The sequence below is a fragment of the Ranitomeya variabilis genome, chromosome 2, assembly GCF_051348905.1.
Source record: "Ranitomeya variabilis isolate aRanVar5 chromosome 2, aRanVar5.hap1, whole genome shotgun sequence".
Taxonomy (NCBI): domain Eukaryota; kingdom Metazoa; phylum Chordata; class Amphibia; order Anura; family Dendrobatidae; genus Ranitomeya; species Ranitomeya variabilis.
This window is the reverse complement of record NC_135233.1, coordinates 1,117,612,735-1,117,827,709: the sequence shown is the minus strand read 5'-3', so window position 1 is coordinate 1,117,827,709 and position 214,975 is coordinate 1,117,612,735. Positions and strand designations below refer to the sequence as shown.

Genomic DNA, 214,975 nt, shown 5'->3' with positions numbered 1-214,975 from the left:
GACACTTGGAAACCAGGAAAAAACGTTCGTTCGGTCGCATTAAGACACTTGGAGACCGGGATTAGCTCGGCAAGACACTTGGAAACCAGGAAAAAACGTTCGTTCGGTCGCATTAAGACACTTGGAGACCGGGATTAGCTCGGCAAGACACTTGGAAACCAGGAAAAAACGTTCGTTCGGTCGCATTAAGACACTTGGAGACCGGGATTGGCGTCAGAAAAACACTAGTTTTAGGGGAAAAAAACGCAAATTCCTGGGATTAGGTTTAGGCAAGGGTTAGGTTTAGGCTGCAATCCCCAAGGGTTAGGGTAAGAGTAGGGAACAGGGGAGGGATAGCACGTTCGGTCGCATTAAGACACTTGGAGACCGGGATTAGCTCGGCAAGACACTTGGAAACCAGGAAAAAACGTTCGTTCGGTCGCATTAAGACACTTGGAGACCGGGATTAGCTCGGCAAGACACTTGGAAACCAGGAAAAAACGTTCGTTCGGTCGCATTAAGACACTTGGAGACCGGGATTAGCTCGGCAAGACACTTGGAAACCAGGAAAAAACGTTCGTTCGGTCGCATTAAGACACTTGGAGACCGGGATTAGCTCGGCAAGACACTTGGAAACCAGGAAAAAACGTTCGTTCGGTCGCATTAAGACACTTGGAGACCGGGATTGGCGTCAGATTCCCCTAACCCTAACCCTAACCCTAACCCTAACCCTTGACCCCTGACCCCTGACCCCTAACCCCTGACCCCTGACCCCTAACCCCTTAACCCTTAACCCCAAACCCCCCCCCCCCCCAGGGTTTTTATTGCGGTTTTGGCGTTTTTAAGACATTTTGGTTTTTTTTTGGTTTTTTGGCGTTTTTAAGACACTTCTCTAACCCCCCCCCCCCCCCCAGGGGTCATTAAGACACTTGGAGACCGGGAAAACGTTCTTTCGGTCGCATTAAGACACTTGGAGACCGGGATTAGCTCGGCAAGACACTTGGAAACCAGGAAAAAACGTTCGTTCGGTCGCATTAAGACACTTGGAGACCGGGATTAGCTCGGCAAGACACTTGGAAACCAGGAAAAAACGTTCGTTCGGTCGCATTAAGACACTTGGAGACCGGGATTAGCTCGGCAAGACACTTGGAAACCAGGAAAAAACGTTCGTTCGGTCGCATTAAGACACTTGGAGACCGGGATTAGCTCGGCAAGACACTTGGAAACCAGGAAAAAACGTTCGTTCGGTCGCATTAAGACACTTGGAGACCGGGATTAGCTCGGCAAGACACTTGGAAACCAGGAAAAAACGTTCGTTCGGTCGCATTAAGACACTTGGAGACCGGGATTGGCGTCAGATTCCCCTAACCCTAACCCTAACCCTAACCCTAACCCTTGACCCCTGACCCCTGACCCCTAACCCCTGACCCCTGACCCCTGACCCCTAACCCCTTAACCCTTAACCCCAAAAAAACCCCCCCCCCCAGGGTTTTTATTGCGGTTTTGGCGTTTTTAAGACATTTTGGTTTTTTTTGGTTTTTTGGCGTTTTTAAGACACTTCTCTAACCCCCCCCCCCCCCCAGGGGTCATTAAGACACTTGGAGACCGGGAAAACGTTCTTTCGGTCGCATTAAGACACTTGGAGACCGGGATAAGCTCGGCAAGACACTTGGAAACCAGGAAAAAACGTTCGTTCGGTCGCATTAAGACACTTGGAGACCGGGATTGGCGTCAGAAAAACACTAGTTTTAGGGGAAAAAAACGCAAATTCCTGGGATTAGGTTTAGGCAAGGGTTAGGTTTAGGCTGCAATCCCCAAGGGTTAGAGTAAGAGTAGGGAACAGGGGAGGGATAGCACGTTCGGTCGCATTAAGACACTTGGAGACCGGGATTAGCTCGGCAAGACACTTGGAAACCAGGAAAAAACGTTCGTTCGGTCGCATTAAGACACTTGGAGACCGGGATTAGCTCGGCAAGACACTTGGAAACCAGGAAAAAACGTTCGTTCGGTCGCATTAAGACACTTGGAGACCGGGATTAGCTCGGCAAGACACTTGCAAACCAGGAAAAAACGTTCGTTCGGTCGCATTAAGACACTTGGAGACCGGGATTAGCTCGGCAAGACACTTGGAAACCAGGAAAAAACGTTCGTTCGGTCGCATTAAGACACTTGGAGACCGGGATTAGCTCGGCAAGACACTTGGAAACCAGGAAAAAACGTTCGTTCGGTCGCATTAAGACACTTGGAGACCGGGATTAGCTCGGCAAGACACTTGGAAACCAGGAAAAAACGTTCGTTCGGTCACATTAAGACACTTGGAGACCGGGATTAGCTCGGCAAGACACTTGGAAACCAGGAAAAAACGTTCGTTCGGTCGCATTAAGACACTTGGAGACCGGGATTAGCTCGGCAAGACACTTGGAAACCAGGAAAAAACGTTCGTTCGGTCGCATTAAGACACTTGGAGACCGGGATTAGCTCGGCAAGACACTTGGAAACCAGGAAAAAACGTTCGTTCGGTCGCATTAAGACACTTGGAGACCGGGATTAGCTCGGCAAGACACTTGGAAACCAGGAAAAAACGTTCGTTCGGTCGCATTAAGACACTTGGAGACCGGGATTAGCTCGGCAAGACACTTGGAAACCAGGAAAAAACGTTCGTTCGGTCGCATTAAGACACTTGGAGACCGGGATTGGCGTCAGATTCCCCTAACCCTAACCCTAACCCTAACCCTAACCCTTGACCCCTGACCCCTGACCCCTAACCCCTGACCCCTGACCCCTAACCCCTAACCCCTTAACCCCAACCCCCCCCCCCCCCCAGGGTTTTTATTGCGGTTTTGGCGTTTTTAAGACATTTTGGGTTTTTTTTGTTTTTTGGCGTTTTTAAGACACTTCTCTAACCCCCCCCCCAGGGGTCATTAAGACACTTGGAGACCGGGAAAACATTCTTTCGGTCGCATTAAGACACTTGGAGACCGGGATTAGCTCGGCAAGACACTTGGAAACCAGGAAAAAACGTTCGTTCGGTCGCATTAAGACACTTGGAGACCGGGATTGGCGTCAGAAAAACACTAGTTTTAGGGGAAAAAAACGCAAATTCCTGGGATTAGGTTTAGGCAAGGGTTAGGTTTAGGCTGCAATCCCCAAGGGTTAGGGTAAGAGTAGGGAACAGGGGAGGGATAGCACGTTCGGTCGCATTAAGACACTTGGAGACCGGGATTAGCTCGGCAAGACACTTGGAAACCAGGAAAAAACGTTCGTTCGGTCGCATTAAGACACTTGGAGACCGGGATTAGCTCGGCAAGACACTTGGAAACCAGGAAAAAACGTTCGTTCGGTCGCATTAAGACACTTGGAGACCGGGATTAGCTCGGCAAGACACTTGGAAACCAGGAAAAAACGTTCGTTCGGTCGCATTAAGACACTTGGAGACCGGGATTAGCTCGGCAAGACACTTGGAAACCAGGAAAAAACGTTTGTTCGGTCGCATTAAGACACTTGGAGACCGGGATTGGTGTCAGATTCCCCTAACCCTAACCCTAACCCTAACCCTAACCCTTGACCCCTGACCCCTGACCCCTAACCCCTGACCCCTAACCCCTAACCCCTTAACCCTTAACCCCAACCCCCCCCCAGGGTTTTTATTGCGGTTTTGGCGTTTTTAAGACATTTTGGTTTTTTTTTGTTTTTTGGCGTTTTTAAGACACTTCTCTAACCCCCCCCCCCCCAGGGGTCATTAAGACACTTGGAGACCGGGAAAACGTTCTTTCGGTCGCATTAAGACACTTGGAGACCGGGATTAGCTCGGCAAGACACTTGGAAACCAGGAAAAAACGTTCGTTCGGTCGCATCAAGACACTTGGAGACCGGGATTAGCTCGGCAAGACACTTGGAAACCAGGAAAACGTTCGTTCGGTCGCATCAAGACACTTGGAGACCGGGATTAGCTCGGCAAGACACTTGGAAACCAGGAAAACGTTCGTTCGGTCGCATCAAGACACTTGGAGACCGGGATTAGCTCGGCAAGACACTTGGAAACCAGGAAAACGTTCGTTCGGTCGCATCAAGACACTTGGAGACCGGGATTAGCTCGGCAAGACACTTGGAAACCAGGAAAACGTTCGTTCGGTCGCATCAAGACACTTGGAGACCGGGATTAGCTCGGCAAGACACTTGGAAACCAGGAAAACGTTCGTTCGGTCGCATCAAGACACTTGGAGACCGGGATTAGCTCGGCAAGACACTTGGAAACCAGGAAAACGTTCGTTCGGTCGCATCAAGACACTTGGAGACCGGGATTAGCTCGGCAAGACACTTGGAAACCAGGAAAACGTTCGTTCGGTCGCATCAAGACACTTGGAGACCGGGATTAGCTCGGCAAGACACTTGGAAACCAGGAAAACGTTCGTTCGGTCGCATCAAGACACTTGGAGACCGGGATTAGCTCGGCAAGACACTTGGAAACCAGGAAAACGTTCGTTCGGTCGCATCAAGACACTTGGAGACCGGGATTAGCTCGGCAAGACACTTGGAAACCAGGAAAACGTTCGTTCGGTCGCATCAAGACACTTGGAGACCGGGATTAGCTCGGCAAGACACTTGGAAACCAGGAAAACGTTCGTTCGGTCGCATCAAGACACTTGGAGACCGGGATTAGCTCGGCAAGACACTTGGAAACCAGGAAAACGTTCGTTCGGTCGCATCAAGACACTTGGAGACCGGGATTAGCTCGGCAAGACACTTGGAAACCAGGAAAACGTTCGTTCGGTCGCATCAAGACACTTGGAGACCGGGATTAGCTCGGCAAGACACTTGGAAACCAGGAAAACGTTCGTTCGGTCGCATCAAGACACTTGGAGACCGGGATTGGCGTCAGATTCCCCTAACCCTAACCCTAACCCTAACCCTAACCCTAACCCTAACCCTTGACCCTTGACCCCTGACCCCTGACCCCAAACCCCTGACCCCTAACCCCTTAACCCTTAACCCCAACCCCCCCCCCCCCCAGGGTTTTTATTGGTTTTTTGGCGTTTTTAAGACACTTCTCTAACCCCCCCCCCCCCCCAGGGGTCATTAAGACACTTGGAGACCGGGATTAGCTCGGCAAGACACTAGGTTTAGGGGAAAAAAACGCAAATTCCTGGGATTAGGTTTAGGCAAGGGTTAGGTTTAGGCTGCAATCCCCAAGGGTTAGGGTGAGAGTAGGGAACAGGGGAGGGATAGCACGTTCGGTCGCATCAAGACACTTGGAGACCGGGATTAGCTCGGCAAGACACTTGGAAACCAGGAAAAAACGTTCGTTCGGTCGCATCAAGACACTTGGAGACCGGGATTAGCTCGGCAAGACACTTGGAAACCAGGAAAACGTTCGTTCGGTCGCATCAAGACACTTGGAGACCGGGATTAGCTCGGCAAGACACTTGGAAACCAGGAAAACGTTCGTTCGGTCGCATCAAGACACTTGGAGACCGGGATTAGCTCGGCAAGACACTTGGAAACCAGGAAAACGTTCGTTCGGTCGCATCAAGACACTTGGAGACCGGGATTAGCTCGGCAAGACACTTGGAAACCAGGAAAACGTTAGTTCGGTCGAATCTAGACACTTGGAGACCGGGATTAGCTCGGCAAGACACTTGGAAACCAGGAAAACGTTCGTTCGGTCGCATCAAGACACTCGGAGACCGGGATTAGCTCGGCAAGACACTTGGAAACCAGGAAAACGTTCGTTCGGTCGCATCAAGACACTTGGAGACCGGGATTGGCGTCAGATTCCCCTAACCCTAACCCTAACCCTAACCCTTGACCCTTGACCCCTGACCCCTGACCCCTAACCCCTGACCCCTTAACCCTTAACCCCAACCCCCCCCCCAGGGTTTTTATTGGTTTTTTGGCGTTTTTAAGACACTTCTCTAACCCCCCCCCCCCCAGGGGTCATTAAGACACTTGGAGACCGGGATTAGCTCGGCAAGACACTAGGTTTAGGGGAAAAAAACGCAAATTCCTGGGATTAGGTTTAGGCAAGGGTTAGGTTTAGGCTGCAATCCCCAAGGGTTAGGGTAAGAGTAGGGAACAGGGGAGGGATAGCACGTTCGGCCGCATCAAGACACTTGGAGACCGGGATTAGCTCGGCAAGACACTTGGAAACCAGGAAAACGTTCGTTCGGTCGCATCAAGACACTTGGAGACCGGGATTAGCTCGGCAAGACACTTGGAAACCAGGAAAACGTTCGTTCGGTCGCATCAAGACACTTGGAGACCGGGATTAGCTCGGCAAGACACTTGGAAACCAGGAAAACGTTCGTTCGGTCGCATCAAGACACTTGGAGACCGGGATTGGCGTCAGATTCCCCTAACCCTAACCCTAACCCTTGACCCTTGACCCCTGACCCCTGACCCCTAACCCCTGACCCCTTAACCCTTAACCCCAAACCCCCCCCCCCCAGGGTTTTTATTGGTTTTTTGGCGTTTTTAAGACACTTCTCTAACCCCCCCCCCCCCAGGGGTCATTAAGACACTTGGAGACCGGGATTAGCTCGGCAAGACACTAGGTTTAGGGGAAAAAAACGCAAATTCCTGGGATTAGGTTTAGGCAAGGGTTAGGTTTAGGCTGCAATCCCCAAGGGTTAGGGTAAGAGTAGGGAACAGGGGAGGGATAGCACGTTCGGTCGCATCAAGACACTTGGAGACCGGGATTAGCTCGGCAAGACACTTGGAAACCAGGAAAACGTTCGTTCGGTCGCATCAAGACACTTGGAGACCGGGATTAGCTCGGCAAGACACTTGGAAACCAGGAAAACGTTCGTTCGGTCGCATCAAGACACTTGGAGACCGGGATTAGCTCGGCAAGACACTTGGAAACCAGGAAAACGTTCGTTCGGTCGCATCAAGACACTCGGAGACCGGGATTAGCTCGGCAAGACACTTGGAAACCAGGAAAACGTTCGTTCGGTCGCATCAAGACACTTGGAGACCGGGATTAGCTCGGCAAGACACTTGGAAACCAGGAAAACGTTCGTTCGGTCGCATCAAGACACTTGGAGACCGGGATTGGCGTCAGATTCCCCTAACCCTAACCCTAACCCTAACCCTAACCCTTGACCCTTGACCCCTGACCCCTGACCCCTAACCCCTGACCCCTTAACCCTTAACCCCAACCCCCCCCCCAGGGTTTTTATTGGTTTTTTGGCGTTTTTAAGACACTTCTCTAACCCCCCCCCCCCCCCCAGGGGTCATTAAGACACTTGGAGACCGGGATTAGCTCGGCAAGACACTAGGTTTAGGGGAAAAAAACGCAAATTCCTGGGATTAGGTTTAGGCAAGGGTTAGGTTTAGGCTGCAATCCCCAAGGGTTAGGGTAAGAGTAGGGAACAGGGGAGGGATAGCACGTTCGGTCGCATCAAGACACTTGGAGACCGGGATTAGCTCGGCAAGACACTTGGAAACCAGGAAAACGTTCGTTCGGTCGCATCAAGACACTTGGAGACCGGGATTAGCTCGGCAAGACACTTGGAAACCAGGAAAACGTTCGTTCGGTCGCATCAAGACACTTGGAGACCGGGATTAGCTCGGCAAGACACTTGGAAACCAGGAAAACGTTCGTTCGGTCGCATCAAGACACTTGGAGACCGGGATTAGCTCGGCAAGACACTTGGAAACCAGGAAAACGTTCGTTCGGTCGCATCAAGACACTTGGAGACCGGGATTGGCGTCAGATTCCCCTAACCCTAACCCTAACCCTTGACCCTTGACCCCTGACCCCTGACCCCTAACCCCTGACCCCTTAACCCTTAACCCCAAACCCCCCCCCCCAGGGTTTTTATTGGTTTTTTGGCGTTTTTAAGACACTTCTCTAACCCCCCCCCCCCCCAGGGGTCATTAAGACACTTGGAGACCGGGATTAGCTCGGCAAGACACTAGGTTTAGGGGAAAAAAACGCAAATTCCTGGGATTAGGTTTAGGCAAGGGTTAGGTTTAGGCTGCAATCCCCAAGGGTTAGGGTAAGAGTAGGGAACAGGGGAGGGATAGCACGTTCGGTCGCATCAAGACACTTGGAGACCGGGATTAGCTCGGCAAGACACTTGGAAACCAGGAAAACGTTCGTTCGGTCGCATCAAGACACTTGGAGACCGGGATTAGCTCGGCAAGACACTTGGAAACCAGGAAAACGTTCGTTCGGTCGCATCAAGACACTTGGAGACCGGGATTAGCTCGGCAAGACACTTGGAAACCAGGAAAACGTTCGTTCGGTCGCATCAAGACACTCGGAGACCGGGATTAGCTCGGCAAGACACTTGGAAACCAGGAAAACGTTCGTTCGGTCGCATCAAGACACTTGGAGACCGGGATTAGCTCGGCAAGACACTTGGAAACCAGGAAAACGTTCGTTCGGTCGCATCAAGACACTTGGAGACCGGGATTGGCGTCAGATTCCCCTAACCCTAACCCTAACCCTAACCCTAACCCTTGACCCTTGACCCCTGACCCCTGACCCCTAACCCCTGACCCCTTAACCCTTAACCCCAACCCCCCCCCCCAGGGTTTTTATTGGTTTTTTGGCGTTTTTAAGACACTTCTCTAACCCCCCCCCCCCCCCAGGGGTCATTAAGACACTTGGAGACCGGGATTAGCTCGGCAAGACACTAGGTTTAGGGGAAAAAAACGCAAATTCCTGGGATTAGGTTTAGGCAAGGGTTAGGTTTAGGCTGCAATCCCCAAGGGTTAGGGTAAGAGTAGGGAACAGGGGAGGGATAGCACGTTCGGTCGCATCAAGACACTTGGAGACCGGGATTAGCTCGGCAAGACACTTGGAAACCAGGAAAACGTTCGTTCGGTCGCATCAAGACACTTGGAGACCGGGATTAGCTCGGCAAGACACTTGGAAACCAGGAAAACGTTCGTTCGGTCGCATCAAGACACTTGGAGACCGGGATTAGCTCGGCAAGACACTTGGAAACCAGGAAAACGTTCGTTCGGTCGCATCAAGACACTCGGAGACCGGGATTAGCTCGGCAAGACACTTGGAAACCAGGAAAACGTTCGTTCGGTCGCATCAAGACACTTGGAGACCGGGATTAGCTCGGCAAGACACTAGGTTTAGGGGAAAAAAACGCAAATTCCTGGGATTAGGTTTAGGCAAGGGTTAGGTTTAGGCTGCAATCCCCAAGGGTTAGGGTAAGAGTAGGGAACAGGGGAGGGATAGCACGTTCGGTCGCATCAAGACACTTGGAGACCGGGATTAGCTCGGCAAGACACTTGGAAACCAGGAAAACGTTCGTTCGGTCGCATCAAGACACTTGGAGACCGGGATTAGCTCGGCAAGACACTTGGAAACCAGGAAAACGTTCGTTCGGTCGCATCAAGACACTTGGAGACCGGGATTAGCTCGGCAAGACACTTGGAAACCAGGAAAACGTTCGTTCGGTCGCATCAAGACACTTGGAGACCGGGATTGGCGTCAGATTCCCCTAACCCTAACCCTAACCCTAACCCTAACCCGAACCCGAACCCGAACCCTAACCCGAACCCTAACCCTAACCCTAACCCTAACCCGAACCCGAACCCTAACCCTAACCCTAACCCTAACCTGAACCCTAACCCTAACCCGAACCCGAACCCTAACCCTAACCCTAACCCGAACCCTAACCCGAACCCTAACCCTAACCCTAACTCTAACCCTAACCCGAACCCTAACCCGAACCCTAACCCTAACCCTAACCCTAACCCGAACCCTAACCCTAACCCGAACCCTAACTCTAACCCGAACCCTAACCCTAACCCTAACCCGAACCCTAACCCTAACCCGAACCCAAACCCTAACCCTAACCCTAACCCGAACCCTAACCCTAACCCTAACCCTAACCCTAACCCTAACCCGAACCCTAACCCTAACCCTAACCCTAACCCTAACCCGAACCCTAACCCGAACCCGAACCCGAACCCTAACCCGAACCCTAACCCTAATCCGAACCCGAACCCGAACCCGAACCCTAACCCGAACCCGAACCCTAACCCGAACCCTAACCCTAACCCTAACCCGAACCCTAACCCGAACCCGAACCCGAACCCTAACCCGAACCCTAACCCTAACCCGAACCCTAACCCTAACCCGAACCCTAACCCGAACCCGAACCCGAACCCTAACCCGAACCCTAACCCTAACCCGAACCCGAACCCTAACCCGAACCCGAACCCTAACCCGAACCCTAACCCTAACCCTAACCCGAACCCTAACCCGAACCCGAACCCGAACCCTAACCCGAACCCTAACCCTAACCCTAACCCGAACCCTAACCCTAACCCGAACCCTAACCCGAACCCGAACCCGAACCCGAACCCTAACCCGAACCCGAACCCTAAGACCCTGATCCTGACCCTAAGCCTAACCCATTTTAATAATAAAATACAGAAAATATTTTCATTTTTGTTTTTCGGTTAGGGTTACGGGTAGGGGTAGGGTTAGGGGTTGGGCTAGGGTTGCACGTAGGGTTAGGGTTGCACTTAGGGATAGGGTTGCACTTAGGGATAGGGTTGCACTTAGGGATTGGGTTGCACTTAGGGTTGCACTTAGGGCTAGGGTTGCACTTAGGGCAAGGGTTGCACTTATGGTTGCACTTAGGGCTAGGGTTGCACTTAGGGCTAGGGTTGCACTTAGGGCTAGGACTAGAATTAGGGTTAGGGTTGGAATTACGTTTAGAATTAGGCTATGTGCACACGGTGCGGATTTGGCTGCGAATACGCAGCGGATTGGTCGATACGGATTCGTAGCAGTTTTCCATCACGTTTACAGTACCACGTAAACCTATGGAAAACCAAATCCGCTGCGCTCATAGTGCGGAAAATACAGCACGGAAACGCTGCTTTGTATTTTCTGCAGCATGTCAATTCTTTGTGCAGATTCCGCAGCGTTTTACACCTGCTCCATAATAGGAATCCGCAGGTGAAATCCACACAAAAAACACTGGAAATCCACGGTAAATCCGCAGGTAAAGCGCAGTATGTTTTACCTGCAGATTTTTCAAAAACGGCGTGGAAAAATCCGCACACAAATCCGCAACGTGGGCATATAGCCTTAGGGTTAGGGATGGAATTAGAGTTAGGGTTGGAATTAGGGTTAAGACTAGGGTTAGGGGTGTGTTGCGGTTAGGGTTGGGATTAGGGTTAGGGGTGTGTTGGGGTTAGTGTTGGAGTTAGAATTGAGGGGTTTCCACTGTTTAGGCACATCAGGGGGTCTCCAAACGCGACTTGGCGCCACCATTGATTCCAGCCAATCTTGCGTTGAAAAAGTCAAATGGTGCTCTCTCCCTTCCGAGCCCTGCCGTGCGCCCAAACAGTGGTTTACCCCCACATATGGGGTATCAGCGTACTCAGGACAAACTGGAAAACAACATTTGCATTCCAATTTCTCCTGTTACCCTTGGGAAAATAAAAAATTCCGGGCTAAAAAATCATTTTTGAGGAAAGAAAAATTATTTTTTATTTTCACGGCTCAATTTGTGAAGCACCTGGGGGTTTAAAGTGCTCACGATTCATCTAGATAAGTTCCTTGGGGGGTCTAGTTTCCAAAATGGGGTCACTTGTGGGGGAGCTCCAATGTTTAGGCACACAGGGGCTCTCCAAACGCGACATGGTGTCCGCTAACGATGGAGATAATTTTTCATTCAAAAAGTCAAATGGCGCTCCTTCCCTTCCGAGCCTTACCATGTGCCCAAACAGTGGTTTACCCCCACATATGAGGTATCAGTGTACTCAGGAGAAATTTCCCAACAAATTTTAGGATCTATTTTATCCTGTTGCCCATGTGAAAATGAAAAAATTGAGGCTAAAAGAATTTTTTTTGTGAAAAAAAAGTACTTTTTCATTTTTACGGATCAATTTGTGAAGCACCTGGGGGTTTAAAGTGCTCACTATTCATCTAGATAAGTTCCTTGGGGCGTCTAGTTTCCAAAATGGGGTCACTTGTGGGGGAGCTCCAATGTTTAGGCACACGGGGCTCTCCAAATGCGTCATGGTGTCCGCTAAAGATTGGAGCCAAATTTTCATTCAAAAAGTCAAATGGCGCTCCTTCCCTTCCCTTCCAAGCCCTGCCGTGCGCCCAAACAGTGGTTTACCCCCACATATGAGGTATTAGCGTACTCACGACAAATTGGACAACAACTTTCGTTGTCCAGTTTCTCCTTTTACCCTTGGGAAAATAAAAAAATTGTTGCTAAAATATCATTTTAGTGACTAAAAAGTGAAATGTTCATTTTTTCCTTCCATGTTGCTTCTGCTGCTGTGAAACACCTGAAGGGTTAACAAACTTCTTGAATGTGGTTTTGAGCACCTTGAGGGGTGTAGTTTTTAGAATGGTGTCACCTTTTGGTATTTTCAGCCATATAGAACCCTCAAACTGACTTCAAATGTAAGGTGGTCCCTAAAAAAATGGTTTTGTAAATTTTGTTGTAAAAATGATAAATCTCTGGTCAAATGTTAACCCTTATAACTTCCTAGCAAAACAATTTTTTTTTTCCAAAATTGTGCTGATGTAAAGTAGACATGTGGGAAATGTTATTTACTAACTATTTTGTGTCACATAACTCTCATATTTAACAGAATAAAAATTAAAAATGTGAAAATTGTGAAATTTTCAAAATTTTCTCCAAATTTCCGTTTTTTTCACAAATAAACGCAGAAATTATCGACCTAAATTTACCACTAACATGAAGCCCAATATGTCACGAAAAAAAATCTCAGAATCGCTAGGATCCGTTGAAGCATTCCTGAGTTATTACCTCATAAAGGGACACTGGTCAGAATTGCAAAAAATGGCCAGGTCATTAAAGAAGTTGTCCACTACAATAAACATTTTTTTTTTTTCATAAATCTTGCTATTATGTACTAGGGTTGAGCGACCTTTACTTTTATAGGATCGGGTCGGGTTGCACGAAACCCGACTTTTTAAAAAGTTGGGTCGAGTGAAATCGGCCGATCCTATAAAAAAGTCGGGGTCGGGGTCGGCCGAAACTCGAAACCCAATGCAGTGCATTGGGTTTCCAATGGTTCCCAGGGTCTGAAGGAGCGGAAACTCTCCTTCAGGCCCTGGGATCCATATTTAAGTGTAAAATAAAGAATTAAAATAAAAAATATCGCTATACTTACCCTCTGACGGGCCCTGGTACTAACCGGGAACCTTCCTTCCTTAGAATCAGCCTTCCAGGACCTTGCGGTGACGTCGCGGTGACGTCGCGGCTTGTGATTGGTCACGCGGCCGCCCATGTGACCGCTTGCGCGACCAATCACAAGCCGCGACGTCACCGTGACGTCACCGAAGGTCCTGGAAGGGCTGATTCTTAGGAAGGAAGGCTGCCGGAAAGAAGCAGGGCGTGTCCGAGGCTGAGTATATACCTAATAGGAATATACTCACCCTCGGCTTCGTTCCGGCAGCCTTCCATCCTAAGAATCAGCCCTTCCAGGACCTTCGGTGACGTCACGGTGACGTCGCGGCTTGTGATTGGTCGCGCGAGCGGTCACATGGGGCGGCCGCAGAAGATCGCCGACTTCATGGCCGACCCCACACAGGGGTCGGGTCGGGTTTCATGAAACCCGACTTTGCCAAAAGTCGGCGACTTCTGAAAATTGCCGACCCATTTCGCTCAACCCTATTATGTACCACTGAAAACATCCACTGTGTTTATTTTAGCAATATTACCTTTTACCATGCTGTAGCAGCACATCTTCAGTGCTGGATCCAGCTCTCATGGGGTTAATCGACAACTTCCTTTCTCCTGAGTTATTGTGCTCTAATACTACAAGTTCCATGATGCATTGCACTCACCTGTAACTCTGCACCTGGCACACCCACTCCAAAACACACACCAACCCCTCCCTCCTCTCCCCCCTCTATCTTCAGAAAGATTTGTGATGTCATTTCTGTCCAACCTCTTCTTTTACATTTGTCGAACCCACACTCCATTACACACAGATAGATGGATAGATGGATAGATGAATAGATAGATAGATAGATAGATAGATAGATAGATAGATAGATAGACAGACAGATAGATAGATAGACAGACAGACAGACGGACGGACGGACGGACGGACGGACGGACGGACGGACAGACAGACAGACAGACAGATAGATAGATAGATAGATAGATAGATAGATAACAAATAGATAGATAGATAAATACATACAGATATATCTATATATCTATGTCTATTTCTATATATATGTCCATATCCATGTTTCTAAACCCCTTCACCCCTGGAGCTTTTTTGTTTACGTTTATCGCTCCCCTCCTTTCCAGAGCCATAATTTTTCCATCAATTTGGCCATGTGAGGGCTTATCTTTTGCGGGACAAGTTCTACATTTGAATGACATCATTGGTTTTACCATGTCGTGTAACACAAAATGTGAAAAAAAGTCAAAGTGCGATGAAATTGCAAAAAAAGTGCAATCCCACACTTGTTTTTTGCTTGGCTTTTTTGCTAGGTTCACTAATTGCTAAGGTTGTGTGCACACGTTGCGGATTTGATTGCAGATTCACAGCATTTTTTGCCGCACAGAATTGCATCAAATCCGCAGTGTAGTGCACAACCAATGTAAGTCTATGGGAGCCGCAGACTTGTGCACATGCTGCGGAAAAAGCCGCACCGAAACGCAGCTTTTTTTTCTCGCAGCATGTCACTTCTTTTGTGCCGAACTGCAGCATTTCTGCACCTTTAGACTTTCATTGAGTCAGGCACATCCGCAGCAAAACCGCAGATGTAAAATAGATGTGCAGTTTAGATGCGGATGTGGGTCCGAGAAATGCTGCAGTTCGGGAGGAGGGAAGTGTGTGGGTGGTGACGGTGTGTGTGTATGTGTGTGCTGTGTCTGCGGGCTGTTCGGATGTGTGCGGCGCTGTGCGGGACTGTTCAGGTGTGTGCGGGATCTGCGGGCTGTTCGGATGTGTGCGGGACTGTTCGGGTGTGTGTGGGACTGTTCGGGTGTGTGTGGGACTGTTCGAGTGTGTGTGGGACTGTTCGGGTGTGTGCAGGGCTGTGCGGGGGGGTCTTTTGGGTGTGTCTGCAGGCATCATCCGATGGGACTACAAGTACGCAGCATCCAATCTGCAGCTAATTCGGATGTAATCCGGACAGTAGACATGCACCCTACACTATCCATACATCTATCAATAGATATATCTATCCAGACACATCTATAGATAGATATACAATAGGTAGATGTATGCATCTATAGCTCTATCTATATGTAGCTCTGTCTATCCATTTCATCTATCACCTATATGTCTATCTGTGTGTAATTAAGTGTGGGTTGGACAATAATGACATCACAAATCTTTTTTTGTTCAATAATACATCTTTATTTAGCATTCAAAAACGCATACAAAAATGCACAAAAAACACACAGAAAACATAAAAAAACGCACCAAGAACTGCATCAAAACCACACAAAAAACCCACATCAAAACCGCGCAAAAAACATGAAAAAAACGTGAAAAAAATGCATCCAAAAAGCAGCAGCGTTTTCTGCAAGGAGATGCAGATTTTGTGCAGAAAATTCTGCACCCAAATCTGCAACGTGTGCACACAGCGTAAAATTGACCTGCTATTATGATTCTCCAGGTCATTACGAGTTCATAGACACCAAACACGTCTAGGTTATTTTTTATCTAAGTGGTGAAAAAAAATTCCAAAGTTTGCTAAAAAGAAATAAAATAATTGCGCCATTTTCCGATACCCATAGCGTCTATATTTTCTGAGATATCGGGTCGGGTGAGGGCTAATTTTCTGCACGCCGAGTTGACGTTTTTAATACCACTTTTGTGCAGATACGATCTTTTGATCGCCCATTATTGCATTTTAATGCAGTGTCGCGGCGACCAAAAAAACATAATTTTGTCTTTTGATTTTTTTTTCTCGCTATGCCATTTAGCGATCATGTACATTTTTTTTTTTGTATGGAAAACAGCTGACATGCTGCGGCTTTGAAGTGGGCTCACCACCGAAGCCCACCTCAAAGCGGGGGATACTGCCAGCTGACGTACTATTCCGTCAGCTGGCAGAAAGGGGTTAATGAACAATATGTTTCAGTTAAAAAAGAAAAAGAAAAAAAATGGCGTGGGCTCCCGCGAAATGTTCTGCGCTATGAATATCAGCCAGCAGCTGTCTGCGTAGCCTTTACTGGCTATTAAAATAGGGGGATCCCCCCAAAAAATGACGTGGGGTCCCCCTATATTTTATAGCCAGAAAGGCTACGCAGACAGCTGCGGGCTGATATTCATAGCCTAGGGAGGGGCCATGGATATTGGTCCCCCCGCCTACAAATACCAGTCCGCAGCCGCCCCAGAAATGGCAAATCTGTAAGATGCGCCAATTCCAGCACTTAGCCCCTCTCTTCCCACTCCCGTGTAGCGGTGGGATATGGGGTAATAAGGGGTTAATGTCACCTTGATATTGTAAGGTGACATTAAGCTGGGTTAATAATGGAGAGGAGTCAATAAGACACCTATCCGTTATTAATCCAGTAGTAATAAAGAGTTAATAAAACACACACATTAGGAAAAAAGTATTTTATTATTCTTCATTTAACCATACTTACCATACTTCAGCTCAAAACCACTAAACCCATGAGAGATCCATAAGGCACAAATAACCACTGATATCTTATACACACACAAAGAGACTGGTATAGAGTGCCAATATAAACAGAAGATTTTATTAAATCCACATAAAATAACAACAAAAAATAATAACAAAAGAACAAAATACAAGGTAACTGCTAAGAAGCAGGGAAAGCCACCATTAGTTATACATATAGTATGAATCCCACTAAAGCCTGCATGTGTTGAATTAACTATGTCCACTGCAGAGTATAGGGTAGAATACCCAGTATCAATACATAGTAATACTGCAATGGAACAAGAGAAAAATAAATGCGGCACTTACATAGGGAGAGTGTTGACAAAATGTGGCGTCCCCGCCGCCCCAACGCACGTTTCGCTTCTTCGTCAGGAGGCGTGTGTTGGGGAGGGGTGAGGCACATTATAAAGGGTGACTGACAAATCAGCTTGGAGTATTACGGGAAGCGGTCCGGTGTGGCGCATAGAGTAAAACGAGCAGTACATTACTTCCGGGATTCATTTGCGCGTGCGCGGCCGGCAGCGCACGTCACTGAGACGCATAAAATCACGGCCATGGAACGCAAGCTAATATGAGCCGTCAATTAGACGGCGCATGCGCAAGTTTCCTAGTGGCCATTCATGTAAGCGTCAGACAATGCGGCAGCCGTATTTTTCTCTTGTTCCATTGCAGTATTACTATGTATTGATACTGGGTATTCTACCCTATACTCTGCAGTGGACATAGTTAATTCAACACATGCAGGCTTTAGTGGGATTCATACTATATGTATAACTAATGGTGGCTTTCCCTGCTTCTTAGCAGTTACCTTGTATTTTGTTCTTTTGTTATTATTTTTTGTTGTTATTTTATGTGGATTTAACCCCTTAACGACCGCCGATACGCCTTTTAACGGCGGCCGCTAAGGGTACTTAAACCACAGCGCCGTTAATTAACGGCGCTGTGGAAAAAGTGAATAGCGCCCCCCAGAGTCGGATTTTCTCTGGGGTCTCGGTTGCCGAGGGTAGCCGAGACCCCAGAGAACATGATTCGGGGGGTTTTTACCGACCCCCGAGTTCCGATCGCCGGTAATTAACCGTTTACCGGCGGTCGCAACAAAAAAAAAAAAAACGCGATTTGCCGTTTAATTTCTCTGTCCTCCGATGTGATCGCACATCGGAGGACAGAGAAATGTGGTCCCCGATGGCCCCCAATAGCCCCCCAATACTTACCTACCTCCCCCGGTGCTCCTCGTGTCTCCCCATGGGCGCCGCCATCTTTTTTCCGGGAAAAAATGGCGGGCGCACGCGCAGTGCGCCCGCCGCCCGGCACCCGGATGTTCTTTGGGGTCTCGGCTGCCGGGGGTAGCCGAGACCCCAAAGAACATGATCGGGGTCGATTTGCACCGACCCCTGCTTTGCGATCGCCGGTAATTAACAGTTTACCGGCGACCGCAAAAAAAAAAAAAAAAAAAAAAAGCGATCAGTTATTTCTCTGTCCTCTGATGTGATCGCACATCAGAGGACAGAGAAATAGGGGGATTCGGGGACCCTATCATACTCACCCGGGGTCCCTGGGTCCTCTTCTGTCTTCTCCTGCCGGCCGGCTTTTTCATCATGGCGGGCGCATGCGCAGTGCGCCCGCCATCTGCTGCCATCTGCCGGCCGGCAGGAGAAGACAAGTTGGGGCTAAAATTAGGGTTAGGGTTAGGGTTAGAGTTAGGGTTAGGGTTAGAGTTAGGGTTAGGGTTAGAGTTAGGGTTAGGGTTAGAGTTAGGGTTAGGGTTGGGGCTAAATTTAGGGTTAGGGCTAGGGTTAGGCTACTTTCACACTAGCGTTTTTTGGCTTCCGTCGCAATGCGTCGTTGGAGAAAAAACGCATCCTGCAAAAGTGCTTGCAGGATGCGTTTTTTCTCCATTGGCTTGCATTAGCGACGCATTGCGACGGATTGCCACATGTCGCATCCGTCGTGCGACGGATGCGTCGTGCTTCGGCGGACCGTCAACACAAAAAAAACTACATGTAACTTTTTTGTGCAACGTGTCCCACATATTTCAGTGCCACGTGCCACGTATTTAAGTGACACGTGCCACGTATCAAAGTGCCACGTGCCACATATTTCAGTGCCACGTATCAAAGTGCCACGTGCCACGTATCAAAGTGCCACGTGCCACGTATCAAAGTGCCACGTGCCACGTATCAAAGTGCCACGTATCAAAGTGCCACGTGCCACGTATCAAAGTGCCACGTGCCACATCTTTCAGTGCCACGTGCCACGTATTTAAGAGACACGTGCCACGTATCAAAGTGCCACGTGCCACATATTTCAGTGCCACGTATCAGTGCCACGTGCCACGTATCAAAGTGCCACGTGCCACGTATCAAAGTGCCACGTGCCACGTATCAAAGTGCCACGTGCCACGTATCAAAGTGCCACGTGCCACATATTTCAGTGCCACGTGCCACGTATCAAAGTGCCACGTGCCACGTATCAAAGTGCCACGTGCCACATCTTTCAGTGCCACGTGCCACGTATTTAAGAGACACGTGCCACGTATCAAAGTGCCACGTATCACGTATTTCAGTGCCACGTATTTAAGTGACACGTATCACGTATAAGTGCCACGTGTCACGTATTTAATTGCCACATATTTAAGTGCCACGTATCAAGATTTTCCATGGAGAACAGACACATCCAGAGATATGTCAGCTCTCCACGGCTGCAGCAACACACTGACAGGAGCCATAGTTCCTGTCGGTGTGTCACTGCGCATGCGCGAGCGAGTTTACCGGCGGTCATTGACCCCGGCACTCTCGCTTAACGGCAGTGCTGCGTGGGAAAGTTCAACGCAGCTGTACTGCTGTTAACCGAGACGCCGGAGTCATTGAACTCCGGAACAGTACGCGATACACTGCTAGGAGCTTCGCTCCTGGCAGTGTATCGCCGGAGAGCAGCCGATCGGCGTGGGACACTCGTTTTATGGATTCTGCGGACAGGGAGTATGAATTTGGTTTATTATTTTTGGATTTTTTCCTGGAGGATCGAGGGCTTCGCCTACAAGTGTGCTGTTGGTGAGTATATACTCTGTGTTATATGTTGTATGTACTGTGTGTCATGTATGTGTATTGTGTGTAGGTGTTTTGTGTAACTTTACAATTGTGCTAAGTCGCCGGACACAGGGACAACTCTCCCATCCTAATACCGGATGGGAGTAGTAGTCCCATACGGCGACTTAGCACAATGGTGGCACTAGCGTCGCATGGGGACACACACACGCACACACACGCACACACACACACACAGAAGGACTCCATGCTGCTTCACTGGGGGGCGGGGGCTTCCCTCTTCCTGTCCGACGTCACGTCCGGTCCTGGGTGTCAACCCCTCCGTACAAAGACGCCGACACCCAGGACAAAGGTGCTGTGTGTGGAAGGTAATATGGGGCCCTAGGGGGATACGCAGACACGCCGCTGCGTAAAGAATTGACATGTCAATTCTTTTTACGCCGGCGTGTTTGCAGACAAAAGCGCCGCGTTTTTTTGCGGTGTGTCTGAACGGCAAAGTGAATTTCTCATTCACTTTGCCGGCAGACGAAAATGACATTGCGCATTTTTGAAAAGCGCCCGCAAAATAGCGCTCAAAAATGCGCTATGTCTGAAAGTAGCCTAAGGCTTCTTTCACACTTGCGTCGGTACGGGGCGGTCGCAATGCGTCGGCCCGATGTACCGACGCACGTTGTGAAAATTGTGCACAACGTGGGCAGCGGATGCAGTTTTTCAACGCATCCGCTGCCCAGTCTATGTCCTGGGGAGGAGGGGGCAGAGTTACGGCCACGCATCCGCGGAAATGTTTAGGTACATCAGGGGGTCTCCAAACACGACAGCCAATTTTGCGCTAAAAAAGTCAAATGGTACTCCCTCCCTTCTGAGCTCTGCCGTGCGCCCAAACAGTGGTTTACCCCCACATATGGGGCATCAGCGTACTCGGGATAAATTGGACAACAACTTTTGGGGTCCAATTTCTCCTGTTACCCTTGTGAAAATAAAAACTTGGGGGCTAAAAATCTTTTTTGTTGGAAAAAAATATATTTTTTTATTTTCACTACTCTGCATTATAAATTTCTGTGAAGCACTTGAGCTTTCAAAGTTCTCACCACATATCTAGATAAGTTCCTTAGGGGGTCTAGTTTCCAAAATTTGGTCACTTGTGGGGGTTTCTACTGTTTAGGTACATTAGGGGTCTGCAAACGCAACATAACGCCCGCAGACAATTCTATCAAAGTCTGCATTGCAAAATGGCGCTCCTTCCCTTCCGAGCTCTGCCGTGCGCCCAAACAGTGGTTTACCCCCACATATGGGGTACCAGCATACTCAGGACAAATTGGACAACAACTGTTGGGGTCCAATTTCTCTTGTTACCCTTGTGAAAATAAAAATTTGGGGGCTAAAAAAATCTTTTTTGTGGGAAAAAAAATATTTTTTATTTTCACTACTCTGCATTATAAACTTCTGTGAAGCACTTGGGCATTCAAAGTTCTCACCACATATCTAGATAAGTTCCTTGGGGGGTCTATTTTCCAAAATGGGGTCACTTGTTGGGGGTTTCTACTGTTTAGGTACATTAGGGGTCTGCAAAGGCAACATAACGCCCGCAGACAATTCTATCAAAGTCTGCATTCCAAAATGGCACTCCTTCCCTTCCGAGCTCTGCCATGCGCCCAAACAGTGGTTTACCCCCACATATGGGGTACCAGCATACTCAGGACAAATTGGACAACAACTGTTGGGGTCCAATTTCTCTTGTTACCCTTGTGAAAATAAAAACTTGGGGGCTAAAAAATCTTTATTGTTAAAAAATATATATTTTTTATTTTCACGACTCTGCATTATAAACTTCTGTGATGCACTTGGGCATTCAAAGTTCTCACTAAACATCTAGATAAGTTCCATGTGGGGTCTAGTTTCCAAAATGGGGTCACTTTTGGGGGGTTTCTGCTGTTTAGGCACATCAGGGGCTCTCCAAACGTGACATGGCGTCCGATCTCAATTCCAGTCAATTTTGCATTGAAAAGTCAAATGGCGCTCCTTTGCTTCCGAGCTCAGCCATGCGCCCAAACAGTGGTTTACCCCCACATATGGGGTGTCGGCGTACTCAAGACAAATTGTACAACAGCTTCTGGGGTCCATTTTCTCCTGTTACCCTTGGTAAAATAAAAATTTGGAGGCAAAAAGATCATTTTTGTAGAAAAAATGCGATTTTTTTATTTTCACGGCTCTACGTTATAAACTTCTGTGAAGCACCTGGGGGTTTAAAGTGCTCACCACACATCTAGATAAGTTCCTTAAGGGGTCTAGTTTCCAAAATGGTGTCATATGTGGGGGGTCTCTACTGTTTAGGCACATCAGCGGCTCTCCAAACGTGACATGGCGTCCGATCTCAATTCCAGCCAATTCTACATTGAAAAAGTAAAACGACACTCCTTCTCTTCCAAGCTCTGCGGTGCGCCCAAACAGTGGTTTACCCCCATATATGGGGTATCGACGTACTCAGGAGAAATTGCAAAACAACTTTTGTGGTCTAATTTCTCCTGTTACCCTTGTGAAAATAAAAATTTGGGGGCAAAAAGATCATTTTTGTAGAAAAAATGAGATTTTTTATTTTCACGGCTCTACGTTATAAACTTCTGTGAAGCACTTGGGGGTTCAAAGTGCTCACCACACATCTAGATAAGTTCCTTGGGGGGTCTAGTTTCCAAAATGGTATCACTTGTGGGGGGTTTCCACTGTTTAGGCACATCAGGGACTCTCCAAACGCGACATGGCATCCGATCTCAATTCCAGCCAATTCTGCATTGAAAAAGTCAAACGGTGCTCCTTCACGTCCAAGCTCTGCGGTGCGCCCAAACAGTGGTTTACCCCCATATATGGGGTATCGACGTACTCAGGAGAAATTGCACAACAACTTTTGTGGTCTAATTTCTCCCGTTACCCTTGTGAAAATAAAAATTTGGGGGCAAAAAGATCATTTTTGTAGAAAAAATGAGATTTTTTATTTTCACGGCTCTACGTTATAAACTTCTGTGAAGCACTTGGGGGTTCAAAGTGCTCACCACACATCTAGATAAGTTCCTTGGGGGGTCTAGTTTCCAAAATGGTATCACTTGTGGGGGGTTTCCACTGTTTAGGCACATCAGGGACTCTCCAAACGCGACATGGCATCCGATCTCAATTCCAGCCAATTCTGCATTGAAAAAGTCAAACGGTGCTCCTTCACTTCCAAGCTCTGCGGTGCGCCCAAACAGTGGTTTACCTCCACATATGGGGTATCGACGTACTCAGGAGAAATTGCACAACAACTTTTGTGGTCTAATTTCTCCTGTTACCCTTGTGAAAATAAGAATTTGTGGGCGAAAAAATCATTTTTGTGAAAACAAATGCGATTTTTTATTTTCACGGCTCTACGTTATAAACTTCTGTGAAGCACTTGGGGGTTCAAAGTGCTCACCACACATCTAGATAAGTTCCTTGGGGGGTCTAGTTTCCAAAATGGTGTCACTTGTGGGGGGTTTCCACTGTTTAGGCACATTAGGGGCTCTCCAAACGCGACATGGCGTCCGATCTCAATTCCAGCCAATTCTGCATTGAAACAGTCAAACGGTGCTCCTTCACTTCCAAGCTCTGCGGTGCGCCCAAACAGTGGTTTACCTCCACATATGGGGTATCGGCGTACTCAGGAAAAATTGCACAACAAAATTTGTGGTTAAATTTCTGTTTTTACACTTGTGAAAATTAAAAAAAATGGTTCTGAAGTAAAATGTTTGCAAAAAAAAGTAAAATGTTAATTTTTTTCTTCCACATTGTTTTAGTTCCTGTGAAGTACGTAAAGGGTTAATAAACTTCTTGAATGTGGTTTTGAGCAGCTTGAGGGGTGCAGTTTTTAGAATGGTGTCACACTTGGTTATTTTCTATCATATAGACCCCTCAAAATCACTTCAAAGGTGATGTGGTCCCTAAAAAAAACATGGTGTTGTAAAAATAAGAAATTGCTGGTCAACTTTTAACCCTTATAACTCCCTAACAAAAAAAAAAATTGTTTCCAAAATTGTGCTGATGTAAAGTAGACATGTGAGAAATGTTATTTATTAACTATTTTTTGTGACATATCTCTCTGATTTAAGGGCATAAAAATACAAAGTTTGAAAATTGCAAAATTTTAAAAATTTTCGCCATATTTCCATTTTTTTCATAAATAATCGCAAGTAATATCGAAGAAATGTTACCACTAACTTGAAGTACAACATGTCACGAAAAAACAATCTCAGAATCAGCGGGATCCGATAAAGCGTTCCAGAGTTATAACCTCATAAAGTGACACTGGTCAGAATTGTAAAAATTGGCTCGGTCATTAAGTACCAAATTGGCTCTGTCACTAAGGGGTTAATAAAATCTTCTGTTTATATTGGCACTCTATACCAGTCTCTTTGTGTGTGTATATTACCATACTTCAGCGCCTGCAAAAAACGTAAAATAATAAACCGTATACTACCTGTCCGCCGTAGTCCAATTAATAACGAGTGTCCCACGACGATCTCCCCTATAGAACAGTAACATTGGGTGATGTCACTGCTCTATAGGACCTTCAGTGACACACTGACAGGAGACAATGGCTCCTGCAGTGCATCACTGAGGTTACTATAGTTCACTGTTCTCACTTTATGGCAATAAGCTGTGTGGGAACTTTCTCATACAGCAATGCCATAAAGTGAGACTAGGGACTATTTTCTCACAGGGGCGTAGGAATACATTGTGGGGAATACATTGTGGAAGGATACCTTCCTCCCCTCATTGTGTTCCTGGAGCCCCTGGTGAGCGGTCACATCAGCTGATGCTCCTGCTCTCCACGGGAGATCGTCGAGGGACACTCGTTTTAATTGGATTTCTGCGGCTCAGGGAGTATAGTGCTTGTTTATTATTTTAATCTTTTTTACAGATGACACTGGCTTCGGGGATCAAGGTGACAAGTGATGGTGAGTATGCACTCTATGTTACATGTACTGTATGTCTATATGTATGTTGTATGTATGTACTATATGTATGTACTGTATGTGGCATGTTGCATGATGTCACATGTTGCATGTCATCGCATGGTGCATGTCGTCGCATGCCTTCACATGTCGCATGGTGCATGTCGCATGATGTCACATGTCGCATGTCGTCGCATGATGTCGCATGCTGTATGTCGCATGCTGCATGTCGCATGGCGCAAGTCATCGCATGGCGCATGTCGTCGCATGGCGCATGCTGCATGTCGTTGCATGTTGTCGCATGTTGCATGTCGCATGGCGCATGTCGTCGCATGGCACATGTCGTCGCATGCTGCATGTCGTCGCATGTTGTTGCATGTCGCATGTCGGCGTATGGCGCATGTCGTCGCATGCTGCATGGCGCCGCATGGTGCATGTCATCGCATGTCCTGTATGTGTGTTCTATGTATGTATGTATTGTATATGTGTGGTTTTTTTTACATTCAACACATTAGCCGGATGATGGGACTACTACTGTCCTATCATTGGCTAATGTGTCACTCACTGTCACTGTAGCAGGCAGAGCCCGATGGGACTTGTAGTCCCATCGGACAATGCCTGCACACAGAGAGAGAGACACACACATCCCAAAGACCACCCCCCCGCTTCAGACCCAGCACATACCGGTGCCGGTGTTGAGGGAGGATTTAAAGTGATCCTTCACGGTTAACCCAGTGATTTCCAAATTAATATATAAGGTGTTGCCGGCAACTGAAAATGACCAGACGGAGACGTGTGTCTCTGTATGGGGGATCGAGCAGATCTCTGGTCCCCGTTTATTCTGTATGACTTTATCATAGTCATAGAAATTACACTTCAACCAATCAGCATAAGAACATGCTCACGGTTCTTAGCCTATAAGAATGCAGGACTTCAACCAATCAGCATAAGAACATGCTCACAGTTCTTAGCCTATAAGAATACAGGAACAATCTGTGCGTCAAAGTTTTGTAGAACAATACACCCTCAGTCTCATGTTCTACCGAGGTTGCAACAATCAAGGTCTCATCAAAATCTCATAACAGCTGTAACCTTTAGCCTACTAACAAAATTTATATCAAAACAACAAAATGGAGTCGAAAAGCACAAAATGGAGATTCTTTCTTATTTCTTCCTTCACATTCCCCCCTAGATAAATTTTGTTAATTAATGTCCAGCATCAGAGATACTATCCCAAGCTCTAAGCTCGAGGGGTACTGGTCTTCACATGGCTGGTGCCATGTTACCAGCCATGGCTGTTGTGGCGTACCCGTCCCCCCTGTATACTAGAATTTACGAATAACAATTATTGATAACATTAGTGGGGATCTTTTGAAGATAGCCATGCGCTTGGCTTCAACATCTTCATCAGGTAACTTTGTGAAATCGGTGTAGAGAAGAGCAGGGGTGGCAACGCTTTTGGTTTCATCATTAGTTATCCTAGTACAGAATTTCCTAATACACACAGAAATACACCAAAAAACAAGTTTTAGTATTACATACATGACAAGGATAAAGGTGAATACTGGCAGCCATTTTAAATACAGTTATATCTGCAAGCATAGGAAAAACTTATTGTTTCACAGTATAAGAGTATAGCAGTACAAAAAGGTATAAGAAAATATATTTTCACTTTGACAATTCCCCCTAAATACTAAGTTTTTTTCCCTAAAGAAAGATCCTTCGAGACTGTCCATATGATGGGAAAAGGGGAGGTGGATTTCTTCATCCAGTCACCTCAGAAACTCTCCCCTAGCGAGAGGCCTCCAGGCAGCTGAACCCTTCACTAACCTCACATGGAGTTCTCCCACTGTCCCTAAACTAAATCTCTTAACATCATTTGAGAATGGGGGGGGTTTGTTTACTCTCTTGAGGGGGACATACTTAGGGATCTCCCCTGGATCAGTACCATCGTACTCTGGTGGGTCTACTTCTTGATTGAGGAAGGTGCCAGTCGGAGTTGCTTTCACTAACTACCTAGGCCTGCCTAGGTGCACTTATACGTCCATCATATTATCATTATTTGTTTGTAAAATGAGAAAGGTTGGTTCTCAGGGTCAGCCAATTGTTTTTGCATAGCTAGCTAGTCAGAGGGCCTCCAGGGATAATACTCCTGTATCTGTCTTACCCTACCTGATGTGGTTGGTTCTCTGGTGGTGGGTAGGGTTGAGCGACTTTCATTTTTTTAAGATCGAGTAGGGTTTTGGGAAACCCGATTTTGTCCAGAGTCGAGTCGAGTGCAGTCGGCCGATTATCGCTAAAAGTCGGGGATCGACCGAAACACGAAACCCAATGCAAGTCAATGGGGAAGCATAGTCGGCAGTGAGTGGAGGCCAGGAAAACACCTACAGTGCCCATTTTAATGCCAAAAACATCCATTCTTGTTTCTGAAGCTTGCCAATCTTAATTAACTGTATAATAATAGTTGGGCATAGGGAATTGGGGGTCATTTGGCAAAAGTTGTGGGGGGAGTAGGGCTGGCTCAAGTTTTTCGTGGGCCCAGGAAATGCGGACTACGTCACGGCGGTGTTGCAGGGAAAGGTAAGTATTTAAACGTTGCAAGTGCTGTGATCCTGAGCAAGCAGGGGGGGGCCCACTCGTTCGCATTGGCACTGGCACAGGGCCCCTCAAAGTACGGCGGTGTGTTTGCATGGCGGGGGCGCCTCCCACCAGCAGCGACACTTTTGCGTACTCTGAGGGGCCCTGTGCCAGTGACGTCGCCAACGAGTATGCCCCCCCACCTGATGAAGGAACCTGCACTTTCATCTGCACCTTCCTCTTTGTCCCTGTGTAAGGTGGTATAACATGCGGGAAGGGGAACCTTACTTTCAGCAGGGTCAGATTCTGGCTGTGTAGAGTACAAGGGGAATGTAGTGGTCTAGGTCAATGTACCAGCAGACTCATTTAGCAGTGGCTGGGCAATGGGCAGGATGAGGAGGAAACAGATATAGGGCCAAAGAATAAAGTAGGCTAAATGCAGTTCAAAATTGGTAACAGGACTAAACAGGCGGCATTGCTTTGTTCAGTGGAGTAGCAAACCCAAGAGCAGCAGACACTGTTTCAAGGGCCTAACCACACTAGTAGGCCAAATGCAGTTTAATATCTGATAGTATAGGGCGAAAGCCAGAATGTGGAAGCTCAGCTTTGTTCAGTTGAGGACAACACCAGGGAGGGGCAGACACCTTTAGTAGGCCGGAAAAGCCTATTGCATTTTTTAAAATGGTAATTTGGAGCAGAAGGTTGAAGCTCAGCTTTATTTAGTTGAGGGCAACACCAGGGAGGGGCAGAAGCCGTTAGTAGGCCCTAACCACCATTTTGTTTTTTAAAAACCACTTAATGAGAGCCGGAAGGTTGAAGCTCAGCTTTATTCAGTTGAGGACAACACCAGGCAGGGGCACACAGACAGACACCTTTAGTAGGCCGGAAAAGCCTATTGCATTTTTTAAAATGGTAATTTGGAGCAGAAGGTTGAAGCTCAGCTTTATTTAGTTGAGGGCAACACCAGGGAGGGGCAGAAGCCGTTAGTAGGCCCTAACCACCATTTTGTTTTTTAAAAACCACTTAATGAGAGCCGGAAGGTTGAAGCTCAGCTTTATTCAGTTGAGGACAACACCAGGCAGGGGCACACAGACAGACACCTTTAGTAGGCCGGAAAAGCCTATTGCATTTTTTAAAATGGTAATTTGGAGCAGAAGGTTGAAGCTCAGCTTTATTCAGTTGAGGACAACACCAGGCAGGGGCACACAGACAGACACCTTTAGTAGGCCGGAAAAGCCTATTGCATTTTTTAAAATGGTAATTTGGAGCAGAAGGTTGAAGCTCAGCTTTATTTAGTTGAGGGCAACACCAGGGAGGGGCAGAAGCCGTTAGTAGGCCCTAACCACCATTTTGTTTTTTAAAAACCACTTAATGAGAGCCGGAAGGTTGAAGCTCAGCTTTATTCAGTTGAGGACAACACCAGGCAGGGGCACACAGACAGACACCTTTAGTAGGCCGGAAAAGCCTATTGCATTTTTTAAAATGGTAATTTGGAGCAGAAGGTTGAAGCTCAGCTTTATTTAGTTGAGGGCAACACCAGGGAGGGGCAGAAGCCGTTAGTAGGCCCTAACCACCATTTTGTTTTTTAAAAACCACTTAATGAGAGCCGGAAGGTTGAAGCTCAGCTTTATTCAGTTGAGGACAACACCAGGCAGGGGCACACAGACAGACACCTTTAGTAGGCCGGAAAAGCCTATTGCATTTTTTAAAATGGTAATTTGGAGCAGAAGGTTGAAGCTCAGCTTTATTCAGTTGAGGACAACACCAGGCAGGGGCACACAGACAGACACCTTTAGTAGGCCGGAAAAGCCTATTGCATTTTTTAAAATGGTAATTTGGAGCAGAAGGTTGAAGCTCAGCTTTATTTAGTTGAGGGCAACACCAGGGAGGGGCAGAAGCCGTTAGTAGGCCCTAACCACCATTTTGTTTTTTAAAAACCACTTAATGAGAGCCGGAAGGTTGAAGCTCAGCTTTATTCAGTTGAGGACAACACCAGGCAGGGGCACACAGACAGACACCTTTAGTAGGCCGGAAAAGCCTATTGCATTTTTTAAAATGGTAATTTGGAGCAGAAGGTTGAAGCTCAGCTTTATTTAGTTGAGGGCAACACCAGGGAGGGGCAGAAGCCGTTAGTAGGCCCTAACCACCATTTTGTTTTTTAAAAACCACTTAATGAGAGCCGGAAGGTTGAAGCTCAGCTTTATTCAGTTGAGGACAACACCAGGCAGGGGCACACAGACAGACACCTTTAGTAGGCCGGAAAAGCCTATTGCATTTTTTAAAATGGTAATTTGGAGCAGAAGGTTGAAGCTCAGCTTTATTCAGTTGAGGACAACACCAGGCAGGGGCACACAGACAGACACCTTTAGTAGGCCGGAAAAGCCTATTGCATTTTTTAAAATGGTAATTTGGAGCAGAAGGTTGAAGCTCAGCTTTATTTAGTTGAGGGCAACACCAGGGAGGGGCAGAAGCCGTTAGTAGGCCCTAACCAAAGTTGAAGGCCAAATGCAGTTTAATTTCTGATACTATAGGCCGAAAGCCAGAAGGTGGAAGCTCCGATTTAGACAGTGGAGGACAATTTGAATTAGGGACTGCAGACAGACTTAGTAGGCTGTCCCCTGTGGACCATGCATCCAACACATTAACCCATTGCGCCGTAATGGACACGTAATCTTCCGTGGCCATGCCTACAGGTCCATGCGTCTGTTGTCAGGTGCACCTTTGTACTCACAGATTGCCAGAGTGCATGGACAATGCGGTCTTCTACATGCTGGTGGAGGGTTGGGATGGCTTTTCTCGCAAAAGAAGTGTCGACTGGTTAGCTTGTAGCGTGGTACAGCATAGTCCATCATGGCCTTATTAATAGTAAATAAAATATATAACTAGGCTCTATGAACTTTTAAATAGGTTCCAGGGGTACACGGGCAGCATTGGTGTGGTCAGTGGAGGAGTATTGCAAGTAGGGGCCGCAGACAGGCTATCAAAGGCCTAAAATAACAAACAGTAGGCAGTCATGGCAGTTTTACATCGGTTACATGGATACACAGGCAGGCACTCCAGGCAGCATTGTGGTCAGTGGAGGAGTATTGCAAGTAGGGGCCGCAGACAGGCTATCAAAGGCCTAAAATAACAAACAGTAGGCAGTCATGGCAGTTTTACATCGGTTACATGGATACACAGGCAGGCACTCCAGGAAGCATTGTGGTCAGTGGAGGAGTATTGCAAGTAGGGGCCGCAGACAGGCTATCAAAGGCCTAAAATAACAAACAGTAGGCAGTCATGGCAGTTTTACATCGGTTACATGGATACACAGGCAGGCAGCATTGTGGTCAGTGGAGGAGTATTGCAAGTAGGGGCCGCAGACAGGCTATCAAAGGCCTAAAATAACAAACAGTAGGCAGTCATGGCAGTTTTACATCGGTTACATGGATACACAGGCAGGCACTCCAGGCAGCATTGTGGTCAGTGGAGGAGTATTGCAAGTAGGGGCCGCAGACAGGCTATCAAAGGCCTAACATAACAAACAATAGGCTCATGGCAGTTTTACAGCGGTTACATGGATACACGGGCAGGCAGCTTGGTGGTGAGTGGAGGAGTATTTAAAGTAGGGACCGCAGACAGGCTATCAAAGGCCTAAAATAACAAACAATAGGCTCATGGCAGTTTTACAGCGGTTACATGGATACACGGGCAGGCAGCTTGGTGGTGAGTGGAGGAGTATTTAAAGTAGGGACCGCAGACAGGCTATCAAAGGCCTAAAATAACAAACAATAGGCTCATGGCAGTTTTACAGCGGTTACATGGATACACGGGCAGGCAGCTTGGTGGTGAGTGGAGGAGTATTTAAAGTAGGGACCGCAGACAGGCTATCAAAGGCCTAAAATAACAAACAATAGGCTCATGGCAGTTTTACAGCGGTTACTTGGATACACGGGCAGGCAGCTTGGTGGTGAGTGGAGGAGTATTTAAAGTAGGGACCGCAGACAGGCTATCAAAGGCCTAAAATAACAAACAATAGGCTCATGGCAGTTTTACAGCGGTTACATGGATACACGGGCAGGCAGCTTGGTGGTGAGTGGAGGAGTATTTAAAGTAGGGACCGCAGACAGGCTATCAAAGGCCTAAAATAACAAACAATAGGCTCATGGCAGTTTTACAGCGGTTACATGGATACACGGGCAGGCAGCTTGGTGGTGAGTGGAGGAGTATTTAAAGTAGGGACCGCAGACAGGCTATCAAAGGCCTAAAATAACAAACAATAGGCTCATGGCAGTTTTACAGCGGTTACATGGATACACGGGCAGGCAGCTTGGTGGTGAGTGGAGGAGTATTTAAAGTAGGGACCGCAGACAGGCTATCAAAGGCCTAAAATAACAAACAATAGGCTCATGGCAGTTTTACAGCGGTTACATGGATACACAGGCAGCTTGGTGGTGAGTGGAGGAGTAGTGCAAGGAGTGTCTGTCCCAGTACTCCCAAAATATAAATAGATGTTAATGTCTCGCAAAACAACCAAAACAAAAAAAAAGGTGGCATACTTAGGTACATGTTGTGAATTTGGATTCTGGGCTCCCCCGGTGGCTACTGGTGGAATTGAACTGGTGTCTTCATCTTCTCTGTTCACCTGTTCCCATCAAGATGTGGGAGTCGCTATATAACCTTGCTGCTCTGTTAGTTGCTTGCCGGTCAACAATGTTATCAGAAGCCTCTCTGTGCTTGTTCCTGCTCCTAGACAACTACTAGATAAGTTGGACTCTTGTCCATGTTTGTTTTTGCATTTTTGTTCCAGTTCACAGCTGTAGTTTCGTTACTGTGTCTGGAAAGCTCTTGTGAACAGGAATTGCCACTCTGGTGTTATGAGTTAATGCCAGAGTTTTAAAGTAATTTCTGGATGGTGTTTTTGATAGGGTTTTCAGCTGACCATGAAAGTGTCCTTTCTGTCTTCTGCTATGTAGTAAGTGGACCTCAAATTTGCTAAACCTATTTTCATACTACGTTTGTTATTTCATCTCAACTCACCGCCAATACATGTGGGGGGCCTCTGTCTCCTTTCGGGGTATTTCTCTAGAGGTGAGCTAGGACTAATATTTTCCTCTGCTAGCTTTATTTAGTCCTCCGGCTGGTGCTGGGCATCTAGAATCAACGTAGGCATGCTACCCGGCCACTGCTAGTTGTGCGTTAGGTTTAGTTCATGGTCAGCTCAGTTCCCATCTTCCAAGAGCTAGTTCCTATATATGCTTATGCTATGTTCTCATGCCATTGAGATCATGACAGTTTGACCGGCCCTCAAAGTGTTAATTGTTTGGGCTGAAGCAGGAGAAAAAGAAGTGTTGAAGGGAAATTTTTTTTTTTTTCCCCTCAGAGTTTTGCTGCCTAGCCCTTAATTGCTGTCTAGCTGCTTCTTACCTCCTCTTAACCCTTGAATGGCTCTGTGTCCACCTGTTTGTAATGGATCTTCAGAGTGTAACTGCAGGTTTGAATAATCTCGCCACGAAGGTACAAAATTTGCAAGATTTTGTTTGTCATGCACCTGTATCTGAGCCGAGAATTCCTTTGCCGGAATTTTTCTCGGGAAATAGATCCGGGTTTCAGAATTTTCGAAATAATTGCAAATTATTTTTGTCCCTGAAATCTCGCTCTGCCGGAGACCCTGCACAGCAGGTCAGGATTGTGATTTCCTTGCTCCGGGGCGACCCTCAAGACTGGGCTTTTTCATTGACACCAGGGGATCCTGCGTTGCTCACTGTGGATGCGTTTTTTCTGGCCTTGGGGTTGCTTTATGACGAACCTCATTTGGAGCTTCAGGCAGAAAAAACTTTGATGTCCCTATCTCAGGGGCAAGATGAAGCGGAAATTTACTGCCAAAGATTCCATAAATGGTCTGTGCTTACTCAGTGGAATGAGTGCGCCCTGGCGGCGACTTTCAGAGAGGGTCTCTCTGATGCCATTAAGGATGTTATGGTGGGGTTCCCTGTGCCTGCGGGTCTGAATGAGTCCATGACAATGGCTATTCAGATCGATAGGCGTTTGCGGGAGCGCAAACCAGTGCACCATCTGGCGGTGTCCACTGAGAAGTCGCCAGAGAGTATGCAGTGTGATAGAATTCTGTCCCGAAGCGAGCGGCAGAATTTTAGACGGAAAAATGGGTTGTGTTTCTATTGTGGTGATTCTACTCATGTTATATCAGCATGCTCTAAGCGCACTAAAAAGCTTGGTAAATCTGTTTCCATTTGCACCTTACCGTCTAAATTTATTCTATCTGTGACCCTGATTTGCTCTTTGTCATCTATTACCACGGACGCCTATGTCGACTCTGGCGCCGCTTTGAGTCTTATGGATTGGTCCTTTGCCAAACGCTGTGGGTATGATTTAGAGCCTTTGGAGACTCCTATTCCTCTGAAGGGGATTGACTCCACCCCATTGGCTAATAATAAACCACAATACTGGACACAAGTAACTATGCGTATTAATCCGGATCACCAGGAGATTATTCGCTTTCTGGTGCTGTATAGTCTACATGATGATTTGGTGCTAGGATTGCCTTGGCTGCAATCTCACAACCCAGTCCTCGACTGGAGAGCTATGTCTGTGTTGAGCTGGGGATGTAAGGGGGCTCATGGGGATGTACCTGTGGTTTCCATTTCATCATCCATTCCCTCTGAAATTCCTGAGTTCCTGTCTGACTATCGTGACGTCTTTGAAGAATCCAAGCTTGGTTCGTTACCTCCGCACCGAGAGTGCGATTGTGCCATAGATTTAATCCCGGGTAGTAAATACCCAAAGGGTCGTTTATTTAATCTGTCTGTGCCTGAACACGCTGCTATGCGAGAATATATAAAGGAGTCCTTGGAAAAGGGACATATTCGTCCATCGTCATCTCCCTTAGGAGCCGGTTTTTTCTTTGTGCCAAAAAAAGACGGCTCTTTGAGACCATGTATTGATTATCGGCTTTTGAATAAAATCACTGTTAAATATCAATACCCATTGCCGTTGCTGACTGATTTGTTTGCTCGCATAAAGGGGGCCAAGTGGTTCTCTAAGATTGACCTTCGTGGGGCGTATAATTTGGTGCGAATCAGGCAGGGGGATGAGTGGAAAACCGCATTTAATACGCCCGAGGGCCACTTTGAGTATTTAGTGATGCCTTTTGGTCTTTCTAATGCTCCGTCAGTTTTCCAGTCCTTTATGCATTATATTTTTCGCGATTATTTGGATAAATTTATGATTGTGTATCTGGATGATATTCTGATTTTTTCGGATGACTGGGACTCTCATGTCCAGCAAGTCAGGAGGGTTTTTCAGGTTTTGCGGTCTAATTCTTTGTGTGTGAAGGGTTCTAAGTGTGTTTTTGGGGTACAGAGGATTTCCTTTTTGGGATATATTTTTTCCCCCTCTTCCATTGAAATGGATCCTGTCAAGGTTCAAGCTATTTGTGATTGGACGCAGCCCTCTTCTCTTAAGAGTCTTCAGAAATTTTTGGGCTTTGCTAACTTTTATCGTCGATTTATTGCTGGTTTTTCGGATATTGCTAAGCCATTGACCGATTTGACTAAGAAGGGTGCTGATGTTGCTGATTGGTCCCCTGATGCTGTGGAGGCCTTTCGGGAGCTTAAGCGCCGTTTTTCCTCTGCCCCTGTGTTGCGTCAGCCTGATGTTGCTCTACCTTTTCAGGTTGAGGTCGACGCTTCTGAGATCGGAGCTGGGGCAGTGTTGTCGCAGAAAAGTTCTGACTGCTCCGTGATGAGGCCTTGTGCCTTCTTTTCCCGTAAATTTTCGCCCGCTGAGCGGAATTATGATGTTGGGAATCGGGAGCTTTTGGCCATGAAGTGGGCTTTTGAGGAGTGGCGCCATTGGCTTGAGGGGGCCAGACATCAGGTGGTGGTATTGACTGACCACAAAAATTTGATTTATCTTGAGACCGCCAGGCGCCTGAATCCTAGACAGGCGCGCTGGTCATTATTTTTCTCTCGGTTTAATTTTGTGGTGTCATACCTACCGGGTTCTAAGAATGTTAAGGCGGATGCCCTTTCTAGGAGTTTTGAGCCTGACTCGCCTGGTAACTCTGAGCCCACAGGTATCCTTAAGGATGGAGTGGTATTGTCAGCCGTTTCTCCAGACCTGCGGCGGGCCTTGCAGGAGTTTCAGGCGGATAGACCTGATCGTTGCCCACCTGATAAACTGTTTGTTCCTGATGATTGGACCAGTAGAGTCATCTCTGAGGTTCATTCTTCTGCGTTGGCAGGTCATCCTGGCATTTTTGGTACCAGGGATTTGGTGGCAAGGTCCTTCTGGTGGCCTTCCCTGTCACGAGATGTGCGAGGCTTTGTGCAGTCTTGTGACGTTTGTGCTCGGGCCAAGCCTTGTTGTTCTCGGGCTAGTGGATTATTGTTGCCCTTGCCTATTCCTAAGAGGCCTTGGACGCACATCTCGATGGATTTTATTTCAGATCTGCCTGTTTCTCAGAAGATGTCTGTCATCTGGGTGGTGTGTGACCGTTTTTCTAAGATGGTCCATTTGGTTCCTCTGCCCAAGTTACCTTCTTCTTCCGAGTTGGTTCCTCTGTTTTTTCAAAATGTTGTTCGTTTGCATGGTATTCCTGAGAATATCGTTTCTGACAGAGGGACCCAATTCGTGTCTAGATTTTGGCGGGCATTCTGTGCTAGGATGGGCATAGATTTATCTTTTTCGTCCGCTTTCCATCCTCAGACGAATGGCCAGACCGAGCGGATTAATCAGACCCTGGAGACATATCTGAGGTGTTTTGTGTCTGCTGACCAGGATGATTGGATTGCTTTTTTGCCATTGGCGGAGTTCGCTCTCAATAATCGGGCCAGCTCTGCCACTTTGGTGTCCCCGTTTTTCTGTAATTCGGGGTTTCATCCTCGATTTTCCTCTGGTCAGGTGGAATCTTCGGATTGTCCTGGAGTGGATGCTGTGGTGGAGAGATTGCATCAGATCTGGGGGCAGGTGGTGGACAATTTGAGGTTGTCCCAGGAGAAGACTCAGCTTTTTGCCAACCGCCACCGTCGTGTTGGTCCTCGGCTTTCTGTTGGGGATTTGGTGTGGTTGTCTTCTCGTTTTGTCCCTATGAGGGTCTCTTCTCCTAAGTTTAAGCCTCGGTTTATCGGCCCGTATAAGATATTGGAGATTCTTAACCCTGTTTCCTTCCGTTTGGACCTCCCTGCATCCTTTTCTATTCATAACGTTTTTCATCGGTCATTATTGCGCAGGTATGAGGTACCGGTTGTGCCTTCCGTTGAGCCTCCTGCTCCGGTGTTGGTTGAGGGTGAGTTGGAGTACGTTGTGGAGAAAATCTTAGACTCTCGTGTTTCCAGACGGAGACTCCAGTATCTGGTCAAGTGGAAGGGATACGGCCAGGAGGATAATTCTTGGGTGAATGCATCTGATGTTCATGCCTCCGATCTGGTTCGTGCCTTTCATAGGGCCCATCCTGATCGCCCTGGTGGTTCTGGTGAGGGTTCGGTGCCCCCTCCTTGAGGGGGGGTACTGTTGTGAATTTGGATTCTGGGCTCCCCCGGTGGCTACTGGTGGAATTGAACTGGTGTCTTCATCTTCTCTGTTCACCTGTTCCCATCAAGATGTGGGAGTCGCTATATAACCTTGCTGCTCTGTTAGTTGCTTGCCGGTCAACAATGTTATCAGAAGCCTCTCTGTGCTTGTTCCTGCTCCTAGACAACTACTAGATAAGTTGGACTCTTGTCCATGTTTGTTTTTGCATTTTTGTTCCAGTTCACAGCTGTAGTTTCGTTACTGTGTCTGGAAAGCTCTTGTGAACAGGAATTGCCACTCTGGTGTTATGAGTTAATGCCAGAGTTTTAAAGTAATTTCTGGATGGTGTTTTTGATAGGGTTTTCAGCTGACCATGAAAGTGTCCTTTCTGTCTTCTGCTATGTAGTAAGTGGACCTCAAATTTGCTAAACCTATTTTCATACTACGTTTGTTATTTCATCTCAACTCACCGCCAATACATGTGGGGGGCCTCTGTCTCCTTTCGGGGTATTTCTCTAGAGGTGAGCTAGGACTAATATTTTCCTCTGCTAGCTTTATTTAGTCCTCCGGCTGGTGCTGGGCATCTAGAATCAACGTAGGCATGCTACCCGGCCACTGCTAGTTGTGCGTTAGGTTTAGTTCATGGTCAGCTCAGTTCCCATCTTCCAAGAGCTAGTTCCTATATATGCTTATGCTATGTTCTCATGCCATTGAGATCATGACAGGTACAGGGGTGGGCTCATCTACTGAGTTTCTGACATAGTAATTTGGCAGTAACTATTTAATGGTGCCAATATAGGACACAGACACAGACTACTTTAAGTTGCATCATAGATGTCTACAAATTTGTATTGTCAGTGCCAGACATTGAATGATGTCAGCGAATAGACTAAAGATTGGTGGAGCTGTGCGACATAATTTTGCACGTGGTAGAGCACATTTTGAGCTGGGGTAGGGGGGAACTCTCTTGAGGCCGGCGGGACCGCCCCAGGGCCCCTCATGTTACAACGGTGTGTCTGACGTTGGGTGCGCACCACCACCGCCAGAGACACTACATTGTACTATGAGGGACCCAGTAGCAATGCCGTCAACCAAAAGCGAGCACACCCACCTCTTCAGACAAACAGCAGTCTCACGGGTGCTTGCGCCAAGTCGCGATACCACGGCCCCGTGTGGGGAGTTTGGCCATTTAGGGAGGTGTAAACATGTCGTATGCTGTACAATCAGCTGCAGCAAATTAGACATTAGAAAAGTAATTCACAGGCAAGAGCTTTTCATAGGAAAGCTAGGTGTCGGCCGGGCAAGGTGGGGCAAAAGATTTCGAAATCCAGTTGTGGTTCATTTTAATGAATGTTAGATCGTCAACATTTTGGGTAGCCAGACGAGTCCTTTTTTCGGTTAATATTGAACCTGCAGCACTGAATACTCTTTCTGATAGGACACTTGCTGCCGGGCAAGCAAGCTCCTGCAATGCATATTCTGCCAATTCTGGCCAGGTGTCTAATTTGGAGGCCCAGTAATCAAATGGGAATGACGGTTGAGGGAGAACATCGATAAGGGATGAAAAATAGTTAGTAACCATACTGGACAAATGTTGTCTCCTGTCACTTTCAATTGATGCAGCAGTACCTGTCCTGTCTGCGGTCATAGCAAAATCACTCCACAACCTGGTCAGAAAACCCCTCTGTCCAACGCCACTTCTGATGTGTGCACCCCTAACACTCCTAGTCTGCTGCCCCCTGGAGCTCGTGTGAGAACGATCACGTGCGCTGTGTGCTGGGAATGCCTGAAGCAAACGGTCAACAAGAGTTGATTGTTTGGTTGCTAATATTAGTTCCAAGTTCTCATGTGGCATAATATTTTGCAATTTGCCTTTATAGCGTGGATCAAGGAGGCAGGCCAACCAGTAATCGTCATCGTTCATCATTTTCGTAATGCGTGTGTCCCTTTTTAGGATACGTAAGGCATAATCCGCCATGTGGGCCAAAGTTCCAGTTGTCAAATCTCCGGTTGTGATTGGTTGAGGGGCAGTTGCAGGCAAATCTACGTCACTTGTGTCCCTCAAAAAACCAGAACCCGGCCGTGACACGCAACCAATTTCCTGTGCCCCCGGGAAAGGTTCGGCATTAAAAATATACTCATCCCCATCATCCTCCTCGTCCTCCACCTCCTCTTCGCCCGCTACCTCGTCCTGTACACTGCCCTGACCAGACAATGGCTGACTGTCATCAAGGCTTTCCTCTTCCTCTGGTGCAGACGCCTGCTCCTTTATGTGCGTCAAACTTTGCATCAGCAGACGCATTAGGGGGATGCTCATGCTTATTACGGCGTTGTCTGCACTAACCAGCCGTGTGCATTCCTCAAAACACTGAAGGACTTGACACATGTCTTGTATCTTAGACCACTGCACACCTGACAACTCCATGTCTGCCATCCTACTGCCTGCCCGTGTATCCTCCCACAAATAAATAACAGCACGCCTCTGTTCGCACAGTCTCTGAAGCATGTGCAGTGTTGAGTTCCACCTTGTTGCAACGTCTATGATTAGGCGATGCTGGGGAAGGTTCAAAGACCGCTGATAGGTCTGCATACGGCTGGCGTGTACAGGCGAACGTCGGATATGTGAGCAAAGTGCACGCACTTTGAGGAGCAGGTCGGAGAACCCAGGATAAGTTTTCAATAAGCACTGCACCACCAGGTTTAAGGTGTGAGCCAGGCAAGGAATGTGTTTCAGTTGGGAAAGGGAGATGGCAGCCATGAAATTCCTTCCGTTATCACTCACTACCTTGCCTGCCTCAAGATCTACTGTGCCCAGCCACGACTGCGTTTCTTGTTGCAAGAACTTGGACAGAACTTCCGCGGTGTGTCTGTTGTCGCCCAAACACTTCATAGCCAATACAGCCTGCTGACGCTTGGCAGTAGCTGGCCCATAATGGGACAACTGGTGTGCAACAGTGTCATCTGCCGATGGAGTGGTTGGCAGACTGCGTTCTGTGGAAGAGCTGTAGCTTCTGCAGGAGGACGAGGAGGAGGAGGAGGAGGGGGTGCGAACGCCTACAGCCAACTGTTTCCTAGACCGTGGGCTAGGCACAACTGTCCCTAAATTGATGTCGCCTGTGGACCCTGCATCCACCACATTCACCCAGTGTGCCGTGATGGACACATAACGTCCCTGGCCATGCCTACTGGTCCATGCATCTGTAGTCAGGTGCACCTTTGTACTCACAGATTGCCTGAGTGCATGGACGATGCGCTGTTTAACATGCTGGTGCAGGGCTGGGATGGCTTTTCTGGAAAAAAAGTGTCGACTGGGTAGCTCGTATCGTGGTTCAGCGTACTCCATCAGGGCTTTGAAAGCTTCGCTTTCAACTAACCGGTAGGGCATCATCTCTAACGAGATTAGTCTAGCTATGTGGGCGTTAAAACCCTGTGTACGCGGATGCGAGGATAAGTACTTCCTTTTTCTAACCAGAGTCTCATGTAGGGTGAGCTGGACTGGAGAGCTGGAGATCGTGGAACTTTCGGGTGTGCCGGTGTACATGGCAGACTGAGAGACGGTTGGAGACGGTATTGTTTCCGCCGGTGCCCTAGATGCAATATTTCCTCCTACAAAACTGGTGATTCCCTGACCCTGACTGCTTTTGGCTGGCAAAGAAACCTGCACAGATACTGCCGGTGGTGCGGAAAATGGTGGCCTTACAGTGACGGAAGGGATGTTGCGTTGCTGACTAGCTTCATTGGCCGAGGGTGCTACAACCTTAAGGGACGTTTGGTAGTTAGTCCAGGCTTGAAAATGCATGGTGGTTAAGTGTCTATGCATGCAACTAGTATTTAGACTTTTCAGATTCTGACCTCTGCTTAAGCTAGTTGAACATTTTTGACAGATGACTTTGCGCTGATCAGTTGGATGTTGTTTAAAAAAATGCCAGACTGCACTCTTCCTAGACTCGGATCCCTTTTCAGGGATTGCAGACTGAGCTTTAACCGGATGGCCACGCTGTCCTCCAACAGGTTTTGGCTTTGACACGCGTTTTGGGCCAGATACGGGCCCGGCAGATGGAACCTGTTGCGATGTTGATGCCTGCTGCGGCCCCTCCTCCACCTCCGCTTCTGAACTACTGCCGCCTGCACCCTGTTCCCCCAATGGCTGCCAATCGGGGTCAATAACTGGGTCATCTATTACCTCCTCTTCGAGCTCGTGTGCAACTTCGTCTGTGTCACTGTGTCGGTCGGTGGTATAGCGTTCGTGGCGGGGCAACATAGTCTCATCAGGGTCTGATTGTGGATCTGTACCCTGAGAGGGCAATGTGGTGGTCTGAGTCAAAGGAGCAGCATAGTACTCTGGCTGTGGCTGTGCATCAGTGCACTCCATGTCAGAATCTACTTGTAATGGGCATGGCCTGTTAAATGTTTCACTTTCTAAGCCAGGGACGGTATGTGTAAAGAGCTCCATGGAGTGACCCGTTGTGTCGCCTGCTGCATCCTTCTCTCTTGTTGTAGTTTTTGCTGAGGAGGACAAGGAAGCGACTTGTCCCTGACCGTGAACATCCACAAGCGACGCGCTGCTTTTACATTTACCAGTTTCTGAAGAGGAGGCAAAAGAGCTAGAGGCTGAGTCTGCAATGTAAGCCAAAACTTGCTGTTGCTGCTCCGCCTTTAAAAGCGGTTTTCCTACTCCCAGAAAAGAGAGCGTTCGAGGCCTTGTGTAGCCAGACGACGAAACTGGCTCCACAGCTCCAGACTTAGGTGGAATATTTTTATCCCCACGACCACCTGATGCTCCACTACCACTACCATCATTACCAGCTGACAATGAACGCCCACGACGACCTCTTGCACCAGACTTCCTCATTGTTTTAAAATCTTAACCAAAGTAACTTTATTTGTTGCTGTCAAACAACTTACACGGTGAGCTATAACTTCAGTATGATTTCAATATCCCTTAACAGGTTGGTGAGACCACAAGGAAAATCAGGCACAATGTTACACACTCTGTTTTCTGTGGCACAAAATCACAGAGATGACACACACGCAGGACTGTCACTCAAGCACTAATGTCAATATTAATCTCCCACCTAATTTATTTATTTATTTTTCTCAGGGAGACTTTAGAAACCAAATAATATTAAAAAAAAAAAAAAAAAAAAAGGCTTTCTATGGCCCACAATTAGAGAGAGAGAGGTGGCACACCCAGGAGTCAAGACTGGCGCACAAGCTGAAAGGGCAATATTACTCTCCCACTGTTTTTTTAAGTTTTTTTTTTATTTTCAGGGAGACTTTAGAAACCAAATAATATTAAAAAAACCAAAAAAATAAATAGCCTTTCTATGGCCCACTGAATGAGAGAGAGAGGTGGCACACCCAGGAGTCAAGACTGGCACACAAGCTGAAAGGGCAATATTACTCTCCCACTGTTTTTTATGTTTTTTTTTTTTTTCAGGGAGACTTTAGAAACCAAATAATATTAAAAAAACCAAAAAAAAAAAAATAGCCTTTCTATGGCCCACTGAATGAGAGAGAGAGGTGGCACACCCAGGAGTCAAGACTGGCACACAAGCTGAAAGGGCAATATTACTCTCCCACTGTTTTTTTATGTATTTTTTGTTTTTTAAGGGAGACTTTAGAAACCCAATAATATTTAAAAAAAAAAAAAAAAGGCTTTGTATGGCCCACAATTAGAGAGAGAGGTGGCACACCCAGGAGTCAAGACTGGCACACAAGCTGAAAGGGCAATATTACTCTCCCACTGTTTTTTTATGTTTTTTTTTTTTTTTCAGGGAGACTTTAGAAACAAAATAATATTAAAAAAACCAAAAAAATAAATAGCCTTTCTATGGCCCACTGAATGAGAGAGAGAGAGGTGGCACACCCAGGAGTCAAGACTGGCACACAAGCTGAAAGGGCAATATTACTCTCCCACTGTTTTTTTATGTTTTTTTTTTTTTTCAGGGAGACTTTAGAAACCAAATAATATTAAAAAAACCAAAAAAAAAATAGCCTTTCTATGGCCCACTGAATGAGAGAGAGAGGTGGCACACCCAGGAGTCAAGACTGGCACACAAGCTGAAAGGGCAATATTACTCTCCCACTGTTTTTTTATGTATTTTTTGTTTTTTAAGGGAGACTTTAGAAACCCAATAATATTTAAAAAAAAAAAAAAAGGCTTTGTATGGCCCACAATTAGAGAGAGAGGTGGCACACCCAGGAGTCAAGACTGGCACACAAGCTGAAAGGGCAATATTACTCTCCCACTGTTTTTTTTTTTTTTTTTTTTTTTTCAGGGAGACTTTAGAAACAAAATAATATTAAAAAAAACAAAAAAATAAATAGCCTTTCTATGGCCCACTGAATGAGAGAGAGAGGTGGCACACCCAGGAGTCAAGACTGGCACACAAGCTGAAAGGGCAATATTACTCTCCCACTGTTTTTTTATGTATTTTTTGTTTTTTAAGGGAGACTTTAGAAACCCAATAATATTAAAAAAAAAAAAAAAAAAAAGGCTTTCTATGGCCCACTGAATGAGAGGGAGAGAGGTGGCACACCCAGGAGTCAAGACTGGCACACAAGCTGAAAGGGCAATATTACTCTCCCACTGTTTTTTTATGTTTTTTTTTTTTTTTCAGGGAGACTTTAGAAACCAAATAATATTAAAAAAACCAAAAAAAAAAATAGCCTTTCTATGGCCCACTGAATGAGAGAGAGAGGTGGCACACCCAGGAGTCAAGACTGGCACACAAGCTGAAAGGGCAATATTACTCTCCCACTGTTTTTTTATGTATTTTTTTTTTTTTCAGGGAGACTTTAGAAACCAAATAATATTAAAAAAAAAAATAAATAAATAGGCTTTCTATAGCCCACTGAATGAGAGATAGCACACACAGCAGTGGCACACAAGCCCTGACTGAGGCCAATATTTTTCTCCCACTGATTGATGTAGTGTTTTTGTGTTGAGGTAGAATTTAGAACACAAATCACGGAAAAAATAAATAGGCTTTCTATGGCCCACTCAGTGAGAGATGGCACACACAGGGATGGCACTGTAGCAGAAATGCCAATCTTAATCTCCCACAAAAAAAACAAAAAAAAAACAGGGACTGTCCTACAATTACTATCTCCCTGCAGTAATCTAAGCCAGGTATGGCAGGCAGCAATAGGAGTGGACTGATGCACAAATTAAATAAAAAGTGTGGACAAACAAAAAAGATAGCTGTGCAGAAAGGAAGGAACAAGAGGATATGTGCTTTGAAAAAAGCAGTTGGTTTCCACAGTGGCGTACACACAGCAATACAGCTATCACGGAGCCTTCTAGGGCAGCCCAATGAGCTACAGCGCTGAGGGAAAAAAAAAAAAAAAATAGCTTCCACAGTCCCTGCACACCGAAGGTGGTGTTGGACAGTGGAAATCGCTACAGCACAAGCGGTTTGGTGGTTAGTGGACCCTGCCTAACGCTCTCCCTGCTTCTGACGAAGCGGCAGCAACCTGTCCCTAAGCTCAGATCAGCAGCAGTAAGATGGCGGTCGGCGGGAACGCCCCTTTATAGCCCCTGTGACGCCGCAGACAGCAAGCCAATCACTGCAATGCCCTTCTCTAAGATGGTGGGGACCAGGATCTATGTCATCACGCTGCCCACACTCTGTGTTCACCTTCATTGGCTGAGAAATGGCGCTTTTCGCGTCATTGAAACGCGACTTTGGCGCGAAAGTCGCGTACCGCATGGCCGACAAGCACAGGGGTCGGATCGGGTTTCATGAGACGCCGACTTAGCCAAAAGTCGGCGACTTTTGAAAATGATCGACCCGTTTCGCTCAACCCTAGTGGTGGGGGTGACATGACATGCTGGTCTACAGCTCCTTCCCAAAAGGATTACTGTCAGCCTACTCCCAAAAGTTAATGTCTCCAGTATCCACCAACCACAATCCTGTGTCAGCTTCTTATATCACTACATGTGATCTTGTCTGTACAGGATTCAGTGTAATTCTCTTAGGTCGGGTTGCAGCACGGGTCATACAAGTATTAGGGCCCAAATCCTCAACTATATCCTGAAAGGCATCACAGCTATAATTGACGAACCTTTGTTCACTGTAATATATATATATATATATATATATATATTTGATCCATTCAACATTTTTATTAATCTGCACCTGTGGGATTATAGAAGCAAAGCCAGCATAAATCTGGTTCTGGGCTTTAAACTGGTCAGGCACCCCCCTTGGCACTCCAATGGCATCAATATATACTAGTGGATCTTCTTCATAACTCATGTGGAGCTGATCAAAACTTCTCCTCTTTCTGGTAGGTTCATCAGGTGTCTTTGGATCTCAAGGTAAAATCTTGAACTGCATAGCTAGTTTAACAGGGGTGCATTGGTCTATCCAGGCATTAGGCAACCTAGGACGGAGCTTACCATCTCCACATAACCAATAAACGTCATACATATATTGTGTATGTTTAATTAGCAAGTCAGTATCTAGAGAACTGTTCTCCTTGCAGAAACCTGTCTCAAAGATCCCTACTGGTGTACCTGTGGTGTCGTGGGGATTATAGCAGGTGTAATTGTCAGCTAATACGGTTACTTCTCCTGGGACCTTTAGTCTAAGTTCCTTATGAATTAGTAGGACATAATCTGGGCAATCAGTGGGCTTCAAACCTTTCAACAGATTCATGACACAGGCAGTGGTGTTGTCATCAGGAAAAAGCAATGCATATGTGTATAGATGCGTATTCGCAGCAGCACAAGCAATACATCCTACAGAGATATTTTGGACTCTTACATTGTATCTCACCCATTCTAACCATAGGTTTTTCCTTGGGGCTGTTTGTGTTTCTATGGAGAAAACTTCTTGCCAACTGAGACCTGGAATGGGGATCACTACATTGACTACATTTTTCAAACGCTCACCTGGGCCTGTTTTAGCTGTACTGGTAACAGGGGCCTTGGTTGGTCTGAAACTAATATCCTGGAGCTGTATATGGCCTAAATTCCCATAGTATCCACCATTAAATACATAATGATAATGCCTTCCCAGTACAAACGTCTGCAGGTCAGCAGATTGGGGGCTTTCGAGATTTAGGAGGGGGGGGTGACAACGTTTACCCCATTTACAGCCCCTAAATGGTTGCAGAAAGGCTGTTAGATGCATTCTCTCACGAAAATTCCTACCCGTCCCATCCTTGGGAACATGGCTTCACTAGATTTATATCCCCAATCATCTCCCGTATTCCAGGCAGCATCTGACCAATAATAACAGTTATTGTTGTCATTTCTGATAACACACATATAAAACTGGATGATCCCCTCTACCACCCGTTCAGTCTCGGGGCACTTGACTACATCACAGAAATCAAATCGCCAGATATTCGCCGGGGCTGTCAGGTTTACCCAGAGAATAGTGGGACCAGAATTCTTATTTTTACAATAGGGACCAAAGAGGTAGGGGCGAGGATAGCCCTCAGTTCCAGGATCAAAAACAACAGCAACATTTCCCTTCAGTCACTACCGTGACTAAACACTGGTTCGGTCTCTTTTACAGTGTGAAGCGTGGATCCAGGTGCTCTTTCCTTCAAGTTTTACTGCAGTGGGGGGTAACCAGGATCACCGTGTGAGGTCCTTCAAATCTCGGCTGGAGACAATCTCTGCACACAAACTTTTTCACATACACCAGGTCTCCTGGCACAAAATCATGGTGTCCAGGAACCTTGTCTGAGTCTGGAAAAGAACTGAAAACGGTTAAATGCACTTTGGCAAGGTGTCCATGTAAGGCCTGCACATAGCTAGTCAAGTCCTGGTACTTGAGCTGCAACTGTTGTGGAAAGAAACATTCAAGATTGGGGCTCCTGCCAAACAGAATCTCATACGGTGACAGTCCTGTCTTCCTGTTTGGGGTATATCTTACTGAAAACAAAGCTAGAGGGAGGCATTCTGTCCATGGTTTACCAGTCTCTGCCATTGCCTTCTGGATTTTAAGCTTAAGAGTTCCATTTAGTCTCTCCACTCTTCCACTGCTCTGCGGATGGTATGGAGTATGCAATACTTGACTTACCCCCAGTGCTGCCATTACCTCTGACATGATCTCTCCAGTAAAATGGGAGCCCCGATCGCTTTTGATGACTTCAGGAACTCCATACCTGCATATGATCTCAGCCATCAGTTTCTTCGCCGTTGTCTTAGCCGTAGCTTTGGCAACTGGGTAGGCTTCTGGCCAACCTGAAAATAAATCAATGCAGACCAACACATACTCATACGTCCCTACCCTGGGTAACTGAATATAATCATTCTGCAGTCTCTGGAATTGGTTAAAGGGCCGGGGAGTGTGTTTGGATGGGGTTTTCACTGTCCTACCCTGATTATGTGTGGCACATATCATGCAGCTCTGTACCTGCCTTTTTGCGCAGGTGTAAAACCCAGGGGCAATCCATTGTCTCTGTAGGGTGTCACACATGGCCGTCTTCGAGTGGTGCACATTCCCGTGCAGAACCTGTGCCATCATTGGGTACAGTACCTGTGGCAGGCAGACCTTTTCACCCCTCCCCCATAGTCCAGTGACGGTATCAGAGCAAGCCCCTATCTTTTGCCACCTATTTTTCTCCTCCTTACTTGCCTGTTCTTGTAACCAGGCTAAGATGTCTTTCAACACAAGTGGAGATGGTGGGGTGTCTAGGTGATGTACTTGAGAGGCTACAGGAGTGCTTGCTGCTTTCTTGGCAGCCTGGTCTGCCAGTGCGTTACCCTTTGTCCGTCCATCAGTGCCTTTGGTATGTGCCTTTACCTTTATGATGCCTGCTTGGGTGGGAAGCTGTAGTGCATTCATAAGTTGCTGGACTGCCTCAGCATGTTTAAAGGGGTGGCCATTTGCTGTCAGGAAAGCCCTGGCTCTCCAGATAGGCCCATAATCGTGTGCAATGCCAAAAGTATACCTGGAATCAGTGTAGATATTTACAGTCTTACCTTCTGCTAGTTTGCACGCTTCTATGAGCTCTGCTTCTTGGGCAGACATATGAGCTGGCATTGACTCTGCCTTGATTACCTCATGTTCTGAGACCACAGCATATCTGGTACAGAAGCGTCCTTGGTCATCTTGGTGACGGGATCCATCTACAAAAAGCTCAAAATCAGCATTAGAATGGGCACACTAGAGACCAGCCGTTTCCTGAGACATCAATTCTAGACAATCATGTGGTTTGGAAACCTGATCTTGTTCCTCTGGATCCATTCTAGAAAGAAAGAGTGTCCTTTTTCATATCACCTACTCCTCCCCCCTTTGGATCCATAGGTACTAGGAGAAGAGTAGCGGGGTTTAGGACAGTGCACCTTTTCAAAGTCACATTAGTAGGAATGAGAATAGCACACTGAAGTCGCAGCTGTCCAGTCATGGACATGTGGCTAGGTTGTAACTGGAAAGGGGAACTTGAGGGTAGCATCTGTCAGCAGGGGTGTGACAATTTCTTTGAAAATGACCGGGCCGGCCATAGCGCCAACACTGCAAGTGAGAACTGGTACGGCGGGGCTGGGGAGCAATACCTCCAGACATAGGGTTAAAAAAAAATATTTGAGTAGGGGACTGAATTCGTATAAGGTGGGAGGGCTGGAGTTAGAGTTTGCTGCTGGGCAGGCCACTGATAAGAAACCAGCTGCATGCCTGTACCTGGGGTGGGGGCTGGAATTGAAGCAGAGACTGCTGTGGCTGCTTTTAACCCTTGATCTTCCTGTTGATGCAGAACATGCTAAATTCTTTTGAAAACTTTTAATTACTTTTAATGCATCATCCGAAGTGGAAATCTCAATATCGGGTCTGACCGACATTATTGCCTCCTTCAATTCAGATTTAAGGCCGGACATTAAAGCTGCCACAAATAGGTGTGAATGGGCTTTATTATACAATGAGAATCCCAAATCTTTAAACACTACCATAAGACGCCCATAAAACTTCTCGGCAGTCTCCCCCTTGTCCTGCGTGACATCTGTGAGGGAGGTAGCTTGGTCCGCTAATCTATCTTGTGCCCAAACTTTTAAAGCGTTACAAAAATCAACCCCACTCTCATATGTTCCCCCATCCAGGTTCACATTATACATTATGCCACCCTCAATGATTGGAAAATATCCCTCCCCAGCCTTCACTTGGAGTAAATGTAACAGATCTCTCCGGGGAGTGGAATAAATCTCTCAATTTGCTGCTATTTGTCTATAGAAGGCCATGGGGGAGGTTTCTGGATCGGGTAATTGGTTACAAAGGGTGTCTATCTGGGATGGAGAAAAGGGGGTATACTTTGGCCTGTCAGGAGTAGCTTTCACATCATCTTCTTCAAACTCTGATATTACTGACTTGAGGGCGGGAGGAGGCATACAGGATTGCGTTCTGGCAGTGGCCGATAATAGGTGCCGTGAGCGTTTAGCAAGGGAAAGGTGGGGGCTACAACCCCGGATCTTCTCGCTCCACAATTGTAACAGACCTCTCTACACTGAGAATTAGTAACTCCGCATACATCACAGATCCACGCAGCCGGATCATAGGATGGAGGCGCACTAAGTTTTGGCAACCCAGTATATATTGGTGCCTTGGGATTGAGGGGCACAACCAGATTTCACTTTCAATTTACAATATTTCACAGATCTACCAGCGCGTACAACACTAAGAAAACACAGAGAGACTCAAGAGCGCAGCGACGTGCGTGCCCCTTCCCTTTTCAGAAACAGCGATAAGAAATATCACAGCATTCCTCAGTGCAGAAAGGAAAAAAAACCACAGCGCAGCTGCTCAACCCCTCCCATCGGATATTCCAAAGACAGACACAAAATACAGCAGTTCTTAGACTTAATTAATTTCTATAAAATCTTCATCGCACAATTCACATGCCAGAGTGAGAATATTTTCCCTGCATTCCTGACAGATTTCTTTTCCCTTCTTTGGGCTAACAATATCAAATTTTTATCACACAATTCAAAGTCTTCTTCTTCTTCCATAATGGAAACATGATTCTCCTTTAAAGCGAAATACCCCTACTTAGTCGTGTATAGATACCAGAGCGGCCGCTTAGTCTATTCCACTAGGGTTTTTACCTGTCCCCCGCTGAGACAACCCAAAATCGCGGTACTCAGTGAAAGGAGGAGGGCGTCTTAGACTTAACCCTCCGGATACCTCTGGATATATTTAAATCAATATAAACCTGAGTTACGTATCCTACCCAATCTTCGATCACCTCACCGCGCCTGATTCTAACAGTGATCAGGAATTCAGGATATTTTGACTGTAAAGAGAATTACATCACTGGTTAATCCGGGGTGTCCGTCCCTTATGAGGTACGGTTCGAGCACTGGGCTTCCAACGGAACTACACCTCTATATGATTCCACCCAAGAATCATCCCACTCCGGGGACAAACCTCAGATCCTCTTTGCAGCAACAAACACAGGAAAACCACACCAAACGGTTAGTCTGAACAGTATAACTGCCAACTTACCGTGGTTGTTGTGGGGGATGATCAGTCCCAATTTTCCAGTGCCTGCGTCCGGTCCGAGGGTCCTTTGTCTTGTTGTCCTCTGAGCGGCAGAAGCGTTCCTGCTTGGAGCCCCACGTTAACGGGCGCCAACTGTTGAGGGAGGATTTAAAGTGATCCTTCATGGTTAACCCAGTGATTTCCAAATTAATATATAAGGTGTTGCCGGCAACTGAAAATGACCAGACGGAGATGTGTGTCTCTGTATGGAGGATCGAGCAGATCTCTGGCCCCCGTTTATTCTGTATGACTTTATCACAGTCATAGAAATTACACTTCAACCAATCAGCATAAGAACACGCTCACGGTTCTTAGCCTATAAGAATGCAGGACTTCAACCAATCAGCATAAAAACATGCTCACAGTTCTTAGCCTATAAGAATGCAGGAACAATCTGTGCGTCAAAGTTTTGTAGAACAATACACCCTCAGTCTCATGTTCTACCGAGGTTGCAACAATCAAGGTCTCATCAAAATCTCATAACAGCTGTAACCTTTAGCCTACTAACAAAATTTATATCAAAACAACAAAATGGAGTCGAAAAGCACAAAATGGAGATTCTTTCTTAATTTCTTCCTTCACACCGGCCCCCACATACCGGCGCAGGCCCCCACATACTGGAACCGGCCCCCACATACCGGCAATGGCCCCCACATACCAGCACCGGCGCCTGCACGCAGAGCCCCGGCACCGGCACGCAGAGCCCCAGCGCCCGCAAGAAGAGCCCCGGCACCAGCAAGCAGAGCCCCGGCACGCAGACACCGGTGCTGGCACGCAGAGCCCCGGCACCGGCAAGCAGGGCCCTGGCACCGGCACGCAGACACCGGCGCCCGCACAATCACTGCCTAGCCCCGCCCGCCCCAAGCACAGCCCCACAGTCAGCCCCCAGCCCCGTCCACAGCCCAGTCACTCTTGATGAGTGACTGCTGACTGTGCAGCTGGGTCATGCCTGCTGCTGACGTCACATCAATTTCCAGAGTCTGGAAATTGACGTGACATCGGCGGAAATAAGCGGTGGCTGCAGCCTGGGGATCACGTGACCCGGACTCAGCCGCCGCTATAGCGCCGCTCACAGGCGAAAACAGCAACAGAAGGTATTTGCACAATTCATCAGGGGCCCTGGGGGGATACATTGGGTGGTTAATTGAAAGTAGTGGACAACCCCTTTAAGGTCAAAATAGGCTGGGTCATGAAGGGGTTAAACTGCATTTGGCCTACTTGTTTGGTTGGGCCTACTAACGGTGTCTGCCATTCCTTGCTTTTCTCCTCCACTGAACAAAGCTGAGCCTCAATTTTCATCCTGTTTCGAATATTAAACTGCATTTGGCCTACTTGTTTGTTTGGGCCTACTATCGGTGTCTGCCACTCCTTGCTTTTCTCCTCCACTGAACAAAGCTGAGCCTCAATTTTCATCCTGTTTCGGATATTAAACTGCATTTGGCCTACTTGTTTGTTTGGGCCTACTAACGGTGTCTGCGGCTCCTTGCTTTTCTCCTCCACTGAAGAAAGCTGAGCCTCAATTTTCATCCTGTTTCGAATATTAAACTGCATTTGGCCTACTTGTTTGGTTGGGCCTACTAACGGTGTCTGCCGCTCCTTGCTTTTCTCCTCCACTGAACAAAGCTGAGCCTCAATCTTCATCCTGTTTCGAATATTAAACTGCATTTGGCCTACTTATTTGGTTGGGCCTACTAACGGTGTCTGCCGCTGCTTGTTGTTCTCCTCCGCTGAACAAAGCTGAGCCTCAATTTTCATCCTGTTTCGAATATTAAACTGCATTTGGCCTACTTGTTTGGTTGGGCCTTGTAACAAAACACTCCGGGATCGCCTTTGCTGGGGTCAAAGGTCACGTGGTTTGTGCATTGAATTCTGAGGCGACAGCAGGTTTCCAAGTTGGCTGACCTCAGGTCAGGTTTATTAAAGTGAAAGCAACATAGAAAAAACAAAACATAAAAATAAATCCTAGCCTGTCCGGCACTAACTAAACCAATATGTTGCTATCTAAACAACTGGGGGGGCTTCTCCCACCCAGCTAACAACACACGGTACTTGAGCACAGCTCTCACTCACGTTTGTCTCACACAGACAGGCAATCTGTGTGCCCCAGGCTGACGACGGAAACCCCCAGCTGGTCATCCTTTATTCCTGCACTTATTAACCCCTCGGTATCCTGAAGATACTGAGCAGCCTAACTCACATAGGACAAGTACCTGGGTGAGATATATCTGCCCCCGACTACCAGACCGACATGACTCTTACATATCCTCCCCCCCTTTGCTCAGACCGCTCCGGTCGAGCAAGAGCACTCCTGAAACAGTGCACTCGGGACAGGGCATCAGCGTTCCCATCTGCATCCCTGGGCGGTGCTCCACCGTAAAAGAGTACGCCTGCAGAGCAAGGAACCACCGGGTTACCCGACTATTACGGTCCTTGTGGAGGTGCATCCACTTGAGAGGGGCATGGTCCGTGACCAGCCTAAACTTCCTACCCGCCAGGTAATACTTGAGGGAGTCAAGAGCCCATTTAATGGCTAGGCACTCTTTTTCAACTACGGCATACCTCTGTTCATGTACATTCAGTTTCCGGCTGAGGTAGAGGACCGGGTGTTCCACTCCATCCCTCACCTGTGAGAGTACAGCTCCGACACCAGTATCAGAGGCATCAGTTTGCACCACAAACTCGCTGCTGAAATCAGGAGCCACTAGCACTGGCTGAGAGCACAAAGCCCGTTTCAGGCTATGGAAGGCCTCTTCAGCAGCCGAGGTCCATTTTACCATGACGGAACCCTTCCCTTTGGTAAGGTCCGTCAAAGGGGTAGCCATGGCTGCAAAATTGGGTATGAACCGGCGATAATAGCCGGCAATCCCCAGGAAAGCTTGCACTTGTTTCTTGTTCACTGGTTGCGGCCAGCCCTGAATTGCCTGTATTTTGTCGATCTGTGGTTTAACCACTCCTCTGCCAATCACGTAGCCCAAGTAGCGGGCTTCTTCAAGTCCGATGTGGCATTTCTTGGGGTTCGCCATTAATCCCGCGCCTCGTAGGTCATCAATCACTGCCTGTAGCTTCCGGAGGTGAGTTTCCCAGTCCATGCTGTAAATTATGATGTCATCCAGGTAGGCCGAAGTGTACTGCCTGTGGGGCCTCAAGACTCGGTCCATCAATCTCTGGAACGTTGCTGGAGCTCCGTGAAGTCCAAACGGCATGTAGACATACTGGAACAGACCTTCCGGTGTAGCAAATGCCGTCTTCTCTCTGGCCGCCTCCGCCAGAGGGATCTGCCAGTACCCCTTTGTTAGATCCAGGGTCGTAATGTATCGGGCTTTACCTAGCCGGTCGATTAACTCATCGACCTGGGGCATAGGGTACGCATCAAATTTAGAAACCGCATTCAGTTTCCTAAAGTCATTACAAAACCAGATGGAGCCATCCGGCTTAGGTACCAACACGATTGGACTGGACCAGGCGCTGTGCGACTCCTCAATGACTCCTAAGTCCACCATTGCCATTACTTCCCGGGAGACGGCTTCACGGCACGCTTCCGGGATCCGGTATGGCTTCGCATGAACTGTGACCCCAGGTTCTGTGACAATCTCATGTTTCACCAGCTTAGTCCGGCCAGGTTTTTATGAAAAAAACTGTCGGTTCTGTAACAAAAACTGCTTAACCTCAGATTTTTGTCGTTCCGAGAGAGTTTCGGCAATCTGCACCTCCGGTACGGTAGGTGAGCAAACCGGACGGGGCAGATCCGCCGTTAGGGCAGAGCGGTCTTTCCAGGGCTTTATCAGATTCACATGATAAATCTGTTCTGGTTTTCTCTTACCAGGCTGGTACACTTTATAGTTCACTTCACCAACTCTACCTACGATCTCAAAGGGACCCTGCTATTTCGCCAGAAATTTACTATCTACCGTAGGGATCAGGATCAACACCCTATCCCCAGATGCAAATGTACGGACCTCTATCATAACTTTGCCTCTGGGCCCCCTGGGCCTGTAGCATATGGTCCTTAACAATGGGCATCACAGCGGCAATACGGTCCTGCATTTGTGTTACATGGTCGATTACCGTTTTAAAGGGAGTGACTTGTCCTTCCCAGGTCTCTTTTGCGACGTCCAACAGTCCACGGGGACGACGGGCGTACAACAGCTCGAAAGGCGAAAAGCCTGTGGAAGACTGGGGAACTTCCCTAATGGCAAACAGCAAATAGGGTAACAAGTAATCCCAGTTCTTCCCATCTTTGTCTATCGCCTTCCGGAGCATCTGTTTTAAGGTTTTGTTGAACCGCTCAACCAGGCCATCTGTTTGGGGGTGATAGACAGATATACGCAACGGATCTATTTGTAAGAGTCGGCAGAGCTCCTTCATTACCCTCGACATAAAGGGAGTCCCCTGGTCGGTGAGTATCTGTTTTGGAATTCCCACCCGACTAAACACTTGTACCAATTCCTTGGCAATCGTTTTGGTAGCTGTGTTACGCAAAGGGATGGCTTCCGGGTAACGAGTGGCATAGTCCACGATGACGAGAATGTGTTGGTGCCCACGTGCGGACCGGGGAAGGGGCCCGACCAAATCCATCCCAACCCTCTCAAATGGGACTTCTATGATAGGGAGGGGTACCAAAGGGCTACAGAACCGAGGTTTAGGCGCAGAGATTTGGCACTCTGGACAGGACTCACAATAGTTACGCACATCATTATGTATACAACAAAACAATGTGATATCCTTTCTGTTGTTTTCTGTACCCCCAGATGTCCCCCCATTATATGCCCGTGGGCCAGGTCGAGTACCTTCCGCCGATAAGGTTTTGGTACCACTAACCGTTGTACAGTGTCTTCCCCTTTTTTCTCTACCTGGTAGAGCAAATCATTCTCAAGTACCATGTATGGGTATGCCAGCCTAACGTCAGGTTCTACGGGTACCCCATCTATCATTTTTACATTTTTCCTAGCCGGGGACAGGGTAGGATCTTTCATCTGCTCGCTGTGGAAGTCATCCGACTGGACTTCCAAATCTGGCAGGCAGGGTGCTGGATGGCTGTCTGCCTCCGCCTCTCGCTGAGTTTCCTCAGTTTCCCCCGCCATAACTGAGAAGGGGAACTGAAAGTTAGATTTAATAACCTCGCCAGCAACGTCTTCCTGTGGGGCCTCCTCTAGGGGCTCGGGACCTCCCGAGGGCATGGGAGAAGATTCACGGGCACAGCTACCGTGAAGGAGCAACTGATTCTCCCACAACTGCCAGAAATGGGGAAAATCCCTGCCCAGGATTACATCCTGTAACAATGCGGGAACGAGTCCCACTTTGTGTTGCACAGACCCATAGGGAGTGGAAACCCATATGACTGCTGTTAGGTACGAGCAAGTGTCCCCATGCACACACGTTACAGAAAACTTGTCAGACGGACCAGATGGAAGTGCCACCAGACTGGCTTTCACCAGAGTCACCACACTTCCAGAATCTAGTAATGCCACAACATTCTTCCCATCAACAGATAATTCACACAGGTGCTTCACTGTATCATTTTGACCCGCATTCACACTCACTAGCCCTGTAACCAAAGACATGCATTTTTTAGAGTCTGTAACGTCGCACTGCATGGGTTCAGTGGTAACAGGACAGTTCGCAGAAACATGGCCCTTCTCATGGCAGTGGAAACACCTAACAGGCCCCCTACTGAGTCCACCGTCCAACACTCTCGGTCTCGGAGTGCAAGCAGTCCCGTGTTCCTCCCCCACAGTTTTAGGCAATTTTCCTTCACCCGTAGTCCCTGGAACAGTCTTACCGGTTCCACTAGGAGGAGGCACGGACCGGGTGCTAGCGGTTTCGTCGGGAAGTCCTTCTGCCACGGAATAACGCTCGACCAACTCCACAAGTTGATCCGCGGTCGTGGGATTTCCTTGGCTTACCCACCTTCTCAGCGCTGGTGGTAGTACCCTCAGGTACTTGTCCAGGACAATCCGCTGGATTATTTCTGGTGTTGTCAGTACCTCGGGTTGCAACCATTTCTTTGTTAAGTAGATCAGGTCGAACATCTGAGACCGCGGCGGTTTATCTGGCTGGTATGTCCACTGGTGTACCCTCTGTGCATGGACAGCCGTCGTCACCCCCAGCCGGGCCAGGACCTCAGCTTTCAGTTTCTCAAAGTCCTGGGCATCTTCCGGGTCCAAGTCATGGTAAGCTTTTTGGGCCTCGCCGGAGAGAAATGGGGCAATCAAATCGGCCCAACGTGCCTTCGGCCACTTCTCCCTCAAGGCCGTCCGCTCAAACGTTGTCAGGTATGCCTCGACGTCATCTTCTGCAGTCAGCTTTTGCCAGTATCGACTCACATGGATCCTTCTGGAGTCTGCTTCCGGGTCCACCTCAGGCATGCTCACCAGGCGCTTCGCCACCTGTTGGAGAAGCTGGCGGTCTGCACCCGTCGTGTCCACTAACTCTTTCAGCTGTGCGGCCATCAAGCGATTAGCTTCATGCTGTGCGGCAGTGGCCTGCTGCTGTACGGCAGTGGACTGTACTAGGGCTTTCACCACGTCTTCCATACTGTCGCCTGTGCCACGTGTTTGCCCGCGTTCTCCACCACAATGTAACAAAACACTCCGGGATCGCCTTTGCTGGAGTCAAAGGTCACGTGGTTTGTGCATTGAATTCTGAGGCGACAGCAGGTTTCCAAGTTGGCTGACCTCAGGTCAGGTTTATTAAAGTGAAAGCAACATAGAAAAAACAAAACATAAAAATAAATCCTAGCCTGTCCGGCACTAACTAAACCAATATGTTGCTATCTAAACAACTGGGGGGGCTTCTCCCACCCAGCTAACAACACACGGTACTTGAGCACAGCTCTCACTCACGTTTGTCTCACACAGACAGGCAATCTGTGTGCCCCAGGCTGACGATGGAAACCCCCAGCTGGTCATCCTTTATTCCTGCACTTATTAACCCCTTGGTATCCTGAAGATACTGAGCAGCCTAACTCACATAGGACAAGTACCTGGGCGAGATATATCTGCCCCCGACTACCAGACCAACATGACTCTTACAGCCTACTAACGGTGTCTGCGGCTCCTTGCTTTTCTCCTCCACTGAACAAAGCTGAGCCTCAATTTTCATCCTGTTTCGAATATTAAACTGCATTTGGCCTACTTGTTTGGTTGGGCCTACTAACGGTGTCTGCCGCTCCTTGCTTTTCGCCTCCACTGAACAAAGCTGAGCCTCAATCTTCATCCTGTTTTGAATATTAAACTGCATTTGGCCTACTTGTTTGGTTGGGCCTATTAACGGTGTCTGCCGCTGCTTGTTGTTCTCCTCCACTGAACAAAGCTGAGCCTCAATTTTCATCCTGTTTCGGATATTAAACTGCATTTGGCCTACTTGTTTGGTTGGGCCTACTAACGGTGTCTGCTGCTCCTTGCTTTTCTCCTCCGCTGAACCAAGCTGAGCCTCAATTTTCATCCTGTTTCGGATATTAAACTGCATTTGGCCTACTTGTTTGGTTGGGCCTACTAACGGTGTCTGCCGCTCCTTGCTTTTCTCCTCCACTGAACAAAGCTGAGCCTCAATTTTCATCCTGTTTCGGATATTAAACTGCATTTGGCCTGCTTGTTTGGTTGGGCCTAATAATGGTGTCTGCTGCTCCTTGCTTTTCCCCTCCACTGAACAAAGCTGAGCCTCAATTTTCATCCTGTTTTGAATGTTAAACTGCATTTGTCCTACTTGTTTGGTTGGGCCTACTAACGGTGTCTGCCGCTGCTTGTTATTCTCCTCCACTGAACAAAGCAGTGCCGCCTGTTTACTCCTGTTACCAATTTTGAACAGCATTTGGCCAACTTTATTACTTGGGCCTACTAACTGTGTCTGCCACTCATTACAGTTGTCCTCCACTAAACAAAGCAATGCCGCCTGTTTAGTCCTGTTACCACATTTGAACTGCATTTAGCCTACTTTATTATTTGGGCCTACTAACTGTGTCTGCCACTCATTACAGTTTTCCTCCACTGAACAAAGCAATGCGCCTGTTTAGTCCTGTTACCAATTTTGAACTGCATTTAGCCTACTTTATTATTTGGGCCTCTATCTCTGTTTTTCCTCCTCATCCTGCCCATTGCCCAGCCACTGCTAGATGAGTCTGCTGGTACATTGACCCAGAGATCTACATTCCCCTTGCACTCTACACAGCCAGAATCTGACCCTGCTGAAAGTCAGGTTCCCCTTCCCGCATACTATACCACCTTACATGGGGCCAAAGAGGAAGGTGCAGATGAAAGTGCAGGTTCCTTCATCAGGTGGGGGGCATACTTGTTGGCGACATCACTGGCACAGGGCCCCTCATAGTATGCAAAAGTGTCTCTGCCGGTGGGAGGCGCCCCCGTTGTCAAACACACCGCCGTACTTTGAGGGGCCCTGTGCCAGTGCCAATGCGAACGAGTGGCCCCCCTGCTTGCTCAGGACCACAGCACTTGCAAAGTTTAAATACTTACCTCTCCCTGCTCCACCGCCGTGACGTAGTCCGCGTTTCCTGGGCCCACAAAAAACTTGAACCAGCCCTACCCCCCCACAACTTTAGCCAAATGACCCCCAATTTTCAATGACTAACTATTATTATAAGGTAAATTAAGATTGACAAGCTTAAGTAACAAGAATTAATGTTTTTGGCATTAAAATGGGCAGTGTTGTTATTTTCCTGTCCTCCACTCACTGCCGACTTTGATTCCCCATTGACTTGCATTGGGTTTCGTGTTTCGGTCAGCCCCCGACTTTACGCAATAATCCGCCGATTTCACCAGACCCGACTTTTGAGAAAGTCGGGTTTCGCGAAACCCGACTCGATCCTAAAAAAGTAAAAGTCGCTCAACTCTAATCTTTACCAGTCCATTCTTCAAAAATGTCATAGTCGTTCTCAAGGTAAAAGTCCAGCTGGTCAGGAAAAGGCGTTCCAGAAGTAAAAGGACCTTTTCAAGCAGCAGAGAAGGGACAATGAGGACGACCAAGATGGCTTCAGGAAGAGTGAGTATGGACTTATCAACACTTAAAAGATTAGCAAAGCACAGTAAATTTCACTCTGTAACCCCCACTATACCCAAATCTGCAGAATTGCTGTGGTCTGCCCTATTGGAACAAGCATGTGGGCATGACAGCATGTGCATAGATAGACAGTCAGTCTTGAATTAATCAAGTAAACGACTACAAATGTTAGCCAAACTGATCTTCGTGTATGAGGAATCCCTGTGTAATGCAGATTCCCCAAATTTCCACTGCCAGTGTTGTGTGACTAATATGCAGAGAGTGTGTGCCTTACAGACACAACTGGCAGAGTACAGTCAGTATAATCAGGGGCTGGCTGGCACTTTTCAGACTGGGGGGGCAAGCACAAGGCAGTGGCCCTCGAATTGTGGTGGCCCACCTCTGCCTTGCTTATCTCTGGCCGCTGCATTAAAGCAGCAGAGATAATAAGCTTCAAAGACAGGCTGGTACATAGATATGGGAACAAAATGGAGCTTGCTGCATAGATATTGGAGCAGAACCAAGCTTACTGCCTACATAGATACTGTAACAGAAGCAAGCTAGCTACATATACACAAGAACGGAACCAAGATTACTACGTAGACAAGGGAACTGAAAGTTTACTACAGAGATGTCGGAGCAGAACCAAGCTTACTACAGTGATAAAGGAGCAGAACAGAGCTTACTACAGAGATAAGGGAGCAGAACCGAGCTTACTACAGAGATATGGGAGCAGAACCGAGCTTACTACAGAGATAAGGGAGTAGAACTGAGCTAACTATAGAGCTATGGGAGCAGAACCAAGCTTACTAGAGAGATATGGAAGCAGCCCCTCATCATCCCCCCATTCCCCACAGCCCCTCATCATCCCCCACACAGCCCCTCATTATCCCCCCATTGCCCATACAGCTCCTCATCCCCCATTCCCCACACAGCCCCTCATCATCCCCCCATTCCCCATACAGCCTCTCATTCCCCCATTCCCCACACAGCCCCTCATCATCCTCCCTTCTCCCCACACAGCCCCTCATCACCCCCCATTCCCCACACAGTCCCTCATCATCCCCCTATTCCCCACAGTTCCCCCCACAGTTCCCCCACCATCATCCCCCCATTCCCCACACAGTCCCTCATCATCCCCCCATTCCCCACACAGCCCCTCATCACCTCCCCATTTCCCACACAGCCTCTCATCACCCCCAATTACCCACATAGCCCCTCATCACCACACATTCCCCACACAGCCTCTCATCATTCACCCTTCTCCCCACAGCCCCTCATCATCCCCCTTATCCCCACATCCCCACATCCCCTCATCTCCCCACAGCCCCTCATCTCCCCACAGCCCCTAATCATCCCTTCTCAGCACACACAACCCCTCATCACCCCCCCTTTCTCCCACAAAGCCCCTCATCATCCCCCCATTCACCACACAGCACCTCATCATCCTCCCTTCTCCCCACACAGCCCCTCATCACCCCCCATTCCCCAAACAGTCCCTCATCATCCCCCCATTCCCCACACAGTTCCCCCACTATCTGTAATAATTATAGGGGATAACTCAGGAGACTCTTTGCGTGGAACAAGACAACTACAGGACACAGTTTTATAAGTGGTAAAGTCTATATTATCACATGGTGATTCAAACAGGTGCAGAGAGAAACTCAAGTCCACAACACTTGGTGTAAATATTAAACGCAGCTTAGCAGTCTATAGGAAACTTCAGAGGAAAGTGCAATCAAGCAGAAAGTCTATGAAGCACAGTTATTCTTGAGGATACTTGACACGAATAAATCCTTGTCTTAGTCCAAACACAGATAGATAAGCTTATAAGGCAGTTCAAATCGTATCTTAGCTCAACCAGGGAGGCCTGGTTAATAGTCTCAGGTTTTTGCAGAGCAGCAAATGCTTACATGTCCAGAAAATGCAGATGGAAGTAAACATGAGCAGCAGATGAAGGAGGATTACTGGAAACTGGTGTAAGCAGCAGGAACTCAGAGCAGAGTAGCAGGATCACCACACAGGTTCACAAGAGCAGGTATATAGCCAGGGAGTAATCAGAAGCCATGAGCTGGATGCAAGGCAGAATACTCTAGCACAGACTGAAGGCTGGGGTGGAGTTTTATAGCAGGAAGACACAGTGCACATGAGACCAAATACACCATCTTGGAAAAGGGCAGTAATGCACAAAAGGTAAAAAATGTTCAGAGTCCTGACACCATCATCCCCACATTCCCCACACAGTCCCTCATCATTCCCCATTCCCCACACAGCCCCTCATCACCCCCCATTCCCCACAAAGCCTCTCATCACCCCCAATTCCCCACACAGCCTCTCATCACCCCCAATTCCCCACACAGCCCCTCATCACCCCCATTCCCAACACAGCCTCTCATCATTCACCCGTCTCCCCACAGCCCCTCATCATCCCACTTCTCCCCACAGCCCCTCATCTCCCCATAGCCCCTAATCATCCGTTCTCAGCACACACAACCCTCATCGCCCCCATGGTGGAGCCCCTCATTTTCCACTTCCTTCTCCAGCAGCCTAGGCAAAACACAGCTTCCTGCTATTGGATCTGATTCTTCACTGGACTGGACTGAAGGAGGCCCCGCCCCTTCCAGTGACATCATTCCCTCTAGAAATCAACTCCAATCTAGACACAAACCCTGCTGCTGCCAGCCGCATCACACAGTACTGTACAGCACAGCAGACACGGCCGCACGCAGCTTGCTGTGTATGGCCATCAGGTGGCCGGCCCTGCACAGCTGTGGGGTGAGTGGCCCGGAGGGCATTTGCCCCCCTGCAACCCGGCCTAGTCCGCCCCTGAGTATAATGTGGACAGAGAAAAGCTGATTGCTAGTCTTGAATCACAACTACTGGAAATGAAAAAATCATTGTGTTAATATGGAAGCACAGTTGACTCAGTCTGGGGCTGAGATCAAAGCTGTGAAGGACAAGGCAGCAGCTAGTGATGCTATTATTAATCAGTGCAGTTTGGAGCTGGATACTAGTTCCCAACTGATTACTAGTCTGAAAAATATCATCAATGATTTTTCAAATGTGGTGCTGGCCTTCTCTTTGTCTCTGAAAACAAGGTTAGATCCCCAATCAATTGTGCCCTGTACAGGGCAAAAAGAGGGGAGTGATGGAACAGGTGAGGGATCAAATATTTTATCAAATTTTGATCCAATAAAGAAATCTAATGACAGATATGTGCTGACTTAATTACAAAGAAAGTGCAAACATAACATTGTTAAGAGTGCATCCTTAGTAATGGAAGAGTTTAAAAGTTCCAGACACAGGAAGTATGTTCTGTCCGGGCCCCTAAATCAGGCATGGCATGTGTTAGATGTTACGCCTGTGCTGGCTCTGGCCATATTGCCAGGTACTGCAAACTGTCAGGTACAAGGAGAGAGAGGAAATATCACTCTGTAATTCTAATTGTGAGGGGCCTAGCAATATTGTCAAGGAGCACAGGCATTTACACAGACATAATGGTATTTTCTCTCAGTCTGATGTGCCCCTCCATGTGCAGACTCCTCAAAATGGCCAATTACAACCAGGGAGGCTAGTGAGGCCTTGATGTAAACTCAGTTATCAGAGTTTCAGTCTGGCCTCTGGTCTTTCTGATTGTTTGTTTTGTTTTAGTTTTTTTACTCTTCTTCTACTTGATAAGTTTGCTCTTTTATAATTAAATGTATTGTTAGACCAGTGAGGATCAGACAGGAGGCAGAAAGGCTTATCTAAGTGCAATGTGAATGCAATTATAACAGGATCGATTTGTTAGTGTGTTAGTTGCTGTTTTCTGTCAGACCCCCTGTGAAGTAAATGAGGTTTATTTACTGGTACTTTTATTTTTAGCACCAGTTTTCCATAGAATTCATAATGATATGAGTAACACAGATCGCAGGATAAGAGCCACATCCATGTATGCGGTGGTTTCGTTGGACTAAGATAGGTAGAGAGGTGTGGGTTCACCTAGGCCTTGAAGTTCAGCTGTTAATTTGTTTTTGTTGGTTTTCCTGTGCATCTTAGATTGGATAAAGGTTGTTGTTACGTTAATTAAGGCAGGTGGAGAAGCATGGACAGATAATGGACGCATACGATGGAGTGTTGTGTTATACTGTGTGCTTAGGCCACGAAGTTTGGACGGATAACATGGTTTTGTTTTGGATAAAGGTTGTTGTTACGTGAACTATGACAGGCAGAGAAGCATGGACAGATAACGGACGTACACGATGGAGTGTCGTGTTATACTGTGTGCTTAAGACCTTGATGTTTGGACGGATAACATGGTTTTGTTTAAAACGTAATGCAGGCTACAACTAATGTCAGCGTACCTTAGTTTTATGTTTAGTTTTCCTATGGTGTTAAGTAGCTGCGAGGGTTGCATGTTACACTTTGAATGGCGGAAAACTGGTAGTGGTGTCTGTATTGGAAACAGAGGCAATTGACTAGGATCGTACTAGAAAAAAATTGCATTCACTGGACACCCAACTGCATGGAAGTCAGGCTGAGCACCATTAACTCAAGAAGGGAGATAAATACATAAGAAAAATCAAGACCTTTCCCGGCGCCTGCACACTGCAGTACTTTGCTCTGCCCTCAAAGTACGTCTGCGCCGGAGCCGCAGCATGAATACCCTAACCCTGAGGACATCATCGTAAGAAGATGGGAAGCCCCAGACCAGACAGCGACGCCCAGCGGACAAGAACTGGACTGGGACCGCCCTTAGGTGAGTATAATCTAACCTCTTTTTCTCATCTTCCAGGATACATCAGGGGCTTATCTACAGCATTACAGAATGCTGTAGATAAGCCCCTGATGCTGGTGGGATTAGTTCACCTTCGATTTTGGGGGTGAACGTTCCCTTTAACAATGGTGGGCCCTGTCGGTAGGTAACCGGGAATGGACATCTCCTGCACTCACCTGAAGATGTGCTCTGCTCTTACTAGCGTCCCTATATGAGTTCTTTCACCCCGTCGCTGATCAGGATAACTAATCCATCATTTGCCCTGCTTTAATCCCTAAGTAGGGAGCTGGCAGATGAGAGCACTGGTCCCTCCACTGCACCAATACAGCACAGGGGAAGTTACAGACAAAAAAAAAGGGACAAAGCAACAATAAACACCACACTTAGCTTTCTATGCTGCAATGCACTGCACAGCAGAGTAAGGCACCAGATGCAGGAGAAGGAGGTCTGGGAGCTTCAACGGGATCCACATGCAGCACTAAATGGGTAGAGCCAAATCAGAAATCAGGTGAGTGCTTGCAAGGCTGGTGAGCACAGTCAAACAGGAATAGTAAAGAGGTTCGCTGCACACTATTGTTGAAAAAATGAAAAAACTTTACTCAGGCATAACAAGCCATATTAAAAACATGAAAAGCCTTACGCGTTTCAGGTACATGCAGCACCCTTAGTCATCCTATGACATTTTTTCATCAGTGGTGTGCCTCTATCCTCCCTATTTTGCTTAAGGCCCCAGATTTCAGTAGTCAGCTGAAGAACCACTGCACTCAGCAAGCTCCAGTCTCCAGCTAGGTTGGTCTCCAAGAGAACTTGCATAACCAACAGTCAGTTGATGCATCAGGTGACCAATAAAAGGAAGGTGGGAGTGTTCACCACCCACATCAGCAGAACTAGCAGCAATGCAATTACACCAGTGGCTACTGGAGAGAAACTGCATTAACCCCCGATAGCCTGAAAGGAAAAAAGTTTTAATCTGAGAGGCCAGATCTGCCACAGATCCAAACATGGATCATGACAATATGCTTGACGAAGCTGTCAGACAATTCTGAAGTGAACGGAAGAGCAGACAATGGGGTAAAATGCGCCATTTTGGAGAAGGGATCCATGACTACCCAGATGACGGTGCAACCCTCGGAAACTGGCAAATCTGTAATGAAGTCCATTGATATGTGCTGCCACGGACAAGATGGTATGGGTAACGGCAGGAGAGAATCCGTAGGAAGTCGTCTAGGAATTTTATTACGGGCACAAATTGGACAGGCAGCCACATAAGCATAGATCTCCATCCTCATGGATGGCCACAAGTAGTGGCGAGAGATCAATTGTAATGTCTTCCTTTGTCCCGCGTGACCAGCCACTTTGAACGAGTGGCCCCAAGACAAAACCCACTCCTTCTCAGATTCAACCACAAGTGTCTTTCCTGGGGGAATTTGGCTGACTGGGGCGACAGTAACCATCTTGTAGCGTTCGATGATAAATTGAGGGTCCTCCTCTTGGTTCCCAGACAGAAATGTGCGAGTTAGGGCATCAAGCTCTGACATTCTTGTCACCGGACCTGAAATGTAAAAGAAAGTTAAAGAGGACAAAAAACAATGACCACCTAGCTTGGCAAGGATTAAGTCTCTGGGTGGACTGGAGATACACCAGGTTCTTATGGTCAGTGTAGATAACCACTGAATAGACTGAGCCTTCCTGGAGGTATCGACACATCTCCAAAGCTATCTTAATGGCGAGTAACTCCTGGTCCCCAATGGAGTAGTTAAGCTCTTGAGCTGAGAATGCCTTGAAGAGGAAACTGCAGGACACATGACAACCCAAGGAGGACTTCTGAGCAAACACCGCTCCGGCCCCTAACGAGGATGCATCCACCTCAAGGAAGAACTGTTTGTTCAGATCCGAATGATGCAGAACGGGTGCTGTGGAGAAGAACCGTTTAAGAGAGTGGAAGGCCTCTTCAGCATCGAAGGACCAGTTCTTTGGATCGGCTCCCTTTCGGGTCATAGCAAAGATGGGAGCAGTCAAGTGGAGAAGTGAGGAATAAATTGCTGACAATAATTAGCAAAGCCAAGGAATCTTTGGATTGCTTTGACTCCAATGGGCAGCGGCCATTTAAGGATGGAAGAGACTTTCTCAGGATCCATCCTGAGTCCGGTATCTGAGACATTGTAAACCAAGAAGGGAAGGGAGGACTGTTCAAAAATGCATTTCTCATACTTGGCATAGAGTCGATTCTCCCTAAGATGCTAAAGAACTTGCCGAACTGCTCACCTGTGGGGGGCCAGATCCGGGGAATATGCCAGAATATCATCCACATACACTGCAACGCAGGAATAAAGCAGGTCCCGGAAGATATCATTGATGAACTCTTGGAAAACGGCTGGTGCATTACAGAGACCGAAGAGCATCACTCAGTGTTCAGAATGTCCATCCCTGGTGTTGAATGCCGACTTCCATTCATCTCCCCGGCGAATGCGGATCAGATTCTAGGTGCCCCTCAAATCTAATTTGGTGAAGATCCTGGCACAGGTTAACCAGTCAAACATCTCAGGAATTAATAGGAAAGATGATCTATTCTTCACCGTGATCTGGTTGAGGCCCTGATAGTCTATACAGGGTCGGAGTGATGTGTCCTTCTTCTTAACAAAGAAAAACCCAGCCCCAGCAGGAGAGGAGGACTTCTGAATGAACCCCCCAGGCCAAATTCTCTCGAATGTAGTCCGACATGGCTTGAGTTTCAGCTGGGGACAGAGGGTAAATTCGACCTCTAGGGGGTGTAGATCTAGGAATTAAGTCGATAGGACAGTCATATGGCCTGTAGGGCGGCAAAGTCTCTGCTTCCTTCTTATCAAAAACATCAGCAAAGGACCAGTATGCAGACGGCAAACTGGGCAGCGATGCTGGTACCTTAGCCGGACGTACTGGAACCAGACATCTCTCATGATAGGAATTTCCCCAGCGGAGCACCTCTCCAGTTGCCCAGTCCAACAGGTTTGTGTTGTCGTAGCCAAGGAAACCTAAGAGAAAGGAGTGAGACATGTGAGGATGAACATAAAAAACTATTTTCTCCGTGTGAAGCATCCCAATACGGACCACAAGTGGCTCAGTAACCAGACAAACCGCCTCCCGAAGAATTCTCCCATCAACAGAAGTTATGGCCAGAGGGTTTTGAAGCGGACGGACTGGGATTTGGAAGCGATCCACTACAGCCTGGAGGACAAAGTTTCCCGCTGCCCCGGAATCCACATATGCTGTCTCAACAAACTGGGATTCAACAGTTGTCACGACCACAGTAAGAGTCTGGGGTTGAGAGGAGTCTTTTCCGTTTAGGAAGACCTCCCCTACCAATCCTAGACACTGGAGTTTTCCGGCATCACCAGACAGGCGCGAATGAAGTGACTTGTGTCACCACAATACAGGCACTGGCATTTAGCACGGCGATCTTCCTGTCGCTGACTGGCAAGAGCAAAGCGGCCAAACTGCATGGGTTCTGGGAAGGCTTTGACAAGGGAGGGTGGAGGAACAAGTGGTCTTTGAAAGGACAGGGCCAGACACCGCAATCTTCCTTCATGTGCCACCTCACGGGTGTGCTCCTGGAAACAAAGGTCTATACGGATGGCCAGGGAGACTAGGTCGTCAAAAGTAGTTGGTAGGTTGCGACCTGCTAGCTCATCCTTTATGTTTCCACTAGAGCCCCCCAGGATGTTGCTACCAATGCTTCATTATTCCAACTGAATTGGGAAGCCAGAGTACAGAAGCGTACCGCATATTGTCACACAGATGAGTTGGACTGGCACAAGCGAAGAAGAGCGGAAGCTGACGAGGTGGCTCACCCGAGTTCACCGAATACTTTGCGAAAGGCCTCTATGAATATGGAGAAATTGGAGATGATATGGTCCTCTCTTTCCCATAATGGATTCAACCACGCCAGGGCCTCACCTCCAAGATGTGTAATAAGGAATGCTACCTTCGTAAGGTCTGATGGAAAATGATGAGGAAGGAGATCAAAATGTAGCCAGCACTGATTGATGAACCCACGGCAGAGCTTAGGATTGCTGTCAAAGCGTGGTGGAGCTGCGAGTCGGGGACCTGAAGCTCAAACTCTTCTCCGGAGAAGGCCCAACTGCATGATCGTGAGGAGACTCTGTAGAGACGTTTAAGGCCTCCATCTTGGTAGTCAGGGACTGCAACTGCATAGACACTTCTCTTTTATGCTTTTCGTTAAACAGAGCTCTTGGTACATGGTCTGACCAGATGGGATCCGGGATCCAGAGGGGTCCATGGCCTGAGCAAACTGTCACAGACGTGGTTAGTGGAACCATTGTGCCACGGACAGCGGAGAAACTGGGGGGCGTAAATAAGCGAACACCAGACTGTTCACTAGAGCTTCTGATGGTGAGGTTAGACTTGGCTCCCGATGAATGCCAGGCGCCACTCCAGTACAGACCAACGGTTGCGCAGCAGCTGGACCCAGAAGGACAGACTGGATCACAGCATGGTGAAGGGTGGGGCGTTCAAGGTTTTTTTTTTCTGACTTGAACGCCCCGCCCTTCACCATGCTGTGATTTTATTTACATCCAAACTCAGTTGGTTCCGACCTTCCTATAAATGCAGGCTTTACCATGATATTAGCCAGAGGTAAGTATTCACACTAGGCAGTCAGGTCAGGGACCCATCCGATCCATGAGATTACCTTGACGTTTGGTGGATGGGCTCACATTTTTTGGCCATATTTCGTGCTAAGCATCTCATGGATCTCATACATTTCACGAGCCATTATGCTATTCACATTTCATGTATCACACATTCCCTTGCTTTAGTACAATTGAGTGCAGCCATTCATCTATTTGCTATGTAAGTTGTTCTTTGGTTATGCACCAGTTCAGACTGGTTCGCTGTTCAGTCAGTTTACCATTACTTAATATATCAGTACATACATCACTCTCCCTCTATGAGTACATACATCACTCTGTGTGTGTATATATATATACAGTATATCTCAGTATATACATCACTCTTTATATTTATATATATATCAGTACACATATCACTCTCTATATATATATATTTTATATATATATATATATATATATATATATATATATATCTCAATCCATACATCACTCTGCTGCATGATTATTATTATTTATTATTATAGCGCCATCTATTCCATGGCCCTTTACATGTGAGGAGGGGTGTACATAATAAAAATAGGTACAATAATCTTGAACAATGGAAGCCACAATTGGTACAGGAGGAGTGAGGACCCTGCCCGTGAGGGCTCACAATCTACAAGGGATGGGTGAGGATACAATAAGTTAGGGTACAGTTGGTCGTGCAGTGCTTTGGTCGATCGGTGGTTACATGGGGATTACACTTCTCACTCTGATGCTCCTTAGTGACAGCAGATGCAAGGGACTCTGGGTAATAGAGTTTTAATCTCTCTCCACATGCACAGTATTGGCAAAGTGAAACTACAAGATCCAGGATGCAACTGGAAAGGTCTCAACTACCAGAATTCTGTGCAGTGTCAGTTCCTCCCTCCTCTCGCAGGACCGTGTTCTCATCCACAAAATATTCAGGTTTGTGACCTCATTTATCATTATCTACCATATATATACATCATATCCTATGTATACAGCTATGTAGCCTTATATATCATCTACCATATATATACATCATAGCCTATATATACAGCTATGTGACCGTATATAATTATCTACCATATATACACATCATATCCTATATATACAGCTATGTGACCTCATATACCATTATATCTATATATATAATTGTCTAAGGGTCACTTCCGTCTGTCCTGGAAATCCCACGTCTCTGATTGGTCGAGGCCGCTAGGCCTCGACCAATCAGAGACGGGCACAGTCCGGCCAAGAATTAGTCCCTCCCTACTTCTGTCCAGTCAGTGCCCGGCGCCCGCTCCATACTCCCCTCCAGTCAGCACTCACACAGGGTTAATGGCAGCGTTAACGGACCGCGTTATGCCGCGGGTTACGCACTCTGTTAACGCCGCTATTAACCCTGTGTGACCAACTTTTTACTATTGATGCTGCCTATGCAGCATCAATAGTAAAAAAAAATCTAATGTTAAAAATAATTAAAAAACAAAAAACCTGCTATTCTCACCTTCCGTTGTCCGCCGATGTGCGCGCGGCTGCCGCCAGCTTCCGTTCCCAGAGATGCATTGCGAATTTACCCAGAAGACTTAGCAGGCTCGCGAGACCGCTAAGTCATCTGGGTAATTTTGCAATGCATCTCTGGGAACGGAAGCTGGCGGCAGCGGCTCGCGCATCGGGACAGCTTCGCTGGACGACGGAGGGTGAGTATATAACTTTTTTTTTTTTACGGATATGGTGCTCACACTGCTATATACTACATGGGCTGTGCTATATACTACGTATGTGGCCAGTGTTATATACTGCATGGCTCATACATGCATATTCTAGAATACCCTATGCATTGGTCGCGGCCTCTGTCTGTCATGGAAATCCAAGTCGCTGATTGGTCGCGGCAAAATGGCCACGACCAATCAGCGACGGGCAAAGTCCGGCGGCAAAATGGCTGCTCCTTACTCCCCGCAGTCAGTGCCCGCTCCATACTCCCCTCCAGTCAGCGCTCACACAGGGTTAATGCCAGAGGTAACGGACTGTGTTATGTCGCGGGTAACGCACTTCGTTACCGCTGCTATTAACCCTGTGTGACCAACTTTTTACTATTGATGCTGCCTATGCGGCATCAATAGTAAAAAGATCTAATGTTAAAAATAATTTAAAAAATTAAAAATCGCTATATACTCACCATCCGTCGGCCCCTCGGATCCAGAACCGGCCTTTCCCGCTCCTCGCGACGCTCCGGTGACCGCTCCATGCATTGTGGAATCGCAAGATGATGATGTAGCGTTCTAGCGAGACCGCTACGTCATCATCTCGCGAGACCGCAATGCACTCTTGGGACCTGAGAGTGCGAGGAGCATCGGTACCCGCTTCGCCTGGATCAAAGGCCAACGGAAGGTGAGTATATAACTATTTTTTATTTTAATTCTTTTTTTTAACAGGGATATGATGCCCACATTGCTATATACTGCGTGGGCTGTGCAATATACTACGTGGGCTGTGCAATATAATACGTGGGCTGTGCAATATACTATGTGGGCTGTGCAATATATTACGTGGGCTGTGCAATATACTACGTGGACTGTGCTATATACTACATAGGCTGTGCAGTGTACTATGTGGGCTGTGCTATATACTGTATATATATATATATATATATATATATATATATATATATTGTAGATTGTGAGCCTTCGCGGGCAGGGTCCTCACTCCTCCTGTACCGGTTATGACTTGCATTGTTTAAGATTATTGTACTTGTTTTTATTATGTATACCCCTCCTCACTTGTAAAGCGCCATGGAATAAATGGCGCTATAACAATAAATAATAATAATAATAATAATATACTACGTGGGCTGTGCAATGTACTACGTGGGCTGTGCAATGTACTACGTGGGCTGTGCAATATACTGCGTGGGCTGTGCTATATACTACGTGGCCTGTGTTATACACTACGTGGCCTGTGTTATACACTACGTGGACTGTGTTATACACTACGTGGGCTGTGTTATTCTAAAATCTTCATAAATAAACTACATACATATTCTAGAATACCCGATGCGTTAGAATCGGGCTACCATCTAGTCCTATATATACAGCTATGTGACCTCATATAACATTATATTCCATATATATATATATACATCATATCCTATATATACAACTATGTGACCTCATATATCCTCATTATATACCATATATATATACATCATATCCTATATATACAGCTATGTGACTGACAGGAAGAAATGACTTATTCTTCCATTTATTCTGTGGGACCAAGTCCTGCATGCAGCCCCCTCTCGCTGCTGCAGCCCTCTCTCTCTCCCTCTCTGTGAATTTACACTCTGCCTCCCTTTCCAGCAAATGGTTAGTTTTATGGCCTGCCAGCTAGCAAGAGCTGAATGTGGTTTCCCCACCGAAAATCCCTTTCTCTGTAGGCACAACACTCAAAGTCAAATTCAATAACACACATTAATCCTAGAAATATGAAAATTAGATTTCCGGGATCGGGGCACTTGGGGCTACTCATTGCAGCATTTTGCGGCATTTAGGGCCATCAGAAAGATGGGAAATGAAATTTTGCCCACCAGCAAATCACAGACATGTGATGTATTCCGGACCTCTATATGCCTCCCTCCCCTACCCCCGTAATTTTACCATATGCTTTGGCAATGCTAACGTGTACTTAGTGCTGCCAATAAAGCTCATTTGAATTGAATTGAATGTTTGGACTCTTAAGAACAGTAAAATCGCAGCGGATAACTTTCCAAGCTTTGGGTTCCTCCCAGAAAACAGCCCATATGTGAGGTCAGCAAAGGGGGAGTCCCTAAGTTCATAGTTGTAGCAGAAAACAGAAACTTCCAATTTTGGCCATTATCCAGAGCCAGAGAGACAGCTGAAAACACCACATAGTAACATAGGTAGCAAGGCCAAAAAAAGACATTTGTCCATCCAGTTCAGCCTGTATTCCGTCAGAATAAATCTCCAGGTCTACGTCCTTCTAAAGAGCCTAATAACTATAAGATACAATATTGGTACGCTCAAGGAAGACGTCCAGGCTTCCCTTGAACCCCTCGACAGTTCGCCATCACCACCTCCTCAGACAAGGAATTCCAGATTCTCACTGCTCTAACAGTAAAGAATCCTCTTCTATGTTGGTGGAAAAACCTTCTCTCCTCCAGACGCAGAGAATGCCCCCTTGTGACCGTCACCTTCCTTGGTATAAACAGATCCTCGGAGAGATATTTGTATTGTCTCCTTATATACTTATACATGGTTATTAGATCGCTCCTCAGTGTCTTTTTCTAGACTTAATAATCCTAATTTTGCTAATCTCTCTGGGTATTGTAGTTCTCCCATCCCCTTTATTAATTTTGTTGTCCTCCTTTGTGCTCGCTCTAGTTCCATTATATCCTTCCTGAGCACCGGTGCCCAAAACTGTACACAGTACTCTATGTGCGGTCTAACCAGGGATTTGTACAGAGGCAGTATAATGCTCTCATCATGTATATCCAGACCTCTTTTAAAGGGAACCTGTCACCTGAATTTGGCGGGACCAGTTTTGGGTCATATGGGCGGGGTTTTCGGGTGTTTGATTCACCCTTTCCTTACCCGCTGGCTGCATGCTGGCCGCAATATTGGATTGAAGTTCATTCTCTGTCCTCCTGAGTAAACGCCTGTGCAAGGCAATATTGCCTTGAGCTGGCGTGTACTCCGGAGGACAGAGAATGAACTTCAATCCAATATTGCAGCCAGCATGCAGCCAGCGGGTGAGGAAAGGGTGAATCAAACACCCGAAAACCCCGCCCATATGACCCAAAACTGGTCCCGCCAAATTCAGGTGACAGGTTCCCTTTAATGCACCCCATGATCCTGTTTGCTTTGGCAGCTGCTGCCTGGCACTGGCTGCTCCAGGTGAGTTTTTCATTAACTAGGATCCCCAAGTCCTTCTCCGTATCAGATTTACCCAGTGGTTTCCCGTTCAGTGTGTAATGGTGATAATGATTCCTTCTTCCCATGTGTATAACCTTACATTTATCATTGTTAAACCGCATCTGCCACCTCTCAGCCCAAGTTTCCAACTTATCCAGATCCATCTGTAGCAGAATACTATCTTCTCCTGTATTTACTTCTTTACATGGTTTGTATCATCTGCAAATATCGATATTTTACTGTGTAAACCTTCTACCAAATCGTTAATAAATATGTTGAAGAGAATAGGTCCCAACACCGGCCCCTGCGGTACCCTACTGGTCACAGCGACCCAGTTAGAGAATATACCATTTATAGCCACCCTCTGCTTTCTATCACTAAGCCAGTTACTTACCCATTTACACACATTTTCCCCCAGGCCCAGCATTTTGTGCACCAACCTCTTGTGTGGCACGGTATCAAACACTTTGGAAAAATCAAGATATACCACGTCCAATGACTCCCCTTGGTCCAGTCTATAGCTTACCTCTTCATAAAAACTGATTAGATTGGTTTGACAGGAGCGATTCCTCATAAACCCAGGCTGATATGGAGTTAAACAGTTATTCTCATTGAAATAATCCAGAATAACATCCCTCAGAAACCCTTCAAATATTTTACCAACAATAGAGGTTAGACTTACTGGCTTATAATTTCCAGGTTCACTTTTAGAACCCTTTTTGAATACTGGTACCACATTTGCTATGCACCTGTCCTGTGGAACAGACCCCCATCGCTATAGAGCCCCTGAATATAAGAAATAATGGTTTGTCTATTACATTACTTAGTTCTCTTAGTACTTGTGGTTGTATGCCATCCGGTCCCAGAGATTTATACATTTTAGTCTTATTTAAGCAGTTTCGCACCTCTTCTTGGGTTACATTAATGACTAGTGTTGAGCGATACCATCCAATATCGGGAAATATTGGATCGTACCGATACCCAAAATATATCGGATATCGCCGATTCCGATACCGGAAACCAATGCAAGCCAATGGGACACAAATATCGGAATGAAAATAAACCCTTACTTTCCTTGTAGGTTAATTCTACATGAAGGAAAACAACTAAAAATAATGTAGAATGTATTGGGGGAGGTGGAGGAGACATTAAAGGCATAGAGGTTTAGCCCAATCAAATTGGAATAGCAGGAATTATTTTTTTTTTAAGACGTTCGGAGTTACAAAGATATTGACTATGTTAAGCTACTACTATATTGGCTATGTTTCACTACTTCCATGCTCTTCACCTTCTTTTTTACTTCTCCCACACTTTCTCCTTCATCATCCTCAGCAGCAGCATCTTTTTCATCAACTTCTTCACATTATTCATCTTCTTCACCTTCCTATTATTCTTTTTTTTTAACATTCTTCATATTCTTCTTATTCAATTCTTCTTCATATTCTACTTCTTCATCTTCTTCATATTCTTCTTCATCATATTCTTATTTGTGACAGGCATTCCTGTAGTTGTTATCTATAAAAGTTTGAAGATCACACCTTCCGTTTTGCCTGTCACAAAAGATTTACAACAGGATTTGTCCGCGTTCAGTTTGGCCTAGGGCAGCAGATATTTTCCAGGGGCACCACGAGGAGGAACGGACTCACCCCATACACTGCTTAGTCTTCTTCTGCTTATAATTTAGATAATATCCTTTGCTCTGATTTTTAGTCTTATGCTTAATGTTCTTCTACTTTTTGTTCTGCAGCTTCTTGTTCTTCTGCTTCTTGGTCTTCTCTCTCTTGTTCTTCTGTATCTTGGTGGTTGTCTTCTTGTTTTTTGTCCTCTTCGTCATCTTCTTCAGGGTCATCTTCTTGGTCTTCTACGGGGTAGTCTTCAGGGTCATCGTCTTCGGGGTCGTCATCTTCTTTGGGGTGGTCTTCAGGGTCATCGTCTACAGGGTCGTCATCTTCGGGGTCATCGTCTTCTTCGGGGTGGTCTTCAGGGTCGTCGTCTTCGGGGTCATCGTCTTCTTCGGGGTGGTCTTCTGGGTCGTTGTCTTCAGGGTCGTTGTCAGGGAGATCCAGAGTGATTACCAAAAACCATTTCAAAAAGCTTGAACTTGAAAATGTAGCAGAAGGTACAAGAAGGCTGAGGAACTGCCGAGAACCAGCTGACGGTACTGGAACCCAGATGGGTAGCAGAAGGTACAAGAGCCAATGGAACTACCGAGGACCAGCTGATTGCACTGGAACCCGGTTACTAAGCAGGAGGTACCTGTGCCAGAAAGCACTACCAAGGACCAGCAGACGTTGGTGGAACTCAGATACAGAGAAGAAGGCACCTAAGCCAAAGGCTCTGCCTGGAACCAGCTGACGTTACTGGAACCCAGGGGGACATATTCAAGATTGACTTCCAAAGAACCAGCTAATGGTCCTGGAACTCTGATAGGCAGCAGAAGGTACACATGAAAAAAAAAGTTGCAAGGCCGCGAGCCGGTAGTGTGAATGTGGACAGAGCAGGAGAAATTGCCAGACACACAGCTGGGGATCAGCTGACGTTACTGAACACCAATAACACAGGAGCATGTGTTGACTGTGCAGACAGCACTTCTGAGCAGAAACTGGCGGTGTTGGAGCCCAGGGATTACAGGAGAAACAGAGTGTAGCCAGAGGCCTAATTGGAGCAAGTTTAATATCATTAGTAGTGTGAATGTGGACAGAGCAGGAGAAATTGCCGGACACACAGCTGGGGATCAGGTGATGTTACTGAACCCCAATAACACTGGAGCATGTGTTGACTGTGCAGACGGCACTTCTGAGCAGCAACTGGCAGTGTTGGAGCCCACGGTCAATGCTAGAAACAGAGTGTAGCTAGAGGCCTAATTGGAGCAAGTTTAATATCTGTAGTAGTGTGAGTGTGGACGGAGCAGGAGAAATTGCCGAACACACAGCAGGGGATCAGCTGACGTTACTGAACCCCAATAACACTGGAGCATGTGTTGACTGTGCAGATGGCACTTCTGAGCAGCAACTGGAGGTGTTGGAGCCCAGGGATTACAGTTCAGCTGGTAGAAACATGAACACAACAGGAGACCTGGATACTGTTGCCAACCAATTATTTAATCTGGAAGAGGACTGGCAAATTCCTGCGAGATCCAGGCCTTGTTCATTTTCAGAAAAGTAATCCAGTCAACATTATCGGAGGATAGTCGCATGCGACGGTCTGTTAGTACACCACCTGTGGCACTAAGGCCGGCGTCTGTTATGACCCCAGTGGACAGGGTCTCAGAGATACGTGTAAGTCTGCGAGATACAAAAATCCAGCTCATAGGGCAGTGGTAACTGGGTCGACCAAATATCTACTCCTAATGCCAACACTAGAAGTAGCCGGGGATCATGCCTACGGTGATCGCTAGATGACTCGCGCCAGCCGGAGAATCTAACTACCCCTAGGAGAAGAAAACAAAGACCTCTCTTGCCTCCAGAGAAAGGGACCCCAAAGCAAGATACAAGCCCCCCACAAATAATAACGGTGAGGTAAGAGGAAAAGACAAACACAGAAATGAACCAGGTTCAGCAAAGAGAGGCCAGCTTACTAATAGCAGAAAAAAGCAAGATAACTTATTTGGTCAACAAAAACCCTATAAAAATCCACGCTGGAGATTCAAGAACCCCCGAACCGTCTAACGGTCCGGGGGGAGAACACCAGCCCCCTAGAGCTTCCAGCAAAGGTCAGGATACAGATTAGAACAAGCTGGACAAAAATACAAAACAAAGCAAAAAGCAAGGAAGCAGACTTAGCTTTAACAAGCAGGAACCAGGATCAGTAGTCTAGAGCACAACAGATTAGCTCTGATTTCAACGATGCCAGGCATTGAACTGAAGGTCCAGGGAGCTTATATAGCAACGCCCCTGAACTAACGGCCCAGGTGAGCATATAGGAGAAGACAGAAGCTCCAGTGTCAAATCACTAATGACCACTAGAGGGAGCAAAACGCAAATTCACAACAGTACCCCCCCCTTAGTGAGGGGTCACCGAACCCTCACCACGACCACCAGGGCGATCAGGATGAGCGGCGTGAAAGGCACGAACTAAATCGGCCGCATGAACATCAGAGGCGACCACCCAGGAATTATCTTCCTGACCATAGCCCTTCCACTTGACCAGGTACTGAAGCCTCCGCCTGGAGAGACGAGAATCCAAGATCTTCTCCACCACGTACTCCAACTCGCCCTCAACCAGCACCGGAGCAGGAGGCTCAGCAGAAGGAACTACAGGCACAACGTACCGCCGCAACAAGGACCTATGAAACACGTTGTGGATAGCAAACGACACAGGAAGATCCAGACGAAAGGATACAGGATTAAGGATTTCCAATATCTTGTAAGGACCAATAAAACGAGGTTTAAATTTGGGAGAGGAAACCTTCATAGGAACAAAGCGGGAAGAAAGCCACACCAAATCCCCAACACGTAGTCGGGGACCCACACCGCGGCGGCGGTTGGCAAAGCGCTGAGCCCTCTCCTGTGACAACTTCAAGTTGTCCACCACAAGATTCCAGATCCGCTGCAACCTATCCACCACAGAATCCACCCCAGGACAGTCAGAAGGTTCCACATGACCCGAAGAAAAACGAGGGTGGAAACCAGAGTTGCAGAAAAACGGCGAAACCAAAGTGGCGGAACTAGCCCGATTATTAAGGGCAAACTCAGCCAACGGCAAGAAAGTCACCCAATCGTCCTGATCAGCAGAGACAAAACACCTCAAATAAGCCTCCAAAGTCTGATTAGTTCGCTCCGTCTGTCCATTAGTCTGAGGATGGAAAGCAGACGAAAACGACAAATCAATGCCCATCCTACTACAAAAGGATCGCCAGAATCTGGAAACGAACTGGGATCCTCTGTCTGACACAATATTCTCAGGGATGCCGTGCAAACGAACCACGTTCTGGAAAAACACAGGAACCAGATCGGAAGAGGAAGGCAGCTTAGGCAAAGGAACCAAATGGACCATCTTGGAGAAGCGATCACATATCACCCAGATAACAGAAATGCCTTGAGACACCGGAAGATCAGAAATGAAATCCATGGAGATATGTGTCCAAGGTCTCTTAGGGACAGGCAAGGGCAAGAGCAACCCGCTGGCACGAGAACAGCAAGGCTTAGCTCGAGCACAAGTCCCACAGGACTGTACAAATGACCGCACATCCCTTGACAAGGAAGGCCACCAAAAGGATCTGGCCACCAGATCTCTGGTGCCAAAAATTCCTGGGTGACCTGCCAACACCGAGGAATGAACCTCGGAAATGACTCTGCTGGTCCACTTATCAGGCACAAACAGTCGGTCAGGTGGACAAGAATCAGGCCTATCAGCCTGAAATCTCTGCAACACACGTCGCAGATCTGGAGAAATAGCTGACAAGATAACTCCATCCTTAAGAATACCAACAGGCTCAGCGACTCCAGGAGCATCAGGCACAAAGCTCCTGGAAAGAGCATCGGCCTTCACATTCTTTGAACCTGGTAAATACGAGACAACGAAGTCAAAACGGGAGAAAAACAATGACCAGCGGGCCTGTCTAGGATTCAGGCGTTTAGCAGACTCGAGATACATCAGATTTTTGTGATCAGTCAAGACCACCACACGATGCTTAGCACCCTCGAGCCAATGACGCCACTCCTCAAATGCCCATTTCATGGCCAACAACTCCCGATTGCCCACATCATAATTTCGCTCAGCAGGCGAAAACTTCCTAGAGAAAAAGGCACAAGGTCTCATAACAAAGCAACCAGGGCCTCTCTGCGACAAAACGGCCCCTGCTCCAATCTCTGAAGCATCCACCTCAACCTGAAAAGGAAGCGAGACATCAGGCTGGCACAAAACAGGCGCTGAAGTAAACCGACGTTTCAACTCCTGGAAAGCCTCCACGGCAGCAGGAGCCCAATTAGCCACATCGGAGCCCTTCTTGGTCATATCCGTCAAAGGTTTCACAATGCTAGAAAAATTAGCGATAAAACGACGGTAGAAGTTAGCGAAACCTAAGAACTTCTGAAGACTCTTAACTGACGAGGGCTGAGTCCAATCAAGAATAGCTCGGACCTTGACTGGGTCCATCTCCACAGCAGAAGGGGAAAAAATGAACCCCAAAAAGGGAACCTTCTGTACACCAAAAAGACACTTTGAGCCCTTGACAAACAAAGAATTTTCACGCAAAATTTTAAAGACCATCCTGACCTGCTCCACATGCGAGTCCCAATTATCAGAAAAAACCAGAATATCATCCAGATAAACGATCAAAAATTTATCCAGATAGTTCCGGAAAATGTCATGCATAAAGGACTGAAAAACTGAAGGGGCATTAGAGAGCCCAAAAGGCATCACCAAGTACTCAAAATGACCTTCGGGCGTATTGAATGCGGTTTTCCATTCATCACCTTGCTTAATGCGCACAAGGTTGTACGCACCACGAAGGTCTATCTTGGTGAACCACTTGGCACCTTTAATCCGGGCAAACAAGTCAGACAACAGCGGCAAAGGATACTGAAATTTGACAGTGATCTTATTTAAAAGCCGATAGTCAATACAAGGCCTCAAAGATCCGTCCTTTTTAGCCACAAAAAAGAATCCCGCACCAAGAGGGGAAGAAGACGGACGGATGTGTCCTTTCTCCAGAGACTCCTTGATATATGAACACATAGCAGTATGTTCAAGTACCGACAGATTAAACAGTCTTCCCTTAGGAAATTTACTTCCTGGAATCAAATCTATTGCACAGTCACATTCCCTATGAGGAGGCAATGCACTGGACCTGGACTCGCTAAAGACATCCTGATAATCAGACAAATACTCCGGAACTTCCGAAGGCGTAGAAGAAGCAATAGACACAGGCAGGGAATCCTCATGAATACCACGACAGCCCCAACTAGACACTGACATAGCCTTCCAGTCCAGGACTGGATTATGGGTCTGTAACCATAGCAGCCCTAAAACAACCACATCATGCATTTTATGCAAAACAAGAAAACGTATCACCTCGCGGTGTTCAGGAGTCATGCACATGGTAACCTGTGTCCAATACTGCGGTTTATTTTCTGCTAATGGCGTAGCATCAATACCCCTAAGAGGTATAGGATTTTCTAATGGTTCAAGAATGAAACCACAGCGCTTAGCAAATGAGAGATCCATAAGACTCAGGGCAGCACCTGAATCTACAAACGCCATGACAGGATAAGATGACAGTGAGCAAATCAAAGTTACAGACAGAATAAACTTAGGATGCAAATTACCAACGGTGACAGGACTAACAACCTTAGAAAGACGCTTAGAGCATGCTGAGATAACATGTGCAGAATCACCACAGTAGTAGCACAAGCCATTCTGGCGTCTATGAATTTTCCTCTCATTTCTAGTCAGGATTCTATCACATTGCATCAAATCAGGTGTCCATTCAGACAACACCATGAGGGAATTTGCGGTTTTTCTATCACATTGCATCAAATCAGGTGTCTGTTCAGACAGCACCATGAGGGAATTTGCGGTTTTGCGCTCCCGCAACCGCCGGTCAATTTGAATAGCCAGGGACATGGTATCATTCAGACCTGTGGGAATGGGAAAACCCACCATAACATTCTTAATGGCTTCAGAAAGGCCATTTCTAAAATTAGCAGCCAGTGCACACTCGTTCCAATGTGTCAGCACGGACCATTTCCGAAATTTTTGGCAATATACTTCAGCCTCGTCCTGGCCCTGAGACATAGCCAGCAAGGCTTTTTCTGCCTGAATCTCAAGATTGGGTTCCTCACAAAGTAAACCGAGCGCCAGAAAAAACGCATCAATATCAGCCAATGCCGGATCTCCTGGCGCCAACGAAAAAGCCCAATCTTGAGGGTCACCCCGTAAGAATGAAATAACAATTTTTACTTGTTGAGCAGAGTCTCCAGACGAACAGGGTCTCAGGGACAAAAACAATTTACAATTATTCCTGAAATTCCTAAACTTAAATCGGTCTCCTGAAAACGGTTCAGGAATCGGTATCTTGGGTTCAGACCTAGGATTTCTGATAACATAATCTTGTATACCCTGCACACGAGCAGCAAGCTGGTCCACACTTGTAATCAAGGTCTGGACATTCATGTCTGCAGCAAGCTTAAGCCACTCTGAGGAAAAGGGGAAAAGAAAAAAAAAAAAATGAGAGAGGGAAAAAAAAAAAACTCAAAATTTTCTTTCTTATAATCCCACTTCTGCAATGCATTAAACATTTAATACTGGCCTGGCATACTGTTATGACCCCAGTGGACAGGGTCTCAGAGATACGTGTAAGTCTGCGAGATACAAAAATCCAGCTCATAGGGCAGTGGTAACTGGGTCGACCTAATATCTACTCCTAACGCCAACACTAACAGTGTTGGAGCCCACGGTCAATGCTAGAAACAGAGTGTAGCTAGAGGCCTAATTGGAGCAAGTTTAATATCTGTAGTAGTGTGAGTGTGGACGGAGCAGGAGAAATTGCCGAACACACAGCAGGGGATCAGCTGACGTTACTGAACCCCAATAACACTGGAGCATGTGTTGACTGTGCAGATGGCACTTCTGAGCAGCAACTGGAGGTGTTGGAGCCCAGGGATTACAGTTCAGCTGGTAGAAACATGAACACAACAGGAGACCTGGATACTGTTGCCAACCAATTATTTAATCTGGAAGAGGACTGGCAAATTCCTGCGAGATCCAGGCCTTGTTCATTTTCAGAAAAGTAATCCAGTCAACATTATCGGAGGATAGTCGCATGCGACGGTCTGTTAGTACACCACCTGTGGCACTAAGGCCGGCGTCTGTTATGACCCCAGTGGACAGGGTCTCAGAGATACGTGTAAGTCTGCGAGATACAAAAATCCAGCTCATAGGGCAGTGGTAACTGGGTCGACCAAATATCTACTCCTAATGCCAACACTAGAAGTAGCCGGGGATCATGCCTACGGTGATCGCTAGATGACTCGCGCCAGCCGGAGAATCTAACTACCCCTAGGAGAAGAAAACAAAGACCTCTCTTGCCTCCAGAGAAAGGGACCCCAAAGCAAGATACAAGCCCCCCACAAATAATAACGGTGAGGTAAGAGGAAAAGACAAACACAGAAATGAACCAGGTTCAGCAAAGAGAGGCCAGCTTACTAATAGCAGAAAAAAGCAAGATAACTTATTTGGTCAACAAAAACCCTATAAAAATCCACGCTGGAGATTCAAGAACCCCCGAACCGTCTAACGGTCCGGGGGGAGAACACCAGCCCCCTAGAGCTTCCAGCAAAGGTCAGGATACAGATTAGAACAAGCTGGACAAAAATACAAAACAAAACAAAAGCAAAAAGCAAGGAAGCAGACTTAGCTTTAACAAGCAGGAACCAGGATCAGTAGTCTAGAGCACAACAGATTAGCTCTGATTTCAACGATGCCAGGCATTGAACTGAAGGTCCAGGGAGCTTATATAGCAACGCCCCTGAACTAACGGCCCAGGTGAGCATATAGGAGAAGACAGAAGCTCCAGTGTCAAATCACTAATGACCACTAGAGGGAGCAAAACGCAAATTCACAACAGGCGTCACACTCAGCGTATGAAAATACGGTCCGTTTTTTACGGCCGTAATATGCAGAAATGTTCCCAAAATAGTGATCCATATGTCATCCGTAGGCAGCATGTGGCAGCGTATTTTGCGCATGGCATCCTCCGATCCTCCGTATGTAATCCGTATGGCATCCGTACTGCGATATTTTCTCGCAGGCTTGCAAAACCGACATCTAATGGATTTATGTGCTCAAATGTTCGTTAAAACACATATACAGTATATATATATATATATATATATATATATATATATATATATATATATATATATATACATACACTCACCGGCCACTTTATTAGGTACACCATGCTAGTAACGGGTTGGACCCCCCTTTGCCTTCAGAACTGCCTCAATTCTTCGTGGCATAGATTCAACAAGGTGCTGGAAGCATTCCTCAGAGATTTTGGTCCATATTGACTTGATGGCATCACACAGTTGCCGCAGATTTGTCGGCTGCACATCCCAAAGATGTTCCATACAAGGCAGGATGGATCCATGCTTTCATGTTGTTTACGCCAAATTCTGACCCTACCATCCGAATGTCGCAGCAGAAATCAAGACTCATCAGACCAAGCAACGTTTTTCCAATCTTCTACTGTCCAATTTCGATGAGCTTGTACAAATTGTAGCCTCAGTTTCCTGTTCTTATCTGAAAGGAGTGGTACCCGGTGTGGTCTTCTGCTGCTGTAGCCCATCTGCCTCAAAGTTCGACGCACTGTGCGTTCAGAGATGCTCTTAGGCCTACCTTGGTTGTAACGGGTGGCGATTTGAGTCACTGTTGCCTTTCTATCAGCTCGAACCAGTCTGCCCATTCTCCTCTGACCTCTGGCATCAACAAGGCATTTCCGCCCACAGAACTGCCGCTCACTGGATTTTTTTTCTTTTTCGGACCATTCTCTGTAAACCCTAGAGATGGTTGTGCGTGAAAATCCCAGTAGATCAGCAGTTTCTGAAATACTCAGACCAGCCCTTCTGGCACCAACAACTATGCCACGTTCAAAGGCACTCAAATCACCTTTCTTCCCCATACTGATGCTCGGTTTGAACTGCAGGAGATTGTCTTGACCATGTCTACATGCCTAAATGCACTGAGTTGCCGCCATGTGATTGGCTGATTAGAAATTAAGTGTTAACAAGAAGTTGGACAGGTGTACCTAATAAAGTGGCCGGTGAGTGTATATATATATATATACCATTGAGACACACATATATACAGTCATGGCCAAAAATATTGACACCCCTGCAATTCTGTAAGATAATACTTAGTTTCTTCCTGAAAATGATTGCAAACACAAATTCTTTGGTAATATTATCATCATTTAATTTGTCTTAAATGAAAAAACACAAAAGAGAATGAAGCAAAAAGCAAAACATTGATCATTTCACACAAAACTCCAAAAAATGGGCCAGACAAAAGTATTGGCACCCTCAGCCTAATACTTGGTTGCACAACCTTTTGCCAAAATAACTGCGACCAACCGCTTCCGGTAACCACCAATGAGTTTCTTACAATGCTCTGCTGGAATTTTAGACCATTCTTCTTTGGCAAACTGCTCCAGGTCCCTGATATTTGAAGGGTGCCTTCTCCAAACTGCCATTTTTAGATCTCTCCACAGGTGTTCTATGGGATTCAGGTCTTGACTCTTGGCTGGCCACCTTAGAAGTCTCCAGTGCTTTCTCTCAAACCATTTTCTAGTGCTTTTTGAAGTGTGTTTTGGGTCATTGTCCTGCTGGAAGACCCATGACCTCTGAGGGAGACCCAGCTTTCTCACACTGGGCCCTACATTATGCTGCAAAGTTTGTTGGTAGTCTTCAGACTTCATAATGCCATGCACACGGTCAAGCAGTCCAGTGCCAGAGGCAGCAAAGCAACCCCAAACATCAGGGAACCTCCGCTATGTGACTGTAGGGACCGTGTTCTTTTCTTTGAATTCCTCTTTTTTTCTCCTGTAAACTCTATGTTGATGCCTTTGCCCAAAAAACTCCACTTTTGTCTCATCTGACCAGAGAACATTCTTCCAAAACGTTTTAGGCTTTTTCAGGTAAAGTTTTTGCAAACTCCAGCCAGGCTTTTTTATGTCTCGGGGTAAGAAGTGGGGTCTTCCTGGGTCTCCTACCATACAGTCCCTTTTCATTCAGATGCCGACGGATAGTACGGGTTGACACTGTTGTACCCTCAGACTGCAGGGCAGCTTGAACTTGTTTGGATGTTAGTCGAGGTTCCGCACAATCTTGAGTTGAAATCTCTTGTCAATTTTTCTTTTCCGTCCACATCTAGGGAGGTTAGCCACAGTGCCATGGGCTTTAAACTTCTTGATGACACTGTGCATGGTAGACGCAGGAACATTCAGGTCTTTGGAGATGGACTTGTAGCCTTGGGATTGCTCATGCTTCCTCACAATTTGGTTTCTCAAGTCCTCAGACAGTTCTTTGGTCTTCTTTCTTTTCTCCATGCTTAATGTGGTGCACACAAGGACACAGGACAGAGGTTGAGTCAACTTTAATCCATGTCAACTGGCTGCAAGTGTGATTTAGTTATTGCCAACACCTGTTAGGTGCCACAGGTAAGTTACAGGTGCTGTTAATTACACTAATTAGAGAAGCATCACATGATTTTTCGAACAGCGCCAATACTTTTGTCCACCCCCTTTTTTATTTTTGGTGTGGAATTACAGTTAAGTCCATATATAATTGGACAGCGACAACATTTTTCTAATTTTGGTTATAGACATTACCACAATGAATTTTAAACAAAACAATTCAGATGCAGTTGAAGTTCAGACTTTCAGCTTTCATTTGAGGGTATCCACATTAAAATTGAATGAAGGGTTTAGGAGATTCAGCTCCTTAACATGTGCCACCCTGGTTTTAAAGGGACCAAAAGTAATTGGACAGATTAAATAATTTTAAATAAAATGTTTATTTCTAGTACTTGGTTGAAACCCCTTTGTTGGCAATGACTGCCTGAAGTCTTGAACTCATGGACATCACCAGATGCTGTGTTTCCTCCTTTTTGATGCTCTGCCAGGCCTTCACTGCAGTGGTTTTCAGTTGCTGTTTGTTTGTGGGCCTTTCTGTCTGAAGTTTAGTATTTAACAAATGAAATGCATGTTCAATTGGGTTGAGATCAGGTGACTGACTTGGCCTTTCAAGAATATTCCACTTCTTTGCTTTAATAAACTCCTGGGTTGCTTTGGCTTTATGTTTTGGGTCATTGTCCATCTGTAGTATGAAAAGACGACCAATCGGTTTGGCTGCATTTGGCTGGATCTGAGCACACAGTATGGCGGCTCTGAAGACCTCAGAATTCATTCGGCTGCTTCTGTCCTGTGTCACATCATCAATAAATACTAGTGACCCAGTGCCACTGGCAGCCATGCATGCCCAAGCCATCACACTGCCTCCGCCGTGTTTTACAGATGATGTGGTATGCTTTGGATCATGAGCTGTACCACATCTTCACCATACTTTTCTCTTTCCATCATTCTGGTAGAGGTTGATCTTGGTTTCATCTGTCCAAAGAATGTTCTTCCAGAACTGTGCTGGCTTTTTTAGATGTTTTTTTAGCAAAGTCCAGTCTAGCCTTTTTATTCTTGATGCTTATGAGTGGCTTGCACCGTGCAGTGAACCCTCTGTAGTTACTCTCATGCAGTCTTTTCTTTATGATAGATTTGGATATTGATACGCCGACTTCCTGGAGAGTGTTGTTCACTTGGTTGGCTGTTGTGAAGGGGTTTCTCTTCACCATGGAGATTATTCTGCGATCATCCACCACTGTTGTCTTCCGTGGGCGCCAAGGTCTTTTTGCATTGATGAGTTCACCAGTGCTTTCTTTCTTTCTCAGGATGTACCAAACTGTAGATTTTGCCACTCCTAATATTGTAAAAATTTCTTGGATGATTTTTTTCTTTTTTTCGCAGCTTAAGGATGGCTTGTTTCACCTGCATGGAGAGCTCCTTAGACCGCATGTTTACTTCACAGCAAAACCTTCCAAATGCAAGCACCACACCTAAAATCAACTCCAGGCCTTTTATCTGCTTAATTGAGAATCCATGAAATAGCCTTAGAGGCAATTGTCCAATTACTTTTGGTCCCTTTAAAAACAGGGTGGCACATGTTAAGGAGCTGAAACTCCTAAACCCTTCATCCAATTTTAATGTGGATACCCTACAATGAAAGATGAAAGTCTGAACTTCAACTGCATCTGAATTGTTTTGCTTAAAATTCATTGTGGTAATGTCTATAACCAAAACTAGAAAAATGTTGTTTCTGTCCAAATATATATGGACTTAACTGTATATATATATATATATATATATATATATATATATATATATACTGTATTTATATTTAATTCAGCGCTACATAGCATAAAAGCCGGTATTTCAATTGCCGGCTTGTGCATTCTCCTTCCCAAACCCGACATGATATGAGACATGGTTTACATACTGTAAACCATCTCATATCCCTTTTTTTTTGCATATTCCACACTACTAATGTTAGTAGTGTGTATGTGCAAAATTTGGGCGCACTAGCTATTAAATTAAAGGGTTAAATCGCAGAAAAAAATGGCGTGGGCTCCCGCGCAATTTTCTCCGCCAGAGTGGTAAAGCCAGTGACTGAGGGCAGATATTAATAGCCTAGAGAGGGTCCATGGTTATTGGCCCCCCCTGGCTAAAAACATCTGCCCCCAGCCACCCCAGAAAAGGCACATCTGGAAGATGCGCCTATTCTGGCACTTGGCCACTCTCTTCCCACTCCTGTGTAGCGGTGGGATATGGGGTAATGAAGGGTTACTGTCACCTTGCTATTGTAAGGTGACATTAAGCCAGATTAATAATGGAGAGACGTCAATTATGACACCTATCCATTACTAATCAAATAGTAAGAAATGGTTAATAAAACACACACACATTATTACAAAGTACTTTAATGAAATAAAGACACAGGGTGTTGTAATATTTTATTATTCTCTTAATCCACCTGAAGACCCTCGTTCTGTAAAAAAGGAAAAATAAAAAAAAAACAATATCCCATACCTTTCGGCTTTCTGGCAAGTCCCACGATGTAAATCCATCTGAAGGGGTTAAATCATTTTACACCCAGGAGCGTGGGCTCGAGTTCATATGAGGACATCCAGCAGAGGGCGATTCACCGCGACTCAAGGTAACTACAGGACATTCCCCTGCACTCCATTCATTCCCTGTATTTTTACAACCACGAGCACAGCTGCTTTAGCAGAGCTCCTGGGTGTAAAATGATTTAACCCCTTCAGATGGATTTACATTGTGGGACTTGCCAGAACGCCGGAAGGTATGGGATATTGTTTTTTTTTTTATTTTTCCTTTTTTACAGAATGAGGGTCTTCAGGTGGATTAAGAGAATAATAATATATTACAACACCCTGTGTCTTTATTTCATTAAAGTACTTTGTAATAATGTGTGTGTGTGTGTTTTATTAACCATTTCGTACTATTGGATTAATAATGCATAGGTGTCATAATTGACACCTCTCCATTATTAATCTGGCTTAATGTCACCTTACAATAGCAAGGTGACATTAACCCTTCATTACCCCATATCCCACCGCTACACGGGAGTGGGAAGAGAGTGGACAAGTGCCAGAATAGGCGCATCTTCCAGATTTGCCATTTCTGGGGTGGTTGGGGGCAGATGTTTTTAGCCAGGGGGGGCCAATAACCATGGACCCTCTCTAGGCTATTAATATCTGCCCTCAGTCACTGGCTTTACCACTCTGGCGGAGAAAATTAGGCGGAAGCCCACGCCATTTTTTTCCGCGATTTAACCCTTTAATGTAATAGCTAGTGCGCCCAAATTTTGCACATACACACTACTAACATTAGTAGTGTGGAATATGCAAAAAAAAAGGGATATGAGATGGTTTACTGTATGTAAACCATGTCTCATATCATGTCGGGTTTGGGAAGGAGATAGCAAAAGCCGGCAATTGAATTACCGGCTTTCATGATATCTAGCGCTGTATGAAATATAAATTTATATATATATATATATATATATATATATATATATATATATGTCTCACTGACATATATATATATATATATATATATATATATATATATACAGTATATATACCTATTCTATGTGTAGACATTTATTCTACCTATTCTATCCTGTCAGTGTGATTTTACTGTACACCGCACTGAATTGCCGGCTTTTCTAGAGAACACCGGTGCGTATTTCTCGCAAGTCACACACATGGTCCGTGTGTAATCCGTATTTTTCTCGCCCCCATAGACTTTCATTGGCGATTTTTTGGCGCAATACAGTGACAAACGCAGCATGATGCAATTTTCTACGGACGTACAAGACTGTATAATACGGATCAGTAAAATACGGCAGATAGGAGCTGGGCCATAGAGAATCATTGTTCTGTATGCAATCCGTATTTTCTGCACCTCTCATACGTCCGTAAAACTCGCTAGTGTAACGCCGGCCTAAAGACGCGTTCCGATAATACACTAGCAGCAGGGCAAGCCAGCCCCTCCAATGCATACTGGCTAAGCTCTGGCCATGTATCCAGCTTAGAGACCCAAAACTTGAAGGGGGAAGAGCCATGTGGGAGAAACTGAGAGGGCAAGACATGTAGTCTGTCACCATCTGATGGAAACGTTGCCTCCTGCTCAGGGGCTGGCTGGCACTTTTCAGCCTGGGGGGCAATCACAAGGTAGTGGCCCTCGAGTCGCGGTGTCCCTCCTTTTCCCTGCTTACATCTGGCCATTGCATTGAAGAAGTAGAGATAACAGGCTTTAAAAACAGGCTGGTATTTGGAAATACATGATGCCGTTTACCATAGTAGATAGATCAGGCCTAGGACAACTCATAAAGTCCCATGGCTTCCAGTACCACCTATATGCAGACGACACTCAGATCTACCTCTCTGGCTCAGATGTCGCCTCTCTTCTGTCCAGAATCCCGGAGTGTTTGTCAGCCATAGCCTCCTTCTTCAACTCTCGCTTCCTAAAACTCAATGTAGACAAAACCGAACTCGTCATCTTTCCCCCATCTTGCATATCCCCCCTACCTGATCTATCTACTATGGTAAACGGCATCATGCTCTCTCTTGCACCTGAAATCCGCTGCCTCGGGGTCGATTCTGACCGGTCCTTCAAACCGCACTTCTTGAAAGTATCGGTATCGGATAGTATCGGCCGATACCTGAAAAGTATCGGATATCGCCGATACCGATACCCGATACCAATACAAGTCAATGGGACACCAAGTATCGGAAGGTATCCTGTATGGTTCCCAGGGTCTGAAGGATAGGAAACTCTCCTTCAGGCCCTGGGATCCATATTAATGTGTAAAATAAAGAATAAAAAATAAAAAATATTGATATACTCACCTCTCCGACGCAGCCTGGACCTTACCGATGTAAGCGGCAGCTTCCGTTCCTAAGAATGAGCACTTGAAAGACCTTAGATGACGTCGCGGCTTGTGATTGGTCGATTACATCAGTAAGGTCCAGGCTGCGTCGGAGAGGTGAGTGTCATGATCTCAATGGCAAGAGATCATAGCATAAGCATATATAGGAACTAGCTCTTGGAAGATGGGAACTGAGCTGACCATGAACTAAACCTAACGCACAACTAGCAGTGGCCGGGTAGCATGCCTACGTTGATTCTAGATGCCCAGCACCAGCCGGAGGACTAAATAATGCTAGCAGAGGAAAATATTAGTCCTAGCTCACCTCTAGAGAAATACCCCGAAAGGAGACAGAGGCCCCCCACATGTATTGGCGGTGAATAAAGATGAAATAACAAACGTAGTATGAAAATAGGTTTAGCAAATTTGAGGTCCACTTACTACATAGCAGAAGACAGAAAGGACACTTTCATGGTCAGCTGAAAACCCTATCAAAACACCATCCAGAAATTACTTTAAAACTCTGGCATTAACTCATAACACCAGAGTGGCAATTACTGTTCACAAGAGCTTTCCAGACACAGTAACGAAACTACAGCTGTGAACTGGAACAAAAATGCAAAAACAAACATGGACAAGAGTCCAACTTATCTAGTAGTTGTCTAGGAGCAGGAACAAGCACAGAGAGGCTTCTGATAACATTGTTGACCGGCAAGCAACTAACAGAGCAGCAAGGTTATATAGCGACTCCCACATCTTGATGGGAACAGGTGAACAGAGAAGATGAAAACACCAGTTCAATTCCACCAGTAGCCACCGGGGGAGCCCAGAATCCAAATTCACAACAGGTGAGTATATCAATATTTTTTATTTTTATTCTTTATTTTACACATTAATATCGATCCCGATACCGATTCCCGATATCACGAAAGTATCGGATCTCTGTATCGGAATTCCGATACAGCAAATATTGGCCGATACCCGATACTTGCGGTATCGGAATGCTCAACACTAGTGGCAAAGTCCTCAGAAGAGATGAGTGGAGTTGGAGGTGGCAGTGAAGGGCAGAGGAGAGAGTTAAATGTGCTGAACAGTTGTTTTGGGTTGTAGAATAGTGAAGATTTAAGGTTAGTGAAATAGGTCTGTTTTGCAGAAGTGAGGGCTAGTTTGAAGGCAAGTGTAGCTTGTTTGAAAGCGGTAAAGTCGTCTGGCTGGCGTATTTTTTTCCAACGCCGCTCCGTGACCCCGGATGCTTGTCGGAGTTTTTTGGTGAAGTTGTTATGCCAGGGTTGCCTATTGATTTGTGGCACATTGCCATGCATGAGAGGGGCGACTGAGTCTATGGCTGATGTGAGAGTGGAGTTATAGGAAGCGGTGGCGCTATCCGTGTCGTGGAGTGAATATATTGAGGACAGGGGTAGAAGAGAGTCTGAGAGTCTGTGAATGTCTAGGTTTGCAAGGTTTCTGCGAGAATGAGGTAGTGGCTGGACATGGGGGGCGGGTGAGGAGGACAAGGATGAGAAGGTGAGTAGATGGTGGTCAGATGGGGAAGGGAGAGGTTGTGAGATTATATAAGGAACAGAGGTGGGTGAAGATGAGGTCTAGTGTATGTCCGTCTGTGTGGGTGGCTGTGGAGGACCACTGAGTAAGCCAACAGAACCAGTCCTACACCCTTGCCAAGTAGTGAATACCAGGATGTAATGTTGTTTTGGAGGAATGCAATCTTTTGTTTTCTTTTATTCTGAACTACAACTTCTTTTCTTTTCGCAGATTTTAAGATATGGAGACTTCAATGCTTCTTCGGAAACTATGCAGAACAGCTCTCACCAGAAGGAAGACGTCCGGTCTGATGTCCTCCTATTGCTGAAATTTGTTCTGCCTGAGCTTCTCTACCAGAATGTTACCTCTATCATGTGAAGGGAACATGGCCACCTGGACACAGCACAGTATATACTGTCCTTACCTATGTGTAATGGCTCTGACCTATAAACATGTGTGCTGTGTAGTATTGGTAGTGCTCAGGTTACCACTGACAAGTGCTGCATCAGAGAGCACCTGGGCTCCTCAATAACAACATGACTTGCAGTATCTAGTACTCTGTAAGACTATTGTCATGTCCCGGAAAGCAAAAGAGGAGCTGGATCAGTACAGAAAGTCCATCAGCGGTGAGTAAAGGGGACACCAAATACAGTGCATAGACAGGTAATCCCCAGGCCCGCATCTCTTTTTGAAATCACCAGTGGATAGCAGCATCATCCCCTCTTCATCATCACATCCTGCTGAGGTGACCAACAGCTAACATCATCTTCTCTGATCATATTCCCCTGAGGTCATCAGTAAACATCATCATAATCACCTTTCTTCCTGATCATCACATCCACCTGAGGTCACCTGCTGATACCTCCTCAGAATCCTCTGTGGTCGCCAGTAGATATTATTATCCCCAATCACCACATCCCCCTGAGGTCACAAGCAAATGTCCTCATCATCCCCGATCATCATATCATTCTGAAGTCTCCAGCTGGTGTGTCATCATAATCATCCCTGATCAACACATTCTCCTGAGGTGAACAGCAAATATCATCATCTTCTTGGATCATTACATCTTGCTGAGGTGACCAGCATATATCACCATCACCTGATAATTACATTCCCCCAAGGCCAACAACAGATATCATCATCCCTACCGATCATTACATCCTTCTATTATTATTATTTATTTATATAGCACCATTGATTCCATGGTGCTGTACATGAGAAGGGGTTACATACAAATTACAGATATCACTTACCGTAAGCAAACTAACAATTACAAACTGATACAGATGGGAGAGGACCCTGCCCTTGCGGGTTTACATTCTACAGAATGGTGGCGAAGGAGACAATAGGTTGAGGGTTGCAGTAGCTCCGGTGTTGATGAGGCGGTAGCTTCGGTAGTGGTGAGGAGGCAGTGGGGTCAGTGTAGGCTGTAGGCTTTCCTGAAGAGGTGGGGTTTCAGGTTCCGTCTGAAGGATCCGAATGTGGTTGATAGTCGTACGTGTTGGGGCAAAGAATTCCAGAGGATGGGGGATATTCGAGAGAAGTCTTGGAGGCGGTTGGGTGAGGAGTGAATAAGTGTGGAGGAGAGAAGGAGGTCTTGGGAGGACCGGAAATTACGTGAGCGAAGATTTCGGGAGATTAGTTCAGAGGTATAAGGAGAAGACAGGTTATGGATGGCTTTGTAGGTTAGCATTAGTAATTTGAACTGGATACGCTGAGGGAATGGGAGCCAGTGAAGAGATTTGCAGAGGGGGGAAGCGGAGGAGTAGCGAGGAGAAAGATGAATTAGTCGGGCAGCAGAGTTAAGGATGGACTGGAGAGGTGCAAGGGTGTTAGCACTAGCAGTTATCATCGTTTCGCCACCTATCATAACATCTTTCTAAGGTCACAAGCAAAATCATCAACCACAATATCATATTCTCCTGGGGTCACCAGTAAATACCACATCCCCATGAAGTGACCAGTAGATGTCATTATCTTCTACTTCCCCAGAACATCAAATCCTTCTGAGGCATCTTAACCGCTAGATTATGACATCCTTCTGAGGATTAGTAGGGAAGTGAATAGCAAATATTATCAACATCACCTCTCTGAGATCATGACATACTCCTGAGGTCACCTCCAGATATCATCATCCTTTCCCCCCAGATCATCACATCCTCCTCTAAGGTCTTCTGCAGCTGTCATGATCATTTCCTTCCAACTCTTAACAGCTTTCTGAGGTCATCAGCAAATATCATCATCCCCTACCATCACAACACTCACATCCTGTTGACGTCACTAACAAATATCATCATCTCCTGTCATCAGATCCTTTTATCCTTTTGGGGTCAACAGATATCATCATCATCTTCCCACATTCTTCACCACATTCTTTGGAAGTGACCAATAGATATTATCTCCTTCCACGAGATCATGACATCCTCATAAAGTGGCCAGTAATTATTGTCACCATCATTCCCCCCCAATTACCACATCCTCTTGAGGTCAGCAGCAGATATTAGCATCATCGCCCCCATTCACCGCAAGGTGTCATCATTAGTGATGAGCGAGTATACTCGTTGCTCGGGTTTTCCTGAGCACGCTCGTGTGGTCTCCGAGTATTTGTTAGTGTTTGGAGATTTAGTTTTCATCACCGCAGCAGAATGATTTACAGCTACTAGCCAGGCTGAGTATATGTGGGGGTTGCCTAGTTGCTAGTTTCCTGAGGTATCCAACAGATATCATCCCCCTCTCCTCCCAGAACATCACATCCTTCTGAAGTCATCAGCAAATATCATCATCATCCCTTCCTCCTGATCATGACATCCCCCTAAGTACACCAGGAAACATTATCATTACTCCCCCCATCCATGATTATTATTATTTATTTATATAGCACCATTAATTCCATGGTGCTGTACATGTGAAAAGGGGTTACATACAGCGTTATAGATATCGTTAACAGTAAACAAATTTACAGTGACAGACTGGTACAGAGGGGAGAGGACCCTGTCCTTGCGGACTTACATTCTTCAGGATAATGGGGAAGAGACAGGAGGTTGGTGTGCTGCAGCACTGGTGGTGGTGAGGCGGCTGCTCGGGTGGTCATGGCGGCAGCTCGGGTGGTCGGTGACGAGGTGGCAGCTCGGGCAGTTGGTGAGGTGTCGGAATGGTTATTGCAGGCTGTAGGCTTTCCTGAAGAGATGGGTTTTCAGGTTCCGTCTGAAGGATCCGAGGGTGGTGGATAATCGGATGTGTTGAGGCGTGGAATTCCAGAGGATGGGGGATATTTGGGAGAAATCTTGGAGGCGGTTGTGTGAGGAACAAATAAATGTGGAGGAGAGTAGGAGGTCTTGGGAGGATTGAAGATTACATGAAGGAAGATAGTGGAAGATTAGTTCAGAGATATAAGGAGGGGACAGGTTGTGGATGGCTTTGTAGATCAATGTTAGTAATTTGAACTGGATTAGTTGGGGAATTGGGAGCCAGTGGAGGGATTTGCAAAGGAGTGAAGCAGGGGAGTAGCCAGGAGAGAGGTGGATTAGCCGAGCAGCAGAGTTGAGGACAGACTGGAGTGGTGCAAGGGAGTTAGCGGGGAGGCCACAGAGGAGGGTGTTGCAGTAATCGAGGCGGGAGATGATGAGGGCATGCACAAGAGTTTTAGTAGATTGTGGGCTGAGGAAGGGACGGATTCTGGCAATATTTTTGAGTTGGAGGCGACAGGAGGTGGCAAGAGTTTGGACGTGCGGTTTGAAGGACAGGGCAGAATTGAGAGTTACCCCGAGGCAGCGGATTTCAGGTGCGGGAGAGAGCATGATGCCTGTTATGATCCCAGTGCTAGAGGATCTCTGATATTCCGGCAAAATAGCAAAAACCAAAATACTGCTCTAGGGAGGTGGAAACTGGGCTAACCGCATACCTGATCTTAACAAACACAACTAAAAGCAGCCGGTGAACGTGCCTACGTTGGTTCTAGACGTCTCGAGCCAGCCGGAGAACTGACTACCCCTAGAGGGAAAATAAGACCTCACTTGCCTCCAGAGAAATTGAACCCCAAAGAGATAGAAAGCCCCCAACAGATAATAACGGTGAGGCAAGAGGAAAACACAAACGTAGAGATGAACTAGATTCAGCAAAGTGAAGCCCACTAGTCTAGATAGGCAGAAAATAGATAGTGGACTATGCGGTCAGCAGAAAACCCTTCAAAAACATCCACGCTGAATATTCAAGAACCCCCACACCGACTGACGGTGCGGGGGGAGAATATCAGCCCCCTAGAGCTTCCAGCGAGCCAGAAAAACAATGTAAGCAAGCTGGACAAAAATACTGGAAAATGCAAATGATCAAAGGTACAAAAACGGACTTAGCTTTTCTTGCATGAGACAGACTGAAAGGAATCCGGAGGAGACCATATAGGTCTGGATACAACGATGCCAGGCAAGAGACTGAGTCCAGAAGAGACTTAAATAGGGAACACCCGCTGCTTAACGATACAGCTGGAGCTCAGGCCTGCAACAAGACATGCCTAACACAATACCGTTAGTGACCACCAGAGGGAGCCCAGAAACACAGTTCACAACAGATGCCGTTTACTATAATAGATAGATCAGGTAGGGGGGATACACGAGATGGGGGAAAGATGATGAGTTCGGTTTTGTCTACATTGAGTTTTAGGAAGCAAGAGTTGAAGAATGAGGATATGTCTGACAGACACTCCGGGATTCTGGACAGAAGAGAGGCGACATCTGAGCCAGAGAGGTAGATCTGAGTGTCGTCCGCGTATAGGTGGTACTGGAAGCCATGGGACTTTATGAGTTGTCCTAGGCCAAGGGTATAGATGGAAAAAAGTAGAGGCCCTAGGACAGAGCCTTGAGGGACTCCAACAGAGAGGGGGCAGGGTGAGGAGGTAGTGTGGGAGTGGGAAACGCTAAATGTGCGGTCGGAAAGGTATGAGGCAATCAAGGACAGGGCAAGGCTGTAGCTGTAGGAGGTGGTCAACTGTGTCGAAAGCAGAGGGATGCGGTCAAGTGCACAGGTGGTGAGGTGTGATTTGGAAAGGAGGCGAGTAAGTTCTCCTTCAGTGATGTTGGAGAGGGAAGTTATTGGGGAAGGGCAGAGGTCTGGTATATGGAGTGGTTGGGGTGGTGGAACAGTAAAGGTTTGCCTTGTTTGGTCGAACTTGTTTTTGAAGTAGGTGGCAAAGTCCTCAGAAGAGATTAGGGGAGTTGGAAGTGGCAGTGGTGGGCGGAGGAGAGAGTTAAATGTGCTGAACAGTTGTTTTGGGTTGTAGGATATTGAAGATACTAGGTTAGTGAAATAGGTCTGTTTAGCAGAAGTGAGGGCTAGTTTGAAGGCAAGTGTAGCTTGTTTGAAAGCGGTGAAGTCGTCTGGCAGGCGTGTTTTTTTCAAACGCCGCTCAGCGACCCTGGATGCTTATCGGAGTTTTTTGGTGAGGTTGTTATGCCAGGGTTACCTATTGATTTGTCGCACTTTGCCATGCATGATCATCACATCTACCTGAGGTGACCAGCAAATATCATCATTCTTACCCGATTACCACATACTCCTGAGGTCACCTGACTATTCATCATTACTTGCTCCTGATGACACCGACAGAAATCATTATCCGCCCCAAATCATTATATCCTCCTGAGGTAGCTAGCAGATAACATCATCCCCCATTCATTACATCGTTCCCTGATTACCAGCAGATGTTATCATCCTCACTCCAATCACAAGCAGATTTCATCATCATCCATCACATCTCCCTGAGGTCACCAGCAGATATTGTTATTCCCACCCCTGATCATAATATTGTCCCCAAGTGACCACCATATATCATAATCCCTCCAGATCACCACATCCCCCTGAGGTTACCTGATCATTCTTCATCACATCTGCCTAAGGTCTCATCCCAATCAACACATTTTCCTAAGGTCACCAGTAGATATCATCATCCTCCACCAGATCATCACTTCCTCCTGAGGTCACCGGCAGATATCACCATAGTCTCCCAATCATCACATCCTTCCGAAGATATAAGAAGATAGTAATCCTTTCTTGATCATTATATCCTCCTGAGATCATCAGCAGTATCGTCATCATTTCCCAAGGTCATCACATCCTGCAGAGGTCACCAGCAGATATCTTCATTCCCTCCTGATCATCAAATTCTTCTGGGGTGACCAGCAGATATCATCATTCCCCCCACCATCTTGATGGTGATGGCATTACTAGCTGATATACAGTAGCCCTCCATGGTTAGTCCTTTTTAACCAATATCTCACTATTGTTATTCCATCTTGGTAGTGGTGGGATTACTAGCTGAAAACAGTTTGTATGGTTAGTCCATCTTGCTGATGGTGGGATCACTTTTAGATTTCACTTTCTATGGTTACTCCATCAGTTAGCCAATCTTGCTGATGGTGGGATCACTTTTAGATTTCACTTTCTATGGTTACTCCATCTTGGTGGTTGTGACTCTGTGAGATTACTAAGTGACAACTCCCTTTTTGGCTAGTTCATCTTCGTAGTTGGGGATTGCTAGTCGAAATAGCCCTCTATGCTTATTTTATTTTAGAGATGGTGGGATTACTAGCTGATATCTGTCTCTGTATGGTTAGTCCATCTTGGTGATGATGGTGGAACTAATATCAGATTTCGCCCGTCCATCTTGACGATGGAATTACTAGACCATATCACTCTACACCCCTGAGCCTATTTTCACCTTCATGACCAGGCCAAATTTTACAATTCTGACCAGTGTCACTTTATGGGGTAATGACTCTGGAACACTTCAACAGATCCCAGTGCTTCAGTTTGTTCTCTCATGACATATTGTACTTCATGATAGTGGTAATATTTGTTTGATACGACTTGCATTTATTTGTGAAAATATCTGAATTTTAGCAAAAATTTTGAAAATATCGCACTTTTTAAATTTTTATTTGTATGCCCTTAAACCAGAGTTATGTCACTCAAAAAAGTAAATACATAACATTTACCACATGTCTACTTTACATCAGCACAATTTTTGAAGAATAATTTTTGTTAGGAAGTTAGAGTTGTTAAAAATTTTCCCAACAAAATTTACAAAACCATTTATTTAAGCGACCACATCACATTTGAAGTGACTTTGGGGCCTTATATTAATTATAAAAATATATTATAATCGCCAGTTAGGACTACCGGCCGCTGTCCCCGAATCCCATAAGGCACCGCGGCAGTGTCACTTGCGCAGACTCAGTTCTTGGCTGCAAGGATTAGGCCACGAACTGCGCCTGCGCAAGTGAGATTCATGTCACCGCTATTCCCGCGCATGCACAGTAACAGCCAAAACTGCATGCTCTACCCACGCATGCGCGATAACAACGCGGCTGTTACTGCGCAGTTCGTTCAAATTTAACTGTATCGCATGGGGCCTATTTCTAGTATATATATATCGACACACACATAAATATATATATTGCACAATCTCCTTTTATTATGTATATTGCTGTCCCTTATACAGTGTCACGGATTCACACCGTGACCGTCACCCCTACGTCACGAATCGGGGTGACCTTATGTCAACAGATGGCTATCACATGTGCAGGGGGTTTATCTTAGTTATCCCTCCACTGCTAACAATGTGATGAAAACACACACAAGGTTATTGACCTATCGATTTACAGCAGGGGCTTATTTTAGTTATCCCACTGCTCTACAATATACCACGAACTGCAGGGATTTATGTATATCCCGCTTTACAGTTCCACTTTAGAACTTGCAGCTCTCTGGCGCGCCCCTTACCCTCAGGTCAGATTAGGTACTGCACCTAAGGTAATTAGTCACCAGAAAGGCTGCCTGCTTTGTACTGGCTATTGGGCACGCTGCAGCAAGGCGATACAACTACTCCCACTCAGGCAGAAACAATAATTATCAAGCCGCCATCGCTACAACGACTCCCAAATACACAGAACAAGGTTTGCTGCCACCAGCTTCAATTAAACGGTTCCGAAGCTAACCCAAAACAGTAGCGTAATTCCCTTCAGAAGACTTAGGGTACATTTTAGAGCAGGAAGAACGAAACTAGTAATTTAGATATTTTACTCTGAAAGATAAGTCAGTGTTTATCAAACTATTACAAGGATGTTACAATAGGAGACAATTGGAAATATGTACAAAGGTAATTATAAAATAACAGGGATTAAATAAGAAATTAAGACTTGCATGTGTTCAGATCATTTCAGGCAAAACCAGGCTAGTGGGCGGAGTTCCCAAATATCCCAATGCATCAGGGCTGGCAGTAAGAGCTCCTCAGGTAAGACTGACTGCTGGGTGCCTTGCAAAAAACTTATAGCTCAGCCTGGTGACATCACTAAAAGGGTTGGTTTCCCCAGACCCCTCCTCTCTCCTCAGACTTACCAAATATAATACAAATTTTTATAATGCTTGTATCTCCGCTCCAGAACATGTCAGAATCACAGCACACCTCTCATTCATCTTCTTTTACCATTGGCTTTCTACTGGTACTAAATTCGGGCTAGTTGGGACACACAGTTCAGGAGAAATCCATACTTTGTACCTGTTGGGATTAGAGGCTCATGCTTATAGTGGCTGACAGATCCGCCGATGGAGATTCGCAACATGGACTTATTATTTTCCTAGCCTAAATCGGTGACCCAATATCTTATCATAATGGAACAAAGACCCTCATGGATTTTGGGAGGCCTAGACCAGTTTCAGCTGGTACAATTGCCTTTTGCAGCTACAGCGGTCGTAAAAATTCCTTTGGTGGGAGGAGAGGAGTAAGTTGCTCAAAACCTGGAATTTGCAGCTAAAAGCAATAAAACCTCTTCTCCACACACATTCCAGCACGCATAAACACAAGGAGAAGGGGGGTTTTAGCTCACCATATATTTGCTGGCAAGAGAAACTAAAACTTAGTTTATACATTATCCTCACATACAGTGGCCTCTCTTGCTATGTACAGCACCATCCCTTACATATTCGATTATATAGAGTCCTGTTTTTTTATTACATACCATCCTCTCTTGTTAGATATATAATGCAATTATTATTATTATTTATTTATATAGCACCATTAATTCCATGGTGCTGTACATTAGAAAGGGGTTACGTACAGAGTTATAGATATCGTTTACACTAATCAAATTTACAATGACAGACTGGTACAAAGGGGAGAGGACCCTGTCCTTGCAGACTTACATTCTACGGGGGAATAGGGAAGAGACAAAAGGTCGAGGGTGCGGCAGCTCTGGTGGTGGTGAGGTGGCAGTTCGTGTAGTGGTGAGGCGGCAGCTCGGGTGGTGGTGAGGTGGCCGCTCGGGTGGTTATTGCAGGCTGTAGGCTTTCCTGAAGAGATGGGTGTTCAGGTTCCATCTGAAGGATCCGAGGGTGGTGGATAATAGGACTTGTTGAGGCATGGAATTCCAGAGGGCGGGGGATATTCGAGAGAAATCTTGGAGGCGCTTGTGTGAGGAACGAACAAGAGTGGAGGAGAGTAGGAGGTCTTGGGAGGATCAAAGATTACGTGCGGGAAGATATTGGGAGATTAGTTCAGAGATATAGGGAGGGGACAGGTTGTGGATGGCTTTGTAGATCAGTGTTAGTAGTTTGAACTGGATTCGTTGGGGAATTGGGAGCCAATGGAGGGATTTGCAGAGGGGAGAAACGGGATTAGCGAGGAGAGAGGTGGATTAGCTGGGCAGCAGAGTTGAGGACAGACTGGTGTGGTGCAAGAGAGTTAGCGGGGAGGCCACAGAGGAGGGTGTTGCAGAAATCGAGGCGGGAAATGATGAGGGTATGCACAAGAGTTTTTATAGATTGTGGGCTGAGGAAGGGACGGATTCTGGCAATATTTTTGAGTTGGAGGCGACAGGAGGTGGTAAGAGTTTGGACGTGCGATTTGAAGGACAGGGCAGAGTCGAGAGTTACCCCGAGGCAGCGGATTTCAGGACGGGAGAGAACGTGAAGCTGTTTACCATAATAGATAGGTCAGGGGGGATACGTGAGATGGGGGAAAGATGATGAGTTTGGTTTTGTCTACATTGAGTTTTAGAAATCGAGAGGTGAAGAAGGAGGATATGGCTGATAGACACTCCGGGATTCTGGACAGCAGAGAGGTGACATCTGTGCCAAAGAGGTAGATCTGAGTGTCGTCTGCATACAGGTGGTATTGGAAGCCATGGGACGTTATGAGTTGTCCTAGGCCAAGGGTATAGATGGAAAAAAGTAGGGGTCCTATGACAGAGCCTTGAGGGACTCCAACAGAGAGAGGGTGGGATGAAGAGGTAGTGTGGGAGTGGGAAATGCTAAATGACAGTCGGAAAGGTATGAGGCAATCCAGGACAGGGCAAGGTCTTTGATACCAAGGGAAGAAAGAATCTGTAGCAGTAGGCAGTGGTCAACTGTGTCGAAGGCAGAAGACAGGTCGAGAAGAAGGAGGATGGAGAACTGCCTGTTAGTTTTGACTAAGTCATTACACCATGTTCCAAATTATTATGCAAATTGGATTTAAGTGTCATAAAGATTTAATTGTTTTGTTTTTCAAATAAACTCGTGGATGGTATTGTGTCTCAGGGCTCAATGGATCACTGAAATCAATCTTAAACACATGTGATAATTAGTTTTCCAGGTGATTCTAATTAAAGGAAAACTACTTAAAAATGATGTTCCACATTATTAAGCAGGCCGCAGGTTTCAAGCAATATGGGAAATAAAATCAATCAATCATACTGTGAAGAGATTTGTGACTGAAACAGAGCACAGACAGAGTTCATGCAGATAAAGGCATAATGAGGAAGGTTTCTGCCAGAGAAATTCATTGGATTAAGAGAGCAGCTGCCAAAATACCATTACAAAGCTGCAACCAGTTATTTGAAGCTGCTGGTGTCTCTGGAGTCCCTCGAGCCTCAAAGTATAGGATACTTCAAAGGCTTGCTGTGGTGCATAAACCTACTATTCAGACACCCCTAAACAGTGTTCACAAGCAGAAATGGTTGCAGTGGGCACAGACATACATGAAGACTAATTTCCAAACAGTCTTATTTACTAATGAGTATCGAGCAACCCTGGATGGTCCAGATGGATGGAGTAGTGGATGGTTGGTGAATGGCCACCATGTCCCAACAAGGCTGTGACGTCAGCAAGGAGGTGGAGGAGTCATGTTTTGGGCCGGAATCATGGGGAAACAGCTGGTAGGGCCCTTTAAGGTTCCTGAAGGTATGAAAATGACCTCTGCAAAGTATATAGAGTTTCTGACTGACAACTTTCTTCCATGGTATAAAAAGCAGAAACGTGCCTTCAGGAGCAAAATCATCTTCATGCATGACAATGCACCATCTCATGCTGCAAATAATACCTCTGAGTCATTGACTGCTATGGGCTTAAAAGGAGATAAACTCATGGTGTGGCCACCATCTTCCCCTGACCTCAACCCTATAGACTACCTTTGGAGTATCATCAAGCAAAAGATCTATGAGGGTGGGAGGCAGTTCACATCAAAACAGCAGCTCTGGGAGGCTATTCTAACTTCATGCAAAGAAATACAAGCAGAAACTCTCCAAATACTCACAAGTTCAATGGATGCAAGAATTGTGAAGGTGATATCAAAGAAGGGTTCCTATGTTAACATGTAACTTAGGCTGTTAGGATGTTTTGGAGTTAAATAACTTTTTTGTTCAGTGAATGTGACCTCCTAATGCTGCAAATTCTTTAAAACATATCAAATGTTTAGAAATTCTACTGTGCCTATTAATTTGGAACAGTGCATTGTGAGTTTTTATTCATTTTGGAGATTATACTGTTATCATTGGGAGGTTTGTTCAAGAAAATTCGATGTATAATCTAACGGGTGATGACTTATATTAGACTGACTGTCATTACTAACTGGCATTTGCACCGACCATTTAGGAAAATCCGAGAAAAATATAATTTGCATAATAATTTGGAACATGGTGTAGTAATTTTGGTCAGGGCAGTTTCGGTGGAGTGGTGGGGTGGAAGCCAGATTGGAGGTTGTCGAGAGAGTTAGATGAGATTTGGGAGGAAAGTTGAGCATGGACATGCTGCTCAAGGAGTTTTTAGGCAAATGGGAGCAGTGATATGGGGCGAGAGCTGGGCATAGCAGTTGGGTCAAGGTTAGTTTTTTTGAGAATGGGTGTGATGGTGGCATGTTTGAAGGCAGAGGGGAAGGTACCAGAAGATAGGGATATGTTGAAGAGATGGGTTAGGGCTGGAATGAACATGTTAGTGAGGTTGGGCAGCAGGTGAGAAGGGATGGGGTCAAGTACACAGGTGGTGAGGTATGATTTGGAAAGGAGGTGAGTAAGCTCTCCTTCAGTGATGTTGGAAAGGGAGGTTATTAGGGAAGGGCAGAAGTCTGGTGTATAGACTGGTTGGGGTGGTGGAACAGTAAAGGTTTGCCTTGTTTGGTCGATCTTGTTTTTGAAGTAGGTGGCAAAGTCCTCGGAAGAGATGAGGGGAGTTGAAGGTGGCAGTGGTGGGCGGAGGAGAGAGTTAAATGTGCTGAACAGTTGTTTTGGGTTGTAGGATCATGAAGATACAAGGTTTGTGAAATCTGTTTAGCAGAGGTAAGGGCTGATTTGAAGGCAAGTGTAGCTTGTTTGAAAGCAGTTTTTTGGTGAGATTGTTATGCCATATATAGCTAGAGAGGATGGTATGTAATAAGGGAGCGTGTTATACATGATAAAAGAGGAAACTATGTAACTAAGGATGGTGGTCCCTACCTGCCAGCGGAGGTTGGCACCCTCTTGGTCGCAATGTGGCGCCCCCGCTCCTCGGTGTCTGACCCTGGTAGCCCTACAAATAGGTCATAAATAGATCCCCAAAATCGTTATATTACCAGGGAATGCACGATACCTATAATTCCCAATTACCAAACTTCAGCCACCATAAACCTTTATTGCCACATGTATAGTCCAATATTCTTGGGGTTTTCCAAATTTTTGACTAGAATAATTTATATTACAAAATCATAGTGCAACATGCTCCAAGAGCAAATGATTATCTCAAAAAAGTCTTCAGTTATGAGCCTCAGATGCAAAGTATAATCAATTGGAATTTCCTTTTATAAAGCTTGCCTATATCATTACAACCCTATCAAGGCATATTCTAGTAAAAATATTGCAACATGCCATCTGCATGCCCCATCAGAGCACCTATGAATAAAATAATGATTGCAACCTGCCCTTTATCATGGAGATCATCCCATATCAATATATAAGCACCATTGCACTATGCCCAAAGGTTGGTTAGAAAAAGGGGTCAAAAAATTCTAAGATAGTAAAGCCAGTCATTACTGGCAAACGTATCTGAACTCAAATTCCACCTCGACGCGTTGCCCTTCCATGATATAGTTCTTCAGGAGGCATATGGGATAATCTGTGTTACCATAACATCAGAAAGCAGATACAGCGCCTGGTGCGTTTATTAGCACCCTGGATAGGACCTGTGCACAGTATATACCGTATGGGAATAAACATACTAGAAATAGGAGGAAACCAATATGGCTAAATAGAGCTGTAAGGGGCGCAATAAGTGACAAAAAGAAAGCATTTAGAGAATTAAAGGAAGTAGGTAGTGAGGAGGCATTAAATAAATGCAGAAAATTAAATAAATTCTGTAAAAAGCAAATCAAGGCAGCAAAAATTGAGACAGAGAGACTTATTGCCAGAGGGAGTAAAAATAATCCCAAAATATTCTTTAACTACATAAATAGTAAGAAACTAAAAAATGAGATTGTTGGCCCCCTTAAAAATAGTTTGGTTGAAATGGTGGATGAGGATGAGAAAAAAGCCAATATGCTAAATGACTTTTTCATCAGTATTTACAAAAGAAAATCCCATGGCAGACAATATGATCAGTGATAACAAAAATTCCCCATTAAGTGTCACCTGCTTAACCCAGCAGGAAGTACAGCGGCGTCTAAAAATAACTAAAATTGACAAATCTCCGGGCCCGGATGGGATCCACCCCCGAGTACTGCAGGAATTAAGTACAGTCATTGATAGACCATTATTTGTAATCTTTAAAGACTCCATAATAACAGGGTCTGTACCACAGTACTGGCGTATAGCAAATGTGGTGCCAATATTCAAAAAAGGGGCAAAAACTGAACTCGGTAATTATAGGCCAGTAAGCTTCACCTCTACTGTGGGTAAAATCCTGGAGGGCATTCTAAGGGATGCTATGCTGGAGTATCTGAAGAGAAATAACCTCATGACCCAGTATCAGCACGGGTTTACTAGGGACCGTTCATGTCAGACTAATTTGATCAGCTTCTATGAAGAGGTAAGTTCCGGACTGGACCAAGGGAACCCAGTAGATGTAGTGTATATGGACTTTTCAAAAGCTTTTGATACGGTGCCACACAAAAGGTTGATACATAAAATGAGAATAATGGGGATAGGGGAAAATATGTGTAAGTGGGTTGAGAGCTGGCTCAGGGATAGGAAACAAAGGGTGGTTATTAATGGAGCACACTCGGACTGGGTCGCGGTTAGCAGTGAGGTACCACAGGGGTCAGTATTGGGCCCTCTTCTTTTTAACATATTTATTAATAACCTTGTAGGGGGCATTCAGAGTAGAATTTCAATATTTGCAGATGACACTAAACTCTGCAGGGTAATCAATACAGAGGAGGACAATTTTATATTACAGGATGATTTATGTAAACTAGAAGCTTGGTCTGATAAATGGCAAATGAGCTTTAATGGGGATAAATGTAAGGTCATGCACTTGGGTAGAAGTAATAAGATGTATAACTATGTACTTAATTCTAAAACTGGGCAAAACTGTCAATGAAAAAGACCTGGGTGTATGGGTGGATGACAAACTCATATTCAGTGGCCAGTGTCAGGCAGCTGCTACAAAGGCAAATAAAATAATGGGGTGCATTAAAAGAGGCATAGATGCTCATGAGGAGAACATAATTTTACCTCTATACAAGTCACTAGTGCGACCACACTTAGAATACTGTGCACAGTTCTGGTCTCCGGTGTATAAGAAAGACATAGCTGAACTAGAGCGGGTGCAGAGAAGAGCGACCAAGGTTATTAGAGGACTGGGGGGGTCTGCAATATCAAGATAGGTTATTACAATTGGGGCTATTTAGTTTGGAAAAACAAAGACTAAGGGGTGATCTTATTTTAATGTATAAATATATGAGGGGACAGTACAAAGACCTTTCTGATGATCTTTTTAATCATAGACCGGTGACAGGGACAAGGGGGCATCCTCTACGTCTGGAGGAAAGAAGGTTTAAGCATAATAACAGACGCGGATTCTTTACTGTAAGAGCAGTGAGACTATGGAACTCTCTGCCGTATGATGTTGTAATGAGTGACTCATTACTTAAATTTAAGAGGGGACTGGATACCTTTCTGGAAAAGTATAATGTTACTGGGTATATGCACTAGATTCCTTGATAAGGCGTTGATCCAGGGAACTAGTCTGATTGCCGTATGTGGAGTCGGGAAGGAATTTTTTTCCCCAATGGGAGCTTACTCTTTGACACATGGTTTTTTTTTGCCTTCCTCTGGATCAACATGTTAGGGCATGTTAGGTTAGGCTATGGGTTGAACTAGATGGACTTAAAGTCTTCCTTCAACCTTAATAACTTTGTAACTATGCATGTTGCACTATGATTTTGTAATATAAATTATTCTGGTCAAAAATTTGGAAAACCCCAAGAATATTGGACTATACACATGTGGCAATAAAGGTTTATGGTGGCTGAAGTTTGGTAATTGGGAATTATAGGTATCGTGCATTCCCTGGTAATATAACGATTTTTGTGATCTATTTATGAACTATTTGTAGGGCTACCAGGGTCAGCCGCCAAGGAGCAGGGGCGCCACATTGCGTCCAAGAGGGGGCCAACCTCTGCTGGCAGGTAGGGATCATTGTGGGGCTATCTAATTAGCATTACCTCATATTCCCTGGAGCACCAAATTATAAAACTATTTTGATTAGACAGTGATTTTGTGGTGGCGGTTATTATTTAGGAATTTTTTTTAATGCATGATATAGGTATTGGATGTTCTCCAATTACAAGCTGTATATTCCAGATGATGAAGGTGATTTTGATTTTGTTGCAGGGGAATATTTTGTAATTCTGTTAGTAATAAGGGATTTCTAGGGTCAGCTGCCGAGGAGCGGGGGCGCCACATTGTGCCAACCTCCGCAGACAGGTAGAGCCACAATAGGGGTGATTAGGGTGAACTAGGTGTACCCACACCCTAGCTTATCTCACTGTCTGGTTAGTAGTGGGTCAATGTTTGGAGTGGCCTGGAGTTTATTTTCATGTGGTTTGTGTCTTGTTTGTTTTTTTAATTGAAATTAGAAATAAACATTGTAGTTTTATGGTATTAGTTTTTTAGTGAGCCTGAGTACACTATATACTAAGGGACTGTGCTATACATAAAAAGTGACTACACTATATACTGAAATGGCACTCTACATAATTAGCAAGCACACTAGTAGTGTAGCAGGTATATGATTCGTCAAACTCAATTTGACAGGTGGACACGCCCCTATCAAAGTGTATCAAAGTGTGTAACCCCTCCCCCCTGCCAGCTGTCCTCCTTGTCTTCTAACAGCAGCTGTGTGGCAGCTCCCCCTCCCTTTTTATATAATTTAATTTGTTAATAGAGTGAATATTATCTCCGTAATTGTTTTATATTAGATATTAGAGTTTTATATTTATAGGGGAATTATAATGCGCGCATTATGTATGCGGGCATGTTACAACATGAATGTTATTCCCGGGGCATGTTACAACATGACTGTTACCCCCGTAATTGTCTTATATTAGAGTTTATATTTATATATATGTATGCGGGCATGTTACAACATGACTGTTATCCCCGTAATTGTCTTATATTAGAGTTTTATATTTATATATATGTATGCGGGCATGTTACAACATGAATATTACCCCCGTAATTGTCTTATATTAGAGTTTTATATTTATATATATGTATGCGGGCATGTTACAACATGAATATTATCCCCGTAATTGTCATATATTAGAGTTTTATATTTATATATATGTATGCGACCATATTACAACATGCCTGTTACCCCCGTAATTGATTTATTTGTTTTATACGTTTATATAAAAAAGCAAAAGACAGGGTATTGTAAAAAAAAAGTAAAAGATATTTATTGTAAATAAACACAGCTCAAATACATTTCAACGATTCTTGCAGAGTATAAAAGCAATAGCATTCAATAGCACGTTGATTAGATGTCTATGTAACACACTATCATCACTTTCTGAACACTTTTTTTTATTTATTTTTTTTTTTTCTGACTGGAGCCCCTGCAGCCTGTACACAGTACACTTCTTTCAAAATAAATTTAATTACCCTAACAGCTGCGATCACGGGGCTTGGAAAATGACTGGATCACTCTGCTTGGAAAATGTTTGCATATGATTCAAGCCGTTGTTTGTGGGGCTCCCCGCAGCTGTTTCTCTGGTACCCCCAAATAACAGCGCAAGCAGAGGATGGCTAAAAATAGCTTACTGTGTAAAGTAAGGTGTGCTAGAATTCTCACTAGCCGAGAAAACACAGAATTTTGCTAGCAGCTGTCACCCAAAGCAACTCTGTCACCCAAAGCAACTGTCACCTTGAACGTCCTCTAAGAATTTAAACAAGTAGTTAGATCACCGAAGACAAGTGCAGTTTTGATTAAATTGATAATTGCAATTAGAACGCGGTAAATTTGAAAATGTTGACGAAATAATCGTGACTGAAGACAAGTGCAGCTGGCCACGGCACATTTAGAGTGAAACAGCATATTTTTCAGCTTATAACGCAGTTTCTCATTTTCATGAGTTTTAAGAGGTCGTGTTATGTGTGATACGGGGGCTACATGCTCGTGTGGTTAATAGATAAAATACAGATATGATATGCCAATTCACCAACAGTGACCGGCTTACACATAACTCGACAATAATCAAGGGTAGATATACAATACAAGGCAATAGACTTTATTAAAGTATGTATCAGACAGGCGTGATATTTACTAAGGCAGCTGAAATGAATTTGCCTCTGTAATCAGAGCAGTGTATTTTATACACAGTGTTCACATATAGTGAATAGTGCTTCTATATGTATTTGTGCTGAGCGTGCATTCTGCAACCAGAGCAATACTGCTAGCTATCAGTGTGAAACTTTCAGACAAGTACAGTATATTCTGGACATATTATGTATAATTATTAGTTAATTGTTCGCTAAAACGATCATTTCTGACAGAACAATGTCAAATTTTGACAAAGACAATTCAATAATATAAAAATTCTTACAGAATATAAAAAGCAAAAACATTAAATATGTATGTACACATGCATGATTTAGCTTAAAAGACATATTATGTATAATTATTAGTTAATTTTTCACTAAAATGACACAAAATTGTGTTTTATAATACACCATGCTGTTTATTCATTATATGTTGTATTAAATAGAGTCTAACTATCACATTACATGTCTTGCTGTACCAGTATGCATCAGTTTTATTGACATTTTCATAAACCTATAGTGCCAATAATATTTATTTAACCACCAGATAATTAATTAAAATCGCATAAAGCGTGTTAAATAGACATAACACCAAAAGCATAGCGAATCAAAAGCATAGCGAATCAAATTGTATTAAATTGATTACTGGTACGCTTCCAACAAATTGATAATAATATCAAAAGTGTACCAACAATATTTATTCTCTTTTATTGACATCGGATATCGTAGTGCCTGTGCCGTCTATTTGCACACAATCATTTTGAAACCTTGGTATTATTCTGTTGTGAGCTTGAAGTCTGGGTACTATAACTGCTAACAGCTGCTAAGATTTTCTGTGCTGCAGATACAAACACTCCGCTTGCTAGCAGCTGTTAAAATGTGTCTGTACTGACCACTAACTAGATGTCAGGTTGTGCGTGTTAAGAGGTGTTTACCAAATATGTGAAACTTCTTACAAAACAATATTTTGTTACAAGTCATTTAACCACTATAAGATGTGCTGCTGACATTTTCATAGGCAGGACCCTCTTTTATTGACAGTTTGATACTATAAACAGTACTGATCTTTGTAAAATAAAGAACGAGAGAACTTTTCAGATAAAAGTAATAACGTTTATTGAACAAAATCAATTACATTTTCTAAAAAAGTAATGTGAATAAATTTCGCTGTTCAATTAGATCAAAAGCTACTTCTTGAAATCCGCAATACATCACAAATAAACAAATCAAATCAATTATCACTGAACACTCATTATTACATTCCGATCCAGCGCAGCTCGCTGAGCGTTACCACTGTACTCATAGGCCCAATAATATTTATTTGGACTGCAGATAATTAATTAAAAGCGCATAAAGCGTGTTAAATAGACAGTACACCAAAATCACAGCGAATCAAAATGTATTAAATTGATTACTGATACGCGTCCAACAAGGTGATAATATCAAAAGTGTATAAAATCGCATAAAGCGTGTTAAATAGACATTACACCAAAATCATAGCGGATCAAAATGTATTAAATTGATTACTGATACGCGTGGGATAGTATTAAATTGATTACTGATACGCTCCCAACAAGTTGATAATATCAAAAGTGTACCAATAATATTTATTCTCTTTTATTGACATTTTCATAAACCTATAGTGCCAATAATATTTATTTGACCACCAGATAATTAATTAAAATCCCATAAAGCGTGTTAAATAGACAGTACACCAAAAGCACAGCGAATCAAAATGTATTAAATTGATTACTGATACGCTTCCAACAAATTGATAATAATATCAAAAGTGTTCCAACAATATTTATTCTCTTTTATTGACATCGGATATCGTAGTGCCTGTGCCGTCTATTTGCACACAACCATTTGAATCCATGTTTTGCGGACCTTAAACATTTTGTATAACAGATGTGTTTCTCCGGATTTTTCTAGCGCAGCTCGCTGAGCGTTACCACTGCACTCATTTCTCTTTGCTGTTTCTGAATGTACACTATTCTTACCCATAGACAGCTCTCCTTTAAAAAATACGAATATTATTGAATATAATGTTTTACATATGTCACAGTATTTTATTTTCCGGGTGTTACTTTAATAATAATAATGATAATAATAATAATAACCATACAGCGCAAAATTGTGCCAATATTGGACTACTATGAAATTTTCCATAAAAATCTTCTTGGTTATCCCAAGACACGTAAGAAACAAATGCAGGACTTTTACAACCGCCACAGACACGTATATTATTCCATCATTCTTTAATTCAACATTATTTTATCACACATTAATTTCACAGATGGCTGTGCCATCTATTTGCACACAACCATTTTGAAACCGTGTTTTGCTGACCTTAAACATTTGTATAACAGCTGTGTTTCTCCTGATTTTTCTAGCGCAGCTCGCTGAGCGTTACCACTGCACTCATTTCTCTTTGCTGCTTCTGAATGTACACTATTCCCAACCATGGACAGTTTTCCTTAAAAAATATGCGTATTATTGAATATAATGTTTTACATATGTTACAGTATTTTATTTTATTAATAGTTACTTTTAACTATTCTTTTAGTGTCTAGTAGATTTATATTCTTTGCCTGATATATTTCTACACAAAGCTTCAAACTATTTTGTAATTTATAATGTATCACAGTAGTTTCATATGAAGTTACATCTTAGGCCCCATTCAGACTATTGTAATATCTGTAGCTTAAAATAGAGGCAAATAGCTACTTTCAAATCCGAACATACACCACTGATTTTAATGGGGTCTAAGGGGGTTCTATCAAGGTTTCCACATAATAGTTATGGAAAGAATAATGCTACAGAACTGGCCGCCCCAGTTATAAAACAAAAATGATGAAAATTATCCATGATGTTAATGTGAAAAAGGCTTATGCAGTGGGTTTATGGATCTCTACAATAAACAACATGTGTAGAAATTTGGTTCTAGAACTTGTTGGATTAGTGAATATAATAACGTTTGTCATATTTTATAACATGCAGCTAATGATTCTTGCTTTCAAATTGTATGTAACAAGATTAAAATAAAGAATAATGACCTAGCTGATTTGGGTGATATTGTAAAACCATTTATTGTTTCTACTACTTGGCAATTGTTACATTCAGTTATTTTTATTTATGTATTTATTTATTTTTATTTATTTATTTATTTATTTTTCCATGGAATTTGTTAGCCATTACAATTATTTTTACTCCCAAGATAGGCTATTAGAGCCACCAAGCTACATAAATGTGCAGGCTCCTGAATATTACAATTACAAAACATTCAAAGTTTGTTTCTCCACTTTTTGCAGATAATAAATCTTAATTTCTTTATAATCTGACTTTTAGTTATAGTTTGTCGCAGTTCTTTGGCGTTCTATGTATACCGTAAATTTTGCGGCCTTTGAGTGAATAATATAAGACAGATTATTTTTATTCAAAAAACATCTAACTTATGTATACTTTTAAAGCTTTGTTACATTTCTAGCCACTCTACAACATGCTGTGTAACATAAATACATGCGCCCTTGTAGTGATTTAATATAGTGCACCAAACATGATATGGTTTTTGGTTTCTCTGAACTGACGCATACAAAACATATAAGGTAGTACGGCACAAGACGTGAGCGTGCCCGCAGCTCAATCTTTATAGAAATAATACTTCTGCACTCATGGCCACTTCTCCTCCACCTTTGCCTCCTGAACTCATCACTCACTGTGAAATAATGCAAAAATCCAGCTTTGTGGCACACACACACACAACAAACACACACACAACACATACAACACACACAACAAACATACACAACACATACAGCAAACACACACAACATACAGAACACACACAACACATACAACACAAACAACAAACATACACACACACACACACACAACACATGCAACACACACACACACACACAACAAACACACACAACACATACAACACACACACAACAAACATACACACACACAACATACAGAACACACACAACACATGCAACACACACACACACACACACACACACACACAACACATGCAACACACACACACACAACAAACACACACAACACATACAACACACACAACAAACATACACACAACATACAGAACACACACAACACATGCAACACACACACAACAAACACACACAACAAACACACACAACACATACAGCAAACACACACAACATACAGAACACACACAACACATACAACACACACACAACAAACATACACACACACAACATACAGAACAAACACAACACATGCAACACACACACATCAAACACACACAACAAACACACACACAACACATACAACACACACAACAAACATACACAACACATACAGCAAACACACACAACATACAGAACACACACAACACATACAACACAAACAACAAACATACACACACACACACACACAACACATGCAACACACACACACACACACACAACAAACACACACAACACATACAACACACACACAACAAACATACACACACACAACATACAGAACACACACAACACATGCAACACACACACACACACACACACACACATCAAACACACACACAACACATACAACACACACACAACAAACATACACACACACAACATACAGAACACACACAACACATGCAACACACACACACACACACACACACATCAAACACACACACAACACATACAACACACACAACAAACATACACAACACATACAGCAAACACACACAACATACAGAACACACACACAACACATACAACACAAACAACAAACATACACACACACACACACAACACATGCAACACACACACACACACACAACAAACACACACAACACATACAACACACACACAACAAACATACACACACACAACATACAGAACACACACAACACACGCAACACACACACACACACACACACAACACATGCAACACACACACACACAACAAACACACACAACACATACAACACACACAACAAACATACACACACAACATACAGAACACACACAACACATGCAACAAACACACAACAAACACACACAACAAACACACACAACACATACAGCAAACACACACAACATACAGAACACACACAACACATACAACACACACACACACAACAAACATACACACACACAACATACAGAACACACACAACACATGCAACACACACACATCAAACACACACAACAAACACACAAAGCTGGATTTTTGCATTATTTCACAGTGAGTGATGAGTTCAGGAGGCAAAGGTGGAGGAGAAGTGGCCATGAGTGCAGAAGTATTATTTCTATAAAGATTGAGCTGCGGGCACGCTCACGTCTTGTGCCGTACTACCTTATATGTTTTGTATGTGTCAGTTCAGAGAAACCAAAAACCATATCATGTTTGGTGCACTATATTAAATCACTACAAGGGCGCATGTATTTATGTTACACAGCATGTTGTAGAGTGGCTAGAAATGTAACAAAGCTTTAAAAGTATACATAAGTTAGATGTTTTTTGAATAAAAATAATCTGTCTTATATTATTCACTCAAAGGACGCAAAATTTACGGTATACATAGAACGCCAAAGAACTGCGACAAACTATAACTAAAAGTCAGATTATAAAGAAATTAAGATTTATTATCTGCAAAAAGTGGAGAAACAAACTTTGAATGTTTTGTAATTGTAATATTCAGGAGCCTGCACATTTATGTAGCTTGGTGGCTCTAATAGCCTATCTTGGGAGTAAAAATAATTGTAATGGCTAACAAATTCCATGGAAAAATAAATAAATAAATAAATAAAAATAAATAAATACATAAATAAAAATAACTGAATGTAACAATTGCCAAGTAGTAGAAACAATAAATGGTTTTACAATATCACCCAAATCAGCTAGGTCATTATTCTTTATTTTAATCTTGTTACATACAATTTGAAAGCAAGAATCATTAGCTGCATGTTATAAAATATGACAAACGTTATTATATTCACTAATCCAACAAGTTCTAGAACCAAATTTCTACACATGTTGTTTATTGTAGAGATCCATAAACCCACTGCATAAGCCTTTTTCACATTAACATCATGGATAATTTTCATCATTTTTGTTTTATAACTGGGGCGGCCAGTTCTGTAGCATTATTCTTTCCATAACTATTATGTGGAAACCTTGATAGAACCCCCTTAGACCCCATTAAAATCAGTGGTGTATGTTCGGATTTGAAAGTAGCTATTTGCCTCTATTTTAAGCTACAGATATTACAATAGTCTGAATGGGGCCTAAGATGTAACTTCATATGAAACTACTGTGATACATTATAAATTACAAAATAGTTTGAAGCTTTGTGTAGAAATATATCAGGCAAAGAATATAAATCTACTAGACACTCTAAAAGAATAGTTAAAAGTAACTATTAATAAAATAAAATACTGTAACATATGTAAAACATTATATTCAATAATACGCATATTTTTTAAGGAAAACTGTCCATGGTTGGGAATAGTGTACATTCAGAAGCAGCAAAGAGAAATGAGTGCAGTGGTAACGCTCAGCGAGCTGCGCTAGAAAAATCAGGAGAAACACAGCTGTTATACAAATGTTTAAGGTCAGCAAAACACGGTTTCAAAATGGTTGTGTGCAAATAGATGGCACAGCCATCTGTGAAATTAATGTGTGATAAAATAATGTTGAATTAAAGAATGATGGAATAATATACGTGTCTGTGGCGGTTGTAAAAGTCCTGCATTTGTTTCTTACGTGTCTTGGGATAACCAAGAAGATTTTTATGGAAAATTTCATAGTAGTCCAATATTGGCACAATTTTGCGCTGTATGGTTATTATTATTATTATCATTATTATTATTAAAGTAACACCCGGAAAATAAAATACTGTGACATATGTAAAACATTATATTCAATAATATTCGTATTTTTTAAAGGAGAGCTGTCTATGGGTAAGAATAGTGTACATTCAGAAACAGCAAAGAGAAATGAGTGCAGTGGTAACGCTCAGCGAGCTGCGCTAGAAAAATCCGGAGAAACACATCTGTTATACAAAATGTTTAAGGTCCGCAAAACATGGATTCAAATGGTTGTGTGCAAATAGACGGCACAGGCACTACGATATCCGATGTCAATAAAAGAGAATAAATATTGTTGGAACACTTTTGATATTATTATCAATTTGTTGGAAGCGTATCAGTAATCAATTTAATACATTTTGATTCGCTGTGCTTTTGGTGTACTGTCTATTTAACACGCTTTATGGGATTTTAATTAATTATCTGGTGGTCAAATAAATATTATTGGCACTATAGGTTTATGAAAATGTCAATAAAAGAGAATAAATATTATTGGTACACTTTTGATATTATCAACTTGTTGGGAGCGTATCAGTAATCAATTTAATACTATCCCACGCGTATCAGTAATCAATTTAATACATTTTGATCCGCTATGATTTTGGTGTAATGTCTATTTAACACGCTTTATGCGATTTTATACACTTTTGATATTATCACCTTGTTGGACGCGTATCAGTAATCAATTTAATACATTTTGATTCGCTGTGATTTTGGTGTACTGTCTATTTAACACGCTTTATGCGCTTTTAATTAATTATCTGCAGTCCAAATAAATATTATTGGGCCTATGAGTACAGTGGTAACGCTCAGCGAGCTGCGCTGGATCGGAATGTAATAATGAGTGTTCAGTGATAATTGATTTGATTTGTTTATTTGTGATGTATTGCGGATTTCAAGAAGTAGCTTTTGATCTAATTGAACAGCGAAATTTATTCACATTACTTTTTTAGAAAATGTAATTGATTTTGTTCAATAAACGTTATTACTTTTATCTGAAAAGTTCTCTCGTTCTTTATTTTACAAAGATCAGTACTGTTTATAGTATCAAACTGTCAATAAAAGAGGGTCCTGCCTATGAAAATGTCAGCAGCACATCTTATAGTGGTTAAATGACTTGTAACAAAATATTGTTTTGTAAGAAGTTTCACATATTTGGTAAACACCTCTTAACACGCACAACCTGACATCTAGTTAGTGGTCAGTACAGACACATTTTAACAGCTGCTAGCAAGCGGAGTGTTTGTATCTGCAGCACAGAAAATCTTAGCAGCTGTTAGCAGTTATAGTACCCAGACTTCAAGCTCACAACAGAATAATACCAAGGTTTCAAAATGATTGTGTGCAAATAGACGGCACAGGCACTACGATATCCGATGTCAATAAAAGAGAATAAATATTGTTGGTACACTTTTGATATTATTATCAATTTGTTGGAAGCGTACCAGTAATCAATTTAATACAATTTGATTCGCTATGCTTTTGATTCGCTATGCTTTTGGTGTTATGTCTATTTAACACGCTTTATGCGATTTTAATTAATTATCTGGTGGTTAAATAAATATTATTGGCACTATAGGTTTATGAAAATGTCAATAAAACTGATGCATACTGGTACAGCAAGACATGTAATGTGATAGTTAGACTCTATTTAATACAACATATAATGAATAAACAGCATGGTGTATTATAAAACACAATTTTGTGTCATTTTAGTGAAAAATTAACTAATAATTATACATAATATGTCTTTTAAGCTAAATCATGCATGTGTACATACATATTTAATGTTTTTGCTTTTTATATTCTGTAAGAATTTTTATATTATTGAATTGTCTTTGTCAAAATTTGACATTGTTCTGTCAGAAATGATCGTTTTAGCGAACAATTAACTAATAATTATACATAATATGTCCAGAATATACTGTACTTGTCTGAAAGTTTCACACTGATAGCTAGCAGTATTGCTCTGGTTGCAGAATGCACGCTCAGCACAAATACATATAGAAGCACTATTCACTATATGTGAACACTGTGTATAAAATACACTGCTCTGATTACAGAGGCAAATTCATTTCAGCTGCCTTAGTAAATATCACGCCTGTCTGATACATACTTTAATAAAGTCTATTGCCTTGTATTGTATATCTACCCTTGATTATTGTCGAGTTATGTGTAAGCCGGTCACTGTTGGTGAATTGGCATATCATATCTGTATTTTATCTATTAACCACACGAGCATGTAGCCCCCGTATCACACATAACACGACCTCTTAAAACTCATGAAAATGAGAAACTGCGTTATAAGCTGAAAAATATGCTGTTTCACTCTAAATGTGCCGTGGCCAGCTGCACTTGTCTTCAGTCACGATTATTTCGTCAACATTTTCAAATTTACCGCGTTCTAATTGCAATTATCAATTTAATCAAAACTGCACTTGTCTTCGGTGATCTAACTACTTGTTTAAATTCTTAGAGGACGTTCAAGGTGACAGTTGCTTTGGGTGACAGAGTTGCTTTGGGTGACAGCTGCTAGCAAAATTCTGTGTTTTCTCGGCTAGTGAGAATTCTAGCACACCTTACTTTACACAGTAAGCTATTTTTAGCCATCCTCTGCTTGCGCTGTTATTTGGGGGTACCAGAGAAACAGCTGCGGGGAGCCCCACAAACAACGGCTTGAATCATATGCAAACATTTTCCAAGCAGAGTGATCCAGTCATTTTCCAAGCCCCGTGATCGCAGCTGTTAGGGTAATTAAATTTATTTTGAAAGAAGTGTACTGTGTACAGGCTGCAGGGGCTCCAGTCAGAAAAAAAAAAAATAAATAAAAAAAAGTGTTCAGAAAGTGATGATAGTGTGTTACATAGACATCTAATCAACGTGCTATTGAATGCTATTGCTTTTATACTCTGCAAGAATCGTTGAAATGTATTTGAGCTGTGTTTATTTACAATAAATATCTTTTACTTTTTTTTTACAATACCCTGTCTTTTGCTTTTTTATATAAACGTATAAAACAAATAAATCAATTACGGGGGTAACAGGCATGTTGTAATATGGTCGCATACATATATATAAATATAAAACTCTAATATATGACAATTACGGGGATAATATTCATGTTGTAACATGCCCGCATACATATATATAAATATAAAACTCTAATATAAGACAATTACGGGGGTAATATTCATGTTGTAACATGCCCGCATACATATATATAAATATAAAACTCTAATATAAGACAATTACGGGGATAACAGTCATGTTGTAACATGCCCGCATACATATATATAAATATAAACTCTAATATAAGACAATTACGGGGGTAACAGTCATGTTGTAACATGCCCCGGGAATAACATTCATGTTGTAACATGCCCGCATACATAATGCGCGCATTATAATTCCCCTATAAATATAAAACTCTAATATCTAATATAAAACAATTACGGAGATAATATTCACTCTATTAACAAATTAAATTATATAAAAAGGGAGGGGGAGCTGCCACACAGCTGCTGTTAGAAGACAAGGAGGACAGCTGGCAGGGGGGAGGGGTTACACACTTTGATACACTTTGATAGGGGCGTGTCCACCTGTCAAATTGAGTTTGACGAATCATATACCTGCTACACTACTACCGTGACAGTTGCTTTGGGTGACAGAGTTGCTTTGGGTGGCAGCTGCTAGCAAAATTCTGTGTTTTCTCGGCTAGTGAGAATTCTAGCACACCTTACTTTACACAGTAAGCTATTTTTAGCCATCCTCTGCTTGCGCTGTTATTTGGGGGTACCAGAGAAACAGCTGCGGGGAGCCCCACAAACAACGGCTTGAATCATATGCAAACATTTTCCAAGCAGAGTGATCCAGTCATTTTCCAAGCCCCGTGATCGCAGCTGTTAGGGTAATTAAATTTATTTTGAAAGAAGTGTACTGTGTACAGGCTGCAGGGGCTCCAGTCAGAAAAAAAAAAAATAAATAAAAAAAAGTGTTCAGAAAGTGATGATAGTGTGTTACATAGACATCTAATCAACGTGCTATTGAATGCTATTGCTTTTATACTCTGCAAGAATCGTTGAAATGTATTTGAGCTGTGTTTATTTACAATAAATATCTTTTACTTTTTTTTTACAATACCCTGTCTTTTGCTTTTTTATATAAACGTATAAAACAAATAAATCAATTACGGGGGTAACAGGCATGTTGTAATATGGTCGCATACATATATATAAATATAAAACTCTAATATATGACAATTACGGGGATAATATTCATGTTGTAACATGCCCGCATACATATATATAAATATAAAACTCTAATATAAGACAATTACGGGGGTAATATTCATGTTGTAACATGCCCGCATACATATATATAAATATAAAACTCTAATATAAGACAATTACGGGGATAACAGTCATGTTGTAACATGCCCGCATACATATATATAAATATAAACTCTAATATAAGACAATTACGGGGGTAACAGTCATGTTGTAACATGCCCCGGGAATAACATTCATGTTGTAACATGCCCGCATACATAATGCGCGCATTATAATTCCCCTATAAATATAAAACTCTAATATCTAATATAAAACAATTACGGAGATAATATTCACTCTATTAACAAATTAAATTATATAAAAAGGGAGGGGGAGCTGCCACACAGCTGCTGTTAGAAGACAAGGAGGACAGCTGGCAGGGGGGAGGGGTTACACACTTTGATACACTTTGATAGGGGCGTGTCCACCTGTCAAATTGAGTTTGACGAATCATATACCTGCTACACTACTCACACTATATACTAAGGGACTGTACTATACATAATAAGTGACTACACTATATACTAAGGGGCTGTGTTAAACATAATAAGCGATAACATCTTCCTCCACCTCCCCCTGTTCCTAAATCCATTATAAATCCCCTTCCTCCCTTCCCAATCCCCCACAGCCCTCATTGTCCTCCTCCTCCTGCATCCCATTATTGTCCTCTCCCCACCTCCATTATTGCCTTCTCCCCCCAGCACCCCATCATTGCCCTTTCCACCACCTCTATCATTGCTTTCTCCCCACCATCCCATCATTGCCCATTCCACCACTTCCATCATTGCCTTCTCCCCACCACCCCATCATTGCCCTTTCCACCACCTCCATCATTTCCTCCTCCGCTATCGCCCCCATCAATGCCCTTTCCACCATCATTGTCCTTTCCACTACCACCATCATTGCCTTTTCCCCCATCACCCCATCATTGCCCATTCCACCACCTCCATCATTTCCTCCTCCCCCACCCCCCATTATTTCCCTTTCCACCACCCCATCATTGCTTTTTCCACCACCCCCATCATTGCCCTTTCCATCACCCACATCATTGCCTTCTCCCATTAGCCCATAATTGCCTTCTCCATCACCCCATCATTGCCCTCTCCTCCACCTACACACAGACACACACAGCACCATTCACCTCTCTGCATGTTCCCCCACAGCTCTACACACACACACCACAACTCATCTCTACACACACACACATGCACATTCTGTGTGAGACAGGAAGCGCAAGCAGGGTGCAGGACGGATCGCTGTAGCTCCACTGCCATTTTCTCTTGTAGGCAGCAGAGCTGCAGGAATCTCTCCCTGCCCACCGCACATGAGGGCAATCTGGGCATGGGCCCCCCAGGGCCTCAAGACCGGATAAACAGGCCAGATTGCCCTCATTATTTGCCACCCTGCAGGGGTCCCCCGGAGCCTCTGGGCCCTGGTGACGCCACATTGGCTGCACATGCGGTATGTTCGCCCCTGGCACAGCCATTGCGGTCCAACTGCGGTGGACCCCCTCACCCCTGGGGGCCCCATAGCATTCGCATGGTCTGCCGCCATTGGCGGTATGCCACTGCTCAAAGCTACTGTTTTTGCGCACTGCAGGTATCTGAAGGGAAGGAGCACTGTTTGACTTTTTGAACACAAAATTGGCTGGAATTGAGAGTTGATGCCATGTCACTTTTGGAGAGCCTCTGATGTGCCTAAACAGTGGAAACCCCCCAAGTGACCCCATTTCGGAAACTAGACCCCTCAAGGAACCTATCTACAGTAGATGTGTGACGAGCACCTTGAAAACCCAGGTGTGTCACAGGAATTTATTTAGTTAAGCCATGAAAATAAAAAAATACTAATTGTTCACTAAAATGTTCTTTTAGCCCCAAATGTATTATTTTTTCTCTCTCTCTCTCTCTCTTTCTCTCTCTCTCCTCCCCGGAACAGAAACTCCATCCCCGGGTTTTAAAATAGAAACAGATCCAGCAAAAAAACGGATCCATTGCATTAGTTTTTCACAGTTTGCGACGGATACCTTTTTTTAAAAAAACTCACCAGATCTTTCTTGATGGCAAAAAACTGATGTGTGAAAGTAGCCTAGGGCTACTTTCACACTAGCGTTAACTGCAATACGTCGCAAATGCGTCGTTTTGCCGAAAAAACGCATCCTGCAAAAGTGCTTGCAGGATGCGTTTTTTCTGCATTGACTAACATTAGCGACGCATTTGCGACGCATTGCCACACGTCGCAACCGTCGTGCGACGGTTGCGCCTTGCTGTGGCGGACCGTCGGGACCAAAAAACGTTACATGTAACGTTTTTTGCTCCCTTCGGTCCGCTTTTTCCGACCGCGCATGCGCGTCCGGAACTCCGCCCCCACCTCCCCGCACTTCCCCGCACCTCACAATGGGGCAGCGGATGCGCTGGAAAAATGCATCCGCTGCCCCCCGTTGTGCGGCGGAGACAACGCTAGCGTCGGGGACCTCGGCCCGACGCACCGCGACGGGCCGAGCCCGACGCTAGTGTGAAAGAAGCCTTAGTCTCCTCTCAGTCTTCTTTTTTGCAAGTTAAACATTCCCAAATCCTGTAAACGTTCCTCATAGGACATGGTGTGCAGTCTGGTCACCATTCTGGTCGCTCTTCTCTGAACTTGCTCCAGTTTGTTGATGTGGTGCCCAAAACTGGACACAGTATTCCAGATGAGGTCTGACCAAAGAGGAGTAGAGGGCAATAATGACTTCGCATGAACTAGACTGTATGCATAAGTTAGTAGTGTAAAGTGCATCAGTTTGGCATACGAGAGTAGTGTAGAGTACATCAGATTTGCTTACATGAGTTGTGTAGCGTGCATCAGGTTGGCTTACGTGAGTATTGAAGAGTGCATCAGGTTATTATTATTATTTATTTATATAGCACCATTGATTCCATTGTGCTGTACATGAGATGAGGCTACATCAAAATACAAATTTCACTTACCGTATATACTCGAGTATAAGCCGAGATTTTCAGCCCACTTTTTTGGGCTGAAATTGCCCCTCTCGGCTTATACTCGAGTCATACCGGGGGTCGGCAGGGGAGGGGGAGCGGGGGCTGTCTAAAAATACTCACCTAGTCCAGGCGCGGTCCCTGCTTCCCCGGCGCCGGCAGCAGCAGCTTCAGCTTCTTCCTGTACTCAGCGGTCACATGGTCCCGCTCATTACAGTAAATGAATATTCGGCTCCACCTCACATAGGGGTGGAGCCGCCTATTCATTACTGTAATCAGCGGGACCATGTGACCGCTGAGTACAGGATGAAGCGCTGCGGCGTCGGGGAAGCAGGATCTACACAGCGGCAGGACCAGGTGAGTATACAGGGAGGGGAGCGCTGCGCTGCGCGATAGTCACCTGCTCCTCGTTCCGGGCGCCGATCTGTCTCCAGCAGGGACGCTGAGGTCAGAGGGTGCGGTGACGTGGTCAGTGCGCGCCCTCTGCTGAATGTCAGTGCTGGAGACAGATCGGCGCCGGAACGAGGAGCAGGTAACATAGTAACATAGTAACATAGTAACATAGTTAGTAAGGCCGAAAAAAGCCATTTGTCCATCCAGTTCAGCCTATATTCCTATATTCCATCATAATAAATCCCCAGATCTACGTCCTTCTACAGAACCTAATAATTGTATGATACAATATTGTTCTGCTCCAGGAAGACATCCAGGCCTCTCTTGAACCCCTCGACTGAGTTCGCCATCACCACCTCCTCAGGCAAGCAATTCCAGATTCTCACTGCCCTAACAGTAAAGAATCCTCTTCTATGTTGGTGGAAAAACCTTCTCTCCTCCAGACGCAAAGAATGCCCCCTTGTGCCCGTCACCTTCCTTGGTATAAACAGATCCTCAGCGAGATATTTGTATTGTCCCCTTATATACTTATACATGGTTATTAGATCGCCCCTCAGTCGTCTTTTTTCTAGACTAAATAATCCTAATTTCGCTAATCTATCTGGGTATTGTAGTTCTCCCATCCCCTTTATTAACTTTGTTGCCCTCCTTTGTACTCTCTCTAGTTCCATTATATCCTTCCTGAGCACCGGTGCCCAAAACTGGACACAGTACTCCATGTGCGGTCTAACTAGGGATTTGTACAGAGGCAGTATAATGCTCTCATCATGTGTATCCAGACCTCTTTTAATGCACCCCATGATCCTGTTTGCCTTGGCAGCTGCTGCCTGGCACTGGCTGCTCCAGGTAAGTTTATCATTAACTAGGATCCCCAAGTCCTTCTCCCTGTCAGATTTACCCAGTGGTTTCCCGTTCAGTGTGTAATGGTGATATTGATTCCTTCTTCCCATGTGTATAACCTTACATTTATCATTGTTAAACCTCATCTGCCACCTTTCAGCCCAAGTTTCCAACTTATCCAGATCCATCTGTAGCAGAATACTATCTTCTCTTGTATTAACTGCTTTACATAGTTTTGTATCATCTGCAAATATCAATATTTTACTGTGTAAACCTTCTACCAGATCATTAATGAATATGTTGAAGAGAACAGGTCCCAATACCGACCCCTGCGGTACCCCACTGGTCACAGCGACCCAGTTAGAGACTATACCATTTATAACCACCCTCTGCTTTCTATCACTAAGCCAGTTACTAACCCATTTACACACATTTTCCCCCAGACCAAGCATTCTCATTTTGTGTACCAACCTCTTGTGCGGCACGGTATCAAACGCTTTGGAAAAATCGAGATATACCACGTCCAATGACTCACCGTGGTCCAGCCTATAGCTTACCTCTTCATAAAAACTGATTAGATTGGTTTGACAGGAGCGATTATTGAAAGTGCGGGGGCCTGAGCGACGGAGAGGTGAGTATGTGATTTTTTTTTTTTATCGCAGCAAATGGGGCAAGTGTCTGTATGGAGCATCTTTGGGGCCATAACGTTCCTGCAGCACTATATGGGGCCATAACGTTCCTGGAGCATAACCCTATGACAGCCCCCCGAGGAAGCACTTTAACGCGAAACGCGTGTCGGGGCTTTCGCTAGGCCACTTCACACAGGAGTTTGCGCTCATGGGTAAGCATCATGCATGGTTCAGGGCTGCGGTCTCATTATAGCACGTTGTTTGGGCAGGTGGCAATAGTGGCCGATGGTAGTATGGACAGGGTTGTATTCCTAGTATAGGGTCACTACTTGTATCCAAAACCTGTGTCCTCTCCCTCTACCTTGTATGTGTGCAGATACTGCTGTACACCCTTACTAGCCTTGTGTGCATTTATTTAATTAATTACGTGCCCGATACGATACCATGCTGTGTGCACCTGCACTCTGTTTAATGTGTGCATTCCTGTGTGGGTGTCCTTTTTAGTCATACACCTTATCCTCAACAATTGTTTTTTTCATTTGTTTGTAATTTGTTTAATAAAAGTTATTGGTTTTACATTGAAACTGATTTTGTCACGTAATTTTTGGTATGGGGCATTATGCTCTTTTGAATTTATAGGTTTATACACTATATGGGGCCATAACATTCCTGCAGCACTATATGGGGCCATAACGTTCCTGCAACACTATATGGGGCCATAACGTTCCTGCAGCACTATATGGGGCCATAACATTCCTGCAGCACTATATGGGGCCATAACATTCCTGCAGCGCTATATAGGGGCCATAACATTCCTGCAGCACTATATGGGGCCATAACATTCCTGCAGCACTATATGGGACCATAACGTTCCTGCAGCACTATATGGGGCCATAACATTCCTGCAGCACTATATGGGGGCCATAACGTTCCTGCAGCACTATATGGGGCCATAACGTTCCTGCAGCACTATATGGGGCCATAACATTCCTGCAGCACTATATGGGGGCCATAACGTTCCTGCAGCACTATATGGGGCCATAACATTCCTGCAGCACTATATGGGGCCATAACATTCCTGCAGCACTATATGGGGCCATAACATTCCTGCAGCACTATATGGGGCCATAACATTCCTGCAGCACTATATGGGGCCATAACATTCCTGCAGCACTATATGGGGGCCATAACGTTCCTGCAGCACTATATGGGGCCATAACATTCCTGCAGCACTATATGGGGCCATAACATTCCTGCAGCATTATATGGGGCCATAACGTTTGTGCAGCACTATATGGGGCCATAACGTTTCTGCAGCACTATATGGGGCCATAACGTTTCTGCAGCACTATATAGGGGCATAATGCTTGTGCAGCACTATATGAGGCAAGTGTCTGTATGGGGCCATAATTAACGTTTGTAGGGCACTACGGCATATGGGGCAAGTGTCTGTATGGAGCATCTTATAGGGCCATAACATTTGTGCAGCACTATAAGGGGCAAATATCTTTATAGAGCATCTTATGGGGCCATAATCAGCATTTGTGCAGCATTATATTGGGCAAATGTGTCTATGGAACATCTTATGGGGCCATTATTAACCTTTATGCAGGATTATATGGGGCATATTTTAATATGGAACATCTTATGGGGCCCATCTGAACTGTAAGGAGCATTATATGGGGCTCCTGATTCAATATGGATATTCAAAGACACTTAACCTACTGATGTCTCATTTAATTTTACTTTTATTGGTATCTATTATTACTTTTGACATTTACTGGTAGCTGCTGCATTTTCTCCCCTAGGCTTATACTCGAGTCAATAAGTTTTCCCAGTTTTTTGTGGCAAAATTAGGGGGGTCGGCTTATACTCGGGTCGGCTTATACTCGAGTATATACGGTACATTAAACAAAACTAACAATGACACACTGATACAGAGGGGAGATGACCCTGCCCTTGCGGGCTTACATTCTACAGGATTGTGGGGAAGGAGACAGGTCGGAGGTTGCAGTAGCTCCGATGGTGTTGAGGTGGTCGTGTGGTCATTACAGATTGTAAGCTTCTTTGAAGAGATGGGTTGGCTTACATGATTTTTGTAGCGTGCATCAGGTTGGCTTATATGAGTTGTGTAGTGTGTACAAGGTTAGCTTCCATGAGTAGTGTTGAGTGCATCAGGAAGGCTTATGTGAGTTGTATACACTGTGTGCAGAATTATTAGGCAAGTTGTATTTTAGAGGATTATTTTTATTATTGATCAACAACTATGTTCTCAATCAACCCAAAAGACTCATAAATATCAAAGCGTAATATTTTTGGAAGTTGGGTGGGTTTTTTTTAGATTTGGCTATCTTAGGAGGATATCTGTTTGTGCAGGTAACTATTACTGTGCAGAATTATTAGGCAACGTAACAAAAAACAAATATATTCCCATCTCACTTGTTTATTTTCACCAGGTAAACGAATATCACTGCACAAAATTTATAAATAAACATTTCTGACATGCAAAAACAAACCCCCAAAAATTAGTAACCGATATAGTCACCTTTCTTTATGATGCCACTCAACAGCCTTCCATCCATATATTCTGTCAGTGGCTTGATCTGTTTATGATCAACATTGCGTGCAGCAGCCACCACAGCCTCCCAGACACTGTTCCGAGAGGTGTACTGTTTTCCCTCCCTGTAGATTTCACATTTTATGAGGGACCACAGGTTCTCTATGGGGTTCAGATCAGGTGAACAAGGGGGCCATGTCATTATTTTTTATTCTTTAAGACCTTTACTGGCCAGCTACGCTGTGGAGTAGTTGGAGGCATGTGATGGAGCATTGTCCTGCATGAAAATCATGTTTTCTTGAACGATACCGACTTCTTCCTGTACCACTGCTTGAAGAAGTTGCCTTCCAGAAACTGGCAGTAGGTCTGGGAGTTGAGCTTCACTCCATCCTCAACCTGAAAAGGTCCCACAAGTTCATCTTTGATGATACCAGCCCATACCAGTAGCCCACCTCCACCTTGCTGGCGTCTGAGTCTGAGTGGAGCTCTCTGCCCTTTACTGATCCTGCCTCTGGCCCATCTATCTGGCCCATGTATCTGGCCCATCAAGAGTCACTCTCATTTCATCAGTCCATTATACCTTTGAAAAATCAGTCTTAAGATATTTCTTGGCCCAGTCTTGACGTTTTATCTTATGTTTCTTGTTCAAAGGTGGTCGTTTTTCAGCCTTCCTTACCTTGGCCATGTCCCTGAGTATCGCACACCTTGTGCTTTTTGTTACTCCAGTACCGTTGCAGCTCTGAAATATGGCAAAAATAGTGGCAAATGGCATCTTGGCAGCTTCAAGCTTGATTTTCCTCAATTCATGCGCAGTTATTTTGCGCCTTTTTTGCCCAAAACGCTTCTTGCGACCTTGTTGGCTATTTGCCATGAAAAGCTTGATTGTTCGGTGATCACGCTTCAAAAGTTTGGCAATTTCAAGATTGCTGCATCCCTCTGCAAGACATCTCACAATTATGGACTTTTCAGAGCCCGTCAAATCTCTCTCCTGACCCATTTTGCCAAAGGAAAGGAAGTTGACTAATAATTAAGCACACCTTATATAGGGTTTTGATGTCATTAGACAACACCCCTCCTCATTACAGAGATGCAAATCACCTGATTTACTTAATTGGTAGTTGTCTCTCAAGCCTGAACATCATGGAGCAGGACAACATGTAGAAAAAGGATCATGTGATCAAAATACAACTTGACTAATAATTCTGCACACAGTGTAGAGTGCATCAGGTTGGCTTATGTGAGTTATGTAGTCTGCATCAGGCTGGCTTGCATGTGTTGTGTAGTGTGTATCAGGTTAGCTTACATGAGTAGTGTAGAGTGCATCTGGTTGACTTACGTGAGTTATAAACCTATAAATAATATGTACCAGTCAGACCTCAAAGTCCAAAAACATATAAACTTTATTAAGAACTACAATAACAAAGTGACAACAGTGATGGTAACATAAACTGATGCAAATGGCACCATAGACCTGAAGCATGTCTTAGAAGCATATACTCCCCATTACCGTGTGTAAATATCTCCCATAGCCATATAGTTTATAATGCCAAGTGGCCTAACAACACTATAACCATGGATGTTACATATTCAATAAGGCATAGAGATATGTATTAAGCAATATCCTGCTACATTACCTCAGGTCTGATGGTGCCACGTCCCCTACGCACGTTTCGGCTGCGTCAGCCTTCTTCCGGGGGAGTCCGTGAGTTATATAGAGTGCATCAGGTTTGCTTACGTGAGTAGTGTAGATCACATCAGGTTGGCATATACGTGAGTAGGGTAGAGTGCATCAGGTTGGCCTACATGAGTTGTTTAGCACGTCAGGTCGGCTTACTTGAGTAGTGTAGAGTGCATCAGATTAGCTTACGTGAGTAGTGTTGAGTGCATCAGGTTGGCTTACGTGAGTTGTGTACTGTGTATCAGGTTGGCTTACGTGAGTTGTTTTGAGTGCATCCAGTTGGCTTTTGTGAGTTGTGTGGCGTGCATCATTTTTGCTTACGTGGGTGGTGTAAAGTGCATCAGGTTGGCTTACGTGAGTGGTGTAAAGTGCATCAGGTTGGCTTACGTGAGTTGTGCAGATTGCATCAGGTTGGCTTACTTGAGTAGTGTAGAGTGCATCAGGTTAGCTTACGTGAATAATGTAGAGTGCATTAGGTTGGCTTACATGAGGTGTGTGGAGTGCATCAGGTTGGCTTTTGTCAGTTGTGTAGAGTGCATCAGGTTGGCTTATGTGAGTAGTGTAGAGTAGGGTTGAGCAAAACGGATCGGTCATTTTCATAAGTCAATGATATATGTATATTTGCGCTGAAGGTACCAAATATATCAAGGAGCATTTAGTAACACCACTTCATAGAAAACTTCATCAAACGCTTAATAAAAAATGCTATATATCGTCCTTCATGTACACAGTTACCTTGACCATAGCAGGTGTGACAATCCTCATAAAACGCTGTTGTCCAAAAAGGTCCTTGTAGTTAATAAGCGGTCATATTCAAGTGTCCACAAATAAACCTCCCACCGTAATCCTCAAGAAATGGTCCTCAATATTACCCAAACTAGGGGGAAAGGGTATAAACCTGTTCCGGCCGGTGACAGGATCCCCTAGCCCTATAGATAAAATTCCTGGCTCACACGCTTCCAAAGAACTTGCCGGCAAGGCGCAGCGATGCTGCAGGACCTTGCGTGACGTCACAAGCACGTGATACTTCACGTGACCGACTTACAGAGCGCACCTAGGACCAAACTTCTATCCGACGCGTTTCGGGGTCAACAGACTCCTTCCTCAGGGTAGGTCCGGTGCATGGCAGAAGGTGCTTATATGCTGGAACATATGGAAGCGCTGTACTTACTTATTAAAAGCAAAAAGTTCTATTTCGCTGTTGAGGCCATTCGGAATCAGCGTATTCATTTCAAATATCCACTTGCTCTCCTCTTTTGACATTTGGTGGATGAAATTGCCTTTCCGCCAATTTTTCTTTACTATTTTAATCCCAGTGACAACAATATTTTTTATTGAACCCTCATGGTACCTCTCAAAATGTTGTGATAGAGGGTGACCTGCAAATTTCTTATTAATGTTGCGTAAATGTTCCCCAATCCGCACACTCATTGGTCGTATTGTGCGCCCTATATATAATTTCCCACATGGACATTTAATGTCATAAATTACTCCTTGAGTAGAACAAGTTATAAAGTCCTTGATTGTCACTTCTTCTGCATGATTGGCAATGCTTAATTGTTTCTTTGTATTTAGTTTTTTACACGGTAAACATTTCCCACATGGAAAAAAAACGGACAAAGTCTTTGATATATATGGCAATATTGGAGACATAGGTTTACGTAGATTGTTTGCCCTCTTATAAACAAATCTAGGCGAAATAGAACTTTTTGCTTTTAATAAGTAAGTACAGCGCTTCCATATGTTCCAGTATATAAGCACCTTCTGCCATGCACCGGACCAACCATGAGGAAGGAGTCTGTTGACCCCGAAACGCGTCGGATAGAAGTTTGGTCCTAGGTGCGCTCTGTAAGCCGGACACGTGAAGTATCACGTGCTTGTGACGTCACGCAAGGTCCTGTAGCATCGCTGCGCCTTGCCGGCAAGTTCTTTGGAAGCGTGTGAGCCAGGAATTTTATCTATAGGGTTAGGGGTGCCTGTCACCGGCCGGGACAGGTTTATACCCTTTCCCCCTCCCCCTAGTTTGGGTAATATTGAGGACCATTTCTTGTGGATTACGGTGGGAGGTTTATTTGTGGACACTTGAATATGACCGCTTATTAACTACAAGGACCTTTTTGGACAACAGCCTTTTATGAGGATTTTCACACCTGCTATGGTCAAGGTAACTGTGTACATGAAGGACGATATATAGCATTTTTTATTAAGCGTTTGATGAAGTTTTCTATGAAGTGGTGTTACTAAATGCTCCTTGATATATTTGGTACCTTCAGCGCAAATATACATATATCATTGACTGTGGTTTTCACGCCTATTATTGGACTATTTGGGTAGTTATGTCCGATTATTTGCTGCAGTAGGACCAGTAACATTTTTTGTGCAGCGCCCCTAGTTGTTTTTAAATTTTCATAAGTCGCCGACTTTTGGCAAAGTCGGGTTTCATGAAACCCGACCCGATCCCAGCGTGGGATCGGCCATGCGGTACACGATCTTCTCGCCAAAGTCGCGTTTCATATGACGCTTAAAGCGCCATTTCTCAGCCAATGAAGGTGCATGCAGAGTGTGGGCAGCGTGATGACATAGGTCCTGGTCCCCACCATCTTAGAGAAGGGCATGGCAGTGATTGGCTTGCTTTCTGCGGCGTCACAGGGGCTATAAAGGGGCGTTCCCGCCGACCGCCATCTTACTGCTGCTGATCTGAGCATAGGGAGAGGTTGCTGCCGCTTCCTCAGAAGCAGGGATAGCGTTAGGCAGGGTAAATTAACCCCCAAACCGCTTGTGCTGTAGCGATTTCCACTGTCCAACACCACCTTTTCTTTGCAGGGACAGTGGAGGCAAGATTTCTGTGCAACAGCTCTGTAGCTTATAAGGCTCCCTGATCGCTGTGTTGCTGTGTGTACGCCGCTGTGCAAACCAACTGCTTTTTTAAAAGCAAAAATCCTGTTGCTCCTTCCTTTCTGCACAGCTATCTTGTTTGTTTGTCCTCATTTTTTGTGTGCAGCACTCCTTTTTATTGCTGCCTGCCATACTTTTCAGAGATTATTGTAGGGAGATAGTAATTGTAGTACAGTCCCTTTTTTTTTATATCTTCCAGCCACTTTCAGCCCTGAAACTGTGTAGTGTAAAACAGTGGGCCTGTATTTTTCTGCACTGTCCCACACCTAAGAAGGGAGATTTATATTGCCAATCAGTGCATCTGTGCCAGTGCTGTCTGTGGTATCTCTGTCAGTCATTTTGTGCCACAGAAACTATACTGTGATATAGTGGGCCTGATTAAATCACTTGTCTCCCATAAAAAAAATAAATAAATAAATAAAGGGAGAATAATCTTGCCAAATCTGTGCATCTGTGCCAGTGCTGTCTGTGGTATCTGTCATTCATTTTGTGCCACAGAAACTATACTGTGATATAGTGAGCTGATTAAATCACTTGTCTCCCATATCACAAAAAAAATAAATAAAATAAAGGGAGAATAATATTTCCAAATCTGTGCATGTGCTGTCTGTGGTATCTGTCATTCATTTTGTGCCACAGAAAATATACTGTGATATAGTGGGCCTGATTAAATCACTTGTCTCCCATATAAATAAAAAAAAAATAAAATAAAGGGAGAATAATATTGCCAAATCTGTGGATCTGTGCCAGTGCTGTCTGTGGTATCTGTCATTCATTTTGTGCCACAGAAACTATACTGTGATAAAGTGGGCCTGATTAAATCACTTGTCTCCCATATCATAAAAAAAAATAAATAAATAAAGGGAGAATAATATTTCCAAATCTGTGCATCTGTGCCAGTGCTGTCTGTGGTATCTGTCATTCATTTTGTGCCACAGAAAATATACTGTGATATAGTGGGCCTGATTAAATCACTTGTCTCCCATATAAATAAAAAATAAATAAAATAAAGGGAGAATAATATTGCCAAATCTGTGCATCTGTGCCAGTGTTGTCTGTGGTATCTGTCATTCATTTTGTGCCACAGAAACTATACTGTGATATAGTGGGCCTGATTAAATAACTTGTCTCCCATATAAAAAAAAAAAAATTAAAATAAAGGGAGAATAATATTGACAAATCTGTGCCAGTGCTGTCTGTGATATCTGTCATTCGTTTTGTGCCACAGAAACTATACTGTGAAATAGTGGGCCTGATTAAATCACTTGTCTCCCATACAAATAGAAAACATTAAAATAAAGGGAGAATAATATTGCCAAATCTGTGCATCTGTGCCAGTGCTGTCTGTGGTATCTGTAATTCATTTTGTGCCACAGAAACTATACTGTGATATAGTGGGCCTGATTAAATCACTTGTCTCCCATATCAAAAAAATTAAAATAAAGGGAGAATAATATTTCCAAATCTGTGCATCTGTGCCAGTGCTGTCTGTGGTATCTGTCATTCATTTTGTGCCCCAGAAAATATACTGTGATATAGTGGGCCTGATTAAATCACTTGTCTCCCATATAAAAAAAATAAATTTAAGTAAAGGGAGAATAATATTGCCAAATCTGTGCCAGTGCTGTCTGTGGTATCTGTCATTCATTTTGTGCCACAGAAACTATACTGTGATATAGTGGGCCTGATTTTTTCCTGCATTTTCCCACACATAAAGAGGGAGATTTCTATTGCCAGTGTGTGCATCTGCGTGCGTCAGTCCTGTTAGTGGCATATCTGCCAGCCTCTTTCTGCCAATCAAACTGTGTAGTGTAATCCAGTGGGCCTGACTTTTCCCTGCATTCTCCCACACATAAAGAGGGAGATTTCTATTGCCAGTGTGTGCATCTGCGTGCATCAGTCCTGTTAGTGGCATATCTGCCAGCCTCTTTCTGCCAATCAAACTGTGTAGTGTAATCCAGTGGGCCTGATTTTTCCCTGAATTCTCCCACACATAAAGAGGGAGATTTCTATTGCCAGTGTGTGCATCTGCGTGCGTCAGTCCTGTTAGTGGCATTTCTGCCAGCCTCATTCTGCCAATCAAACTGTGTAGTGTAATCCAGTGGGCTTGATTTTTCCCTGCATTCTCCCACACATAAAGAAGGAGATTTCTATTGCCGGTGTGTGTGCATCTGCGTGCGTCAGTCCTGTTCGTGGCATATCTGCCAGCCTCTTTCTGCCAATCAAACTGTGTAGTGTAATATAGTGGGTCTAATTTTTCCCTGCATTCTCCCACACATAAAGAAGGAGATTTCTATTGCCAGTGTGTGCATCTGCGTCACTCCTGTTAGTGGCATATCTGCCAGCCTCTTTCTGCCAATCAAACTGTGTAGTGTAATCCAGTGGGCCTGATTTTTCCCTGCATTTTCCCACACATAAAGAGGGAGATTTCTATTGCCAGTGTGTGCATCTGCGTGCGTCAGTCCTGTTAGTGGCATATCTGCCAGCCTCTTTCTGCCAATCAAACTGTGTAGTGTAATACAGTGGGCCTGATTTGTCCCTGCATTCTCCCACACATAAAGAGGGAGATTTCTATTGCCAGTGTGTGCATCTGCGTCACTCCTGTTAGTGGCATATCTGCCAGCCTCTTTCTGCCAATCAAACTGTGTAGTGTAATACAGTGGGCCTGATTTATTCCTGCATTATCCCACACATAAAAAAGGGAGATTTAAATTCACAACAAGTTTACGTACACCTTCTACCTGGTTGTACAGGACCACATAACGGTTGATAGTTTGGTTTCATTTTTCCAAGAATGAGGAAGTCTGGTGGAAGAGGTCGTGGCCGTGGGCGGTCATTGCCAGCTGGTAATGATGGTAGTGGTGGTGGTCGTGGAGCATCAGGTGGTCGTGGGAAAAGCAATATAGACCCTAAGTCTCGAGTTGTTGAGCCAGCGTCATCGTCTGGCTACACAAGGCCTCGAACGCTCCCTTTTCTGGGAGTAGGAAAACCGCTTTTAAAGCCGGAGCAGCAGGAACAAGTTTTGTCTTTCCTTGCTGACTCTGCCTCTAGCTCTTTCGCCTCCTCCTCGGAAAGTGCAAAATGTAAAAGCAGCGCGTCGTCAGTGGATGTTCCTGGTCAGGGACAAGTCGCTTCCTTGTGTTCTTCACCCAGAACAACAGAGAAGGATGCGTCAGGCGACACAACAGGTTACTCCATGGAGCTCTTTACACATACCGTTCCTGGGTTAGAAAGGGAAATTGTTAACAGGCCATGCCCATTACAAGATGAATTGGAAATGGAGTGCACAGATGCACAGCCACAGCGAGATTATTATGCTGTTCCTTTGACTCAGATCAGAACATTGCCCTCGCAGTGTACTGATCCAGAATCTGACCCTGATGAGACTATTAAGCCCCGTCACGAACGCTATAGCACCGGCTTACACGGTGACCCAGAGGAAGGTGCCCAGGACATAGAAGAGGAGGTCATAGATGACACAGTTGTTGACCCCGATTGGCAGCCATTGGGGGAACAGGGTGCAGGCGGCAGTAGCTCTGAAGCGGAGGAGGAGGAGCCGCAGCAGGCATCAACATCGCAACAGGTTCCATCTGGCAGGCCCGTATCTGGTCAAAAACGTGTGGCAAAACTAAAACCAGTTGTAGGACAGCGTGGCCATCCGGTTAAAGTAGCTCAGTGTGCAATGCCTGAAAAGGTATCCGATAGTAGGAAGAGTGCAGTCTGGCATTTTTTTAACCAAGATCCAAATGATCAGTGCAAAGTCATCTGTAAGAAATGCTCAAGGACCTTCAGCAGAGGTCAGAATGTTAAAAATCTAAATACAAGTTGCATGCGTAGACATTTAACCACCATGCACTTGCAAGCCTGGACTAACTACCAAACATCCCTTAACGTTGTAGCACCCTCTCACAATGAAGCTAGTCAGCAACGCTACATTCCTTCCCTCACTGTAAGCCCACCGTTTACCACACCACCTGCAGTAAATGTGGTGGTTTCGTCGCAAGGCCAAAACAGTCAGGGAATCACCAGGTTCGTGGTAGGAAACACTGTATGTAGGGCAACAGCAAGAATACCATCACCAACCCTCTCTCAGTCTGCCATGTCAACCGGCACCCCCGCTAGTTCCACCCTATGCAGCTCTCCAGTCCAGCTCAACCTACATGAGACTCTCGTTAAGAAAAGGAAGTACTCATCCTCGCATCCGCGTACACAGGGTTTGAACACCCACATTGCTAGACTAATCTCATTAGAGATGCTGCCCTACCGGATAGTTGAAACCGAAGCTTTCAAAGCCCTGATGGACTACGCTGTACCACGCTATGAGCTACCCAGTCGACACTTCTTTTCGAGAAAAGCCATCGCAGCCCTCCACCAGCATGTAAAAGACCGCATTGTCTATGCACTCAGGCAATCTGTGAGTAGAAAGGTGCACCTGACAACAGATGCATGGACCAGTAGGCATGGTCAGGGGTGTTACATCTCCATCACGGCACACTGGGTTAATGTGGTGGATGCAGGGTCCACAGGGGACAGCAATATTGGGACAGTTCTTCCTAGCCCACGGTCTAAGAAACAGTTGGCTGTAGGCGTTCGTCCCCCCTCCTCCTCCTCATCCTCCAGAAGAAGCGAGAGCTCGTCCACAGACCGCAGTCGCACGACCACTCCATCCGCAGCTGGCACTGTTGCACACGAGGTGTCCCATTATGGAACAGCTAGTGGCAAGCGTCAGCAGGCTGTATTGGCAATGAAGTGTTTGGGCGACAACAGACACACCGCGGAAGTTCTGTCCGAGTTCTTGCAGCAAGAAACTCAGTCATGGCTGGGCACTGTACATCTTGAGGCAGGCAAGGTAGTGAGTGATAACGGAAGGAATTTTATGGCTGCCATAGCCCTTTCACAACTGAAACACATTCCTTGCCTGGCTCACACCTTAAACCTGGTGGTGCAGTGCTTTCTGAAAAGTTATCCGGGGTTACACGACCTGCTCCTGAAAGTGCGCAGACTTTGCTCACACATCCGCCGTTCGCCCGTATACTCCAGCCGTATGCAGAACCATCAGCGGTCTTTGAAACTTCCCCAGCATCGCCTAATCATTGACGTTGCAACAAGGTGGAACTCCACACTGCACATGCTTCAGAGACTATGCGAACAGAGGCGTGCTGTTATGTATTTGTGGGAGGATACACATACACGGGTAGGCAGTTGGATGGCAGACATGGAGTTGTCAGGTGTGCAGTGGTCGAAGCTACAAGACCTGTGTCAAGTCCTTCAGTGTTTTGAAGAATGCACACGGCTGGTTAGTGCAGACAACGCCATAATAAGCATGAGCATCCCCCTAATGCGCCTGCTGATGCAAAGTTTGACGCACATAAAGGAGCAGGCGTCTGCAGCCGAGGACGAGGGAAGCCTAGATGACAGTCAGCCATTGTCTGCTCAGGGAAGTCTACAGGACGAGGTGAGGGGCGAAGAGGAGGAGGATGATGGGGATGAGTATTTTTTGGATGAGGAAGCTTCTCAGGGGGCAATAGAAACTGCTGGCGTTGCAAGGCCGTGTTCAGGTTTTTTGAGGGAGACAAGTGACGTTGATTTGCCTGAAAGTGCTCCTCAACCCAGCACATGCACTGATTTGACAACTGGAACATTAGCCCACATGGCGGATTATGCCTTGCGTATCCTCAAAAGGGACCCACGCATTATAAAAATGATGACCGATGACGATTACTGGTTGGCCTGCTTCCTTGATCCTCGCTATAAAGGCAAATTGCAAAATATCATGCCACATGAGAACCTCGAACAAATATTGGCAACCAAACAAGCAACTCTTGTAGACCGTTTGATTCAGGCATTCCCAGCACACAGTGCCGGTGATGGTTCTCACACGAGCTGCAGGGGGCAACAGGGCAGAGGTGTTAGAGGAGCACAAATCAGAAGTGGCGTTGGACAGAGGGGTTTTCTGACCAGGTTGTGGAGTGATTTCGCAATGACCGCAGACTGCAGCATCAATTCAAAGGTACTGCAGCATCAATTCAAAGTGACAGGAGACAACATTTGTCCAGTATGGTTACTAACTATTTTTCCTCCATTATCGATGTTCTCCCTCAACCATCATTCCCCTTTGATTACTGGGCATCCAAAATAGACACCTGGCCTGAATTGGCCGAATATGCATTGCAGGAGCTTGCTTGCCCAGCAGATAGTGTGCTATCAGAAAGAGTATTCAGTGCTGCTGGTTCAATACTGACCGAAAAAGGACTCGTCTGGCTACCCAAAATGTTGATGATCTAACCTTCATTAAAATGAACCACTCATGGATTTCTAATTATTTTGCCCCACCTTTCCCGGCTGACACCTAGCTTTCCTGAAAAAAGGTCTTGCTTTGGGACTGGTGTTACTGACTGTTCCAATCTCTTAATTTGCAGCTGCTGTTTGTACAGCATACAACATGTTTACACCTCCCTAAATGGCCTAACTTCCCCCACGGGGCCGTGGTCTCGCCACTTGGCGCAAGCACCCGTCAGAGTGCCGTTTGTCTGAAGAGGTGGGTGTGCCCACTTTTGGTCGACGGCACTGCCACTGGGTCCCTCATAGTACAATGAAGTGTCTCTGGCGGTGGTGGCGCGCACCCAACGTCAGACACACCGTTGTAACATGAGGGGCCCTGGGCCTGTACCGCCGGCCAAGAGAGAGTGTCCCCCCCAGCTCAAACAGTGCTCTACCACTTGCAAAATTATCTCTCGCTGCTCCACCACTGTTTAGTCTATGCGCTGAAATCCTTCATTGCCTGGCACTGACAATAACAATTTGTTGACATGTATGATGCTATTTAAAATAGGCAGGGGCCCTGTCCTACATTTACACCAGTAAATACTTTGCGCCAAATTGCAATGTCTGAAAGTCAGCATAGGAGCCCACCCCTGTACCTAAGTATGGCACCTTTTTTTTTTTTTGCGAGACATTAACATCTATTTAGTTTTTGGAGTACTTACTGTCTGAGGTCCCTCCTTCCAATTGTCCTCTGCCGAGCACACCAATGCTGCCGGTGTACCCCTGCCACATAATGGAAGCTGCATAGAGCCTATTTTGTTATTTTAGGCCTACTAAGTCTGTCTGCGGTCCCTCCTTCCAATTGTCCTACGCTGACCACACCAATGCTGCCTGTGTACCCCTGCCACATAATGGAAGCTGCATAGTGCCTATTTTGTTATTTTAGGCCTACTAAGTCTGTCTGCGGTCCCTCCTTCCAATTGTCCTCCACTGAGCACACCAATGCTGCCTGTGTACCCCTGCCACATAATGGAAGCTGCATAGAGCCTATTTTGTTATTTTAGGCCTACTAAGTCTGTCTGCGGTCCCTCCTTCCAATTGTCCTCCACTGAGCACACCAATGCTGCCTGTGTACCCCTGCTACATAATGGAAGCTGCATAGAGCCTATTTTGTTATTTTAGGCCTACTAAGTCTGTCTGCGGTCCCTCCTTCCAATTGTCCTCCACTGAGCACACCAATGCTGCCTGTGTACCCCTGCCACATAATGGAAGCTGCATAGAGCCTATTTTGTTATTTTAGGCCTACTAAGTCTGTCTGCGGTCCCTCCTTCCAATTGTCCTCCACTGAGCACACCAATGCTGCCTGTGTACCCCTGCTACATAATGGAAGCTGCATAGAGCCTATTTTGTTATTTTAGGCCTACTAAGTCTGTCTGCGGTCCCTCCTTCCAATTGTCCTCCACTGAGCACACCAATGCTGCCTGTGTACCCCTGGCACATAATGGAAGCTGCATAGTGCCTATTTTGTTATTTTAGGCCTACTAAGTCTGTCTGCGGTCCCTCCTTCCAATTGTCCTCCACTTAGCACACCAATGCGGCCTGTGTACCCCTGCCACATAATGGAAGCTGCATAGAGGCTATTTTGTTATTTTAGGCCTACTAAGTCTGTCTGCGGTCCCTCCTTCCAATTGTCCTCCGCCGAGCACACCAATGCTGCCTGTGTACCCCTGCCACATAATGGAAGCTGCATAGAGCCTATTTTGTTATTTTAGGCCTACTAACTCTGTCTGCGGTCCCTCCTTCCAATTGTCCTCCACTCAGCACACCAATGCTGCCTGTGTACCCCTGCCACATAATGGAAGCTGCATAGAGGCTATTTTGTTATTTTAGGCCTACTAAGTCTGTCTGCGGTCCCTCCTTCCAATTGTCCTACGCTGAGCACACCAATGCTGCCTGTGTACCCCTGCCACATAATGGAAGCTGCATAGAGCCTATTTTGTTATTTTAGGCCTACTAAGTCTGTCTGCGGTCCCTCCTTCCAATTGTCCTCCACTGAGCACACCAATGCTGCCTGTGTACCCCTGTAGCCTAATTTAAACCGCATCGAGCCTGCTTTATTATTTTATGCCTAGGAAGTCTGTCTGCGGTCCCTCCTTGAAATCGTCCTCCGCTGACCACAACAATGCTGCCTGTGTACCCCTGTAGCATACTTTAAACTGCATAGAGCCTACTTTCTATTGTAGGCCTACTACCTGTGTCTGTCTCAGCCAGTCCACTCCTTGCAGTTGTCCTCCACTGAACAAAGCTATGCTGCCTGTGTACTCCTGTGACCAATTGTGAACTGCATTTATCCTACTTACTTATTTGTGCCTAGTAACTGTGTAAGCCTGTCATAACAGTTGTCCTCCACCACAGAACCCAGCTATGCCACTTGTGTACTCCTTTTACCAATTTTTAACTTAATATAGCCTTCATTTTTATTTTAGGCCTACTTCCTGTGTCAGAGCCACTAATTACACATGCCCTCCTCCGCTGAACCACGCTATGCTGCAAGTGTACTCCACTTACCAATTTTGAACTGCATTTTGCCTAATTACTTATTTAGGCCTACTTATTGTGTCTGTCTCCCATTACAGTTGTCCTCCACTGTACAAAGCTGAGCTTCAATCTTCAGGCTCTCATTAAGTAGTTGTTGTTAATATATGTGGTTGGGGCCTAATAACGTTGTCTGCCGCTCCCTGGTGTTGTCCTCCACTGTACAAAGCTGAGCTTCAATCTTCAGGCTCTCATTAAGTAGTTGTTGTTAATATGTGTGGTTGGGGCCTACTAACAGTGTCTGCCGCTCCCTGTTGTTGTCCTTCACTGTACAAAGCTGAGCTTTAATCTTCAGGCTCTCATTAAGTAGTTGTTGTTAATATAACACTGCAGTTGGCCTAGTAGTGTGGTTGGGGCCTGCTAACGGTGTCTGCCGCTGCTTTCTGTTCTCCACTGAACAGAGCTGAGGTTCAATCTTCAGGCTCTCATTAAGTTGTTGTTTATATAACACTGCAGTTGGCCTACTATTTTGGTTGGGCCTAGTAACGATGTCTGCCGTACCTTGGTGTTGTCCTGTGTTATTTTCCTGAGCTTCAATCTTCAGGCTTTCGGGCTAGATTTGTAATATTAAACTGCATTGGGCCTACTAGTGTGGTTGGGCCCTTAAAACGGTGTCTGCCGCTCCTGGGTTTTCTCCTGTTTTGTTTTCCCGAGCTTCAATCTTCAGGCTTTCAGCCTTTACTTGTAATATTAAACTGCATTGGGCCTACTACTGTGGTTGGGCCCTTAAAACGGTGTCTGCCGCTCCTGGGTTTTCTACTCCACTGAACAAACCAATGTCGCCTGGTTAGTCCTGTTACCAATTTTGAACTGCATTTAGCCCACTTTATTATTTGGGCCTATATCTGTGTTTCCTCCTCATCCTGCCCATTGCCTTGTGGTACATTGACCCAGACCACTACATTCCCCTTGCACGCTACACAGCCACAATCGGACCCTGCTGAAAGTCAGGTTCCCCTTCCCGCATACTATACCACCTTACACAGGAACAAAGAGGAAGGTGCAGATGAAAGTGCAGCTTCCTTCATCAGGTGGGGGGGCATACTCGTTGGCGACGTCACAGGCACAGGGCCCCTCAGAGTATGCAGAAGTGTCGCTGCCGGTGGGAGGCGCCCCCGCCATGCAAACACACCGCCGTACTTTGAGGGGCCCTGTGCCAGTGCCAATGCGAACGAGTGGGCCCCCCTGCTTGCTCAGGATCACAGCACTTGCAAAGTTGAAATACTTACCTCTCACTGCTTCACCGCCGTGACGTAGTCCACGTTTCCTGGGCCCACGAAAAACTTGAACCAGCCCTACCCCCCACAACTTTAGCCAAATGACCCCCAATTTCCAATGCCCAACTATTATTATAAAGTTAATTAAGATTGACAAGCTTCAGAAACAAGAATGGATGTTTTTGCCATTAAAATGGGCACTGTAGGTGTTTTCCTGGCCCCCACTCACTGCCGACTATGCTTCCCCATTGACTTGCATTGGGTTTCGTGTTTCGGTCGATCCCCGACTTTTCGCGATAATCGGCCGATTGCACTCGACTCGACTTTTGAGATAGTCGGGTTTCGCAAAACCCAACTCGACCCCAAAAAAGTAAAAGTCGCTCAACCCTAGTGTAGAGCGCATCGATTTGGCTTACTTGATTAGTGTAGAGTGCATCAGGTTGGCTTACGTAAGGTGTGTAGATCGCATCAGGTTTGCATATATGTGAGTAGGGTAGAGTGCATCAGGTTGGCTTATATGAATAGTGTAGAGTGCATCAGGTAGGCTTGCATGAGTTTAGCGTGTGTCAGGTTGGCTTACTTGAGCAGTGTAGAGTGCAGGGCCATATTTGCCACTAGGCACTTGAGGGCACATACCTAGGGCGCCAGGATGCGGGGGCGTCACCTGAGCAAGGTTTTTTTTTTATCCGTCTCACCACCAGCCCACTCGCATCCCCACTTCCTTGAACTCATCATACTCACCCTCCTCTGCTCCAGCGGTGCCTGCAACTTCGATGGTCTCAGCGCTGACAGCTTATTCCTGTGCTGAGTGGTCACATGTACCGCTCATTAAGGTCATGAAGATGCATATTCATGACCTTAATGAGCAGTACAATGTGACCGCTCACTCAGGAAGAAGTTGCAGCGCCGGGACCAAGGTGCAGGGACTTTTGGCGCAGTGTGACTGAGAAAGGTGAGTATGAGGGAGGACAGAGAAGAACGGAGGGGGTGGACAACGGGGGAGGATGACAGGGGGAGGAGGAGGGGGTATGGATGGGGAGCCATGCAAACAAGATGGTACTTGGTGGGGAACAGACCCATGCATACAAGATGGGACTGGGGGGGAGCAGAGCCATACATACAAGATGGGACTGGGGGAAACAGAGCAATGCATAAAAGATGGGACTGGGGGGAACAGAGCCATGCATACAAGATGGGACTGGGGAATAGAGCCATGCATACAAGATGGGACTGGGGGGGACAGAGCCATGCATACAAGATGGGACTGGGGGGAACAGCGCCATGCATAAAAGATGGGACTGGGGGGAACAGAGCCATGCATACAAGATGGGACTGGGGGGAACAGAGCCATGCATACAAGATGGGAGGGGGGAGCCGAGCCATGCATACAACAGGGGGAGCCACAGAGAGCAGGACAGAATGGGGAACCACACATACTGGGATTGGAATGAGGGGACAATGCATACCCGGCTTATACTCTAATCAATTAGCTTACCCAGTTTTCCGTGGCAAAATTAGGTGCCTCGGCTTATACTCGGGTCGGCTTATACTAAAGTATATACGGTATGTTATATATACACATGTATATGTGTGTGGCTATATATATATAGCTTTATCGCCATAAAGGAGGGGGGCCCAGACACAGTTCTTGCACAGTGGCCCCAAGCTGTCAGTATCCGCCCCTGCCCAGGGATCAATTGTACTCACATCTTTCAGAAGTGAGTCCAATTCAGGCTCTGACTGCTGGGTCAGAGCAACGTGAGCAGCGTGATCAGATCATGTCATCACGCTGCTGATGTTGCTCACTTGCGATGCAGAGGTGAACACTGGTGGTAAGTGCTCCAGTGGAGCAGAAGACACTGAAGATTAAGTGCATGGGGGGGAAATTGGAGTGGGGATGGGGAGATTTATTATGTGTGTGGAGAATTTGAGTGGGGATGGGGAGATTTATTGTGTGGGGATGGGGAGATTTATTATTTGTTTGGAGAATTTGAGTGGGGATGGAGGGATTTAATGTGTGGGGGAGATTTGAGGACACAAAATGAAGAGCAAAGGGGGAGGTGGGGAAACAGTACAGAGGAATGGGGGCATGTATGAGGAAACAGTACTGGGTAATGGAGGGCATGTATGAGGAAACAATATGGGGGAATGGAGGGCATGTATGAGGAAACAATACAGGGGAATGGGGGCATGTACGAGAAAACAGTATGGAGGAATGGGGGGCATGTGTTATGATGACCTGGTGGTTAGGAGCACTAGGAATGACCTGATGAGCAAACTAGTAATACAGGACAAGCTCTGGGAAGTGGGAGCTCTGCTGACCGCAACCCCTAATCCTATCACAACAACTAGAAATAGCCGTGGAGCGTACCTAACTCTGCCTAGACGCCTCTTCACAGCCTAAGAGCTAACTACCCCTAAAGATAGAAAATAAGGCCTAACTTGCCTCAGAGAAATTCCCCAAAGAAATAGGCAGCCCCCCACACATATTGACTGTGAGTTAAGATGGAAGTCACAAACACAGGAATGAAATAGGTTTCAGCAAAGGAGGCCAGACTTAACTAAACAGACTTGAGGATAGAAAAGGTATCTTTGCGGTCAGCATAAAAAACTACCAAAAACCACGCAGAGTGTGCAAAAGAGACTCCGCACCAACTCACGGCGTGGAGGTGCCACTCTGCATCCCAGAGCTTCCAGCTAGCAAGGCAGAATCATGATAGCAAGCTGGACAAGAAAACAGTGGTAAACAAATAAGCTAGCAGGGACTTAGCTTTTGCTGGAGTAGACAGGTCATCTGAAAGATCCAAGAGAGAACTGAACCAGTACTAGGACATTGACAGCTGGCATCAAGTAACGATCTAAGTGGAGTTAAATAGAGCAGCCAGCCTAGGACTAAACAAGGTCAGCTGAGGAAGGAACCTCAGAACCAGCAGCTCCACTCACAGCCACCAGAGGGAGTCCATGGACAGAACTCGCCGAAGTACCATTCATAACCACCGGAGGGAGTTCGAGAACAGAATTCACAACAGGCATGTATGAGGAAACAGTATGGGGCAATGGGGGCAGGTATAAGGAAACAGTATGGGGGAATGGGGGGCATGTATGAGGAAACAGTACAGGGGAATGGGGGGTATGTATGAGAAAAGTATGGAGGAATGGGGGCATGTATGAGGAAACATGGGGGAATGGGGGGCATGTATGAGGAAACAGTATGGGGGCATATACGAGAAAACAGTATGGGAGAATGGGGGCATGTATGAGGAAACAGTACTGGGGAATGGAGGGCATGTCTGAGGAAACAGTATGGGGGATGGATGCAGACAGTATGGGGAACGAACAGGGGAATGTATGTGGACACAGTGTGAGTAGTGATGTGAAAAATGTATGTGTTTAGAGTACGGTGAGTGAGGGTGATGGGATGTGTGCAGACACAGTATGGAGAGTCAGGTGAGCAGGCAGTATAGAAAGTGAGGGGGGAAATATATGAGGAAACAGTATAGTGAACAGGAGGGATGTGAGAGGAGACAGTTTGAGGAAGGAGGGGAATAATGTGAGGAGACAGTATGGGGGGAGAAAAGTGAGTGGGCATAGAATAGAAACTGAGTAGTGGGGGCGTAGCATGGGGGGACAGTGTAAGGGCACAGCCAGGAGGGGACAGTATACCTAGGAGGGGGAGTGTGATGACAGAGTACAGGGCAAATACTGGGTCCTATAGGGGGGACACTGTGTGAGAGGACAGTGTGAAGAGGAGGCCAGTATGGAAAGGAGAGGTTCAGTGTGAAGAGCATGTACCACAAGAGGGACAGTGTGGGGGTCATATTTTGTGCAGACAATATAGTGAGGGGCAATTTTTTATTCAGGAGCATTATAATGACACTTGTATCTTTAAGGGCGTCATGTGGAGATTTTCTCCAAAAGAGCAGAGAAGATAGAAGTCTGCAGAGATGGCTGTGGATGAGAAAACTCATCATGGGATCTGGACAAGATGAAGAAAAGAAGAACGACTTCAGAGATGACGTCATCTATAAGGTACCTGGATGTAAATGTTATTTGTGATACTGACTAATTCTCATGTTTTTATTTATGTTAGGAGCATTAAAGGGAATGTCCAGGTTTGTAATGAGTCTGCAGTCATTCTTTGTGACTGCAGACTTCTGAGTTCTCACAGTGTGCACTGCAAGCAGTCAGGATTCTCTCGTGCTGGCGATTTACATACATGTGGTCACGTGCTGACTAGACATGTGTGGCCTCACTCAATGAAAATGAACTGAGCGAGGCCGGGCACGTCTAGTCGGAATGTGATCAGAAGTATATAAACCACATGCTTGTGCTGACATGACTGTCCACCGGCAAGGAAGAATCCTAAAAGTGTGCAGTGCATTAGTTGTGAGAATTCAGAAGCTGCGATGTCAGGATACAGCTCTGCAGGTTCCAGTTGTTATCACATGGACACTTCACTCATATGTGACTTTCATACTTGTGGTCCTGTGACATCGAGCTTCTCTTTCTGCTTCTCTGTTTTTCACTGAACATTGAGAACATTAGGGAAGGGAGATCGTGGGTACATGACTAAAGTGTGCAAATCCCATATGTCCTTGGCTGGGGGGGTAGGCCAAAATTAATTCTTTCCCCCGGTGCCAGAAACCCTAGATACACCTCTGCCGGTATGCTACTGCGAGCGGTGATTACCGGGTCCGATGGAGGGATGTCAGTGCAGCACAGGCAGTGAGGCAGGGACTGAGAGTGTGCACAGACAGACAATCGAGACTGCCCGTCCCAGTCTACGCCGTAGCCTGGAGCCCGCATTATCGTAGGAATATGTCAGGTAATAAATTGTTTTTCTAAAGCTTTATAGTGTAGTTTTAGGTCAGAGGGATGGTTAGGGATGAGCTAGCAAGGTGCAGGGACAGGTAGTGATGGCTACTTGCGGACATGTGCGGCACTTGCGGTTTTGCACTTGCGGTGAGACAAAAAAACACTGCTAGCAGCTATTTTTTTCTATTGCTGAAACTACCACATTTGCCGGATCGTGGCAATACCGCAAGTGCTGAACATGTCCGCAAGTCCCATAGGGAATGAATGAGGCCGAACGCAGTGTTGCCGTAAGTGATCCGTTACACGGCAGATGCGGAAAAACTGCCGGATCTGCTGAAAAAGGCTACTTTCACCTCAGAGATTATTGCCAAAGTCACTGCCGATAGTTTCATACTCACCAATGGGGGAGGCAGCACTAAAAGTGCCTAGGGCAGCAGAAACTCTAAATACGGCCCTGGCAGAGTGCATCAGGTTGTCTTACTTGAGTTGTGTAGTGTGTATCAGCCTAGCTTGCATGAGTAGTGTACAGTGCATCAGGTTGTCCTACAAGAGTTGTGTAGCGCGCATCAGGTGGGCTTATGTGAGTTGTTTAGCGCTCATCAGGTTGGCTTACGTGAGTAGCGTAGAGTGCATCAGGTTTGCTTACGTGAGTTGCTTAGCACACACCAAGTTAGCTTTTGTGAGTTGTGTAGCGTGCATCAGATTGGCTTATGTGAGTTCTGTAGAGTGCATCAGGTTGGCTTACGTAAGTTGTGTAGTGTGTATCAGGTTAGCTTGCGTGAGTAGTGTAGAGTGCATCTGGTTAGCTTATGTGAGTTGCTTAGAGCACATCAGGTTTGCTTACGTGAGTTGTTTAGCATGCATGCAGGTTGGCTTACGTGAGTTGGGTACAGGGCATCAAGTTGGCTTACGTGAGTTGTGTAGTGTGCACCAGGTTGGCTAACGGGAGTAGTGTAGAGTGAATCAAGTTAGCGTATGTGAGTCGTGTAGTGTGTATCAGATTAGCTTACATGAGTAGTGTATAGTGCATCAGGTTGGCTTACGTGAGTTGTATACTGTGTATCAGGTTGGCTTAGGTGAGGGGTGTAAAGTGCATCAGGTTGGTTTACGTGAGTTGTGTAGAGAGCATCAGGTTGGCTTACGTGGGTAGTGTGTGCATCAGGTTGGCTTACGTGAGTTGTGTAGAGTGCATTATATTGGCATACGTTGGTTGTGTGCAGTGCATCAGGTTGTCTTACATGAATAGTGTAGAGTGCATCAGGTTGCCTTATGTAGGTAGTGTAGTGTGCATTAGGTTTGCTTACGTGAGTAGTGTAAAGTGCATTAGGCCTGCTTGCTTGACTTGTGAAGCGTGCATTGGTTTGGCTTATGTGACTTGTGGAAAGTGCATAAGGTTGGCTTACATGAGTTGTGTAGTGTGTATCAGGTTAGCCTGCGTGAGTTGCTTAGCGCACATCATTTTTGCTTATGTGAGTTGTTTAGCACATATCAGGTTGGCTTACGCGAGCTTGGTCGAGTGCATCAGGTTGGCTTGCGTGAGTAGTGTACAGTGCATCAGGTTGGCTTATGTGAGTTGTACAGAGTGCATCAGGTTGGCTTACGTTATTTGTGTAGAGTGCATCAGGTTAGCTTACATGAGTTGTGTAGAGTGCATCAGGTGGGCTTATGTGAGTTGTGTAGAGTGCATCAGGTTGGCTTATGTGGGTTGTGTTGATTGCATCAGGTTGGCTTATGTGAGTTGTGTAGAGTGCATCAGGTTGGCTTATGTGAGTTGTGTAGAGTGCATCAGGTAAGGTGAATGTATACAGCAATGCTATAAGGAATGAACCGGACATGCCTATGGGAATACATTTCTTTGGAGATAAACACAGTATGACTGATTTAAAAGTTTTAATTCTGAAAGGTCATTTTCAAAACAATAAAGAGATAACAATCTGGAAATTCAAGCTAATAAGGATGTTCAAGTCTTGACAATAGGACTCAATTACACTTGGATTTATAATTAATTACATGGACACATTTCACTAGACTGCAGATCAACAAGCTCCAAAGCCATCACTCCCACCACCTTTACATTTGTAAAAAAGCTTAGTTTTAAAATCTTGGCTTATCTTTAGGTGGCATCAACTCATCCATCGCATGATCAAATGTCCTGTTGTAACATCTCTTAAATATTGTGCTATTCTCTCAGTAATTTATTTGTAAACTTGTCTGATTAAGGAGCCTCTGCACTGAAAGCTTGGAAATGTAATTTTTCTGGTTAGTAGTGTTGAGCGATACCTTCCGATATTCGAAAGTATCGGTATCAGATTGGATCGGCAAAATATCGGATCTCGCCGATACCGATACCCGATACCAATACAAGTCAATGGGACACAAATATCGGAAGGTATCCTGGATGGTTCCCAGGGTCTGAAGGAGGGTAAACTCTCCTTCAGGCCCTGGGATCCATATTCATGTAAAAAATAAAGGATAAAAATAAAAAATATGGATATACTCACCCCTCCGGCGGACCCTGGACCTTAGCGATGTAACCGGTAGCCTCCGTTCATAAGAATGCAGAGTGAAGGACCTTCGATGACGTCGCGGCTTGTGATTGATCGCGTGACCGCTCCTGTGACCGCTCACGTCATCACGTCATCGCAGGTCCTACACTCACTGCATTCTTAGGAACGGAGGCTGCCAGTTACATCGCTAAGGTCCAGGGTCCGCCGGAGGGGTGAGTATATCCATATTTTTTATTTTTATTCTTTATTTTTTACATGAATATGGATCCCAGGGCCTGAAGGAGAGTCTCCTCTCCTCCAGACCCTGGGAACCATACACTGGGAACTTCCGATTCCGATTTCCGATATCACAAAAATATCGGAACTCGGTATCGGAATTCCGATACAGCAAATATCGGCCGATACCCGATACTTGCGGTATCGGAATGCTCAACACTACTGGTTAGCCAATAAAGCACAAAAGTATTTACATAGTACAAGATCTGAATGTTAAAGTACAATCAAATCTAGAAAAGAACAATGCCCATCTTGCTTGCCTACAGTAGAGTGTTTTGGCTGATTTTAAACAAGTCAGAATTTTACGGTCAGTGATTTTCTATTTAGCTTCTTCGAGGAAGTGGTACCATTCATTGATGGCTCACTTAATGACCAACAATGCACAATTACAAATATATAATGTTTATATGATAGATGAAAATTTTTCAGAGAAATTTGAAGCACATACGAAGATGTGTGAGAGACGGTATACCTTGTGATAGCAGCACCACAACTCCAGCCTCGGAGGCATCGACCTCCTCTATGAAAGGACGCTCTAGATTGTGCTGAACTATTAGTTAGATGAGAAAAGTTATCATACAGGGAATTTGACAGCAGGCTTTTGCTATGTTTTTCCTGAGAGCTAACTTTTTGTTTTTCTAGTGTTAATACCCTTTTAGCATGAGGCTGATTTTTTATATAATTCTCTGTTTTTTGGTATATATTCGTATTCTTAAGTGTGCACATACTTAATTAGTTTTCTTGTGGATATTTACACTGACGAGCTAAAGGGTAACAATGTTTTAACCTTCTGACTTTAGTCTCCATATCTCACCATCCACTACTGCTTCAAACGTGAGTCTATCATCATTTTATAGAGAATTATCTTGGCTATCTCATCCATAAATTTGACTTGCAATTATTTAACATATGATACAGATTCCTGTCTTGTCACTGCATTGTTACTATTTTGCTCCTAAAAATCTAAATTTAAATTTTTATTATTTTGTTATTACTTTGTAAATCCACCTTTGGCTTTCAACACTACCTGAATCCTTATGGGCATTCTCTCGTTCAGATTCAAGCATGTCTCAACCGAAATTTGATCCCTTATAGGATACTCACATATAGCTCAGCACTGAGACCACCATCGATCCTGGTGAAGTGTCCAACTCCTTTGGCTGTAAAGCGACCCCATGTCATCAGGCTTCCTCGACCGTACTTCACAGTTCCTTCAATTTCTCAATCAGTTAGATCCTTTTTCCCTTGTTTCTTACAGACCCTTTTGCACCCACTAGTGCCTAGTCTATTGACTTTTGTCCTATCGCTCCAAATCAACTGTTTCCAATCTTCTTCTGTCCACTTTTTGTATTTTGTTTCAAACTCGAGTCGACGCATCTTATGACGATATTGAAGTCGAGGCTTGTGACGACACAGCATTAGTGATAGGTGAGCACTAAAATGCATGGGTGCTCGGTGCTCGGGTCAAACAATTTGTAATACTCGGGTACTCGGACAGAACAACGAGCTCAATGTAAGTCTATGGGAGACCTGAGCATTTTTACCGCGATCCTCTCGGGGGTCCTTTTAAGGTCTAAAAACGTCTGAAAATGATGGAAACACTGCTCAAATGACACGGGAATATCATGGCAAATGTCCATGGAAGCATATCTGACTCCTAGGTCACAGCTGTAAGCAATGTTGTCAGAGTTTCACGCCATTTTTACAGGCGCACCAAAAACATACAAAAACGAAACCAAAATGGATTTTGCTGGGAAATATGTTAAGGAACATCCTTTCCAGGTTAATGACTTGTATATAAGGCAAAATAACTTACCCCAAACAAAAATGAACCTCCACCACTTGGGCTATGTTTACATGCAGCGTTTTTTATGGTTTTTCAAATTTAGCATTTCTTTCAACCAATACAAATGCATTCACTGGGTAATATCATTGTAACATTTAACAACCTTAGCTGGCCATGTGTTGTGTGACACATCATCAGACCCATCTTGTGTCATTTATGAAGGAGGGATTCTTAAAGTCACAGAGCCTATTTTTAGAGGGGCATCAGGCAGCAATAATCTTCTTAAAGGGCCATTAACCCCTTCACCCCAAAGCCTGTTTTCACCTAAGTGACACGGCCAATTTTTACAATTCTGACCACTGTCACTTTATGAGGTCATAACTCTGAAACGCTTCAACGGATCCTGGTGATTCTGAGATTGTTTTCTCGTGACATATTGTACTTTATGATAGTGGTAAAACTTCTTCGATATGACTTGCATTTATTTGTGAAAAAAACAGAAATTTGTCGAAAATTATGAAAATTTAGCAATTTTCAAATTTTTCGTTTTTATGCCCTTAAATTAGAGAGTTATATCACATAATATAGTTAATAAACAACATTTCCCACATGTCTGCTTTACATCAGCACAATTTTGGAAACATAATTTTTTTTGTTAGGGAGTTATAAGGGTTAAAAGTTGACCAGCGATTTCTCATTTTTGCAACAAAATTTGCAAAACCATTTTTTTTATGGACCACCTCACACTTGAAGTGACTTTGAGGGGTCTATATGACAGAAAATGCCCAAAAGTGACACCATTCTAAAAACTGCACCCCTCAAGGTACTCAAAACCACATTCAAAAAGTTTATTAACCCTTCAGGTGCTTCACAGGAATTTTTGGAATGTTTAAAAAAAATTGAACATTTAACTTTTTTTTCACAAAATTTTTACTTCAGATCCAATTTGTTTTATTTTACCAAGGGTAACAGGAGAAATTGGACCAAAAAAGTTGTTGTACAATTTGTCCTGAGTACGCCGATACCTGTTGGGGTAAACCATTGATTGGGCACATGGCAGAGCTCGGAAGGGAAGGAGCGCCATTTGACTTTTCAATGCAAAATTGGCTGGAATTGAGATCGGAACCCATGTCGTGTTTGGAGAGCCCCTGACGTGCCTAAACAGTGGAAACCCCCACAAGTGACACCATTTTGGAAATTAGACCCTCTAAGGAACTAATCTAGATGTGTGGTGAGCACTTTGAACCTCCAAGTGCTTCACAGAAGTTTATAATGTAGAGCCGTAAAAAAAATTAATATTAATTTTCACAAAAAATGATCTTTTTGCCCCAAATTTTTTATTTTCCCAAGGGTAGCAGGATAAATTGGACCCCAAAAGTTGTTGGGCAATTTGTCCTGAGTACGCTGATACTTCATATATGGGGATAAACCACTGTTTGGGCGCATGGCAGAGCTCGGAAGGGAAGGAGCGCCATTTGACTTTTCAATGCAAAATTGGCTAGAATTGAGATCGGAACCCATGTTGTGTTTGGAGAGCCCCTGACGTGCCTAAACAGTGGAAACCCCCACAAGTGACACCATTTTGGAAAGAAGACCCCCTAAGGAACTTATCTAGATGTGTGGTGAGCACTTTTAACCCCCAGTTGTTTCACTAAAGATTAGAATGTAGCGCTGTGAAAATTAAAAAATCATTTTTTCTTTCCACAAAATGATGTTTTAGCCCGCAATTTTTTTTTCCTCAAGGGTAACAGGAGAAATTGGACCACAAAAGTTATTGTCCAATTTGTCCTGAGTACGCTGGTACCCCATACATTGGGGGGAACCACTGTTTGGGCACACGGCAGAGCTCGGAAGGGAAGGAGCGCCGTTTGAAATGCTGAATTAGATGGATTGGTCTGCAGGTGTCATGTTGCATTTGCAGAGCCCCTGATGTACCTAAACAGTAGAAACCCCCCACAAGTGACCCATATTGGAAACTAGACCCCCCACGGAACTTATCTAGATCTGTTGTGAGAACTTTGAACCAACAAGTGTTTCACTACAGTTTATCACGCAGAGCCGTGAAAATAAAAAATATTTTTTTTCCACGAAAATTATATTTTAGCCCCCACATTTTTATTTTCCCAAGGGTAACAGGAGAAATTGGACAACAAAAGTTGTTGTCCAATTTGTCCTGAGTACGCTGATACCCCATATATGGGGGGGAACCACTGTTTGTGCGCATGGCAGAGCTCGGAAGGGAAGGAGCGCCGTTTGAAATGCAGACTTAGATGGATTGGTCTGCAGGTGTCATGTTGCATTTGCAGAGCCCCTGATGTACCTAAACAGTAGAAACCCCCACAAGTGACCCCATATTGGAAACTAGACCCCCCACGGAACTTATCTAGATGTGTTGTGAGAACTTTGAACCCCCAAGTGCTTCACTACAGTTTATAACGCAGAGCCGCGAAAATAAAAAATATATTTTTTTCCACGAAAATTATATTTTAGCCCCCATGTTTTTATTTTCCCAAGGGTAAGGCTGGTTTCACACTTGCGTTTTTATCTGCATGCTTTTTTTAAAAAAACGCATGTGTGAAAAAACGCATGTAAACGCGGTAAAACGCATGCGTTTTTTAGACGCATGCGTTTTTATTGAAAAACACAAGAAAACAAGAAAAAAACAAAAAACCCTAACCCTACCCCTAACCCTACCCCTACCCCTAACCCTACCCCTAACCCTAACCTGAAATACGTGGCACTGAAATACGTGGCACTGAAATACGTGGCACTGAAATACGTTTATATACGTATATAAGTGCCACGATATTTCAGTGGCCACGTATATAAGTGCCACGTATATAAGTGCCACGTATATAAGTGCCACGTAGTTCACGTAAATGCCACGATATTTCAGTGCCACGTATTTCACTGAAATATCGTGGCACTGAAATACGTGGCACTGAAATATCGTGGCACTGAAAGACGTGGCACTGAAAGACGTGGCACTGAAATATCCTGGCACTGAAATACGTGGCACTGAAATACGTGGCACTATGACTGTCAGAAAATGTTCATTAAACGGTTAGGGGTGAGTTTAGGGGTAGGGTTAGGGTTAGGGTTTGGATCCCTTTATCACCTTGATGGTGGTGGGTGACTTTTCAGTGTGTGTTCTGTTTTTTTTCTATAAAAACGCATGCGTTTTTATCGCAAACAAACGTGTTGAGATCGGACGCCATGTCGCGTTTGGAGAGCCCCTGATGTGCCTAAACAGTGAAAACTCCCCAATTCTAACTGAAACCCTAACCCCAACCCTAACCCCAGCCCTAACCCTAGCCCTAACCCCAACCCTAACCCTAACCCTAGTCCTAATCCTAGCGCTACTTTCACACTAGCGTTTTTTTTGCATACGTCGCAATGCGTCGTTTTCCCCATAGACTAACATTAGTGACGTATTGACACACGTTGCAAGCGTCGTGTGACGGTTACGTCGTGTTGTGGCGGACTGTCGGCAGCAAAAAACGTTACATGTAACTTTTTTTGTGCCGACGGTCCACCATTTCCGACCGCGCATGCGCGGCTGGAACTCCGCTCCCATCTCCCCGCACCTCACAATGGGGCAGCGGATGCGTGGAAAAACAGCATCCGCTGCCCCCGTTGTGCGGCGCTTGCACAGTATGCGTCGGTATGTCGGGCCGACGCAGCGCAACGGCCCCGTACCGACGCTAGTGTGAAAGTAGCCTAACGGGAAAATGGAAATAAATATATTTTTTAAAATTGTATTATTTTTCCCTAACTAAGGGGGTGATGAAGGGGGATTTGATTTACTTTTATAGTGTTTTTGGGGCGGATTTTTATGGTTGGCAGCCATCACACACTAAAAGACGCTTTTTATTGCAAAAAATAGTTTTTGCATCACCACATTTTGAGAGCTATAATTTTTCCATATTTTGGTCCACAGAGTCATGTGAGATCTTGTTTTTTGCAGGACGAGTTGACGTTTTTATTGGTACCATTTTCGGGTACATGACATTTTTTGATCGCTTTTTATTCCGATTTTTGGGAGGCGGAATGAACAAAAACCAGCAATTCCTGAAATTCTTTTAGGGGGGGCGTTTATACCGTTCCGCGTTTGGTAAAACGGATAAAGCAGTTTTATTCTTCGGGTCAGTACGATTACAGCGATACCTCATTTATGTAATTTTTTAATGTTTTGGCGCTTTTACACAATAAAAACTATTTTATATAAAAAAATAATTGCTTTTGCATCGCTTTATTCTGAGGACTATAATTTTTTTATTTTTCTGCTGATGATGCTGTATGGCGGCATTTTTTTTTGCGGGACAAGATGACGTTTTCAGCGGTACCATGGTAATTTATATCCGTCTTTTTGATCGCGTGTTATTCCACTTTTTGTTTGGCGGTATGAGAATAAAGCGTTGTTTTTTGCCTCGTTTTTTTTTTTTTTTTCTACGGTGTTCACTGAAGGGGTTAACTAGTGATATAGTTTTATAGGTGGGGTCGTTACGGACGCGGCGATACTAAATATGTGTACTTTTATTGTGTGATTTTTTTTTTATTTAGATAAAGAAATGTATTTATGGGAATATTTTTTTTTTTTTTCTTTATTTAGGAATTTATTTTTTATTTTTTTTTTTTACACATGTGGAAATTTTTTTTTTTACTTTGTCCCAGGGGGGGACATCACAGATCGGTGATCTGACAGTGTGCACAGCACTCTGTCAGATCACCGATGTGACAGGCACATTGCAGAGGCTTGCCGGCGCCTGCTATGAGGAATTCTCAGCAGACGCCGGCAAGCAGGGTCATCTCATGACCCGGAAAGAGTCCCGCGGCCATCTTGGATCCGGGGACTCCTTCCAGGTCACCGGAGCAGCGCGATCTCATCGCGTTGCTCCGGTGGGAGAGCGCAGGGAGCCCCCGTCCCTGCGCGATCCCCTGTTGTGAATTTGCTTTTTGCTCCCTCTAGTGGTTACTAGTTTTTTGACTCTGGTTTTTCTGTCATTCCTTTTATCCGCACCTGGGTCGTTAGTTAGGGGTGTTGCTATATAAGCTCCCTGGACCTTCAGTTCTATGCCTGGCAACGTAGTTATCAGAGCTAGTCTGCTGTGCTCTTGTCTACTGATCCTGGTTCCAGTTATATCAGCTAAGTCTGCCTTTTGCTTTTTGCTATTTGTTTTGGTTTTGTATTTTTGTCCAGCTTGTTCCAAATCTATATCCTGACCTTTGCTGGAAGCTCTAGGGGGGCTGGTGTTCTCCCCCCGGACCGTTAGACGGTTCGGGGGTTCTTGAATTTCCAGTGTGGATTTTAATAGGGTTTTTGTTGACCATATAAGTTACCTTTCTTTATTCTGCTATCAGTAAGCGGGCCTCTCTGTGCTAAATCTGGTTCATTTCTGTGTTTGTCATTTCCTCTTACCTCACCGTCATTATTTGTGGGGGGCTTCTATCCAGCTTTGGGGTCCCCTTCTCTGGAGGCAAGAAAGGTCTTTGTTTTCCTCTACTAGGGGTAGCTAGATTCTCCGGCTGGCGCGTGTCATCTAGAATCAACGTAGGAATGATCCCCGGCTACTTCTAGTGTTGGCGTTAGGAGTAGATATATGGTCAACCCAGTTACCACTGCCCTATGAGCTGGATTTTTGTATTCTGCAGACTTCCACGTTCCTCTGAGACCCTCGCCATTGGGGTCATAACAGTTTGCCAGGCCAGTATTAAATGTTTAATGCATTGCAGAAGAGGGATTATAAGAAAGAAGATTCTGAGTTTTTTTTTTCTTCTTCCCCTTTACCTCAGAGTGGCTATGCTTGCTGCAGACATGAATGTCCAGACCTTGATTACAAGTGTGGACCAGCTGGCTACTCGTGTGCAGGGCATACAAGACTATGTTATCAGAAATCCTAGGTCAGAACCTAAAATACCGATTCCTGAACTGTTTTCCGGAGACAGGTTTAAGTTTAGGAATTTCGTGAATAATTGTAAATTGTTTTTGTCCCTGAGACCCTGTTCATCTGGAGATTCTGCTCAGCAAGTAAAAATTGTTATTTCGTTCTTACGGGGCGACCCTCAGGATTGGGCTTTTTCGCTGGCGCCAGGAGATCCGGCATTGGCTGATCTTGATGCGTTTTTTCTGGCGCTCGGTTTACTTTACGAGGAACCAAATCTTGAGATTCAGGCAGAAAAGGCCTTGCTGGCTATGTCTCAGGGGCAGGACGAGGCTGAAGTGTATTGCCAAAAATTTCGGAAATGGTCCGTGCTGACACATTGGAACGAGTGTGCACTGGCCGCTAATTTTAGAAATGGCCTTTCTGAAGCCATTAAGAATGTTATGGTGGGTTTTCCCATTCCCACAGGTCTGAATGATACTATGGCACTGGCTATTCAAATTGACCGGCGGTTGCGGGAGCGCAAAACCGCAAATTCCCTCATGGTGTTGTCTGAACAGACACCTAATTCGGTGCAATGTGATAGAAAAACCGCAAATTCCCTCATGGTGTTGTCTGAACAGACACCTGATTTAATGCAATGTGATAGAATCCTGACTAGAAATGAGCGGAAAATTCATAGACGCCGGAATGGCTTGTGCTACTACTGTGGTGATTCTACACATGTTATCTCAGCATGCTCTAAACGTATAGCTAAGGTTGTTAGTCCTGTCACCGTTGGTAATTTGCAACCTAAATTTATTCTGTCTGTAACTTTGATTTGCTCACTGTCATCTTATCCTGTCATGGCGTTTGTAGATTCAGGTGCTGCCCTGAGTCTCATGGATCTCTCATTTGCTAAGCGCTGTGGTTTTACTCTTGAACCATTAGAAAATCCTATTCCTCTTAGGGGTATTGATGCTACACCATTGGCAGCAAATAAACCGCAGTATTGGACACAGGTTACCATGTGCATGACTCCTGAACACCGCGAGGTGATACGTTTCCTGGTTTTACATAAAATGCATGATTTGGTTGTTTTAGGGCTGCCATGGTTACAGACCCATAATCCAGTCCTGGACTGGAAGGCTATGTCAGTCTCAAGTTGGGGCTGTCGTGGTATTCATGGGGATTCCCTGCCTGTGTCTATTGCTTCTTCTACGCCTTCGGAAGTTCCGGAGTATTTGTCTGATTATCAGGATGTCTTCAGTGAGTCTGAGTCCAGTGCACTGCCTCCTCATAGGGACTGTGACTGTGCTATAGATTTGATCCCAGGCAGTAAATTTCCTAAGGGAAGACTGTTTAATCTGTCGGTACCTGAACATACCGCTATGCGTTCATATATCAAGGAGTCTCTGGAGAAAGGACATATTCGTCCGTCTTCTTCCCCTCTTGGTGCGGGATTCTTTTTTGTGGCAAAAAAGGACGGATCTTTGAGACCTTGTATTGATTATCGACTTTTAAATAAGATCACTGTCAAATTTCAGTATCCTTTACCGCTGTTGTCTGACTTGTTTGCCCGGATTAAGGGTGCCAAGTGGTTCACCAAGATAGACCTTCGTGGTGCGTACAACCTTGTGCGCATTAAGCAAGGTGATGAATGGAAAACCGCATTCAATACGCCCGAAGGTCATTTTGAGTACTTGGTGATGCCTTTTGGGCTCTCCAATGCGCCTTCAGTTTTTCAGTCCTTTATGCATGACATTTTCCGGAAGTATCTGGATAAATTTTTGATTGTTTATCTGGATGATATTTTGGTTTTTTTCTGACAATTGGGATTCACATGTGGAGCAGGTCAGGTTGGTCTTTAAAATTTTGCGTGAAAATTCTTTGTTTGTCAAGGGCTCAAAGTGTCTCTTTGGTGTGCAGAAGGTTCCCTTTTTGGGGTTCATTTTTTCCCCTTCTGCTGTGGAGATGGACCCAGTCAAGGTCCGAGCTATTCTTGATTGGACTCAGCCCTCGTCAGTTAAGAGTCTTCAGAAGTTCTTGGGCTTCGCTAACTTCTACCGTCGTTTTATCGCTAATTTTTCTAGCATTGTGAAACCTTTGACGGATATGACCAAGAAGGGCTCCGATGTAGCTAACTGGGCTCCTGCTGCCGTGGAGGCTTTCCAGGAGTTGAAACGCCGGTTTACTTCGGCGCCTGTTTTGTGCCAGCCTGACGTCTCACTTCCCTTTCAGGTTGAGGTGGATGCTTCGGAGATTGGGGCAGGGGCCGTTTTGTCGCAGAGAGGCCCTGGTTGCTCTGTTATGAAACCTTGTGCCTTTTTCTCTAGGAAGTTTTCGCCTGCCGAGCGAAATTATGATGTGGGCAATCGGGAGTTGTTGGCCATGAAATGGGCATTTGAGGAGTGGCGTCATTGGCTCGAGGGTGCTAAGCATCGTGTGGTGGTCTTGACTGATCACAAAAATCTGATGTATCTCGAGTCTGCTAAACGCCTTAATCCGAGACAGGCCCGCTGGTCATTGTTTTTCTCCCGCTTTGATTTTGTTGTCTCGTATTTACCAGGTTCAAAGAATGTGAAGGCCGATGCTCTTTCTAGGAGCTTTGTGCCTGATGCTCCTGGAGTCGTTGATCCTGTTGGTATTCTTAAAGATGGAGTTATCTTGTCAGCTATTTCTCCGGATCTGCGACGTGTGTTGCAGAGATTTCAGGCTGATAGGCCTGAGTCTTGTCCACCTGACAGACTGTTTGTCCCGGATAAGTGGACCAGCAGAGTCATTTCCGAGGTTCATTCCTCGGTGTTGGCAGGTCACCCGGGAATTTTTGGCACCAGAGATCTGGTGGCCAGGTCCTTTTGGTGGCCTTCCTTGTCAAGGGATGTGCGGTCATTTGTGCAGTCCTGTGGGACTTGTGCTCGAGCTAAGCCTTGCTGTTCTCGTGCCAGCGGTTTGCTCTTGCCCTTGCCTGTCCCGAAGAGACCTTGGACACATATCTCCATGGATTTCATTTCTGATCTTCCGCTATCTCAGGGCATGTCCGTTATCTGGGTGATATGTGATCGCTTCTCCAAGATGGTCCATTTGGTTCCTTTGCCTAAGCTGCCTTCCTCTTCCGATCTGGTTCCTGTGTTTTTCCAGAACGTGGTTCGTTTGCACGGCATCCCTGAGAATATTGTGTCAGACAGAGGATCCCAGTTCGTTTCCAGGTTCTGGTGATCCTTTTGTAGTAGGATGGGCATTGATTTGTCGTTTTCGTCTGCTTTCCATCCTCAGACTAATGGACAGACGGAGCGAACCAATCAGACTTTGGAGGCTTATTTGAGGTGTTTTGTCTCTGCTGATCAGGACGATTGGGTGACATTCTTGCCGTTGGCTGAGTTTGCCCTTAATAATCGGGCTAGTTCCGCCACCTTGGTTTCGCCTTTTTTCTGCAACTCTGGTTTCCATCCTCGCTTTTCTTCGGGTCATGTGGAGCCTTCTGACTGTCCTGGGGTGGATTCTGTGGTGGATAGGTTGCAGCAGATCTGGAATCATGTGGTGGACAACTTGAAGTTGTCACAGGAGAAGGCTCAGCGCTTTGCCAACCGCCGCCGCGGTGTGGGTCCCCGACTACGCGTTGGGGATTTGGTATGGCTTTCTTCCCGCTTTGTTCCTATGAAGGTCTCCTCTCCCAAATTTAAACCTCGTTTTATTGGGCCTTACAAGATATTGGAAATCCTTAATCCTGTATCTTTTCGTCTGGATCTTCCTGTGTCGTTTGCTATTCACAATGTATTTCATAGGTCCTTGTTGCGGCGGTACATTGTGCCTGTAGTTCCTTCTGCTGAGCCTCCTGCTCCGGTGTTGGTTGAGGGCGAGTTGGAGTACGTGGTGGAGAAGATCTTGGATTCTCGCCTCTCCAGGCGGAGGCTTCAGTACCTGGTCAAGTGGAAGGGCTATGGTCAGGAGGATAATTCCTGGGTGGTCGCCTCTGATGTTCATGCGGCCGATTTAGTTCGTGCCTTTCATGCCGCTCATCCTGATCGCCCTGGTGGTCGTGGTGAGGGTTCGGTGACCCCTCACTAAGGGGGGGGTACTGTTGTGAATTTGCTTTTTGCTCCCTCTAGTGGTTACTAGTTTTTTGACTCTGGTTTTTCTGTCATTCCTTTTATCCGCACCTGGGTCGTTAGTTAGGGGTGTTGCTATATAAGCTCCCTGGACCTTCAGTTCTATGCCTGGCAACGTAGTTATCAGAGCTAGTCTGCTGTGCTCTTGTCTACTGATCCTGGTTCCAGTTATATCAGCTAAGTCTGCCTTTTGCTTTTTGCTATTTGTTTTGGTTTTGTATTTTTGTCCAGCTTGTTCCAAATCTATATCCTGACCTTTGCTGGAAGCTCTAGGGGGGCTGGTGTTCTCCCCCCGGACCGTTAGACGGTTCGGGGGTTCTTGAATTTCCAGTGTGGATTTTAATAGGGTTTTTGTTGACCATATAAGTTACCTTTCTTTATTCTGCTATCAGTAAGCGGGCCTCTCTGTGCTAAATCTGGTTCATTTCTGTGTTTGTCATTTCCTCTTACCTCACCGTCATTATTTGTGGGGGGCTTCTATCCAGCTTTGGGGTCCCCTTCTCTGGAGGCAAGAAAGGTCTTTGTTTTCCTCTACTAGGGGTAGCTAGATTCTCCGGCTGGCGCGTGTCATCTAGAATCAACGTAGGAATGATCCCCGGCTACTTCTAGTGTTGGCGTTAGGAGTAGATATATGGTCAACCCAGTTACCACTGCCCTATGAGCTGGATTTTTGTATTCTGCAGACTTCCACGTTCCTCTGAGACCCTCGCCATTGGGGTCATAACAATCCCCCTCTATGCCACTGTCACTATTGACAGCGGCATCAGAGGGGTTAAATGCCCGCGATCGGTGACAGCGCCGATCGTGGGCATTGCTGCGGGGTGTCAGCTGTCATATACAGCTGACACCCGCACCCGATCACCGCGGCGCTCAGCGCGAGACCGCGGTGATCGATGCGCCGTACTAGTACTGCGGCTGGCACTAATGCAGTGCCGGCAGTGCCGTACTAGTACGGCGCATGTCGCGAAGGGGTTAAACAGTGGGTCTCCTATACTGTTATTGCCTATGCATTGAGTGGCTGGGCTGCCAAAAATTAGGATGCACCCCAATACCCCTTTCACGAGACAAACAGGAGGGCTTCCAGAAAAAATATTGCATTGAATGCAAGGCCTGGCCTGCCCCAAAGTTACATGCACCCCAATAACCGTTTCAGCAGACGTACTTGAGGGCCTCAGGACAAAATTGTTCCCAATAGAAGAAAGTTTGTCTCCCATACTGTTTGCTTATGCAGTGAATGCAAGGCCTGCCCTGCAACAATGTTACTTGCACTCCAATAACCCTTTGAAACCACGTACTGGGTGGCCACATGAAACAAAAATTACCATTATTTTTTTTTTTTACTACCATAAATTTTGTCCATGAAGTGAATACAAGGCCTGGCTGTAATTTGCACGCACTACAATCCCCCTTGGAAGAAACGTGGAGGATGGTCTCATAAAAAAATTTTCACATTACAAAGGAGCACTTCACCTATACTTGGGGGGTAAACATCAACATAATGTGTCAAAAAATTTTTTTAGGGGCATCATAAACAACTTGGAAAACAGAAACGTGGTTTCCTATACAGTTGCTGCTGGGAAGGTGCAGGTTTTTAGTAAAAAATAAGGTGGACGAATCGTTGGATGAAGTGATCAGGAAAAGGGGCATGGTAATGGCAGGAATGGGAATGTACAGGATTAATAACAGGGGTGGCTATGGGAGGTATGAGATCCAGGATCCAGTCTACAAATGATTAGTCGTTTAGCTGGCCCACCACCAATTACCAGAATGTGTTTCATGCCCTTCAGAAGATCGGTGTAACAGATGCGCGTGTGAAGCTCGGCATAAAAAATGGCTGTAAAATATATGCTGCCAAAGATGCACATGTCCGTATAAAAGGCAAAGTGTAACATGTTCGTGAGATGCTGAATTAGAGAAAGCAGATCAGTGTTGGAGGAAAACCAAACAAACTGTAATAATTATACGGGATAACTCAGGAGACTCTTTGCGTGGAACAAGACAACTACAGGACACAGTTTTATAAGTGGTAAACTCTATATTATCACACGGTGATTCAAACAGGTGCAGAGAGAAACTCAAGTCCACAACACTTGGTGTAATGTTGTGAAATTGGATTTTGGGCTCCCCCGGTGGCCACTGGTGGAATTGAACTGGTGTGCATCATCCCCTCTGTTCACCTGTTCCCATCAGGATGTGGGAGTCGCTATTTAGCCTTGCTCCTCTGTCACTTCCATGCCGGTCAACATTGTAATCAGAAGCCTTTCTGTGCATGTTCCTGCTGCTAGACAACTTCCAGCTAAGTTGGACTTTAGTCCTCGTTTGTTTTTGCATTTTGTTCCAGTTCACAGCTGTAGTTTCGTTTCTGTGTCTGGAAAGCTCTTGTGATCTGAAATTGCCACTCTGATGTTATGAGTTAATACTAGAGTCTTAAAGTAATTTCAGGATGGTATTTTGATAGGGTTTTCAGCTGACCATGAAAGTGCCCTTTCTGTCTTCCTGCTATCTAGTAAGCGGACCTCAATTTTGCTAAACCTATTTTCATACTACGTTTGTCATTTCATCTAAAATCACCGCCAATATATGTGGGGGCCTCTGTCTGCCTTTCGGAGAAATTTCTCTAGAGGTGAGCCAGGACTGTATTTTCCCCTGCCAGGATTAGTTAGTCCTCCGGCCGGCGCTGGGCGTCTAGGGATAAAACGCAGGCAACGCTACCCGGCTACTGTTAGTTGTGCGGCAGGTGTAGTTCATGGTCAGTTTAGTTTCCATCCTTCCAAGAGCTAGTTCTTATGTTTGCTGGGCTATGTTCTCTTGCCATTGAGAACCATAACAGTTTGACCGGCCCCAAAAGGGTTAAATTAATTGACAGAGAAAGGAGAGAAAAGAGAAGTCTGCTGAAGATTTTTTTTTTTTTTTTCCCTTCAGTTCTGAGTGTGCTTGTAATTGAATCACTTGCAGGTCTGCCTATATTGCAGCCTTTCTCTCTCTCTCTCCTTCTAATCCTGGAATGGCTCTGTGTTCACCTGTTTAAAATGGATATTCAGAGTTTAGCTGCAGGTTTGAATAATCTCACCACGAAAGTTCAAAATTTACAAGATTTTGTTATTCATGTTCCTATATCTGAACCTAGAATTCCTTTGCCTGAATTTTTCTCAGGGAATAGATCTTGCTTTCAAAATTTCAAAAATAATTGCAAGTTGTTTTTGTCCCTGAAATCTCGCTCTGCTGGAGATCCTGCTCAGCAGGTCAGGATTGTGATTTCCTTGCTCCGGGGCGACCCTCAGGATTGGGCTTTTGCATTGGCTCCAGGGGATCCTGCGTTGCTCAATGTGGATGCGTTTTTTCTGGCCTTGGGGTTGCTTTATGAGGAACCCCAGTCAGAACTTCAGGCGGAAAAGGCCTTGATGTCCCTATCTCAGGGGCAAGACGAAGCTGAAATATACTGCCAGAAATTTCGTAAATGGGCTGTGCTTACTCAGTGGAATGAGTGCGCCCTGGCGGCGAATTTCAGAGAGGGTCTCTCTGATGCCATTAAGGATGTTATGGTGGGGTTCCCTGTGCCTGCGGGTCTGAATGAGTCCATGACAATGGCTATCCAGATCGATAGGCGTCTGCGGGAGCGCAAACCTGTGCACTATTTGGCGGTGTCTACTGAGAAGACGCCAGAGAATATGCAATGTGATAGAATTCTGTCCAGAAGTGAACGGCAGAATTTTAGACGAAAAAATGGGTTGTGCTTCTATTGCGGTGATTCAACTCACGTTATATCAGCATGCTCTAAGCGTACTAAGAAGCTTGATAAGTCTGTTTCAATTGGCACTTTACAGTCTAAGTTTACTCTATCTGTGACCCTGATTTGTTCTTTATCATCTATTTACGCGGATGCCTATGTCGACTCTGGCGCCGCTTTGAGTCTTATGGATTGGTCCTTTGCCAAACGCTGTGGGTATGATTTGGAGCCTCTTGAAACTCCTATACCCCTGAAGGGGATTGACTCCACCCCATTGGCTAGCAATAAACCACAATACTGGACACAAGTAACTATGCGGATTAATCCGGATCACCAGGAGATTATTCGCTTTCTTGTGCTGTATAACCTACATGATGTGTTGGTGCTTGGATTGCCATGGCTGCAATCTCATAACCCAGTCCTTGACTGGAAAGCTATGTCTGTGTTAAGCTGGGGATGTAAGGGGACGCATGGGGACGTACCTGTGGTTTCCATTTCATCATCTATTCCCTCTGAGATTCCTGAATTCTTGACTGAATATCGTGACGTTTTTGAAGAACCTAAGTTTGGTTCATTACCTCCGCACCGGGAGTGCGATTGTGCCATAGATTTGATTCCGGGTAGTAAATACCCTAAGGGTCGTTTATTTAATCTGTCTGTGCCTGAACATGCTGCTATGCGAGAATATATAAAGGAGTCCTTGGAAAAGGGACATATTCGTCCTTCATCATCTCCCTTAGGAGCCGGTTTTTTCTTTGTGGCTAAGAAAGATGGCTCTTTGAGGCCGTGTATTGATTATCGGCTTTTGAATAAAATCACGGTTAAATATCAATATCCGTTGCCACTGCTGACTGATTTGTTTGCTCGCATAAAGGGGGCCAAGTGGTTCTCTAAGATAGATCTCCGTGGGGCGTATAATTTGGTGCGAATTAAGCAGGGGGATGAGTGGAAAACCGCATTTAATACGCCCGAGGGCCACTTTGAGTATTTGGTGATGCCTTTTGGTCTTTCAAATGCCCCTTCAGTCTTTCAGTCCTTTATGCATGACATTTTCCGTGATTATTTGGATAAATTTATGATTGTGTATCTGGATGATATTTTGATTTTTTCGGATGACTGGGACTCTCATGTCCAGCAGGTCAGGAGGGTTTTTCAGGTTTTGCGGTCCAATTCCTTGTGTGTGAAGGGTTCTAAGTGCGTTTTTGGGGTTCAAAAGATTTCCTTTTTGGGATATATTTTTCCCCCCTCTTCCATCGAGATGGATCCTGTCAAGGTTCAGGCTATTTGTGATTGGACGCAACCCTCTTCTCTTAAGAGTCTTCAGAAATTTTTGGGCTTTGCTAACTTTTATCGTCGATTTATTGCTGGTTTTTCTGATGTTGTTAAACCATTGACTGATTTGACTAAGAAGGGTGCTGATGTTGCTGATTGGTCCCCTGCTGCTGTGGAGGCCTTTCGGGAGCTTAAGCGCCGCTTTTCTTCCGCCCCTGTGTTGCGTCAGCCTGATGTTGCTCTTCCTTTTCAGGTTGAGGTCGACGCTTCTGAAATCGGAGCTGGGGCGGTTTTGTCGCAGAGAAGTTCCGATTGCTCCGTGATGAGACCTTGTGCTTTTTTCTCGCGTAAATTTTCGCCCGCCGAGCGGAATTATGATGTTGGGAATCGGGAGCTTTTGGCCATGAAGTGGGCTTTTGAGGAGTGGCGTCATTGGCTTGAGGGGGCTAGACATCAGGTGGTGGTATTGACTGACCACAAAAATTTAATTTATCTTGAGTCCGCCAGACGCCTGAATCCTAGACAGGCGCGCTGGTCGTTGTTTTTCTCTCTGTTTAATTTTGTGGTGTCCTACCTGCCGGGTTCTAAGAATGTTAAGGCGGATGCCCTTTCTAGGAGTTTTGAGCCTGACTCCCCTGGTAATTCTGAACCTACAGGTATCCTTAAGGATGGAGTGATATTGTCTGCCGTTTCTCCAGACCTGCGGCGGGCCTTGCAGGAGTTTCAGGCGGATAGACCTGATCGTTGCCCACCTGGTAGACTGTTTGTTCCTGATGATTGGACCAGTAAAGTCATTTCTGAGGTTCATTCTTCTGCGTTGGCAGGTCATCCTGGAATCTTTGGTACCAGGGATTTGGTGGCAAGGTCCTTCTGGTGGCCTTCCCTGTCTCGAGATGTGCGAGGCTTTGTGCAGTCTTGTGACGTTTGTGCTCGGGCCAAGCCTTGTTGTTCTCGGGCTAGTGGATTGTTGTTGCCCTTGCCTATTCCGAAGAGGCCCTGGACGCACATCTCGATGGATTTTATTTCGGATCTTCCTGTTTCTCAGAAGATGTCTGTCATTTGGGTGGTGTGTGATCGTTTCTCTAAGATGGTCCATTTGGTTCCCCTGCCTAAGTTGCCTTCTTCTTCCGAGTTGGTTCCTCTGTTTTTTCAAAATGTGGTCCGTTTGCATGGTATTCCGGAGAATATCGTTTCTGACAGAGGTACCCAATTCGTGTCTAGATTTTGGCGAGCATTCTGTGCTAGGATGGGCATAGATTTGTCTTTCTCGTCTGCTTTCCATCCTCAGACTAATGGCCAGACCGAGCGGACGAATCAGACCTTGGAGACATATTTGAGGTGTTTTGTGTCTGCAGATCAGGATGATTGGGTTGCTTTTTTGCCTTTAGCGGAGTTTGCCCTCAATAATCGGGCCAGCTCTGCCACCTTGGTGTCTCCCTTTTTCTGTAATTCGGGGTTTCATCCTCGATTTTCTTCTGGTCAGGTGGAATCTTCGGATTGTCCTGGAGTGGATGCTGTGGTGGAGAGGTTGCATCAGATTTGGGGGCAGGTAGTGGACAATTTGAAGTTGTCCCAGGAGAAGACTCAGCTTTTTGCCAACCGCCGGCGTCGGGTTGGTCCTCGGCTTTGTGTTGGGGACTTGGTGTGGTTGTCTTCTCGTTTTGTCCCTATGAGGGTTTCTTCTCCCAAGTTTAAGCCTCGGTTCATCGGCCCGTACAGGATATTGGAGATTCTTAACCCTGTGTCCTTCCGTTTGGACCTCCCTGCATCTTTTTCTATTCATAATGTTTTTCATCGGTCATTATTGCGCAGGTATGAGGTACCGGTTGTGCCTTCCGTTGAGCCTCCTGCTCCGGTGTTGGTTGAGGGCGAGTTGGAGTACGTTGTGGAAAAAATCTTGGACTCCCGTGTTTCCAGACGGAAACTCCAGTATCTGGTCAAATGGAAGGGATACGGTCAGGAGGATAATTCTTGGGTGACTGCCTCTGATGTTCATGCCTCCGATCTGGTCCGTGCCTTTCATAGGGCTCATCCTGATCGCCCTGGTGGTTCTGGTGAGGGTTCGGTGCCCCCTCCTTGAGGGGGGGGTACTGTTGTGAAATTGGATTTTGGGCTCCCCCGGTGGCCACTGGTGGAATTGAACTGGTGTGCATCATCCCCTCTGTTCACCTGTTCCCATCAGGATGTGGGAGTCGCTATTTAGCCTTGCTCCTCTGTCACTTCCATGCCGGTCAACATTGTAATCAGAAGCCTTTCTGTGCATGTTCCTGCTGCTAGACAACTTCCAGCTAAGTTGGACTTTAGTCCTCGTTTGTTTTTGCATTTTGTTCCAGTTCACAGCTGTAGTTTCGTTTCTGTGTCTGGAAAGCTCTTGTGATCTGAAATTGCCACTCTGATGTTATGAGTTAATACTAGAGTCTTAAAGTAATTTCAGGATGGTATTTTGATAGGGTTTTCAGCTGACCATGAAAGTGCCCTTTCTGTCTTCCTGCTATCTAGTAAGCGGACCTCAATTTTGCTAAACCTATTTTCATACTACGTTTGTCATTTCATCTAAAATCACCGCCAATATATGTGGGGGCCTCTGTCTGCCTTTCGGGGAAATTTCTCTAGAGGTGAGCCAGGACTGTATTTTCCCCTGCCAGGATTAGTTAGTCCTCCGGCCGGCGCTGGGCGTCTAGGGATAAAACGCAGGCAACGCTACCCGGCTACTGTTAGTTGTGCGGCAGGTGTAGTTCATGGTCAGTTTAGTTTCCATCCTTCCAAGAGCTAGTTCTTATGTTTGCTGGGCTATGTTCTCTTGCCATTGAGAACCATAACAGTGTAAGTATAAAATGCAGCTTAGCAGTCTGTAGGAAACTTCAGAGGAAAAGGCAATCAAGCAGAAAGTCTATGAAGCACAGTTATTCTTGAGGATACTTGACACGAATAAATCCTTGTCTTAGTCCAAACACAGATAAGCTTATAAGGCAGTTCAAATCATATCTTAGCTCAACCAGGGAGGCCTGGTTAATAGTCTCAGGTTCTTGCAGAGCAGAAACAGCTTACATGTCCAGCAAATGCAGATGGAAGTAAACATGAGCAGCAGATGAAGGAGGATTACTGGAAACTGGTGTATGCAGCAGGAACTCAGAGCAGAGTAGCAGGATTGCCATACAGGTTCACAGGAGCAGGTATATAGCCAGGAAGTAATCAGAGGTCAGGAGCTGGATGCAAGGCAGAATACTCTAGCACAGACTGAAGGGTGGGGTGGAGTTTTATAGCAGGAAGACACAGTGCACATGAGACCAAAGACGCCATCTTGGAAAAGGGCAGTAATGCACAAAAGGTAAAAAATGTAAAAAATGTTCAGAGTCCTGACATTACTCCCTCCTTAGAAGCGGCCTCAGGACGATCCTGGACCTGGTTTCTCAGGGAATCTCTGATGAAAACGAGAAATCTTCTGTTGGGTATTGATGTTTTCCACAGGTTCCCAAGAGTCTTCCTCAGGGAGACATCCCTGTCATCTTATCAGATATTGGAGCCGATTCGTGTGAATCCTGGAATCAATAATTTCCTCCACCACAAATTGTTCTTGCCCATCAATCACCACAGGCTGCGGAGGTGGCACAACACGTCCCTGGAAGGTATTAGGAGATACAGGCTTTAGTAAAGATACATGAAAAACTGGGTGTACCTTCATAGTCCTAGGCAGCTTCAGCCGGCAGGCCACAGAGCTCACAATACCGTTGATCTTGAAAGGGCCAATGAATGTCTGTCCAAGTTTTTGTGAAGGAACGTTTAACTTCAGATTCTTAGTTGCTAACCACACGGAGTCTCCTACCTTGAACATGGGTGCAGGTTTATGGAATCTATCAGCCAATCTCTTATACAGTGGGGCAAAAAAGTATTTAGTCAGTCAGCAATAGTGCAAGTTCCACCACTTAAAAAGATGAGAGGCGTCTGTAATTTACATCATAGGTAGACCTCAACTATGGGAGACAAACTGAGAAAAAAAAAATCCAGAAAATCACATTGTCTGTTTTTTTATCATTTTATTTGCATATTATGGTGGAAAATAAGTATTTGGTCAGAAACAAACAATCAAGATTTCTGGCTCTCACAGACCTGTAACTTCTTCTTTAAGAGTCTCCTCTTTCCTCCACTCATTACCTGTAGTAATGGCACCTGTTTAAACTTGTTATCAGTATAAAAAGACACCTGTGCACACCCTCAAACAGTCTGACTCCAAACTCCACTATGGTGAAGACCAAAGAGCTGTCAAAGGACACCAGAAACAAAATTGTAGCCCTGCACCAGGTTGGGAAGACTGAATCTGCAATAGCCAACCAGCTTGGAGTGAAGAAATCAACAGTGGGAGCAATAATTAGAAAATGGAAGACATTCAAGACCACTGATAATCTCCCTCGATCTGGGGCTCCACGCAAAATCCCACCCCGTGGGGTCAGAATGATCACAAGAACGGTGAGCAAAAATCCCAGAACCACGCGGGGGGACCTAGTGAATGAACTGCAGAGAGCTGGGACCAATGTAACAAGGCCTACCATAAGTAACACACTACGCCACCATGGACTCAGATCCTGCAGTGCCAGACGTGTCCCACTGCTTAAGCCAGTACATGTCCGGGCCCGTCTGAAGTTTGCTAGAGAGCATTTGGATGATCCAGAGGAGTTTTGGGAGAATGTCCTATGGTCTGATGAAACCAAACTGGAACTGTTTGGTAGAAACACAACTTGTCGTGTTTGGAGGAAAAAGAATACTGAGTTGCATCCATCAAACACCATAACTACTGTAAAGCATGGTGGTGGAAACATCATGCTTTGGGGCTGTTTCTCTGCAAAGGGGCCAGGACGACTGATCCGGGTACATGAAAGAATGAATGGCGCCATGTATCGTGAGATTTTGAGTGCAAACCTCCTTCCATCAGCAAGGGCATTGAAGATGAAACGTGGCTGGGTCTTTCAACATGACAATAATCCAAAGCACACCGCCAGGGCAACGAAGGAGTGGCTTCGTAAGAAGCATTTCAAGGTCCTGGAGTGGCCTAGCCAGTCTCCAGATCTCAACCCTATAGAAAACCTTTGGAGGGAGTTGAAAGTCCGTGTTGCCAAGCGAAAAGCCAAAAACATCACTGCTCTAGAGGAGATCTGCATGGAGGAATGGGCCAACATACCAACAACAGTGTGTGGCAACCTTGTGAAGACTTACAGAAAACGTTTGACCTCTGTCATTGCCAACAAAGGATATATTACAAAGTATTGAGATGAAATTTTGTTTCTGACCAAATACTTATTTTCCACCATAATATGCAAATAAAATGATAAAAAAAACAGACAATGTGATTTTCTGGATTTTTTTTTCTCAGTTTGTCTCCCATAGTTGAGGTCTACCTATGATGTAAATTACAGACGCCTCTCATCTTTTTAAGTGGTGGAACTTGCACTATTGCTGACTGACTAAATACTTTTTTGCCCCACTGTAACGTACTTGAGCTGTGGTCAGGGATTCCTTCAGAACCTCCAGATTTTGTCTCATTGCAGTCAGCCTTTCCTCCACTGCAGGAACCGGAGAATTAATTGGAGACCTAGGTAAAATACACGGATGATAACTCAGATTGGCAAAGAAAGGTGTAAATTTAGTGGAGGCGCTCTGAGAATTATATGAAAATTCGGCTAACGGCAGCAACTCCAAGCAATCATCCTGGAGATGGCTGACATAGCATCTTAGATATTGTTCCAGCGTCTGGTTGGTACACTCAGTCTGACCATTTGTCTGGGGATGGTAAGCGGAAGAGAGACAGACATTAATATTGAGTGCAGAGCAAACCCCTTCCAGAATCTTGAAGTGAACTGTACTCCACGGTCAGAGATGATCTCATCCGGGACCCCATGAAACCGATCCAAAAGAGCGTGAAGAGGAAGCGGGTGCCGCACTGCATGGAAAGCAGGAAGTGAAGACACCGTACAGCAACACTGCAAGTGAGAATGTTGCAAAGAGCTGGACGGAGAGCTGAGAGAAACGCCAGACCATGCAGTGGGAGAACCGCTACAGACTCTAGTGGCAAGACGTCAACCCTGCAAGGTTAGCAAGGGGGAAGGGACATATCTGCCTCGGGAGGAGAATTGGCGGTGGTCACAGCCGCGGACCCAGTGATGCCCCCGGATCCCACGGTGGATGCAGACATTGGTCCAGTAATGCCACCAGGCCCCTCAGTGCTCGCAGCTCCTACAAGCTGGCTGGACCATGCTGCAGTGACCGCTCCCATAATGCCGCTATCCATGCCCTATATACCAGGAGCGGCCTGGCTTCCACAATATTCTGGGGAGTCCCATACACTATGTGACTTTAAGGAAAGGCTCTGCGGCCTATTTGAAGTATATCCCCTGACCGAGCATCAAAAGGTCAGCATCTTAATGGGCCAACTAATTAGCGTGGCCCTAAGAGAAGTAAAATCCTGGCCAGATATGGAAAAAGGAACCCTTCAGCAGATATTTGCCAAACTTAAAACCATTTTTGACACCCGCACCGCTGCAGAAATCAAAATGAGGTTTTTCGGGTGCAAACAACAAACGCAGGATAGCATACGGGACTATGCCCTTAATCTGCAAGAGGCACTACGGGCCATCAAACAGGTTGACCCACACAACGTGCAGGATGAGGAAAAGCTCTTAAAGGAACAGTTCATTGAGAGACTCCTGTCCAACACCCACAGGAGACAGCTATGCATCCTGGCCTTGCAGAACCCCGACCTGGACTTTGCACAATTTAAAGACAGGGCTATCCGGGTGCTGCATGAACCACTGCCCAGCCATAGAGTGCCCCCTAGGCATCCAGCAATCGCTTACCACCAGGAGGTGGCACCCTGTCATCAGGTCCCTGTTGAGGCCGACGCACAGATCCTGGATGATGACCCCTCCACAGGACTACGCCTCCAGGTGCAGGAACTGACTAGAAGCGTAGCTGCACTAGCCAGGACCGTGCAGTCCCTACAGGAACCCCCAAAGAAGAAGATCAAGCTAGCTTCCAGACCGGAGGACGTCCCCTGGTGAAGACAAGAGGATTCTGCCGACCAGAGGAAGAGACGACGACCGCAATTATCAGGATGGATGACCCATCTGCCACCGCTGCAACCAGGCAGGACACATCGCAAGGTACTGCCATTTAAACGAGTGACCCCTGGGGCAGAGAGCCAACCCCCAGGAGTAGGACGACCAGGCCCACAAAACTGGTGAGCAAAGTATGTCAGAGGACGACCGGTCCTCCCCATTGTGATCAGTGGCATCCCGATGAACGGCTTATTGGACACCGGCTCTAAGGTGATGACTATGCCTTACATTATCTGTAAACGGAACTGGGCTGACTCAGACATTACCCATGGCCCATATAGTTATTTGACAATATTAGCCAGTAATGGTCAGCCTTTGCCACAGGTGGGGTACAAGGAGGTCACCATTAAAGTGGGACGGGTAGAATTAAAGGCCCAAAGACTGGTGATTGTTGATGTTGACCGTCGAGAATGTAACCCCATGATGACCTTAGGTACTAATGTCATAGAAAATTGTCTTGCCGAGGTTATTATCTTGTTACAGCAAGTGGCTGAAACTGCTGTTCCAGTAAGCAACATGTCCTGCAAAAAGAAATCAGAGCCCTGGTGCAGAGACAACAGGTAGAATTGTCTGGTGGAGAAATTGGCCGCGTCACAGTGAGTGATCCGACCCCCATTGAGTGAAATGTTAATATGGTGTCGGGGAGCAATAGGTCTCAGAGGTAAAGACTACCAGGCCCAGGTAGAACCTGTGTTTTCAGATGGTAGGCCCACAATCCTGACAGCTAGAGGGGTGGTTGATGTCCACAAGGGGAAAGTACCAGTACGTGTTCTTAACTGTGGAGAGAAAGAGGTCCACTTACCCAGATATGCCACACTTGCCAAACTGTTTACTGTTAATAATAATGCAATACAGGCAACAGAACCCTTGGTCCCGTCCGACCAGGTGGAGGACTTCTCTGCAGGACAGATGGAGGATTAGTGTCAGAAATTACACGTGGGCACTGACTCTACCCCATTACACCAAAAACAAGGGGCTTACCGGGTGGTCCATGAGTATGAGTGGGTATTCAGCAAACACCCACTAGATTTTGGGCAGGTAAAAGGGGTTCAACATCATATCCCCACGGGAGATCATCCGCCCATTAAAGAGAGGTACCGGCCTGTACCACCAGCTCACTACCAATGTGCCAAAAGTATGTTACGAGAGATGAAGGAGATTGGAGTAATGAGAGATAGTTGTAGCCCCTGGGCCGCTCCAATAGTCCTCGTCAGGAACAAGTACAATGAGGATGTGTGTGGATTACAGGCAGATAAACCGCATTACGCACAAGGATGCATACCCGTTGCCCGGAATAGAAGAGTCATTAGCTGCTTTAAAATCTGCTAACTACTTTTCCACTTCGGATCTCACCAGTGGGTACTGGCAGGTTCCCGTGGCAGAGGCGGATAAAGAAAAGACCGCCTTCACAACACCGATGGGTCTCTCTGAATTCAACTACATGCCGTTCGGACTGTGCAATGCACCAGGAACATTCCAGAGGATGATGGGGTGCTGTCTCGAGCACAAGAATTTTGAAACAGTCCTGTTGTACCTGGATGATGTAATTGTATTCTCCAAGACATGTAGACCACCTGAAGCATCTGGCCAGGGTGTTTGAAACTCTGCCCAACTTTGGCCTGAAGGTGAAGCCATCCAAATGCCATCTTTTAAAGCATAAAGTGCAGTACCTGGGCCATGTGGTAAGCTCTGAAGGTGTGGCATCAGACCCCGACAAGGTCACCGTAATCAGGGACTGGCCGAAACCCAGCAACATCCACGAAGTCCGGCAGTTCCTCGGGTTGGTAGGCTACTATCGAAGATTTATCAAGATTATCAATTCACCAAGATAGCCACACCACTACAAGACCTGTTAGTGGGCCAATCCAAAAGACCAAAGGTAAGAATACTCCGTTTGAATGGAACGACAGGCTGGAAGGCTCTTTCACTCGGTTGAAGTTGGCTCTCACGGGAGATGAGGTACTGGCCTACCCTGAATATGACCAACCATTTGTGCTGTACACAGATGTCAGCAATGTGGGATTGGGAGCTGTACTGTCCCAGGTACAGAAAGGCAAAGAAAGGGTAATTGCCTACGCCAGCAGGAAGCTTCTTCCCATAGAAAGGAACCCCGAAAACTACAGTTCCTTCAAGCTGGAGTTCCTCGCCATAGTCTGGGTGGTAACAGAGAGGTTCAAGCACTACCTGGCCTCAGCGAGATTCACAGTTTTCACAGACAACAATCCGCTGACACACCTGGAGACTGCTAAACTAGGTGCCTTGGAGCAGCGAAGGATGGCCCACTTGTCCAACTATGAATTCACCATCAAGTACCGTGCAGGGCACAAGAATGCCAATGCCGATGCGCTGTTCAGGATGCCCAACTTACCAGAGATGGGAGAAGATCCGGAAGCACTCGAAGAGATAAAGTTACCAGCTTTTCATCACCCCAGGGCGACTCAGTATTCCCATTATGTGAGGAGCAGGCGTAATGACAAGCAAGAAGCTACGCTGAACCCATTGCCTCACCATGGATGGGCAGAGACGCAGGACAGTGACCCCACAGTCTGTCTGGTAAAAGATCTTCTAATGCAAGCCGATTTGCACCCTGGTCCAGATGCTCCACAAGAGACTCATTAGCTGTGGAGGGAGAAGGGAAAATTGTTTATCTATGATGGTAAGCTGTGCCAGAGAAATATCGACCCACGCACTCACGAGCTGGTCTGGCAAGTGGTAGTCCCAAGACAAGATGTGCCAATGTTTCTGGAAGTGTACCAGAATGGAGCCGGACACTTCGGATGGAAAAAGTTAGAGATCCTACTTCGTGGGAGGTTATATTGGACTAGACTGTGGCCCGATTCTAATGCATCGGGTATTCTAGAATATGCATGTCCCCGTAGTATATGGACAATGATGATTCCAGAATTCGTGGCAGACTGTGCCCGTCGCTGATTGGTCGAGGCAACCTTTATGACATCATCGTCGCCATGGCAACCATTATGACATCTACGTCGATACTGTGCCCGTCGCTGATTGGTCGAGGCCTGGCGGCCTCGACCAATCAGAGACGCGGGATTTCCATTATGACATCATCGTCGCCATGCTGTGCCCGTCGCTGATTGGTCGAGGCCGCCAGGCCTCGACCAATCAGAGACGCGGGATTTCCAGGACAGACAGACAGACAGACAGACAGAAAGACAGACAGACAGACAGACAGACGGAAAAACCCTTAGACAATTATATATATAGATTTGCATGAGAAAAGCCATTTAAAAGTGGTGCCGAGAGTGTGGCCCATGCAACCTGCACAGAAAGGACCGGGACAGCCAGAGGGCTCCCCTACAGCCCATAGTAACTAAAAAGCCTCTTGAACTGGTAGCCTTAGACCACGTGAAGCTAACTCCAAGCCAGTCAGGCTATGTCTATGCTCTGACCATTGTGGTCCATTATTCCAGATTCCTGTAGTTGTGCCTGTAAAGGATTAGACAGCGAAGACGGCAACCAAAGCCTTCCAACAACGCTTTTGTCACCACACGGATACCCTGATAAGGTACTTACTGACCAAGGCCCAGCCTTTGAAGCAGAAGTGTTCCAGGAGTTCTGCAACCTGTACAAATGTAAGAAGACCAGAACAACACTGTACCACCCGCAAACAAATGGTATGTTTGAGAAGATGAACCAAGTAGTAATTGGCTTACTGAAAATCTTGCCTTTGGGAGAGAGAAACTTATAGCCCGAGAAGTTGCCAGACTTGGTAGATCTGTATAATCACATCCCAGTGAATTCCACCAACTGCCCTCCAGCCTACCTGATGAGAGGAAGATCTAGCAAATTACCTGTTGATCTTGATATGGGAGTCCTAACACCAGAAACAACCTCACCAGACGCAGATTGGGATACGGAGCGACAACAGAAATACCGGAAAGTACAATAATTTGTAGAAAGAAGCTTGTCCCAGGCAAGACAAAAACAAGAGAGAAACTACATCAACGTTGCCCTGCAATTCCCTTGTCACCAGATGAACAAGTGTCAAAGCGAAAAAGGAGAATACACAAACTCGATGACCAGTGGGAAGCAGAACCATGTACCATCTTATCATCAAACTTTGACTATGCTAAAGTGTGCCTCATAAGTAAAGATGGAGGAGAAACCTCAACTACAGTGTCTAGAGATCATCTTAAAATATGCCCTGACAAACTGAGAGACAAAGAAAAAGATCTAAGTACTTCTCTACCTATGGAAGAAGAAGAAGAAAAGAGAATCCATACTGTTCTTGGAGATTTTCCCCAGTCTTGGACTCAAGTACATCAAGCCATAATGGTGCCTGTTTTGACTTTTCCCCAGTTGGAAATTCCAGAACAAGATATGATTCAAAACCATACTGAACCAGAAGATACTCTACAACAGCGGGCTCCAGCAGCAGACGTCACACCAGCAGTGGAACCAGAAAATCCACCCTCTGCTATTGGTGAATCTATCATGCCCACAGTGAGTAGAAGTAGTCCTAGAAGGTCTAGTATACCTGTGTTACATAGACTCACCAGAAGTGTAGCCATAAGAGTGTACTACATCAGTGGTAGTGAGAACAGTGAACCTCGTTAGACATTAGGTCACTATCAATCCCTGTACTGCATAGTTCAACCCGTAGTACCAGAGGCCAAATCCCAGCCTGTTACATGGACTAAAAATATGAGATGTTAATAATTGCTCAATACAAAACAAAGAAACAAAAAACATAAATAACTGCATTATATGTCAAAATAATGAAATAACAGTGACTGCAGCTGTTCAACTAGTTTCCGGGGAGACAAGCACAAACCGTTTCCAGGGAGACAAAACACAAAGGTGATGTTCATTGACTACAGAGTCATCAATTCCAACTTGAGATCCTAATAGAGAAGGATGTTGTGGAACAGAGAGATGAACATATGTGCTCCTTACGGATCTAGGTAGGTGACGTAGATAAGCTGAGGTATCGTGATGCATATTAGAAACGTGCCTAAAAGGACAATGCCATAATCGTGCTCTGGTGTATCGTGCCAACATCCTATGATCTGGAGAAGAGAACGTAGTGTCAAAAGCAGAGTAATTGAACACGGAAGCAATCTCATCAGTTCAGGAAAAGTAAGATATGGAAAAATACGAGGAAATACAGTGACAATGGGATTGCTGCCCATGATGTGTGTCCTGTGATGCTAAATAAGCTGATGCGAGAAAATAATCACCTGGAGCGTAGGATCTGGACATATAATCAGATGCATGAATATACTGGCAATATGTGTGGAAGCAAATTTCGGAGGCTGCAATGTTCAAAAAGAGATTCAACAAAAATTCCCCAAGTTAAAAGGAAATCAACCACATGGTAAGTACAGGATAATGATGGACAAGCTTACCAGTTATGGAGACCGTGACTGTGAGCAGAATAAGCTGCTTGGGCATGCGGTGTGCCCACACTGTGCACTAAAATGGTGAGACAATGGTTTGTTAGTGTAACGCACTCAAATCATGGAGAGGCGTTTAAGGGGGGAACGCCGCGTGTGTGCGCTTACCGTTCTATTGCCTGGAGCGCTGGTGGCGTGCTGAGACGCTGAGGGAGGCGCGCTGCAAGTGCGGCTAGAACTTCCGGGTATTTAGCTGATGGCTCCATGTAGCAGAGGGGAATAAGTGTGTGGATACAAGAACTGATGCATACGAGGTCATTCCCTTGTATGCATCAGTTCTTGTATCTACACACTTATTCCCCTCTGCTACATGCAGCCATCAGCGCCAACAGTCTCATACAGGCTCATAACACCCTGCGCCTGCGCACACTCAAACTGTGATCACATGACCGCTATGACGTGCAGCTGCATGTGATACGCCCCCCTCTAAGATAAATACCCGGAAGTTCTAGCCGCACTTGCAGCGCGCCTCCCTCAGCGTCTCAGCACGCCACCAGCGCTCCAGGCAATAGAACGGTAAGCGCACACACGCGGCGTTCCCCCCTTAAACGCCTCTCCATGATTTGAGTGCGTTACACTAACAAACCATTGTCTCACCATTTTAGTGCACAGTGTGGGCACACCGCATGCCCAAGCAGCTTATTCTGCTCACAGTCACGGTCTCCATAACTGGTAAGCTTGTCCATCATTATCCTGTACTTACCATGTGGTTGATTTCCTTTTAACTTGGGGAATTTTTGTTGAATCTCCTTTTGAACATTGCAGCCTCCGAAATTTGCTTCCACACATATTGCCAGTATATTCATGCATCTGATTATATGTCCAGATCCTACGCTCCAGGTGATTATTTTCTCGCATCAGCTTATTTAGCATCTCAGGACACACATCATGGGCAGCAATCCCATTGTCACTGTATTTCCTCGTATTTTTCCATATCTTACTTTTCCTGAACTGATGAGATTGCTTCCGTGTTCAATTACTCTGCTTTTGACACTACGTTCTCTTCTCCAGATCATAGGATGTTGGCACGATACACCAGAGCACGATTATGGCATTGTCCTTTTAGGCACGTTTCTAATATGCATCACGATACCTCAGCTTATCTACGTCACCTACCTAGATCCGTAAGGAGCACATATGTTCATCTCTCCGTTCCACAACATCCTTCTCTATTAGGATCTCAAGTTGGAATTGATGACTCTGTAGTCAATGATCATCACGCTTTGTGCTTGTCTCCCTGGAAACGCTTTGTGCTTGTCTCCCTGGAAACGGTTTGTGCTTGTCTCCCCGGAAACTAGTTGAACAGCTGCAGTCACTGTTATTTCATTATTTTGACATATAATGCAGTTATTTATGTTTTTTGTTGCTCTGTTTTGTATTGAGTTATGGAATGTGCTTCAACATTAACAGATTTATATTTTGATCCTTATATTTCTTTTTTTCTATTTTGTATAATCTCTGTATTACATTAGATAAACTTGCTCTGAGGAAGGTCCACAAAGGACCGAAAACGTTTAGCAAGAAACGAGCTACCGCTGATCTGTTTGTCCAGATGTAAAATAAATGACTTTATTTTCTACAAGCATTATTGAGTGCCAAGCTTTTTGATACATTTGATTTAAGGGGCTGGAAACCCTACTTGAGCACCTCTACTCACAAATTTATAGAGTGCCGTGTAACATGTTCTTGTTAATAATTGCTGTTACCTGTGTAAAAATGTTTGCTTATGTTTATTATAGGTTTAAAATGGGCAATATGGTAATGGTCAGTGAATTACCCAAAAATTGTCACTGTACATAGTTGGCGCCCTCAAGCTGCACCCTGGTTCTACCCACATTGCCAGCGTGGGTAGGGCCTTGTTTGTTCACAGACCTGAAGCTAAAACCAAACTGAAGAAAAGGACAGCGCCACACCGGATAGTAAAAAGCAGCTCACATATTTATTCTGCCTCCTGCGGCAATGTTTCGGTCCGAAGACCTTTGCCGCAGGAGGCAGAATAAATATGTGAGCTGCTTTTCACTATCCGGTGTGGCGCTGTCCTTTTCTTCAGTTTGGATTTGGATGTTCTATCTGGGATGGACCCCCTGGTGAGGACGTGCGCCCTGATGTCCATAGAGACTATATAATTATAGGGTGCGGCTTTACTGCTTTTTTTTGTAACTTGCACTGAAGCTAAAACCGTCTTGCGCGGCTGAACACTGGGTCTGGATATATGCCTTGTAGCCCGGCTAAGCCCTACGTTGGGGGTTTATGACGGGTCCCCCGCATCAGTACTGTTAATTATAGACAAGGACACCCTGGTATAAGATCAGTCGTACTTTTGTAAATATGTTTGCAACGTTTAAAGCCAAAAGTGCCTCCCGTAAGGGAAGAAAAAGTTTAAACCTGTTCAAATGTTTTTCAAAAATGTTTTGCACATATCTAACCTGTATGTTTATGTTTCCTTTTCCCAGTCCGGGAGTATTGGATTTAACAGGGAATGTGGCACACCAGGAGTTCAGGTACCACAGTGGTGCTGCCTTCCTCTCAGAGAGGGTAGTGCCATGCCTGGAGACAGGTGTGATCCCTTTGGCAGGTAAGCTGTACATACAACACATTCCAACTCCAGGCCAGAAGGGGAGCTCAAAACCCTGTTTTAGGGGAGCTTCCCTCTATAAACATCCTGGTCTGGAGGAGGAGTTAGCCAGTCAGTCTGTGAGAGACGGGAGACAGGGAAGGAGCAGAGGAGTGATTAGGAGCTAAGGGAGGCTGCAATTGGGCCTCCATTAAGCCAGAGCGCAGAAACCGGGCACCGGGAGACCGAGAATGTGGATAACTGCAAGGTCCACAGTAGAACCGGAGGGCATAGGACTCTACGTTAATTGCCCATACCATACCTGAGGTACAGCAGCAGTTAGAGCCTGGAGTCACCATGTCAGAGACTCCAAGAGAACAGCTTAAGTTGACTACCGTGCAGGTACTGTCCCAGGACAGGAGAGAGAAAGGGGTACCTTGCCAGCAAGCTACAGGTAGGAAGGGACCAGAAAACAAGCACATAGTGGAAGGCTCCCATCCTGACCTGCCAAGGGGATTTCTACTTGTTTTCAGGTTGCCTGGACCCCTTCTGCACCTGTTGCCGGTACCATGGACTGAGGCCTGCTACCATCAGTAAACCAGGTAAAGACTGCAACTCTGTGTCCTCCATTATTTACTGGCAACCCAACATCCTGGCCATACACCTTGGGAGCCCTGGGGACCCCGCTTCACCTGCGGGAAGCCTCACCATCTTCCTGCAACAGCATCACCCCAGAGGACTCCTTTAAGCAGCGTCGGTCCCTCTGACCGAGAACCACGGGTGGTGTCATGGTCCCTCTGACCGAGAACCACGGGTGGTGTCATGAATAAGCTTTGTTCCGACCTTTCCCCCTTTAGCTTGAGTGCCCAGGGCACGGACTGGGTCGCTGCCATCGTGACCACACCCTTAATTGCGACTGGACCCAGTGCCGAGTAACCCAGGTCCTGGCGTGCGAGTCATTACCATCTTTTCAGTTAGCCATTAAAAGGTATCAACCACTGAGGACTCTCAATTCTAAATATTTTTCTATCTACTGGCTAACACGGTACAAAGATATATTTATCTTTCCTGTATCAGCATTTGTATACACATATCTTAGTTTGTAGTCTGTTTCTCTTGCCCCTCTATTTTCATTCAGAATTTGTTGTCTTTGTTTTTTATTTCTACTTCTATTAGCAGGGTTGTCAAAAAAAATTCATTAGCCACATATTTTCCTGGCCGTATATTTTCCATCCCATATTGCTCTAGTTTAAAGCTCTTCTGATGAGTGTAGCAAGGCATCTACCAAATGTGTTTTCCTAATGTCGTAAGATGCAACCCATGTATAGCAAGGAATCCATCATACCAGTTATTCAGTCCATGGTCAAGAAACCCAAAACGATCCTGATGGCACCATCGACATAGCCAGTTGTTCACCTGTAGATTCCTGATCAATCTCCTTGTTCTATGTCCATCCACTGGGAGGATGGATGAGAAGATGACCTGAGTTCCCAGTTCCCTCACTTTCCTCCCTCAGTGTTCAACGTCTCTGCATATAGTTTCCAGGTCCTTTTTTGCTGTGCATTTATTCCTACATGTATTGGTGGGTATTGGTAGTCTTCTGTAGCACTGAAGAGGCTTAATACCCTATCAGACACATATTTGATTTGGGCAACTGGAAGACAGCACATTTCTCGTGAGGTGATGTCCGGTCAGCAGATAGCGGCTTCTGAGTCCCCCACGACCACCACAGCGCTTTTTTCTCTCTTGATTCAAAAAGCTTCTGATTAGGGTTGAGCGAAACGGGTCGATCATTTTCAAAAGTCGCCGACTTTTGGCTAAGTCGGCGTCTCATGAAACCCGATCCGACCCCTGTGCTTGTCGGCCATGTGGTACGCGACTTTCGCGCCAAAGTCGCGTTTCAATGACGCGAAAAGCGCCATTTCTCAGCCAATGAAGGTGAACGCAGAGTGTGGGCAGCGTGATGACATAGATCCTGGTCCCCACCATCTTAGAGAAGGGCATTGCAGTGATTGGCTTGCTGTCTGCGGCGTCACAGGGGCTATAAAGGGGCGTTCCCGCCGACCGCCATCTTACTGCTGCTGATCTGAGCTTAGGGAGAGGTTGCTGCCGCTTCGTCAGAAGCAGGGAGAGCGTTAGGCAGGGTCCACTAACCACCAAACCGCTTGTGCTGTAGCGATTTCCACTGTCCAACACCACCTTCGGTGTGCAGGAACAGTGGAAGCTATTTTTTTTTTTTTTTCCTCAGCGCTGTAGCTCATTGGGCTGCCCTAGAAGGCTCCGTGATAGCTGTATTGCTGTGTGTACGCCACTGTGGAAACCAACTGCTTTTTTCAAAGCACATATCCTCTTGTTCCTTCCTTTCTGCACAGCTATCTTTTTTGTTTGTCCACACTTTTTATTTAATTTGTGCATCAGTCCACTCCTATTGCTGCCTGCCATACCTGGCTTAGATTACTGCAGGGAGATAGTAATTGTAGGACAGTCCCTGTTTTTTTTTTTTTTTTTTTTTGTGGGAGATTAAGATTGGCATTTCTGCTACAGTGCCATCCCTGTGTGTGCCATCTCTCACTGAGTGGGCCATAGAAAGCCTATTTATTTTTTCCGTGATTTGTGTTCTAAATTCTACCTCAACACAAAAACACTACATCAATCAGTGGTAGAAAAATATTGGCCTCAGTCAGGGCTTGTGTGCCACTGCTGTGTGTGCTATCTCTTATTCAGTGGGCTATAGAAAGCCTATTTATTTATTTTTTTTCTTATTATTTGGTTTCTAAAGTCTCCCTGAAAAAAATAAAAATAAAAAAACAGTGGGAGAGTAATATTGCCCTTTCAGCTTGTGTGCCAGTCTTGACTCCTGGGTGTGCCACCTCTCTCCCTCTCATTCAGTGGGCCATAGAAAGCCTTTTTTTTTTTTTTTTTTAAATATTATTGGGTTTCTAAAGTCTCCCTTAAAAAACAAAAAATACATAAAAAAACAGTGGGAGAGTAATATTGCCCTTTCAGCTTGTGTGCCAGTCTTGACTCCTGGGTGTGCCACCTCTCTCTCTCATTCAGTGGGCCATAGAAAGGCTATTTATTTTTTTGGTTTTTTTAATATTATTTGGTTTCTAAAGTCTCCCTGAAAAAAAAAAAACAGTGGGAGAGTAATATTGCCCTTTCAGCTTGTGTGCCAGTCTTGACTCCTGGGTGTGCCACCTCTCTCTCTAATTGTGGGCCATAGAAAGCCTTTTTTTTTTTTTTTTTTTTTAAATATTATTGGGTTTCTAAAGTCTCCCTGAAAAAAAAAAAAAACATAAAAAAACAGTGGGAGAGTAATATTGCCCTTTCAGCTTGTGTGCCAGTCTTGACTCCTGGGTGTGCCACCTCTCTCCCTCTCATTCAGTGGGCCATAGAAAGGCTATTTATTTTTTTGGTTTTTTTAATATTATTTGGTTTCTAAAGTCTCCCTGAAAAAACAAAAAATACATAAAAAAACAGTGGGAGAGTAATATTGCCCTTTCAGCTTGTGTGCCAGTCTTGACTCCTGGGTGTGCCACCTCTCTCCCTCTCATTCAGTGGGCCATAGAAAGGCTATTTATTTTTTTGGTTTTTTTAATATTATTTGGTTTCTAAAGTCTCCCTGAAAAAAAAAAAAAACATAAAAAAACAGTGGGAGAGTAATATTGCCCTTTCAGCTTGTGTGCCAGTCTTGACTCCTGGGTGTGCCACCTCTCTCCCTCTCATTCAGTGGGCCATAGAAAGCCTATTTATTTATTTTTTTAAATATTATTGGGTTTCTAAAGTCTCCCTTAAAAAACAAAAAATACATAAAAAAACAGTGGGAGAGTAATATTGCCCTTTCAGCTTGTGTGCCAGTCTTGACTCCTGGGTGTGCCACCTCTCTCCCTCTCATTCAGTGGGCCATAGAAAGCCTATTTATTTTTTTAAAAAAATATTATTGGGTTTCTAAAGTCTCCCTTAAAAAACAAAAAATACATAAAAAAACAGTGGGAGAGTAATATTGCCCTTTCAGCTTGTGTGCCAGTCTTGACTCCTGGGTGTGCCACCTCTCTCTCTCATTCAGTGGGCCATAGAAAGCCTATTTATTTATTTTTTTAAATATTATTGGGTTTCTAAAGTCTTCCTTAAAAAACAAAAAATACATAAAAAAACAGTGGGAGAGTAATATTGCCCTTTCAGCTTGTGTGCCAGTCTTGACTCCTGGGTGTGCCACCTCTCTCTCTCATTCAGTGGGCCATAGAAAGCCTATTTATTTTTTTTTTAAATATTATTGGGTTTCTAAAGTCTCCCTTAAAAAACAAAAAATACATAAAAAAACTGTGGGAGAGTAATATTGCCCTTTCAGCTTGTGTGCCAGTCTTGACTCCTGGGTGTGCCACCTCTCTCTCTCATTCAGTGGGCCATAGAAAGGCTATTTATTTTTTTGGTTTTTTTAATATTATTTGGTTTCTAAAGTCTCCCTGAAAAAAAAAAAAAAACATAAAAAAACAGTGGGAGAGTAATATTGCCCTTTCAGCTTGTGTGCCAGTCTTGACTCCTGGGTGTGCCACCTCTCTCTCTCATTCAGTGGGCCATAGAAAGGCTATTTATTTTTTTGGTTTTTTTAATATTATTTGGTTTCTAAAGTCTCCCTGAAAATAAAAAAAAAAAAACTTAAAAAAACAGTGGGAGAGTAATATTGCCCTTTCAGCTTGTGCGCCAGTCTTGACTCCTGGGTGTGCCACCTCTCTCTCTCTAATTGTGGGCCATAGAAAGCCTTTTTTTTTTTGTTTTTTTTTTAATATTATTTGGTTTCAAAAGTCTCCCTGAGAAAAAAATAAAAATAAATTAGGTGGGAGATTAATATTGACATTAGTGCTTGAGTGACAGTCCTGCGTGTGTGTCATCTCTGTGATTTTGTGCCACAGAAAACAGAGTGTGTAACATTGTGCCTGATTTTCCTTGTGGTCTCACCAACCTGTTAAGGGATATTGAAATCATACTGAAGTTATAGCTCACCGTGTAAGTTGTTTGACAGCAACAAATAAAGTTACTTTGGTTAAGATTTTAAAACAATGAGGAAGTCTGGTGCAAGAGGTCGTCGTGGGCGTTCATTGTCAGCTGTTAATGATGGTAGTGGTAGTGGAGCATCAGGTGGTCGTGGGGATAAAAATATTCCACCTAAGTCTGGAGCTGTGGAGCCAGTTTCGTCGTCAGGCTACACAAGGCCTCGAACGCTCTCTTTTCTGGGAGTAGGAAAACCGCTTTTAAAGGCGGAGCAGCAACAGCAAGTTTTGGCTTACATTGCAGACTCAGCCTCTAGCTCTTTTGCCTCCTCTTCAGAAACTGGTAAATGTAAAAGCAGCGCGTCGCTTGTGGATGTTCACGGTCAGGGACAAGTCGCTTCCTTGTCCTCCTCAGCAAAAACTACAACAAGAGAGAAGGATGCAGCAGGCGACACAACGGGTCACTCCATGGAGCTCTTTACACATACCGTCCCTGGCTTAGAAAGTGAAACATTTAACAGGCCATGCCCATTACAAGTAGATTCTGACATGGAGTGCACTGATGCACAGCCACAGCCAGAGTACTATGCTGCTCCTTTGACTCAGACCACCACATTGCCCTCTCAGGGTACAGATCCACAATCAGACCCTGATGAGACTATGTTGCCCCGCCACGAACGCTATACCACCGACCGACACAGTGACACAGACGAAGTTGCACACGAGCTCGAAGAGGAGGTAATAGATGACCCAGTTATTGACCCCGATTGGCAGCCATTGGGGGAACAGGGTGCAGGCGGCAGTAGTTCAGAAGCGGAGGTGGAGGAGGGGCCGCAGCAGGCATCAACATCGCAACAGGTTCCATCTGCCGGGCCCGTATCTGGCCCAAAACGCGTGTCAAAGCCAAAACCTGTTGGAGGACAGCGTGGCCATCCGGTTAAAGCTCAGTCTGCAATCCCTGAAAAGGGATCCGAGTCTAGGAAGAGTGCAGTCTGGCATTTTTTTAAACAACATCCAACTGATCAGCGCAAAGTCATCTGTCAAAAATGTTCAACTAGCTTAAGCAGAGGTCAGAATCTGAAAAGTCTAAATACTAGTTGCATGCATAGACACTTAACCACCATGCATTTTCAAGCCTGGACTAACTACCAAACGTCCCTTAAGGTTGTAGCACCCTCGGCCAATGAAGCTAGTCAGCAACGCAACATCCCTTCCGTCACTGTAAGGCCACCATTTTCCGCACCACCGGCAGTATCTGTGCAGGTTTCTTTGCCAGCCAAAAGCAGTCAGGGTCAGGGAATCACCAGTTTTGTAGGAGGAAATATTGCATCTAGGGCACCGGCGGAAACAATACCGTCTCCAACCGTCTCTCAGTCTGCCATGTACACCGGCACACCCGAAAGTTCCACGATCTCCAGCTCTCCAGTCCAGCTCACCCTACATGAGACTCTGGTTAGAAAAAGGAAGTACTTATCCTCGCATCCGCGTACACAGGGTTTTAACGCCCACATAGCTAGACTAATCTCGTTAGAGATGATGCCCTACCGGTTAGTTGAAAGCGAAGCTTTCAAAGCCCTGATGGAGTACGCTGAACCACGATACGAGCTACCCAGTCGACACTTTTTTTCCAGAAAAGCCATCCTAGCCCTGCACCAGCATGTTAAACAGCGCATCGTCCATGCACTCAGGCAATCTGTGAGTACAAAGGTGCACCTGACTACAGATGCATGGACCAGTAGGCATGGCCAGGGACGTTATGTGTCCATCACGGCACACTGGGTGAATGTGGTGGATGCAGGGTCCACAGGCGACATCAATTTAGGGACAGTTGTGCCTAGCCCACGGTCTAGGAAACAGTTGGCTGTAGGCGTTCGCACCCCCTCCTCCTCCTCCTCCTCGTCCTCCTGCAGAAGCTACAGCTCTTCCACAGAACGCAGTCTGCCAACCACTCCATCGGCAGATGACACTGTTGCACACCAGTTGTCCCATTATGGGCCAGCTACTGCCAAGCGTCAGCAGGCTGTATTGGCTATGAAGTGTTTGGGCGACAACAGACACACCGCGGAAGTTCTGTCCGAGTTCTTGCAACAAGAAACGCAGTCGTGGCTGGGCACAGTAGATCTTGAGGCAGGCAAGTTAGTGAGTGATAACGGAAGGAATTTCATGGCTGCCATCTCCCTTTCCCAACTGAAACACATTCCTTGCCTGGCTCACACCTTAAACCTGGTGGTGCAGTGCTTATTGAAAACTTATCCTGGGTTCTCCGACCTGCTCCTCAAAGTGCGTGCACTTTGCTCACATATCCGACGTTCGCCTGTACACGCCAGCCGTATGCAGACCTATCAGCGGTCTTTGAACCTTCCCCAGCATCGCCTAATCATAGACGTTGCAACAAGGTGGAACTCAACACTGCACATGCTTCAGAGACTGTGCGAACAGAGGCGTGCTGTTATTTATTTGTGGGAGGATACACGGGCAGGCAGTAGGATGGCAGACATGGAGTTGTCAGGTGTGCAGTGGTCTAAGATACAAGACATGTGTCAAGTCCTTCAGTGTTTTGAGGAATGCACACGGCTGGTTAGTGCAGACAACGCCGTAATAAGCATGAGCATCCCCCTAATGCGTCTGCTGATGCAAAGTTTGACGCACATAAAGGAGCAGGCGTCTGCACCAGAGGAAGAGGAAAGCCTTGATGACAGTCAGCCATTGTCTGGTCAGGGCAGTGTACAGGACGAGGTAGCGGGCGAAGAGGAGGTGGAGGACGAGGAGGATGATGGGGATGAGTATATTTTTAATGCCGAACCTTTCCCGGGGGCACAGGAAATTGGTTGCGTGTCACGGCCGGGTTCTGGTTTTTTGAGGGACACAAGTGACGTAGATTTGCCTGCAACTGCCCCTCAACCAATCACAACCGGAGATTTGACAACTGGAACTTTGGCCCACATGGCGGATTATGCCTTACGTATCCTAAAAAAGGGACACACGCATTACGAAAATGATGAACGATGACGATTACTGGTTGGCCTGCCTCCTTGATCCACGCTATAAAGGCAAATTGCAAAATATTATGCCACATGAGAACTTGGAACTAATATTAGCAACCAAACAATCAACTCTTGTTGACCGTTTGCTTCAGGCATTCCCAGCACACAGCGCACGTGATCGTTCTCACACGAGCTCCAGGGGGCAGCAGACTAGGAGTGTTAGGGGTGCACACATCAGAAGTGGCGTTGGACAGAGGGGTTTTCTGACCAGGTTGTGGAGTGATTTTGCTATGACCGCAGACAAGACAGGTACTGCTGCATCAATTGAAAGTGACAGGAGACAACATTTGTCCAGTATGGTTACTTACTATTTTTCATCCCTTATCGATGTTCTCCCTCAACCGTCATTCCCATTTGATTACTGGGCCTCCAAATTAGACACCTGGCCAGAATTGGCAGAATATGCATTGCAGGAGCTTGCTTGCCCGGCAGCAAGTGTCCTATCAGAAAGAGTATTCAGTGCTGCAGGTTCAATATAAACTGAAAAAAGGACTCGTCTGGCTACCCAAAATGTTGACGATCTAACATTCATTAAAATGAACCACAACTGGATTTCGAAATCTTTTGCCCCACCTTGCCCGGCCGACACCTAGCTTTCCTATGAAAAGCTCTTGCCTGTGAATTACTTTTCTAATGTCTAATTTGCTGCAGCTGATTGTACAGCATACGACATGTTTACACCTCCCTAAATGGCCAAACTCCCCACACGGGGCCGTGGTATCGCGACTTGGCGCAAGCACCCGTGAGACTGCTGTTTGTCTGAAGAGGTGGGTGTGCTCGCTTTTGGTTGACGGCATTGCTACTGGGTCCCTCATAGTACAATGTAGTGTCTCTGGCGGTGGTGGTGTGCACCCAACGTCAGACACACCGTTGTAACATGAGGGGCCCTGGGGCGGTCCCGCCGGCCTCAAGAGAGTTCCCCCCTACCCCAGCTCAAAATGTGCTCTACCACGTGCAAAATTATGTCGCACAGCTCCACCAATCTTTAGTCTATTCGCTGACATCATTCAATGTCTGGCACTGACAATACAAATTTGTAGACATCTATGATGCAACTTAAAGTAGTCTGTGTCTGTGTCCTATATTGGCACCATTAAATAGTTACTGCCAAATTACTATGTCAGAAACTCAGTAGATGAGACCACCCCTGTACCTAAGTATGCCACCTTTTTTTTTGTTTTGGTTGTTTTGCGAGACATTAACATCTATTTATATTTTGGGAGTACTGGGACAGACACTCCTTGCACTACTCCTCCACTCACCACCAAGCTGCCTGTGTATCCATGTAACCGCTCTAAAGCTGCCATGAGCCTATTGTTTGTTATTTTAGGCCTTTGATAGCCTGTCTGCGGTCCCTACTTTAAATACTCCTCCACTCATCACCAGCTGCCTGCCCGTGTATCCATGTAACCGCTGTAAAACTGCCATGAGCCTATTGTTTGTTATTTTAGGCCTTTGATAGCCTGTCTGCGGTCCCTACTTTAAATACTCCTCCACTCACCACCAAGCTGCCTGCCCGTGTATCCATGTAACCGCTGTAAAACTGCCATGAGCCTATTGTTTGTTATTTTAGGCCTTTGATAGCCTGTCTGCGGTCCCTACTTTAAATACTCCTCCACTCACCACCAAGCTGCCTGCCCGTGTATCCATGTAACCGATGTAAAACTGCCATGAGCCTATTGTTTGTTATTTTAGGCCTTTGATAGCCTGTCTGCGGTCCCTACTTTAAATACTCCTCCACTGACCACCAAGCTGCCTGTGTATCCATGTATCCGATGTAAAACTGCCATGAGCCTATTGTTTGTTATTTTAGGCCTTTGATAGCCTGTCTGCGGTCCCTACTTTAAATACTCCTCCACTCACCACCAAGCTGCCTGCCCGTGTATCCATGTAACCGCTGTAAAACAGCCATGAGCCTATTGTTTGTTATTTTAGGCCTTTGATAGCCTGTCTGCGGTCCCTACTTTAAATACTCCTCCACTCACCACCAAGCTGCCTGCCCGTGTATCCATGTAACCGCTGTAAAACTGCCATGAGCCTATTGTTTGTTATTTTAGGCCTTTGATAGCCTGTCTGCGGTCCCTACTTTAAATACTCCTCCACTCACCACCAAGCTGCCTGCCCGTGTATCCATGTAACCGCTGTAAAACTGCCATGAGCCTATTGTTTGTTATTTTAGGCCTTTGATAGCCTGTCTGCGGTCCCTACTTTAAATACTCCTCCACTCACCACCAAGCTGCCTGCCCGTGTATCCATGTAACCGCTGTAAAACTGCCATGAGCCTATTGTTTGTTATTTTAGGCCTTTGATAGCCTGTCTGCGGTCCCTACTTTAAATACTCCTCCACTCACCACCAAGCTGCCTGCCCGTGTATCCATGTAACCGCTGTAAAACTGCCATGAGCCTATTGTTTGTTATTTTAGGCCTTTGATAGCCTGTCTGCGGTCCCTACTTTAAATACTCCTCCACTCATCACCAGCTGCCTGCCCGTGTATCCATGTAACCGCTGTAAAACTGCCATGAGCCTATTGTTTGTTATTTTAGGCCTTTGATAGCCTGTCTGCGGTCCCTACTTTAAATACTCCTCCACTCACCACCAAGCTGCCTGCCCGTGTATCCATGTAACCGCTGTAAAACTGCCATGAGCCTATTGTTTGTTATTTTAGGCCTTTGATAGCCTGTCTGCGGTCCCTACTTTAAATACTCCTCCACTCACCACCAAGCTGCCTGCCCGTGTATCCATGTAACCGCTGTAAAACTGCCATGAGCCTATTGTTTGTTATTTTAGGCCTTTGATAGCCTGTCTGCGGTCCCTACTTTAAATACTCCTCCACTCACCACCAAGCTGCCTGCCCGTGTATCCATGTAACCGCTGTAAAACTGCCATGAGCCTATTGTTTGTTATTTTAGGCCTTTGATAGCCTGTCTGCGGTCCCTACTTTAAATACTCCTCCACTCACCACCAAGCTGCCTGCCCGTGTATCCATGTAACCGCTGTAAAACTGCCATGAGCCTATTGTTTGTTATTTTAGGCCTTTGATAGCCTGTCTGCGGTCCCTACTTTAAATACTCCTCCACTCACCACCAAGCTGCCTGCCCGTGTATCCATGTAACCGCTGTAAAACTGCCATGAGCCTATTGTTTGTTATTTTAGGCCTTTGATAGCCTGTCTGCGGTCCCTACTTTAAATACTCCTCCACTCACCACCAAGCTGCCTGCCCGTGTATCCATGTAACCGCTGTAAAACTGCCATGAGCCTATTGTTTGTTATTTTAGGCCTTTGATAGCCTGTCTGCGGTCCCTACTTTAAATACTCCTCCACTCATCACCAGCTGCCTGCCCGTGTATCCATGTAACCGCTGTAAAACTGCCATGAGCCTATTGTTTGTTATTTTAGGCCTTTGATAGCCTGTCTGCGGTCCCTACTTTAAATACTCCTCCACTCACCACCAAGCTGCCTGCCCGTGTATCCATGTAACCGCTGTAAAACTGCCATGAGCCTATTGTTTGTTATTTTAGGCCTTTGATAGCCTGTCTGCGGTCCCTACTTTAAATACTCCTCCACTCACCACCAAGCTGCCTGCCCGTGTATCCATGTAACCGCTGTAAAACTGCCATGAGCCTATTGTTTGTTATTTTAGGCCTTTGATAGCCTGTCTGCGGTCCCTACTTTAAATACTCCTCCACTCACCACCAAGCTGCCTGCCCGTGTATCCATGTAACCGCTGTAAAACTGCCATGAGCCTATTGTTTGTTATTTTAGGCCTTTGATAGCCTGTCTGCGGTCCCTACTTTAAATACTCCTCCACTCACCACCAAGCTGCCTGCCCGTGTATCCATGTAACCGCTGTAAAACTGCCATGAGCCTATTGTTTGTTATTTTAGGCCTTTGATAGCCTGTCTGCGGTCCCTACTTTAAATACTCCTCCACTCACCACCAAGCTGCCTGTGTATCCATGTAACCGCTGTAAAACTGCCATGAGCCTATTGTTTGTTATTTTAGGCCTTTGATAGCCTGTCTGCGGTCCCTACTTTAAATACTCCTCCACTCACCACCAAGCTGCCTGCCCGTGTATCCATGTAACCGCTGTAAAACTGCCATGAGCCTATTGTTTGTTATTTTAGGCCTTTGATAGCCTGTCTGCGGTCCCTACTTTAAATACTCCTCCACTCACCACCAAGCTGCCTGTGTATCCATGTAACCGCTGTAAAACTGCCATGAGCCTATTGTTTGTTATTTTAGGCCTTTGATAGCCTGTCTGCGGTCCCTACTTTAAATACTCCTCCACTCACCACCAAGCTGCCTGTGTATCCATGTAACCGCTGTAAAACTGCCATGAGCCTATTGTTTGTTATTTTAGGCCTTTGGTAGCCTGTCTGCGGTCCCTACTTTAAATACTCCTCCACTCACCACCAAGCTGCCTGCCCGTGTATCCATGTAACCGCTGTAAAACTGCCATGAGCCTATTGTTTGTTATTTTAGGCCTTCGAAGCCTGTCTGCGGTCCCTCCTTCCACTAGGCCTCCACTGACCAGACCACTGCTGCCCGTGTACCCCTGGAACCAATTTTAAAGTGCCTACAGCCAGCCCATTTTATTGTGTTAGGCCTTCGAAGCCTGTCTGCGGTCCCTCCTTCCACTAGGCCTCCACTGACCAGACCACTGCTGCCCGTGTACCCCTGGAACCAATTTTAAAGTGCCTACAGCCAGCCCATTTTATTGTGTTAGGCCTTCGAAGCCTGTCTGCGGTCCCTCCTTCCACTAGGCCTCCACTGACCAGACCACTGCTGCCCGTGTACCCCTGGAACCAATTTTAAAGTGCCTACAGCCAGCCCATTTTATTGTGTTAGGCCTTCGAAGCCTGTCTGCGGTCCCTCCTTCCACTAGGCCTCCACTGACCAGACCACTGCTGCCCGTGTACCCCTGGAACCAATTTTAAAGTGCCTACAGCCAGCCCATTTTATTGTGTTAGGCCTTCGAAGCCTGTCTGCGGTCCCTCCTTCCACTAGGCCTCCACTGACCAGACCACTGCTGCCCGTGTACCCCTGGAACCAATTTTAAAGTGCCTACAGCCAGCCCATTTTATTGTGTTAGGCCTTCGAAGCCTGTCTGCGGTCCCTCCTTCCACTAGGCCTCCACTGACCAGACCACTGCTGCCCGTGTACCCCTGGAACCAATTTTAAAGTGCCTACAGCCAGCCCATTTTATTGTGTTAGGCCTTCGAAGCCTGTCTGCGGTCCCTCCTTCCAATAGGCCTACACTGACAAAGGTACACCTGACAACAGACACATGGACCTGTAGGCATGGCCACGGAAGGTTACGTGTCCTTTGTGGCTCAATGGGTTAATGTATTGGATGCATGGTCCACACAGGGGACAGCCTGCTAAGTCTGTCTGCAGTCCCTAATTCAAGTTGTCCTCAACTGAATAAAGCTGAGCTTCTACCTTCCGGCTCTGATTAACTGCTGTTTTTAAACACATTGGTGGTTCCGGCCTACTAACGGTGTCTGCCCCTGCCTGGTGTTGCCCTCAACTGAATAAAGCTGAGCTTCAACCTTCTGGCTCTCATTAAGTGTTTTTTAAAAAACAAAATGGTGGTTAGGGCCTACTAACGGTGTCTGCCCCTCCCTGGTGTTGCCCTCAACTGAATAAAGCTGAGCTTCAACCTTCTGGCTCTCATTAAGTGTTTTTTAAAAAACAAAATGGTGGTTAGGGCCTACTAACGGCTTCTGCCCCTCCCTGGTGTTGCCCTCAACTGAATAAAGCTGAGCTTCTACCTTCCGGCTCTGATTAACTGCTGTTTTTAAACACATTGGTGGTTCCGGCCTACTAACGGTGTCTGCCCCTGCCTGGTGTTGCCCTCAACTGAATAAAGCTGAGCTTCAACCTTCTGGCTCTCATTAAGTGTTTTTTAAAAAACAAAATGGTGGTTAGGGCCTACTAACGGCTTCTGCCCCTCCCTGGTGTTGCCCTCAACTGAATAAAGCTGAGCTTCTACCTTCCGGCTCTGATTAACTGCTGTTTTTAAACACATTGGTGGTTCCGGCCTACTAACGGTGTCTGCCCCTGCCTGGTGTTGCCCTCAACTGAATAAAGCTGAGCTTCAACCTTCTGGCTCTCATTAAGTGTTTTTTAAAAAACAAAATGGTGGTTAGGGCCTACTAACGGTGTCTGCCCCTCCCTGGTGTTGCCCTCAACTGAATAAAGCTGAGCTTCTACCTTCCGGCTCTGATTAACTGCTGTTTTTAAACACATTGGTGGTTCCGGCCTACTAACGGTGTCTGCCCCTGCCTGGTGTTGCCCTCAACTGAATAAAGCTGAGCTTCAACCTTCTGGCTCTCATTAAGTGTTTTTTAAAAAACAAAATGGTGGTTAGGGCCTACTAACGGCTTCTGCCCCTCCCTGGTGTTGCCCTCAACTGAATAAAGCTGAGCTTCTACCTTCCGGCTCTGATTAACTGCTGTTTTTAAACACATTGGTGGTTCCGGCCTACTAACGGTGTCTGCCCCTGCCTGGTGTTGCCCTCAACTGAATAAAGCTGAGCTTCAACCTTCTGGCTCTCATTAAGTGTTTTTTAAAAAACAAAATGGTGGTTAGGGCCTACTAACGGCTTCTGCCCCTCCCTGGTGTTGCCCTCAACTGAATAAAGCTGAGCTTCTACCTTCCGGCTCTGATTAACTGCTGTTTTTAAACACATTGGTGGTTCCGGCCTATTAACGGTGTCTGCCCCTGCCTGGTGTTGCCCTCAACTGAATAAAGCTGAGCTTCAACCTTCTGGCTCTCATTAAGTGTTTTTTAAAAAACAAAATGGTGGTTAGGGCCTACTAACGGCTTCTGCCCCTCCCTGGTGTTGCCCTCAACTGAATAAAGCTGAGCTTCTACCTTCCGGCTCTGATTAACTGCTGTTTTTAAACACATTGGTGGTTAGGGCCTACTAACGGTGTCTGCCCCTCCCTGGTGTTGCCCTCAACTGAATAAAGCTGAGCTTCTACCTTCCAGCTCTGATTAACTGCTGTTTTTAAACACATTGGTGGTTCCGGCCTACTAACGGTGTCTGCCCCTGCCTGGTGTTGCCCTCAACTGAATAAAGCTGAGCTTCAACCTTCTGGCTCTCATTAAGTGTTTTTTAAAAAACAAAATGGTGGTTAGGGCCTACTAACGGCTTCTGCCCCTCCCTGGTGTTGCCCTCAACTGAATAAAGCTGAGCTTCAACCTTCTGGCTCTCATTAAGTGTTTTTTAAAAAACAAAATGGTGGTTAGGGCCTACTAACGGCTTCTGCCCCTCCCTGGTGTTGCCCTCAACTGAATAAAGCTGAGCTTCTACCTTCCGGCTCTGATTAACTGCTGTTTTTAAACACATTGGTGGTTCCGGCCTACTAACGGTGTCTGCCCCTCCCTGGTGTTGCCCTCAACTGAATAAAGCTGAGCTTCAACCTTCTGGCTCTCATTAAGTGTTTTTTAAAAAACAAAATGGTGGTTAGGGCCTACTAACGGTGTCTGCCCCTCCCTGGTGTTGTCCTCAACTGAACAAAGCTGAGCTTCCACATTCTGGCTTTCGGCCTATACTATCAGATATTAAACTGCATTTGGCCTACTAGTGTGGTTAGGCCCTTGAAACAGTGTCTGCTGCTCTTGGGTTTGCTACTCCACTGAACAAAGCAATGCCGCCTGTTTAGTCCTGTTACCAATTTTGATCTGCATTTAGCCTACTTTATTCTTTGGCCCTATATCTGTTTCCTCATCATCCTGCCCATTGCCCAGCCACTGCTAGATGAGTCTGCTGGTACATTGACCTAGACCACTACATTCCCCTTGTACTCTACACAGCCAGAATCTGACCCTGCTGAAAGTAAGGTTCCCCTTCCCGCATATTATACCACCTTACACAGGGACAAAGAGGAAGGTGCAGATGAAAGTGCAGGTTCCTTCATCAGGTGGGGGGGCATACTCGTTGGCGACGTCACTGGCACAGGGCCACTCAGAGTACGCAAAAGTGTCGCTGCTGGTGGGAGGCGCCCCCGCCATGCAAACACACCGCCGTACTTTGAGGGGCCCTGTGCCAGTGCCAATGCGAACGAGTGGGCCCCCCCTGCTTGCTCAGGATCACAGCACTTGCAACGTTGAAATACTTACCTCTCCCTGCTCCACCGCCATGACGTAGTCCATGTTTCCTGGGCCCACTAAAACCTTGAACCAGCCCTACCCCCACAACTTTTGCCAAATGACCCCCAATTTCCAGTGCCCAACTATTATTATAAAGTTAATTAAGATTGACAAGCTTCAGAAAACAAGAATGGATGTTTTTGGCAGTAAAATGTGCACTGTAGGTGTTTTCCTGGCCTCCACTCACTGCCGGCTATGCTTCCCCATTGACTTGCATTGGGTTTCGTGTTTCGGTCGATCCCCGACTTTTAGCGATAATCGGCCGACTTCACTCGACTCGACTCTGGACTAAATCGGGTTTCACAAAACCAGACTCGATCTTAAAAAAATGAAAGTCGCTCAACCCTACTTCTGATTGCTTCCTGGAGTGTTCTCTGTGAGCAATGCACTTTTTTCATGTACGTCTTCGTAGTTGTCCTGAGTGAGAGCCTGGTAAAGGTTCTTCAGCAGTATGGATGCTGACTGCCTGCTTAACCTCCTGCTTCTTTGGGTCACATGCTTCCATTTCTCTTCTTCAGATACATTGAAAGGTGCTCCTCTTTGAATATTCTGAATAATTATTTCTACTCTGTCATGAGAATTTCTTCTCTTGTAACCTACTGAAGAGTTTCTCCTGCACTGTCAAGGAAATCCTCATCTGTTTTGATGAGCTTCAGTATAGCCAGAGGTGCGAAACCGGCTAAATAAGATTAAAATAGATAAATCTCCGGGTCCGGATGGCATACACCCACGAGTACTAAGAGAACTAAGTAATGTAATAGATAAACCATTATTTCTTATTTTTAGGGACTCTATAGCGACGGGGTCTGTTCCGCAGGACTGGCGCATAGCAAATGTGGTGCCAATATTCAAAAAGGGCTCTAAAAGTGAACCTGGAAAGTATAGGCCAGTAAGTCTAACCTCTACTGTTGGTTAAATATTTGAAGGGTTTCTGAAGGATGTTATTCTGGATTATCTCAATGAGAATAACTGTTTAACTCCATATCAGCATGGGTTTATGAGAAATCGCTCCTGTCAAACCAATCTAATCAGTTTTTATGAAGAGGTAAGCTATAGGCTGGACCACGGTGAGTCATTGGACGTGGTATATCTCGATTTTTCCAAAGCGTTTGATACCGTGCCGCACAAGAGGTTGGTACACAAAATGAGAATGCTTGGTCTGGGGGAAAATGTGTGTAAATGGGTTAGTAACTGGCTTAGTGATAGAAAGCAGAGGGTGGTTATAAATGGTATAGTCTCTAACTGGGTCGCTGTGACCAGTGGGGTACCGCAGGGGTCGGTATTGGGACCTGTTCTCTTCAACATATTCATTAATGATCTGGTAGAAGGTTTACACAGTAAAATATTGATATTTGCAGATGATACAAAACTATGTAAAGCAGTTAATACAAGAGAAGATAGTATTCTGCTACAGATGGATCTGGATAAGTTGGAAACTTGGGCTGAAAGGTGGCAGATGAGGTTTAACAATGATAAATGTAAGGTTATACACATGGGAAGAAGGAATCAATATCACCATTACACACTGAACGGGAAACCACTGGGTAAATCTAACATGGAGAAGGACTTGGGGATCCTAGTTAATGATAAACTTACCTGGAGCAGCCAGTGCCAGGCAGCAGCTGCCAAGGCAAACAGGATCATGGGGTGCATTAAAAGAGGTCTGGATACACATGATGAGAGCATTATACTGCCTCTGTACAAATCCCTAGTTAGACCGCACATGGAGTACTGTGTCCAGTTTTGGGCACCGGTGCTCAGGAAGGATATAATGGAACTAGAGAGAGTACAAAGGAGGGCAACAAAGTTAATAAAGGGGATGGGAGAACTACAATACCCAGATAGATTAGCGAAATTAGGATTATTTAGTCTAGAAAAAAGACGACTGAGGGGCGATCTAATAACCATGTATAAATATATAAGGGGACAATACAAATATCTCGCTGAGGATCTGTTTATACCAAGGAAGGTGACGGGCACAAGGGGGCATTCTTTGCATCTGGAGGAGAGAAGGTTTTTCCACCAACATAGAAGAGGATTCTTTACTGTTAGGGCAGTGAGAATCTGGAATTGCTTGCCTGAGGAGGTGGTGATGGCGAACTCAGTCGAGGGGTTCAAGAGAGGCCTGGATGTCTTCCTGGAGCAGAACAATATTGTATCATACAATTATTAGGTTCTGTAGAAGGATGTAGATCTGGGGATTTATTATGATGGAATATAGGAATATAGGCTGAACTGGATGGACAAATGTCTTTTTTCGGCCTTACTTACTATGTTACTATGTTACTATGTTACATTCTCTTCCTTTATGGCTAGTTCTTCTTAATAGTGGTGATATTACTGTCAGATAACCCTTTAGGGTTAGTTCACCTTGGTGGTGGTAAGATTACTTGCTGATGTCTTCCTCTATAGTTAGTTCATCTTGAACTACTCACGAGAGAGGCGTTTTGGATCTATAACCTAAATACTCGCTATCCTGCAGGCATGAACAAGAAAAATGAAATTATGTATCATTATTGTTAATGTTTTAACATGTTTTTTCTAATATTTTAAATGTCTCTTTATATGTAGCTCTAGGACCTTACAAATCTGTCATGTGACATGGGGGCGGGCCTCTTTTTTTTTTCTTTTTTTTTTGGGCCGATCAAGGATACATATCTCGCTCATTCCTAGAGTGATATAGGCATGAGTAAGACCGCTACAGGTCGAAACGCGTAGCCGTATATGCACAATTCCCTGTTTTGATTCACCTATGTAAGGAATATTTTTTCTGTTTTTACTACCATTATGGACGAATAAAGCTTATACTATTTTACCTATTCCGCTGGAGATGGAGTATCTACATTTGTTTCAAGTACTACTGCTGGACGTCGTGATCAGGACGGGTCTCCGTGCTTCGTGGTGAATGGTCTGGTTGGTGAGCTGGCTGCGACTTTTATAGTCGCTTACTTTTTTTCATTCTATATTTATATCTGATCATGCCGAGATCTCCCTACCTTTTCCTACATTACTATTAAGGTGAACTTTCAGGTGAATTGTAGCGAAATTTTAGTTTTCATTTCAAAAAAATGCTATCGCAGGACAGATCAGCCAAGGTGGCTCAGGTGCTTGGAGGTGTTGGACTTGATTCAGTGGGAAGCAATGATTTCACCACATGTCTAAATGAAGTAGAGAAACTAATGAAAACCGAGACAAAAATATGGTGGAATTATACTACTTTAGAAGATTATTTAATGAAAGAAATGATTCCCAGAGGCTTAAGGATCAAAAAAATCTCAACAACAACGTATTCTGAAGAGTTCAATAGAGAGTGGAATCAAATACTTACGAACTGTTCCCTCAATCTAATGAAACTCTTGATCAGAAATGAAGAAATAAAGTTGAAAGAAACACAAGAAAATTTGGAAAAAAACAAAAAAAGCCTGGAGGAATATAAAACATTTTCTCACTATGAACTATCATTGGATAAAGTCAAAGGAAATGCTAATGCCTTTGAAGACGAGATTATGAACAGAAAGAAACGAAAATTCGAAAGAGACCTCACTGACTATTCAACCAACACCGTTTATGAATGGGGGCGATGGGAAAAATCCTACAAATCACCCAAATCTATTCTAAAACATAATCGAGCTCGACAAAATCCAACCAATAGACCACAAGTAAATTTTTCATCTACGGAATTTGATTCTTCAGACACCAATGCTAGTGCCTCCGATGTCCCTATGACAAGAAATATTTCAGGGAGTAAAAAGAAATACAAAAAAGTATCAAAAAACGGAGAAGACGCGGAGGAAGGAAGCATAAAAAATCTGCCAGGAATAATGACCCGATACAAAAAAAGACAGAAACAATAGATATGAACAATGTGGTAAATTTATCCTCTCATACCCTAACACAAGAACAAATAAATTTATTATCCTTAGGCTTAAATTTTGTACCTGATGCAGATTTTAATTTATTCATGACTATTCTAGATATTAATAAATTCATTAGAAATCTGACCATAAAAAAACATTTTTTTTCAGACGAAAATCCTATACTCAGTCCTGAGGCTACTGTAGAAATAAATGAATTTGAAGGCTTAAATTTTAAGGAACAAGTAACGCTAAACTGCCTTATGAAACTTTCAAAAGAACAGCAGTTGGAGCCTACTGAAGACCTCTTGAGTATTTCCAAAAAATTCAAAACAAAAAATCCTTTTTTTTATCCTTTACAGACAAGAGCTGAATGCATGGACAGATTCCAAGAAGCAATTGAAAGGGATCTAAAAATGCTATATGAGGAACATAAAAAGAAAAATCACAATAATTTATCCTTCAATCAACGAAAGGCATTAAACGAACTAAAATCTACAAATAATATTGTTATCAAAAGAAGTGATAAAGGTGGCCTAATAGTAGTCATGAATGAAAATGACTACAAAGAAAAAATCTATGAATTATTATCAGATAAATCCACCTATAAGAAACTTGAAAGAAATCCAACTAAAGAAATCAACAGTAAAATCGCTAGCCTCATTGAGGAAGGAATAAATCTAGCGGTAATAAATAAAAAACAAGCAGACTATCTATATGTAGAGTTCCCTATACTACCTATCATGCATGGTCTCCCCAAATTACATAAGGGTGAGGGGTTTCCTAACATGCGCCCAATAATATCAGGAATCGGATCCATGCTTGAGCATCTATGCGAGTGGATGGACTCACTGCTACAGCCAATAGTTCTGAAAACACCAGGATATATCAAAGACTCTAGAGCAGTTTTAAAAATGCTCTCAGACTGGACTTGGACACAAGAATACAGCTGGTTAAGCTGTGACGTCGTGTCCTTATACACGAATATACCGCATGACGTGGCAGCGAAAGCCATTGAGTTCCATCTAAGAGATTATGGCGAATACTCTGAGGACCTTATAAATTTTTCTTTACAGGTTTTGTCTTTTCTTATGCAAAATAACATTTTTTCCTTTGACAAGGATATATACGTCCAGAAGTCGGGAGTTCCTATGGGCGCAAAATATTCGCCTTCATTGGCAAACCTCACCATGGCATATTGGGAGCAAAAATATATGTTTTCTGTCAATAATCCTTTCACTGAATGCATTTTCTGGTATGGCAGATACATCGATGACACCCTCATCATTTGGGGGGGCGATGTATCTGCCATACCAGAATTTATAGAATATATCAATTCCAACGATTGTGGCATTAGGTTCACTTATGTGCAAGATCAATTTCAAATTTCGTTTTTAGATCTAGATTTACGCGGATGCGTTGGTGAAAAAATCATCAGTAAGACACACATAAAGCCAATTAGCGGAAACACTTTATTGCACGCAAAAAGCAGTCATCCGGCTCATACAATTAAATCAATACCGGTAGGGGAGTATATTAGATCTAAACGTAACTGCAGTAGGGAAGAAGACAAACAATATATTAGATCTAAACATAACTGCAGTAGGGAAGAAGACAAACAAAGTGAATCTGATAAAATAAGTGATAGGTTAAAAATTCGTAAATACCCGAACTGGACTATAAACAGAGCAAAAAACCTGGTCGATAAAAAACAGAGAAAGGAGCTATTAGTTCCAACTATGAATAATTCAATAAAAAAGAAAAAGTTTGACAGAAAACCGTTTGTCTGTCTACAGTTCTCCTCCCAATTTAACCAAATTAAAGGTATTATCAACAAGAGATTATCTATTTTGTGTGAGGATGACATATTATCAGATATTCTAAAAGATGGAGTAAATGTGGTAGCAAGAAGGGCTCGTACTATTGGTGATTTTATTGCCCCAAATTCCAGCCACAACAAAACTAAAGTAAAATCCAATACATGGCTTGAATGCAAAGGTTTTTTTAAATGTGGCACCCAGGCATGTAGTACGTGCGCACATATACAACCCGGTAATAGTTTTCAAAACTCAAATAACACTAAAGAGTATAAAATAAATAGTTTTATAAACTGCCACACAAAAAACGTAATATATAAAGTGGATTGTATGGAATGCCGCATCTCATATATAGGATGTACGTCACGAAAATTAAAAACCCGTATAACTGAACACATTAGAGATGCCACTAATCTCAATATGAGAAATAAAAACATGTCCATGGTATCAAAACATTTTAACATACAACACAACGGGGATATTACTAATCTAAAGGTACATGGTATTGAGAAAGTATATATGTCGCACAGAGGAGGAGATTCAAGGAGATGCCTACTCACGAGAGAGGCGTTTTGGATCTATAACCTAAATACTCGCTATCCTGCAGGCATGAACAAGAAAAATGAAATTATGTATCATTATTGTTAATGTTTTAACATGTTTTTTCTAATATTTTAAATGTCTCTTTATATGTAGCTCTAGGACCTTACAAATCTGTCATGTGACATGGGGGCGGGCCTCTTTTTTTTTTTTTTTTTGGGCCGATCAAGGATACATATCTCGCTCATTCCTAGAGTGATATAGGCATGAGTAAGACCGCTACAGGTCGAAACGCGTAGCCGTATATGCACAATTCCCTGTTTTGATTCACCTATGTAAGGAATATTTTTTCTGTTTTTACTACCATTATGGACGAATGAAGCTTATACTATTTTACCTATTCCGCTGGAGCTGGAGTATCTACATTTGTTTCAAGATTACTTGCTGATGTCTTCCTCTATAGTTAGTTCATCTTGATGGTGGTGGGATTATTCTCCGATTACTCTCCTCTCCATGTATGGTTTGTCCATTTTAGCGGTGCGATAACTAGCAGATATCACCCTCCATGATTAGTCTATTATGATGGTGGTTGTGTGACTCCTCAATATCACCCTACACGGTTAGTCCATTCTGCGTATGTAGGATTACAATTAGATACTCAATGGCTAGTTCCTTTTAGTGGTGGTGGGATTACTGTCTGTTATTGTCTTTTATGATTAATTCATCTTGGTGATGTTCGGATTACTATCAAATGTTTTTTGGTATTACTTATCGTACTTATGATAAATCCATTGTTAGTCAATCAGATGTTGCTCTCAATTATTCTTTCTCGCTGCTCAAGTGGAGGAGGTGCTCACAAACTGTATGGCACCGGAAAAGGAAAAATATGTCAATAAACAATATAAAAAGTGGAAACATAAGGAAAACAAAGGTGTGTGGGAAAAGGGAAATGAAAAGGAGTACAATGTAAAGGAATAAGATACTAGATAGTGCTCAAAATGCAATATAAAAATAATAAAAAAAATTCTACAGCACCAACATATTTCTCAGCGCTTTACATTCTAGAGGGGACTTGTACAGACAATAAAGACATTACAAAGTAACACATTATTCACTAGATAAGAAGAGGAGTGAGGGTCCTGTTCACCAGATACAGGAGGTGTGGGGTCCTGCTGCTCGCAAGCTTACAATCAGTGGCGTAGGAAGGGGGGTGCGGGGGGGGCGGGCCGCCCCGGGCGGCACAATGCCTGGGGCGGCTCCGACCCAGAGAGGAGGAGGAAGAAAAAAAAAAAAAAAAGAGAGAGACGCGGGCCCTTTAAATCTTCGGGCGGCGCCGACCGCCGCCACTACCAGGCCCCCCCCTCCCGGTGCCAGCGCTGGCATTGGGCCCCCCTTTAATACTCACTTCTCCTGGTTCCTGCGGCAGCTGCAGCGTCTTCGGCGCCCTCTGACTCTGCGACGTCTCAGGGCAGAGGGTGCGATGACGTCATCACTGCGCGCTCAGCCTCTGTCCTGAGCGTTGCAGAGCCGGAGAGACGCTGAGTGCACCGGACCTGCGCTGGGAACGGGAGAGGTGAGGATTTTCCTTTTTTTTTTTTTTTTTCCTTTTTCTTTATGTCTGACTCAGACAGACTGGGGGCAATATGCTGGAGACAGACTGGGGGCAATATGCTGGAGACAGACTGGGGGCAATATGCTGGAGACAGACTGGGGGCAATATGCTGGAGACAGACTGGGGGCAATATGCTGGAGACAGACTGGGGGCAATATGCTGGAGACAGACTGGGGGCAATATGCTGGAGACAGACTGGGGGCAATATGCTGGAGACAGACTGGGGGCAATATGCTGGAGACATACTGGGGGTAATATGCTGGAGACAGACTGGGGGCAATATGCTGGACACACAGACTGGGGGCAATATGCTGGAGACAGACTGGGGGTAATATGCTGGAGACAGACTGGGGGCAATATGCTGGAGACAGACTGGGGGCAATATGCTGGAGACAGACTGGGGGCAATATGCTGGAGACAGACTGGGGGCAATATGCTGGAGACATACTGGGGGCAATATGCTGGAGACAGACTGGGGGCAATATGCTGGAGACAGACTGGGGGCAATATGCTGGACACACAGACTGGGGGCAATATGCTGGAGACAGACTGGGGGTAATATGCTGGAGACAGACTGGGGGCAATATGCTGGACACACAGACTGGGGGCAATATGCTGGAGACAGACTGGGGGTAATATGCTGGAGACAGACTGGGGGCAATATGCTGGAGACAGACTGGGGGCAATATGCTGGAGACAGACTGGGGGCAATATGCTGGAGACAGACTGGGGGTAATATGCTGGAGACAGACTGGGGGTAATATGCTGGAGACAGACTGGGGGCAATATGCTGGAGACAGACTGGGGGCAATATGCTGGAGACAGACTGGGGGCAATATGCTGGAGACATACTGGGGGCAATATGCTGGAGACAGACTGGGGGCAATATGCTGGAGACAGACTGGGGGCAATATGCTGGACACACAGACTGGGGGCAATATGCTGGAGACAGACTGGGGGTAATATGCTGGAGACAGACTGGGGGCAATATGCTGGAGACAGACTGGGGGCAATATGCTGGAGACAGACTGGGGGCAATATGCTGGAGACAGACTGGGGGCAATATGTTGGACACACAGACTGGGGGCAATATGCTGGAGACAGACTGGGGGTAATATGCTGGAGACAGACTGGGGGCAATATGCTGGAGACAGACTGGGGGTAATATGCTGGAGACAGACTGGGGGTAATATGCTGGAGACAGACTGGGGGTAATATGCTGGAGACACACTGGGGGCAATATGCTGGAGACACACTGGGGGCAATATGCTGGAGACAGACTGGGGGCAGATTGCTGGACGCACTGGGGGCAGATTGCTGGACGCACTGGGGGCAGATTGCTGGACACACTGGGGGCAGATTAGTGGACACACTGGGGGCAATGCTGGACACACTGGGGGCAATGCTGGACACACTGGGGGCAATGCTGGACACACTGGGGGCAATGCTGGACACACTGGGGGCAATGCTGGACACGGGCAGATTGCTGGACACACTGGGGGCAATGCTGGACACTGGGGCAGATTGCTGGAGACACTGGGGGCAATGCTGGACACTGGGGCAGATTGCTGGACACACTGGGGGCAATGCTGGACACTGGGGCAGATTGCTGGACACACGAGGGGCAATGCTGGACACTGGGGGCAATGCTGGACACTGGGGGCAATGCTGGACACTGGGGCAGATTGCTGGACACACTGGGGGCAATGCTGGACACTGGGGCAGATTGCTGGACACACTGGGGGCAATGCTGGACACTGGGGCAGATTGCTGGACATACTGGGGGCAATGCTGGACACTGGGGGCAATGCTGGACACTGGGGGCAATGCTGGACACTGGGGCAGATTGCTGGACGCACTGGGGGCAGATTGCTGGACGCACTGGGGGCAGATTGCTGGACGCACTGGGGGCAATGCTGGACGCACTGGGGGCAATGCTGGACACTGGGGCAGATTGCTGGACACACGGGGCAATGCTGGACACTGGGGCAGATTGCTAGACACACTGGGGGCAATGCTGGACACTGGGGCAGATTGCTGGACACACTGGGGGCAATGCTGGACACTGGGGCAGATTGCTGGACACACTGGGGGCAATGCTGGACACAGGGGCAGATTGCTGGACACACTGGGGGCAATGCTGGACACTGGGGCAGATTGCTGGACACACTGGGGGCAATGCTGGACACTGGGGGCAATTCTGGACACTGCGGGCAATGCTGGACACTGGGGCAGATTGCTGGACACACTAAGGCAATGCTGGACACACTGGGGCAATGCTGGACACTGCGCCTGTGCGGCCGCCCTGCTTGTGAATCCCAGCCCCACACTCTGCATAATGCATAACACACTGTGGGGCTGGGATTACCAAGGTGGGTGGCCGCACAGGCGCAGTCTGCAAGCCTGGCTGTGACGTCAGATGGCCAGAGCTCTCTGCGCCTGCACCAAACAGCGATACACAGCGCAGGCACCGGATTTCATGGGTAAACAGTGCTGAGGGGGCGGTGCCCGGCGTTGAGTGACGGCAATGGGGGGGGGGGGCGCCAAACTCGGAATCAGCCCCGGGCGGCAAAAGCTCTAGCTACGCCAGTGCTTACAATCTATGAAGAAGTAGGGAAGACATGAAGAGTGAATGGTAAAATGTTCTTATATTGTACAATACATAATACACTAACTAGGGGGATTCTCATAATGCTGTATGAACCAGACACCAGCCAGTATGTGTACAAGTACAGACACAGAGGCCTATTAAGATGCTACAAGGGTCCTGATTTTGAAGAAAATTTTGCATGGGCAAAATGGGGATATTTAGAGAAGTGAGGTGACGCAAGAGGCCAGTCTGAAGAATTGTGTTTTTAGGGCACGCTTAAAACTCTGGGTATTGGGAATTAAATCAAATTGTTCTGGGTAGTGCATTCCAAAGAATTGGTGCAGCACGTGAGAACCTTGTTTTGTTGCAACTAAGCAACATGTAATAAGTATGGATCAGCAGCTACAGGACACGGGTCCAAAGACCAAGGATAATTGTGCAACTGGATATATGTGTCCAAATCTGCACTGCTGATAAAGATGGATAGCGGACGATATTCTTCAAAGCTTTATTAGCCCAACTATTAATCTGTTTGAAATAAAGCTTTGAAGAATATCGTCTGCCATCCATCTTTATCAGCAGCGCAGATTTGTACACATACACCCCGTTTCACCAGTCTTAGGTCATTAGCAGAACAGAGGACACAGGCAGGGTGGTAGACAGAGATGAGGGAAGAGAGGTAGGGGGTGCAGAACCATGGAGCCCTTTGTGGGTCAGAGTGATAAGTTTATATTGAACTCTGTAGCGGATGAGAAACCAGTGCAATGACTTGCACAGGGTGTAGGCATTGGTGTAGTGGTTGGACAGGAATTTGATCCAGGCTGCTGCATTCAGGATGGATTGGAGAGGGGAGAGTTTAGTAAGTGGGAGACTGATTAGTTGAGAGTTGCAATACAATGAATAAGAGCAACAATATATGTGGAGCGCCCCCAGACGCAGGGCCGTGGGGTACTCGGTACCGGGCCTCTCTGTCTCGGTCCTGGGGTTGTCACGGTGGCTAGACCCGGTCCGTGACCCTGCTAAGGGGCGTCCAATGAAAGGTGTGATGGTGGTGCGGGGTGCAAGGTGCGATGAATAACGAGGACACAGGGTTGCAGTCTCTTTACCTCTTTACTGAAGGCTTCAAGATCCGTAATCCAGAGCATTGCTAACAGGGCTGAGACCGGCCGGTCCAAAGGCACATCCAGAGTTTCCTTTGCAGGTGGAAATCAGTGCCTACCTTCTAGCGCCTGTGCGTTGTAGTACCTCCCTGCTGAGCACCACGGGATAGTCCTCACAACTGTTGTGTCTGTTTCTGATGTTCTTCTCTCACAACTTGTATCTGTTCTGATGTTCTTTCTCCGTCCCCCAGATGATATGGATAGGACGCACCCGTATGACGGATAGGCCTGGAGTTCTTCCGGGACCCTAGCGTCTCCCCTCTCCCACAATTGCCCCCTATGTCTGCTTAGGTGATTTAGGTGAGACAGCCAACCTATAATCAACTGTCCTGCCGCTGTTTGAAGTAATGCTTGGAGCCCAATACTTCCTCGGCGTTCCGGCCACCGGCTACGTGCCTCAGTAGGATGTTGCCTCGATCTTACGGCACGACTCCTACTGGCTTTATCTCCTTTTTGCTGCGATCTCGTTTCTCACTTCTCCACAATAAACCTCGCTTCATTTCCTTTCTTGGGATGCCACCGCATTCAAGTGCAGGCGCGGCTCCGTAACGTTCTGTTCTTTTCGCTAGGCCACTGTCAGGATCCCACCTCTGACAGAGACCCCCCTGAATCTTCCCCTGCTACACCCTCTGCCACAGGGTGTTGCCTGGATCCAACCCAGTCAGCTTCTGACTAACTTCCTATCCAGCCCCCAGTTTTACCAGATTGTGAGGAGTGGCCTAATACATAGAACCCTTTGCTCCTCCTGGTGGCCAGAATGTGAAGTGTAATGTGTGACTGTGATACCTGGTCAGGTGAACTCCTTAAGTGCCATCAGACGTACCATCACTCCCCTTAGTGGCGGAGCGTCAGTACTGCAACGACCAGGACTCTGGGGCGCTGCATATGTATCAATATATATGAAAATAAATAATGTGTTTATGTTCATTTTGTACAGATAAAACTTGAAAAAGGCCTTCATGGGTCGAAATGTAAAAAAATGGTCTCTATGGTCACTTGTGACAGTGGCAGGATTACTATCAGATATCATCTCCTATGGTTAGTCCATCTGGGTGGTGATGGGATTATTAAATAATTTTGCCCTTTATGATGATTCCATTCTGGGGGATGAGATTTTTTCCGATATTACCCTTAATGGTTAGTCCATAGTGATGAGCGAGTATACTCATTGCTCGGGTTTTCCCGAGCACGCTTGGGTGGTCTCCGAGTATTTGTTAGTGTTCGGAGATTTAGTTTTCATTGCCACAGCTGAATGACTTACAGCTACTAGCCAGGCTGAGTACATGTGGGGGGTTGCCTGGTTGCTAGGGAATCCCCACATGTATTCAAGCTGCCTAGCAGCTGTAAATCATTCAGCTGCGGCAATGAAAACTAAATCTCATAGCAGTCACAAATACTCGGAGACCACCCGAGGGTGCTCGCGAAAACCCGAGCAGCGAGTATACTCGCTCATCACTATTAGTCCATTGTGATGGTGGTCGGTTTGCTATCAGAATATCAATAGCACTAGTATCCCAATATTATTTAGTCCATGTATCTTCAGGATCATCAATACAGGTATCCCCAATATCATTTATTATTATGAATGCACAAGCTTGTATAGGGTGCCAGTCAGACAGATAAGTGTAGTGCACAGTGTGGGGATTACAGCTTATAGAGACGCCCATGCTATTATAAGGCGGGCTAACCAGCACTTTTGTAAGTGCACCCCAAAATGGCAAACATCTGAATTCCCCATGCAAACACTAAATGGCCTGGCTGCACCTTGCAAAATATGAAAAATATGTTACAAAAAAGATGTATAAAATATAAGTAGTATTGGTCGATATTTTTGTCAAAAAACGCAACCTCACAACCCGCATCAAGGGTCTTTAATATCTTGGGAGTCCCTACACTAAAAATTTAAAGCATTCACAGAAAAGGACATGAAATTCACAAAACATCAAAGAAAAAAGGCAGTTGGATTTATCAGCGCCCGGTAACAATATTAAAATTGTGCAAAATACTGATGAAGCAACCACTCATATACGGACTATCTATGGACGGGGTGCTTGCCTAGTATTATGAATGTACAGATAAGTGAATGATCGTTGTGAATGGTTGTTGTATCAGTGTTTTGCACCTCTGCTGCCTTTGCCATTACCATTGCAGTCTTCTGAAACCTGTAGAGCATTTAATATTTTAACCTGGATTTGGTGAATATGGCTCATTTTTGTTGCAAATTGTTCAGTGCTACAAGGTATAGCCAGGCTCTTTTTGTGTTGGCTTGGGGAATTTGGGAGATTGTCCTTTTAGGGTGCACTTATATAGTGCTGGGCAGCCCACTAATAGTTTTAAGGACAGGAACACAGATTTTCCCCCCTACACATTGCCTTTAGCACATGTGATAGCTAAACATTGCAATATTCTTTTTTTCTCAGCACGACCCAACATTCATCTAACAAGAGATACACAGAACCTGGAAAGGATCGACCTTGTGCATAATGCTTCACTCCAGACTCCAAAGCGACGAAATCGCAGAACAATATGTGAGCCCATGAAGATGCCCAGAACCTTTTCTGCAGAAATTCCATTACCTGTATTGCCTGGCCAGCATAGAAGTCTTCTACATACTAACTCCTGTTTTGGCAGAATGGACTGCGAGGACAGCCTGGAGTCTATCCCAGCTATGAGTTCCAGCTCGTATATCTGTATTGAGTGTGGACAGAGCTTCTCTCAGGAGGTTACATATGTTGAGCACCAGAAGTCACACAGCCCCACAAGTCGGGAGCCTGACTCTACCCTTGATGGGAGCAGCACTGTCTGTGATGTAAGTGGTTCTATGATACAAACTCAGAAGCAAAAGAAAACAGGCAGAGAGTTTCTGTGTATGGATTGTGGCAAAACCTTTATTGGGAAATCCAATCTTATAGTTCATCGGAGGGCACACACAGGAGAGAAGCCATATGGATGCTTCTTTTGTGGGAAACACTTTGGCAGAAGTTCTGTGCTAAGAAAACATGAACGGATCCACACCGGAGTGAAACCGTACACTTGTATCTACTGTGGGAAGCAGTTCAGTCAGAATTCAGGGCTGAAGAACCATGAAAGAATACATACTGGGGAGAAGCCGTATGCATGCATAGAGTGCGGGAGGAGATTCAGTCAGAGTTCTGATCTGATGGTTCATTATAGGACTCACACGGGGGAGAAACCATTTATATGTATTGAGTGTGGAAATAGCTTTATTCGCAGCTCAGACCTTGTCATACACCAAAGAACACACTCTGGGATTAAACCATTCACATGCACTGAATGTGGCAAAAGCTTTAGTCAGAGGTCCCAAATTATAAGGCACAGAAGAACTCATACAGGCGAGAGGCCATTTGCTTGTGATGTCTGTGCCAAAAGCTTTATCCTGAGCTCAGAGCTGAAGAAACATCACCGGGTTCACACAGGGGAGAAGCCGTATAAATGTAAGGATTGTGGGAAATCCTTCCGGCACTGTTCTAACATGAGCCGACATCAGAAGATGCATGCAGAGATTGAGCTTCTTTAGATTTATTACCATCCAATTGTCTGTTGTCTCAATATTTCTTTCAGTGTTCTTATGCCAAGCAGCAAATCTGTGACAGAAAGGACTGAGATACTGAGCACATGACAACTACTGCTGTAACAAGAACATTCCCCACTGCTTTCCTTATTCTGTGGCTGAAAATCTTCCCACATTGGTCACTAAATTTACAGGAACTTAACCTACATTTTTCATTGCACATAATTGTGTTTTTTTATTTGTACTTTTCTGTTTCTGAGAATAAATATTAATTGCTTGAAATGTTCAGAACCATCATTCAGGCGATCCACAGTCACCACTTCATTATCATTTAGCTTACACTGTTTCTTGTTGATTATCATCAAGTAACTTGATTGCATATACTGGTATGACAGCTCTCCGCTTTAACTTCATGGCCAGAAATGGGGAAGTAGTGGCACTATTTCAATAAATAAAATATACAGCCCTGCTAACTTCACTAAAGTGATCCTCCTATGGGGTGCTGCAAAGTGACTACACTGTGTTCCAAATTATTATGCAAATAACATTTCCTCCTATTTTCTCTAAATTACCTATCTGAATTGCAGTCATTGTTATTTTCCAGTCATCTACTATTCTAGTATAATTGCAATGTTTTGGAACAAACTGCCTATGAAAACAGAATCTTTTAAAAAAAAATAAACACTCAAAATGCATGTTCCAAATTATTATGCACAGCAGAGTTTTCAACCTTTTTTATTCTATTTTGAACAAAAAAATGGCCAATTGTGAAGTTATAAGCATTATCAGCTTATTAAAAAATGAAATCAAACCGTTTTCAAGTGAAAACTTTATTCTAGGTGATGTTACATTTGCACATAGGACCCCTTGTTCGAAAGAAGCTTCTGAACTCTCTCGTCCATTGAATTTGTGAGTTTTTGGATGGTTTCTGCTTCAATT

At 45.2% G+C, this 214,975-nt stretch overlaps 1 protein-coding gene across 2 annotated transcripts; it reads left to right on the top strand.

Annotated features, from left to right (window-relative positions):
- Window positions 1–69,452: 69,452 nt before the first annotated feature.
- On the top strand, window positions 69,453–214,312 carry LOC143810259 (uncharacterized). Of its 2 annotated transcripts, none has more exons than XM_077293126.1 (3): window positions 69,453–69,514; window positions 92,274–92,668; window positions 212,925–214,312. In XM_077293126.1, exons 2-3 carry the CDS (start codon window positions 92,617–92,619, stop codon window positions 214,040–214,042), a joined length of 1,170 nt encoding a protein of 389 aa, XP_077149241.1. In that variant the 5' UTR covers window positions 69,453–69,514; window positions 92,274–92,616; the 3' UTR covers window positions 214,043–214,312. The 2 variants fall into 2 exon arrangements, with proteins under 2 accessions (XP_077149241.1, XP_077149242.1); XM_077293127.1 differs by having other exon boundaries at window positions 92,274–92,705.
- The last annotated feature ends 663 nt before the right edge of the window (window positions 214,313–214,975 follow it).

Excerpts from the sequence above, each read along its gene's own strand:
- LOC143810259 (XM_077293126.1), top strand. The coding sequence starts at position 92,617 with ATGTCCCGGAAAGCAAAAGAGGAGCTGGATCAGTACAGAAAGTCCATC. Across the intron at positions 92,669-212,924 it reads GTACAGAAAGTCCATCAGCG|CACGACCCAACATTCATCTA; the intron begins GTGAGTAAAGGG and ends TTTTTTTCTCAG.